We start from the raw sequence: 288,358 nt of genomic DNA on the forward strand, positions 1-288,358 counted from the left end.
AAGAGATTTTCTTCAAATGATCAGTGTATCAGGCCCAATGCACATAATTTTTTTCCATAAAATAATATTCCTTATGTAATAGATTACTGTTGACAAAAACTGTGAGATGTTTTCAGAGGAGAAGCAGTATCTCATTACAGATCCAATGTGACGTCTTTCCTTATAGCTTCGAGAATAAATTGATGTAATGCATTAGAACTTGTAAAGCCGTCTGCAATTGCCTCCTAATGGGGCAGCAGTGCCTCCTGAGCAGTATTATTATGCCTGATAGTGCTTTACCTGTCCATGGGCCCTGCCCCAGGCTCACTTGGAGTTTCTGACAGTGCAATGCTGTGTTCCCAGAGTGTTCACAGTGTATTGCCTGCACTCGTTCCTTGGTTCTCACATCTTGCACTCCCAGAAGGTTCTGTGCATTATGTCTGTATAAATTCTTTGTGGCTGTGGCAGTCAAACTTTTGGGTGTTTCATACCTTCCTCAGCCACTGATAGGAGATGAATTGATTCCTGGTTTAAAAATAAGCGTGACTTGGTAGATTTCTAAATGCCAAGATCTCTAGAAGCTGTAAAATTGTGTATTGTTGAGAGTACCTCACAACTGGTGTTGATAATAGATTGGCTAATAATATAATGACAGTTTTTAATAATACAGGATTTTAAAGATGGATAGTAATGCCATATCTCCCTGGGTAGGAGAGCAAAGGTTTTCCTGAGCAAAGGCTTGAGAAAAATCTCAATCTTCACAGCTGGAGCAATTACTTGTTAGGTGTTAGCTACAGCCTCAGCAAAAATCTGCTGTGAACAACACAGAGAGTTGTCTTGAGAGAAGTGTAACTAGTCTGGGCACCTCAGGGATGCTCAGTCTGTCAGACGGGATGATTGATGTCCAGCCCTACCATGTCACTTCTCATGTGGTTCACAAAGTACCCAAAATCACTGGTACCATTACCTATATATCAGTAAACTCAAACATTCTCTGAACTCACCACTAATTCAGCATTCCTAATTCTTCCCTGCCCAGCCCAAAGCCATATCCTTAAACTTTCCTAGGTTTCCTAGGAACTCCATGATACCCTCATGGTCCCCAAATACTGCAAGATTCGTCTGAACTGCTGCAAGATTTGTCTGAACTGCTGCAAATATGCTCTCCCCCAGCTTGCTCTGTCAGCCAGGCCTGGCAAATCAGATGCACTGTTGTACAGGGGCTGGAGATAGAATTGCCTAAGCAAAGAAAATCAGCTGAAAAATATGGTTAATGTATTGGTCCAGTAAAAAATGGTAGTTTTCATGGTTCCATTAATTATTTCTGAAACTGTGCTTAAGGGTAACATGTGTGTCTTTGTACATTCTTACATGTATGTAATGCTGAATTACAGGTTTGTTCTGTTTTCACTTTTTTCCAGAATTATAGATCAGCGGTTTGAGAAAGTTTCGTATTTTGTCTTTGGAGATTTCAACTTTAGACTGGATGCCAAAGCAGTAGTAGAGGTAGGAGTTCTCTTTTTCTTCTGTTGTAGACCCTACCAGGTTTGATTTCTGTTTTATTGCTTTTTCCTGTACAAACCCTAAAAGTTTTAACATTAACATTAACTTAACAAAGTTAATGTTAATATTGACATCAGACTTAGCCAAGACTATTTCTAACAGGAACATCCAACAAGTAACTAACATTGTGTGGTTGTGATTTTTGCCATCTCCTTATAGCTCACAGAGAATCACAATAATTTCCTGCAAACAGAGGAAGTGCTGCATTACCTTCCTAATCTGAGGAAAAACGAGGCATTTCCTAAATGTCTGTGATAGAACTCCATGGTTTAAAAGTACAGGCTGCATATGTTAAGAGTTAAAACCTGCTCTGCTACCCTGTGCCATAGTTATCATCAATGTTAAGAGATTACTTTATAGTGATCACTTCAAAGAATTATTATGCCTTTTTTCTTCAATAGTGGTGTGATGCTATTATTGAGGGTGTTGCTGTCTGAGAACCCTTGTCAGTCACACTGCAGCAGTTATCTCTTGTACTCAGTACTGATGAAGGCTGCTCCAGGTTTTTCCTGACTTACCTACTGCCAGCAGTCTGCAGGACTGAAACCACAGAGGGTGTTTGCTTTATACCAATAGATTAACACTTCTATGTGAGTTTCAAAGTCATCCCCATCAAACAAAATAGTGTCACTAACCCCAAATGATGGAGACTGAGTGAGCTGCAGAGCAAGTAGGGTGAGCCCAGGGGGTTCTGAGCCTGACACAGTACTCTGCATCTTGGGAGAGCTTTACCCCTGCCAGTTTATGTTGCTGCATGTGTGCACAAAAGGTGTAATTGAAAGATGAATCAAATTAATTTTCTCGTTCTTTCCACCTAAGATGCAAGCCTGTATGAATGTAAAAGGCACTAGAATCATACAGATTTTCTGTTGTTTTTTTGGAGAAGTAGCATAGCCCAGTAATCAGAACTTCACCCAGCTACTCTGCAATGTTAATTAAGCATAATTGAAGTTTATTCAGAAACTTCCACTTAGAGTTTATACATGGACAGCTAAAGTCACAGTAAGTTTGTTTTGTAGTGTTCTGTGCTTGGTGCAGTTTATTAATCTGTACTAATCTGTCAGCAGACACCAAAGCTGTAAGAAATAGTTGCATGATATGTCTCAGACTGCCTGTAAGGCACCAGGACAGTCCTGAGGGAGTTAACAGCATACAGCACTGGCAGTAAGAGCTGGTTCCTAGGTGGCAGATCAGATCCTACACTGTCACTTGGAAGGACAGAGCTACAGGCCACCTCTAGAGGGAATTGTACTAGATGGGAGTTGGTAGTCTGATAGTGTTTAGCATCCAGTCCCAAATCACTTGTAAAGACTATGACTCAAATGTGCTGTTTTCTGGAGCTGGCTGAGTGCTGTGAGCAGGCTGTGCACAGCTGGCAATGGCAGAACAGCAACAAGAGCAGCCAGAGATGCTGCTGTCCCAAACACTCAGTTGCCAGCCCCAGGCTGAGCCTGTACTCAGCTGGGAACCCCTACTCCAAAGGCTGTCCCAGTCCCTTCTGGTAGTTAAACGTGTGCCCATACAAATGGGAATTAACCACTCTTTGGACTATTCAGCAGTGGAGTTAATGCTGGGAATTGTAAGGGTTAATCCATTGACCTGTCATCTTTGTGTATGTTACTAAATTTATCTCTGCTTTTCTTGCTGACCTTTTGAGTTCCCTCTTGAGACCACAGCTGCTGAACGCTTGAACACTGAGATGCTACGAGCAATACTTGACTTGTGTAAATGCAGACTGTGCTTACATCAAATGTAAAGAATGAAGTGTGTTTGTAATAATTTCCCAATTAAGCCATTTAAGGGGAGAATCTGAGAGCTGTTCAGAATGTGGAGTCCGAACTCTGATGTGCAGTGTCCTAAATCAGATGCAAAAAATGTTGTATTAATTTGTAATTAATAGACTATAAATCATTAATGTGTAATTTATTGATCATTTATGGGAGCTCTAATTTAAAGTCACATTGATCTCCTTGCTAGGAAAATCTGCTTTCCTGTTGTTGGAGTCATGCAGGGGGAGGTTGTTACAGGCACATGGGCAGTGCTGGGTGCTGTTTCTGATAAAGCACCAAAAGTGTGTTTGCTGGTCAGTTCCTGACCTGCCTCGGCAGATCACTGGGGCCAGATCCCAGCACATCCCCTTGGGACTGTGCAGCCCAGCTGAGGGGCCAGTCTCTTTAAGGAAGGTGAATGCCAGTGCTTTAACATTGTAAAACATCCAGAAAATCTTCCATTAGAGTCCAGCTTCTTGGAGGACACCACCATGCTCTAGCCAGCAAAAATAACCCTTGTAGTTACAAAATGTAATTTGTAAAGCAGTAACTGAAGAAGAAACCTCTACATTTCCTTGGGGTTTGGTTACTTTAAGGTGTGCTGTAAGACCTGAATCTTCTGTCTCCCATCCAGGTAAATTCACTTAATCTTATATTGCCAAAGGTGGCTGAGGATTTACTGCTGTTTAAATTCTAAGTTTTGCCTACTGATTTTTTTTTTTTAAGTGCTAGGCTTTTCAGGTGTTACAGCATTCTGATTATTTGCCCATTGCTTTCAGGTATCTTCCAGCATCTCTATTCCCAACACATATGGAAGTGTTTGCAACATATAAAAAATGATACAAACTTTTATATTGGTTCAACTGCGAATTCTAGTTTTTATCTATAGCTTCTCTGCAGTGTCTGTAGTACAAGTATTGTCACAGCATTTCACAGAAACATGAATTTGTGATGTTTCTTCATGTAGGAGACAGCTTTCCTATAATTTTTCCAAAAGTTCTGCTCTCCCCTTTCAAAGCTAACACAGGTCACTGTAATCTTTGCACTTACCCAAAGTACATTGCAAATTTATCGTTGCATGTATGACAAACATGCATGTATGACAAAGGTACTTCTTCTAGTTTTGGAAAATTATCTTCTAAAATTCAGTAGAAAGGAGATTTGATGAGGTTACTTCAAAGAAATCTGCAGCAGCAGTGAGGGATACTGTAGGCTGAACTTGAAGAAAGTTCCAAAAATTTAATCATTATTATGAGTCAGTGTTTTGGTTCTTTAAAAGGTAATAAAGTTCTGAAATAAGACAACTTGGCTGTCACCTGAATAAAACCAGGATAGTAAAATCCTGAACATGTTAAGAATAAGAATGGGACAGGGGGTTGTGGGGAGATGAATGAAAGGGGTTTATTACCAAGAACTGAGGAGATCAGGTTATTTTTGTTTGAGATGAGAGATTAGAGAAATGCAGTGAGTGACCACATGGAAGAAGTAAGTTAATTCTCTCTGCTGTGGTGGCTGCTGCAGAGCTTATGGGGTTTCATGCTGTGATGGGTCCAAGGCCATTCTGATCTCCACTTTTACCTCTTTTTTTATTTTAAACAACTTACTAGCATCTGTTATTTTGTGTAAACTGCACAAACCCTTGCTGGTGTAAGTGTGGAGGCAGCAGTGGTCCTGTGTGTCTCTGTGGCAGTGCAGTGGGAGGGCTGTGACCGCTCCCCTCCATGTGTGAGGCTGGGGCAGGGTGCCCTTGCCTTGTCTTTGTTAGAGAAGGTGCTTAAAAAAGAGAGATTTCCCTTCCAGCTGGCCCGGGCACTGGGCTGGAACTTGGAGCTTCTTCTCTTCTGTACTCTGCCCCAGCACAAAGCATCTCAGCTCCCAGCTTTGGCTATGCTTATCCAGAGGAGTATTTCTCCTTCTGTCTCAGTGAGCCCCTTCACCTCTCCTGCTCTGTTGTAGTCACCATTCAAGTGTTTTAGATGGGTTTACACCAAGGAAGAGTATTTTTTTCAGTCAGCTGGACATGGTAACAATCTGTATCAATCTCTGAGAATTACTTTATTTTAATATTTAAAGAAGTTACTCATTGAAACTCTAAACTCTAAGTCTTCCTCATCCAATACATCTATTTTAGGAAAGTATAAACAGGCTTAAGAATCTGGGCTTATTTTTAATGTTTGGGAGTAAAACCCTCTTTCTGAGGCTGCTGATTCAGGAGTTTCTTAGAAAAGTACCTTATACTTATCTAAAAAAGAAAAAAAAAATTGTGCTCCTCAGTCCCAAGAACAGCAGCTCAGTAACAAGTTCAGTTTGTCAGGCTTTAGGAGAAAGTCACATTAATCACAAAATCCATTTGCTCAAGGTAAACCATAGGCCTGCCTTGTACCCAGGAAAAAACAGGTTTTATTTTTCCCTCACAAAAGCACATTTTGTTAGGGTTGGTGGTAGCTTGGTAAGCTGGAGAGGGATTTAGTGTATCATATATGAAAATTTATAAAGGTAGCAACAGAACTGGTGTTTCAGGATTCCAGACTTTTTGGCCTACAAAAATCTGTCAACTCTACCTGCAGTAAAAGAAATAATGTCCTCATTTTAAAATTCAGAATTAACCTTGTCCACCCACCCGGTCTGCTCCATGGGTTACAGTCAACCAGAGTATTTCCTTTCTAGACTTCAGCCAAGCAGCCCTTTGATTAAATGTTTTTTAAAAGGTAATAACTGTTCATAAGAATTTACATGTCTGGCTCCATCATTCACTTGCACTGTGCCCCTCTGCCCCCTCTGACCATGTGATTTTATATTATCTGATAAAATAGGAACGACTTCATGCTGGCATGACTTTTTAGCTCCCACTGTATTGCTGATGCTGCAGTGAATCACACAATTTCTGTTTGATCTCACTGTCTTGGTACAATGTTTCATTCTGAACAAGCCACCAGGAGTGTGGAATCCTTTTATCCAGCACACCTGTGCCAGCAGAACCGGGAGGAGCATTCCTGGCACTGCCACAGTGTGTGCCTACAAAATAGGGACCTCTTCCTCTGAGATATCGCTGGTCTCTTTTGAGCAAACATCTCTTGTTCAAAATAAAAGCTGATGAAACAGCTTTTCACATCTGAATAATTGATTTAGATCTTACTCAAATCTGAAGAAATATTTTAAGTTGAACTTGTTTCATCCCATGCATTGGACACCAACAAGGATCTTTGCAAACTCCAGCCAACAAGTGATCCATTAGTAATTGTCATGAAAAAGATTAATAGTTAATTAGACAATTATCACTGATTTGAAAAGCTGATTCAAGTGAGGTAGTCAGGTGATGGATGAATGTGGAGACTTAATTATCTCTTCCTCGGTATAGATGTGCTTCCCTGGACAAAAACAGGTCACCCTCCAGGATGAGGCTCTGGCTGTCCTCGTGCATTCAGGAGACACCACCAACCATCTGGCTGTCTTGTCAGGTGCAAATACTTGTGTGTATATATATATTTTATCTAAGTAATATTTGCTGAAGATGCTTTGAATGCATCAAGAAAAGGCCATGAAAGAATTGCACATTCTTCTTGTTATGAATACAACAATAATTATTTTTTTTTTAAGTTCTGGCTAATTTTGCTTTGAAAAACAAGTAAAATTCCATTGCATTAAAAATACTGAGACGGCATAAAAAGCAAGTATATGTAGTTGTGGGCTTACTCAATTGTGCCTCCCTATTCCAAATCAAACTTACCTTTCCTGGGCAGGTGTCCACAAATCCATTTGGGACATCAGGAGCAACCGTTTAATTCATGGTCAAGTGGTTAGCTCCAGTTGGTCCTGCTCCATAGTGGCTGGTAGTTTAAAACTGCAGTTTCCTCCTGCAGTAAAGTGATACTAAACCACTCTTGTAAGAGAAAAACCACATTGCTTTTTTTTCTCAGACAAACCACCACATCGTGGCATAAATCAATAGCTTACAAGTTTCAGATCATGTTTTCATTCCAGTTAGGAAAGAATGTAAAATCCTGGATTGGTTTTATAATCACAAACAGTTCACTGTAAATACCTTCCTCTCATAAAGATTTTAACATTCTTTACTAGCTCAGATGTTTCTAGGAAATGCTGGAAACAGCATCCTTTGTAAAATGAAGTAAAGATGTGTTAAATTAAAATGCATACAATTTCAGGTCTAGTAAAGAGAGCTTTATTAATGTAGGTAAATGGCAGCAACACATCTGGGGCACCTGCTAAATGTTCATTATAAATTGCTCTCCCAGACATTATGATGAGTTTTATATTGTAGCCAGACTTATAAAAGCATGCAGATTGCTTCCCCAAGGGACTGGATATATTTACTTAACAGTGTAGTTAATTGCAATTATTTATTTTCCAGTGATTGCAAATGGCCTCTGCGTTAAAGATGCATGTGGCTGCTAGGAATTATTCAATTACCTCTCTTCTTAGTAGTCTAAGGCAAACCCGAGCTGGGATTCCCAGAGGCCAGACAGCAGTGTATTAACTCAATCTGCTCCTCAGCTTTCTGCTGGGGCCAGGCTCTGGAGCCAGGAGTCCTCTCAGCAGAGCGAGCTTGAGAAATGCTCATTACCCTGCAGCTGATTTTTTGACATCTTTCATTCCATACTGATGCTGCCACACGTATTGGCAAGATTCATAGGAGGTTAATTAAATCCATCTTCAAAACAACGAGGGGCCAATGAGCCATATCCCCTTTGCAATAGTAAATTAAATGATGCAATTGTTTCTACTTCCATCATAGATAAGGGGAGAGATGAGTGAATGGATTGTTCTCTGGCTGCCTCCTCTGGGGCCCCAGAGGGTCTCGGAGCATGTGGCCATAAACCTGCTTTTAATTTGTGGCTGCAGGAAGGGATGACACGACTCTCAGCAGGCAGAGGTCCCGCACGGCGTCATCGTGTGAAGGATGACACTGTAAAAACGGGGCCTCTCCGCAGCAGCGCCTGCAGCCTCAGATGCGAATTAACACAAGCGCGGTGACAAAGCAGAACGGAAAAGATGATAGTTCATCAAGCTTGGCACTGCCGGCTCCGTAATTAAAACGTACACAAATTAAATACAATTATCTCGCGCTTTCTGATAGGGCTGGGCGTCATGAAGCTAATGAATCCCGCGGTCTGTGGGCTGCGCCCCGCGGTGTCGCAGCGTGTGCTCGCTGCCAGCTGTGCCCTCAGCTGCCAGTGACGGCGGGTGACAGCGGTGCCAGCAGCGCCGTCCCCAGCCCTCACACCTGCCATCCATCACCTGCGGACGGCGGGGGCACGGCTGGCACGGGGCATCCTGCTGGCCCCAGGGGGCACGGGGCATCCTGCGGGCTGCCGGGCACGGGGGCACGGGGGGCACGGGGCATCCTGCGGGCTGCCGGGCACGGGGGCACGGGGCATCCTGCTGGCCCCAGGGGGCACGGGGCATCCTGCGGGCTGCCGGGCACGGGGGCACGGGGGGCACGGGGCATCCTGCGGGCTGCTGGCCCCGGGGGGCACGGGGGGCACGGAGCATCCTGCGGGCTGCTGGCCCCGGGGGGCACGGGGGGCACGGAGCATCCTGCGGGCTGCTGGCCCCGGGGGGCACGGGGGGCACGGGGCATCCTGCGGGCTGCGGGGCACGGGGGACACGGAGCTCCTGGCGGGAGCACCGGTGAGCTCCGGGCAGGGTGACCTGCAGGGCCCCGGCAGCTTTCCGGGGTTGGCAGCTCCCCGCGGCTTCTTGCACTTGGAAAACCGGCCTCAACAAGGGCTTGCGGTTGATCCAGTCCTAATGCCGGGTCTGGGCACTCCCTGCAGCCTGACCCGGTGTCACAGCGCCTGTCTGTCTGCAGGAGCCAGCTCCGTGTCTGCTGGATGACAGACTGACATGTGTTTGCCAAACTCTTCCACACGCCCAGGGGTTTGCCCCTGGAGAGGCGAGTGCTGGAGTCAGAATTTAGGAAGCAGCTCATCCTCATCCCATGCTCACCTTTCAGTGTCAGGCAAGAGGGCTCAGTGGGCAGCAGAGACTGGCTAGAAAAATACACATGTAACCAACCATTGATAGTATCTTGACTTCAAAGTTACTCTTATCTAGGCAGGTGTAGTTTGAATAATTTAGTGGAGTATTGTAACACATAATGCAATTCTCTAATAAATACTTTAGTAAAGCCACCTGTTAATTGGTTTTTTTGCTTATTTCTAGTGTGGAAATTTATCAGCTCAGATGGGGCAAAATATCATCTGGGTAGATGCAATAAAATTCATTTTTTTAAGAATTATTCCATTTTAGAAGGAATAGATGTACCTACAAAAAATGCATTCTTTTTACATTTTAGTTTATTCCTGGGTGTTACTGCAATACAAACTTTTAACATCTATGCATGAATCATGCACTAGTATTTGAAAGGCACTCACTGATGAAAGACCTCTGTATATTTGCATTGTATCAAAAGCCTGTGTGTACCTATTTTCATTACCATAAATGAAAGCCTAGAGGGAGTTTTGTTCCAAAAAATCACACTGTGTATTAAAGAATGATATTTTGCTTGCTTATCAGAAACAAAATTGGGTGGAAAGAATTTGATATCTATCTGAAAATCAAGGAACAGGATCATATTTGCCTCTGTAATCACCAACTCCTGTTGCAATGGCAGATTTTATTCTTGAGTTGTAGTCAGAAATACAATGAGAGTTGATGAACTGAATGCACAAAATATCTGGATGTATGTGCAGCTATGTTGAAACATTAAAAAAATTCTTTATTTTACCTGAAAATAGGAAACCTCCAAAGTTGTAGGAAAGGGCACTTAGAAACCAAGATGCATATTTTATTTTAAAAGAAAATCTTTATTTTTATTTAGGTTTGACCAGTGGTAGATCTGGTCAGCCTCAGGGAGAATGGACAAATGGTGATGCCTAAAGTAGGTAAAGCTCGTTTGTGGTGGGATGTTGTGTGGGCTGGGCAGCAAATGATGGTGGTGAGAAACACCAGTTGCTGTCACATTAAATCGTTTGGCTTGTGACTGAAATCTTGATCACATCTGTTCCCATTGCGGTTAAAGCCACCTTATCCAAACTGTGATTATCTGAACTATGCTGACAGAGAAAGCCCCTCAGGCTCGGGGCTGGGGTTTGTGCCTGTCACAGGGGTACAGGAGCCTCCTGACTGGGAGCAGAACTGTGTCCTTCCCCAGCGCTCCTCTGTGACATCTGTGCCTTGAGGCTGTCAGGATAAAGATGTTCAGAATATTGTTGGATTGTACCTTACAGTGCAGGCATACACCTACATATGTGTATTACTCTTTGGCAGAAAGATTTTCTGTTTGCTTCTCTTTCTTCCAGCTTCTCCAGCCCTCTCTGCACTAATACAGGCAAATGGACCTGGTCCTTCTTTCACTGAAAATTAGCATAGACATCAGTATTAATTTTAAGAACATTCAGGAAACACACCCTGAACTGCTTAGCACCATGGAATAAGCACTTGCAGCAAGTTACTTTTCTCTCTTTCATGATTCTTGCTCTCAAAGTTCTATAGCAGAGAAGTAAGAAACAGGACAGCAGCTTCCGATCCTCAACCCCTCTGAGGAGGACTCACACGGTGGTAATTTCAAAAAGAATTGTGTTAGATGCAGGTCTCCATTGTATTTTATCACATGCATTATTAAAGGAAACTTTGACTTTCTAATCTACACGATACACAATCTAGTGCACAAATCTACCTTTATTAGTACTGATAATTCAGACAGCAATTTTACCTTTGTCAGAATAGGATTTCCCATAATGTGTCGTTTTTTCCCGGTCCCAATTTGACATGAGAATTTGACATTTTAAAGCAAAATATGCGAAGTGACAATGTAGGACTCTCAAATCAGCTGTAATAATTGCTGTAATGTTTAGGTTGCTCCTTCTCCAAGGAAAGAAAGGTAAAGCTTCCTGGCCCTTTATGAGGTCATGCAGCAATGGGTCACCTTTGCCTGGTACCACATGGCAAGAGAGGTTCTCCATGTCCTGTGTGAAATAACTCTTCAATCTGCAGACTTACCAGGGAGATCAAACTCATTTCCTCTCACAGAGGCCAAAAGAGTGGGAAGGGGGCAGCATGCAAGTTCTAGCACTGACTGAGACATTACCTCCTGTGAAAATTTTATCATCCTATCTTATAAAAATCCACCTTATTAAAATCTAATCTCGCATTGCTGCTTACACAAGAAATGTGATAAGATGTAATTTACAGCTCTTTCAAGCTTTCACAAGGCTCATTAATGTGTAATATTTTAATATTTTAATAGCTGTTAAGGGGTTAAAACCAATTGTATGAAAAGAGATTATAGGATCTTTATCACATGTTGTTTATCTGATCAACAGTTAACAATTTAAGACAGTATTATCCTAGTAAAAAGAAGATTTGTTTCAGATACTGACATAAACATCCCCTCATAATAGTGGCTTTTCATTTACTGCGTTGCAATGTACCATAAGCTTAAAGACACAACAGCTTCTTTGTGTGTCTCAATAATGCCCGTCCAGAGTGATGTCAGTCAATTTTTGACCTATACAGTCTGATGTTATTCTCAACGATCATGGAATAGATTTTTTTTTTTTTAATGAGTGAAGAGTATGCCAATAAAATCCTTGAAAATTATCATATTTCTTCATGGCATCTTCCTCTGGAAGAACAAGGTGTATTACCACATGGAGCTTTCTGTGAAGTCATGTTTCCTCTGGCATCTGCTGGTTTTTCTTGTTTTCTTTGTAGCTGACTTTCCACACTTTCATGTAACTTGTCCTTTCAGTGGACAAATAAACACTAACAATTAAATAGCATTTTCTGATAGAGAGAAAAGAAACAGCATAAATGAAACAGCCCCCTGGTAGGAGCAGATTCTGAGTTCAGTCTCTGTGATGGCACTCCTGGGGTCCCATATAAAAACTGTTTGACAGGTCAGCTCCTTTGTGCTCCTTGGAAACTGTTCCTGCAAGGAGGGAAGAAAGGCTGTGGAGTGGGCCAGGGTTCATTTTGGGGTGCACAGAATACCTCAGGCGGTTCCCCCTCCCAGCACAGCTGTGGGGGCACTCCCCATCCCCAGCCAAGGCAGTGGGAAGAGGCAGCACACTGACCCAGTGTCACTGAAGGATATGGTCAGCCTCTGCTGCTTTCCTGTCACAAAAGGGAGGAAATCAGCTTCCTGGGGAGAAAGCATCTTCCTGAGCTCTTAGTGAGGCACATCTGCTCAGCCCTTGCCAGGCAGGAGCACAGCAGGAGCACAGACTGAGGCCCCCACACTCAGTTTTGCCATGTGGTCCAGTGCAGGGGGGGCTGTTCAGTAGCTGTAGGTGATTCCCATCATCTCCTGTCCAGCTCTGAGTAGGGCAGACAGGTCTCTGACAGGCAGAGGCTGCTAGTTTGTTCTCCAGCCTCAGGAAGTCTGGGATAGATTAGGGTGCACTGTGGCTCATTGCCTCCAGCTCTGGTGCTCAGGGTGTTCTGGCAAGCCTGCTGCATGGCACTCAGATCCCCTTGCTCCCTTAGAGACAGGAAAGAAATGCATATGTTGGCAGAACTCCTTAGGGACATCACATTGTGCTTTTAAAATGCTGCTTTAAATGCTACATTATTTTTATTCATATAACCCTAATGGTTCCCTGAAAATTAAACTAGATGTAATTTTTTGTTTGTTTTCAGCTGAATGCAGTGTAACTGTAGTACTGTCATTAAGCTTGCAGAACACAAATGTAACCTGAATTGAGTTGGACTTTAATGTGGATCCTGTATTTTCCCTTCAGTGTCATTTGGGGCTTTTTTAGTCATGGAGTCTCTGCAGTGCAGCCCCTGAGCTGCTCTTGGAGAAGCATCTCCAGACTTCAGCTGCACTGCTGTCTGTCTCTTCCCTTCAGTGGGAGTATCACGGGGGTGGCGCTTTGCTTCCCCGTCATCACCAGCTCCAGAGTAGAGTCAAGTGTGTGCTAAATGCTTGAGTGACAACAGCTGAACTTAAGCAAGCCAAAGGTCCAGAGTATACAAGAGATTTAAATTAAGATTGCCAAAGTGGGAAGGAAATTTGTTTTTATTCTATCTGCTGAGTATTTTACATTATATAAAATGAATACTAGATGATAATTGCCAGTATGGCATCTTGTATTGATTTAATTCAATAAGCAACTTCACCTCCACCTTTTGCATGCGCTTGCCTTAAAATATATGCATTATGAAGGCAGTGATTCAAAGTCTTTAGGAAATCAATACCCAGACAGGATTCTATTCTTCAAATATTGACAGCAGAATAACTCTAAGAAACAATGACAAACAATAAAAGCAGGGTTAGACAAAATGAAGGCTGCAATTCTTCAGTTGTTAGGCTGTGCAGAGGGCTCAAGCCACTGCCTGATGCTGCATATTAAATGTGCTTCAGCAAACAGCTGACGTTGGCGCTTTGCTGTCAGTGTTTCTGGTGGAACCTGTGACCACTGAAATAAAAGCCACTTTCTGCCAGTGGTTCCTATACAGATGGCTGTTTCACCTGATTTTTTGCCAATAACTTGCATGGATTTGTTTCAGCCACGTGTGTGCACTGGGAAGATACAGAAGGGTATATATAGACTGTTAGCATTAACATTGCTCCCACCTTTGATCATTTGTCTACAACTAAATGGAACTTGCACTGAAGCTGGTGAATTAGAGATTTTTAACTGATCAGATCTGTGTACTAGTTCATAGTGGGTTTGTTTTAAAATCCTTTAATATGGGCAGCTCAATTTCCTGCACACTGAGTAGAGTTCTCAGAAGTATGTCCTTTATGGAGTAAAACATGTCACAGTACAAACTGCACTGGTTGCTTAGTGGATGGCAGTTCTGAAATCACGTTGTTGTAGATAGTTCAGCACTGCACTCCAAGTAATACTACATTATTAGCACTCATGCAGAAAATGCATTCTTTCAGTGCCATTCAAAACCATAGTCTGTTTTGGTTGTCTCACTCTGAAATATCTGAAGGCAGTCCAAAAATTCAAATATAAATTCTCTTTCCCTTTCGTGTGGAAGGCTTATGAAGGGTAGCTCTTTACAGTATTACCTCACTTGTAAATGTCATTGAAAGAGTCAGAAAGACATATTTTTCGGTTTTGTCCTTTATTTTTGCAGTTTTAACAAGTGCTGAATTTCACAAGGATGTCAGTATTGTAGCCATAAAAGGTTCAAGAGCTCTGTTCACATGTGGAAGTAGAAAAATTGTTAAGCTTTTCCCTGAATGTACTGGCAATCTCCTAAACTTCACATATTTGTGTATAATTTAAAAACTAAGGAAAGTTTTGAGCCACCAATGCCTGAGTGATGTTTCCTGGCAGATCAGTCAGGAGAAGGAATTTAAAGAGGCTGATTGTAATTGCCCATCTGTAACCAACAGGCTCAAAAGTTGGCTTAGAACAAATTCGTGTACCTGGGACATTGCAGAATTTTAGAAGAAGAATAAATTTGTTTCTGTAGTTAAGGGGGAAGAAAGGAGGGAAACACCAAGCAGGGTTCTCAATAGCTGAAGGCTCATTAGCTTGACATTCATTTCAGGCAACCTAATGCAAGAGTTGGTAATGAGAAGAAAATTGAGAGAGGAAATGCAGTCACAAAACATGCTTGAACAAGGCAATTTATTCTGAGATTAACAACTTGGATGAAGATGTTAGGTTATTAACACTTGGATGAAGTGAAATCAAGTGATCCTATGGGAAGATGAGTTTGTTGAAAACATCAGTGTTTAACTTTGCATTTGGCCATGTTGCACATGCAGGAGCACCAAGGGGTCAGTGGCAGAGCAGGAGGAGACACCAAAGGCCAACAGCTGAATCTCAGCTCCCACAGCAGTGCCATGGCATTGAGGCATCTGTAGGTGAATTTGTTGTAATTGCCATGTTTGACTTTACATGTGGCTGCTGAGCCTGTGTATTGAAATCCATTGCACACCTCCACTTCATGTATTGCAGAGTCAGGGTTTGGTGTGAGAGGAGAGCAAGGCCCTCCATCCCCTCACCCAGTCACTGGGCCAGATCTGAGTGCCAGGGAGGAGTTGTTTTCAGAGCTTGTAGGGCCAGCTTTGCTGAGCCAGGCTTCTTAGAGGTCCACTCCACTTTACTCAGACAACCCTTGGCCAATAGGTCAGAGGGTTTCCCAGGAGTTTGCAGTCAGAAGGCTGTGATTTCATGGTTTGCTGTGTTCACAGCAATGTCCCCCTTCCTTTTGTGTCTAAGTGATGTTTAGAAGCTGCTAACAGACAATTTAAAATGAAAAATCATACATGGGAAATTAGCCACAAGAGTGATCAGTGAGTGGTTCTGTTCCTGGAGTGGCTGCCAGAGGAATTGGTGAGTTTCCTGTGTGTTACCAAGATGTCACGCCTTCCTGAAGATTTGTTTTAGTCAAAGAGGTGCCATTTGCTTCAGTTGAGGATGAAATCTGTGCCATGTAGGATCTGGTATGTATGATTAGACTAGACAAATGCACGGTCACTTCTGGGTGCGGTTTTGACCTGTAATATGTTAAAGCTTCATGAGCAGACTTAGATACCTTCAGCTTTGTTTGTCATTAAAATAATTCCTACTGAGTTTGATGCTGGTGGAAAAACATACCACTTCTTTATTTCTTTCCTGTGTGAATCTTATTGATGCTAATAACTATCAAGTTAATCTGCACCTGACCACAAGCAGCTGATGGAACATTCCTTTTAGCCATCCACTGTATCCCCGATGGAGACAATCAATAGGTAAAATCTATGCAAATGAGTGGGGTTCAAGTGAGGGCTACCCTAAACAGGACTTAAGCTATGCACCCGCCTTTGTGCCAAATTTTTCAGGGTTTTTTTCTCCTGTAATGAATACATGTATTTTGTGCATTGGAGCATGGCACAGGGCCTTTTGGATGGCAGGCTCTTCAAGAGAGAGGAAGAGAGTTTTAATCACAAAAGCAGAAACTTCAGTCAGAGGAATGATTCCACACTTTGTTTCGTTTGTAAATGCTGCGTTTTGGCTTTTGTGAAACAGAACCCAAGTCCAATTCAGGACAGCGCTTTAGGGATTCTTTCCATGGGGCTTTTTGAGTCTGAAATAGTGCACATGAAAAGAACAGAAGATTGAACATAATTTGTTCCAACAGCTAGTCTAAGATTTTTTCCAATCAAGATTCTTTCAGCATATTCCTCTTTGTTGAGCTGTAAGCAGCTTTTAAAATAATGGCATTAGCCTATATTTCAGGGCTTTGCTGGGTGTTTCCAGCTCTGGTGATTAGTTACAAGAAATAGAAATGCCTGTATTGTAACCTTTTAATGGCTATGGGAGAGTTGTAAACTAAGTTGAGATTTAAGCAATTTGTAGATTTCAAAATGAGCTGTAGAGTTCATTGAGAAAGAAAAATGCATCATTGAAATTCATGGTGCCACTTTGGTTTTCTTAGCTGAGATTTATCAGTGAAAGCCATATTGCTTTCCCTTTGCCTTTATTTTAAAGCTCTTGAATACATTGTTTTTAAGGTCCATTTCTTTTACAAGCTTTCCCTTTCAGCTTGCCCAGGGTATTGGGTCCTATGAACATCTGTTTGTGCCTAAAATCAGCCAGGACCTGGACTGTACCCTGCCTCCCTCCTCCCCTTTGTTTCCAGAGGCTATTGTTTCCGATTTCATGCTATCAGAGGGGCTGCATGTTTTCCTGTGTGAAGTTGTCAGAGAGATAAAAGCACAGGAGCAGGGTCACATTTCGAGGGATGGGCATGAAAAATTGGTAAAATGTATCTTGAGGGCCACCCACAAGACTTGCCTGAAGAAATTCAGAAATAGAGAGTAGAATTGTAATTTTAAAATAATGCAAATTCCAGGGTGGAGTAAGTAGTAATGAAGTAAGTGTTTAACTGGCAGAAATCTCTTAGTCAGATTTACACTTGGTTGACTTTTTCCTGTTAGGTAGCTTGAGAGTCTCTAGTTGGACTTTGTTACAAAGAAAATACCATCATCTTCACTGTGATGCCTGCCATGTCCATTTAGTATGACAGTGAGAGGCCAGAAGATTTAAAGCCAGTATGTTTGTTACACCTTTTCAGCCATCAGAGTGTGCTGGGGAAATGAGAAGCAGTACTGGAGGTTTCTGCCTGTCCAGAATTTCCAGTACAGAATCATTAGCTTGTATGATACAAGACCTGCAAGGAGTATAGTGAGGATGATGATGGTGACAGAAAGACAAATAGTGCATCTTAATTACCCTAATGAAACCCCTTTTCCAGTAAGGAGGCAGGGTGCTATCCTGCTTTATAATGCTGCAAACCACGGTCAGCCAAAACTCTTCTGTCTGACATGAGTTCCAGAAGTGGCACCCTGGTTTGGGAAAATGCAGAGTGGTTCATGTGGTGGCAGGAGGGCAGAAGAGCCACAGTCACACACAGCTGAGCCTCTTCCCCTCCTGCAGAAACACAGCAGGAAGAGCTTGCAGGTGTCTTACAGGTGCTTCTCTTAAATGACTAAGCAGCCAGGAAAGAGTTGTGCCTGTCCCTAGCCGAGTGTCAGTGCCTTACTAGAGTGTTTGGTTTATGATTTTAACTCTTCTCTTAGGTCTCTACCAGGTGTGAAATGAAGAAAATGGTTTAACAGTACTGGTTAGATCAGGGATTCACTAAGATGGTTATTATTGAAGCTTGTAATGAGGGTTTTTTTAAAGCACATGATGAGAAAACAAATGAAATATGTAAGTTGTATTTTTTCCAAGGCAACTGATAGATAAGGGATGCCAAGCAAGGTGTTATCTTACTGCCATATGGCTTCTGAATTACTAAATGATATATGTGATATAAATTGGCCCAATACTGGAATTTTAAGGAGATTATTTTTTCAATAGCTTTTTTTTTTCCAAAGAGAAGTAATTATTTTTTCTTAAATGCATAAATTATTTGCAATTTAATATGACAAACTAAATATATGTTCTGAGCTGAATTTAGCAGCGTTTTTGGCTATGGAAATTCAGCAGGGGAGCACTAATATGCATACTTTTTTTCTGTTTTGCTAATATAGTAGAAAAAAATTACTAAATGTGCTTTGGTTATTGTTGAATTTATATCCTTTATGGCAGTACTTTTGTATATTAATTTGTTCATAAATGGAAATAGAAGAAAGCAGCAACACTGCAAAGTGTGTAACAGTTGTGTAGGTGAGTTTAAAGAAGACCACTCTAATAACTGAATATTTTTCACTTATTAGCACTCCTATTTTAGCTTGCAGTGGCTTTGCCAGGGTTCTGGGTCCCGTGGCAGGAGTGGCTGTGGAGGTGACATCCCCTGCTGGCACATGTCCGGTGGCACAGGGGGACCTGCCCCTCTGGGTGCCAGGCCAGGGTCCTGAGAGGTTCCTGTGTGGCCAGGGCTCCCCTGAGAGTCCTGCCAGCCCCCAGCCCTGTCTGTGTGTTCCTGTTCAGGTGGGCAGCAGAGCACACACATCCTCAGAGCAGCTGTGAGGACACATCTGGGCAGGAAGTCCCACCAGCACAATTCCAGGTTGGAGGGGAAAAGGATGATCCGTTGCTTTCTCAGCACACTGACCACTGTGTTTTCATGTCTTTCACCACTTCAAGTATTACTTGAAGAACTTAAACACTGCTGATAGCATCCATTGCTGGTCTTAATGGGTATAAATTCTTTTTAAAATCACAACTTTCCTATACCAGCAGTTTTCTTTAGGATACCTATCTAATTTTGGATGGGTTAAAGAATTTACTTTGTTTAGCTTTGTCTCAGAAGGGAAAAGAACAAAGGCTAGAGTAAAAATTAATAGCACATCTTAAAATCTATTACAACATCTCCCTTTTTTCTGACTAAAAGTGAGTGAAAAAGGCCTCTCTAGAGGAAATAAAGAAGTTATTACAACTTCTACTTTTTTGTAGAGTATGAAAAAGCTTTCTGTATGTTAAACAGTCTTGTGGACATCTGGCATGATTGGTTTTAATCTGTTGACTAAAAAGTCAGGATTAAATCTTGCTTTACACCTCTTTGTATTGCGGTCAGTAAAGTGACAGAGCTGCCCTGAAACAATGGCACTACTTATTCCACCCAATATGCCATGTGGTAGATCACCCCCTTTTTCAGCACCACTTCTCTGCAAAGACAATGAAGCATCTGGTGGGGTTTTCCTGTGTCCAGGATATTTTTTGTCAGTAATTTCACTCAGCCGCTCTGCTTAGCTCTCCCTTGGTGCTACTTTTTGAGATGGGGTTTGCCAAATCCAGTGGCAAGAGGTCAGGAGGCCAAAGTGATGAATTTTTATGTGCCTGTTCCTTGTGTTTCTGCTCAGTCATGATTCTTTGCGCGCTGTGCTGCCTCTGAAAGGGAGCCACAGTGAGCAATTTGTCCTCCCAGGCCGGGGAGAATGGGGAGGCAGATGAGTTAAAGTAGCGTGTATGACTGCGGACAGAGCTGCGCACAAATGTTTTCTGATGGCAGAACAGAATCCTCCTGTCACTATTCAGCGCCAGAGGGGCTTGGGAGATTTGTAGCCTGTTGGCTTTCCATCAAGTGACAAATGAATTTAACAGCACTTAAAGATACAGCGGAAAGAATAGCACTTGGCAAGCCAGCCCCAGCTGCGAGCTCTAAAATGATGCTGCATTAACAGTTCTGTACTCTTGTGTCTCACGTATTTGAATCTTGGTTTGCTTAACGAAAAGAATTTCATCTCTGTTTCAGAAGCTCTGGAGAATGGACTTTCTGGTTGTTTGGGCCAGTCAGGTCCCATCCCCCCTGGAGCGATCTTTGGTTGTTACAAGCAGGAGGACCCTGGCTGCCTCATTTCTTGCAGAGCTTTCTGTCCTCACTCGGTGGTGAGGTCAAATGAGCCAGGGTTCAGCATGCTTTGTGAGGTTAAATCCCTTTGAATTTCCAGCCAGTGCTGCGGCGTTGCTGTTCCTCCAAGTTGTTCTCTGATCAGTTGTGCCCCTAGTTGGCCAAGGACTGCTGGTCCCAAGCCTTGAACCTGTCAGTGGAGACCCTGTCCTGGGGGTCCTGAACATTGCTGTACTGCTCAACACTTGGCTCTCACACCAACACACACCACAGCAGAAGGAACTCAGAGCTGCATCACCAGGGTGGTGAATAGAGGTAGTACAGAGGACATGCCACTCTGTTTCCTCTCTTCACGCTGCCTGTTTTACCCCACAGCTGTTTTTATGTGATGCCAGTTTTTATTTGGTGTGGGCTATGTACACATATTGGTCTGTCAGTCCATCTTAGCATTCATCAAGAAGAATATAGCAAACGTTGGGTACCCACCTTGCACAGTATTTTAGAAAGATATCCTTCATTCATTTGATCCAAAAATATTTATTTTAATGTGTGAATATGGGTTCCTGGAAACAGGTGAACTCCATGATGGCCAGGGTCTTGTTGAAGAAGCATCAGCCTGCTGGTGGGCATTGTGCCTGGGGACAGCCCAGCAGCTCAGCTGTGGCCAGGGTGCTGCAGCAGCCAGGTGCTTGGCACCTGCACCACCAAATGGCTGGGACAGGGCCAGTTCAGCAATCCCACCTCATGGCTCTCAGAGCTGTTTGAACATAACTAGCTGTAAAGGATTATTTGAACTTTCAGGCTGCTGGACTTACATTCTATTTCAGAAGTGAGTAAAGCAGCAAATGATGGTGAACCAAACAGGGAATACATCAATGAGAAATGAAGGAGATATGGCAGGATAAAAAAGGAGTCGAGTCAAAGAGGCTGGACAAACAAAACAACAGGGAAAAAATACAGTAAAGAAGTGATTCACAGGCTGCATCACGCAGACATCACCTGGTCAGCAAAGTTTTAGTCTCACCATAACACCATGCAGCATGTTTCAGTTATCAACACAGTGAATTTTGCATTCCTGACTTGTTCAGGTCTGGAAACCAGAAGCAGTGACCTGAAAATTATTTTCCTGTTACATTTGTTTCCTTAAAAAGTAAAGTTAACTTGGAGAAGATTTTTTTTTCCAAAGAGAGAAAACAGTGGAAGAACATGGACATCTCTTCCACTTTGCTGTACATGCTCATGACCACTGTATGAGCTGGAGGACATTCAGCCATTCTGGGGGGCACGTGTCCATCCAGGAGGGCAACCATCCATCCCACCCTTGTGCTTAGGCTTAGCAAGAGTCCAGGCCTGAGCTGCTGGCAGCACAACACACTTGTGCCTCATGCAAGTCACTTACCTGTTCCACATCTCAATTCCCATCTTTGTTAAGGGACTAAGATTTGTTTTGCTCTTGTGCATAATAGGAAGAAGAAAAAAGAAATTTATTATTTCTAGAAATAAATAGAAATTTATTATTTCTAATTCTATATTAAAAAGTATTCAATGCCTGCCTCAGGACATCTAGATTTTAGGTACATACATCATTTAATTTCAGAATTGCCCAACACAACATGTTTTAAAAGTCAGCTCCCAATTATACCTGCTGCTGAGAGTCTACTATGTGGGAGCCAAAGGGTCACACTCTCCAAAGGTTAAGCCTTGAACTTGAGCTGTGTCACACCATTGATCTTGTAAAAACCTCCCCATTATTTTAAAGGGCAAACTCCTGAATTTACTCCGTTAGGCAGTGCTGCTTGGGAGTGTTTCTGGGCTTGCTGTTGGCTCCGAGGTCAGGAGGGAGCGTGGAGCACTCGGCAGCAGTCGCGGCTGGCCAGGCCGTGCTGTGCTGTGTCAGGTGTGAGCTCCCTGCAATGCCTCAGGAGAGTGAAGCTGACAAACTCAGTGACTGCACAGTCCAGTGCTGCAAGTAAGTCAAGAAGCACCAAATAATTTTCTTAAGTGTTGGCCTGAAGTTTTTCTACTTGGGGTTATTGCTCCCACGTTTCATTTTTTACGGCTGTAAGAAACCATGAAGTTTGGAGGCAGCAGAAACACAAACACCATCAGTGCAAACACAGGCAAGTGTTACCACCCAAAACAAAGGCAATTGCAAGGCACACGGGAGCAGATGGGGCTCACAGGCTGTTTTGCTTTTAGAAAAAGCAAATAGAAAAGAAATAGAGGTTCTTAGTCTGCAAGTTAGATAAAAGCAAGCTTAGCTATAAGGAGAGAAGCTGCCTCTTATTCCATTCCTCCTGAATTCAAGAGAGCAGGGGATTTTATGTTTCTCTACAGAAACAGATTTACATCACAGATTCTATGTGCTTCATCAAAGTCTTTGCTGAACAGAAACAATATACCCAGTCCTCTGCTTGGTTAGCTGAAGTGGAAGAGAGTAAATGTTTTGAAGGTTTCCAACAAGGAATTTCTCAAGCTGGCATTACTGCATGGCCAAAGCATAAAAAATAATGGAAGATAAGTAACAGAACATCTGAATAGATCTGAAGAGGATCACACCGTATGGGACAAGACATATATATTGCATTTATGCAGAGAATTTCCTTAGGAACAGTTGGACTGTCCCAGGTTCTGTAATTATGAAAAAGCAAATATTTATCTTTGAATACTCCCTCAGGACTACTTGACGTCAGGTAGTAATGCAAAATTATTTAGAAGAATGGACAAGACAAGGGAAGGGATTTTTCTGGCAGATTGCTTCCAAGTTCTAGACCTTGCAGTGCTGTGGGTTTATCTGGATCTGATCAAAGTCCTGAATGTGTATTTTTGATGTCTGATGTCAGCAAGTGAATTTAAACTGAGGCCTTAAAAAGTGAGCAAGGGAGCCCTTTACCTTTGTTGGCAGAGACCCTGCACAGTTTACACAGGTGCCAGACAGCTTCAGGTAAATTGTTTGTGAATCACTTTGTAGATGCTTTGCTGAACTCAGGCTTGAGATCATAGTCAGGAAAACAAAATGAGAGAATACAAAAAGATGTACAACCTGACCAAAGAGACAGAGAGAGAGAAAATAAAAGGTAATCAGCATGCAGGAGAATATGGAAAAGGAGTTCTAGCCTCATCTGTAATCTTGGAGAATATGAGAGGCAGAGGCCTTTTGGAATTAATTCAGATTCTTTTCTGAAGAAGAGAATTACAAAGAGAGCCATCATTGCTACCAGCTGTTGGCACAGAGCAAAGCTTCTAAGGCCAGAGGACACAGTCAGGGAGCTCAGGACTCCTTCCAGACCTGGAGAAGGGCAGGCTGTGCCACCAGCACATGGTGCTGAGCTGCCACTCTGGGCCAGCTGTTCCAGCTGTGAGCTGACCCCTCCTGTGCCCATCCCTGCCCAGACCAGGGTCTGCAGCAGCGTACTGTGGTCAGCCTGGCCCTCTGCCTCCTGAGCAAACACTGAGGAACCACAGCCAGCACTGCCAGGGATGACTCTGTATGGGCTGGGTGGGGCTTTGGGCAGTGCCAGAGCAGGGTACGCTGTGCTGTCCCTGGGACTCTCAGGCCACTCAGCACAGTGCCTGAAGGGTAAACGGGAATAGTTTGGCATTGCCTGGTGACACACTGTGTCATGAATTATCTCAGTTTCTGGACAAGAAAATGCATCTCACAATTAACCTAGTGCTGCTGTGAAATTGCCACCAAAAGAAGGCAAGCTGTGTCCAGCAGGGATCATCTGTTCTAGTAAGGCAGGAGATCTTTGGGACAATGGGAGCATAAGGATAGTGTTTTGGTGCTGAGACTTTTTGGTCACAGACACCACCCAAAGAAGCATTTTTAAATATCCCGGAATATCCCTGTGCCACAGTCCAGTAGGGGGGCTGCTCCCATAGGTTCCAGGCAGCTCCTGGGCTAGGCTCTCCCAGAGGTGGGATTGGTGCTTCTTTAAACTGTCTGTGAGGTTAAATTAGTCCTGACATGGGTACAGGCAGCAGGGACATGTCAGTGGCAGTGGTGTGCCCTCAGAAGAGGGGCTGTACACAGGGCACTTGAGCAGGGCAGGGGTCTCACTCTGGTGCCACTCGGCTCCTGCACCATTGCCTCCCCTCGGTGTGTGCTGACTCCTCTGGGAACATCCAAAGAAAAAGTAATTTTATTGGGACTTGAAGTGGATTCTCATTAATACTTGTTAGTGTTTGTTCTTTATTCAGCTAACACTTATGTCACTGCTGAGTTCAATTCCTGCTGCTGGAAAGCATAGTAGCTGTTCTGGGATATTATTGCTATTTGCACACAGTTTAAGTTAACACAAGGTAATATATAGTCTAAAGGAAAATTTTTTCAATAGAAGTGTATGTCCTCTCAGATAGAGTTTGGTTGCTGTACCCTGCAGATTGAGCCCTGGGATGGTCTTGATTTTTGCAGCAGCTCTGAAGCCAAAAACCTCTGTGGCTGTGAAAAATGTGCTATAATAAGCCTCCATTTCAATGACAAGGTAGAGTTTAAAAAGCACAGTGTTACTTGTCCTGTACCTAAATGCACAACTCTCAGTGACTCAGAAAGTTACATGTAATTTTGTTTTTCTCACTTGCAAATTTTATTTCTCTGATGTCATGTGACTTGGGGAATTTGTTGCTGTTGTATTCCCAATATCCAGGAAATCCTGTCATCTCCTCACAGGTAAGGAGGAGCCCAACCAAGACAGATGTTCCTGTTATTCCCAAAGTAGCGAATTTTTTACTTCGCTGTTTAGTTCAAATACAATTTGCATCCAGATAATAATAATAATTTTAAACAATGATTATTCTAATTTTATAAGAGTCAGATTGATTTTGGGTCTTGAGCAGCATTTCAGAAGTATTTCACTTTCATAATTAGGTGATACATATATGCCTGTCTTTTCTGCCCTTCCAGAATCCACAGAGCATATAACTGGAAAAAAAATTAAAATCTTAAATTTAGTTGATTTGATTGCTCATTTGCTCAGGACCTTATTTCACTTGGCGGCTCCTGTTAGGAGTCTTCAGACTCTGCACTTCTCTCCTAGCAGTCACAGCCATGAGCACATCTGTACAGCTTAGTGCAAATTCCAGTGGCAACTATTGCTAAACTTTCTTAATTGAAAAGAAGCAATGTGTATATTCTATTTTCTCTTCTCTGTTTTAAGAAGGATTCAAAGTAATAATAAGTCCTAAGAAGAGTATTGAAATAATAAAGATCAATAGTACACATCTTTAGCATCAGTGGACAGATGCAATAGGACAGGATGAGTCTGTAGGTGCTTGAATACCACGTTTGGGGGGGGGTTCCCTCCCAGCCCCCAACAATTATTGAGGGACTTATAAGCATGTAATAGCTCACACATCAGGAGGTGGACCCAGAGTCTAAAGGAGTGTGGAATCAATGAAAAATCAGCTGCAGCTTTCAGCCAAGCAGGAAGCAGCAGTGCAGCCCACAGCTGTTCACAGTGTTCCCATATAAACACCATATAAAGTGTGTGTTATAGACTGTTGTGTGTTTTATGTGTATAACAATTGTTTTAATGCCTGTGTCCCTATGTATGCAGAAATGCAGCCTTAACCACCTTGATGTGTGGTGTATATGGGGGAGCAGATGTGTTTTGAAGGTCTATTATGCTGTAAATCAACAGCGTAATTCTGAGAATTGCCAAGTTTAGAAGAAGTTCCAGATTTGTCTCTTGTAAATATAAAAAACATTGCCTCCTAGCTTTGTGTAACAGGATGTTGTTATTACATTCCAAGGCCGTTGTCAGGAAAGTTGTTACTATGTTTTACAATTCAATACACATAATTATCACAAAGGGTTGTTTCAAAAGTGCTACAAAGCACCTACCTGTGTAGAGTATGGGAAAACAGGAATGAGATAGGGCTGTGTTTGCTAGGGAAAGGCTGGCTACTGAGCTCCCTCTCCGCTCTGAATGCAGCTCTCCTGCAAGCTTTTTAACCAAATCCTGTTTCCAAAGGAAAAAAAAATGTTGTTTTTTTTTAAAAAAAAACCTTGTGTAGAGTTTTGATATCTGGTTTCCCCTCTTCTGCCCTTGTAGAAATGTACCTTTGAGGGAATACCCAGCAAGGAACAGTGAGTTTTCATAGCATTTTGATTTTCTTTGCTAGCAACAAAAAATCCCTTCATAAGCAGGCTTGCCTAAAAAGGCACATGGTCCCGAAAGTTTTCTGCTTGGGTGACTACGACTGTGCAGAAATTGAAAGGAGGAGGAAAAAAGGAGTGCCTCCAGCTTGTATAAGAAATGAACCTTTGCCCAATCACTTTTGTCTGTGAATAAGGTAACTTTTTGTGTGTGTGAAATTTGAAAGCAATAAGGTATGTGGGTCCTTTCTCTGTATCGGTTCTCAAGAGTCGATCGCGGGGTTTTTCTTTTGGAGCCGGCCTGACGTTGTGAGATAAAGCAGCTCAGGGAAAAAAATGTTCTCAAGCAGATGCCTTTAAGAGACAGAAATCATGAATTTGTTGAATTGCAACCACTCTGGGGGTGGCTACAATGACTTTTTGACAGTGACAGTAACTCTGCCGTGTCTTTTCGAGCCCTTCTTTGGCCCATTCACTCTGGAAAGCTGCTTAAGCGCACTTAAGCGCATTAGCATTTGGATGCTCGGGGACCGTATTGACCCTCATTTGGAAAGTTTAAATGAGTGAAAGATGGAGCGATTTGTTAGGGCTTTAGAAACCAGCTTTAGAGAGCTGCGGGTTTTCCGCTCTGGTTTGTTCGGATGCTTGTTCTAATCTGGTGTGCTGTTTGAAGGGACCAGACTGATTTGTGACACATGAGCCCAAAGCCTCTTTTTTTGGGCTTGACCCGATTATCTGATCTGTGCTCTGAATTTCAATCACCCGCGTGGAGGGAGTGAGGTTGGGAATGGCTCGCTGCTGGATTACCTCACTGGTTCCGTATGGACACAGATGGCAAAACGGCCACTGCGTGTCTGAGCAGACAAAGGGATCGTCCCACTGCCTTGGGTGCGAGGGAACAGGTAGGAGGTCTGTGCTGAAAAGTAAGAGGTCCTGGAGGTGCAGCTCTCACACTGGTCCAGCATGCTGCTCCTCCTGCCAGGCAGGGGGGCCTTTAACCACCATGTTCCCGCTCTTCTCCCAAGCCTTCAAAAAAACACCTTAAAGTCCTGCAGAGAGGATGAAGTTCTCGCAGAGCAGCCCTTGCCTGTGCCTGTGGGGCCAGTGCTCCTTCTGTCAGTGAAACTGTGGTTGCACAGACACCTGCAGTTGTTCTGGTGCCACAGGTATGCCAAGTGTTTTAGGGTAAACCCAGAGGCAGATGGACATGGCACTGCTTTTGGGGAGGGAGGAATTAGTCAGGAAAAGTTTGTCAGAAGTGGATATAATTTGATCAGTGAGATGAGGAATCAACACCTGTTTCATTCACAAACTTGTAAGAAAAATAGCAATTTGTGGGGTTTTACCAAATCCCATTCAAGTTACTTGTTAAAGATAAAGGCGCTCAACTCAGTGATTTTTGTTTGTGCTGTGCCAATAGGCGAGGGCCTTTATCAAGGATCAGATTTTTATAAAATGAGAACAAAATGTCCATTGACAGATTGTTCCCATTCGGGCACTGGGATTCTCAGCTGAGATATAAAGTATTTGGAAGTAGATGGATTTTTGTTTAAATACATGTTTGGCATGTATTTCTGTCTTCAGGAGAAGGTGAGAATGGGGAAAGGAGAAGTGATCTGTAGTTCATGGTGTTGTGTCTGGTAGACACTGCACCTCTAGTAATGAATCCAAATATAAGGATTTCTGTGTCTGAGAGATAGGAGCATGTAATAGGATGTGAGAGTCTATACCACGGAACATATTTATCTTACAAATTAATATGCAAAATGAAAACCTTTTGTCTGGTTATTGTGAAAAGGAATGGGGTGAGCACAGCAGGGAAGCCACCTCTTTGCCTCTCCTTGACTCAGTTATTTTCTTTAACAGAAAACACTTTTCTTAAGAACCCCTGGCAAAATCAGGTTTTATTCAGAAGGATGGTCTTTGCCAGTATCCATATCCAGGGCTGTGCACAGATCCTGTCAGCAGTGCGTGCCTCAGCAGCAGCCATGGATGCTGAGGTCCCTCCCAGGTGTGGAGACACATCTGTGTCTTTGAACAATGCCCAGTTTGAACAATTTCCTCAATTCTGCTTTCTAAATTTTTCCTTGTGGTTCCCAGCAGCCAGGCAGAGGGGCACCACATCCAGCAGCCTTGCCCAGGCAGGGAGGCTGCAGAGCACTTAGTGAAATGTGCCCAGCCCAGTTCAGATGGAGATCCCTGCATTTCAAAGCACTTGATATACTTAAAGCCTCGCTAACTGCTTTGCTAAAAGCTCTAGATTTTCACCTGCTGCCATGGCGTGCAGCCAGCCCTTTGAGCATACCATTTCATGTTATTCCCCACTACCTGTGGAACTGGGTCCCAGCCAGGCCAGTGGCCAATGGATGAAGGCCCAATACTTGCATGGAAATTCATCCCTCTGTGCCTGATAAAATGTTGGTTCATAATATGTTTTAGGCATTCAGTCCTCAGAATACCTAGAGATGTGATATCTCTTATTTAAAAGAGGGAATTTGCTATGCAAAGTAAACTGTGAAAATTGCTGTCAGACTGTGTAAGCATTTCTTGGACTTGCGAAGTGTACTTGTAGCATGAATTTACAGGGCAGATGTTTTTGCAAACAAGGGTTAACTCACGGAACTGTAGTGTCAATGTAGTTACCAACTCTTAAAAGTGCACAAAACCTGGTCATTACCTGTAAGCAGTGTTTTGGAGGATATTTGCAAGTAGTGACACCTGTGAAAGAACCTGTCTACATGGTACAAGCTGAATGACTATTTGCCTTTCCTGATTGATATTTTCTTAATATTGCCTGTTTCTCTCCAAAGGGTAATTCAGTTTATTGTTTCAAGTCCATCATGAATGGAAGTGACTCAAATTAGCAATGCTTTGTATTTTGACCTACGGCAAATTATATTTAATGGGAGGCATTGAAGATACATCTATTGATAATGTTCAGTTAAATCTGGTCTTCTCCTGCATATAAGCTTGTTTCCCTTTCTCCCCTTATGTTTTTCTTAGACACTATGTGCAAAGGCCACAATGCAGACCATCCGGGCAGCTGACACAAATGAAGTAGTCAAGCTAATATTTCGTGAATCTGATAATGACCGAAAGGTAAACAACTTAATGCCCTTGGCACCCCTGTGTAAATAGAAACAGTGTTGAATGTTCACTTTCTTTTCTACAAAGCATGAATATAGTTGTTCCAAACTGATAATGTAAAGGGAGGGGAGGATATAGATTGTCACACCTAATGCTCAGTTAATTGGATCTATTTAAGTGATTGCCAGCCAAGCAAATGGGCAAGCTGACAAGGGACTTCGGGCATGTGGAAATGTGTGGTTTTAAAGGGCTGTGTATCTCTGAAAGGGTCACTGCCAGCAGCTGGGTGTTGAATCCTTGAGTCCAAGAGCTTTGCTGACCTTTCTCCCTATTTTTTTATTTAGGTTATGCTGCAATTAGAAAAGAAGCTCTTTGACTATTTTAATCAAGATGTATTTAGAGACAACAATGGCACTGCGGTAAGTTCATTGCTAAACCCTTTCAAAGGAGTAAGTTGGGAACTCACATACAAATTGCATTTCTCTAACGAGCCCTTTATCCTTATCAGCCCTCCTGTCTGCAGAATGAGAAGAGATAATTCAGCCAACACAATAACTGCTCCAGATTTCCTCATCAGTTAGCCAGTTATATTGCATACAGATTCTTTGGCATGTTCACCTTCTTTTTTATAGAAAAATATTGTAAATTAAATGTACACAACTATTCACTTTTCTTGTCTGTCCTCTAGTCTGCATTTCTTCAAGCATCCTGTTTTTCTTCCTAGCTCCTCATTGTGCATTATGCAGTAACTTAAGAAAAGCCCTTAAATGCAAAGCCCTTCTAAAAATACCCGGCTCTTCTAAGTGTACAAAAATATCCTAAAAACAAAAGAGTAAGTAGAGTAGCAATCTCAAGCTCTGCAGCAGACTGTCACTGTTGGGACAAGCATACAGGGCTTCCCAAGAGGATTAAGCAGACCGGGGACACTAACACTCTGATTTGTCATAAGCATTGTATTTCCTTTAATGTGATTTTATTTCAAATAGTAGCCACTTCATTTTGGAAAAGCTGTGTTGCTGCTTTCTCCATTTCATCCAGAGTTCCTAGGAGTTATGTATACAAGGGAATACACAGAGGGCCCTCATCCCCACCTCCCAGTTTAGCTGCAGTGTGTACCAGTCATGCAGGGCGCCTGCTCACAGGGCACATGGCTGCTTTGTGCACAGGATCCATGGCTCTCCACCTCTCTCCTCTTCTTTCCTGCCTGCAGCTCACTCTCTCACTACTCACAGAGAGCCAGGCTGTTGGAGGGCTGTCTGCAGGGCTCTAGGACTGAAGCCTTGGTACCCTCTCTGATTTTAAGTTGGCTTCACCTGGGAGATTGATTCCATGTGAGAATCTGAGATTTCAGTCATTTGTTGAGGTCAGAAGAGTTTGATGAGTAAGACCCATGAGGGGTGAAGAACTCATTCCCCTTCTAGTCCTTGCTGCTGTCCCACAGTGTGGCTCTTATGGCCTGTGTGCTCAGGTGCCTCTGTGGGCAACATACCTTCAAATGCATTTACTGTCAGATCACTTTGGGGTTGTTTGGTTTAAATTTACATCCTAGGGAAATACCTAATGTTTCTTTCACTGATGTTTTTCAGTTTTTGGCGACATTTAATTCAAAGCAATAAGTCTCCTCCCAATTCCTTTTTCCATATTAATTGCATTCCTGTCTCAGATATTTCTGCTATGTGTATTATTATACTAACTTTTCCAGGATTTTTTTAGAACAACTCAAGTATTTGTCATTTGTGGTTTTCCCCAGCGCATTCCTGAAGCTGTGTAAAGCTGTTCTTGGTGCTTGTTTGCTATGTCCTAGTGATATTTTGGGTGGCTGCTGCTCAATTTGCATACAGGGCTGTGGGGTGTGAAGGTACAGGCAGAATCCCACTTAAACACATTCCATTTCAAAATCAGTAGTCATTTCTTTCATGCATCAAGAAGTGGGAAATCTTCCAGATCAAACATGGAAGAAAGAGATAAACGATATAATGAGCCATTGGAGATAATCTAATCTTCATGGTCTAGTTAAACACGCAGCACCATGATCACTAAAAACAAACTACCTATCTAAAACGATAAATGTCTCTGTGCCGAATTCAACCCAAAAAATCCATCGCATCCTTCATCAACCGCCGGTCTTGTACCAGCCTGACAGAAATTTAATTCAAGCTGGCTCCTGAAAATAATTATTGTATTTTAAGAGTAGTAATCATTGGTCGGGACATGATTGAATATGTCCATGCCTATTGACTTTTTCTATGATTTATAGCTTTGTGTAGTCGATATTCCCATCGAAATTGTATAATTAATTATAAGTGGGGCTGTCAGGTCTGCAGGATGGAGTGCCCTGATGAGTATTTGGGAAGATTAAATTTTCCTTAGCTGTACCAATGCAAGGCTTGGGAATTTTCACAGCACTGGGGCTGTTGGATAAAGATGTTTTCTGTGTGTTTAGCAACTGCTTTAGCTCAAAATCCATTGATTTTTCAGAGGGTATTTTTTTATCAGTGCCGTGTCTCTTCAGTAACATTGGAATGTGTATGGATGTGACACGACCTGACAAATATTTATTATCAACAGGCTACTTTATCATTGTCCGTACACAGTTATTCCTTCCTTTTTACGTTGTAATCAACAAAAAGAATCTTAACATATATTTATAAAAATGATTATTTTTGATGAAAAATCTGATATAGATACAAATCACCTGTTTAACAGAAATTCAGTTTGAAATGCATACTGTAATCTGTCGGGTCTAATTTTTCGAAACTAATCTGTAGCTTATTCAGACTTATCTGTATTCCAAAGTTAGCTTAGCAATTACCTATATTGATTACCTCAGAGTGCAATGACTGTTCTGTATCATTGTATTTCAGAAAGGAACGCCCAGATTTACCCAGTTCTGTGTGATAGGAAAAAACATAAAGCGTATTTGAAAACAGCTGTTGCAATAATGCAAAACTGGTTTATTATTTAATTCCTATATTCTGAATTGTACGTCAGAGTTGTGGTCCATCAGACAGACCAGGGAGTCTATCAGCACCCAGAGCTGTCCTGTGTGGGTATGTGGGGAGGCTGTTGCAGAGGAGCACTGGGAGAGGTGCACAGGAGGAGGTGCAGCCTGCAGAGTTCCACCCTGGCAGCAGACAGGTCCCAGTGTCAATTGTTTCTGTTCAATTAGCAAAAGCTCAGCATTTCTGACCCGGATGGTCGGATACAGCCAGACTCTGCTGATTGGTTCCATGGTGTCATCCTGCTCTGGGAGCCTGCCCATGAGTGGTGGAAAAGCACAAAGGAGGCCTCTCACGCCTTCCCAGAGGCAGCAGTCCTTGACTGGGAGACACCACCATGCCCCATCATCCCTCTGTGGTCCTGCTCCTCTCCTGCCCAGCAGGAGCAGAGAGTGCCCTGGGCCCCTGCATGGATTTCCTGACGGGCTCTGCAGTGCTGCCCACACTGCTGAGCTCACACTGGCTCACCAGCATGTCACTCACATGAAACACGGTTGTACCTTTGGATTTCCAGCCCTTAAGTGATAAAAATCAGTATGCCAGTGCTTCCAGGAGAGGGGTGGGGACTTTTGAATAAACATACACTTTTACCAGGTATTTGCAGATTCTTTAATTGCTTGTGATAGATCAGGCTAGAAGTGTTTGTGTTTGTTTTTTTTTTTTTAGAAGGAATTCCCTGTTAATTTCAAAACAATCAAAAGAAAAGCAAGCCAAGGGTAATTATGTAATGAAAAAATATAATATTATGTAATGAAAAAATATAATCAGGTTATTGACTTGTGCCAAAGAAACACAATCTAAATTGTATTCCTTCAGTAGTGAATTAAATAAATATATAGTAAGAATGTAAAAACCTGTAATGACTGCAGAGGAATGATTTAATCATCAGGAATCATTTTATAATCTTTAACCGCAATTAGAAATGAGGGATGGTACCTACATTCCTATCTTTCCTATGATCTGTATTAAAGAATCAATCCAGGTAGAAGCTAATGCACTGTCCTTAGGATTTTGACCACAACTGTGTAATAAAAGTGATCAGTGAATTAATTGTCTTAAGAGTGAAACCTGATGATATTCCTGCTAAAATCATGATCTCTTTTTTTTCTGTTGATCTTTGTGAAAGCTGGTGACTGATAGTGAAACTGTGCTTGCCCTGCTGGTCGTGGGTCCTGCTGGTCATGGGTCCTGCTGCCCCAGCCCCCACAGAAACACAGAGCCCATGTCCATCCCTGAGCTGGGCTGCTCAGGGGCAAAAGGATTAGCCCAAGGACGCTGCTGCCCCCAGCTCCAGGATCACCAGAGGCTTCCAAGGGCACTGCTGGTGTACCAGCATTCATTCCAAACCAGATCCAAGAACGTTAGGCTGAAAAGCCCAGTGATTCCCAGCCTGGATTTTCATGGAATGGAAGTGGTTCTATTTCTTACTTCATTTGTGCAGCAGCTCTCTTGGTGCAGAGGACAAACAGTGAGCTCTTATGGAGAGTACGTTCTGACTCAGTTTCCCTTCACAGAATAAATCCCCTTTTTTCTGTGTGTGTTCAGCCTCAACTGATATGGTACGAGAAGAAAATTATAATGTGTTGTAAGAACAGATTGAGTTCAAGATCTTGTTTTCCCTCTGAGAAGTAGTGATTTAAAGTGATCCATAATCATTCTAGTTAACTTGGAGATGTTATTGCAAACAGTTCAGACAAACATACTTCTAAATTTTAAGCAATTTATTGGGGAAAGGTGTATTCCCAAGAAATCCTGAAATGATACACAAATTCAGCAAAAAGATACCGTCCACAAGGGACCTCTATTAAGATTTTTGTGAGAATATGTATGCCTATGAAGATTAAGGATCTGGCGTCACTGAAAATGTATTAATCAACAGACAAGATATAGCACAATGCACTCTTCCCAATGGCCTTGGCTCTGACCCTTTTAAAGATAATGGGAATACTGTCCACTAGGAACTAGATTAGGACGATCAAGTGCATTTCATCAGGGTATGACTTGAACCATGATCCCAGAGGTGAAAAGGCAGAGGTTTATCCACTGAGCCAACCAGCCCCTGTCCAGATAAAATCTTGAATATGATGTATAAGGGCAAATTAGGGTAGGGAAAGGAAATTGATTGCTTAGGACCATTGCTACTTCAGACTGGTCAGAAGGAAATCCTGCCTATTCTGAAACTGCTTCTTTTATTTAAGATAGTCTTCTGAGATGCCTGATTTTCATGAAGTATTAATAGGATAATGGCTTCATGCTCTGTGTCTTTATTCAGAAGCAGCAGTCCTGTGTTTAGAATTGCATTTGCTTAAATTAGCGATTAGTTGATATGGCAGGATAAACTGCAAAATGAGAAATTACAGAGGTAGGAAATATTAGCAATAATTTGTTCTCACTAGCAAAACATAAATGTAAATCCAGATTGTACCAATAAGTAAATCCAGATGTGTTGGGTTAGCTGTTTACTGCAAGCTTCAAATAGATGAATTATTCTGGTGTAAAATTTGTCCATAGCACAAAGTTACAAATATTATTTCATGACCTTTTCCCCCATCCTGTTCTATGCAGCTGCTGTACAGTGTAAGGATAATTCAGGTGTACTGTGATATATTTCTTTTTTTAGGCATTGGTTCTTATTTAAGTCTAGCCCAAAGAGTAGGTTCAGCATCTGTATTTGCACTCTGTAATCCAGCCTGTAGTATGATCTAACGTGCTTTGGCACTTTTTAACCTGTGTGACATGGAAGAGACTATCTAGGGAGGCAATATTTGCACCTGCATTCCAGTCCCCAAGTTTATGGATCTCACCATCACCCCTTACAGGAGCCCTGCCCTGCCCTGCTCCCCACCTAATTAAAGTCTTTTGGTTTTAAAGATAGCATCCAGTCATTCCTGACATTTTGAAGGAACTTTGTCACAAGCTGTTGTGCACAGTGTATAAATTATTACAATAATGTTTAGTGTCTGTCCCAGCAAAGTTGTGAAAACATCAATTTGCATGAAAGCATTTTTCCAGAGTCAATTTTCCTTTAATTTGAGGTAAGCACTGGAATCCCAGGAGAGTGAGCAGCAGAATCCATTTTTCCCATCAGAAGGTGGAAAACGTGTGTTCAGCTGTGACCAGCTGGTGGTCACAGGGCACAGGCTGTGTGGGCCCCCCTGCCCTCCCAGCAGGCTGATGCACTGGAGAGCAGATCCCTGCTGGGGGAGCTGGGCTCAGCACAGCTGAGGGGGGCTGTTGCTCTCTGGTGCCTCTCAGGTGCTCCAGGCTCTGCTGGCACAGCTCAGGGATGGGTGCAATTCACTGCTGCAGGGCAGGATCTGGGCAAGGAGCCCTTGGGGTGTGGAAGGAGCTTCTGTGGTCAGCAGAAAGGTCACTGCTGCTGCACAAGTGGAAGCCCAGGCTTAATCTGTGTCAGTGCTTTTGGCTTTTTAACTAGTTATCCTTTGCATATACTTCAGTCTTCTCATTGAGAGCTAATTTCCTAAGTAGTACAACAGGTTCTGATTTTTGTTGTCATTTTTTTCAAGTAACAAAAGTCTCACAGGGTAAGATCTGGATTCTCTGCTGTATGTTGCAGAACAGAGAAGTGGCTGAGCCCTTGGAACTGTCAGCAGGGTGCTTGGCTGACAGCTTATCCATACCCCTGCTGTCAGCCCTCAGTGCTGCCGGCTGTGCAATGCTGTGCCTCAGCCCCCTAATGCTGAGAAGCATCTCGTTGGTGCCATTTCTCTGTGGTGCCATAGATCCACATTTATGTGGGTGTTCGTGGTTTGACAACGCTGCCATCCATAATATATAGAGATATGTGCAGAAATATAATATTGTAGAAAAGCAGCATAACTGGTACGTTTATATTCAGTGATTTGGGTTTTTTTCTGTGAAACATGATTTTAAAGACTGGCAATGAGAGAAAAAATATTAATATTCAAAGTATATAGTAATAGATAATTTTACACAGTCTTTGTTAGAGAAAGAAGTAGCTCTAAAATCAGGCAGAGTTGTGTACGGCATTTTCATGGATAAGTGGGAGGGATCAGCATTTCCACAGGCCTTTACCTGAAGTCAGTAGACTGCTGAATCAGTTTCTAAATAATCTGCTGTGACTGGAAAGACGGATAAAATTACTGTCTGTCTAAAGTCTCTTGGAATAAAACATGTTCTCCACAAGACTGGCAAAGGAGGTTACGGTGACCAGGGCCCACATGTTTTAATTCTCTGAGGTCAGTTCTTTATGCTCATCTCTTTTTGGTCTGAAACTTCATTTCCCTTTCACAGCTGTGAATTCTCTTGTGGGCCCTGCAGATGGATTTGATAAATGCTGCTAATATCACCTCCTGATCTACCAGTGCTCTGACTTTGGTCTGTAGGTCTTGATGAGTAATTGCCATTGTTCTACTCCAATGACTGAATTAAGTTGCCCTGTTTGAAGGGGTTCATACGTGTATGATTTTAGCCAAGGTGGCCTATTGCGGTGTACCCAATAGATGCTGACCTTTTTCCAGTGCCTCATTGCTTTAAATTGAAGCAAGCAGAACTTCAGTTTCTGCAACTGCCTAAACTCTCTTACAACCCTTTGATTACTGTCAAGCTGCATAATGTAGAAATTAGAATTTTGTGCATTGCTTTCTCCTCCACCCTGGCACATAAATGCATGTTACAGCACTGCCAAGAAAAAGCAAAAAGTGAGACTCCCTTCACCAGGATTTACAGAATACACAGTACCTTAAAAACCAGCAGTTTTGGTAATTCCCTTAGGAGGTGATGGGCACTGCAGCTGACACAGCCATCAGTCCTGAATGCTTCAGGTGTTCATCAAACATTACTGTTGGACATTGCAGAGCAAACATCTTGATGCAGTATCATCAGCTCGGTGTTGGAGCAGATAAAACATAGACCCTGCATCATCTTCACTCCTATGTAGGTGTAAATACATTGGTGAAACTGAGTTTAGAGAAAAAAAAGTCTTCTGAAAACTGCCTATGACATATAATTCTGGAACAATCTGCCAGTCACAGCATTTTAAAATCTCTCTGTAATTGCTCAAGTTACCACATCATGTCATGTAACACCTTAAAGATTTGGTTCTCAAGGATGATCTTATTATGAGTAAATTAAATAGAACAATATATTGATTTTTAGCGTTTGAACTTAATTTTTTTAGCATTTTAAAGGCATTTAGAGTGACAGACATACTCATGTTTCCTGTTCCACTCATGACATTATTCACGGTGCTGATTGGTGTACAGTAAAAAAATGAGTGAGCAGTTTCTGGTGAAATTGCCATGAAAGGAGTATGTTCCAGGTGGGGTTTTTAAGCACAATGTTAGATGCTTTAAAAGTGAAGACATTACCCTGTGAAATTCTGACTGCTTCTCAGTATCATCTTGCCCATGTTAATTTTCATTCATTTTCTGTCATGCCAGGTTGCTCCAGGCACCTGTGTACCTGTCCTAAAGCAGATAGAATTGACTGATACCTGTGTCACGCTCTGTGCCTTCTCTTACTGAAGTTAATTTCAGGGCAAATGACTTTTTTACTTGTTTGTGACAAGATCTAATGAACACCTTGTGTTTGCGTCAAAAATCTTGCATTTTGAGATTACAGGCTTAAATGAGAATGCAAAATTCTCATTTTGCATTCACACCAAAAAATAATAGTTAAAACATGCACTTCTGCTGAAAAGAATAACTGCAGTTTTCTCAAAATGCACAGTTCAGGTTTTCATCATCTCTCTGTTCCTCTCCTCACTGCCTGCAGTGCTGCCAGATAAACACAGAGAGGTGGGGGGGGGGGTTCCCGCTGCTCAGCCCTGAGCACACAGATAACCTGTCCTTGCCCTCACAAGAGCCAGCAGGTGTCTGTCTGCACACTTGGTGGACGTGTTTGGGCAGAAGGTTACAGATACTGTAATACAGTCAATAACTAGGAAAAATATTTTTTTTAGGTGCATAATTATTTAATATATAGCAGGAAGTAAAGCTTTTGCAAATAATCCAGTAAAAATATTTGGCAGTTTTACATGGCAGGGTGAATTCTTCACCATGAGCATTCCCTAAATCCTTCTAGGCACCTAATTCGGCTTTGGCTTCAGGTTGAAGCTGTCCCTTTACCTGGGGAAACTTGGGAAACTGACAGCGCAGTACACAATGCTGTGTTGTTTCTGTTATCTGTCACCAGTGTCAGCAGCTCATCTGCATAGCACACACATTACATACACAACTGCAGCAAACAAACACAACAGAAACTTCTGTGGATAATAATGCCCATCCAAATGCTTAATCCTCTAAACCCCAGGCCTCACTGAGTTTGCAGATATCATCATAGCAAGAACAATCTGAATGTATAAAATTTTGAAAATGTGAATTGGTGTGAGAAGACAATGCATCGGTTGAACTTTGCCAACCCTTGGGATGCCCATGAGTAATTTATACCATTGTGTTCTGTGGAGCATTGTTCTTTCATTCAGTCCTCGCAGTTTAACACTTCAGAAACAGCCTTTCTCCTGACACCTCCCCTTCCCTACTCTGAGCTGTTTACTTGGAGCAGTAGGAAACATGTATAAACATACATTTCAATTAATAGTTTTAATGGGGATGGCAACTTGTTTTCCTATCCCAGACTCAAGTAGGGCGGTTGATACCTTTATGGTGGAGACACATGGAGCAGGAAAGGGATGGTAACATTTGTTTTCATAGCCACTGTGTATGTATTGTGGCTGCCAATCTGTTCTGCTTACTGAAATACAGAATCACAGTCTGGAAACATTCATGGTGATGGAAACATCCATTTATTCTTCAAGTATGTTGAGATTGCTTCAGTTAGACCAGCCCAACACTTTTAGGATTGAGTATATTGTTAGGTACATACTAAGCTTCCACACAGATATTTCAAAATATTTATCCAAACATACTGAATTCTCAGGCTTTCAAACAGATGCTAAAACAAGAACAAATTGTCACAGTTGTTGATATTGCAGAATCTTTTCCAGAACACTGTGACAGAGTTTGGTGTTGAATGAACTAAAGGAGGGAAAGCTGCCCATCACCTGGCACCTTCATCTAAAGGTACCTACATATGGCAGCGTGGCAAGAGAGGCTGGAGAGAGCTGGGTGAGCCATGGAGAGGGAGCTAATCAGCAGTGCAGGTGGTTCAGGTAGCTGCTTTTCACACAGATAATTAATGTGTACAAGTAGCTGCTAATTGCACATTTCAGGAATGATTTATGAGGTGACAGAGGGGAAAGGGGGACACGATCTAATTTCTTTGGGAACCTCTGCCATTCATACAATGGTATCAGCACAGCTGTGAGATGGGACATGATTAATGAACGGTGGGCAAACACGGCCGTGGCGCGGGACGGTGCCGGGACGCTCGTCAGAACAGCGAGTGGCCCTCAGAGCCAGGGCCAGCACCGTGTGCATGATGAGCTTTTGTCTATGGCCTGCAGCTCTCTGGACATCGGGCTGCACCCCTGACAGCTTCTGCAGTAAGATCATTTGTGTCCATCAGAACAGTTACAGATTTAATGGGGACAGTTATCACCAAGTTGTTGTGAGTGGGTTTGTGTTTATGAACAAGGACTGTGGATATTTATCCTCTCTGTAGAGGTACAGAGGGAAACAAAAGTGGCTGGGATTAATATTTATACAGGACAATAAATCTAGACTTATGAACATCTCTGTTAAACACCTGCTTCTGGTGCTCTGTCTTGGCTGCTGCCTGGGAACACCCTTTACCTGCTGTCACATATCCCTCTGTCTGCTATTTGCCGTGCACCATCCAGAATGGATGTACAGGAACTCCACTCAGCTTTGCTTGGGAAGAGTGATCTGCACATCCTTGTGATTGTTGTACCTGCTTATCTGCACTAAAGATAATACAGAGTAATATGTATTTCACTGACATCCTCATGGGCTGGTTAGCCTATCAGTTTGCTGGGGTTTTTTTAATGCTACTCTGGTTTATCTCTGCTAATGAAATTTCAAAAAAATGTAGCCTTCTTGTGGTATAAGTGCACTTAGAGCTCAGTGCTGTGAAGAGCCAGTGCTATGACTTCCACTGAGGAAAATGAATGCTTTCAACACTTTTCTCAAGGCACTGTTTATGTATCAAAATAGTCCAGACGGTTTTGCACTGTGTTATAAAAACTATTCTGTGAGGGCTATACCTCAAGCTATGTCTTTTATTTCCTTTTATATAATGTAGTATTTTTAAATTGCTGCAGTTCAACATTAAAGAGTGAATGCATTTATTTCTATCTTTTATAGCTTTTAGAATTTGACAGAGAGCTGTCAGTCTTTAAAGACAGATTGTATGAACTGGACATCTCATTTCCTCCCAGGTAAGATTCATATATAATCCATTTATTTAACTAGCTACAACATTATTGTTACTTGCACTGTTGGTAAAATGTGAAAGTTCCTATATTTATTACAGAAATTATCATGATCTCTGTTCCTTTCATGATTGTTTATTCTCCCCACATCCTCTCCATCACTAATAAACCACATGCCAGTAGTGCTCTGTAGCTCATCATTCAGGTCCCGCTGATCCTGTCTTTTATAGCTGCTCTTAAAACAGGATAAGGCTGGCAAGACTGTGTGCTCAGAGATTTGGAAGGGCTTTTAAGCACTAGGCCCAGACCACCTGTTAAATCACATTATTGCAACCATAAAAACAGTCTTTGCCTCAAGCTGTTTGATGACTGCGAACAGTGGCACTCAGCAGGAGTGCAGTCAGGTGGGGGTGTAGAGCCTACTGCCATCACTCAGGGAAATCCAGGACAGGGGTATCAGGAAAAAGGGCAGGAACTTAGATCCTGCTTTTTCAGTTTCAGTAAACATCATGTAACTACTTAAGGCTGTTAAAATAAATTGGCTTAATACATGTGCACGATTTTAGTCAGAGGTATCCCTGAGATGTTTTAGCCATGAATGGACAAATACTGCTATCATACAAACCCAAGCTTTTTGCAAATGGCAGTCCTATTCAGGAGAGATCTGTGGAAGATTTGGTGCCATTTTATACAGGTATGGTACCTCTCCAAGAGTAAGGAAGTCAAATCTCACAGTTGCTTTCAAGGGAAAGAAATGCTGCATTCACAAAGAAAATGATCAAAAATAGTAGAAAAAAGGCAGATAAAACTATGCTTTTTATATACTTTTTTTGTTAATAGATGTAATATGTTTAAATAGTGCTATTTTATGCTTCATGGACAGATAGAAAAGTATGATGTTTTGGCATACACTAATAAAAAAATTTGGGAAGCTTGCCTTTTGTGATCATAATCTCATTACTCCTCACCAGCCAGCTGCGATACTGATTTGTATTGATCCCCTGGGACACTGGAAGTGTGCACAGAGTTACCACCACTCTAAATTGTCCTTATTGATTGAGTATGATAACAGTAGACCAGCAGGGTGGGCACATCCCTGTGTGTGTCTCACTCCTCATGTATCTGGTCAGGGTAGACGAAGGTGAAGGGAAGTGATACAATTTTTATACCATACATACTCTTCTACTTAATTTCTCCAACAGTAGTGCTTTCAGCCAGAGCAAGGCTTGCCAAAAATACATTGTTCCATAAATAGTTTTCAGCTTCTTCAGACCACTCTGTAAGAGCTTTTTAGTGTCATGCTCCCCTCAAGCAGAGATCAGAAATTAGGTGTGAGTAGTCTCTGTGTGGTTTAGTTCCACTCATTCTGTTTCCTTCTTAACAACTAGATAATAGTAATAAGTGGTAAAAAAATTATATACTGAAAGATGGCATGTATATATAAAGAGCAGACTGGCTTTACATTAGGATGCTTTTTTCACCCATCCCTCCTTGTTTTCTATCATGAGGCAAGGACATCTTGTTGCCCATACAGTGGTCCTTGCACAGCCACAGGCTCAGTAATGTATTTTTAACAGAAATACATTACTATTTTTAATCATACATATTTTTGGTAAGTATAAATGATTACTTATATAATATTTCCATGAGATTTATAGTCACAAATTGAACTTGAATCTGTGAATGGAATGATATTAAGGCAGCACAGCAAATTAATGTCCCTGCATATGCAAAGAAGTTTCCACAGGGTCTTGACAGAGTCTGTGTTACTGCACATTAGCTTCAGGACTTTTTTAGTTAACTTTGAATGTGGGAAGGATTGGAGAGCCATTTCTGAGCTCTCCTACAGCCACATCTAAAAAAAGTGTCTCTGCAGGCATACTTAGGGAACTCAAAACTAATCTATTGTTCTTCCCCAGTGCAACACTGTCATTTAAGACCAAATGTCTGCTTGATCTGCTGTGAATTCTTCCTCCTGCCGTGGGTGACCATCCTGGTGTGGAGCAGAGGGAGGGGTGCTCAAGTCACCCCATTGAACCATCTAGAACAAAGCCTTGACTGAGCTCAAGGGTTCCTCCAACCCAGACCATTCCTTCATTCTGTGATTTTATAGCACTGACAGCATCTGCAGGCCTGTCAGTTTTCTACTCTCTGTTCCGCAGCCCTAAAGCATTTTCTAAACTCCTCTCCAATTCTTGAGTTCCTTTTAATTCTTTAAGGTATATGCCTAAACCATACCAGCTCACCACCCTGTATGGCTGTGTCCAAAGGAGCATGCCAGGGATGCAGTGAATGAACTTCCAGGGAAAAGAGCCTTATCCACCTGCTCTGGAGCCAGATCTGCTGATGCTGAGTCCACAGGGCCTCCCAGCACATTCTGTCCAGGGTCCTTGGAGCCTGCAGGCCAGTGGCAGGAGGGCAGCCTGGGTCAGGCGTTCCTCTGGCCCTGTCCAGAGCCCACCCTTCCCTTGCAAACTTTTCCTCTGTCCTGCTGGGATATGCCAAAGGTGAAGCCAGCCTGGGGGGAGAGCCACAGTTTAACAGGAAACCACAGGCTATGTGGCAGGTCTGCTGTGTTAAGCAGCCTGTAAAAAATCTTTCCTACAGAAAAAGACATTATTCACCCGCTCCTATATTCCTATATTTTGAAGTCTTTTATTTTATATAGTGAATATTCATGTTTTAATCTTGTTACCCTCTGTGATCTAGTGTAGCCCTTAGCAACCCAAGCCACTGGAGACTAAATACGATTCAGAATTTTAAACTCCGTAAGCTCTGTCACTCACAGGCTGAACGGTCTGGCCATGAGCAAACAGCCCAGTGTGAGGCTGCAAAGGGCTTCATGGTACTCAACAATCACTGCAAAAGGCAGGAGGTGTGAAAAAAAGCAGTAAAGACATTGTGGTCTGTCAATATACAGGTGGGCAATTGTTACCTTTATCACTGCTCTCCATTAATTATTATAATTATTCTTGTAGCTGTTGTATAGCGAAGATAGGAGCTGACTTTAGCAAGAGTTCACACCCACATACAAGGTTTGCTCTCAGATAAGGCTGCATGCACAGCAATCTCATGTATTAATCATTCTCTTAAAGTGACCTATTCTTGTTTGTTGTTGAATTAGGCTGTCATGTAATTTACTGGTTGGACATATGTTTGTGTCTTAGATACCCTCTGTGTGATATTTGTCTCAAGCAGACCCTCTGCACTGGGAGTGTCTTAGCTTTTGATGCCTCTGAGCAGGAGACAGGTTGAATCTCATTTACTCTCAGCAGAGTGTTCCTCCTTTGGAATTCTCTCTAGCACTGGTTCATTATTCTGCAAAAACCTTATTTAGTCCATAAAATATTTTTTCCTTACTTTGTGTTTTGTCCCATGACCCTTCTCTGTTCTAGAAGGTTGCACAATGACACGTGAAATGTAGGAAAAGAAATGTATTTTTCTGGTCTGATTTGCACTGAGCCAGCCTGCTCTGCATGAAGCAAAGCCCAGAGTGCTCCCTTGTTCTTCCCTTCTGCAGAGTCCATTCAGAGCAGTTCCCCTGGGTGCCATTGCACAGAGCCCCAGGGTCACCTTTGGGTATGAAATGGAAGGACAAGATGATGGTTTAGGTGTCACCAGGTTGCCCTTCCTTTCCAGTGTTCTCAGTGCCTCTCTGCAGGTTCTCAGGTCATACAGGCTGCCTGCTGACAGGGCAGGGCAGCACTCCTGAAGCAAACAGGATTCTCATTTCCTAGAGCATCTCCTCAGTAATGCTGCTGGGTTCTGTTGTCTCAAAAAAGGGGAGTTAGGCACTCAGATTAAAAAGCCCTAGGTTATTTTTATGCTTGCAATATCAGTTACTTTTATAACATGAATCCTTTTTTGCCAATTAAGAAGTATTTTCCACTGGACAGAAATACTTCAGATTCACTCATGCACTGAAAAACACCTTCCATGTATTAGTGAGGTATCTGAAATCACCCATGGGTCTCTCAGCCCCCAAGGAACTAATTCCCAGCTGATGTGATGCAGTTGTCTGGGTGCTTCCAGTATCTAAGGCTGAAGTACAGAAACAACTTCCCAGCTGGAAGCAGAGAGACAGCTCTCATTTCCTCCAAAACAATTAGAATTTAATCATGAAAATGGTTTTTCAGACAGATCTTGCCTCCATGTTTCTACCCATATTAAACTAGTGCCACTCTCACAAATTCTCAATTTTCAAATTGAAATAGAGTGTTTCTTTATTTTGTGAGGAACTGGAAAGCATTACCCAAGGTTTGGTTTAAGGAATTGTGGCAAAGGGGAAAAGAAAGGGAAAAAAATGAAGTAAAAAGTTTCAAAGAATTACTCTACACCATGTGTAAGGTAAGGACTATAGACCATGCTACAAGCAGAAAATAAAGCATATTTTAAACAGCTTCTGATCCTTGCTGCAAGCCAAGCTGTCCCATCTGAGTGTACTGCTGAAAAGCCCAGTAGTTTGGAGCCTTAACTCTGACCCATTTCTTGCCTCAGGTTCCCAGTTTGTTTGTTTTTTTTTTTTCCAGTATGAGACTTCATAAATTTTAGCCACAAACTAATGTACTTTTGAGAAGTACAGGTAGACATATTCCCAGAAAGGACATCGAGCTCAGTCACAGTCATATATAGTAACATCAGGCTGTTCTGGTGCAACAAGTCAGCACTGGGGCCTTCCCAACAAGCCACCATTGTTCATAATTCCTATTTATCCACTTGTCATAGTAGCAGTATTGCATATATTGCATGGGGTACATCATTCCTGTTATTGAAGCACTAGAGTGCATCACTCACTGTTCACTTGCTGAGGCACTGGTATTGCTGAATAATCCATTTTAGTATTGCCAAATAATCCATTTTTGGCACTGGGCTTCCCCACAGCTCTGGAGTCAAAGGGCAGAGCACAGTGTGCCCATGGCCACTTGTCAGCCCCTGGTCCTGGGCAGGTCCTGGTGCCACAGGAAGCACCAGCCTGAGCTCCTCAGCACCAGGGTTTGGCCACAGGGGGTTTTCAGCAGCCAGGGAGATTTTTACTATGGACAGCATTCTGGGTGAATGTGCCTCACAGAAGGTGAAGGGTGGCATTATGCTCTCTGGAAAAATAAATAGGCTCTGGGTTTACTTTTTTTTGTAACTGAAAAAGGTCCTGCGACACTGCTGATACAGGAATGCTCACTCTGAAGCATATTACAGACTAGTATTTTCCAAAAAAGAGTGTTAAACCAAAAAGCAATACGCCCAACATAAATCTATAAAAATATTCTGATAAAAGTACCATGTGATTAACACTCCTGTTTTGTGTTGTGCCCAGACTCAGGGCTTGAGTCCTGTTTACCCATCCTGCCCTTTGCTGCTGGTTTGCCCGGGTGACCCCCCTGTGCCATTGTCACCTTTGACTCCAATTGTTGGTACTATCACCATGGTGTTAGTGTAGCCTGTGCAAGTAGCAGCTGTTTAACACATTGCTCTATAACTACTGTGTTTGCAGGGCTCTGTTTGCCCTCCTGATTTGGCTGAAGTGAGACACGTATTGTGGCCAGTTGGCTGGCTCGCAGAGCATCACCAAGGCTTATTAGTGTTTTGGTACCTATGAAGCAGATAATCTAATTCAAACAGCAATGTGTCCTAGTGCTCAGCCTAGATCTGCTGCCTAAGATGGGCATATGAAGATAAATTACATGAGGTCATTTGTTAGGAAGAGATCTAGGGAATCCAACTCTCACTTTCGGGTTCAGAGAAATAAAAAATGTTAATTCAGTTTTGAGGAAGAAACTAACACTGGCAGCTGACAAAAAATAGATGTCGCCCTTTGATTGGTTGAATGGTATTATGTTGAAATCACACTTATGTACCAGCTCACACTAATGCTGACTGTAAATTAAAAATATCCTTTTTTATTATTTTTTATATCTTTGGCCTTAAAACTTTCAGAGTACCCAAAGATTGTATTAGCAGTCCAGGTTCACCATCCTTTCTTCAGGTAAAAGTATCTTAGACAATGAGAGCACATCAGAGCTGAAGGTAAATTGATCCAGCATTTTCTCAGAAAATATGAAAATAGTAAATAATTTTCTGATGAAGAGTAGTTGGGGTTTTTCACCTTTTGAAGTTCTCTGTTGATGTCATATGTAAAAAGAAAGACCTAAAAGTGAGAAAAGCTTTAGTAAATGTGAGTACTTCTACCTAAGTTCAAAAATAAAATCAACCAAATCAAAACTGTCTCAGCTCTTCCCATAAAGAGCTCAGTTTTCATCGATGCTTTATAGTTCTATCCCATCTCAAATACTTTGTATTATTAAAAAAATCAATGATATAAATTGTGGGGGTAATTGACAGATGAGCAAGCACAAAGAGTTTTTGAACAGGAGGCATTTCCACTCCCTGAAACATGATAAAGTTTACTAAATGATCTGCATTTGAACCTAGATGTAGGCTGCACAGTTGTTCAGAAAGACTTTTACTGGACTAAAAAAGATTAAATAGCTGCATTTTCTCCACTGTGGCCTCTTGAGTGCTGCCACACTTCCTAGAGCAGCTGGCAGTGTGTCTGTGGAAGGCAGGGTCCCGCTGGAGCACACTGCCTGTGGCAGCTACAGGTAACAGCCCTCCAGAGGCAAGGAATTGTGTCCTGGTAGAAAGTACATTTCACCCATCTCACTAACAGGTTTTATCCATATTACACAAGAGAAGAGTCCATTAGGAGCATTTTTCCTAACTGGAAATGCCAGTTAAGGAGGCATTTATATACGCAGCATTGTTGGCTTGTGTTTTGAGTTAAGGCATTGCTGACAGGATGGTTTACGATGTTGGACGACTTTTCACCCTGCAGTAAGCATTTTTGTAAAGGTGTCTAATCATCTCTGACAATACCTGTCAACAGTAGTAGTGCTCTGATATTACTGACCCTCCTAATGGTTTATTTTCCCCAAACAATTGCCAAGTAGTTCTCATCCTTATTGACTGTGACAACAGTAGTTCATTGGACAGCCTGCTCCTTATTAACAGAGTAGATTAGCAATTCATCAAAGTGTTTGGTTAAATTTCAACATTATTGAACATTATATTAATGATGTTGCTGGAAGTTTTATTCAGAAAACCCACCTGACAGTAATCCTGATTAAGTAAGTGTAACTGAAACAAAAAGTTTGTGAAATAGGATGGAAAAGCAGCTAGAAGCTGCTTCTTGAGAAAGAGTAAATCCTAAACAACTGGAGATAAATTGTGCAAGCTTTTCACGTGGATGCTCCAGGACTGCCTGTCTTGTGTCATCCAGATACTCAAAGGGTATTTTGGATAATTCTGCTGGCTGGCATACACAGAGAATAACAGTCTCTTTTTGCTATTAATTACCCTGCTAACATGAGTGGTTAAGGTCCTAAATTCCAACTTTGCCACTCTTTTAAGTAGGGCATAAAATTTGTTCCACAGGGAAGTCCCCATTTCCGCATTGTATTTTTAAATAGATGCAATACAGTGTGTGTAAAAAAGTGTGTAACTGTACAGAATACTAAGGAAGTGTTTACAGCCTTACCTTACCTCTAGCACCTCTATGTGTTAGCATTGTATCTATTTATCAGTTATATTTCAGTGGTACCTAGAGGTCTTTATCTGTTATGTCATCATTTTTACATGAGCACTGCCTATTCATTTTCAATATCACTGTTTTCTGTGCATTGCACAAGGTAGATTGTAATTGAGTCAGAATGCTAATGAAAGGAAAAAATAATACATTCCTTCCTATCTAATTATGGGACAGGGAGAGCTGGTTTTCCCTTTTTCTCTGCCACAGTCTTGGTCCTGGTAGTCAAGACCAATGATGGAAGCACAGAAGGATGGCACAATACTTCTCCACCAGGAGATTGATACTGGAATTTTAAACTTGATTATTTGGTATAGAGTCCTTGAATTTCTTTTTATCAGACCTGCAGTTGTTTTTCATCAAATCTGTAATTATTTCTACAATTCACAAATCAGAAAATCTGTTGACTAGAATTACTGTGTAAGTTTTGAATTAAGAACTGGGAGTTGCTTGCTTGCCTAGAGAGAATGTGTTAAAAGTAGCTGGAGATGTCAGCAAAACAAATCTAATTTAATGCCCTTGATGACAGATAGTCTTATTCCTAATGTCTTTTGGAAGATGGGTATTACAATAATAGTTCTGCTTTTTGCACACACACAAGCTGAAATTTACAGTAATTTTTAAGAGACTATTTATGCCTAATGGCAAAAAAGCAGTCAAGAATTGGGGTTGAAAGGAAAGAAAATAGAAAGGAAATCATGAAGCCAGCTTAGAAAGAAGGAGAAATCAAGCAGAAGCATGTCTGGGCACCCTGTGTCCTGGTTCCCCACTGAAGCAAGTGGAAGTGTTCCCCAGTCTCCTGAGTCCCACCATGGCTCTGTGCTCTCTGGGAGCTCTCTGGGAGCTCTCTGGGCTGTGGCTGTGTGCAGGAGGAGATGAGCCTTGTGCCATCCATGCTGTTCTCAGCACCCAGGGGCTGCCTCCTGGGGACAGGCTCAGGTCTGAGTGTGGCACAAGTGCTGCCTTGGGCTGCTTCTGAGGCTTGGGGCATTTTCCCTCAGTCTTTGATTCTACAACATCTTTCTGCTATGGCTGCATCAGAATCATCATCCTTCCTGAAACATCTGTAGGCTCCTCCTTCTATTGCTACTCCTGACTGGGTTCAAATCTTATCAGCTGGTGGGAGAACATCCAAAGGAAGTAACATTATGTAAGACACCAGATGTATCCTTGGGGACAAGACCCTTAAAAACACTCCAAACAAGCAAAAACTTCAGAGTTCACATGCAGATGATTCTGGAAGCAGTCACACTATTTTCATGCCACTGTTCACTTAGCTGTGGAACAGGATGATGGAGACAACTTCTGGGGCAAATGGTATTTGAAAAGTTCTGTTTTGGAATATTATACATTCAGCAGCATGTTTCTCAAAGACTTCTTCAGTGACAATTATATTCCAGAAACCTCTAATAGAGCTTTATTTTGCTAAAATCTAGTTAAGATCAGTGGCATATAATAAAGTAAAATATCCCTACAAGCCAGAGAGTCACAAAAAAAAAAAAAATCCCTCATGGGAATCTTGAGTCATATTAAGCTATGACCACTATTTGAGTCCATCTCCAAAAGAATTTTGCTTATTCCAAAGTGTTTGTGACCCCTCTAGAGCATGAAGGAAGAGAGCAAATAGTTTTCCCTATTTTGGGGACATGTATCTTGTGAGGATTTTTATTATGTTAGTGTCAACATTTCACTGAGATTAGGACTTCCACACGCCAGAGGGGATGGAGGGAGGGAGCTTTATTAGTTGCAGTGCTGTGAGACAGAACACTCCATGCTTCTTGCTTCCTGTGAAGGATTCTTTCTTATGAAGAGTTTGCCTTGCTTTATTATATTAAATTATTACCTACAGGTCATTCTGTCTGGATAATTTTGCAGCATTTATTTTAAATCTCTGTCCCAGCCATTAGAAATCTGACTTGTCAAAGATACTTGTAAACTATGGTAACTTTTTGACTGGGTGATCAGTGCTAAGGACCTTGAAAAATTGGCAGAAGTTTTCACCCTGTGAAAACATTAAGATAAATAAAGCAAATTGATTAATTTCATAAAATATAGGCTCTAGGATTTAATGTTCTAACACACAGCAGTAACAGATCATTCCAGGTATGGAATATCATATTTCAAAGGCCACACAGTTAATGCTGTAAAAGGAAGGATTATATGAAATTGATTGATTCTTATACCTCTATGTCATAAAAAAGTAGCTTCAGTTACGTGGGGTTCTGGAGTAAGTAAAGCAAGAGGTTACAAGAAAAAGTCAAGCCTTAGGTTGCAGACAAAGAGCTTCTACTACCAATATAGTATTACATCATCAAAATATTTCACAGGCACTCAGAAATAAGCTGTACTTCTGTATGTCAGTGAAGCAGCAAATTGAATTCTCATAATATGTTTTGAAAATGAGTCTTGTTAGGTTTGATGAGGTGGAAAACATACTGAGATCACTGGTTTGTTCCAATACGTTCAGTACGCTTTTCTTGGATGTTTGCCATGGCTAATCTTTTTAATGGCAGTGTAGCTTGTAAACCCATTTGGTAGAGAGCTGTATGTCTCCATTTCAGGGTATCACACCAGGCAGGATGGTAAATAAGTTTCTCTTCAAGCATGCAAACCCTTTTTTTACAATACCAGAAATTTTATTTTGAGACACATATCAGAAAAACCTCAGCATTTCCTTTACGAATTCAGTGAGGAGCAGAATAAAATGCAAATGTCATTTCAAATACACTCACACACACATATGTAGTTGTTTGGGAGTTTTAACAGTTTTATCAAGGGCAGACTTCAATTAATTCAGGCCCAATATTCCAGAAGCTGAGCCTGTCACAAACACTCTGGAATTCACCAAAACCCCTTCTTAGCTACTCCCACATGCCATTTTGGAAATGGTCCAAGAAAACAATGGGCTTTTCAGTGTGGTGAGCCGTCACTGAATGCAAAGTTCTGTCTTAGTAAACTGATGAGAAGATTTGGATGAGACATGAAAAATTCTGCCTTCAGCTTTTTGAGCTTGAGCCAGAGGTTGCCCTTCAAGTGCTTCAAATGATCACAGCCCGTGGGCTCACACAGGTGTCTCACCTCTAGTTATATTCTGTAGATTAAAATAAACACTTTCTGTTGCCCTTTAAAGTTAAGTTAGAATGTACTGGAGATGTCATAGTATGTTTATGATGCCCCAGAGTGTAACTACCATTTAATCTGCTTCTATTCAAGAGGTTTTTACAAAATAATCTACTTCTTCTTGACACAATTTAATAGGTACAGGGTCTTACATACTCAGCATCACTTTCTTTAAACCACATTGCCGATTCTTTGGTTCTGAAGAAATCCCCTGCAAAGCCTGTCTTGTCCTGTCTTCCTTTCTGTAATCCTTAAAGAATCCATACAGGAGAGGTTTGTGTACAGCTGTAGTGATCCCAGCATTATGATGTCAGTTTTCTGTTAAATTATTCCTGGATAACTCCCCTTGAGAGAATCCTGCAAAGAAATCACACAAGATGAACTTTTTTTCCCCCTAGGTTTCATTTTTCAACTTCTGCATGTACATTTTCCGAAGTGTCTTGTCTGCTTTCAAGTTGCTGTTGAACTGATTTTTATACTTCCATACAGATAAACAGTTTGTTGTCTTAAAACACTCTCATATGCAAAAACACAAGGTAGGAGGTGAGAATTTTGAAACTCTGTGTGTCTTAACTTGTTAACCATACAGTAGAGTTATAGATCTGAGAAGAGACATAGAGAAAGAGCGCATGAGAAGGAAAGAGGGAGGAGAAAATAAATATAAACATGTACAAGTGTCTGGAAGAGCTGCTTTTTAACAGTGAAATTTTGTAAGTAATGTGGCCCTTTGAGCCAGAGGTTTCATGCTGCTTTGCCAGATCTGATGGTTGTGGTTGGGATTTGTTTGCAGTTATCCCTACAGCGAGGACTCTAGCCAGGGAAAGCAGTACATGAACACAAGATGTCCAGCCTGGTGCGACAGAATCCTGATGTCTCACTCAGCCAAGGAGCTCATTCTGAAAGTAAGTACAGACCCCCAGTGCCTCCACACTGCATTTAGCTGCACCAAAGGTGGGTGGGACTGAAAGACTCTGTCCTTGAGTTTGCCTGTAGCAAACACTTGCCAAGTGGAGACAGCACACCATGGTAGTAAATGGAGGGGTGTGCCTCCAGTGCTTTGCACCCAAGAAGGGGGATTTGTCCCCATAAACATGCTGACAGTGACTAAAAAATGAGCTTTCACAAGCACTTCTTTTGCTTTCTGAGCTGCCAGTGATGACTGTCTTCTGTCTTGTGTCTCTTCTGTGTGGGGATGCACAGCATTGGGAGACTGACTGCTTGCTTTAAAAAGAGTAACAGAAAATAAAAAGCCCCTATTAAAAAGTCCCCATTAGTCCCCCAGACCAGTCCACCCTACAGTGACATAAGCAGCAACACTGCCTCCACCAAGGATTTAGCAGGGATGCAGACAGGAGCAAGTACAAGTGGCTACTGGCTGAGGAGTCATGCAATTGAGAGAAAGACCTGTACCACAACAGCTGGAGGCACCTGGGTTACCAGAATGGCAGATTTCCTAAGGTACTCCCAAGAATATGTCAGGGCCTACACAGGCCAAATCTATTGCTGTCCTCTGAATGAGGATAGTCCCCAGCAGGTAGGCTCCCAACTTTGGTACACCAATTAGGTGCCTAAATTTAGACATTCCATTAGAGCTTTAGAGATTAGCTTGTGCGGCATTTTTAGAACATACAACTCCTCTTGGGATTTTAGTGTTTGTAGATAGGGTGAGGGCCAGTTGGTGATGCTCTATCCAAGGTTAAAGGATCTAAATATGGTGCAGGAGCCTTCCAGTTTTCTTTTCTGTCATTTACTCTCTCCTTCTTGTTCCCTCTTCCTTTTCTTGGAAGCACTGGACCAGGTCAGCTGGTTACCTGTGCCAGCTTCCACTGCCTCTGTCCCTGTGTCTCTGGCACCCAGACCCTCATCCTGCTGGTGATGTGCCAGCTACTCTAAAGGGCTGAGAAGAGATCAGGAAATGGGGATGTGAGACAAGAACTCTCCCACCTCTCTCTGTTCTGGGCTGGCCAGCTGGTGGTGGCCATGAGTGGCTGCATAAATGGATGTGCTGCAGTGAGGCTGTCTTGCTGACCGGACTGCATGACTCTAACAGACTCTAACAGACTTACTGAACACAAAATTGCCAAAAGTTGTGTGTCTGTCTGTGTGCTCCTGTATAATTAATGCAGTTTAGTGGGAGTGAATTACAGAAAATAATCTTGCAAGTAAATCAATGTTCTATAGCTTCATGGCTTCTTTTTTTCCAGTTTAAATTAATTACACCCTTGAAACTTGGTCTCCTGAAGTTTATAACCTTCTTTTTCTCTCTCATTGGGGTTATTTATCTCGTGATTAGACTGTTTGCTTTGCAGTATATAACTCACTGAAAGGCTGGGAACATGTTTTCCACAGCTACTCGAATTTCAAGTCAATGCACTTCCTCACACGTTTTGATGTGTAAAAAGTGTCTGTATGACATCATGAAATTTCACCAAAATTTTAGACAATGCATGTACTGCAGTAATAGGTTAAAAAAGTGAAGCCTAAGGGCAATACAGGCTTTATAGTCAAATAGTTATGTCAAAATGAGTGTTATTTCTTTTTCTTATACAAAAATATCATGTGAAAAAGTGACACTTTACCCAAAATGTTACCAAGAGTACTTGGCGACCATGAAATTCCTAAAGAACAAAGGATTAAAACCATGAAAAGAGTGGCCAATGAGGGAAGATTTTTTTTTTTTTAAGCTATGAATAAGGAGATAGAAGTGTACACAAAAGCTTGAAGAGTGTAAACAGTACAGAGGGAAAGGAATTCTTTCTGATTATCTAGAGGGCTATAACTTGGATATAATGGGAGAAAATTAAACAAGGGAAAACAAAGTTAGAGCACTGATTTGTAACTGTGAGGTCAGCTACAATTTCCAGTCTCCACATAACAGAAACTCCATCAGCTGGATCATTCAAAGCTCACCTTTAAAAATGCACATAACTCTGTCTCTGGAGCTTTGCATTTGCAAATTGTGGCCAGGCAGTTTGGGACATCTCCAGAAGCTCATATGCAAAGTGGCAGGTGCTGCTGAGGCCAGGCTGGGCTTTTACTCAGTGAGTCTGTACCTACACAGGAGGTACCTTATCCAGCCCAAAGCCAACCCGGCATTCTGGCCCATAAAACCTAATCAAAACAGTCATTAGAAAAGAATGCTGAACTGATAGAGGGAAGGGCAAAATGACCCTACAGGTTTCTGTGGTTCTGCGCAAGAAGTGTTGGCCTTGACTGAGAATTTATCCACTGCAGAGACCTATACTTTGAAGCTTGAAAAGGAACTCTGAAGAACGTAAAAGCAAATTTTAATTAACTGATTACACTGTAACAAATCCTTAAAATATAAATGTATATGAATTTTTTAAAATTTTTTTTCAGTCATAACTATCTATTGAGTGGTCCTATGCAGGTAATTAGTTTGCCATAATAATTTTTTTAATAGGCAATTAAAGTGTTTCTTTTTCTGCCTAGACAATTCTATATTTCAAACAAAAATGGTAGTAAATTTGCATTTAAATCCTAGGCAAAGAAAGGATAGGGTGCACAAATTGCCGCTATACAGTGTGTTCAGCTACACAGTAGGCATTACAGATTGTACTGACATGGGGCTGTAAACAGCTTTCATGCAACATCATCTATCATGCCATGGTCGGTTACCTCACCATCATGTTATTTTATGCTTCCTGAGCCCTAAACCACCAAAGGTTGCCCACTGCTCGGGAGCTGCGCTGATGCCTGATCGCATGAAGTAATGAATGCTCAGCCAAGTGTATATTGTTTCTGCTTGTGCACTGCTGTAATTTGTTTATCTGTCTAAAGATTATGCAGTTGAAAATCCACAATTTTATGCTGCCTTTGTAAATTATCAAGTCGCTTTTGATGAATGTATCCCCACTTCCGATGCTGGTGGCATTATGATCTTGAAATATTGGAAAGTGCTCATGCATACAATGCAGAAGGTTATGTTTTTATATTTTTGGCAGACAACCGTGCTGTAAAGTAAATCTGACCTTAAGCTTCCTTACTGCATTAAAGATAATTCAGTTTTAACTTTATAGTCCTAAATGCTACTGTTTATATAAAGTTATTGCCCAGTCAAAATTGACTGATTACACATGAGAAAGTCTTGGCTGTTTCCTACAAAATAAATTAGTATTGCCAACTGGTTTAAAGTACATCTACTATTGTATTAGAGACTGCAGAGTGTGCACATTACAGATTTAATTACCTTATGGAAATTGTTTAGCACAATAAGAAATTGTTTGGTATGGCAATGTATTTGTATTTATTCCTGAAATACTGTGCTGGAGAATCAAAATAGCTCTTCCAAATCACGTTTATTGCAAACGGCAGAAAGATGAGTACATTTTATTATTCATTAAGATAAAAATGCTAAAGAAGTCAGTGTATAAGGGTAAAGTTCAACATGGAACAAAATGAAAGCAATTCATAATGGAGACTGGAGGAATGCCATCCGTCATTTACTGCTCTTCTTAAAATCACTGAATGCTTTTTTTCAGATGAAGAAATTTGTCTCAGAGAAATGGTTAAAGATTATACTCATAACCTGAAAATAATCATTTATCTCTCTGAACATTTAAAATCCCCTATATGATGAAATCAAATGCTGTTATAAGGCAACATGGATTGCATTTAATTCAAAGAACATTTATCTCACCTAATTCAATAAAAACTGTGCTGTTCTTAAAAAAGGACTGGCCAAATGTGCTTGCTGCATTTTGCAGCAGAAGCCTGGAATGCAACTACAAAAGTCACTCATTTCACTTAGCACAGTGTTTGCCACAAATATTTCCCAAGGTCCCATCAGCAGGGAGGAGGTGCAGAGATCTCAGGGGGTTTTAAGCAGGCAAACTGCACAAATTACTGCAAGCAGTACTAAGCATAAAAGTTCATTTTACACATTCTTCCTCTGAGAAGCCAAGAAAAGATGTGTTAATATCACCTCATTCAGAAACTGGTTTTTCCTATCTGCACAATATTTCCAATGTTCCTTTCTGTGCCTATAATCTGGAGAATTCTTGGACTGACTACTGTTTTGTTGTGTTCTGTTTTGGTTTTTTTTAACTAGTCAGAAAATGATGAGAAGATAGTAATATATGACCACATTGGGCCAAATGTCTGCATGGGAGATCACAAGGTAATTAAATAAAACATTTTAGTCTTTTATCTTCTACGTTTTTTATTAGGACGGAGAATGTATTGCACTATGTTCTATCAATTGTTAGTCAGCTATATCTCTGCCCTATTTTTAAGTAACACCTTGAAAATGTTTCAAAGTGGAATTGAGCTGCAGTCAGTCTGTACATCAAAAAGCTGCTTGTAGGAAATGGATGAGCAGGACAACAGGTGCTAGAATGAAAGCAGGATATGGTGCAAGTGAAGAGGAGCACCCATCTGTGCATTTAAAACTCTTCCAGCAAAACACAAGTGATTTCATTGGGTTATCAACTGTGCTTTAAAAACATAGCTTCAACCAGGTTGATGCATAGGTGCTTAGTAGTAAAAGAACATATTGGCAGTTCCATGTTCAAACAACAAGTGATAAAAAGAATATAGAAAAAGGATAAAAAAAATAATATAAATACCAGTTGTTGAAATTAATAAAATACCTGAATTCTACAATCTTCTTTGCTGAAGATACCAGATGGAAACCTGAGTTAGAAATACAAGAAAACAGAGTAATTGCTTTCTGTGAAAAAAGCCAGTTGAGGAGTAGGAGGTAACCTCTGAAAGCCTATCTAAAAACACTGAGGCTCTTGAGTGATAATTCAGAGAGGGGCAGTGGGTAATTGTATGTGTGGATGCATGTGTACACACAAATCTGAACTCACAAATACATACCCCTATTTAATTCTATGGTCAGGTCAGAGTTCTTGTGAGAAAGAGAATTGTTTTCTAAGAAAAAATGCACTTAGGGCATTTGGTCCAGAATTGCCCAAGGTTTTAAAATATACCAACTTACTAACTTATCTAGTAAACAAAAAGCTCTGGGTCAGCCAGTTCAGAAAGAGCAGTTTTTGTTTCCTTCATCACCGAAGTGGCGTGGCACTGTTACAAAAGGGAGATGTGTATGGGACCTGAACCTCTTCCCACAGAAATCTGTGGAAAATTTTCCTTTAGGTTTCAGTGGGAGCAGAAATCTGTGAGGAGATGACATTGTTGTGCGTTTTGTAATTAGATTAATTCAAAAACTTGTTGAAACATTTTGTTTCCAGTCATAGAGAAGTTTTTGTTGTATTTACTACTGACTGTGTAAAGAAAAAAAAAAAAAAACCAACGTATATTTCAAACATGTAACTTCTATTTTTCCCTAACTTGCTGCAGCCTGTGTTCCTGTCCTTTCGAATAGCTGCTGGGGCAGGTAAACCTATTGCAAATGTGCACAAGTGTTGTGTCGTGCAGTGATGTGGTGGTAAATATCATCTTTTTTTCTTTACGTTTCTATTACATTTTCTACATCATTTCCCCTGTGTTTATCTTTCTTTTTAAAAAAATGCCAATTCTGCAACAGGAAAAAGATGCCTACGAAGTGAGAAGATTTTCCGTGAAACCACACTGTAGCCAGGAGGGAAGGCAGCACACTGAAATCTGTAATCCTAACAGCTGTATTGATAAATCCAGTCCTGAGTGCCACATTTTTAGACTGCTGATCGTACACTATGCTTCAGCATCTGGACTCTGTTCAAGAGAAGCCTCACATACCTCACTGTCTTGTATGTTCATGTGACATCAAGTAGAAATGTGGAATTATTTTTTATATATATGTCACAGTTCTGTTGCCAAAACTCTAAATAGTCAGCAGAGATGTTATGTATTCTAGATTTCACGACTTTCAACTTTTAATAGGTGTTTTGTCAATGTGGAAAAGCTATTTCAGCATATTATAAACTTTTAAAAGTATCATACCCATTATATATCTTTACCACTTTGGGATTTTGTACATTGGATTGTATAGATAGAGATATTGATGGTTTTAAATGGTATTTTCTTTTTTGACCAAGGCTTATGGTTTGTGTTTTAGTTTTAGTATTTTGGTTTTCATTTTTTTTTAATTTTTTTCTTATTTTATTTACTATACTGCCATGTTACATGGCTTTTGAATCACACAGCAGCTGCTTTCTATACATACATATATATGTGTGTGTATATATGTATGTATGTGTATATATACACAGATATATAAATAATTTATAAACCTGACCAAAACTTATGCTAAATATACTTTCCAATATGAATGCTTGAGAGTGCCATATCAGCAGTAAGTATTGGAGTCTTAGCAGGTTTAGTTAAGTGTACATCAACAACCAACATTTATATAATAAATAATATATAGCAGTGCCATCCTGGATACAGATATATATAGCATACTATATAGCACATATATTAGCAATTTCACTTTGTTACTCCTATAATCTCTTCTTTCTATGTAATATTAAGGATTGAATGTGAAGTTCTTAGCTAGGTTTGGGTGTAACTTTCCAGAATTTTGTAAACTGTTTTTGTCCGTCTTTTGTTACTGTTTTATGGTGCCATATTCTATATTGAAACAATAACAACACGGGAGAAGAAAATAATAGTCTGCTTCAAGTAGCAACTGTATTGGACACAGACTGTATTTATACAGTATTAAAAAAAAAAACAAAACAACCAACCATCAACCCAACTGTAAATTTTACTGTTTAGTAGCTCAGTGCAGCCTACAATATAGTCTTGTTACAGACATTTTTCTCCCACCACTAAATACAACATTAAAAGGTGATTAGGGAGTCTGTTGATGAAACACAAATGTATGTTTTATTGATTTAATTTAGAACACTACAGAGTTCATGGACTGCGCGATGGCATTAGATTGATGCTTGATTTTGGTATAAATCACTACCATTGGAAATGATTTGATGTCCGCTTGCAGAGTTTTCTCAACAGTACAACCCAGTTTATAGCAAGTATTGTTGCCCAAAGGGTGTCTGCAGCTCTGTATTGTTACTGTGCCATGTTGCATTATAACCACACAGTAATTCTATTTAAGCGAACTCAACTCATGATAACTCTGAAGGCCTTTAGAAACGAGTACTCTGGTTCTCAAGCAATAAAACTAATCATGGTAAACATGGCTGTGTCTGCCCCTTTAATTTGGTGATTACAGGGAAATTATTAAATTGTCACATTTCTTATTGAGATTCTTTTAATCTGACAATTAACGAGGGTATTTTTCACACGAAAACCTTTATGATAGAATGCAGTTCTGGTGTTAATCAAAACACAATACAAACCGGGTAACAGGCTTTGGGGAGTTGGTGCGGGAGCGCTGATAGAGGAGGGTGATGCAGCTTTACGAGCTGTTCACAAGACGCTGGTCCTCAGCAGGTCAGTAAATGTGCCACCATAAACTCCTTCGTGATGATCGCCAGTTTCAGAAGAGCCCTCGCTAGCCTTTTCCAGCCGGACCGAGGCCCCGGTGCAGAGGAACCCGCGGTGGCTCCAGCCGGCCCGGGGGTGCGCCGGTGACCTGCCGGGGTGAGCTGCTGCGAGTGCCCCAATGGAGCCCTCAGAAATTCATAAAACGCAACTTCCGCAGTTTAGCGGCCCCGGAGGCGAATTCGGGGGCCGATCCCAGCGGACACCCCGCCGCGGCCCCGGGACAGCCGGTGGGGACGGGTCCTGTCAGCTGCCCCTGTCCCTCCGTCCGTCCTTCTCCCGAAACGCCCCCTCCGAGCTCGTTTCGTTTAAGAGCTTTGGGAAGAGGCAGGGGGAATGTGAGCTTCGAGCGCAGGTGTTTTTATCCAGCCACATCCCCTCAGGAGCGCAAACAGCGGCCCGGGCCCGGCGTGCTCCCAGCCGGGCTCGCTCTATTCCCGCTGTACCCGCGGCATGACCGGGCCCCGCTCCGTGTGCGGCCCCGCGGGACTCCCGCCCGCCCCGGGGCGCGGAGCTGCCCGGCCGGAGCCGGGGGGAGTCAGTCAGTCAGCGGGGCCCCGGGGCGGCTCCAGGGGACAGGGCCGGGCCGCTTTCCGCACAGAGCCTGCCCGTGCCGTGCGCGGGGGGCGATGGCAGAGAGAGGGCGAGCCCCGGGCCGGGCGCGGTGCGGGCGGGGGGCGCGGAACGGGGACCTGCGGGGCCGGACCTGCGGGGCTGGAGGCGCTCGGGTCCGCACCGGCCGCCAGGCAGGGACCGCAGGAGCGCCCATGGCGCGGCCGCTGCCTTTGCAAGGGTGGCGAAGCCATAGCAGAGACACGGGGAAAAGAGACGCTCTCCTTCCTTTGGGGACAAAAAAAAAAAAAAAAAAAAAAAAAAAAAAAAAAAAAAAAAAAAAAAAGGCGGGAAAAAAGCACTTTAACAAGGCGGGCGGCTGACACCCACCCGGGCCCGCGTGTGCCGGGGGGAGAAATGCGGAGGCGCGGGCGGCCGGGAGCGCCGCGGCCGCGGACCCACCCACACTGTGCCCGGGGCGGGTGCGGGACCCAGGCCCGGCCCGGAGACCCGGCGGGAAGGTGCAGGAGAGCGGGGGAGCCGCCGCGGATCTCCGCACCTTCGCCCCCGGGTTTGGCAGCGCAGTGGGATGTGTGGCGGGCCCCCAGCACCCGCCCCGAGCCGGGGAAACGCTGCACGGGCGGGTCGGGCGCTCTCTCTCCTCCCCGGGGCTGTCGGGCGGTCACAGCGCAGTCACCGCGCCCGGGGCGGCCCCGTGTCCCCGGCCGAGCAGCACCGGCACCCTGCGGGAGCTCTGCTGGCCCCGGGCCCTGGCACAGAAAGGCGGGAAGAAACTCGCTAAAGGAGAAGGTTGTTAAATAATTTATTGATTTATACAAAGTCTTTCCAACACGTGTGGAGACATTCTAATGTAAAATCAAGTGTCCGTTTTCCTCTCGTGCTTTTTTGGGGGGGCATTGGTTTGGATTTTTTGGTATTATTAAGCATAAAATCCAGAGGCAGGAGAAATGAAACTGCCAAAACACTGAGGGACGGAGTGAAAGAAAACCGCCGTTTTTACACTAGAAATATACATCACAAAATCTGAAATTTACTATATACAAAGTGGCTGAGCTCGGACTCGGGAGCCATAGAAAATGTAACAAAAGCTGATCGTTAGGAGCAGGAAATGAACAGGAAGGCTAAAGGAGAGAGCGGGGAAACTCAAGGGGACACAAAACCCAAAAAAGTTGAAAATTTTTTCTCTGAAATTTACACCGATGAGAAAGAAAATAAATTCATAACTTATTCTGTAAAAAATATATACATTTCACATACATCTTAGGCTGTACAACACACCACTTCAGACACCCACTTACACTCACCCCCATCGGCCCCGCGCCCTCACAACGTGTCCGAGCTGGTGCTGCAGGGGCTCACCAGGGACAGGTTCGTGGATTTGTGCTTTTTCAATAGCCTCGTGATCTTTTCATCGTCCGAGTTGGGGTCCAGGGGCTTGTTGTATTCGTCATCGTCCTCATTGTCCGAGCTCTCCTTCAGCTTCTCCGTCTCCGAGTCGTGCTTCTTCTTTGCCGAGGCCATCTCTGCCGCGTGTCTCTTCCGCCACTTGGTCCGTCTGTTCTGGAACCAAACCTGGGCACGGGCACCGGGCACGGCTCAGCCTCGGCCCCGGCCCCGCCGCCCCGTCCCCCGGCACACCCCGGGAAGGGCCGCCCCGCCGGGGACACTGCCCGGCCCCGGGGACACTGCCCGGCCCCGGGGACACCGCCCGGCCCCGGGGACACCGCCCGGCCCCGGAGCTGCACCACCATCGAACCAGCAGCTTCCCGCAACAGGCATTTGTTGACAACAGAACCGGGTAGCCAGAAAAATAACTATTTTTGGCTTATGGTGCAACCCAACACTCGGATGGACCCTCGGATGGGGCTTTGCTAAAACATTTGCTGGGTTACACGAGGTAAAGTTGTTCCACTGGACACGATCCTCGTGGGAAAGGGACCCTTTAAAAACAAATACCTGCCGCAGGCTTTTTGTCGTTTTGATGGGGGTTTACATTAAATAAAATACGTCTATTTATTTTTAATCGTTTGTAGCACAGAGAATTCTAAGCACAAAATAAGTAGAAATTAGCCTGAAACCTATCGAATATCGAAATGTAACTTAAACTTTAACTGACTCTAAAAATAATAATAATAATAATAATAAAACTGGATAATTGCGCAGTGCCCGTGGCTGCTGCTAATGACCGAGCTGTGGGCAGGGCCGCGGCGGGAGCGGGGCAGGGCCGGACCTACCTTCACCTGGCTCTCGGTCATCCCCAGCGAGTAGGCGAGCCGGGCGCGCTCCGGTCCTGCCAAGTATTTCGTCTGTTCGAAGGTTTTCTCTAAAGCGAATATCTGCTGCCCTGAGAAAGTCGGTCGAGAGTGTTTCTTCTTGCCGTCCTTGTCCAAAACCATCCCCGTCTGGGCTGGAAGCGGAGAAAGAGCTGCGTCAGGGATGAACCCTGCCCTGCCCCCGGGCCCCGCCGGGCGCTGCGGAGCCGCTTCCAGTGTCCGCGGGCTGCAAAGCGCAGCTCGGGCCGGGCCGGAGCCGGTGACCCCCCCGGGCCTCCTGCCGCCCGCCCCGGCCCCCGGGCCGCCTGCTCCCCGCGCCCTGCCGGCGCCGGCCGCACTTACCGGGACAGGCCAGCCGGGGATCTCTCCAGGGAGAGCCCTGCACCACTCCCGGCCAGAAAATGGGCGGCCGCCCCGGCAGCTCGGCCAGAGGCTTGGGGTAGCGGGACACGGCGGCGGGGCTGAAGTACATCCCGGCCGAGGCCGCCAGCCCGTTGATGCGGGGCAGCCCGCCCAGCAGGTTGCCGGCGCTGCCTACGGGCCGCCCCAGGATGTCGCTTATTCCGTGCGGCGTCCCCAAGGGGAGCTGCGTGTTGAGTCCGCCCAGGGCCGGCGCCTTGAAACCGGAGGGGTTCTGCAGGGCGTAGGGGAACAGGGAGGTCTTCATCTCGGCCATGTTGTGCAGCGCGGCGAGCGGCGCGCTGCTGAGGACGAAGGCGCTCTGGCGATTAGCATCCATCTGTCCCACCGCTAACATCTGCGGGCATCGGCCAGCGCGGCTCCCTCCCCACCGCGCCGCGGCCGCTCCGCTGGGAACCCTCGCCGGGAGCGCGGCCGCGGGCGGGACGGGCTCCTCGCCGGGAGCGGGATCTCAGCGACAGCAAGCGCCCAAGTTTGCTGGGAACAACAGGAAAATCCCGCGGCGCGCACCTCCAAAGTCCAGGCTGAAGAGCGGCGAAAGCCGAAACGGCGCGGCGAAACAACAGAGCGAGAGTCCCGGGAGAAAGGGCCCCCACCGGCGGCGCGGCCCGGCGGAGGGCGGGCGATGCGCTCCAGGCGCGGCCCGGCGGGAGGGGATGCGGGAGGGGATGGGGGATGCGGCACCCGCAGCTCCGCGCCTCGCGCCGGCCGCGTGTCCGGCGGCCGCGGGGACGCTCCGCGCCGCGCCCCGCGCGCAGATAACCGCGCGGGCACCTGCGCGCCCCGCGCCCATTGGGCGGCCACCGCCCCGCGCCGCCAGCACCGCCCAATCGGCGGGCGGCGCGCGCCCCCACCCCGACACGTCACGGCCGGGCCGAGCCGTGGGAGCGCGCGGGGCTGCACGTGGCCGCGCCGCGCCCGACGGGACCCCCCGGACCGGCCCCGCCGGCAGCCCGCTCCTACACCCCCCTCCCACTCCCCGCGTCCGGCCCCTCCCGGCGGGCGGGGACCCGGCGCAGAGACCGCCGGAGCCTCATCGCGCAGCCGGCAGCGACCGCGGGGCTCGGCAGCTGCGCTGGCTCGGGGCACTGAGCGGTAATGCCCGTCCCGATCGCTGCTCTGTCGGGTCATCGGCTCCGTCTGCAGCCGCGCAGCGGCCGCGCCCTCGCGTTGGAGCCCAAAGTTTTTAAAGCTGTTGTAAAAAATTGTCTTATGCCCTGGAATTAACTGTTTAGCTCAACTTTATTGCCTATCCTGAAACCCACTGGCCTCGTAGAGAGCTTCCTTTCCTTTCCTTTCCTTTCCTTTCCTTTCCTTTCCTTTCCTTTCCTTTCCTTTCCTTTCCTTTCCTTTCCTTTCCTTTCCTTTCCTTTCCTTTCCTTTCCTTTCCTTTCCTTTCCTTTCCTTTCCTTTCCTTTCCTTTCCTTTTCTTTCCTTTCCTTTCCTTTCCTTTCCTTTCCTTTCCTTTCCTTTCCTTTCCTTTCCTTTCCTTTCCTTTCCTTTCCTTTCCCCTTTCCCCTTTCCCCTTTCCCCTTTCCCCTTTCCCCTTTCCCCTTTCCCCTTTCCCCTTTCCCCTTTCCCCTTTCCCCTTTCCCCTTTCCCCTTTCCCCTTTCCCCTTCCCTCCCTCCCGACGGAGGGATAGAGCCCCCGGCCTTTAAAGGGCGAAGAACTGCTGTTGCATCACGGGGACCAAGCTCGTTCGAATAAATGAAATGACCAGAGATATTCCTAATCGAAAGCGTAATTCATTTTTAAGAAAAGAAGAATTCGGATTTGAGGCTTATGCAGAAAAAATTCCAGAAACTGGTTTTCCAGCGCGTTTTCCGCCTAGAAACTGCCTTCTCCTGCGGGTGGGATACACTGTTATCCGAGGAGAACGTTAACCGCCACATGCGGGGAACTAAATTTTTTCAAAGTGTTAATAAAGTAAATACGAATCGACTTGATCGTATCAGAACAATTAAAAGCGTGGTCCTTTGCTTGTGGTGGTGTCTGTGGTCAGAATCGTTTGCAGGTGAACAGGGTTTCGTTTGACCTGTAACAAGACCGTGCTGTCAGTGCAGGTTTGGGCGGTAATCACTGGGAGCTGTCCACGCTCTTTGTCTCCAGTCGCCGGAGTTACGGGTGTAACAGCCCGCGCGTCCTGGTGCGCGCATCTCTATAAAAACCTTCACAAACGTGAAATTAGAAACGGCTCTGCGCTAAAGACGGTTTAATAATTGCTTTTCCCTCTGCCTACCGCAAACACCAGCGGCGGAGGGAGCGGTGGCGGTGTGTCTGTCCCCGCTGTGCGGAGGGAGCGGTGGCGGTGTGTCTGTCCCCGCTGTGCGGAGGGAGCGGTGGCGGTGTGTCTGTCCCCGCTGTGCGGAGAGCCCGCCAGCCCCGTGCGGGCTGTTCCCGCCCGCCTGCGCGCCTCGGGAAGGGCTGCCGGTGCCCCCGCTCCCTGCGGCTCCCGGCGGCGCTGAGAGCGGCTGCGGGCGGGGCTGCGGGGCCCTCCCGGAGCGCCGTGGCTCCAGCGGGGGCCGGGGCCCGCCCGTCTGCGGCAGCCAGCCCGCGGCTGGGCTCGGTCCCCGCCGGCCCGTGCCTCTCTCCGGGGCTCTGGCCGCGTCCCGCCGCTCTGCCCGCCCGGCGCGGTGCTGGGGGCCGGCAGCGCCTGAGCCCGCTGAGGATCCCGCGGCTCTGAACGGCGGCCCCGCGGCGCTGACCGGCTCGGCTGACGAGAGGGACGCCTCCCGGCCCGCCCGGCGGGGCCCGGTGCCGATCCAGACACGGGCAGCCCTCACCGCGGGGCGGCCCCGCCGGACGCCGCTTCCTTGCCCGGAACGGACGGAGCGAGGTAAGAGCGCGGCTCCGCACCCGCGCTGCGCGGGGCGAGACCGACCCCCGCCCGCCCCGGCCGGGGAAGGGAAGCGCATCGCCGGGGGCCGTGCCGCCGGTAGCGGAGGAGCGGCGGAGAGCGGTGTCCTCCTGCCGCCCGCTCCCCCGGGGCGTCCCACAGTGTCCGTGTCCGTGTCCGTGTCCGTGTCCCGCCGCCCCGCTCCCGCACGGCTCCGGCCGCGGCCCCCAGCGCGCAGAACGCGCGTCCCCCCGGCGGGCCCTGGCCCTGAGCGGGGCCGCTCCCCCGGGACCCGCGCCCACGGGCACGGCCTCCGCCTAAAGCCAGCCTCGGCCTCCGGCTGGCACTTTATACCTTATCAGTGACACTTGTTGCACATTAGTGCCGCGTTTGTCCGTTTCACCGGCTTTCCTGAAATCTCACACCCTCGTTTTTCCGCGTGGAAATATGTGGGGTTTATCTCTTTAGACTTCGTGGCCTGATAAATCTACTTTTGCGTCTGCTCTTCCTATGAAGCGTGGCACCGCAAGAGGAGACCACGGGCGGGAATGGCCGGGCTCTGCGGCTCCCCGCCCCCGGGAAATCCCCTCTCGGCCCCGCCGCTCCCGATCCCCGGCGCTGGCGGGTCCCGGGCGCTGCTCCGGGGCCGAGGGCTCCCCCAGCCCGCACCAAACCCCGCTCCGAGTGCAAAGCTCGCTCCCCTCAGAGCCGTCCCAGTGTCCGGGCAGTCCTGGGGGCGACTGCGCCCGCCCTGGCCCCGGCCCGGCCATGGGACTGCTCGGCCCTGGGGCTGCTGGGCCCGGCCCTGGGGCTGCAGGGCCCGGCCCTGGGGCTGCTCGGCCATGGGGCTGCAGGGCCCGGCCCTGGGGCTGCTCGGCCCGGCCCTGGGGCTGCTGGGCCCGGCCCTGGGGCTGCTGGGCCCGGCCCTGGGGCTGCAGGGCCCGGCCCTGGGGCTGCTCGGCCATGGGGCTGCAGGGCCCGGCCCTGGGGCTGCTCGGCCCGGCCCTGGGACTGCTCGGCCCGGCCATGGGGCTGCTGGGCCCGGCCCTGGGACTGCTCGGCCCGGGCTCGGCGCCTCCCGCAGCCGAGAGGGGTCCCGGTAAAACGGGTCGAGGATTCCGTCCCGAAGAGGCAGCGGCTGCCGGCTCGCCGTGTCCGGTGCTTCCTGCGGCCGAGCCGGAGTTACTGATGGAGCGTCACCCGAGCGGACACAAACCGGCTCGAGGCGTTTGTGAGGCCGGTGCGGGCGCTGTCCCGGGTTAGTCCGGCGGCGCTGCAGAGCGTCCCGTCGGGCGGACACGACGCCGGCCCCGTTCGTGTCGCCGCTTTCGGAACGTTCATTTCGGCGGATGGGAGCGGGGCCGGGCCGCGGGCAGAGCGGTCACCGGGCCGGGCCCCGTCCCGTCCCGTCCCGTCCCGACCCGACCCGTCCCGTCCCGTCCCGCGGGCCCTCCGCGCCCTGACGGCGCCCCCTGGCGGCCCCGGGCGGTGCACCGAGCGGGTCCGTCCCGCCGCCGGGCCCGGTCCCGTTCCCCCGCCAGGCCCGGTCTCGTCCCCCCGCCGGTCCCGCTGCCGCCGCTTCTCTCCCTGCCGGCCGTGTTGGCGGCGGTGGGACGGGGCTGCGGCCCCGGGAGGGACGCGCAGGGGCCCCGGCGCTGCCCGTGGCGGTCCCGGTGAGGCTCCCGGCACCGGGCCCTGCGGGACCCGCGGGAATTCCCGCAGGATCCCCGCCGTGGGAAATAACTATCGTTTTGCTTTTGCCCCTGCCATCAATAACGCTCCTTACAAAGGACATGGAAACAAAACTGATATCAGTAATATCAAACTCGTCCGGGCCTTGCGCATTCCAGCATACAAAGAGAGAAATACTGCCGTACGTGGACCAGAATTAAATTCTACACTACAAATAACTCCGGACAAGTTTGGTTTAACCTGCCGATAATTTCTTTGTTGTGCATACAGCCAAAGTACCTTTTCTAGTAGCTTCTGTGCAGCTGAAAATGTCTGAGAGGTTGTGGACGAGAAGAAAATAAGCTACGAATAAAAACACTTTTCACCCCCCGCTGTATTATACATTATTCCAAAGTGCAGCTGTGAAGTCCATGGAAAAGTGGAATGACTGAGGAAGCGGGAGCTCAGAGCTGCTTTCCTCACAGGTTTCTTTTCCTGAGTTATTCTGATGGAGGAGCGAGGGAAAGGGTACTGTTGCACGGAGTTAAGTAGAGCAATAGTAACAAGAGAGCAGGACAGTCCGTGTCCCGGCCCTGTGATGATGCTGTCCCTTTGTGTCCCTGTCCGTGTGGATGCTGCCTCTTCACAGCGTGCCTAAAAGAGGTCCCTGTGTTTAAAAATGAGGGGTATTTTTGCCTAATAATGTAGTCACTGGAAAACAAAGTCACTTTAGACTAGATGATCTCTGTTGAAACATCTTCACAGGATGATGTATGTTCTGGAAAAAGCCATATTTAATATTTTCCATTATGATCCTTGGCACAAAATAGTAGGAATCTGCTAATGGTGCAGAGCTGGGAGTGTTCATAGTCCAGAGCAGCAACAAGAGAAACTGGGTGACCTTGAGAGCAGTGTGACAGAAATGTGAAGAAATGTAAAAATTCTGGTTTTAACTGATGTCTTCCTGGGAAGCTGGTTAACTTCAGCTACCAAGCACACAGATGAAACTGCTTTTTAGTGCTTTCTAGAAAGAACAACCACTAAAAGGCTCAGTACATGTTGCAATCTTGTGACTCTCTAAGGTTTTAATCTCATTATTGGAGTGGAGGGAGAGCTGTATGTATAAATCCTTTCAAAAGAACTTATTCCTGTTGAAGACTAGAGTGAGATTTTAAAAGTATCACAAGGAAGTTTTCAGTGCCTCTGTGTGAATTGGTCTGCTTTGGATTTTAAGCCACAAGTTTTTCCAGCTCTGGAAACTATGAATTAGGTTCAAGGAAAGCTTCTGACGTTACAATCATCAATCATTACTGTAAATATTGACAGAAAATAGTATGGACATAATTTTATATATATATATATTTAGGGCAAGAAATGAAACAGTATTTTTGCAGGTGAAACTTCTGAGAGATTTAAGATAAGCAGTTATTAGCATTAATTTTGTTCTCTCTGTTGTGTATCTTGACAGGCACCCTTAACAAGGATATGGTGGGCAGGGCAAGGGTGGGTTTTTGGCTTAATGTCCTTTTTTTCAACATAAAGGGCTTTTCCTACCCTTGTCGATTGAGGAGTCAGTTTACAGTGGACTGAATTGTCAGTGCAGCTTCTAGCAGATCACTGGTATTGCCAAGATTCCCAGGACTTCGAGGTTTTTCTCTTGTGTCTGGGGAAACCCTGGTTTACGTGTCCCTTTTCTTCTGCCAGTGGCTTAGATAGTGGTTAGTATTCAGAGCACTGAGTTTTTAGATCATGTCAAACTTAGTGTCCACCCACCAACCCTCTCTCACTTCCCTTGTTCCTCCAATGCTGTTCTTTTCCTGCTTGTCTCTCCTCTGATAGTTTATCCTTTTAATGAGAGAAGGCTACAAATTATTCTTTCTAACTGAGATAAGCCCTTGTGAGCTCTATTTTATCTAAGCAAGACTGGGAAGTCATTTGCCCTTATTTGTATTAAACAGATGTATATACTTTACCGCAAGTCATTAGTGCTATAAAGAGATTGCCTTCCTCCTGATAGCCTGGATGGGGGAACTCAGGAGTAAGTTGCCAATAAATAAAGAGTGTGCTTATAAGCACTATTGATTCTCTCTGAGCCACGGAGAATTGTTTTGTTAGTAAAACTCTTCCTGAATGTGTAAGTGAGGATAGGAAATAAGACAGGGATTACTGAAAGCAGAGAGGACTGGGGTATGACTTGGGGTGAGAACTCTACACTGTTTTTCTTTGAAGGGTACAGTTTGTAAAGACAGATGACAAAAATGTGACAGCAATTTTTATGGCCATCCTCAGAAATCCTAAAGGGAATCCTTACAAAACTGAAGGTTAGCACAGCATTTCATATGGCACACGATTTCAGAGTGATCAGAGAGCTCCCTAAATCATCATGAAAGAAAATGAAAGTATCACTTGCATAGGAAATGAAAGACTGGTGAGATTCAATTTCCTTTTGTCCTGTCTGGGTTTTGCAACAGCTTGAAAATGCTTTTCTGACCTGTTTGGGGGATATTTCAACATGTACTGTTAGACGCTATTAGGAGCCAATTCAGGAGCAGGTAAGAAGAGGAGCAGTGTGGTTCTGAGCTGAAGGACAGCAGAGTCCATTTACTGGGAGCTGGAAAAATAGTGGATTACCTTGGTCTATGATGCTTGCACTGTCTGGTGTGTTTCTTCCACATTCACGCAGCTTGTGGAAAATAAGTATTCTTTACAGAGCTGTTTTCCAAGAAAGACAACAGGAGAGAACTGGATGGAAAGCTACAGTGCAGTGGTGTTCTCTGTGAAGCCATGTTCAGTGGTAGGATTCCCATCATCTTCAGTGCACAAATTCCATGATGTAATTTATATTTGTAAGCTGACAGGCTATTCCTTTAAGAGTATCTTGAAAGAATAACAAATTATAGTATTACTTCAGCTTTGATAAATCTTTTAATTTTGGTAAGTTAGAAGATTCTCTTGGTGATGTGCTGATCTTTCTCACATTTTTTTGAAGAAGGCATAAAACAGTTATAAATGGTGGGCATATATCAACCATTTAGTTATGCAAGACACAATATTGGAATTACCCTGACCGTGGAGCAGTAGATCAGCTAAATAATATCCTTTTTATATTGTTACTCTTAGTAAGAAAAAAACCCCAATTATTGGACTGATGCACATGAAAGATATCCTATCCAGAAAGCTGATTTCTGCAGACTAAAATGACAGTACAAATTCAAAAAAAAATCAGTTTATATTACAAATGCATCGTATACTGCTTTCTTTATGCAATTTTCCTCATCATTAAGACATAATGTAGATACATCAATGTATCTAAGAAATTCTATGATATCTGGGGGGGGGTTGGTTGTTTGGTTGATTGACTGTGGTTTGGACTTAATTTGTTTCGTTTTTTAAACATCTACTTCATGTTTTGTTCCAAAAAGCTTACAGAATTCATGACATCTTCTGCCCTTAGGTTTTATCTTCTTTTTTAGATCCCTTTCCTTCTATTATTTTTTGTTCCTACATTCAGTGATGATATTATTTAAGGGTGGGGTTTTGTTTGTTTGTTTGTTTGTGGTTTTTTTGTTGTTGTTTTGGTTTGGTTTTTTTGGGTTTTTTTGGGGTTTTTTTTGAGATTTGTTACATGTATTCCACAGTATTTAAAAATAAAAGAATGCTTTTTAAAAATCAGAAGTTGTGAGAATACTCAAGAAAAGAACCTTCCTTGGGAACAAAACTGCTTTATGCTGTGATTTGCCTTCCGTATTCACCCAGTCTGCTGAAATTAGTATTATTTAGAGCTGTCTTTCTAGGGAAGACAATAGGACAGAATTGAATTTACACCACCTGAGGGCACTGTAATACTATTTACTTTAATTTTCAGGGCAAATACAAAAGTACATTCAGGAATAGTTCTATAGATAAAACATTCCACAATGACCAATTCAACTGACATAAATAATACTTTAAATTTGTATGTGCCAGTTGAATTAACAAGGGAATGATACTGTTTATTTTGCAGTTGAGGACAGAAGTGGATGAGCTCAACTGTGTTTTGCAAACCAGGATTTCTTAGAACACATAATGGAAAACAGAAAGTTGTGTCAGATAAAGTAGTTTAAAAATACACTGGAATAACTCATTGAGAAATTATCCCATATTAAAGAAAAATGAAAGTTAAAAAGGGATTTTAAATAGCTTCATTTAAAGAAAACTCTACCTTTAAAAGGTAGAGTCCCCAGTACGAACCCTGTACTGGGGACAGGAGCAGACATGTAGTTATTTAAGAGACCTTAGCTCTTCCAGTAGAACAGAAAAAGACAAGAATATCATCTGTAACTAGTCCTGCTGGTTTGTATGTCTTGTCTTTATAGATACTTAAGTATCTTGAAGTAGTGAGATGAGATTAATCTCTTGCAGAGACTTCCCTTCCTTGAAATCAGTCTAATACATTATTTTATTACATTAAGGTCATCAATATGAAATAAATGTAGTTTATATTCCTGAAATCTGACCAGGAAGCCAGTCTTTGCTCTGGTGAGAGACTGAATTACTTTGGAGAGGATACGTGCTGTGTTTCATAGCAAGTGTTTATTGAATGAAATAGATCTCTAGGCAGTTTTATTTCTAGAAGGTTTTTTTATATGGGGTATTAGCAAACCCTTCCCAGTGATATTCTATCAGCATGGAATGTACCTTTTTTCCATATGTACCCTCTGTGTGTAAAATCCTGAGGGTTTGCTTTCACACATTCTAATGTGCACTTTCTGTCCTCTCACACACCAAATGAGCAATACCCTTTTTTTCCCATTCTGGCATTAATTTTTGCTCATTTGACATCCAATTTGCCAAATGAATTATGACAGTAATCCTTTCTTCTGTGCTGTTGCTTCACTTTATTCCACACTATATATTCAGGTTTTCTGGGGTCATTATTCTCCCCTACTGCCCCTTGTTTTGGTAATGAAAGATAAGATTTATTTATACTGATTAAAATAATTCTGAATGGTTTTACATTCATTTTAGCTCAGACAAACTGAATTGCAAAAATTAAATGTATCTTGTAACCACTTATGCAGAACGTAAGGACTTTTTAATCGTTGGTGATACAGAAAAACTCTATATGAACTTACTTCTGGAAGGAATAAAATTACTAACAAAATCTGTCACTAGAACAGGGGTTAAAAGACTAAGAAGCAGTATTTATAAGATCTCAGGGAAAGAAGGGTTCAAAGGAACCTTTCAAAGATAGAAAAGATGTGGAAATATATTATAGTTGTTTCTCTCCAAACACAAACATTTAGAGAATGTCTACTTCAATAGAAAAGATAATTAGAATGGCAAATTAGACATCTGTAAATGTGAAGAAGGCAAAAAACATCATGCATTTTGAAGATGAAACTCTTTTTTTCTGTAAAGATAATATTTCTCTTGAAGCACGCACATCCTAATTATCCACAGAATAGTCAGGCAGAAGGAGATGTACATAGTGCTTGCCTGTTAGTGCTGTTAATGCAGAGGAGGAAAAGTCTCACTCAGGGTATGCACACCCAGCAGAACAGAGGGGAGAACTCTGTGCTATCAAAGGTTCCTCTTGTCGAGGGCTGGAAGCCTGCCCATCCCACTCAGGCCAGCTCCTAGCCAGAGTCCCATGATGGTGTTAAAGCCAAATCATGTCACTGAGAGCTGCTTACTATCATTTATCCAGTTGCATAATGTGGTGGATTTTTTTCCATGCATAAAGAAGCTTACTTTGTGCTGGATGTCAGTGTTACCCTGACTGTTCTGACTCTTCATTTTAGCCTGTGCTTTTTTAATTTCCCTGTGATTATAGAGGAAAATTATGTACTGGGATGTAACACTTCTGGTAGAGAAATCACCCAGATCAGGGCAGCTATCTTCGTGTACTGCCTTTCTCTGTGGCAAATTCCTAGTCAGTCCACCTTACACCCTTGCCTGAGAAAGCCTTATCTCCTCTCTCCACATTCTTCCTTTCTTTGCTTTTCTCTCCAAAGCACTGAGTACCCAGAGGGGTTGTGAGATTTCACACACAGGATGTCTCAGGCAGTCAAAGTTTATCTGCAGGATTTCTGCCTACGCACTGTGCAATTTTTGCTGTTTTGAATCTGAAAGACTGCTTAGCAAACTTCTATCTGCAGTTTCACAGTCCCTGGCTCTCCAGGCCGGTGACCAGCTGTGTGAACCTCTGACAGTCCCTTCTGGAATGCAGCAACTGCAGCGTGCCCCCAGCACTAGGAGAAGGGAGTGGCAGTAGTCCTTCTGTGTATCCTTACCAGTTCACTTCCCCCCATCTTTGCCCTGATTTAATGGGACTCACTTTTGGTAATAGAATTTAATGGCATTTGGATCAGTATTAACCTTCCTTTAATGGGCTGCAAGATATGCTAATTTTTTTTTATTTAGGGCTGCAATAGATACTGTTGTTTAAAAAATTAACCCTGAACAATTTGAAGGATACAGGAAAATATATCTGTGACATTTGTGCTGGGAATAAGAGAGTCACTGAACTGAGAAGTGATTGTTCTTTTTTCATGCAGCTTTGTGTATGATGAAGTGAAATATAGCTTGGTTTATACAGGGCCTAAAACTCTCTTAAAGTAGTATCCCAGGACGTTTTATTTTCTTCTCATAAATTCTCAGCAATAAATGTTCTATTTCAGTAGAAATACAAAAATAAAATTCATTAGGTAAAACCTAATTCAGATGGGCAAGAGAGTACATAAAAGGTGTTATGACATCAGAAAAATCCAATCACAGGCAATTATGAGCTCCATTGACACTGGAGGAACAAGGTATGTGGATGATAATTTCTGGTGCATCTCAAAAGGAAATACCCTGGAAATATTTCCACGTTCATTAAAGCACCTGCAAGTGTATTCAGTTTGCAGAAATGGAACCTATGTTCAGATTGGCCCTATTTGGGGAAACCATCTGCAGAGAGACTGAAAATAATTATTTATTGATAGGACAGAAGAAATAGAAAAGCCCCTTTAACTTTTTGTATTTCAGAATGATTTTTTCGAAGCGAGCAGAAAGAGACAGGAATGTTTTATGTAAGCTCTTAAATACTCTTAATAATATCCAAAATTGCTATTTAGAGCAGAAGCACATATTAAGTCATGTAGGATCAAGTCAAGGTCAGCTCTTGAAATCCATATTTTCAATTAACTTTCAGTAATACCTCAATTCTTACTATTCTGTTAAATTCCATCAGTTGAATCAGAGGTTGGGTGACATGTTTAAGCAACAAACTGACAAATTCTGCCAGCAAAATAATACATCACATACAGTTCTTCATGTTAGCAACGTGTAGTCAAGTCTTTTCACCAGCTACCTGGGCTACAGGAGTTGTTTTGGATAAAGACAGATTCAATTGTTGCTATGAAGCATAAAACTTGTCTGTTTTTGTTTCTGTTGATGATGAATTTCAGTTTTTAATATTGTTATTACATTTAGTAGGCTTTCAGAACATTTTTCAATCATCAGCTGACCTAGGAAAGCAAGACTTCTCAGAAGCTGAGCTAAAAGTAATGCATTTTGGGGCTAGAAATGAGCAGCAGAACTTCACTAATTATGACATGTATATAATGAGACTCCATGTGTATTGCACATATCACTGCAGCAAGATGTAGGTTATCTTTACATCAGTCATTATAAAGGCCTCTGAACAAGTGAAATATTTAGAACATTTATTTTCATTTATTGATTGTCTGAGATAGTCAGTTTGGTTAAGAAAAAAAAAACAAAACCCTGCTTTGCAAAGAGACAGAGGGATCTAATCTTGTACAGCTAGAGGAAAGGAGTCCCTAGGTCTGGTTTTTGCTCCCTGCTGGCCCCATGTGTTGCTTTATCTGTTGGTTTCTCAAGGTCTGTAGAGAAAAGTTCTTCCATGAAGAATTCCTTGGGAACCACCCGATGAGAAGGATCAGTATAATGTCAAACATCATATTGTTTTGATTTCAAGATTTACAGTCCCTTTTCCTGAATTCCTGTAAGCTCTCTGGCTCACCACAGACATCTCCCTCTCACCAGGTAGCCTTCCTTTTTAAAGTGCTGAAAGTGTGGGAGCTTCCAAGCAAACACTGATTTTTTTCCTGACAGAGTAGGGTTGAGCTAAGGGGTATTTCAGCACTGCTGGCTGCTGCAGGAAAGGGAAACCTGCAGCTTCTACAGCTGGGTTCTACTACAGATAAAGGCACAGCTGCAGTGAGAGAGGCAGTGGGCAGAGAGGGGCAGAAGTTGCTCTAAGAGATATTCTTGCTAATCCCTTTTCCCACTTTCACTCTGCAGCACAAAACTTTCCTCCAACCGAAACATTTTTTCCTCGATTATTGTTGGAGAGCAGAAGGAGGGGGAGTTTGTTAACACTTTGGTTGGAGAGAGCAAGCATCTCCTTTTAATCCTGAATATTATTTACAGATCTGAAACTCCAATATTATATGACTTACTTTTTTTTTTTTTTTTTTTTTTTTTTTTTTTTTTTTGTTACTGAACAAAGTAATGAATGCATTCAGAGCATTCGAAAACGGGTCACTCTTGCCCAGTTCTTCTGCTCCTGCCAGATGGGATCCCTTCCGTGGTCCCTTGGACTCCATCCAGCCCTGGCAATTCAGGCTTCTGGCAGCAGTGATGTTGGTGGTGACCTCCCTGTCACTTGCTGAGAACCTGGCTGTAATCCTGGTAACTTTTAAGTTCAAGCAATTGAGACAACCTGTCAATTATATCATAGTCAATTTGTCTGTGGCTGATTTCCTGGTCTCGCTGACTGGTGGCACTGTCAGCTTTTTAACAAATCTGAAAGGTTATTTTTTTATGGGATACTGGGCTTGCGTGTTGGAAGGATTTGCCGTCACATTTTTTGGTAAGCTTGATTTTGCTTGTAGTTTTATGTTCTTTTCCTTCAATTTCCTTCCGTGTATTCTACTGCAGTTTCCTAAGTCACTGACTTTGCATGCCTTTGAACTCACTGTTATTTTCTCCTGTTACATGTACTGTGTAGTGGAGAGTGAAAAATGTATCTCTCTACCTCTGTCACATGAATGGCCTCTCCCATGGGTACTAATCATTGAATATGTTCCATAGGATGAGGAAAAGCTTGCCAATAGAATAGCGGTGTTTTGGGGCTTATGGTAAAACAATTTCAGGAAAAAAATCCTTATGTGTAGCTATATTAAATATTTGTATTTAGATATGTGCATATGTGGATAAATAAGAGAGAGAGAGAGAGAAAAAGAGTGAGTGACTGCCCATAAACTGTGGAGAATCTCAAGGCACATCTTGTGTTCTCTATCCTTCAGGGGCTTTGAGGAGCAGGGACACATCTGTAACATTTAGTCCACACACCTACATCTTTTTGTGATTTTTTTCATGGCTTTGTTCACTTACTACAAAAAAATATTAGAAATACTCTAAAAGGAAAAATCCTCAGCACACAGTACCCCGTATAAATACATCTCTGCAGAATTAATGGTGTTTTAGTTTAAACTGGGGCATCTACTCACTTAGACAGAGACTCATTCCTGCATCCCATCCCCATTTCTGAAGCTGTATGGACACAGCCAGTAATGCTTGTTCCTGCTCTAAATCACACACAGTGCTGATCCTCAGCCTGAAAAGGAGTCCCACAGCTGCTCTCAGCCTGTTTTAGCTAGACAGAGGGAATGTCAGTGAGGGACAATGCTTCTACATCAGTTTGTGGCATGGAAGCCGTGTCCTATGGAGAAAGATCAGGCTATTCTGAGATTTTGGTGTCCCACCAAGTAATATGTCCCTGAATTGATAATTTGATGTTGTGGGCAGCTCTGTGCAGGTTTGAGTTTTCTGACAGCCTGAAATAATTTTTGGAAAGATAATATTTTGAAGATTTTAGCTAATTAATTTGGATGCTACACATAATTTGCAGCTTTTCAGAGAAGAACCTAATGAAAAGTGTGAGTCCTAATCACTTGACTGGCCTGATAAGCTGCTTGGTTTTGTAGCCCTCATGTTGTAGGCTGGACAAATGTGAAATTCTTATACTCTTCATTAATATTACAACAATGCATGTAAATTGCCTATCCTTTCATAACTTCTGTTGATAGAAAAGATGTCTGATGCTGTGGGCAATCAAAGAGTGTAACTGGCTGCTCAGAGTGGTTGTGGAGTCTCCATCTCCAAAGACACTCAAAGCTCAGCTGATCTGAACAACCTGCTAGACAGACAGTGCTTGAGAGGGAATGATGACCCCCAGAGATGTTTTTCAGAATAAATCACCCAGGGATTCTGTAATTTGGGATGGTGTTTGCTTTTCAGTGGTCTACCCAGATTTGATGGTGGCTGTGTTCTCTTGCTGCAGGCATTGTAGCCCTCTGGTCTCTTGCTCTGTTGGCTTTTGAGCGGTACGTTGTGATCTGCCGCCCGCTGAGAAATGCGCGCCTGAGGGGGAAGCACGCAGCTCTAGGTATTGTCTTTGTCTGGAGTTTTTCCTTCATTTGGACCATTCCACCCATAACTGGTTGGAGCAGTTACACCACCAGTAAGATTGGAACTACTTGTGAACCTAACTGGTAAGGCCATTCTCACAGAGTATGGTAAGAAAATGAAACTTGAAGCTCGGGATGCCTCGGGGCCAGGAATTCAAAGGAAAGGGTTAAAGATGATGCAAAAAAAAAAAAAAAAAAAAAAACAAAACAGATGTAAAGAAAGTTGTAATAAAACTGATCAAAATTTTCCATGATCAGTTTCTAAAACAAAAATTTCTGAAGGGTGGAGCCTCCATCTCTAATAGAAATAATCACCCTAGACCTTACGCTTTTTGTCAGGAGTCCAAGGACAAAGAAATAGATTTTTTCAGAAGACTGGACAAAGCCCTGAGCAAGCTGGTCTGACCCCATAGCTGGGTATACTTGGAGCAGGAGGTTGGACTACAGGTCCCTTCCAACTTAATCAGCCCTGCAGTTCTTTCATACCGGACCTATAGTACTGGACCTAAAGTACTGGACCTATAGTACTGGACCTATAGTTGTAGGATCCTGTCCCAGCCCCAGGGCAGGGAGATGGCCCAGTTCTCCATCTGGTGATATAACTAGAACTGCAAAGGGGCACATTGAATAAAAAGCATTTGACAAAAATACTAGTGACATCTTCGCAAGGAAAGATTGATATTTCAAGAAAATAATAAGAACACATAATAGTAATGCATGCCCAAGGTGTTTTATATTTTCTACAGGTACTCAGGAGCTTCTGCTGACCGTACATACATTATTACATTCTTCACCGCCTGTTTTATAGTACCCTTATTTGTGATTTTGGTATCCTATGGAAAATTGATGAGGAAGCTAAAAAAGGTAAGAAGAAACATTCATAAGTAAACTTTTAAAATATGTATGCATGCAAAAGTTTGGAATTTCTATAAAGATCAGACATAAGCAGATCAGATTCACAGGCAGCAAACACACTCAGTTACATCCCTTGTTATATAGTTATTTTTACACACAGAAATTCATGCTATGGTTAGAAGTGATGTTTTATTAAAGTGTGGAGTTCACATCACTTATCAGTACATCTCATTAGTCAAACATCATACAAATGAAATACTGTCTACCTCATAAATGAACAGAACGATCCAGTACTGCTTTATTCACAACTGTGCTTCAATTCAGTGACATTTCATAAGACTCAAACTAGGCAAATTAGAATGCAGCTTAAAATGACTCCAGTTGTAAATTTCAAGAGTGCTGTCTACTACTTAGTAATACTCTCAAAATAAGATTTAAAATAAGATGTACTCTCAAAATAAATCTTTGTAAATAATACAATGCTGCTTAATAAACAAAATATTTATAAGGAATATTAAAAAGAGAAATGCTTTTGAATTTTCTTTAATGGTTGTGTTGACCAGATCCAAAGGAGAAGCTGCAAAAAGTGACAAAGAAGACGATAGAATAGGAAGATTCCTATTTGGTACAGGATTTGGGGACAAGATTTTGGAAAAATATTGATATTTCTATTTACTGCAAAGCTCTGAAGAGACAGTACCTGCAACATATTCTGTAAATCTATAATGAATTACCATATGATTATATCTCACAACTAAGTTCATTTTCAAAAATCTGACTACAGTGAACAGAGAGAGATCCAAGCACCAAAACTGGTGTCTTGATGTGCCCAAACCTCTCTCTGCATGCATTTTGTCCCACACTTGTCACAGTGTAGGCTTGTTCCTGGGTGGAATAGTCTGCCAGTCCCTAAGTCCCAGTGACCCCCACCTTCACAATGCCAATTGTAGCTTTCACTGCAACAACAAAGAAATTAATCTTCAGGAAAATATCGAATTAGCAGTATACACTGAAGGTAAATTATTATGGCAGTATTCCCATGTTTGTATGATAAAGCACCAGTATGTCTTTCTTTATTAGTATTTAAATAGAAAGGAAAAGCTGTATGTGAAAAAAAAAGACCAGGCTGATATGAGACAAAGATGAAACAGTTGAAAGTGCAAGGTCACTGGTTGAACTTGTTGTTTCTTTTCTAGAATCTTTTCTCATTTCTTAAAAGGTGTCAGATGCACAAGGCAGGCTGGGAACTACCAGGAGACCTGAAAGACAAGTGACTAGAATGGTTGTTTTTATGATCATTGCCTTTCTCATCTGCTGGATGCCATACGCTACCTTTTCTATGCTGGTCACTGCATATCCCTCCATCGAGCTGGATCCTTGTCTGGCAGCAATTCCAGCTTTCTTTTCCAAAACAGCTACTGTTTATAATCCAATTATTTATGTCTTTATGAACAAACAGGTACTGTATGCTCCCAGAGTGTCTCTAACATTCATACTTTGCTATTTTGTCTTACTTTATAATGAATTATTTCTACCTACCTATGTGTTAGCTAACAAGCATTACAATATCCAGCATTTAGAATGGAAAAATAATCTGCCTGGTGGAAGATAGTGTAAACCTCTGAGCATTATTGAAATATAAATGTTCATAATTATTAGGTTTAGATATTATAAAGGAAAATCAGCCCTTAGGGAACATGAGTTAGTTTCCTGCATGAAAATTATGTTCTCAAGACTGTCCCAGTATATTTTAATAATTCTTTAGGAATGCAACACCTAAGTAAGTTGATCTTGAGGTGGGGTGCATATTTTAGAAGGTTGAATTTGTCTTGGGGAAATGAGGCATTTGTGGTTTATGTGCAGGGGAGTAGAAGTATTGCACATGTCCATTTAACAAGGAGCTTTCTTCTTTGGAATGAGGGCAGAGGGCTGGATGCAGAAAAAAAGAATTGACGTGGTCATGAGCCAGAGTGCTGTGTGCTCACAGTGATAACAGGCATGATAATAAACATGGGCAGATTTCAGCAGCAACAGAGAGTGGTGGCATCAAGCTCAGAAATTAAATAAAGAAAAATAGTTAAGTGACTGTTGAATAAGAAATGGTAATTTTATTTATTCAATCCTGCAGAGAGAGCTATTGCTTGTCTCACATCCTGTGGATAGCAACCTGATCTCCCAAACCATGAGGATGTGTGCTACACTTCACTCTGTTTGTGGATGTGAACAAAAAAAAAAAAAAAAACCAACATTTTTGACTACCCAGGATTTTAGTATAGGAAAGCATGAGTCTGGAGAAATGACCAATTATGTCCATTAGATATGATTAGCTAGAAGCAGAAAAGAAAAAAAATATATTTTTTGGATTAAGATTGGGTCTTTTCAGACCATAGTTCATTTTTAGGTTTAGAGTTCTTCATGGTGACATAGGCAAATATATTTTATGGGGTTATTTTTTTATATTCCCAACAGATTAATGAGAGAGTTCCCAATACTTTTAGCTAATATGCAGATTGATTTATAGAACTGTTTTTAAATTTCTTATATGTTTTGATTGATCTCCTGTTTTTTCAACTTTTTAGTTCAGGGAGTGTCTGATTCAAATGTTCAGTTGCAGTGCCGTAGGAACTGCAGAGTCCAACATGAAGCTGACTTCAGAGAGAGCAGTGCTCACCCAGGACAGAAGAGGCAGAGAGATGTCCCCCATGGCAGTTCACAGCACCATTTCTAAGAGAAAATCTGGAGATGAGCCCAGAAGCAGACAATCTTTGGCTCTGTTGACAACTTCAGAAAACAAAATGTGTCTCATGTAGAGTTGGAGATGAGACCATTAATGCAATGCTACAGTGTATTTCATTATTACAGTCACCTAATATAAAGGTATGTTGTCACTGAGGACATTATGGTCCTGTGGACATCAGCTTTTGGGATCCCAGGCTCCTCAGTGTGTGTAAGAGCTTCTTGGCTCTGTGGGTGCAAACACCCAGCACTAAGGCGAGTCCCTTCCTCCACTGCCCTCCTCTTCCCAATCCACATTCAACTTGCAGCACGTAGCGGAACCACACTGCTGTGTCTCTCCCCCTCCAATCCTCAAGTCCTGGTTTCTGCTTAAGTCACATCCTCACTGCTTAAACTGGGCTGCTGATTCCAGAATAGATTATTAACTTGTTATTACACCTCCACTTTCAGAAGAGAGGACTATAACACAAATAACACAACACTTCTGTAAACAGTGAAAACTAATGGAAATTACCAGTTCTCGGTGGCTGTATTCCATCTCATATTTAATTCACACAATGAAGTGCAGCAATATACTTAGTTTTAGTGGAATGTCACTAGCATATGAAAAGCCACATCAGGTTATGAGTGTAATAAAGACAGACTTCTGTTTTATACAGTGTTTGGGATCACTGTATGAAATGTTGCTAAGAACTAAGCTTCTGCTAAGGCACATTGGAATTTTAATCCTATATAAAATCTATCTTTAATTGAATGCATTTTAGGAGAATAGGCAAAGGCTGACTGTATTTAAATGCTTTAGGATGGAAAAACATATTTCTAGAGAAGACATTAGTACAATGCCAGTTGAAACAAGTGTTGTTCCACAGTGGTATAGAGAAGCTACACTAGCTCCACCCTCTACAGGCCACAGCTATAGAAATGTGATATGGAATGGATCATCCATGGTTCAGTTTTACTTCAAAAATAAAATTATTTTAAACAGAATAAAGAAATTTTGTTTCTATCAGATTTTTTTTTCTGCTTTCTGTTAAGTTAATGTTTGAAAAACTGTATTGCCTTGGAAAAGAGAGGGACTACCTGAGACACCTGTGGTGAAAGCTAGTCCCTGAGCAGTACCTTGCTGACTCGGAAGTCGAGAACCATTCCTGCAGCAGCTGGAGACACTGGAGGATCAGGAAAAGGTGACACAGACATACAGCACAAAGCACATCCTGAAACCCTGGTAAGTTGCAGTGACTGGTTTCTGTATTATTCCCCTGCTCATGGGGAGGAAAGCTGTAGCCACCTGCCAGGACCGTGTCTCTGAGCCACTCTGGCCTTGGCTGGGCTGCTTGCCTTCTGTTCCTGCTTGTGGCCCTCAGGGCACTCGCACCCAGGGGCAGTCATGCTCTTTATTCTGCATTTTACAAAAGCCCTTTGGACCTTTTCTACATGGTGTCCTTTGCAGAAGAGGAGAGGTTAGGAAGCACTGGATCCTTTTCTGTTTTCTGATTAGAAGGATGTTCAGATTCCATTGCCCTGATTTAATTTTGGGATGGTAAGATCCAAAGAGAGGAGTTAGTCTACAAATAAGATCATGAGCTGCATATGTGAGAGCTCACTGCAAAAGACTGTACAGTTTTCTATTCATCTCACAGAATTTCATCTGGTGACTGCCTTTTACAGTGTAGTTTTGGCTTGAACTTTTGTAGGGCTAAATCTTAAACTCAAGTGTTGATCCTCATTCTAATAGGCACATTCCTTACCAGTAATCCTGTGTTATCTGTAGCAGAACAATGAACAGACGTATATGCCTTTTTAAGATGTTTTGGAAATACTGTGAGATAGGAAGAGGATGGTATTCAGTGATTAATTGTATGCACCTTTTTGTGCTCATTAGTCCGTTAAAACAGTCAGATATTACTTGAAAGTGAAAATTCTTGCATTTAAGACTCAGATTTTCTCTTTCAAGGATATATTGACCTAGGTTAATCACAAGTTAATGGTATTACATATATTAAATCATGAAGAATTGGCAGAAGTGCTAGTGTTTAATTAAAAGCAACAGAATTATTTTTTTCTCCTGAGAAGGTGAGGATATGCAAAGTATAGCTCTGTAGTAAAAAATAAAGCAACAAAAATTAAGCAATTGAAAAGAAAATAACAATGTAAAAATGCATGGAAATTATGTAAAAATGCATGGAAAACAGTAGGAAACAGCAAGCTGTCTCTATGAGGTGTTCCCATCTTTGATAGAAACAAGGAATAATAGAATCAATGGATATTTTAAGCTTAAAATGTCTTCGGTAATGATTTTCAGGAGGAGAAGAGTACCTTTTTTTCCTGCTTACTGCTCAGAGAGTACATTTTAAAATGTGTGAACACCTTGACACATTGTCATAGTGGGCTGATAGGAACAGTATCAGCCTGGAGCAAAGTATTACAGGGTTCCCAGGAGTTGCTTGTTAAGTCTTTCAGTGTAACACAATTGAAAAAAAATAAAAAATAGCGCTACAAACAAAACTAGTGGCAAGGGAGAGGGCTCTCTTTTTTTCAGAGTTGTACTCAGTGATTAAAGGGAGGTATTTTTGCAGTGTGTGCCAAGAACGTGACATGAACATTTTACCATATACAAAAAGTAATTTAGGCAATGGATGGTTTTAAGACCTTAAGATTTCATGAATGAAAGGTGTGAACACTGCAAGTCAGCTTGCTTACACTCAATTGGGAGCTAACAAACAGCATCTTGTGCCCTTGAATTTTCATTTTGCCACCAAGAGTATACCTAGAAATCACATTCCTTTAAAAAAAAGTTTTATACATTGTCTAGTGTTTGCAAAACTAGCAATGTAACACTACACCACATTCTGCTTTGTGATCATTGCATTTTAATGATGCAACCTGGAGAAAGATATGGCCCTTTCCACAAACATTCCATGGCATAGGGGGATAATTGCTTTGTGTGGGTTTTTTTTGTGTTTTTTTTTTTTTTTTTTTTTTTTTTTTTTTTTTTTTTTTTTTTTTTATGTCAGCAATACTTTATTATTACTACTTAAAAACACTACTTGTTTTTAATGGAAATCGCTTTATTTTTTCTCTTTTTTATTTTCTCTTTTTTAAATATAAATTATAGTTGCCATAATAGTTGCTGTTGTGTTATGAGGTCATGTTGGTTCCTTTGGTATAACAGCAAGAAAGGCACCAACACTGAAGCCTTGCTAAATGATTCACCGAGTGAAAACCAGAAAATGGGAAAGAAACAGCAATGTTAGGACCCTTCTGATTCTGGAAACCTCATGTTTCAGCATGAAATGAGTCTCTCCTTTTAGGTCACAACACGCTACCCAGACGCTCTCCAGGATGATTCCAACCTTGTTCTTGACAACTTCAGGGTATGTCCAAGTGAGCAAAGTTACCCATCTTGTGCCTGCACAATGCTGGACTCTCCAGCTGGCACACCATGGCTCTCTCTCACTAGGAATGAGCCCACACAGGTGCATTTTTAAGGCAAGTGTATCCTGATGTCATGGCATGTGCACAGGGTATGGAGTGGTCACTGAAGCTAATGAACAGGTCTGTGCAGCTCTTTAAACTCTGCTCAGTTTCTGTTTGAAGTCACTATCTCCTCCTTACCAGGTCTTCTGCTGTGGTCCACCAGAGCTGCTCTATATTTACAGTTTTGTCAGTTCTTTCTTGTGGAAAAACTAACAAACAAAACTGTTCTTGAAGCTGTATATTCTTGAGAAAAAACCCCGAACAAGCAAGTGGATTTGGGCATGGGAAAAAATACCCAAAATAGTGTTCAAAAATCATTTCAGTAAGAGAAAAAATGCTGAGGTTTAAATGTAGATTGTCCAAGCTATTTTTCATAGTCTCAAATCTAGAGAAAGAATACATTTTAAAATGTCATAAGATCAGCTCACCTCATCATCCACTAGCAGGGATGAAGGTGAAAGACACTGAATGTAGTGTTGGTGCATTTTACAAAATGTTCCTGTTCTTGCTCTGGCAGAGAACATCACAGCTTCCCTGGGGATTCCTTACTGCTTTTTGAAGATATAAATGTCTTAATATACAGATCTTGTTTCTCCTAAACTCACATGTGCTGCAGACCACTGCTGGAGAGATACTTCTTTTCAAAGTGCAAGGGCATGGGGAGGGGCAGACGTTATTATTGAAGATCAGTTCTACCTGAAATTCACCATAAACTAGATTACTCCAGCATAGCTCTGATGCAGATTAACTTCTAAATCATCTGTTTGTATCTCATTATGCACAGGTTGCTCCTTTTGCAAATATTTTTTGCCTTGGGTTTTGGTAAAAATGCATTTAACAACATATCTGAGTTTCTTTCACTTTTGATTAATAAGACCTTGCCCTTCCCATACTGAACCTTTATTGCCAAGGGCTCTGAAAGCCAAAATGCAACTAGCGATCAAACTAAGTTTAAGAAACACATTTCTGTTTCTGATTTTGGATGAAATATAAATCCCTGCTTTTTCTTTGTTTCCTGCTTTCTCTTCCATTCATTTCATCCCTGGGTCCAGAGCACCACCTCCAAAATAAAACACTTCTAATATTCCCCCTCTGGTTGCTCTTACCTGCAGAGCTGACATCCCACTCAGAGGAGACTCCCTCCCCCAAGAAATGCACTTGCAAAGGAGAGAAGGGTTGGAGAGTGAGATGAGGTCTAAGCCTCAGCAGGTTCAGCATTCACATATGTTTAGAGTGTCCTTGATACTCCTGCACCACTACTCCAGCCTGGGTGCTTCTACAGACATACACAGGGCAGACATATTTGACATATTTGTCCACAGTCATGCTAGAGGTATAATATACATATTATATGGCTAGAACATTTCTGTTTAATTATGACCTCAGTGAAAATGATTATCCAAGAAAACAGTCATGAGCATTAACAATAATTCTCATCTCAATTATTGAGAAATGTAATTTCAAATGATTGGTGAAGAGAAGATTCCTAGAAAATTTATGATAATGTTCTTTATTATAATACTTAATATTATAGATTGTACTATTTTTTCTCTTTATTACATTATATTTAAGTCTCGCTCCTTTTCTATGTCACAAATAGTTAAAAATCTGTAAAAGAATTTAAGGGCCTTTCAGCAATTTGGCACACCAGTTTTATCTCAACTATTATCTCGCTACATCAAGATATTAATGTAGTCATCTCTCTTTAGTCTCAATGAATTACTATAAAAATGTCAAACAATTAGATTATATTGGCCAGCACAGCCCTGTTTGATTAAGTACAGATGTAGGCTGTGTCCCTTGAATCACACTGATGAAGAAACAGAAAGGTTTGTGGAATTCCAGTGCAAATTTATTTCAATGTACATCCCACTTGAGATTCTAATGCCAGTACTTGCAACAGTAATATCAAAAAAATGCTAAATAGGTATTTTCAGATAGAATAAAAGTCAATGTCATTCAGGAGAAATACCAATGAACTCTGTTGGAGAAGACGAAACCAGAAACTATAAACCAGAACAGAAGCCAATGTGCTGGTGCAAACAGATGCTGCCCAAGGGCACAGATGTAACTATACCAAAGGAGCAAAATGAGCATTTCTTTTATTTACAGGAATAGTAGGGCTTAAATTCTGTCTCTGCTGGACCAGAAAATGTAGTATATGCTTTTGTGTCAGGAAGACAACCAGAGTATAAATACTTGATAACAATATCTGGTCAGAAATATCCCCATGTTGGCTTCTGTGCCATTCTGGTGGTCACTAGGACTGTGCCTTCCTTTTTCTGCATCCACAAACTGTGTATGCACAGTGGCACATGCAGGCCTGTTGTGGAGTGGCAAGGGACAAATCCTTACAGATTAAATATCTCATGATTTTCTGGCACCCACACAGATCACATATGATGAACAGGTGAAGTTATGCTGTTACAACTTAAAAGCTGGAAACAGCTTCTGCTCCATATGTGATAAAAATTCGGAAGATAGTTATGTCAGTCATGTTTTGCTGCAGCAGACACACCACGGGCAAAGCACACTGGCAGTGTATCTCCATGGTGAAGTCTCAGCTGAAGAATTCTGTTCTCACCCTGTGCCTGCACATCTGTATCCAAGTGTATCTGAGCTTCTTGAGCAGCAGTGCAGGAGAAAGCACGCACCTGTGTTGTCAATGACTAGTAAATATCTCAGGGCACATAAACATGCCTTCACTTCTAACTTGACCACATCCTTAAAACCCATGCTGATAATAATTATCTGTCACTATATCCACATGAAGACACTGCATTTGGAGGACTGAATTAATACCCAAGAGTGACTTTAAGAAATTCTTCCTGGTGACTTTACAGTGATGAGCTGGTCTTTCGTCCACACACAAGAGAAGAAAGGATTTACACTCATATAGGATGTCTGAACTCCCTCTGATACCCTATTTTGGGAGAGCGTCCAGGTCGGACAGTGCCGAAGCACAGGTTGGAAGGCTTACAAGGTTGTAACATCACTAAATTAGTGTTCAAAGTCAAGATGATTGGTCTTAAATAATTATGGGAATGAGCTGTACCCCACACTGAGCTCTGCTCTGATTTCCCTGGCCACAAACACCTCCAGCAGCAGCTGCTCTGTTTTGGCATCAGCTCCAGCATGTCCCTTTGCAGAGCAGGGGCTGCAGCCTTGCTGACAGCCCAGCCACGGCAGCTTGTAGAGAGAAACTTGTGACAAGAAATCCTTGAATGACTACTTAAGGCAGGAACATTTTGAAGAGGTTACACCAGGGACTAATTACAGAGCTTCTCTGGTTTTGGTTTATCATTTTGTAGCAAACTTGCTGCAGCTCTTTACTGCAGGGCATTTAGAACCATGCACTTTCCTTGGATAGCTATGTACAACTCAAATTATGTTCTTGTCCTAGAATACCATCAATAAATTCACCACGATTTTTTCCTCCTCACATTTTTCAGATTACATAAATTTCAGCTGACCAATTCTTTTCATGCTCAAATATATTATGAAATGTCGTTTCTGTTATAAAAGCTAATTGATAGTGTGATTTGTTATGTTGCTGAGACATAATTCAGAAAGTTATTTTAAAGCCCATGATACATGGAATAGCACTAACTGCTTAATATTTCTTGTATGAATGAATACAGTGCATGGGAATGATGTAGTGCCATGTAGATGAAATATTTTCAGAAGCTCTTATTCTTGTTGTTTGGGCTTGTGCCAACGTCATTTGATGAGAGAGCTCATATGTCCTAAGGTGTATCTACTGTAATTTATTTCTGGGTCATTAGTTGGTAGGATTTTTTTTCCTCCAGGTTGCTGAACACTATATAATATTGTAAAAATTAAGAGCTCATAGTTGAATAAATTAATATTTAAGAATACTCAAAAAAATCAGATATGTATTTTTCATTTCAAAATATTTTAATCTCTTTTTTCATTAAAACAATTTATTGCTTAATATAATAAAAATAATTTCTCACTCTTGTGAAAGTCCAGACGGAGTACTACATCTAGTTCAAGAGTCCCCAGTATAAGAGTGAGTCCAGAGGAGGCCACAGAGGTGTTCTGAGGGCTGGAGCCCCTATGGAGCCAGGCTGGGACACCTGGGGGTGCTCACCTGGAGAGGAGAAGCTCCAGGGAGAGCTCAGAGCCCCTGCCAGGGCCTAAAGGAGCTCCAGGAGAGCTGGAGAGGAACTGGAGACAAGGGATGGAGGGACAGGACACAGGGAATGGCTTCCCACTGCCAGACGACAGGGCTGGATGGGATGTTGGGAAGGAATTATGTTGGGAATGTTATTAAGGAAAAACACAGGAAAATAAAGCAAAAACTATTAACATTTATTAACAATAATAACATTTATTAACCATTTTAACACTAAGTTGTTTTCTAATTAAAGTACAACTACCTCCATATAAAAAGATCAGTTAATTCAGAATAAGGTCACTTGGTACATTTTTTACCTATGTTGATTGGCCATGAATTGTCTATGTGAAAATAAAATACATCAAGGAAATGTTTTTCCAAATGGAAGCACCGACTTTGATACATTCCAATTCCATTATGCATCAAAGCTGAAAAATTCTGGCTAGTGTGTCTATATATACACTTTTCTTAAAATATGTTGGTACTTACTAAGTTTTTAAAGGATCCACAAAGTTAAAAAAAGCTTAGAGCACTAACTGAAATTTCTGAATTATATATTCTATTTTCCTGAGAGTTATTCTAATATCAAACTGCTCATGTCTGGAAAAGGAATCAGTAATACATATATTTTCTTAATCTCACCTCTCCTCAGATCAGTGTAAGTATACCCAGCATGAAAAGATTGACACAAATTACATCTGAATTATGTTGGGTAAACCATAGAGCACACAATTAAAAACTGATGGATGGGTTGCAGGAAGATCTGAGGAAGCACAAACAGTCTGCTCTTCTATTTTGTCTCCAGGAGAGCTCAGAGAATCTGCTTCCACTATAAAAATATATTAAAAAACACTGTTAGTTCTGAATATGAACTAAACATAAGAATGCTCTAAGTGCCATAATTTAAAACACCTTCTCTTTGATTAATATTTGTGGTAATTTTAAATTTTTAAAAAAATGTTAACAACTGTCACTATATTGCAGAAGCATTTTCTAAAAAAGAAAAACAGAAACTAGGGAATATTTATGATCTGAGTTCTTTCTCTCTTCAATTCTATATGCAAGCTATAAGTAAAATTTATTTTATTAAACCTTATTTTTAAAGATAAGTCCTGTGCATTGAAAAATAGCAGTACAATTTTACAGACAGTATATTAGAAATTGTTTTACTCAGAAGTTCTTCCCTGCTCTCCAACAAGATGCCAGCTATTTCTTATGTCTAGAATGCCCTGTACCATGCAGACTGTCTAAAATCACTGCAGATCCTACAGATCTTTTTGCAGTTTATAATCCCATACCATCTATATGTTTTGCTCTTGATGCAACTTGTTACACTGATTTAAAAAGCTATGTAACAAGGTACGTCAGGAGCACGACATAAAATACTACTTTATTTGTTCAGTGGAGAAGAAATTTTAGCTTTTGGTCAGCTGTGTCAAAGCCTCCCCAAAATTTTATTTATATAAAATATAGCTACTCCAAGTATGATATTGTATCAGTGGTCTTCGGACCCTCAGCTCTTTTAAGACATTTCAGAGAAAATTGTAATAGCTCATCTGTAAAGTTTCACTTATACCCATGAACTACCTATCTAAAGGTTCCAGTTAGTGTTTATAGCCAGTCTTTCATAGTAAGCCTTTTAATTCTTACTGTTTATGGAATCCCTCTTCCTGTGACTTCTGCTTTTCTGAAGAACATGAACTGTCTGCCCAGTTGTTTTACCAAAGCTCAGCAAATCTGGAAAGAAACATTAGTTTCTGTGAGTTTTTAATGATAGTTTTGAAAAACAAGAAAATATCAATCATACAGCCTAGTGCTTTCACATTTAAAACTTAATGAAAAAGAATATCTTTACAGATTTAAGCAATGTATCTGTGCAAATATAAGTTAATCCAGGGGATTTTTTTCCACATAGTTTATGTCACTACATATGGTCATGAACTAGGGCATTGCTTCTCACCATATAAATCCTATTCTTACCATATGACCATAAACAAACACCCCACCAAATCTGTTTTAAGTAGGTTACTGTTCTGTATGAAGGATCAACCTGTCAACCACATGGTGGCTCCTGCATGCACTTCACCTCCTGTGGAAACTCCAGGCACAATTTGGTAAGGAGCAAAGAAAGGAGAGGCAGATACACACAGTCCCTGAGTGCACACACAACAGTGCCTGAAGCAAAACACACACAAGCTGAGACAAACACAAATCACAAACACACACCACAAACACTTACTCTCAAACAAGGTCTCCAGCCTTTCTGCATTCTCCTCCAGGCTCGTGTACCACTGGGGGGCTATTACAGACACCACACCTGTAAGGCTTAGGAGCATTGCTGTCTCTGTTGGTCTCTCTAGAGCAGTACGTAGACAACTAAAGAAGAGCATAATTATAAGATCAAGAAAAGAAAAATGTACATAATATATTAAAAATATGACCAAATATATGATGCTTTTTAATAGAAGGAGAAAGAATGTCAGAGTGCACTTTCCTGTATGCTGAGCATCAAGTGTTTTCTAATATTTATACAGCACTTTGAATTTAATACAGTGAATTCAGGTAACCACCTCTCTCCATTTTTTCATGATGCAATTTTACCGTGGGTTTTACTCTCTGTCATATTACTGTAGTTCTGGACATCTCTGGAAATCTGAATGGAGTAGTAACACCCTAAGTTTTACAAAACACTGCAGAATACCTTTTATAAGACAGTCAAAATGTTGGGAATCAGGTGTGAAAAGACATGTTTAGACATAAAATATTGCAAGAATTGAAATCTTGTTCTTTGTCCTAAGTATGGTGTTGATTGGGAGGCTTGAAAGCAAATCATGTGCAATGTGGGATTTGAGTTTTTCCTGCTGGATATTTCAGTAAGTATCTTTGGCACAATTATTTTAGTAATAAAAGGGGAATGATACTCTAAGGTTGAAACTGCAGAAAATAGGAGGTTGCATTTTGGCTTAATTCAGATCTGCTTTTCATAGTGACTTTATCAAAAGTCACTATAATTAAAGTTTTCTGCAATCTTTTGGGGAGATGCTGTTAGACTGTCTATGGAGTTTATGTGATTAATTTTTAAATGAATGTTATGCTAAATTTTCAGGAAGCTTTTGGACTTAAACAAAATTTTTTCTTATTGATAAATTCACCAAACTATTAAAATGAGACTTCAACATTTTTGAGTTTGAAAAACTAGTTTAAGAAATTGTGTTTTGGCTTACTTTAGAAAATGGCTGTTTGGGATCAAAAAGGATATAAAAAAATATCAGGAGTTTGTTTATACATGCAGACATCTGCATATTTACATATGTAGATGTGTGTATAACCTACCTTACACACAACTGGATTTAACTTATGCATTGTTGCACCAATTAAACAGTATTTTTAAAGACTTTTTTTTTTATTATTATTTCTTCTTCATGGAATTAATAATTAGAAAAATCAAGATATTTTTATATCCCCAGGATGTGCTTTGCTTGCTTGTTGCCCAGGCTCACTTGGCTCAGCCTGAAGTGCCTTTCTGCAGAGCTGCTCTCCAGCCACCCCTCCCCAAGTTCACACCTGCATTACTCTGTCACCAGTGAAGAGTCTGTCATTTGCTCTTGTTAAATTCCATGGCACTGTCGACTACCCAATGCTCCAATCTATCTACATTCCTCTGCAAGGCATCCCATCCCTCAAGAGTATGATCAGCTTATCTGAAAATTCAGCATGGACTAAATAATGAATAAAATCAGGACACTGTGGCATCTGTTAGGAATTCATCATGGACACGCAATAAACAATGTGAGCCCTACCAGCTGTCAACTTAGAAGTAACAAAAATACTGAGATGCTTTTAAAGATTAAAAAAGCTGCCATTAATATTTTAAATCCTGAACACGTTATTTAACATGTCTTAAAAATTATTTAAATAAAAATCTGTCTGGTTGTTAAAACTTTTCCATGTACGACCCCCAGAGGAACTCTTAGCAGATTATCTGTTAAAGGAAAACTTTATACATTCAACTAGGACATTTGGAGAATCTTGCTCTCAGACTGGTGAGGTACGTGTAATGTTTCTGTGTCATACTTTCTTATCGCTGCCTTCTAACAGAGCTTTCATCCTATTTAGTCCTATAAAGAAGCTCTTTTACTTGCAGAGTAAAGGACAGTATTCATAACTCAAAACTTTAACTTTGCTTTGAAATAATCTGCCTTATTGTGGACTTCACTGAAACTGACTTTACCTACCTTTTGTGGCTATCAGAGTTTGTAATTCTTTGGTAACTTTGCTGTGATCGTACCAGATCCAGAAGAATCACCAAACGGCATCCTGGAAAAAATACAGCAGTGGCATTTGCACTAATAATAATGGCCAGCACAATAATTAAAGTAAATTAGGTCTTTTGTAAGCTAATTACTTTCTTGAACATCATCTAAACCACTAGTATAAAATCTACATATTTCAGCTACAATTGTCAAATATTATGTAAATGTACACAAATAAAGTCATTATTTCATGTAATTTTGCTACACTCACTTTTCCATAGTGTTTTGCAGTTGTGTTTTTTTTTTTTTTTTCTATGCCACATTAGCATAATTGGTAATGAAGTCCACATACCATCTTATTACAGCCAACTCTGTAGTCATGAACTCTTGGAGTTTATTGTATGCAAGTATAGACTTTTTTTTATACAACAGCTCCTCTCCACAGCTCACAACCAAGTTACACCCCTAACATGCCATATTTCCCTTAAAGGTCTCCAGTGAAATAACTCAGAATACTCTCAGAATTAAAAGGTTTTCCCTACTGTTTGGTTTGCTGTAGCTTAAATCTGTTACTTATTCTCCTAACTCAAGTAGATGAGAAGTAAATTACTTTTCTGTCTGGAAAGTCTTTGACACACTTAAAACTTTTATCATGTCTCCTCTCAATACATCAATCTTTCCTCTGAAGTATGCTTTAAATGCATATAAACATTATCAATGCACATACATATTTATTAATAAATCTAAGCACACAAGCTGTGGTACAGCCTTCTGACCACTCCTAACGTTCTCCAGCAGTAACTTAATCTATGTGGTCAATATTTTTCTCCAGTTGAGACCTTTGGAATACAACGTAGAGTAGAAAATTATTTCACACAGTTTGTACTTGACACTCCTGTATAGCTACCCCTATACAGACTTTGGGGGGGTTTTAACACTAGCAAGGACACGTTGTTTAATTTGTTTGTGATCCATCTCTTGAGTCTGGTCTGTAACTCTGCCCCTTATGCAGTCATCCCTTAACTGACCAATTAATAACTGATTATTTTCCCTGAAGTATATCTTCCACTAGATTTTCCCAAGTTACACCCCACATAAAACAAGGTTAATTTGCATCATAATCTTGCATTTCACGATTTGCTAAACCACTGCAGCCTGGTCTCATGCTCAGATTTGGAAATGATATATTTTATTTCACCATGTAAATAACCAAACTGAATACTTAATAATATTTGGTCTAGGTTAGAGCTTTCAGAAATCTCAGACAGAATTAATCCTGGCATAGTTTAAGAGTGGGAAAAGGGCAAGGTTTAACAACTCTCCAAAAATTGCCAGACCTGTAAATATCTGGTCTATGGATATCTGAGATACCATCTTCAGACATGATCCATATATATAGAAAACACATTTTCTTATTTCTTGTAATATTTACATATAGATTTTTAAATCACTTTTAAAATCAAAGCTTCACAAAGAAGCTTCCTGTTGCTCTACAGGGCTTCACAATCTGATGTGTACCCTCTTTCTCACTTTCACATGTCTACACAGTATAGCTACCCTGACAAATTCAGCACAACTCCGAAATCAAGCTTCTTCCAGATGTGCAAGGAAAACAGGAGGAGAAAGGAAGATTGTGAATCCAAAAAAAAACCAGTCCTGAATGTAAGCTTTATGCTACAACAGAAAGACTATCTAGCCGTGAAAAAAACACAGAAAAATACCTTCTCAGAGTCTACAAAGGCTCTGTAATACCAGAGTAATCCTTCAGCATTAACCCAGCCTTGTTGGACAATTCTTGTTTGCCTCAGCAAATAAGGAAGAGACTCACAAATTTTGAAGAGGCACTGCAAAGGTTGTTCTTACCATTAAAAAGTACCTTGCAACCAAATACTAAATTCCAAAGAAAACCACCAGATGATGACTTGATTTTTGAAACCTAAGAAACTCCAACACATGGAAGTGGAGAAAAACTTTTGTGAGGATTAACAAGAAAGCTGTGCAACAGAATAAAACTTACATAATACAAAGGTTTTCTGACTAAAAATCCTGGATCTAGAAAAAAGCCCTTAATTGCCAACATCAATACAATGATAATGATACAGTATGGCACATCTAGGAATAGAAGCTGGAGTAATTTAAAATATTTTTCAATTTGCTTATCTTACTTGGGATGTTCATAGCAACCAACCAATCAAGCAACACATGAGACATGAATCTCTCCATGCCATAGAACAGAAATGCACTGCAGTTTGTCAGCAACTGCTCCCATTCAGCTTGGCTGAAAGGAAGAAGAAAGAAAGGAAGTTACTTTCATGTTACTGTTTTACAAGAATATTTTTCAGAAATTACCCATGGCAAACACTTCAGTGCTATTTACTCCAGAAATAATTATAACAGAAGTCAGTATGCAAAGCAAGAAGAGAAACACGGCTGCAGAATTCTGTGAGAAGTGTAATAACTCATATGCATTATTAACACTATGCTCTTGCATTAAAATGAATACTCAGTAACATTTCATAGTGAGCAGAGGTATGTGTATTTTTAGATAAATACAAGCCTCTCAATCAAAAAACAAAATTTTAAAAAATCATTGCTCTATGTATTGTACAGCTTTAAAATACAGTCTTTGTCTAACATTCAAAGGAAGTAGTTGTGCATACACCCACCAGGACATGAGCAATTAATTTTTGAGAAGAGATGTGGATAATCAGGCTAGTTGGCAGCAAAAGCTGCAATTTGGTAACAATGATCTTTGCAATTGTTATGAAAAAATACTAGAGTACCTGCTCAGTTGTATTAGCTAAGTAGAGGAAATTCCAAAGGACTGACTGCTAAACTAGCAGTTAGGAAGGAAGGTCCAGTGATGGCCATGTTGTCTCATAGGACTTGTCACTGTTTGACCTCTTGAGATCCCTTTTATTTCTCTATGGCTGTGATCTTAAAAGTAAAGTATTTCTATAAAGAACAAAGTGTGTTTATGGGTAGACTCCATAAAGGATATTAGCTTCATGATCAATGTTTGAAATTGTAAACTGTGTGATGTACCTTCACTACTCTGCTTCTGAAATCTGCACTCCCATTTACAGTTGACTGAAGGTGCGTGGAGATGCTGTGGTGTTACCACTTGGATTTACAAACAGTTATGAGTGAAGCCATACTTTATTAATTTACACTTATGCTCATATGCATGTATTCATGAAAGACTGCATGAGAAGACATTTTTATCAAAATTAGGTTATTTACATACACAGCAACTCTGACAAAACCAACCTGGCTAAATCACTTTGCAGCACTTTATTTCAGATCCCTAAAAGATTCTGCCTACAAACCTAGATCTGTGTTTGATACAACAACAATGGTTTGCTATGTGTTTATCAGCTCAGCAAAAAGTGACCCTATTTTATGAACAAAGTCTCTGAAAACAGGCACAATTTTAAACAAGAAATATGGATTAAACAAGAAAGCAGATAGAATATTACAAACCTTGGAGCACACATATTGCCAATGACACCTTCCCAATGCACTGTAAATCGGTCATGGTATTTTTCTAGTATTTTCTGCATTTTTTGGGAAGGACTTGAAGCTTCTGTAACAACAGAATTTCATCATTATGAATGTAACAAACTACCTTGGCAGATGTCAATTTCAGTAACTTTAAAATGACACTATCATATTTAGGGGGTTTTAGATCATCGTTAGATTTCATGTTTTTTGAAACCTAAGTCTGGCTTTTAAAATTAAAATAATTGTGGCATCTTTAGAGTAAAACTGGGATGCTTATTTGAAAGGTGTCTTTTATAGGTTAAGGACACAAAGAAAAAAATTAAATACCCTGAAAAAAGGGTAAAGAATTGAAAACCAGTACTGCTCATATGGTTCTGTTGCAGAGGCTCAGAGAGGACTTAAGTGGGTGGATAAACTGAGTTTCCAGAGTTCTGATTTCAGAAAACAAGACTCCAAAACCACCTCTTCTTTCTGAGAGATTTAATGATAAACATTGAAGGATAGACATTTTTCTCATTTTGACTACATTTTCATATTAGTATAATTTAGAATATACACTCTAGAGTCAGATATTGAGCACATAAAGTGTTTTATATTGATCTGCTGTGCAGGACAGCTGCAAACACATGGAGACATATTCTGTTATGCTACTGATTGTTCTGTAGTTTCTTTTCCATTGTGTTTAGACTTAATAACTATTTCAACACCTGAAGGGAACCAACAGGGCATAGGGAGAGACACTGTTTACAAGAGCATGTAGTGACAGGACAAGGGTGAATGGCTTCTCACTGAAACATAGTTGGTTTAGGTTAGGAAGAAATTCTTCTCTGTGAGGGAGGGCAGGCCCTGCCACAGGGTGCCCAGAGCAGCTGTGGCTGCCCCTGGATCCCTGGCAGTGCCCAAGGCCAGGCTGGATGAGGCTTGGAGCAGCCTGGGACAGTGGAAGATGTCCCTACCTGTGATGGGATTGGAATAAGATGAGCCTGTAGGTCCCTTCCAACCCAAACCAGTTTGTTTTTCTGTGATTTAACTAAAAAAACCTCCATGAACTGTTATACTGTTTCACAGATTCACCATTTACAGGTGCTAAGCTGTGCTGTTCTAATAAAAAAGAATGTTTTTTTGCCAATGTCTTGATATCATGACTTTATTTTTTGGTACAAAACAATTCTAAATGCCATGGGTAGATCATGAATAAAATACAATTTAATATATATTACCTGCTTCTCTCCCTTCATTATAGGGGTCCACAATATCTGATAAACAGTTAATCAAAAACAATGATATTCAAACAACAAAAGAAGGAAATTTAGCTGATACACTTAGCCAATAGGTTGTGAAAGGATACATTTTAAATTACGTGTATCAACAGGCAGGCAATTAGAACGTGGATCACGATTAACTGGTGCCTACAATTAAAAAGAATACATGTTCTATTGTGTGTTAAAGTTTCAATTAAATATCAACAGTATTGCGTTCTTTGTGTCAAATAACTAAGAGAAAGACACGTGAAACAACTAATGAAGTTTTGAATCTGGGTTTAAAAGCACCATGGTACTCAAGTGTCAGTGGAACTTATTACACTATTATGCATTAGCTACAATGCATATACATATATTACACGTATATACACACGTGTGTGCATATATATAGATTATATGAAAATATAAATATAGATTTATAAAAACATATCTATTCACTATATTAAAGAAAATATTTTGTTGCAGAAATTATTTTCAGTAACTTTGAGCAACTTCCTTTGTGGGTTATCAAATATGTCCCATTTATAAAGTGTGATTTTTCAAAGAAAAACTCCTTGCAGAATCAACAGGAATCAAGATGCTTATGGACTAATATGACATTCATTCCACTTCAGAATTCTAGCACACATAATGAGCTTCTATGCAATCCACTTTTACACTTTTCTATGCAAGTTCTCTGGTTATTTACGGAAAATATGTGAAGTTCACCATTTGGGCACTCTTTTTCTGATGAGTTTTTGTGGCTCTTTCTTTATGTACATCAACTTTTTTTTTAAATTCCATTTCTGTGAAAATGAAAAGAAAAAACATTTAATATATAGGCAGCTTTAGCAAATAAATATCCTTGAAGGACTGTGAGTATTTAATATGATGATGTAGTAGTAATAATAGTACTAGTAGTAGTAATAATAAAAAAACCACAACAGATTGAAATAAAAAAATTAAACATTCATTTCAAATCACAGCAAAGTAAGGATATTACCCAAACCCTCTTGCCTAAAAATAAAGGCTTTAAAGTGGAAAACAAGGAGGAGATGTCTCTCTAGAACAGCATACTTTCATCGTACAGAGTGACGTTTTCTACACTTGGTCTATTTTTTATCTTGGCCCAACTGATTTCAAAAATTTTACGTGGTTTTCTCTACATATGAAAAAAATGCAGCTTGAAATTTTTAACTCTGTTAATAGAAGGTATCTTTGATCCATACAAAAATGGCTTACTGCCTGCATTTATCACTCACTCCTAGATCTAAGAAATGAGTTTTAAGATGTCATAAGGAGACCTTTACCAACTGTCCAACTACCTTACTTAACCTCATTTTGCTAAAGAGTTTATGTACGTAGTAAGTGCCAGCAGTAGGGAAAAGTTCATAAAGCCTGTGGGGATTTGATTTTGCCCATGTGTAGCACATGAACTGAGAGGAAAGTATTTCAGAGTAAGATTTTGCATTTGGTATTTTAAGCAAAGTCTTATAGTAATGGTAAAGAAAAATTACAGAATTGTAAATTCTTACTTCCTTTTATCGTTTACTTTCCTTTTTTTCATTGCAGCTGAAAATAGCTTTGAAGTTTAGAAGTTTAGCTTCAAGTTTTAGATTCCACTGAGTTTTACATAATTCTTTAATGTGCCAAGGTTATTTTAAATTAGCTACCACTGCACCTATAATCAGCGTGTATATTACTGAAATAAGGCTACTGCACTATCTAGTCCACCTAAAATACTGGAAACCTTTTGGATATGCTTGTCTTCCAGTAAAATATACACTGTGATTAATATTTAAAGTTTTAAGTATCTTTCTATGCATCCTGATGCTAAAGGGAAAAAATGCTTATCTAACAGTACCTGACTCAGTGCAATGCAGTCGATTGTAGAGAAACTGTAGAGAAAAATCTCTGGAAACAGAACTTATTCCTTCCTCTTGAAATATACTCAGAGCTTCCAAAGGCAATTCCATAAGCAATGTATCCCCTAGTAATACCACATACAATCCTAAATCCACAGATGTATCTAAAGAGATGTGAAAGAACATGATTGAGATTTACTTCTCAGTTTGTATATAAACAATTGCTCTTTGATGTAAAAACCTAAGTTTTATCCATTGTATGGCACATGAACTTCATTGTAATGTGGATTAAGTGCATTAAGAAAAAATATTTCTTTTTCTATAATTACTCTTAAGATGCTCTCAAATTTCTATGCACTTGTTAGCACCAACTCTTCAGAGGGAAAAATATCCCCATATTAATAACCAACCATCCCAGGTCCAAGTCCAGATATATGCAATACATTCAGGAAAACAATGTTTGGAAAGGCAAAATTGCCACAGCAGTGATTGGCTAAACAGAATAGAACTGTAAAGGAACTCTTATCCAATACTGTGTTGTTCTGTGGAAAAAAATATTTGTTTCTGTTATTTAGGAAAAAAGTACTAAATATTATTATGGCAATATTTCTGGTCTACAGAGAAAGACCAGATGCATGGGAGACAATCTCTCCAGTTTTTGCAGAACTCCTCTTGAGATGTGTTAGAGACATACTGTAGCATTAGGCTTGTATGCCAGCTAACAACCTGTGAGAGTCCATAAAGCTAAAAGCAAAAGAAAAGACAAAACAGACAATCTCTTGACTTAAGAAAGCTTCTTATTTTAGCTTTTATCTTGAAAAGCTGGTTTGTGATAAAGACATTTCATTTAGATGTCTACAGACTGCATGGTTTGGAAGACTCTAAATGCAGAAGCATTGCTCCAGCATCTAAATTTGCCTTTGAAAGTATACTGAAATATTTGACTCAATATAGAAAATAAAACAGAGAAAGACAATGCTAAAGTCTTTATCCTCTCCTCGCTTTAAATAAAATTAAAATTGAAATTACTGGATTTTGGTATCTGTCCATACACACACACGCACACACTACTCAAGGAAGCACATACCCTGCATTCCAACTTGTTTGGTGTTCTTATCTTTCACTTTCTTTTTTCCTGTTTCAGCTGCTGAAGACTGGGATTCTCTGGGAAGAGTGTTCTTATCTTTCACTTTCTTTTTTCCTGTTTCAGCTGCTGAAGACTGGGATTCTCTGGGAAGAGGAAATTCATGGAAAACATTACCAGCTTCAATTTCTGCTTCAGTTTCAGTGAAATTTTACACAAAGGACATGCTCTCTCTGGAGTTCCTGTCCTTCAGAAATCCCAACTTTAAACAGTTTAATTATAATGTTGCATCTTGAGCTAGCTTCAACTTAAGTATAACTTCAGCTGGAGAGCAGTGCTTGTCAGAAATGGCCATTAGTCTATCATATGGCTCAGTCTCTCAGTCTGACATATCCTGAATATACTCACTTTCAAGACATGAAACATTCATCCAACAGGGTATCCTTGCTAAAACCCTTTATTTGAGAGACTTGAGTCACAGTTCTGTTTTCACAAATGACAATCAAAGTCAATGTATCTTACCTGATAGCAGAAATGTCAAACTGTGACAGCATTGGTTTCAGATAGTCTTCCATAATTTCTATTATTTCAGAGAAATCTGATGTCAAATCAAGCTCACTATCATCTATTTTCTCTGTTGGAGTCTATCACACACATAGAAACAAAAATTAGAATACTTTAAATCTCCATCCTTGTTAAATGCCATTATATATAAAAAAAGTACATATTTTTAACTCAATTTTAATAATAAGGTAATAAAATATATTACCACATCTGTTTTGGAGACATACTCTTGCAAGTTCTGCATAACAGTTTGCTTAAGATGATTCTTCATCTTTTGCTGCTTGTAAAGATTCATTTTTTCCAACAAAACACGAAACACATCAGGATTGACAGGAAATCGAGAAACTTTTGCCTGCACTATTAAAAAGGAGGATAACACCCACTTGAGAATCTTTTTGAGATATATTTGTACTTGAACAAATGATTGTACAAACATTGTCAATTTCTAGCCATGATATTCTTTGAAAATAAAATCTAGATGAATAAATAGAAATAAACACAAAATATACACAGAAAAGTACAACGAGAAAACTCTATTATTATTTATAACTTCAGCCTTCAAATATAAACAAAAATTACGTAAATTGTGACTAGATACATGACATCTGATAATGAAATATATATTTATGAATTTATGTTCCTTGGTAATTAGAGGAGTTAAAATTATTTGAAAAAGTATTTTAAAATGTTACTAACTGCAACAGCCTGCTCATAACATCAATGCAATGATTCTTATCTCTTAACAGTAAGAGGTACATACCCATCTGCTGAGTGAGTTTTCCTTTCTGCTGTGCAGGACTTACTTGGGGCATCTCAATCAATGAACTGTACAACTGTGATCTGTGGAAAGCAGAAAACTGCTGAATAGATTATTTGACTGTCTACCCTTGTTTATATGACTCAAATTTATTAGATGAGTAATTACTGCCCTCTAATTTAATGTGCTCACAAATATTCTCATGATGCAGTAACTGCCCCCACCTTGGGTGCAAAAACCTGCCAATTCTAGCTGGAACTGAGAGTGGTAAGGTAAATTCTTTTATTACTGTATAACCAATAAGGTAGATTTTTATTTGTTCCATGACAAGTGTTAAAGACTTTTAAAGTTGGTGAATGCTCTCATAGTCAGTTGCCGTAGCTCAATTTATGAGCTAGTTTATTGCAGCTAATTAGGCTGCAATAGTCAGGTAATTGGTGGCATTATAAAGCTAAGTATGACCCAAGAGCATAAGAAATAAAAGCAGGAAACTCTTAACATAACTTACAAAAGATATCAAGAATGTCCTGAAATCTTTCAAGTGACCCTTGAGATTTAAGAGATAATTAGGGAAATTGAAAGAACAGAAAACATAGAACTGAGCTGCAGGCAGTTTTATTTATATATTAATTAGTTCATTATCCTAAAATTCAAGTCCATCAAAATTAGAAGTAAAAGGCAATATTCAACCGGGTAAAAAAAGATGATATTTGTAACAGTGCTAAATCAAAACAATGAAATTTTATACCTGTCTTCTGAATGCTGGAGAATAATTATGTAGAAACTGGATGGCAATTCATCCACTATATTAAAATGTTCCACAGGAATACAGAGGTTTCTCCATGCCTGTACAGTAGCACAAAAGTACAATTATCTTCATAGAGTGAACCCCATTCTCAATTCTTTCATTAGAAAATTGATAGTAATTCTAGGAAAGAACATACTTAAAGGCCCAAACTCTCAGCAGATGTGCCAGGATAGTCGGCTCTGTCCAAATAACAGGAAAAGCTGCTTCCCTGTGGGGGATGCAAGCACTGGCACAAGTTGGCCAAGGAGGCTATGGAACCTCCATTCTTGGAGATAATTCAGAAGCCATTTGGACCTGGTCATGGACAACAAGCACTAGGAAGCCTTGCTTGGGAAGAGTTTACAAGATGACCTGCAGAGATTTTTTCTAATCTCAACCATTCTATGATCATGTTTTGTGCAGTGCAGAAGGACATATAAATATTATTTAAAACAAATTACAAATACTCTATCTTAGTCCATTCTCCATAACAACATGGCTTTCATGGCCATTACACAGTTTCTGAAGTTAAAATGCTATCAAATACTAGCAGAGTATTAGCAAAGGAAATCTAAGGTAGAATAATAAATAGTACATTTATTTTTGAAAAAATTTTACTAGAGGCACTTCACCAACCAATACTATACGAAATTGTATTTGGTTTACATGGCAAGATTTTGGTAGCAGGGGACAGTGCAGGGGTGGCTTTTGGAATCTCAGAATTGTTCAGCTTGGGAAAGCCCTTGGAGACTGTTGAGTCCAACTGCTCTCTCAGCACTGCCAAACCCATGTCCTGTATACACACACATATCTCTGTGTGCATTTAAATAACATATATAAAACCCCGTAATAAGTAGCTCAGAAAGTTACCATTGAAATAGCAGTCAGTTGCTGTTCCACACATTTTAGGAGATCACTTGTGTTTCTGTTTTGTTTTAACTGATTCTGAAGATGCAGCAATGCTGCCAGCTGAGAGCTGCTGGTGTTGGATGCAGCGGTCAGAAGGATACTCTTCATCATCATAGATGCTGAACAACTCTGTAAAATTGTTACATCTATTAATTTTCCTTCACAAAAATAAAACTGATACAGTATGTTTTTTGTAACGTATATCTATGTTGAAGAGAAGTTCTCTTACTTGAAAAGTGAGATGAACTAGCAGAAGACTGCTATTTGTTCTTACAGGTTAATGTAAACTGTCTGACAATAAGGAAGATTTCTTAAATACAAATAGCTGGAAATGACTTATTTGTATACGTTTATCATCAAGGTTCCTGCACTTAATCATCTAAGGTCCACATGGAATGGTAAATACTATGTTCTTAGCTCAGCCATTCACATAAGCTGAGTCTTTTCTGTTTCTGTGCTTTAATGGACACCCATCATATCACACAACAGACTTCTACAAAGAGCAAAATAATGGGTAAGACTATATAAACTTCTCTTTCAGCAAACACACTAATCCCCTCCTTTGAACTAGGAACTATGGGTTATTTGTTCCTGATGCAGGGAATATAAGCCCAACAGCCATTCTGCATCTTCTCTTCAATGGAGGCACATATTCATATGTATGCACCCGCAAGCCATCTATGGGACTATGCTGGGCAGGTATCAATCCAACAAACTGAATGCAAACTGAATTATCCACTTCAAAATAATGATTGAATAAATCCAGAGAAAAATTTTCAAAATTATTTGTTACAGAGGGATGAAACTGTATTTTGTGGCAATGTCTTATCTTTGCTAGTGACAATATAATAATTTTTTCCTTAAAAGTTCTTCAGGTCTACAATCATCAATGAAAATGTCAGGTCAAACACAATGGATAATAGAATTGTTAAAAACCCACTGATAAAATGTTCTGAACTTAGCAAATATATCATATAATTGATGATCTATATTACACACTGGTTCTCACATAGAACCCTGCATGTGTTCTGTATGACCAGTTTTCAGACTATGAAAATACAGTTTCGTTTATGCAACTTCGAACACCCTCCCACTGAAAAGCAGCACAAACATTAGTTGCCTTACCTGATGAAGTGCCAAAAACTGGCTAGTTGAAATTGGATCCAACTGTTGGAAGCATTCAGCCATTTCCAAACTAGCAATAGCCAGTACATCAGTAACATTATGAGTGAATGCAACAGCCATAGACCGTAGCAAAGCCTCACTGGATTGAGAAAGATACTTCTGAGCCATCCTTTGTTCTGTCTAGATGATAGAAATAAAAATCTTTATATTAAAATTGGCTAATATTAAGTATTTGTTATACATACACCAATTACAGCATGTTAGAGAAGATAAAATTTGCTTTTTAATGAGTAATTTTAAAGCATTTCCTTTTTAAGGCACTTAATGTATGATCAAAACATGCAAATGCTGATTAAATTTTTAGCAGACACCAGCACCTAATATATAACATTTAAAAATATTTAGTTCAATGCTGAATTTTTTTTAACATAAAATGTTTACTCAGCAGAACAGCCTTTAAATTCCAGGCAATATGAGCAGTTCAGAACCAAGGATCAATAAAATTGTTTCTGTGGACAACCATATTTAGTCCAAATTAACCCACAAATCTCTTACTTCAGGTATTTACTGACTTTACTAGCAACACAAGCTGTACATTCCCAATTCCTAGTGTGCTCTCATCTGCAGTAATAAATAGAGATCAGCTCACCAAATTTCACAAATGTTTTATGATAGAAGTAATTTCTTTCTTTGTTCCCAGTCTGTTATGCTCACTTAAAAAGTCTGTGAGGCAGAAGGAAACTTCCTGCTCATCTAGTCTTGGTTGCTACATGCTCAATCAATGGGAAATCACTGAAGGAGAAGGAAATTATTTCTTTCTGGGAGCAACTGGGTAAGCTCATTCAGGGGTTCCCATACAATCTACTGAGAACCAGGACAGAGCTACACAGCAGAATGATGGAAAGCTGTTTGTTGTAAGGTGTTTTGTAGATTTTTATCTTTTTTAAGATCAACTTTCTGTTACATTTCCATTATCAGTTTAAACAGAACTGGTAAGCTGACTATTATTCCATAAAAAGAAAATACTCAAATTCTAATGCAAGCTCACAAAGTAAAATACCTTTAATTCCTGTATTTTCCTCCTATACATATCATTATGCCATTTATTAGTTGATAAACTGCTCTCTGTCATATCCCGTTCACTGCTTTCTGCTGAAGTCAGCGAAGATTTTCTGATGTCTGATTTAGCATCTTCCTACCCATCACAGTATAAAAAAGAGGAACAATTAATCACTCTATTAAGTAAGGCAGGCTTCACTTCTTTTGTGAAAGTTTATGTGAAAATGGAATTAATCTTAGAAGAAATCACTACCTTAATTCCTTCATGGTGAGAGATTTAGCAATACTGCCAATTATGAAAATTCCTTAGTATGTTATGAAGACAATAAGACCACCGAAAACTAAAAAGACCCCCCCATACAACCTCTAAGATTTTGACTTTCTCATATTTGTCCTGCACTCATTTCTTCTGAAAACTTTAATTCATCACTGACTTTATAATGCCTCCATCAACTCTCCTTTCTTCACATAGGGTTCTTACTACAACACAAAAGGAACTTACAAATCCAAGCTTTTGACCTACCAATCAATACTTCTTGATCACGACTTCAGAGACCATACCTTGCCCACCCTTTAAGACATGCAAGGAATTTTTCTCTCTCTTTTGAAAATATTTTAATTAGTGTAGCTCACAAACAAATCAAAAACTAGCTATATGAGGACAGCACGTAGGCAGAAGCATGTTTTTGAAATTACTCATATTGCCACCCATTTTTATTATGGCTTGCATGCAGTATATAAAACCCAGCTCTACATAAAGAGCACCTTTTATACAAATGTACACAGAAAAAATATTAGAGCAGATAAACTTTACACAGAAAAATAAATTTAACTGAAGAAAATAATGCATACCATAACATCTGGCTTCCAGTAAATCTCTGAACATACAGGATCTACATTAATGGCAACTAAACGAAGGGTTTTTCCAGTTAGATACAGGCATTTGGATTTGATGTCAGGACAACCTTTACAAAGGTTCTGGATGTCTATTAACTGAGCCAGTGCAATATGAGCCGTGGTGCGTTTCATATACTTCCAAGCCTGGTAAAATACATATTTGTATTTATTTGCTCATATATCCCCACACAGACAGAAAAACACATTTTTAAAAAATGTAACACATATATATTCACATACAAATAACATATTAAATGTGACTATACTTTCAGCTACAAATGAGTTGTCTTTAATAGATATACAAAATCATTAACAACTGATTTAGAAAAAAATAGTTCAGTGTAATCCATATTCAGTATAATCCATAAGCAAAGTTCAACCAGTGCCAAGGAAAACATGGGATAAAGGGAAGATGTCCAGTAAACCATCCCCAAGACTAAAACCACACACTTCAACCTCCATTGCTGCAAACCTACATGACTGCTCTAGGAACCCATTTCCTCAGTAGTGAAAGAAGCTGTGCTATGAAAAACCTTGTTATACCTTTTATGAAAATCATAGGACTAAATATTTTGTATTACCTGCTGTATTGGATCATCTTCAATGATTAATTCCTCCAAAAATTCATGAAATGATGGTTCTCCCATATTTTTAGGCTTTTTCTCAGTAATGACAAGATGAAAAATATCCAAAAGAATTTCTACAAGATTTATTTTTCTAAGAGCTAGTTGTCTCATTAGTGGGATATTAACATTTTTACTCTGAAATACCAAAGAAAGTAGAATTTTAATTTCAAGTATTTTTGCAAATTTACACAATAAGAAGTTAGAATGTTATATTTATTTTAACCAAAGAAACAAACATTTTAGCATCACCACCTTCATAGAGCAGAAATACTTCAATGAAGATATTTAAGTAAGTTAAAAGAAAAACTTCAATGTCAAACACATTACAAGGCAATCAAAGTAACTCCATAGAATAAGAGCAGTTAGGTTTTGCTTTTCACGTTTATTTGCCTGGCACAAATAAAATATCTAATAATGCTACGTACACACTAGCAAAATAGGCTGCAGGCTTTCATTACCCAAAATACACTATTTTGAAGACAGACATTCTTTATTCATAATAATGTTTTGTGAAGACTTTTTGCTTCTCCTGAGAAGAAACACATTTTGAAGAATTTTAAACTTTCAAGGTATTTAGAGAATCAAAAATATCTCCAAGTTTATACTTTTTTCCTTTATAGCTATTAGATAAATGTCAGAATTAAATAAACTTGACAAAGAAATCCTCTCTTCATCCATTTTTTAACTGTAAATTCTTTTGGCATGCAATATTTCCTTCTATATACAAAGAATGTTTATCATTACAAGAAGATACTTCCTGTAAGCCCCAAATGAGATAATCCAAGAACAAGTGAATATCATAACTAAACTAGATTTCCTTTCCACAATTAAGAGGAAAAAAAGTCAATACCTCACTAAATGCAATTAAACTACAAACACCATGAAGCACTTCCTCTGTTTTGGATACTGCTCTCTGAGCTAAGTTATAAGCATTTAGGTAGTGACTGTATTTGTCTTTTTTGTTCCTTTCCTGCTTGGCAATCACCCTGAAAAAGAACCCAAAACAACACCATGAACTCAAAAGAACCTACATAAGAAAGTGCTTATTTTTATGTTATCAACACTGTTGAACATATATAATAAAATAATGAATCTATTAATTAATAGATTAAATATATTAATTATAGATAAAAAGATTGCATTTGTATATGTGTTTTTGAAATGTACAAATAGAAGAAATGAACTTCTTAATGAATTTAAGAATAATTCTTACAAGTTATTTTTCCAAGGTCTTATTCTTTGAACTGTACTGCTGCAATGCAAGAAGATGCCAAGACAAAAAGAGAAGAAAGGCAGATCATATTCTAGAGTATGTATTTAGCAGGAACACAACGGCAGTATACCAGGTACAAAACATATCACAATTGTTTTAAGGGGTATCTTCCAAACACCTGGGATTCCAAGCATACCATGTTTTGCACTCTTACTGTTGCAGGAGTTTCTAGAGAAACATTTCGACAGTAAGAATTGTGAAAGCCTGTAAATAATAGAGAATGATTGGTCTGGCTGCCAAAATACATCTACAAATGGGAAGTTCAAAAAGCTGACTTAAGAGACTCGGACACTTTGTTTTGACCTCAAGAGAGAACAAAAGAGAACTCTGCCTTCAATGAAAACAATTCTTGGTTTTTACAGTACTTTTTTCAACACAGGACACATAAAGACTGCAAACAGACATCTAACACCAATATATAAAGCCTAACAATGTTATCTGCTCTTTTCCATCTTAATTAGACCATAAAAAGTAAACAATACTCTTCATGGACTACTTCAACCTAAAAAACCCTTTTCAATAGGCATATGGAGGTACAGTATTACCTACGAATATTTGCACATTCCAGCAGTATTTCAGCACTGTTGTTTTTATGCCCATGATGAAAAAAGTCCTTCTCAATTTGAACTAATTTATTGTAGGATTCCTGTAGAATGTCTGGCAACTGATCCTGAGCAAAATGCATCTGAATAAGTGTTTTTCTAGAAATAAAAATTAAATACAAGACAGCAGTCAGAAAGTGCAGGCTTATTTTTGAGAACAGACACATTTCTCTCTGCTTTGCTTTAAATTCTAAGAAATTTACAAAAAGGATCATAAATGTGTGTTTTACAAATGATAGTAATTCTGAAAAAATCCAAATATTATATTTTGACAAGAGGTGTCACTTGTTCCATATATCTAATTATTCCATCTTACTAGGCCTAATCAGTCCTCTAAATACAGATGAACTGAGAAGACTGATAATACTCTTCCTTTTCTAATTGAAAACTTCCCATTTATGGAAAGAGACAGGAGTGCAAGTGTCATATGCTTCTCCCCCTTTACCAACACATTTTAAGGTCTCTGAGCTTGGATTTCAGTGGAACCAAAACCATTGTTTGGTTTCACCATGAGCAGGCTTCTAGGTCCATGGTGAGATCAGAAGTCAACACTGCAGACTGCAGTAGTGTTGCAGAAGTGTTCAAACAGATACCTCTGCACAGGCAAATGTACATTGCACCTTTAGGTAACCTACACTGCAAGCTATGCACAACAGGTTGTGGTATCTCGTTTACCAATGTAACAGGCAGTAGGGCTACATGCAACCATTTGGGAAGGAAGTACAGAAATTTGGAAAGAAATTTCAATTTTAAAAAACCAAACCACCACGTAAATGACTTAGAACAAAAGTACTTGAGAATCCACAGAATTTGCCACACTAAAATAAGACAGCATTGTAAAAATTACATATATTTGCAATTTAGCTGCATGTTTAGAAGCTGGCCATATTTTAGAGAAAAGACAGTTTACCTGGCTTCAAGGGATGTAATCATAAAACTCAATTCTGACTGCCTGCCAGGTCTCTTTAGTAAAGTAGATCGAAACACATTTACAGTATGTTCCAGTATCTCACAAACCTGCAGGTAACACCAGAATTTTCATAATTCTATTTTAAATGTCTATAGATAATAATAAACATTCATTCAGAAAACTTCAATTTGGTACAGAACTTGTTAATTATCCCCAAGATTGCTGGCTCTTGATAACTGTAAATAAGTCTAGAAAGTTTGAGTTATGATCATACTTAGATACTTTGATGATTACATGAATGGTGGACATATATACAAGGAGAGAAGATGGAGCGAGATTCATCTTGGAGGTACATAGGAAAACAGTAAATATGAGTTTATTCAAATTCAAAATAATCCCTTTATATGACACAGCCTTGCACAGTTTATCAAGACAGGTTAGATCATCACAGACATAAGACTTTATTTATTCTGAAACTCATGGAAGTGAAGAGTTTAACAGTAAATGGATATTTTGATGTTACAGGGTTTTAGTAAAAAAAAAAAAAAAAAAAAAAAAAAAAGGTTCATAGAAGTATCTTCCAGAATCTAGAAATAATAGTTATAAAACTATTTCAAATACTTGGGAAAGGAAAGCGTAACAGAAAATAATACTAAAAGGTGTGATTTTTATCGAATATGAAAAATAAACACACCAGTGTTAACAGAACTGTCTGAATACAAAAGAATTCTAATCAAGAGAGTCGGATCTCTAGGATTTAGTCATACATACAAGATTTTAAGTGGTTTTAATCCAATAGAAGAATATTCATCTCATCATAAAAACATCCTAAACTTCTGTGGGTATAGTCATACATACAAGATTATAAGTGGTTTTAATCCAATAGAAGAATATTCATCTCATCATAAAAACATCCTAAACTTCTGTGGGTATAATCTCATTCCTAGTGGCCTGCATCTGTTTGGAATCTGTAATTAATGTCTGTTAAATGCTCAGAGAAAACAACATTAACTGCATTTAACACCTAATTTTGCTTTTATTGAAATGTAAAGGCTATAATATTTCACTGAGAGAGACCACTGCTGAAAAAAACCCCAAACCACAACCCCCAAACCCAAAAAGTTTCCTTACCATGCTCAGTTTTCCTTCCCCCTCTTCCTGTAGGATTGCTTCTGTTAGACTCAGAGTACTGTTATACCAAAACTGCTCGTTCCCTCCCAGGAGCTGTGCTTTCTCAATGAGTGCTTTAGCTTGTCTGTGATTTTTTTCCAGGTTAGCCAACACAGCAAGTAAGTACAAGCACCGTGACATATCAGATAGGGCCCTCAATTCCTAGAAAGAAACAGATGTGATCTACATTCCAAAAATCCACTACTGCTATTTGTATTTATGTCTGTCCATATTTCAGATTAACCTGACAGAAACAAAAAGTGAATGCTATTCCCCCAAGTGTCTGCTGAATTTCTTAGTTATTCCTTACAGTACGTCTACTTAATATTTCTTTCCGTTCCTCTACCTTCTATCTCACTGGTCAAATAAGGTATTTTTCTGCTATTATTTAGTATGTGTATATCTGCTAGTGTTTGCCAGCATCTGATGAAAAAATGTGGTGACAAAAGATGTATTTTTGTGAACTGTATGGATACACTAGAGATCCAGTGAACTCACAATGCTGATTTATACTAGTTATAAGCTATAACTAGTCCTGTATAAGGGACAAATACTGTATATAATCTGTATACTAGGATACAGACACACAGGATACTACTGATGAATTTCATAATTAAAATTACTGTCCTCTCAAATGTATTTTCAACTTTCCTCAATATCCAATGCCTAATTAATACTTTATAAAGAGGCATATATTATTCATGAATATCATTCTTATATTATTATTTAAAGTATTCATGATTTTACTAAATTTACATCAGCAGTTTTTCCTTACATGAGAAAAATTATTACACAAAATAACAGGATATAAATTACATTTTTTTTAAGTAAAGGTTTTACTGCAGTAATTATATTTCAGCAACTTTTTATAATGAAGCACAGGGCTTCAGTGGAAAATGTTAGATATAGGGAAAATATCTGTAATGTATAATCCTTCCTAAAAATGAGATGATGCACATCTGTTTGGTAGAACATATTGACACTTATTTCAGATCTGCCAGAATCCTAGAAAATAATTTCAGTTTTATCAAAACATTGCAGTAAATCCACAATGAAGCTTAAAATGAAATAACCAGACTTTCAAACAATCAAAATATTGTGAGGATGGAGCTAAAGGCTTTCTCTCTCTTCCAAACAAACCTTGAATGTTTCCCATGTATTTAAACAAACAAGGTTGAAATATACCTATACCTTCCAAGGCCATTGCAAAGTAGACAGAGATGCTGACACTACCTCAGGAATTTATATAACCTGCAGAGAACTCCCATAAAGTTGGACTGAAATGCCATATCTTTAAATGTACATATTATACACATTGATTCTTACTAAGAAATTGGTTTGGGGTGGTGGGAGAAGGCTTGGCTTTGGAGTTTGATTATTATTATTCTGAGGAATAACTGCATCAAAATTAACCTTTTCCCTACACGTGTTATTAGTGTTTCTTTTTCTATTTAATTTGTGTTGTACCTGGGTTGCAGCATGGGCCTCTGAAAGCAGAAGCCTTGCTGGTTGATACAAGCCCAGCTGAATTAGTACTTCAGCTTTTTCAATCCACAAGTGAGGGAAAGAAAGTGCATTCAGTCCTTTTCCTGTTACTGGATTTACCTCAAAGCCCTGAAAAAAAATAAAGAAGTATTACATCTTCATAAATTTCTAAACAAACTAGACAGGTTACAAATTGCTATTAACTATGATATCCCATACCTTGGCTATATTTCTAACTTCAAAAATTTAACATTATATTTCAAGAACAACAGGTAATTTATGAGATCTGGATTTTATAATTGTCAAAAGGCACTGAACTAGTAAGTATATACTATTTAAAATTAATTACTTCAGATACGCTGCTGTCACAAAGTTGATTTTTGGTAATAACTAAAACTCAAAGAGGAATACTATTTACAAGAGCTAAAAGAGGTGACTTGAGAGGGATTAGTAATTAGAAAAACAAGTATGGAAAACATTAGAAAACATTATAGAAAAACATTATATGCACAAGTATGGAAAAAATACACAGAGAGCAAAATGGTGTGACGACAATCCAGACAGCATTGCCATAATAAAGGGCAAAGTGGAGGTAAGCATTAAAGAACTCAATAAGGCAATTACCTTCCTAAAGAAGAGACAGTAAAGACAGAACTGAAATATTTTCATGCCCTTAAAACAATATGTAAGAGGAGGCCAAACAGGACATGCTAATATAATGGAGAAAGAAAAGATAAAAACGAGACTAAGAGTGAATACAGTATCTTTTTTGCTTCTCAGTCTTTTTAATCTATTTGCATTAGTACCCAAAACCATTTGTAGCAAAGTAGTTTTACTTTGTATGACTAAAGATTCCAATCTTATTCTTCCTCAATATAAATAATATGCCAGGCAAACCCAGCTCAGCTTCACATGATTGCTAGCAGAATTTAGGTAACATGCAATATTAATGATTTTTGTGTTCATGTATTTCTCACGTATTATCTAGAAATGAACTAGCAAGTGTATCTAAAAAAAGTATTTTAGTACAGAAAATGAAGTAGAAATAAAAACCTTTTCACTTGAAGTAAGGATATTCTCATTCCTACTACCATTAAGCTGAGAATTTTCAAAAGGTATTTTTCTTTCTTCTGTCTTCATGTATACGATTTTTTCTTTTTTCAGTGCAATCTCCTGCCTACACCTAAATCACAAGAAAGAAAAAGTAAACTCAAGTATATTTCAAAAAGCATTTCATAACGAAGTATTAGTGTGTAAGGAATCTTTACCATACACTACTCGGTAGATAGACACTAACCAACATGCACAGAATTTTAGGGCATAGCTCATATACCAAAGGTGTTTTTTACTATTTTCCCCCAACAACACTTCTCAACTGTAGGGAAAGCAGTCCCAAATAAATACCACCTCAGCAGTGAAAACACATACATTGCTTGTTCTAATTCACTAATGTGCACTTCTCCAGCAGCTTTCTCATGATACACAGATCCCTGACTCAGTTTTAAATCTGAGCATATCAGGGCAATTCTGCAAATAAAAAGAAAGAAAGTTTAAGAAACAATCTGAATCCTTCATATGTTGCTTCATATAAGCACATGATATATACAAAGCACATACTTGTCAATCCTACCTTCTTGTGTCTTGATTAATACTGGCAATAACAAAGATTGTAAATAAAAACAGGGGAAATTACCCATTGATAGAGGTCACAGAATCAAAGAATGGTTTGGGCTGGAAGGAACTTCTAAAGATATCTAAAGGTATGGGCAAGGGCATCGTTCACAAGACCAGGTTGTTCTGAACTCTATCCAATCTGACCTTGAACACTTCCAGGGATGGGACATCCAGCAGTAGCCTCAGTTTTGTCCATCAAACCTGTATTGCTCCAACTTAACAGCAAAAATTATGTACTAAAAGTATGAAAACATTTAGAGGGTCTCACTATAGCATGCAACCACCACTCCCCTGCCCCTCAATGTGTATGTGCTAACACATTTTTCTGTCCTGAGTAAAGAGTAATATATTCCTACACATCTATCTAATCATATACAGATGTCAGGTCATAGATATATATAAAATACCATGAAATAAACACAAGTCTTGAGGAATTAACAAAAAAAATAATAAATCTCTGGCACATCTTGACTGAAAATAATTTCCTATCAGAAAGTCTATTTCAGTCTTGTAATAAAGCAACTCAGTAATCAAATGGCCGAGAAACACATACATTTGTATACATGAATATCTATTCTGCTCAGTGGGATCAGTTTCAGGCATTTTAAAGAATTGCTATGTGTTTTTTAATGCACTACCAGAGAATAAGCAATTATTGCATGTGGCTGTTACTTATTAAGCAAACATTATTTAATACCTATCAAAAAAGCATAAAAAATGCTTTAACTAGAACAGCAAGAATTTTCAATTGCATACATAATGGATACTTTTAAATCAAAAATTTTAGGGGTTATGATCCATAAAAATACCATAATTTTGGTCACAAAGAGAAATCTCTCTAAAAATGCACTTACCAGGGCAACTTCTTTGTGCCCTTAAGGTGGAGAATATATTTTTGATGCAAATAAAGAGTCTGCCTTTTGAATACTTAATAGATAAGACTTTCATAGAAACTTTTTTCAACTTTGCGTTTTTCAGTTAGCCAACAATAAGGCACCTCAACAATTTTTCACATGAAAGTTGCCTGACTTCATAATCTCACATGCTTTCCATGTGGAAGATCATGTTTAGGAACAGATAGACTTAGTGGCTTTTAGTCCACAAACCTATTCACCAAAACTCTATTAAAATGCATTTAAAAAAGAAAGGAAAATAAATAAAAAGCCATTACAAATATAAAACAGTAAGTCACAAAATTTCTTGTTACTACGTCATGAAGTATTAATGGATGGTCCACTCCATTAATTTTCTCTTTTATTTAAAATAAATAAAGGATACAAACCGAAGGTGATAGAGACCAGACAGACTTCTACATTCCAGAACTTCACTAGCAATAACTTCAGCTAGCTGAAAGATTGGAAGAATCAAGTGGGGGCAAAAAATTTTCTGTAGTTCTTTAGATAAAAGATCCATAAAATACAACGTGCAAGTCTGAAAAGAATTTTTTTAAAATTCAGTCAGTATAAACATAATTTTGTAGAAAAGAAATTTTAAATTAATGGTTACATCTTCAGCTCCAAAATAAACCTCAAAAAAGACACAAATAAGCTTTCTAGCTGAAAAAGCAGCAAGGTACACAGAAAGCTGGTGAATGTCCTCTCTAAGTTAACCACATTTCAGCATGCAGAGGACAGGCTAACACCTCTTGAAGTATTAATGAATACTACAATAGAGAAGCATTTAGGACAGCTGTCTGAAAATACACAGACAGTAAAACTAAAATACAACCATTTTCTGGTACTGATTTTCTCCTAAATAGTAAATGCTCTAGAATTTTGAGGAGTATACTTACAGGTTTTGGGAAATTATCCCAGTTAATACCATAACTGTTTGTTTTCTGTTTAAAAGTATCTCTGATTTCATTGGGACAGTCATACTGGGCCCATTCCTCCACACTTGCTGGTAAGGTATCAACTGATTCATTCCCTTGAGGCTTCTCCTTTGCAACAGAAACTTCAGCCTATGATAAAAACAAGAACACTTATGAGATCAAATTAACAATCCTATTGGTATTAAATATTCAGCTAAAAAAATGAACACATCTGCTTAATATGCTTTGAAGTTTTCTCAGATTTGGGGTGTTTTCTGGATCTCCAGACTGTGGGTTTTATGAAACAGCAGTATATTGACCAAAGCAACAAACAAAAGAAAAAGTATTTGTAAATCCATGATCTGTCAAGACAGCGTGATCAAGAGTGAAAGTATGATCCACAGACTCACAGAGAAATTCCTCCCAGGTTGTCAGAGTCAGTACAGGAAAGTGTCAGAACTATTTATCAAATGAGCCCAAGGAAACATCTCTTAGAAAGGGAGGGTTGTTTTAATTCCACAGAAAAGTGGGTCTTACTTTTTCTTTCTTTTTGTCCTTGTCTTTTTTAGGAGCTTTTGACTGCACTTTCTGAAGAACTGTAGGTTGTGAAGTGTTTGATAATACATTCATAACAATCCCTGATGCTGACAACGACACCTAGACAATCAAATAACTATAATTAATTATTTTCAATTTGCAATAGTAATAATAATCTCACCTTCTAGTAATAGCTATTATCCACTGCAAGTCACTATCTACAGCTATTAACAATTGTCACATATCATATTCTGCTCCTGCATAATAGTTTTCTTCAGAAAGATAACAATTTCAGAGATACTGGATGCTTGCATTTTTTGCACAAGTATTTAGGACGAACAATTAAGCAGCAGAACTGTAAAAAGACAAGATCATTCCTGCAATAAATACTTCTACTATCTTTTTTTTAACCTATACAGTTGCAAATGCAATTTTTTTGTTTTTGTTTTTTTTTCAAACCATTAGTCTAACTTGCTTCATTTTCTACAAAGGATGAATTTTATGAGGAAGTAATCTGCAAGACAGCAGAGTCACTTTGTCCTCTTTCTGGGTTAGTCGTTTACAATGCTACTGCTGAATATTATATAGAAGAAATTTCTAAATATTTAAGCATACAAAAGAGTGAACTGAAACTTTCTCTGTACAAGCAAGTACACAACAAATGCAAATTTCAAATTAAAGATAATACATCTATTAAAAGGTCAGAGGCAGCTGATCTTTTCTGAGAACATTTTAAGATCTCCTACCAGGTAATTTATGGAGTCCTAACACTAAAAAGGCTGTTTTGAAGTGGATATCTGCAGTAAGGTCTGCTTTACTTTGTAAGCCAAAACAAGGTGTCCTGTACTTAATTCCTTTAATATCATATTTGTTCCTTTTCTGGCAATACTGTTCAGCTGTAAATATGATTCTTAGAGTGACTCTCATTATCCTACAATTGGCACTGACATCAGCATCAAATTTTAGTTTTAATAGCTTTTTCAAACCGTAGTACTCTCTCAGGTAGTTTTTTCCCTAGTAAGACACAGAGTCAAGTGTTGGATATTAAAAGTTATGCTTGTGTAAATCTGAAAATAGCAATATTCAATTTTAATTTTGCAAATTCCTGTCTCACATCACATGTTAAACTGATTTCACAATGAATTCTTTCCCGTAATTACCAAAATTAAGCAGTAACAAATTGCAGGCTTTTACTTCTAATTGGAATAAAATTATTATACACAAGCTATAGCTTTTCAATCTAGTTGGTAGGTCCCAACTGAGACTGTTCCTATAATGATTTGTTGCATTACTATTATCAACTACATATTTAGCCCCTTCAAATATTTGCTTTTCTTAACATATAACTGTTTTCCTATTATCATTGCTGTGATTCTGAATAGCCATTTCTGTTGGGCATATCTATGAGAATTGAAGTAGATTTGATTGACTTGAAATGCTCTAACTATGGAAAAGCAATTAGAGAAGTCAATCAGTGAACATTGCCAGCCGCTACAATTCCTTTCCAATGACAGCCCTTTTGATTCAATTTTATGAAGGTCCACCTGAAATCACCATTCTTCAGAACTGCCAGGAATGTCTTCAGTATGTATTCTGCCACTACTGAGATTCCTTAACAAACTAAAAATACAAAATTTGAGAACTTATTGCACAAAACATATGAATGGACTCCAGAGAAACAATGGCCCACTGCTTTTATCTGCAGTGTCTCTTCTCTCTTTTCCTGAGAGAAAACCACTTTCTTGTTTAATCCTTAAACCTGAGAAAATACATTAACTGCACCATAAACCAGAAAACTCCAAGGACAAAGTTAAACACCAAATGAATAGCTGCTGAATACCACAATTACACAAGGAGACATGAAATATATTGGCCACATTATAGTAACACGACACATAATCTCATACAATCTCACCTGCCAGATACGGACAATACAGGCATATGCCATCAAACAGTGCTGCTGATGAGAAGAACTATGACCAGAAAATAAAGCCATTATTGTCTCTGCTCTAAACAAAGCTTCCAGTTGTTTAATATTACTCAAATCTTCCAAATTAATTTGGGGCATGGTACAATTTGCTCCGTTGTCCACCTTAGCATTTTCTGTAGGGAACAGTTTTGGTGTACCATTGTTTTCTGTTGGGAAAAAAAGCAAACACATGCCCACAGTGACAGCATTGTAAAAATGTATTTAAAAGTTAAAATTTCTGAATTGAAAATGAAAATATTTAGGGGAAAAAAAGAAAAATGGAAATCTATCTACTAATGATGTTCCTCTTAAAATGATGCAATGCTACTTGCACCATGTTTTTAATCAACAATGTAACAGTTCTGTATAATAAATGATGTAAGCCTGGTAGAGGAATGAAAACCACAAAAGGCTGGATGATTTTTGAGGTTCCTTCCAACCTGGGCTGTTTTATATTTGAATCTAATTTCTCTTATTATATAATTTGAATTTCTATTAAGAGCTTTGTAAAAATTTTCCTCAAACTTAAGTGGTGTAAGGATAGTAATCATAAGCAAACAGGTGAAATTGGGGAGAGGATCATTACAGAACTAATACAAAATTTAAATCACTACAGGACTGTAAAAAACAACCAACAAAACCACTAACAGGAAAGTATGAACAGAATATTGCTACTGTTAATAGTCAACTGTGTGATAGTAGAGACACTGTGTATTTACCTTTCTCAGTGAAAACATCAGAAGTACTTGTCTGATCCATGTTGTCTATCCACACACAAAAAAGAACAGCAGAGCAGATGTTCATTAACATCACACAGGACAGTATGGTTCCAGAAATCAGATACCTTTTTCCCAAATGAATACCGGGGTATCCTATCAGAATAGGCCACTAAGGTCATACCAGACCAAGTGGATATTTGTGTAAAAGGAGCAAAGAATTTTACAGTTACAGAAGTAATCGAAGGCATACATCCCTTTGAAAGTCATTTTTGAAAAATTAATGATCAGATAAAGTCAAGGAAAGGGTAATGGGCTTAGATACCCATATCTTGGCACAGAAACTATTTCCTTCAATTTCATCTGTCCCTCCATGAGAACTTGCTGTCCAGCATGGACAGCACAGCTTTCTGGTAGCACCTCACACCTCAGGAATCCCTATGTCAGAGGGGAACAGTATCTTACTACACCAAAACACTGAGGGTAAGTCTCCACAGCATAACACAGAATTCACAGATAAACTGAACCTGCACTGAATAAATGACAGTAAATGCACAAGAAAATACAGACAAGCTTGTGCCAGTCTTTTTGATAACTAACCTGTAAATGTAAAATCTCTCTCATGTTTCCTGCTGAGAAATTCATCTGAATGAGAAACACCCATTACATACCTTCCTCTTGTGTGGATGGCGTAGGGAATTTCATATGGAGCAGGAGATCTACTGCCCACTCCAGAGGTTTGACAGCATCATCGAGGGGAAACTGATTACAATATAAGCATTCAGCAAATTCCATTAGGTAATCAACTCTCTGCCAGTCATCTTCTTCTTTCTATAAAAGTAATAAAGGAGGAGTCAATTTGTATTTGTTTATGTAAACCATCGAAATTATATACTAAAGTTTCATGTAGTCTTAATGGAAGCAAAAAAATAATAATTTGACGTCAAGCAGTTTTACTGGTATCACATAATCAGAATTGTGATAAACGGAATGTAACAGAAAACTCCATCACCAGTTCAATCTTCGTTTTGTTAAAACCACTTGCTACCCTTAGACATTTTTCTTTGGCAGGACACAACTAAAACTTTACTGGATATAAAGATTCAACCATAGAGAGTTTTCCTACTGAAGAGTAATCTCAAGGTTATAAAAAGTAATGGTCAAGTATATGGCCTCCCTGCCCATTCAGGAACTTGCAGTCCTATGAATCACTTGAGAAACATCATTCTATCAGCAGGGGAACAAACAGTAAGAACTGACAAACCTGTAAAGCAATGATTGCGTTTTGAAAACAGCGTAACTGTCCAACAACACTTCTGGAGACTGTTACCAAATGTCGCCACACATGTGACAAATAATCTTCACCTTTGTGACTGACTCTCAGAATGGCCATTATAAAATTGGATCCTGATCCTGCCCTCACTGTAGCCATAAGTTTGAAAATCAGGCTAGAAAAAAGATCAAACAAATTACAAATTACTTGATCTGTACTTGTAAGGTAGCTTTGTGATTAAGATATATATACTGGTTCATATCCAGTATAGTAAAAGATGCAAAGCTTATAAACTGGCACAAAAGGGCACAAAACCAACTCAGATAAGATTATGTAAACAGTGCCCTAGATGATTTAGTTTCCATTTAATGAAGATGGATTTGCACTTAGGAAAACTAAAGTCTCTGCTATATACCCACATTTTGTGCATCTATTTGTGTGGGAAGTAAGATACTACTTGTATACAAGTTTTTTAAAAATTAAATTTACAAATATTATTAGCAGATTAATGATAGGAAGCACTGCCTCTGTGTGTCTTTTTTATGGAAAATACACAAATGTATTTTATGTTGTAAGGACAGGCTGCTAAAAGGTAATCATAATAATTTCCCAATGCAAAATAAAAAAATACTCAAGAGTTTTATACTTCTCAAGAACCAAACTGCTTATTTATAAAATAATAAAAATAAGTCAACCAACTTACAGTTTGTGTCCTTTCTGAGGCAAAACTTGAATAGCTTCATCCAGGAGTTTTAGTGCTGTCTCCCAGTCATCTTTATCAGCACAGATGTGGAATAATAGACCATATAAGGAGGTTCTTAATGTCAGATCTTCCTCAGCACCTTTGAATTGTATTTAAATGATTTATTAATCTACTGCAGAATTAGAATACTGATTTCAAAATACCGGGCTTTCTTTTATTACCAGATCAACAGAAAGAAGAACATGCCTGGGAGAAAGCATCCAACCGATAACCCAATATTTTGAAAATCCCTTGTAATCCACTGATGCAAAGGACATGTATCTTTCTTTTCCTAAACAAACAAACAAACAAAGAAAGAAAAATATATACAAAAACCCAAACAAAAACAAACAAAAAAACCCCAAACACCCCTTTATCTTTCAGTTAACATATATCTCTAAGTATTACCAAACTTTTGTTTTGTCTGTGAACCAATCCATATCATTAATATGAATATTAACCTGTAACCTAAACAGCTTCTTGACCAGCTGAAAGCCACAGGCATTTCTCCAGAATGAGTTCTATAACACAAACTCAATACAAAAATAACCAGACTTAGTAATATTCAATTGCTTACACTTATTAAATGACATGAAAACCTGAAGTACTCTCAGAGAATCACAGAGTAGCTGAGGTTGGCAGAGACCCTACAGAGCTCTCTGCCTACATCCCTGCCTAAAGCAGGCTCCTCTCTTTACCTGTGAAAATTTGACTATCACAATTGTTACCCAAAGGTCAGACTTGCTGCTTCCCTCTCCTCTACAGCACACTTTTGCGTCTTCAGAGATAAATTCACTGTCTTGTTTCTCAAATAGATCCATATATGGCATACTAATCATTAAATACATGCAGGATGATGCAAAGAAGTTAACTAAGCTATAGCCACAACTTTTGGGTCAATATTACATTAGCATCATCAAAGATTTATCAGATTTGGTCTAATCAGCATTTACTTCCATGAAGACACAAAGTTTGTCTAATTTAGTGGGCTTCTACAACATAGTGGCTGCATCAATGTACAAGAGCTATGGATGTCATCCACTCAGATTTCTGCAAGGCCTTTGACATGGTGGCCTGTGACCTTATTGGACAGATACAAGTTTGATGGATGGACTGTCAGATGGGTAAGAGTTACCGTCACTGGCTCAATGTCCAAATGGCTCAATACCCAGTGGAAACCAGTAACAAGTAGTATATCTCAAGGGATACCAATACCAGGGATACTGGAACCAGTATTCAGTATCTTCATTGCTGGCAGTCAAGGGGATAGAGTGCGCTTTGCGCTTGCAGCAAATCTGCTGATGACACTGAGGATGAGGAGGAAGAGATGTCACCTAGAGGGACTGACAGGCTCAAGGAGTGGGCCCAAGGCAACCTTGACAAGTTCAACAAGATCAAGTGCAAGGCCCTCCACCTATGTCAGGGCAGAAACCCAGTACCAGTGCAGCCTGGCGGATGAAATGAGAACAGTCCTGCGGTGAAGGATTTGGGAGTACTGGCAGATGAAAATCTGGACATCTGCTGGTAGATCCTTCTCCAGATGTGACTGCATTTAAAAATTGACTAGTTATCCTGGTCAAGGGTCACTGGACACCAGTTCCTGCCTCTTACATTGGTACTGCAGGGTATATCTAAAAATTCAATAACTCCAGAAATAATCAAATATAGAGCACTAACAGGAATTTTTTTACCTAACTACTATCAGAAGTTACTCACTTCTAACTCATAAGAATTGCTAACATTCGCAGACATAAAAATATCTATGCTACCTATAAATGCAAATTTTCATTATCTACATAAAATTGCTTCTTAATACCACTTATTAATGATTCATTCTAAAATTATGCTGTGGTGGAGAGTTAACTACATACAAATAATGAAGTATTCCTTTTTATTTGTTTTAAATATATTTCTACAAATAAACTTTGGAACTGTGTCTGTGGGCAATTATTCTTATGTATCTAAACACTAAGTTCCATTAAACTTACAATTATCACTGTGCTTCCAAGTATACATTGAACTCATCAGTTCCTATACACCCTGAATAAGCAGACCAGTCACCATCTCTGATTATTTGTGATTTATACACGGCTTGACAAGAAATCAAAATAAAGGTTTCTATTCTTGTACTACGCCCTGCTTGATGATCTGAGATGCAGACTCATATTTGTACCACTAAGCCTGGATGCAAAAGTCATCAACAATCCCTTCAAGTGCTCATCAAAATTGTGCCCATGGAAATGTACAGGAAAACTCACAGCAGCTTCACTGACATGTAAATCAAATCTAGAAAGAGAAATGGATAAGCTCCATGGAGGTTTGAAGTAAGAAAAGTTGCAAATGTGCATGGAAGTTTCAGTGTGAGGAAGAAATTCCACCTGGTGAGATGTGTTTTATGACACACATCCCCTGCATACTGTTTCAAGGGGATGACTTCTTTGGATTACACGTGCTGTTCAAAATCATCAAATACTTAATTTTATCACAAACTCCCAGCACAGTCTAAACTTTGACTCCTTCCTACTGCCAAAGTCCTAAACAGTCTGTCAAAAACCCGAAGAGATGCAAAATAAAACTTTCCTTTTGCAGGTAGAAGAAATTTGAGCCTGCAGGTGGGAGAAATCTTAACTTACTAACTTTTTTTTTTCCTGAGTTAGTGTTTTAGGATCTATTATCATATTTTCCAGATCTATTATCAGACTTGCCAGAAGTGGCTTTTATCCTGGATTTTGAATATTTTCTAAAAATTCTTTTTTGTAAGCCTCATGAAGGGAAACACTACAGTAAAAATCAGACAGCAAAATACTTTGCAGAAAACTGTTCTGAGTTTGACAATTGCCCAAAATGAAAAGAATCAGCAAATGGCATATAAGAGCATCTGACTGCAGGTAAGAAACCAGAAATGTGTTTGTGACAAATAAGTCACTTTTGCCTCTTAGGAAAGGTATCCTTAAGTTTCTTTACCATCAGCACCAATCACTAACAACAAGCAATATTTACTAGAAATTCTTACCTGTTCGTTTTTAGATTCTGCTTTAATTATACTCTTAAGAATTATTTCAGTAGGCTCTTTAAACTGTTCTCTATCACGTGGTGAGCCAAGCAAAGGTAAACATGCATTCCAAAAGTGCCTAGCTGCAAACATTACAAGAGAGTAATTCCCAGCTTCACCTGCATACCTGAAGAAAGGGAAGCAGAACTTAATAAGGAAAAACAACCCCACTTTAGCTATAGTAAAGAATTATACCTCTAGGAACATTTGGGTTTAGCTGGTCTATGGATCACCTCAGTAATGAGGACTTAGCACGAGCTTCATCGAAAAGCTATTTTCCATTTTGATATACCAAACAACTTCACACACTCAGTAGAACTAGGAATAAATAAGTAGCATATTCATGACTTTACTGTACTTCTGCATAATCTTAGCTCAAGAGCATTCTTTAAAAAAAGAGCAAAACCTCCTCAAGATGTTCTCATTGGAACAATATACTTTTATTGGCTTCCTATTATGTTAATTTCTCATTCTATAAAATATTAAAAATAAAACACAATAATTATTACCATACTGTGTATTTTGCTTAGTACAGTACCACTGTAACACAAGAATATGCCCCAAACGCCTCTAGCTGCATTCAAATTGCTTTGAGCATATTTCATGCAAATGATACTTTGAATTAATAAAAGTTAATAATACTCCATATTGTGACACAATACAGTGCTCATCTGAGTGAGAAAAAGCTTGGCATTTTAGTGAAAAAATATCGATTGGTGCAATGTAATCATTAATTGAATAGTATTACTGTTTTTAAAAAAGCAGTTTTTTTAAACTGTCAATCTGATCACTCTCCAGACAGCACTTTTAGATCACATTTCGACTGCTGCATCCAGTTCTTGACCACCCAATACATGCCAGACATGGAGAAACCACAAGGAGCTCAGTGAAGGGCCACTGAGATATCCAGGGACTGGGCTCCACTTGCCTTGAGAAAAGGGGTAGTTGAACAGGTGGCTTTGGGAGACCTAACATGGAGAAGTTTCTCAAGAACCTAACAAAGTTCTTGAGAAGCAGCAGTCAGGCTGTTCCCAATGATGGGCAGGACAAGCAGGAATAGGCATAAGTTAAATGAGAAAGGTTCATGTACACATAAGTTAAATGAGAAAGGTTCATGTACACACAGGTCCAGCCACACAGAGGAGCAGGTTACTCACAGAGGCTGCGTGAGGTTTTCCCAGCCAGACCAGATAGAGCCCTAGGCTGGCCCAGCTTTGAGCAGGAGTCTGAACTAAATCCCTTCTGAGGATAGAATGATCCTATGACACTACAAGATCAGCTATGTGGAAAGTAGCGGATAAATTTACTAAAGTGCAAGAATCTGTCAAATCCTTTGTTAAACATTTCAACTCACAACTGTGTTGATTTTTATCAGTTTTGGGAAAAATATGATGATCCCCAAAACTGTAACTACAATTTGGATCTGTTTTATATTAGTTTTCACTCAACATAAAATATACCTGGCACTTTGAACAAAGGTTTTTGATGCTGCCACACGGAGATTTTTTCTTCCAGACAGATTTTCCATTATGCTCTTTCCTTGTATACAGGCTGTAGTGCTTAATATTTCTTGTCTCACTCTGTTACCAGGCCTGCATGAAGAAAAATACTTCAAGAAGGGCTAAGTCTTACAGGCTAAGATCATACCAGCTCCTATTAATGACGTATTCAAGTTGCTACTATATAGCAGTCCTTGCTTTGGAAGTTACAAATTCTTCTATTCAGTTTTAAAATTAGAAAACATTTCAAAACCTGAATATTTTGTGAAAAGGTAGACTAAAATATCTTTTTTCATACCTCCAGTGAAAAGAGCTGTGAAATAAGGTTTTAAAAAGCTATTATCTATTTTTAGCAAGGAAACAATATAGACTTGTAATTTTCTCCCTATTTTTCACTATTGTGCATTAAAAAAAAAAATAAATAGGCCAAAGTCGAACTTTTACACCAAGCAATTAAAAACAGAAATCAGGAAAATTAGACAAATTCTGATACTTTCTTTTGGGATTTGTCATGCTTGTGTCTGATAAATTACACTCAGGGCTCTGGAGAAATTGATATGGATCCTACTCTACTACATGTAGAAGAAAACAATGTAGATTTCAGTCCCAGAGATAACCAGTCAAAATTAATACATAAATAAACCGATACCATTGGTTAATACCATTGACGAATAGCAACTCGGTAAGAAAAGAATCAATGCAATTTGCAGGAGTTTTCAGAGTCTTTGTCCCCGAGCGCCCCCGGCAGCGGCGCGGGCTGCGGGAGAGCCGCCTGCAGGCACGGCCGGTGTCCACTAGAGGGCACCACTGCCCGCAGAGTTACCGCAGGCATTCGCGCCTTGGACCGCCCGGCTCCCGGCTGGGCTTTGCCATGGACACACTGACCTCCTTTCCCTGGAAACAGCACTGACCATGCATGGCTACACAACCAAACATTTTATCTCTCATTAGTTTGAAGATTTCTAGATGTGCAGCAAGCAGTCTCAATTTTTGTGAAGTTCTATAACTATTTAATATTAAGATAACTTACTTGGTTTTACATGTTTTTAAACCCGTGTAGAAAGCAACTACGAGTTTCAAGGAACAGAATACTGTTTTTATAAGTTCAATTATTTTGCAGAGAAAAAAAATTGAACACTATGTTGTATCTGATTTTTTTCACATGTTTATTTCAAACTTACTACATTCCAAAAAATTGCTATTAAATGGAGTTTATTCTTTCCTCTTCAGATAAAATTAAATTCTGCTTTTGGAGGAAATTATTTTTAAAAATAGAGGGCTCAAAGGGTATCACCTTTTTGATAACAAAGGACTCCACCAATAGATCCATTTATATATGCTTTTTTTTTAAGTCAAGTTTCAGAATATCAGTTAAGTAACAGACTGTGCTTTTAAAGGAATTAGTTACAATCCTATTGCACTCATATGCATAGGTGGCAGTACAGTGACTATCTGACAGCAGAGCCTGGAATGCAGGAATTGCTGCTATCTTTCATCACCCGCAGTTCCAACTTACTCCATGAACTATGTAGCCCTTCAGTGTGTTAGAGCCAGATGAGCCCTGAAAGCAATTTACACCAGTAAAAGAGGTAGAATCAGCTATTTTCTGCTTAGAGATTATAAAACGGTCAAAATACTGTGACTGCCAGAGATCACTTCAGAGCAGCAGTGCCCCTGGGAAGACACCCAAACACAGAGATATACATGCTTCTGACTCACTTGGACAGCAAGCTTCATCTATCTTCCCGAAAGCCACAATCTGGACCTCCCACTGCCTTTTACTTTCATTTGCATCTCTAGCAGCACCATTTTTTTGGAAAAAAGATTATTCCATTTTTTATTATGTGATTGGACACATTTACCCTCTTTACTTTCTTTGAAATTTAGTTCAAGTACATTACCATATCATACAAAATTCTATGTACTTACATGCCATATTTCTTAATATTTCTATTGTGGACAAAATTCTCATCTGATTCCAGGATCCTTTTGGAACAAGTCATCACCCTTTCATAGTCTTGTGATACATATGCAAAATATGTAAGTCTTGCCAGTGTCTGCAATTCCACTAAGGAATCTGACCAACTGCATTCTAAAGCCGAATCCATTAACTAGGATTAAAAAACAAAATTTTAAAAAACAAAATTAAATTCCAGGTTTTTACATGCTTTTTTCTAAAGCAGTTACATGCTTACAGCTGTATCTTCCTTACAACCCACCTGGGCATGGAATAAGTATATGGTATAGCCATCTAGAAAATGAAAAAGCTACAAGTACAATCAAAATATACAATAGAGAGGCCTCATTCATTGTGTAGTAAGTATTAACATAGTGTGTGCAAATTCAGTTGTAATTGTGCATGCCTTTTGGCCAGAAGTATCTGCCAGGACTTATTCTATGTCCTCAGTCATCTTTCAAAATTCAGTGGAATAGGATTTTCAAAATTCAGAGCCCATTTTAGTTAAGCCAAAAGTAAAAATACTTTAAGGGACACAGAAGTGTTTTTGCAACTACCACTGTGACTGTAATATGTAGTTGCTTTTATATATATGGTAGCTTGAGAGAGCTTGGGCTCCATAATCTTAGATGTCTTTTTCCAACCTAAACATATAAATATAGATAGTTACAGATAGTTTCTTACATAGTTTCATTATGGGATCTAAATGTTTTCATTTATTTTGCACATTTCCAAAGTTCCACCTTTTTAGGGTACTGGTAATTGTTAATGAGTTGGTCCAAATGACAATACTACAACACTGCTATACAAAACTGTGCCAGTGAAGCGATAGCTGAAGTTAACTCATAATATTTGACATAAATCTGTAGACCAAATAGAATTAGATACCTATGTATTTATAAGGACCCAGATCCTAGTTGTCAGTAGTAGTTTCATGTTTGTCCTGGCAACCTGCTGGTTTCTTTTCACACAATAGTCAATCAATAGAAACCAAGGGTAGCTGTGTTCTACCTTGCAATTGCCAGAAGTAAATTCACTATAATGGAAGTTTTCTGTTGAAATGTTGAATGCTTCTAATACAAACCCAAACCTCCCTATAACTCCCTGAAATGAGGCTGGAGCCAGGGAGGGGTCAGTCTCTTTTCTCAGGTAACAAGCAACAGGACAAGAGGAAACAGCCTCAAGTCATGCCAGGGGAGGGTTAGGTTGGATATTGGGAAAATTCCTTCACTGAAAGGGCTGTCCAGCCCTGGCACAGCTGCCCAGGGCAGTGGTGGAGTCCCCATCCCTGGATGAATTTAAAAGTTGTGTGGATGCGGTACTTGGTGGCCTTGGCACTGCTGGGGGAACAGCTGGACTCCACGATCTCAAAGAGCTTTTCTAACCTAAACAACTTCATGCTTCTATTAAGTTTTCTTCTCCAGAAGAAAAATGAAAGGTTAGAAGTATGGTTCTGTACAGAATTCACCTGAACCCATTATGCTAATCTGATTACTGTTACTGAAACAATCTGTTAGAGCAACACATGCACATGCATGACCCTAATATTTATATTCTAATAATATCTGGCCTTTGAATAAATAAAATTGTTTTGTCACAAAATCTCCTTCCTGTCATAAATACTTAATCTCTTGGTTAAAGAAAAAATGGTACAATAAAAGTTTTAAAAATAATTTAAACTCCATTTAAATTTAATCTGAAATCAAATTCATAGTACACAATTTCTTAAAACTCAAAGAGCTTATTAAAAAAAATGAAAATACCTGAGATAAGCTAGGAGCAGTGAAATCCATGAGACCCAAGCCATTACACGAATACATTTCCAGACCAACAAGAAATCTTGACAGAAGATTTTGTGTTTCATCCTTATTCTAAGCAGAAATAAAAAAATTCACATTCAGAGATTTTTTTTTTGTTTGCAAGTTAGTATTATTAAGGACATTAATTGAGATGACAAGATAATAGTGATAATGATAATGATAATGTTTGAAAACATCAATTTGCTCGAAGCAATTCCTGCTCTCTAATGTGTCCTTGAAATGGTCAGTTTATGGTATTTATGTATTTTTAATTAACATTGTGAACTCTGAACTACTACAGTTTCAACACTAAAACCCCACATCAACAATACAATTAAGGCAAATTTCCCATGCAACTGAGGCCTTCCAGTTTTATAGACACTATAAAATAAAAATATAAGAATTAAATCTTTCTTCCCAGGTTACTAGGTCTATAGTCCATATATATAAAGAGGCCATAGAAAATGTTGACAGAAATATAGCTGATTTTCCTTAACACTTTTTAATGCAGCCATTTTATTATTTTACATTTGTGAATTCAAAATCAATTTTGCTCAACAGTCATCATATAACAAACATCACCATGGCAGCTAACAACAGAAGGAAGAGTTAAGAAATTTTGACTACTGATATATCCAATGTGAAAAAATTCCTATGTTACAGCCAAAATTTGTTTTTACATTCTGATCAAATATACAAAAGAAAATTTGCCTTGGTAACTTCAGCCATTATTAAATGAATTCATGAATTTAACTTTTTTTTATAAACTTTTAACAGTATGCAGGATTTCAGGGAAATCATACCTCCTCCTGAGTGCCAAGTTCATGTTTGATCTGCTGATGATTTAACTGCTTTGCTTTCACCCAGGTAGCAATGATCTGTTGCTGAGCAGGAACAGAGACTTTTTCCTTAGGGTTGGCAGTCATTGCATTTAGGGCAAATTCACAAATCTAAACACCAAGAAGAGAAAAAAATAAATGTGAAACACAGGAGAATGTAGAAAGTTTCTTGTAAGGAACATACTATCCATCAGTTATTTTAAATTATTGCACATGCATCTCTAAGCCTAACAAGATCTTCTTTAAGTCAACCCAAGGCAAACAGAAGTTACAGTCCTCAGCCCCAAGTTGTCAAGGAGCTCCAGTGGGCATCTAGGGAGGATCTGTGGTGGCAGAAACTGTAAAAGAAGGTAGCTTTGCCCCCCTCAAAGAATTTCTACTATTGAATTTATAGGAATTGTAACATATGACAGCAAAATGAGAGGGACTACAAAAACTCAGGGGTTTGCACCTCTAAGGCAGCTTTGACGTCAGGAAGTCCACCAGGATCTACTAAAGAAGACTGTAGGATATTTGCTTTTTCCTGTTTCTTTGCTGCAGTTTTTCTGCTACTCTCTATCGGTGTATCTTCTTTCTTCTCAGCGGATTTTTGCTTTGGAATCCAAGGAATAATTAGGCCTCGAGCCAAAGCATTACATAACATCACTAAAGTTTCAACACTTCTGTAGAAGAAGACAAAAGCAGAAGTGTATGCTGCATTAGAGTTAAAAAAAACCCAACAAACAAACAAACAACAACAAAAAACACACACACACACAAAAAAACCCAACCAAACAAACAAAAAAACCCCCCAACAATAAAGTTATTTGTCTCAAAACATAAGCATTACTTGAAAATCTACGTTTTTTCTTAGAAAGCAAAATTATGGGTGGTACCAAAAAGAAAATTTGCCCATTCGTAAAGCAGTTTAATGATTAAAACTACAAAACCTAGAATCAATTTTCAGTTAACATCAATTTTTCTCATTCTTTCTGTAACTGAAGCTTCCCTTTCATCCCAAGAAAAAAAACTTATATGACAGACTAACATTTAAAACAACTTTTTATTGATGGGTATATATGAAGAGAATAACTATTTTCTAAAAAATTATCCTAAACCAAGTCCTTCACATTCTTTATGGTTTTCATACCAATCCACTGTCATCTGAGATTTTTCTTACTTTTTTCTTTTTTCTTTTTTTTAGAAAACATGAACCTAATTACAACTAAGAGATTATTGTTAGTACATACTGACATAAGTATCAAAATTAATGAGCAGGTATTACCAGTCTTCATCTCTGCACAAACTGAAATTTAGATTTTGTTCTCCAATTAAAAGACACTTTTATGCTGCTGGTTCTTACTCTATCTAGTGGTGAGGTCACTGTCAACAAAGTGCCAAAATATCTAGGAATTTGTGGCAGAGTCAAACTTTGACTAGAGTATCTACTCCACAATGGTCAATCATTCTCCCACTGCATTTACGGCAGAACAAGATTTCTCTAGACCACTGTGGAATCTGTTCCCATTTTCATGGTCTACTAATGAGCATATTCCCTTTATTTATTTTGTTTTCTATTTTCTCTTACTTCAGAACCAGTAATAAACACCTTACGCTGGTTCAAAATATTTGCAATGAACTATGTTTACAAAATAATTCAAGTTCAGAGAACTGACAGCAAGCAAATGGATGCTGCTGTGCAAATTCAGTCTAAGAGAATTTTCCCAGTTTTCTCTCTAACTCAACAAAATGCTATTTCACGTGCACATGTTGCCATTCCACATCAAGAGAAAGTAATACTTCTTGGTCTAAAATTAGCATGGCTTACAGTGCATAGTAACAAAGAACAAACAAAAAGGCTTAATATTTAATTCTCACAATTTACCTCCTGAGCTACTCTATATATACACCAAGGCACTTTCAGTACCAATGAAAGCCAGCAATAAATATTTCACAGCACAAAGTGACTTTCAATGTTTGCAATAGTATTTTCTATGTTTTAGAAAAAAGGAGTATGTTCATATCCAAACATGGAAATTTACCCGTTGTGCCCGACAGTCTTGATGGCTCCAAGAAGAGTCTGCAGATACTCAATAATGTCCCTCTGTCTTCCTGAAGAGATCAGATGTCTGTTATAATTTAAGACATACACCACAGCATTGTGAACAATCCAGGCTTCATTCAATTCTTCTCCTATTTCAGCTGCACGTAGGAAGTTTTCCATAGCATATCGAGACAAGTTGTCTATCCATAAACTGTGGATAAAAATCAGTATAAAGAAGCTGTTATTCCAAAGCTTCAACACTAGGAAGGAATTCTTTCATAAGGTTAAATATGCACTACTACATCTCAACCAACAACAAGAACAAAAGTTTAACTACTTTTCAGTTGCATTTATTAAGTTCTCATCCACTGACATAAATTCTAGTTTGATGAGAAGGCGGTTCAGAAAAGGAAGTCGTATCAACATAAGATGAGTGGTCTCTGACATTCAAATGGTATTAGCTTAAAAAACAGTGTCTATGGTTCATGTTTCATCCACATGTTCGGGTCTTTTAAATGCTTGTGTGAATCCACCCATCAGTGCCAGAAATCATTAAATAACCGTGGCAAGGCTCTACTTGATAAAAGTGAGGCATGCCATCTGAGACTTAAGGACATGTTTTTTTACTCAAAACTGTATGTGTTCTTGCAATCAAAGACATTTCCAGGTGGCCTGAAATGCTGTAACTGTTTTAAATAGAATAACATTTTTTGCCAGTCTATGCCATAACTTTCTTTCAATAAATTTATTATCTTTCTTAATTATCAAAATGTACTATTACTTAGAAAAAAAAAAAAACAACTAAAAATACAGTATTGAATGATAATACAGAATTGCCACGGTTACAAAGTCATAAAGCCAAAAGCACAAACCAACACTGGGTGTTACTGTCAATAATGGTACAGGACTCAGTACCAGATCAAAGTCCTTTTTTCCCTATGGGTTTTTAATCTAATTTGGTAAATTCAAAAATAGCTAGTATCAAATTTTGGAACAGAATTCTCGCCTTTTTTGCCCTTTGGCTCTGATCAGTTTATCATTTTCCCCGTTCTACTGAACATTTGCAATCAGGCAGGGTGAGAAACTTTACTTATTTTCAGACTTAATGAAAAGACCTGGGGACACAACTCTGCCATTCTGCTTTCTCAGGACATGACCACTGTAACAATAAGGCTGGCATTACTATGTGAACAGCAGAGGGTCTAAGCATCATCTTCAGAAATCTATCTCCCCCTTCTTCACCTTTGCAAGAAATAATCATGTCAGACTAGTAGAAAACAGAACTTATTATAGTCTACTCTCCCAAAATTTCATTTCAGTCGATCAGATGGAACACACTAGATTTGCAAACTGGAATAATTCATTGAATGTATTCAGGACTATGAAATCATTATGTGTATAGGAGCAATAAAGCAAGACAAAAAGAGTTTTTTGATTTGAGGAAACATACTTTTAAATACAGAATGTAATGGTCTAAGTGTCAATATACAATGACTTAATCATTTTTCAGCTTGGAATACTAGCTTCTAGTTTCAGAGAAATAAATGTAAAATGAAAAAAAAATCCACACCTCAGGATGAAAGGAAACCTAAGAAAAAATATTTCAAGGTATTTTTTAGATCCTTTTCCCATTTCCCATGACTACCTACAAAAATGAAGAATCTGGTGACAATTTTACTAAGGAGAAATAGTTTTTGAAATTATCATTGGTGTCTGATAATAATGATCTGTTAAGAGTTTCCTTGTTCTTGATATGTATTACAGAAAAGCACCTGTATGTTTTCCATTCTGGATCACTTTCAGGAAGAGATGAAACACATCCTGGATAATACTGGTATGCAGCTTCTGGAGGTACAGCGTGATCATTTAGTTTGACTCCCTGCAATCTTAATAAATGAACAGTTGCCTGAAACGATACAGAGAAATAAACTGTCTACCCAGCTTGTCATTGTAAAAAGAGACCATGTTGCTGTTACCTCTTCAAAAATTAAAAAATACAAAATGCTTTTTCAAATGTTGTACAGGCACGTACAAGTACATGAAATATAATGCTTAGTACTTCATGAGCTTAAAATTGTCTACAGCTAACTTTACTAAATAATTACATGGAGAAAAACCCATAATTTATATATGTAAGTTTTTGAATCATGCTGGTACTTCAAGGATCAAGAAAGGTAATGTCAGATATCAAAAATTTACAGTAGAATTTCTTGCAAAGAAATGTTCTCAGCACCTGCAGTAAAACTATTGCTATAGTTACTTTCACACAGTATTTTGATAAGGTTGCTTCATGAAACCACTTCTCCCTTTACTTCCCAGGGAAATAGAAAACAACTAAACTCTAAATTCCAGTGCTTCCATTTGTATATATAAAAAAACTAAACAAATAAGGATGACAGGTGTGTAATTTATTTACCTCTGCATTAATAAATCTTATTTCTGCTAGTATTCTGAGTAAATCCCTTTCAAAAGAGAAGGATTTAGCAGACAGCAATGATTCTTCTGATGATCTGTCACCTTGACCACCAACCATCATAGTTGCATTAGCTTTGATTATCTGTGCTAAAAATAAATAAACCCATTATTATTTCCATGCAAATCCTCGTCTTCATTTTTAAATCTACAAATCCCCCCATATTCTTAAATTCACAAGGAATAGTTAGCAAGAAATGATTTTTAACTATTTCAAGCAACTGACTTTTTCATTAGTACCATTTATTGCACTCAAAACCTATTCTCGGGCAGTGCTGAGGCTTTTGTTACCTGTGATTTTGCTGCATTTGTGCAAAACCTTCAATATTTGCAGTATGTAACTCACTCCAGTCATAATATGTATTACAGTAACTTCAGTGTGAATAGAATGGCCTCTAGTTCAATTTTATTGCATTAATGGAAGTGGAGCATAGAAGTGAATTACGCAGAGGCTAAAGTCTTTGTGCATTTGAATCATGGACTGGGTTGACTTTCTGGTAATGCACACAGTGGTAAAGAGAAAAAATAGCATTCTTTTTTCTTTGGTTTAATAATAAAGAGAAGGACTAAGATTATTTTAATATAAACACAAAGCTTGTAAGAACACACCAGTTTCTACTCATGACACTTTTGGTGCGTGGTTGCCTTCAGTTTCTGGTGAGTGTACCTATTTTTCCCTTATTTTGTTTGGAAAGAAGATAAAAGACTAAATATTTGCTACTCTGAAGATGCAAAGCTTGCAAAAGAACACTGGCAAATTGATGTCCTATTTTAAGTGTACCTTGGAAACAACATGGAATAGGTTCGATTAAATTTGGCTAGTGAAAAGAAAAACCATTTTATCTATTCTTAAATATCAGTTTTACAAACTCCCTGACAAAACCAACCTTAGAAGCCAGAAAGTAGAGAGTGATTTGGAAGTGCTTTCCCCCCCAAGTTAAAAACTCTTAAAGTGTGCTAGGTTTCCAGTAGAACCCCAAGGAGCAAGGTAGAATGTTGGATATCTCAGAAGAACCACTCACTAATAGGGGATTAAAGGGTAAAGATTGTTATTGTGAGCCTCATACAAAGTGACTAACAACCCATATTTCTACAGCTCCATCGAGCATGAATGATATGGGCCTACATGACCATTAGTGAATTTGCCTGTGTTCTTAAGACAGGCAGATGTACTTCATAGAAGTGCTTCCCTACAGCACAGGTGAAACACTTCTGATGGCAGAGTATGTCTTCCACAAGTAGAAAGAACACTCCATGTATGCCAACATGCAGTGCCAGAAAAGAAACTCTGGAAACTTTGGGAATGGGAGCAAAGAAAACAATATTGTCTGACTCCTTCTAGTAACTTTAATAAGTGATGAAAAATTTCCTTGCAGCATTGAAAATAATTTGTCACTTACTTTTGTTATGCTTTGTGGCCTCCCTAAATAAAATATCATCATACAAGAGGCAAAATCTGCATGCTGCACGACAGACATCCCACACTTCCTGTTTACATGCAACTTTTGCCAAGTCTGCCCAAAGTATGATTCTACCAAAGAAAAAGCATAAATAAAATTAGTTAATAAGCAGGATTAGACAGGATTAGATTCCATAGTTCAGGATCAACAAAAATAATCATGTCAATAATGATGGCCATCAGTAAAATAATTTCATCTAATCAAAATTAATAAATGGAAGACTTCTTGTCAGCAGCAAAGGTAACACTAATACTTTATCAATTAAAAATAATTTCCTCAGCATATCAAGAGACAAAATTCTTGCCTTGGTAATTCTATTGACATTTCAAATGTGTGTGACAACCTTCATTTTCTCACAAAGTAAACTAAATGCTTCAAAACGAATGCTGAGAATTTAAAAATAATCTTGAAAACAAGTCTGGATTTAGAATCTTTTAGATGCCTTTAAATTTCAGCACAGGAATTTTTAGTTTTAGCAGCAAAAAAGTAGACACATCCTTTTAAATAAAGAATGACAAAATTATATATAAATACTCAAAATTCAACTGGTCATTTTTCCACAGATTAATCTTTCTGACTCTCAGAATGAACTACTTAGTTTTTTTTAACGAAAAAGTTGTAGCATATCATGTGGTTCAAGGACCTAACAAGACACTTGCAAGTTTCAATTCTACATCAAGTACGAGCCTCAATCCGTGCATCCCTCTCTATGTTGGCTTCATAGCAATAAAATAGGTGAGTTAAAGTGTGCATGTGAGAGTGTAGAAACAGGGAAAGAATAAAATTCTGCACAGCCTGGAAATGTAACAGAACTTTTTGGACAAGAAATTATACACATGCTTCAATACGTTGCCAGAGGCTGAAATATTCAGCCTCCTACGAGGTACCATCCACCAAAAACCTCTGAAACAGAACCTTTCCTCCTAAGAGACTTCTACAAAAGATGAAAGAGACACTTCTGGTCTGTAGCAATTACCTTTCTCTGCTGTTTCCATTTCTTAAGTGTTTCAAATGTTCATCAACTTTCTCCACACTTCTAGTATGATGTTGGGCTTTTGCACAGAGGTAGCTTATTGGACTATTACTGTTACCTAAGGAAGCTTGGTAAAGAAATAAAAATAAAGGTAGTTTTTATATATTAGAAATTCAAAAATCCACATGAACCAGAAGCAATTAGATCAATAATTCCTTGCTGAAACACTCAAAATCCAGCTCTTTTCTCATTTCTTCAAGCATTTCTCAAACCAACCAACTAACATGAAAAAAATTACTGCACCAGCATCTGTTTTGGTTTTTTCCTGTATCTTGAGATACAGTTGTCACGTCCGAAATTGATCTATGCTTGTTTCATATCCAAATATCTCAAACACACCTCCTTTCTGACAGGACATGGACTGCTCTAGTTAGGTTCATTCAAGAGCAAGGGAACCATGTAATATGTAAAGTACACATTCATGCTGAATTTTAAGAACATTTACCTAATAAAACACATTTTCAGTTATTTAATTTTGAGAATACTGACTTTCGTTTTACTCAGTCAACAAGGTATTAGGCAGAAATATTCCTAAAGAAATAACTAGCACAGAAATTATGCAAGTGAGAAAGAAGCTGGCTCCCTGAGGAAAAAGTTACTCCAGCAGTACAAATACATCAAAAAGAGATTTTTTTTGTAGTCTAATGACTGAGAAGACATGCTTTGCATTAGAATACAAGTAATTAGATGTGATTGGAAAGTCCAGTGAGTTTATACATTCATTAGAATCTAAGCAAGGATTCTAACATGCACACAGCACAGGATTTAGCTTGATCCTTAAAAAAACTGCCAAACAATATCAGCAAACACACATAAAGTACTTTGGACTTTAAAATATACACCTAAGTAGGTTCACTTACAACAAAAAGAAGGCACAACATCTTACCATTCTTGCTAAATATATTTTGCAATGCATTATCCAGCATATTACACCTCTGTTTACTGTACACATAGAGCAACTGACAGAACTTGTCCAGTCTAATGCACAGTGACAGTTGTATCATGTAAGAATGAAAAGAATTGTGGATTAAAGAAGGACATTGTTATTTGGATCTATGGGTAAGGCTCTCACTAAATTAGGCAAGCATGTACGTCAAAATAGAATGAAAGTTTTTTATGCAACTGAAAAGAAAAAAACAAACCCTATAATTTTATATAATAAATTTGCATATATATTTTCTTACACCTTCAGTAAGCTTGTGGCAACTTAAGTCATAGAAAAAGCAAAAACTCACTGCTTGGATGAATGACAGCCTAAGAAACAACTGAAATTTTTCAGAACAAAATTTTATAAAATACTGTGTCAAAAGAAATCTTGTAATAGTTTCAACGTAATAATCTCACTTATTTTAAGAACTCAGCCTGGAAGGCTAATGGTGTGCTCAGATTTATTGCAAGGAACTTTGAAAGTAACCATACAGTTGTCAAGTTAAAATTTAAAAGCAAGGAGATGTCCACGATTTTAATTCTCTTAATTTCACAAACACAATAAATTTTATCACCTTAAATAATGTATGAGAGTGTTTTCCAGCAACATAGTTTTCATATTCTTAAAAGGATTGCACAAAGTGGAATAGTTGATCTGTAAATAAGACTCTGGCTTGTAAGTGATTAGCTGATCAAGTTTGAAATGGGAACATGCAAGGTGAACTTTCTGAAGCAGATGGCATGAGAGAACTGCATGGTCTTCCACAGCACACACAGCCTGCTCTGGAAGCAATGGGACTCTTTCTGTAGCATTCCCTTCCTCCAGCATAATCTTTACTGCAGGAGTACACTAACTCTACTCAAAGTTAGTAAAATTAGTCACACACACACTGGTTTTATTGCCAAGATAGTACAAAACAGTTTAAGCAATCTGGAAAGTCTGTTCCCTGTCCACTTTTCCTCAACCAGAGGCTGTATAATCACAAACTGAAGCTGTCTGGGGCATAAGGAATGTGTCCATTCGTGTTGCATGTTTTAAAAAGTAAATAATGAATTCACACCTAAATCCCTGTGCAAAACTAGAGCTCTCAAAAGCAAGATCTTAGAAGGGAAAGACAACCACAACACAGAAAGAATACCCAATGTAATTAACACAGGATATTATTGGGTGAAATTTCTGAAAGCACCACTTAAAAATGATCTTGGTTAAAAACCTTCAGGAATTGTACACAGTGAAAATAGAACTACTTACAGCACACTACAGCACAACAGTAAGATTCAGAGGAATTTGGAGGGAAAATCAACACCTTTTCCAGTATTACCATACAAATTTTAGATCCCTAATGAAAATGATAGGAAGCCTGCCACAGAATTCAGCAAAACTATCACTTCATCTGTTCTGCAATATTCCTTATATGTTGCCACCAGACACTACATCCAGCCTTTAAGAGTGTGCAAAGCAAAGTGTAGTAACTTCCAGTCACATGCACTTACTTTACCTTTAGCTTCATTTTCACTGTCAAGGACTATTTGAAATGCGTCAGGAGCTAATGCAAGACCTGCATTTACCAGAAGGGACCTCTTTTTCCTCACATTATCCTTTTGGTTTCCCCTTTTAGCCTAGATAAAGAAAAGAACTCATTATTATAAGGTTCATTTTATATTCCAACTAGATCTTATTTACTAAAAGAAACAGAATACACATCATACAACTTACTACTACCAAAAAAAACCCCATAGGAAGTGTGTATCTTTAGGTATCTTACACATCATTTTACAGTATTATTGTCATTGAAAGTGACTGCGTAACTTGGGTTGATATTCACGAATTACCACAGATAATTTAATACAAAGTACTGTTCCTGCTCCTCATGAATCTTTACAGTTTACTCCACAGTATATAACCTGACATTACATTATGCATTCTCAAACAAATAATAAAATTTATTTACAACCAACAGTAACATATCCAGTGTGGAATAACTAGGAATTGCTATAAAATATTTTTAAAAGCCTGGTCTGCTAAGAACTAGCCAAAGTCTGAGGAGATGTGGGCTTTTTTAAAGCAACATTTAAGCAGAGTAAGATTGCATCGGAAAGTATTTAAACCAGGAAAACAATCATTTGCCAGTATGACTTTTCTTCAGGTCCTAAGGCAGTACAACAGAATTAGATGCAGTTACTCTTGACAGTGCCTACATTGTGACTCTTGAGTACATTATTTAGTGGCATTTTTAAGTGTCACATAATAGTGATTTATCTCATAGCCAGCTAGGCTGTTTAGCAATTTGCACACTCTGCTTCTCATTAAATAAAACATTGTTTCATGTAATGAAATCCTAATAATTGACAACTGCTATTCTTTTTTTTGGCTGATATTTCTGCTAATTAACAGCTCCCTGCCTTTCCCCAAGAAATGAGCTTTAAAAGAATTAGGAAAAAAGTTCTCTATTACAATCTTCAGACTGTGAAGCAGCACAACCACTTCAAGGCAACAAAGCAAAGACAATTTGCTGAAAACAAGTTGATGCTGGCTCAACTGATGTGCAGTTCTGCTGGACAGCTGTCTCTCCTCTGCTGGAATTTAATGAGCAAGCCTATTCCAACTACAGACTTTATTCTTGCTTACCTGTTCAATCAACATTACTGCCTGATCCTCCAGGTGCTCAGGTGACTCGTACAGCATTGCACTCAAACGAAGGCGGCTAAAACTCAGTCTGAGATGTTCCTGATACTGCCCACCGTTGTCCAGGTGTATAGCTTTTTGCAAATGTTCCAGAGCTGCCTCTAGTCTCTCCCCATCTTCTTCAATACGAGCTATTTCCATATGAACTTGGCAACGCAACAAAATCAACGTGCTAAGGATTACAAATTTAAGTGTAAACTGTTAAAATAAGGCACAACCTCACCCAAAGATGAAACTCAATAATTAAAAATGACTCTAGTATTAAAATTGATATTCCCTTCTTAATTGTTTCTTTAATTTTCACTATTATGCCTTTTAAACTGAAATTAATAAGAAAATTTAACTGCATATTACTTTCACTGACCCGGCAGAAGAAAGCAACACATCTTGTGGACTAACTGATCTTTATATATCTGTAGAACTCTTTTTCAGTACTGCTTAGATGTGCAAAGGTTTTCAAAAGTAGTTAACTGCCACAGAGACCGTAATGTGCTGAACAAGGACTTTTGACAGAAGTTCACTCTTTGTTCTTAACATTTAAGTAGGAGCTAATACTCCTGAAAGTCTAGCCCTAGTCATGTTTGCTCAGCTCTTTTAAAGATGTTGCTCACCTCAGGCACACACATTCACCCTAAGTATTGTCTCTACCCAGGTGTTGACACCACTCCATGGAGCCAGCATGTTTTCACCAAAAACCAAGGGTGAAAAAACTGCAGTGCCAGGTATGCTCCGCCCCCAATCCACCACCTGCCCCAGGAAGCTGTTCATGACAGCTCCTGAGAGCTCTACATGCTACCGTTGGTTCAGGAAGAAAAACAAAAAGTCAGACAAATTAAAGCAATGTTATGAAAAGAGAAAGAGAAGAAAGGTTTTGAAGCCTATCAAATATCATGCCATAGAACTAATATATGTCCACATCAGAGCCAGCATGGCTGAGCAAGTATCACCCTTTTCCTGTGGACCAAAGTAGCCATAATTAATGCTGCAATCAAAACAAAAATTAAGACAAATTACAGAGACAAATGACTTTATTCAATATCTAGAGACAGTACCATGTCAGAGTTGAGGCTGAGTCTACTGGATTGTTAAGAATATACATGTGACAAACCCTCAAACTCTAATCTCTCCAAAATCTCCCTGCAAGCTTTGAGAGAAAAATTGTCATTATTAACTTCTAGTACAGATTTCAAAGTTGCCTGTGCTAATCTTGCATTCTCTATATGGAAAGCATAAGAAATGCTTGAGTAACAGTACAGTAATACAATATAGTCCTTTCATGGATGTGCATATCCACTTCTTACGCAACTAAAAAAAATAATTTAAAAACACTGAAACTAGATTCCTCACCTTCCTCTGCAATACTTGCAGCAGAAACCAACTCCTGTCCTGCTCAAATGGCAGACTGTGTCAACTGCAACTCACTCTACTACAAAAGTTCTGATCTCTGTTCTTAACAGTCAGACAATGTATAGGTCTAAACTCAGTTAATTAAGTATCAAATAGTAATGTTTACTCATCGACTCAAATTTAAAAAAAAGGTGAAAATATTTAGGCGCTTAAGGTTAAGTACAGCATAATAGCAAATAGAAGAACATACCTCAAAAAATAATAAATTCTCTTCATGCAGTAGGTTTTTCAATTAAAAAGAAGTATCACCAAAGAAATAAAAATGATATCTTGCAAGAAGTGCCTTATTTGACATATAATACAGAAGCCATGATGTTTTTTCAAAAGTAATTTTTTGAATTTTATTTTTTTTAACCAACAAAAGCAATGTTAACACAGGAATCTAGACCACAGTCTAACACATATACTGCAGCTTTGGAATTTTCTCACATAATTTTAATTAACTAGAGTATTTTTAAATTCCTAAAATATTTCAATATTTGTTACAAGTCCTTAAAAGTGTAAGACTGTGCCTGAAAAGAACCTATATTTAAATGCTTAACAGGGAAATGTATGTAACATGCAGACACGCATTTATTACAAGCTAGTGGAAAATTCTCAAAGACACTTAATATCACACAACTTGAGCTTTTAAATGAGTTTGATGTTTTGAGACCTTTAAAAAAGCTACACAGCATTGAAAATTACCTGTCAATCTCTTCAAGGACATCAGCCATTGAGATCAATGGCTGTCGCACGTGCCGATGCAAATTGTGTTGTAACAGTGGCAAGCACAGATTCCACTGGGTTGCACAAACAACCTGAATCACAGCAGGATCTCCCAACTGAACTGCACGTTTTAACGCTGATTCAAGATTTTTTATCAATTTCAGCTGAGCCTACATACATGAAGAATTAATTAGCACTATCGCATTTAATAAATGGAATTTCTTACATGTTCCTCCAAATTTTAATCTTAGGACTGTTTTCAGTAGAAAGCAGTCCCCCAGCCAGTAGACTTTGGAAACTTTTTTCTTAATAACTCCTTTAATTTTTTTATTTTATTTATTTATTTATTTTATAAAGAGGCATCAATAACTAAGGAATATTTCTTTTAGGCGCTCCAGGCTGCTATCAAGTATTTCTGACAGAAGTCTGCCAGCTAGTCCCCATTCTTATAGTAAACAAAAATTGATGATTGTGAATAATTGATGATTGTGAATACTTGTACACTTGTGAATTCAGAAGTTGTAGTAGTTTTGGGTTTTTTTCACATTCAGCTACAGATGCCGTTCAGAAGAGGGGAGAAAAGAAATATTAAGAATGGAAATTGCTGTACTGTCAATTAAACCTGGTTCTTATTAAATCTAAAAGCCAATGTTATCTACAGTAACAGACATAATTAATTATGCTATTTTTAGAGGTTATGCAAGCAAAAAACAACCCTCACAAAAAACCAACCAACCAACCAACCAACCAAAAAACCCACAAACCCCTCCCCAGGATTTTCCACATTTAAAAATTTAAAACTTACTTTTCTCTCAAAGTTAAAGAACATACCTCAACAACTCCTTTGGTATAAGTCACAATTTCAGTGTAATTTTTCTTCATTTCATATTCACACTCCAGACATTCTATCTCAATAAGTTTCCCTTGATCCTATGAAGTATTAATACACAAAATTCTAATTTCAATTATTAAAAAGAAATACAATAAAAATTAAATCCATGCAATTACAGTAACACAGAAGAGTACCTTCCTACTGAAAATCCTGCTATACTAGCCAGCTAACTGAAATGATACAAAGGGAATAGAATTTGTTGTTTGAACTGCAGTCACTTTTTACTCACTGGAGGCTGCAAAATAATTTTTAAGCTGTTCATTGCCAAAACTTGCAGTAAGAAAACCAGTGTACACCTGATTCCTCCTATATTGTAATTTGATTGCAGTTCTAATAGAATCATAGAATCACAGAACAGTTTGGCTTGGAAGGGGCCTTAAACCCCATCCAGTTCCAACACCCTGCCATGGGTAGGGTCACATTCCACTATCCTAATATGCCCCAAACTCCAACCTGGCCTTGAACACTTCCAGGGATGGAGCAGCCACAGCATTTCTGGGCAACCTGTGCTGGGGCCTCACCACTCTCACAAGGAAGAATATTTTCACAATATCTGATTTAAAACCGCCCTCTTCCATTCACTTACTAATGCCATTAAAAAGGTACATGCTTGGAATAAACAGGTGCTAGTCAAGACAGAAAAGATTCAGCTTGATGGGCAGTGAAACTTTTAAGTGAAAAATTAAGTTAGACTTTTAACAGCTCAGGAAAGAGCTGACTTTTAAACAATATAGATTATATGTATGGATCATAGAAACACCTAAGATACACTGTATTTGAGTCAAATTGATGTAGTAAGGAAATCCAGACAGCCTCTCCTTTCCTAATTCACTATGAGCTATTATCAAATTACTCAGCATGACCTTTGGTAATTTAGCATCCCCGTGACTGAAAAAGATAAGAGATTGTGAAAAACTTAATGACAAATACACACAGAGATGAAATTCATGTTATGTTTGAGAAATTTGCCAGTACTTGGCAAAAGCCAAGGAACTGAAATTTGGACATAGATTTGTTTTACTCTACTCTAACAAGAAATCACTGTCAAATGATGCTTGGCAATCAGAAAACAGTCTCTTAAAAACATATTAATTCCAACAGAGAAGTTTGAAATGGAAGCCAAGTTTTTATTACTGCCACACAACAGATATTTCCCACTACTGTCTAAACAAATACTTAGACTAAATCCTTGTTAATCTTTGATCACGGGGATTTAAATACATCTTCCAGTGAAATGCTATGGAATTGTATATAATTTTAGACTTTCAGGAAATGTTCAGAATAATAGGCCTGAATCAGACACACAGAATAAAGAAAAAATTGTGTGAGGATAAGTTAAATTTTATGAATAACTAAGTGGGATCATTATAACAGAAATTGGAATTTAACTTCTAATCAAACTCTTGCATAGGTAACATTTTTAAAACACAAGTAAAAATTTAGTTAATATTTATTTGCCAAAACAAACTGCACTGCTAATCACTCTAGTCTACTCACACCCTAGTTTCTGACCTTTCATCTATTTCTCTAGTTTAGGAATAGATCAAGCATCCAAATAATTATTTATATCAATGAGTACATAAACAATACACAGATGGACAAAATACTGTAGAACCATTAGTACTATTTTTTAAATGTAAACACAAAAGGGATGTGGGAGTGTGGGGGTGTGTAAAAAGAAACCCAAACCCACACAATTAGAACTTACAGTAATTGGAGCACTCTTCAAATCAAGTATACAATGAACTGCGAGCTCAGTGCAGTTTACTTTCAGAGAAAAATGAGCTAATTCCAGAACCAAAGGAATCCTTCAAAAATACAAAAACATCACTCAGATAATTTGATATGCTCTTCTAGGGAACTAAAAAACCCACTATTTGAAAGTAACTGTGCAATGTATCTGAAAACCTTAAAGTTATATGAATATCAGCGGAATTATTATTATTATGTTAAATATTATTGTAATTATTATAATTATACTAGTAATACTCACAGTTAACAAGGAAAAAAGAAAGAGTTCAAAGTTGGCTACATGAAAAATACAAAAGCTAATCTGTTTATGGAAAATAATTAGAATACTCCTATGCAGTCTGCACAAACAGTCCCTGAAGAAGACAAAAAATACAGAATGAAATGCATGAAGCACAAACATGGTGAAGTAAGAAACTTCAGATTGCAGAAAGATTGTAGAAAATTTTGGAAATACAATTCAGTGAACTGGCACACAAAGCAGTTAAGTCCATCAATGTTCTGGATTAAGTCTAGGAACTAAGAATACAGACACAGAGATGGAGACTATGTTCCAACTGTTTGGATTTCTGTAAATAACCAAATGAGCATAGTGTACTGTTCGAAACAGGAGAAGTAATGTGATCCCTGAATATTGTCAAAGAAGGTTTACCTTAACAAGTAAAAATGTAGTATTACTTCCATATGTAACAGCTGTGATGTAACTACTGGAATAGTGGTCAGTTTAGTCTTTCGAACTTAGGCTGAAGCATTGGGAGAGGCCCAAGAAAAGTTAAAAATTAACTACAGTCTGAAAAGTATATGACAATTATAAGACCTTTAAAAAATCTTCTTTTATCAGTAAGAAATTATTATGGAAAGATTTAATCATGTTATACTAACAGCTGTATAGAAGAAGATATTTAATCTTGGGTTCTGTCCTAAAGCCTAATGGGATTTTGTCCTTTTTTAAGATGACCAACATGTTAACACAAGACAAACAACTAAGTAACAGTTCAATCTCTGCAAGGTCATCAAGAATTTTGACAGACTTCAATGGAAGCAGGATCAGCTTCATCATCAACTTCCAGGGGACTGTGACAAATAAAACTCACTTCACATTGAGAAGAGATACTGGAGGTACATCATATTCTTTCAAAAGCACATATAAAGAATTCAGATTTGTGGTGGCATCACTTGGAAATACATTTGTGTCCCACTGCCTGCAACATATGAGGAATTGCATCACAATTTTTTGTGAGAATAGTTATTGCATTAAAAACATGAAATAACTCTCCTAACTTCAGAATGGATGGCTCTTATTCCAAGGTATCAATGTGCTACCTGGATATTGAAATATCAAGAGAAAAAAAATCAATTAAACCTAACTTCAGTATGTGAATTAATATTTCAGACAGTAAATTTTGTTCCAGAGCAAAAAAGAAAAAGTGTGCAAGACTCCTTTCCCATAATGTCAGTATAAATTAATCCACTGTTACTAAGAAAAGAATCAATATTTTTAAAATGGGGAAATCTTGAGACAATGAAAAAAAAATTACATGAGATTTTGCTATAAAGTCTAATTTTCAATTTTTTCTTATACCTTTAAGATTTAAAGAGTTTAAAAAGCATTATGCTCCACGATTTATACATTGTATTTTAGGTGATTTCCCCACTTCATCTTTACTTTCTTGTACACAGCTTGGGGATGGAACTGGAGTCCATTTGATATTAAAATGTCTTTCAGGTCCTTAAATTCTTTCTCCTGGCAATATCTGTACAACACACTAATCCCTACATTCCTGAAGAGCTAGCTCACTTTTTAGATGAGGCTGTTCTCTAGAAGACCTGTTACTACCCAAACTCTCATTTTAATTTTCCTTTTGAGGAATTAAACTCTGCAGTAGATTCTTCTACAAGCATATGGGATCCCTGAACCTGATCCTAACTCTGCAATATACGACAAAGTGGAAGGATACTTTTTCATACTTACAACTTTAACACCTGCATTTTATAAACAATTGAAAGATGGATGGAATTTTCTGTTTCCTTCTTTACTTGGGAAATATCCATTAGTTTGTGATACACCTATAAAATAACAATTTAATTGTTATTTGATTAAATAAGCAAAGCACCAACACTCAACAGGGCTAAAATAAAGCAGGTATTTTGACTGTTTCATGGACTTTAAGGGCAATGTGGCTACTATGATAATCTATATTGTTCCGCATAGATAATACAAGAATCACCCAGTAGAGCTATACTGACATTCCAATAGTCAGGATCAGAACTATTACCACTAATATAAATGTGGAACTACCTTTTGAGCTAGAATCCTAATTAATGTATTTTTTTACACCTTCTGATAAAACTCGTTCTGAAATAATCTCATCCAGATGAGAGAAACAAGCCAAATTAAATTTTATCTGTACTTATAGAATATAGGCAGGAAAAAAAATTTATGAAGACATTACAAAAAACTGCAGTTACTTCAATTTAACTGTAGAGTTGCATATTAATAGTGTGCAGACCATTTCTTCTGACTCTCACACTGACTGCCCACAACTATCAACACTGATTACTTAAGCTGTACTGGAACACTGTGTTTTGCAGAACTCCAGTAAGCTGCTACTAAAGCACTCAATAGTTTGGATCATACTTCTGTAGCCCAAGCACCGTTTTAGAACTACTTCATTCTTCTCTTTAAGAACATTGTCAAACAGCTTTGCTCAATAATTCCTCTAAAAAATACAAAAGCAATTTCAAGCTTGCCCTGGGATGATTGCTTCATTATTATCACACCTCTGGAATGTTGTATATTGGTTCTCTTAATTCTAATATTAGAGAAATATGTAATACAAATATACACTTTTGAAATGCAGTGATTGGGGGGTGGACAGAAAAAGAAAACAGACAGTGTAGTACAATGAAAGAAAATATGCCTGCAACAAATTCAAGTTTTATTTGCCTCTTTCTGCTTTTCCTGCATTTGTCTTCACCCTCTTATTTCCCAAATTAAGGGCATGCAAGAAATGTGAACTATTGTCATATCCTCCAATTTCCAGAATTATTTATAGGGTTCAAGCTGAATCACTTAAGTATTTATCACCATAAGAGAAGTCAACAGATACTAAATGTGCCCTCAGTAGCATAAGTCAGGTTAAACTGCTCTCACTACACCTTCTCTTTCAATAGTAATTAATCCCAAACAGAATTTTTAGTGTTAGCCACAGTTATTCCCATTATATTATGATGTGTCATAAAAACATGGAGCAGTAGGGAGCTCTTTAGCTTATAGTATCAAAAATACATAATTTGTGAAAATCTCTGCATGCCTACTCAATTGTTTGGTAGCTCACAAAATTTAAATAAAGAAAGCATCTTATATAACAATTATAACTATGATCTTATGAAACGTAGACAGAGTTCATGTCTTAAAGGGAATTTAAAATATTTTTCAGCATTACCATTAAAGAAAATATTTGAGAGTATTTCTCTGGAACATTTTCCTTAATAAAGACTGCTGCAGTAGATGAAAACTCTTTTGCTTCTTCCAGTCTTGAAGCATCGAGGAAGCACTCAAGTAAATTTCTGCAGATAAAACAGATGTTTTTATTAAATATTTATTAACACTTCCCCAAAAAATTCTTAGCTATGCTTTTTAACACTCCTTGTATCCAAAGTACCACCTCCAAATGCAGTACAAGCGATTAGTGTTATAAAGCATTGACTCAACACAGAAGAGATCCTCTAATTTCTACATTTTTGCTTCTTCCAGATATATTCAGCTGTTAACATATTTAGTGCAGATCACAACAAGAATCTTTGAAAATTTTGCGGTTTTTTGTGAAAACTTTTCTTACACAAGGTATCTGGAATTAAAAAGATTAATTATTTAAAAGTGTAAGAGAAAAACATTTCTGTGAGATGTATTCTAAGATTCTCCCTTAACTACTGGAAAGTCTAGTATTTCAAAGCCATTTAGCAAAAGAAGACTATTCATATGGGAAACTGTGATCTATCTACTGGATTTTCTATACTTTATCTGATTTGACTGAAAAAGAACCTGTGACTCCACGAAATAAATTAACAAAAGTTATAATCATAATTTTAAAAAAAAGTTTATAAATAAATACAACTTTAGAACAAATAAATGCAATCATTAGTTTTATAACACAAACTCACTGTGTGCATTTGTTTGTTCTCATCAATACCCCAGCAAGAGTTTGGTACCAAGAAGCTGCATGAATGGTATTCCAGATAGTCCTTAGCACACCCTTTGGAATGTTTTGTTACTTCCCTTCAGTTTCAGTTTATGAAGAAAATGCTATATAGCAATAAACCACAGTCATAGACCAAGGAAACAGACAAGTTCACAAACAGAAAGGGAAAAAACTATGGTAGGAGTGCAAGAGGAACTGGAATCAGTCTGTTGAACAGGGGATCAAAACATGTCTGCAAAAAGGTTGTGGGACCTTGAAAAATTACATAGGCACTCCTCCTTTTGCACATAAAACTATTTTTCTCAGTACAGTAATCTCAAGGTTTATGCTCCAGCTTTCTTAAGGAAATGCAAGAACGGTAAGACATTGATATTTATACACCATTTATTTCCAATTACCATCAATGACTCAAACACTACATCCAAAATGACTGTGAACCTTCAGATCTAACCTCAGGTACAGCTATCTCTGTCACTAAAACTTCAAGCTTAAAGTAAACATTGAAATGAAGCACCTTTTATGTTCAGTACATTTATATCTCTTCAAAAAGTTATTAATTAAGCTTTTCACAATAAATACATCTACAGCATTACCAGTGAAATATACCTTATTAAAGACTACCTCAGACAGCAGTCCCAAAAGGACTACAGAATGCCCATATGAAAAAAATACAATTAAACTTACATCATGAGTTCTGCTCGCCATTCATTGTCTTGCTCTTCAATTTGGTTTAATGCTGTAACAATCTGTGAAAGGCTGGGAATAAGGCAGTAGCGGAATCCAGGCTTGAGAAATGGCCTCACATGCTGCCAATAAAGAACTGAAGCATTATATATCAAAAAAGAATACCTGAAAAATAAGAATTAAAAAAAACCCTTAATATTTCACGAACTTGAATAAACATAAAATTACAGCTTGAGTACTGCAAGACACTTCTAAGAAGTTAAAAAGTGCAACTTTTACTTTTCATTGGAAGCAATCCTGACTATGAACTGAAAAGACCAGTACAGCACAAGATTATTTTAACTCTTGCAACTATACTCATTAATTAACCACTTAAAAATGAGCTAACTTGGTGCTCTCATTCTATAGATCATAACTATAAAAAGGTAAGAAATGCTGAGATATCTACCAGCTTTAAACAGGATCGTTCATCCTGTCAACATAAGACTGCAGTATCCTTATGTTGTTACAGCACACACAGCAGTAACAGAAGTCACAAAATGGAAGGAAAAACCTAAAGAAAACCCAAACACCACAACTCCATGCTACTCATGAAAATCAAGACAAACAATTCAAAAGACAGATAAGTAGCATTTCCAGGTATTTCGAGTTAATCCTGTCAGTAGGGCCTACCTTCTATCATGGGTTGCAAAATCTATTGCCTTCATAAAAAACTTCACAAACCTTTCAAACTCTTCCTGGAATAGAACAAAGAAAAGCTAGTGCAATTTGCATATGGCTTTTATAAATCAGTAGATTCTATTCTTATTTCAATATGTTCATATTGCATACATTTTATTTTCAGACCAATCTCAACTAAAACATACTGCCAGAGTAAGTTGTTGTTATAGAAACAGAATAACTAAAAACTGGTTGATAGCCTATTTATATGTTCTCCTGATTTCAAATTTTGAGATAATATTTTCAACTTAGGTCATTTCTGCCAAATACTATTTATCAGGATTGAAATTTTCCAAAAGTACAAAGTCACATACTTTTTAAGCTTCCAGCAAAAAAAGTTCAGAAATTCCAAGTGCAAATCCAGTGGGGGAAAAAGGTTATATTCATTTGTCCCATTAAAAATTTCGAGGAATTATTTTCTTCAAAAAGGCTGCAACAGAAATTTGTCTGTTGCAGGCCTTGTATGCCCTTTTTATCACTAAAGGAGCTGGGAACCAGCTCTTCAGAGTGCCCCACAGAGTGCCCCAAGTCAAAGAATACCAGGCAGCAGCATTCTCTTGCTGCAAAGGTGGGTGACAGTGTCCAGGGATGCCTTAGGAGGAGTTCAGCCAGCAGGCTGAGGGATGTGATCCTTCCCTTCTACTCAGCATTGGTGAGGCCACACCAGGAACACTGTTCCCAGTCCTGGGTTCCTCAGTATGAGAGAGACATGGATGGTCTGGAAGAGTCCAAGATAGGGCTGCAAAGGTCAAGAAAGAACTGAAGTATCTCTACTTTGGAGAAAGACAGAGAGCTGAGACTGTTGAAACTGGAGAAGGCAGCTCAGGGAAGATCTCATCAGTAGTTACAAATTCCTGAAGGCAGGGTGTAAAGAAGATAGGTGAGATGCTATAACAGGATTTTTGAAAGGATGCAATGCAAATAGCAAAGCCAAAGTGGAGCTGGATGAGTAAGAATGGGATGGCACCAGAGGGGGTCTCTACAGTGTGCTAGAAAAGAGAAACTAAAGTCTCCAACAGGATTTGGACTGACTTACTGAACTCTGGGATGGCATAAGAAGGGTACTGAGCAATAAACTACCTAGATAAGGAAAAAAGCAGAGATGAAATACATACTAAAGTAGAGAAGGTGCACTTGGCCCTTAAGAACACAAGCATATTAATCAATTAAGAAGGATTCCTTAGGATGGAAACCAGGATAAGGACAAATTTATCTTTTCTAAGTGAATAATGATTACTGAGTCACACAGCATGAGATGTTGCACCACTCATACTTTCATAAATCATCTAGGAACACAGCAGTGAAAAATCTTTACAACTGATTTGAAGTGTATCTTAAAAGACCATTACAACACATGACACAAGGAACCAAGCCAGGACTGTATAATCTGGGACCACTTCTAACTTCTTGAAAGTTAGCAAGAGCTAAGAAGAAAACAGCAAATTTTGATTGAGATTCATAGAACATAACAGAATAGTTTAAACATAACTGGACATTTCAAACATGCATGAAGTTTCAAAGTGACCATTGACCAGTTATTCTGCACGTGTGCTTATAGAAGAAAGAAACTACAGAAAATGTAACAGGGAAAAGATTCTAGCTTTAAAGTTAATTCAAACATATTATTCAAAGAAACTACTAAAACATCTCTCAAGTGTATTTATGAACACAAGTGACACAAACTATGAGTTACAGAGATGGTGAAGGCCTACTGAGGAAGCCATATAAGGACTGGCTGAGGTGCCTTGGTATGTTCAGCCTAGAGGAGTCTGAGGGGAGACCTCATTGCACTCTGCAGCTTCCTCAGAGCCAGCGGAGGGGCAGCACTGACCTCTGCTCTCTGTGACCATGGGAACTGGTCAAAGGAAACTGCTGCAGCTGTGTCAGGGAAAGTTTAGGCTGGACATCAGGAAAAGGTTCTTCTCCCAGAGGGTGGTGAGGCACTGGAACAGGCTCCCTAGGGCAGTAGTCATGGCCTCAAGGCTGACAGACCTCAAGGAGCATTTGCACAACTCTCTCAGGTACAGGGTGGGATTTTTGAGGTTTTCCTGTGCAGAGCCAGGAGTTGGACTTTGATGATCGTTGTGGGTCCCCTCCAACTAAGAGTACTCTATGATTCTGAACATCTGTTAAGGCTGTTTTGGGGGGCTAGATACCATAAACAGATGATCAAAGCTGACTGATCACAGTACAAGGACAAGTGAAATACTGAAAATAGAAAACAGATCCCACTCCATTTTAAAACCAGCAGGAGACAAAAATTGCTTTTCTTATATAGGGAATTGTAACACCTCAAAGCAACACACAGAAGCAGAAGTATCTTGCTGAGCTGCTTCCATCTCTCATTACAAAAAACAACATCCAACTACTACATGGGAATGTTACTGATGAGTGCTGGAAGTACACCTGTACAACCTCTCTGAGGGCCTCTTCAGTCCTCCACAAGCCTACGAACTGCTTCTCAAATAAAATCAGTAATTATTTTAACAATTACTGTTAATTTGGTCTGAAAGTATCATATTTAAGTACAAAGTTAAGAGGGTGACTTTATTCACCTGAAAATTTTTACAAGTATTCTTTTTTATTGTCTTCTCCAAAATATATTAAATATTAGTTTGATTCAGATGGTAAGTTTTGTTTACTCACATACTTGTTAATATATTTCCTTTGATTTTTCCCATAGCCTTGATTATCCTTGTGTATTTTAAATAACTGAAAGCAACACATAAAAACCTAGGAACAAATACTTATAAAACCATGCTTAATATAAAGCAACCTTCATAATTTCTCACCAAATTATCTGTAGAGTGTGGAGCATGCAACTGGCCTTGGCACAAATATGCTCTGCCAAGAAACTGGTTCACAGGAAATCTTCCTTTAAAATACATCTGCAGACAATCACTGCTAATTTCCTGATATCCCAGCTAAAACCCAAAAAAAGCATTTCAATATTTTAAAAAATGCAACAAATAATTAAGAATTGTTAGCTTTTTAAAATGCATGCCTAATCAAGGGTAACATCTAACTCCATACCAGTATGTAAGTAATATTCCATAGAGATGCATACCAGTTGTGGTATAAGCTTATTACAATTTATTAAAGGCACAGTTTTATCATTCCAAATGTATTTAAAAAAAAAGCTTCTTTGTTTAACAAAACTCCTCAGTTAGTCCTAGAACTGCTTACAGTACCCAAAAAATGTTTCCTTTTTAAACACAATTGTTAACATAAAGACAAAATTCTCAACAGAATTTTGGGGATTTTTTTAAGGAAGGGTGTTAGCTGGCAGGATTTGTCAGTGCTACATCTCAATTTTTAGACCACAGACAGATTTTGACTGGATTGAAGCTTGGGGGGCGGAAGAAAGTTTTACTACAAATTCTGTCTGCTTAAAACCCAGTCACTTATGATCATAAACTGAATATTAACAAATACTTCAAAATTAAAAATCTCTACCACATTTTATAGAAGTCATTTCAATTAACAACACCCTTTCATCATTAGAATGGACCAGGGTTATTATTTTTATTAGGGTTCTTTTGTCTGGTATGGATGTTCACAAATGTATTTTCTTCAGTCATAACCAAACTGCTTAATGCTGAGTTTTCCATAACAAGAAAAAACAGGCACGGCAAATATTTTTGTGTACATTATGGTACACCTTGCTAATTTGGATACGATCACAAACCTTACTTTGCTGACTGACTGTAAAGGAATGAGGATTTAGGGGTGGAGTTTTAAGGGAAAATGCATGTTTAAACAATTGCTCTCCAAAACCACAAGAGTGTAATACTTTCCTCAGGTACTTCTGAGATTTTTAATACAGCAACTGTAACAGCTGTAAATACAGCACATCATATATATGGTTTTATTTAATACAGATAAAAGACCTAAATTACAAACCTGAAGCGCTTGCTCAGCACATAAAACATATAAATCGGTGCTGATGTTATCTGATGAATTAAGTGCAGCTTGTCCTTCATTGGCTGATTTGATTAACTCGTAAGCATTCTTCAAAGCCTGAACATCTGAAATAAAAAAAGGAAAAGAATTTTTGCTTCCAGGTCTACTGACATGATTGCATTCAAATGAGCCACAAGATATCCAGCCTCTGCTCTGCAGAAATAAATAAGGATTTATTTAAAAAGAAAATAACGTCACACCAACATTGTTCAAAGTTAGGCATAGTTCTAAGATGAAGCATTAACAATTCTCTCGCTATTTAAAATCACTAACGTTAGCACACCAGAAAGTGAATTTAGAAAACAGGTTCGGATCAAGCTGTTTTCCTGTTTGAAGTCGGACTTTAATTTCACTTCTTTCTCAGCCGGTGCCGGTGCCGCCCGCTCACCTCCGGCGCTCTGGGCGGCGAGCAGCCGCTCCCGCACCGCCAGCTCCATCCCGCCGGGCCGGGCTCACGGCCTGGGGCCGCCCTCAGCCGCCGGCTCCAGGCCTTCCCAAAGCTCCCGAGCGCTTGCCCGGACAGCCGAGGGATGCGGCTGCCGGAGGGGCCCGCCGGACACCCGCAGGCTGGCCCGGGGTCTCTGGCGGTTCCCACAACACAACATGGGCGTGTATCCCGGCAGCGCTCCCACAACACAGGCGGCCTGCCCTCCCTTTCTCCCTCCCTGCCCCTCCCTCCCTCCCTCTCTCCCCCCGGCGCCGCTGCAGGCCGCGGTCGCTGCCGGGGGAGCTGCTGGACGCGGCCGCGGCACCGGGGCGGGCACGGGCCCGGGTCACCTGGCAACCACCGGTGCCCTCCTGCCGAGGAGAGCAGGGCTAAGAAATGATGCCACCCGTCATTTTTGTCCCTGTGTTGAGAGCTCCTAACGTGAAAGCTTTTGAAATAAAGCATACACCCCCAGTGGCTGAACCCATGGACTGAAGCAGAACGAAATGCCCAAGAACATTGGGGTCATATCTGGCGGTGAAAATGTTTAAGTCATAAATGAATAAATTATAATAGTTCAGTCTTTGACACTGTGCTGAGTCTGGCTGTATCATCTCCAATTTCAGTGGAAAATTATTGGCTGCTATATAAGGAAGAGTGGTCCCATGGTTTATGACTGTCAAAATCTACCAATTATGTCGTGGTAAAATGACCAGGAAAACATAGAAAGGGAAAACAAACAAGACCAAGTTAAAAACAGTCATTTCAATCCATTTTAAAATTAACTGAAAGGAATTAAATCAAGGAACTAACCAGAAAAAAAAAATAATTTGTATATTTGGGCAATGGTCATATATCACCTCACTAAGCTTTTTGACTTCTAAAATCATAACCCAATATAGAATGACTGGTATTCAAATCTGGAAACTTAAGAAATAGGTATTCATCCTCCCAGTTGTTACCCAACAACAGTTATGATCTCGTGACATTTTATAAAATAGAAACCAGTGGCAAATCACTGTAGCTTTTGCTAAAGGGTCTGTGTCTTTTACTGCCACTAAATTCACCTCTCTGTACAAATAAAAGATTAAAGTGGTCACATTAACCCATACAGTAAAAACTTTTAAAATAGAACATCCCCTGTAAATGGTCAAAAGAAAATTCACCAGGGAGATTACTTTACAGTCCATGAGCCTTCTATAGGATTTCTTTTATTTTACTTGAATAGATGAGGTACTAGATAACATGCCTGATTCCAGTCCTCCTACAGGCAATGTGAGTCTAGAGAGTATGAGAAATAGCACAGACCAAATACTCTCTAATGAGAATTATATAGATGTCAAAGGAACCATTGGTTTGCTCCATATGCTTTTTATTGTATTAACTTCCTGATCTTTTTTGCTCTGCTTCGCAGGTTCTAACATCCCATTTCATGTGTTACATGTCCTTCTCAGAGGGCTTTGTTCCAGTGTGCTTTTTTAACATGTAAGAGAATACAAAAATGGTTTTCCATAACATTTTCTCACCTTTTGCTCCTTTCTTTCTGTTCTGTCCTAAAGCAGCTTAAGGCCAACTTCATTATCTGTACTGTGGGTGCTGTCCCTTCTCATTACATACTGTGGAATTCACGTGTGACCCTCAGAAGACTGAATATATCGATTCTGTATATGTCTGGCACATTAAAACCACAAAAATATAAAACCTTAATTAACACTAGTATGCAGTACACAGTGCTCCCGTCAAAACATGTTAAAAAAAAATCTGTTTCTATTGCTAGTGTAACAAAAAAATCATAACATTTTACTTTAGCAGAAAGTGATGTAAATCTGACTAAAAATAAGTAGAAAAAGCACCCTATTGTAACTGGCCCAGAGGCCCCATGCATTTTAAGCATTAATTTCCTCCAAAATAAGTATTTTGAAAACCCAAAAAAACCTCAAATAAGCGTTTAAAATAGCAACTTTAAAAACAAAAAAGTGTTAATTAAACACATTGCATAAACTATCAGAAAACTCAGCTGCTATAAAACTTTTAAAGAAAAAAAAGCAACAAGTACCAATTATCACTTCAACAATACATCACTGACAGTACAAAACTGTAATAATTAAAATTACTACTAATAAAAATACTGTAATAATTGCAGACCAATTTATGTACTTTAACATAATCTAAAGCAGTGACTGCTTAATGATCCACTCAATTTATATCATTTAAATGACAGCATAATAGGGTAGCTCATGTTGAGTGTTAGACACAACTGCTTTTAACGCAATCATTACGCCATAATACAAATCCATTAACAGCAGATGATTTCTAGTAGCTGTCAACATAGACTAGCTACAATTATCTGAAATTAATTCTTTGAAACACGCTATTTATTTCAGAGGAGCGTTGCCCCGCCTCTCCCGGCCCGGCCCCGCCCCTCCCGGCCCGGCCCCGCCCCCTTCGGCCCGGCCCCGCCCCTCCTGGCCCGGCCTCGCCCCTCCCGGCCGCGCAGGCGCTGTTGCCCCGCGGTGCCCGCGGCGCTGGTGCGCGGCCATGGGCGCCTCCGGTGCCCTGCGGCTGCTGCTGCTGCTGCTGCTGGCGGCGCTGCCCGCCCTCAGCCCCGCGGGCGCGTCCCGTCGCTCCGGCGGCAGCAGGTGGGTAGGGATGGGCTTCTGCCGCTGCTGGCGCCGGAACAGGCCAGGAGACCGGCCCCGGGCCCCGCTCCCGGCGGGAATTGTGGCTTGACCGCCTGTGTGTGGCGGTGGTGCTGCCGCGCCCCGGGCCCAGGACAGCTTAGCGCTGGGCCGGGGACTGGGAAAAGCTTCCCGGGCCCACAGCACAGTGGCCGGGATGAAGCGAGGCTTGGTTGCTCCGTGAGGAGGCAGCTGGCGGTGGGAGCTGGGAAGTCTGGGTTTAAGAAAAAGGAGCTTTGGAGTGCTGTGAGGAGACGGCCAAACAAATGCAGACCCCGAGATGCTGTTAGTGAGGAAGGCGGTCTGAGCTATTAGAGAGTAAAATCTGCCTTTGCAGATTGCTCTTGAAATGAGGACCGGGACGAGCTGTAATATCACTTTTTCTTCCAGGAAATGTCAGAATGATTTCTAATTGCACTGACCGAGTGTTCACAAAGTTACTGCAATGACAAGAGGCTTTCTGTAATTGATTGTCAATGTAGATTGTACAGCAGCTCATCTAAACTGATGAAAAGTAATAATGTGTTGTGCTGTTGGCATTATTTAATGTAAAATACGAAATTATGCAAGTGTGGTCCATTTTACAGTTTGCTGGGGCATGTCTTTACAGGTCTGTGAGTCAAATGTGTGTGGAAAAGTCACTGATTTTCAGAAGTAACACGCCTTATTCTACAGACATCGTTTCTGATCCTGATGGACGTGATCTCCTGTTCTGTGTGCAGCTGGATGACAGTAAGCAATCTTTTCACGTATCTTGTTCATAGATTGCTTCTGCTTAGGTGATTTTTTTTTTTAACTGCACGTTTTAATTGTTGCTAATTAATTTGGCTGTTACCGTTTCAGAGAGACCATAGTGAATCAGGGTCTGATCACCAAAGACAAAGCAAATAAAAATATTATTGCCCTATTAATTAAGGGTAGGGTTTATGGCTGATCACAAATTAGTCTTTATCAATTGTGTATGTATCTGAGATACCTTACATAGTTGCCTGCACATAGAGCAGCAGATAAGGGTTGACATTTGAAATATCCCACGACTATAGTTTTCAGAAAGTGTTTTCTTATTGTGTCTTGGATTCTTTATTATATATGTTTGTTTTCATCCTTTTTTCTCTGCTGCTGATGATTTTTTTCACTGGTAATCATATATCCTGTACGATATGCCACTACCATTCTTTTCTCTTTCTGCTTTCCCCGTTATACTTCTTTTGAGTGATTCAATATCCAGTTTCTGGCATTCAGTACAATTGCTGTGGTCTCATTTTTGAACACTTACAATTTTCTCTTTTGAGTTATCTGTCTGGGAGTTGTGGCCCACAATTCCATCTGTTTCTGCTGTGCTTTAGCAGTAATAGATTAATACATATTAAAATAAGTATTGAGTATTTTAGGTTGGGGGGGGACTCAGGTACAAGAGCTAGTCAAAACAAGATTATCTTTTTATTATCTTGTCCTGCTTTCAGCTCTTTACAGATTTTGCCTGAGTGTTTTGCATGCAGGGAAGAAGAAAGAAATTACGAGAGCTTCATAAAATGATAGGTAGTAGCATTAGCACTTTACCCATTCCAATTTTCAGTAGGTCTCACAGTAAAGGTGAGTTTAGATTAGGGTGGAACCACAGCTTAAAGTGGTGTCAGGCTCCTGGGCTTTTCAGCCTGTTACTTGGGCTCTAAATTTTACCCTTTTCCCACACCACTCATAATATTCTAAAAATAAGATTAAAAGGATTCTGAATTTTTAATATTATGCACAGAAAGAATCATTTGTGTCCAAATTGATGGCACTAGATTTTTTTTAGTCATTTGAACATTTGACTGCAGGTATATGTTAGTTGTACACCTGGCAACAGAATCCACTGTTCACATGGCCTTTTCCTTTTCTGTGCTTGTTGGAGGAACGTATGGGTAGGACTTTATTTGGGATCACCTGGAGGATCATGATGTTTTCTGGGAAAAAACAGCCTTCTCCCTAGTGGCCTTTCCCATGGAAATGTAGGAACCCACATATTTTATTCAACTGATTGTGGCAGCAGCTTTTCCAGGATGGTGTGAGGAGCTGCCCTTGCCAGAGATATAATTGAGCCTTAATGAATTATCGTGGCTAGTGAAAGAGATGCACAGAGTGACTTCGCCTCGTTGGAACCATTGCTAGCAGATTAAGTTTTATTTTACCTTTTTCTAAAAGATTAAATAGCCTTTAGTACCTAAACTTAAGCAGTTTGAATATCTTAAGTTTTGCTGCAGAAGGTATTTCCTTCCAGTTTTCAGGTGTATTTTGCATTATGTAGTGTTGTTAGCCTGTGGTAGCAAGTACTCAGCTTTGATAATGGAAGAGCATGTGATGAACTGGATCCCAGATAAATTAGATGGCTGCGAGTAGCACAACTGCAAATATTTTCTTTTTGGTCTAATGACGATACCCTCAAGTGATTATTTAGTGAGCTGCTCTGCACGCCTGTTTTTGTGAAGCTTGTAGGAGCTTAGTATTCCTTTGACTTTTACCTCCTTGAAAGATTTATTTGAATGCTTAATTAATGGTGTATTTGGATATTAAAATGCAGTACACACACTGTGTACTGCATACTAGTGTTTTGTTTCTGTTAGCTGTGCTGTTCCTTTGAGCATCTGCTCTGCCCTTGAACAGCAGAATTACATTGAGAGCTTAAGATTCTTTTTTTACTGTTCTTTTTCTTTCCCCCAAATCTACTGGATTACATATTTTTTTTTGACACTACTGTAATTGAGAATACTGCTGCTTGTTCCTGTTGTCAGTAGGATATGTAATCCTTGAGTCTTCTAAGATGCTTTATTTGAATGCATTAAAAAGTTATTCATATTAGGATGAGTCTATGTAGCATGCCTTTAATAATTTGCCATTTCATAACTGTGCTTTAGCAGTAATAAATTAATACATATTAAAATAAATAATAGCATCATAATAAATTCTTAATAATTAATAAATTATAACATCATAACCATACCATTGAATACTACCAGATCAAGAAGGTATCACTGTAGGATACCAATAGAAAATCTGGATTTTTAAGATGCCTATTGTCTAGTCATACTTACCTTGAGTTTTACCCATTACCAGTTTTATTTAATTATAATGTTGCTCTTAGTGGACTCACAAATGGGTATTGCTTTGTAATTAAAATTTCATGTGTGTCTAATTTGGGCATCTCAGGGAAATTACAGCACAGTAGAGTTAAGGAGTCTCATGCTTTTTGGAAAGTCACTTTGTGTATTAATATCTGTTTCCCATGAACCGTACTCCTGATATAATCCTGTTTGTAGATCATATCAGCCTATTAGATGTGTTACTATGGATTAATTAATATAAGGAACCAGATAGCTTAAAATTGCTTAAGTTATTCCTTTTAAAAATATTGGCACAGTATTTGCTGTTATCTTTTCTAGTAACTTAATATTGGTGGATTTATTTTTTTCTCTTTTCAAACTCTAGCAAAGCTGAACTATTTTCCACAGCCACAGGATATCAAAGAATCGGATTTCATGGAGGTCTTGGAGAAGTATGGCAGGGACTCTTTCTTAGCACCATCCCAAGCTCAGCCATTGTTCTCTGCTTTTTACCGTGTGAGTTGAAAGAAAATGGCAATCAATTTGCACATGTACTTTTACTAAAGCTGGCTGTAAAGTCATCTAATGAGAACAGATTGAAAGACTTTTTTTTTGTACCTGAATGTCATATTATCACAGGATCATAGCATATCCTGAATTGGATGGGACCCACAAGGATCATCGAGTCCAGCTGCTGGGCCTGCACAGGACAGCCCCAGCAATCCTACCCTGTGCCTGAGAGTGTTGTCCAAATACTTCTTGGGCCCTGTCAGCCTTGGGACTGTCACCATTCCCCGAGGAGCCTGATCAGTGCCCAGCCACCCTCTGGGGGAAGAACCTTTTTCTGATACCTAGCCAAAGGCTCCCCTGACACACTTCAGCAATTTCCTTGGGTCCTGTCCCTTTTCACAGAGAGCAGAGATCAGTGTCTGCCCCTCAGGAGGAAGCTGCAGAGTGCAATGGGATCTCCCCTCAGTCTCCTCCAAGCTGAACAAGCCAAGTGACTTTCACCATTCTTTGTTTCGCTTCCCCTGGAGACCCTTCACCATCTTTGTAACCCTCTTTTGGATGTTCTCCAATAGCTTTCTGGCTTAAAAGTGCCCTCAGGGCTCAAGGTGAGGCCATACCAGCATGCAGAGCAGAGTGGAACAACTGCCTCCCCTCAGCAGGTGGTGGTGCTGAGCCAGGTGCACCCTAGGACACAGATGGCCGTCCTGGTTACCAGAGCACATTGTTGATCTGTTTATCTCTCAGTACTTTCAGTGTATAAAAAGTTTCTGGTCAGTTGCTTTGTATTTACCTTTTAGGCAAAACTGGATGTACACAAAGAAGTGCAGCTTTGTCTCTTGCCTTTGGCCTTCATATTCCACTGTAACTTTGTGATTTCTCCAAATTGTCTTTTCAGGCTGGTGATCCAATCCTAATCTACTTTGATTCGTCATCTGTATTGAGCACACTTAGACAGCCAGTGAAAATGGGAGCCAGTGGACTTTGTGTTGATGGAAATCCTGCTGGTTAGTAAAGGAGGAACAGTGTCTTAGGGTGGTTTGCTTCTGTTTTATCTGTTGTCATGTCTTAACTCACCCAGGCTTCCTGGACAGTAAAAGCACAAGTTGTACTCGGTTTTTTGCCAACTTGAGCAAGAGCTGCATGACTGACCCTGCCCTAGATGCTGCTTCCTACTACCGTGATTTCACTGTGCTAAAGGTGCATTTAATTTTTCTTACTTTTTTTCAAAATCTTAGTTGTTTGCCTTCCACTTGGACTTCAGGTGACTGTAAAACTGAAGGTCATCTGTTACGTCATCCCTATTTCCCAATGGCTGAGACCTTCTTGCTGGAAAACCTGTTAAAAATGTCATGATTGGTGATAATCCTTTGGTTCAAACTACTTTATAATAAATTTCAGTTATTAGCAAGTTCTTAATGCGTTTAACAGGTACTTCATTGATACCTCGTCGTTCTAATGAGTTATCTAAAATTCTCCCACATTTTAAATGGATTCTTTATCAGAGTACTCCTGTCTGTTCCATCCATCAGTTTGATCAATCAAGCAGTACATGTTCTCAGTAAACAATTAGGGTGGTTTTTTTACATAAGGTGTTATCTCTAAAATCATACTGATGGCCCCTTATTAATATTAGCTCTATTTATATCCATATCAATTTTTCTACTATTTATCCTGACAATAAATTTAAAGTAACCAATTTACTGTTCTGGGTTCCTCCTACTGGTCTTACTGAATGCTTACATGGAAGTGTCTCCTCTCACCTTGTAGAATTTTTATGCTTTTCCAAGTGAAAGCAACATTGTAAATAGAAGTACTTATTAAGGCTGATGACTCAGTCCTCCCTTATATTGGAAATCTAAATCTTCTTAACTAGTAGAGAATATTTTATTGATCAGATTTAATTCATGTTTTCAGGGCTTTCTTTGTCCCTGTTTCCAAAATTCAGTTTTTCCTTAACTGGACACTGAAGTACTTACTTGATTGCAGAAGATGGAATTTCAGGAATGATCAGAGATGTGACACTTCAAAGTTACCTGCATTGTGCAGGACATTAGCTGGGCCAAGCTTAAATTTGTCTTTTGGTATTTTAAAATGCCTTCTGTGGACTATGTCTGTGATTTATACATTACAAAATGATGACAAGTTTTCACATATGGAATAAACAAAAGTAATTTTGTCAATATAATGCTCAGGTTCTTTAGTAATGATTTTATGGCTTTAGTCACTTGCAAACACAGCGATTTACTCAGCTTTTTATTGATATTGTAAAATGGTTTGCTTATTTTCCCCAGGTCCCGATTAATGACACGATTATGCAGTCCATGAAGGTCAGTCTCTGTTGCCAATGAAAAGAACTTCTGCTTCTGAAAGGAAAATGGGAATGTGCTATGTCTGAGACAAGATTTTTCTTGACAAAAATAGGGCATTATAGGAAAAAAAAAGACATAAGTAAGAGTGGGGTTTTTTTAATGAATGGGCATAAATAGGACCAAAGTCAGGGAGGTAGCTTATTTTCCTGGAAAAAGATTGGGGATCTGGAGCAGTGTGATGTGCCCCCCCCCCCCAAATCACAGCAGGGAGGTAAATCCGACTTGGATGGAAAAGCAGTGAGAAAGAGTAAAAATGCACTCTCCTTTTAAACAATTACTAATTGTTAATATGCTTACTGTTTCCAGGTAAATGTCACTGCAGTCTCACCACCTGGAGCTCCCCACATGAAAGACAACACATGCACCAATGTTGTTTCTGAGGTATGTGAATCTTTTCCTTTTAAAGCACCTTAACACAAGCTTAAAGTCGTTGCCCTATTACCTTACTCTGTCTCCTGTTATTCTCTGAATTGGACTTTCAGGTGATCTATGAGATAGAATATAGTGGCACAAGTGGGATTCAGAGTGTTTCTGTCCAGTTCAAAGTGACCAACATCTCAGAGAGCTCCAGATCCTCTCTGCAGCAGCACTTCACCATGCACTTCTGGGTTAGTATCCCCATCCTCCCTGGAATTCTACCAAGTTTGTAGTCTGTAGCTTGTGAGTCCTTTTTGTACAGATGAGACCTGAAAAGGTTAGAGCAGTGTCACTGTGATATAGTAGTAACAGAACCCTGGGGTACAGATGGTTGAAGACAGCAGAGGAGGCATTTCTGGTCTCAAATAAACTGTGCTAGTAGAAAAATCCAGGCTCAGCACAAGCATGCAGTCTTTCATTGCACAAATTTCAAGGAGCTGATAATTTTTATATGACTATTTTTGCTCTTGGTTTGGTGGTTTGGTTTTAGGTGGGTTTTTTTTGTTTGTTTAGGGGGTTTTGGTGGTTTTTTTGAGGGTGTGTTTTTTGGTTTTTTTGGTCAGTTTGGTTTTGGGCTTTTTGATGGTTTTTTTGTTTTCTTTGGGGTGTTTTTCTTTGTTTTGGGTTTTTGGAGGGATTGTTTTTTGGTTTGTTTTGGGTTTTGGGGGAGTTTTGTTGGGTTTTTTTGTTTTGTTTGTTTGTTGAGGTAGAAGGGAAGAGGACAAGTCAGCAGCCTGGCCTTGTGAAGGAAAGGATTGACACTAGGGCCGTATCTGAGGTGTTCAGTGTTTGTGAACAAAGTTACTAAATTTATTCCAGGTACCTACTTAACATTGCCTATGCAACAGGAAAGAAAGTTACTTTGAAGGGGTAGAAATCTGGGAAATACTAATGTGTGTTAAGTTCATATAAATCATGTCCCATAGAGGTAATGTAAAATTGGGTAAGTGGTGACCTCAGGGGTTGTTAAGTGTGCAGTACAACCTTGTTGAAGTTATGCCCACAGGCTCTTGACATACAACCATTTTGAAGTGGAATGGTCCTCTAAGAATCTGGGCCAAGGCAGGGAGGTTGTTCTGCAGTTCTTCTGTAGAATTGCCCTGACTGATCTGTTCACTTCCTCAGAGACAAACGTTGAGCAATAGCAATTCATTATATTGAGAGCATTCCTGGTATTATCCACATTTTAGGATACTTACATTTAGTTTTTTACTTTCTGCAAATGAAGGACTGCAAATGAAATTGGCCAGGTAAGAAAGAGTTCTTGGGAACAAATAGCTAAAGTAGTGTATAATAATCAGTCATTCAAAAAAAACCTTACATTTATATGTAATGAATGTGAATTTGATCTTTGGAGATTAATGGATGTCATCGGTGCTAAGATTTTCCTCTTTTTCTATTTCTTCCCTTTGTACCTTTGTAGACCAGGACTCTTTCTCATATGTTGCCTAGAAGTGGAAACCCTGGATATATCACTGGGGCACCACTGTTGATTGCAAACAATGGTGCCATGGAGTATGTATCCTTTTTCTGCTATGAATTTTTATTTACCACTGTTTTTTTTTTGTTTTTGGGGTTTTTTTGTGTGTATGTGTGGTTTTTTTGTTTTGTTTTGTTTGTTTTGTTTTGTTTGTTTGTTTTTATTTCTGCATTGTCTGGACTTTTATAGTGCCCTGATAGGGATAAGGAGGAATATGGGGGGGTGAGTGGATTGTTAAGTACAAGATGAGTGTTGTATGTTGTCTGTTTATTCTTTCGTTTGGCTTCTTGATGTGCAGTCTGTCAGATGAGCATATTAAGAAGTGAAAGTGATGGAAGCTGTTCACAGTTCCTCAGACACACAGTACAGTTTGGAAGGAATATGAGAACAGGCTGCAAAATAAGGTAACAACACACTCTGCAATCGTCCTTTCTGACAGTTGGAAGTTGTGGACTCAGCATGTTTTTCTGTAGGCTCTCATGTACTGCTGTGGAGCCTAGGTCCTTCCCTGAGGTCACCAGTGGGTCTCTACAGATCTTTCATATACCCCTAGGAGACCTTGAATATAGGAAAGATGGTGGACTGCTAGAATAATCTGAACATTGTGAAGGTGTTCTGGGGCATTTTGAGGCTCTAGTCTGGCAATATGTCTTGGGCAAGAGTAGACTTGAGAAGTGAATCTTTAAAAGTGGTTATTTTGATGATTTGGATCGTTCTTTTGACAGGGCAAGTGTAGGACCACTGATGCAATGTCTAAAGAGCTGTCCGTTTTCCTTATCATGCATTACCCTGCAATAGTTTTCTCCTTTCTCATTGCAGGGAGGATTGAAACTGCATCTTTTTAATAGCAATACTTGCTGACTCATTGTAAGACAAGAAGAAAATATACCTATTGCAAAGAAAGAATGTTGATAGTGGTTTGGGCTTGTTTGATTTGTTCTTTGGGGTTTTTTTTTGTCTTTGAAATCACTTTGTAAAAGGTATTCTTTTCTCATTTCCAGCCTAGCCCCAATACTGGAAGATAGTAACTGTAGTTACGTGCAGCAGAAGTTATACAAGGCTTTTCAGGGGATAAACAGAACAGAAGACATTGCTATAACTGGCAATGCTCATTCAACCCAGGCAGAAGAGTGGATGACCATTCTGATTCAGAACTGCAATGTGCAAGTAATATGAATGCAAAAGGACCATCTGTAAATATTTTTCCTTTCATATCTTTGTATTGCCTCGAGGAGGTGGGGATATCTGGACTTTTTTGGTATAATGATCCTATGACTCTCAGGGGTCTTAATACGTGAAAGCAGTCATTATGGTTCATATTATTAGAGTACTTAACAAAAAAAAACCCCAACAAACCCTGACAGATTTCCTATCTCTTGAATCCTGTTCCTGCTATTTAAATGGGCATAAAGAGTTAAATACTGAATTCAGTGTTACATAGTTTTCTGACATTTCCTATTAATTATTATTATAATCCTTTCTACTTTTCAAGAATAGGGAATATTTTTGTAGGAATATTTATATCCAATCATACTACCTAATAAGGTTAAGCTTTGTAAGCCAGTTGTACTGTAATAATTGTTAATCTGTGTGGGGGATGGCTAAGTGGAATGTGAAATCCAAGTGGGAAAGCTGAGACAAATTCTAATTGGAACTGAGATGACAGTGAGATAGATGTAGCTCTAAAATGGATGGTTGACCTGACCAGAAGTTATGGAGTTAGTGTGGAAGTGATTGATTCAGGTTCTGGGACCTACATTATTCAAAATATTAGACTTTGATCATAATGGTCCTTTATAACTTTTAAAATACTGTTTTGAGTTGATTAGGATATGTTTTACTTTCAGGCTGTGAATTGCACTTCCTGTTGTATGGTTCCTGTGACCCTGGAGATACAGATACTGTGGACGAAAGTGGGCCTCCTGTCCAACCCACAAGCTCAAATACTGGGTGCACGGCATTTTTACCAGTGTCACCCCCTCAAGGTACAGAACTAAAAACCCTCTCTCACACGTAGGGGTAATTAAAAGGGTTTTACAGGTTATTTAAGAACCAAAGAATCAAATGCTCTTGTTGAGATTTATTGAATTTTAGCAGTTGTCTGGCTGCAATGGTAGCCTTCTCTAGAGGAAGGGTGTTTTGTGGTCTTTTCAGTACTGTCCTCACTCGGTTGCATAGCTCGGAAAGGAATCTTCTTTCCAACCCTAAACCACTTTCTGCCACTTAGGGACTCAGTCTTTAAACTTTCAGTTATGTTGGTACGAAGTTGTAGTTACAATCATTCAGTAACTCCATGTTTATTTAGTTGTCTCTTAAAGCCTTGATATGGAATTTGAGTTGAGTAGTATTTCACAGACTCCACAGAATGCTGATAATCTCTGCAAGAAGGTATTTCTGTTCCTCTAGAGCTTCTGAAATCACCAACAGATAGCTGAGGAAGTGACTAATGCTGATGGCAGCATATTTGGAGAACTGGGGAGGAAGGCTATAAGCCAGAAAGAAGGTATTCAAGGCCAGGTTGGATGGAGTTCTGAACAGCCTGGTCTAGTTGAAGGCATCCTTGCTCATTATAGAAGGCTTGAACTAGGTGACCTTTAAAGGCCCCTTCCAGCCCAGACCATTCTGTGACGTCAGCAGGAATGTGTCAGCTAACAAGTCCACAGAGGACAATGAGCAGTCTTTTTTCAAGCACGTCTCAGTGAATCCCATTGTGATTTTTTTTTTTTTTTGACATCACATAGTCTCTGTAAGGGCTTTAGGGGGAGCAGCTGACACCCACCTGGGCATCTTCATGGCTGTGAGGTACGACATGGAAAGTGTCTGTCTGATCTGGTTAACACTCTTTGAACTTCACTCAGTCTAAGTGAGATTTTACACACTTGTTTGAATGCATCTTGTGCTACCCCTTTGTTCTCCCTTCTTGCAAAATACATGAAGAGGATAGAAAGATGTTAGCCATGTAAAACTCATATTGCCTTGCAGCAAACTGATACCCCCACCACATGAAAATATTTTTTAAATCAGCTGTTACATGGCTTCATTAACAAAATTCCTTCTTGAGGAAGAAGACTTATATTCCTAGTAAAAGTTCAGGGGGCAAATCCTTCAGGATTAGCTAATCAAGAAGAATGACATTCATATTTCATCTGCTTGAGCAACTGATACTAATTACTTTAGAGCTTTAAGGTATATTGCAAAGCTAATTGTAAGAAAGCAAGTTTCTGGCAGCAAAAAACCCCCATGCCAGTAAAATCAGTACTGACTTCATCGGTGACAGTGCACCAATTAGGATTGCTAGTAAAGACATTTTATAAAAGACCAACTTTGCTCTATAGCCAGTAGTTATGAATTGCAGCTATTTGTAAGCATACTAGACTGCATATTACTTTCAAATTATGTCACTTTCCAGCTTTAGCCTACAGATTCTCTGAGAACTATTCCTTTAGTTCCTTTAATTATTCTTTAGAGAAATCTTTTTTTTTTTTAATTAGACAACACTGCATCACTGGAAAGTTGCCTAACTAACTGTCCAGAAAACAGAGAACCCAGGGAAGACATCCCAATTTCCACACCCATCTACAATATCTAATCACAATTGTAGTTGGACTTCATGAAAATACAGGACATTTAAATATTATGGTTGCCTTCTCCCAGGTGTTCAGGAGGGGTTGTGTATGGGGTTATTTTCCCTGCACTAATCTCTCTGATTTTAAGGCAGTTTTTGAAGGTTCAGATGCTTAAATCAATCATTTTGAGGCTTCTTGTTGACTAGGGTGACATGGCCTATCATGTGTTTACTCATTGATAGGAGAACTTATATCCATGAGAAGTGTTGGGAAAATTCTTTTAACTTCTCAGTGGTGGTGGGTTGTGATCAAGGACTGATCTGGCATGGAGGGCATGAAGGTGTTAAATTCGCTGGAAGCAGGAATGTTAGGACACCTCGCAAGTGAGTGAAGTTTCCAGGTGATGAGAAGGGAAATAGCCTCAGCCTTGTCTTGAAGCCATTCTAGAATGGGAACTGCTCAGGGGCCATCTTTGGGCAGGAGAGCAGGCCTGGGAGATGGGCCCAGAGCTGGCTGAAGTGCCCATGCTGATGCTCTCAGGGTTGGTGCTGAAGGTGCAAAAGTGCACAGGGAATCCGCTCATGATGCATCTTTGCAGACTTCGTGTAGAACCAGGACTATACCCAATGCATTGTTCATTTTATTTTTCTTTTTTTATTTAGCACAAAAGTGTTTTTTAATTCACCTTGAGAGATACCACAAAAATTCCCCAATAGGAGTCACAGTATTTTTGTCTTAAGAGTCATGAACTCTATCTTGCAAATTTTTTGAACGCTTCCTACGGAATTTTGCTCTAAAGGCAATCTTTGGCATTCTTCTCAGGGAAGTGAATGATGTGGTAATTTCACAGGTTGGCTTAAAGCAGTGCAAGCACAGAAGGCATGCTGCCAGTAAATGCCCTCTCAATGTTAGCCTGCAGAGCTGGGAAGTGGGACAGGGAATGAAGTGGCTCTTTTGGCAGCAGCATGGCCCAAGATAGCCTTGAAGCTCCATGTAGCTTAAAGAGCTAGTGTATTAGTTTTCTTCTGGCACTCTGTTAAAACAGAAAAGAACTGAGGCCTTAGAGGTTCAGTTCTCTGTTTGATGTTCACTGATCTGTCTCCTTCCTGAAACAACATCCTAAAATGTGAGCAATAAATTTATTGTTGTACTGAGGCCCTGCTTTAGTTTATTGACATTCATTGCTAGGATTGCATCTTGTGTCAGTTCTTTCTGGTAACAAGCACTTGTCCAAAGAGCCAGGTGGTCTTTTATTTAAAAAAAAGCTAGCTTGCATCTGTTCTTATTACTAACTAGCTGGTATGTATGTCTCCTCCAAGTAGAAGGCTTACTGTACCAGAGCTTGAGTCACTGCTGCCATTTTGGAGATCTGTAGCATATGATGCACGGTAGCTACTGATCTTTACTGCACCCTCAATTTACCTGCTAAGTATCAATTTTGGGAAAGAGAGCTTACTCCTCTGAAAACTTAGGACACTTAACTCCTACCATCCCAAAGACATCATGCTTTCCAGTAATATACAGTGAGTCCCCATTAGAAAGTTGAGGAGGGGTAAGTAAGCCTTTTGTATTAAGACTGATAAACTCTTTGTTCTTCCTTTCTTGCAGTTTCTAAACACAAGCATGGTACCTGTGACAACTGTTGTTACCTTCACTGACATGACAGATTGGCCAGAACCTCCACGAGGCCAGCCCCAAATGCACTGGAAGCTCCCATTTGACATCTTTTACCCATTCAGGGTAGCCATGAATGTAGAAAGAAGTTACAGAGGTGATCTGGCTGGGTATTTCTTGTTGATTCTCATAATGTGTAGTATTTTCTACTTTTGAAAATAGATGGGGCCTGTATTTAAAGTTTGGTGAGTGAATTCATGTATTCAGGATATGATCCAGATGATGGACTTTTGTCATCAGATGTTTATACCATATCTGAGATATCTATGTGCCTTCTGGTTTTGGATTAAGCCATGTGGACAGCTTGTCCTCTTGTGTCCCTATTCTCTGCATGTGAACCATCTGTGAATGTGACTGCAGTGACACACTTGTGAATTGTAGAGATCCAGGGACATTGCATTAATGAAGGACAAGGAAGAGAAGGTTAAAATGATTAGTCTGTGTCCCCAGAAACCAAAAATGCTCTCTAAACCAAGGAGTATGGAGAGAGAAGCAAAGATCAATCAAAGCATTTTGGAGCTGCTTTCAGTTAGCTGCTTGTTGGAGAAGCACCTGATTTTTCTATATGGAACTAACTGAACATTTAAAATACAGGAGCTCTCCCAGGTGGCCTGAATTCTTATTTTATGAGTAGACATGTGTACCAGTCACCCCTAACCTGTCCTTTTTAGGTGATGACAGCGACACGTCTGTGACAATTTTTGAATCTTGCTTTTCTGTGTCTTTTCAAATACAGATATTCAATTGAAATTTTCATGGTTTACTCACTGTTTACATTAGCAACAGTGTTGCACAGAGGAAAGTACTTGCAAATGCCACATACTCTGAAATACAGCTGAATTTTAGTAGTTGGTCAAAACATCTCTCTTCCTGATCTTTTTTTTTTTTTTTTTTCCCTGGAAGAAATGGGCCTGAATAGAGTTTTTTCTAAGAAACATTGTCTTTTTCAGATAGGAACTGAACTGGAATTTGTAACCACTAAAATTCTAGTAGCACATCAGAGGAACTTGTGAATAGTTCTGAGGCTAAAACATTGAGTATTTTAGAAAAATTTGTAGGTATATGATGAGACTGAAGATTGCTGCAATACCTTACCTCAGGCTCAGTCTCTGGGATGAGGAAATCAGTTTATTGTTTTTGAAGTTAAAGGTGGTGTTCTGGTTGTCTAGTCTGCCCTCTACCATCACACAGGAAATCTGCTTGATTGTTCCAAAAAGTTGTTGGATGAAAGTATATTTTTTTAGCAAAAGATTTTATTATTTACCTTCTTCAGATGATGGAAAAATCTGCCCCATCTGATGCCAAGTACTCCAGTAGAATCAATAAGGGCAGAAAATATCAGAGCCTACTTTTAATAAAATGTATTTGTTGCTTTTGTACCTATACTGTGCATAGCAGCCCTGTTGCTCCTCCTCATTACAAGCTTGAAGAGTTCAAAAATAAACTGAAAAACTTGTAATTAGTCACGATATCAAAGGAGATTACACAAATAAAAAATACAACACATCTAAAAGCTTCTGGGTTAATGTCACATATGTATCTGTGATTGTTTGCATGGTTTATTAGCTGGGAACGAATTCTGTGCAAATTCTGCAACTTCCATGCCTATTCTGGGGCAGCCCAACCAAGCTGGTGGGAACATTCAGAACTGTGTGCATTCCAGTGTTACACAGGACTGTACTGTTACACAGTACAGCAACAACCTTTGATTTTTAGATAGATGTGGCTTCTCAGATCTGCCTGTAATACCTTTGAAAAGCTTTTCTCAGAACACATTTGTAGTGTGTCCTGTGTCCTCTCATGTCCATAATTTGTGGAATCCAGGAAATTAATTTAGATGTGACAGTAACTGAATTACAAAGGGTTAGCTGGAGAACCTTCCCAAATGTCACATGTCAATGATAAATGTGTTGGGATAGTGCTTGAATGAAAAGGATCTGGTATCCTTGTTTTCTACATTTTTGAGGTAATTCACTTGGGTATAACCACAGAGATACTGTTTACGCTGTGGGCTGCAAATACATGAAGTGCTGAGGAATTAATCACCTTATATTGTAATTATCTGCCATAATTATCTAACTCCCACCATGTCCTATTTTCTAGCTCATGTTTGGCTCCTTTCACATTTTGTCATAGCAAGAAATAGAGCTGGAAAGAGCCTTGTCCATAACCTGGTCCAGCATGAATTAAGGCATATTCAAATTCTACCCACATGGCAACAGTGCTTGTAGGTTTAGAATCTGCACTTTCCTATGATGGTGCATTTTTGTGTCTATTTTGTCATGTTGTGTTTTTCCCTCCTGCCTGGTCTGAAAGAGCCTGTGTTGCAATTTGGTTTCAGGCAACGTTATGGCAGTGTCACACACAAGGCAGACTCGTATGTCAGATGTAGAGAAATGCAGTGTTTGTTTTCATCTCAGAGGGCTGTGACAAAACTCTTAATTTCTCTGCTGCCATCATTCTAGGTAGAGCCATCTTCCCAACATCTCCTTTTTGGAGGCAGTAGGTCTATTTTTACACTGTCCGGGTGAAGACGATCTTAACTAGATAATTTTTAAAGTCCGTTCCATACACAACCCTCGATTCTTGGGAAGACATAATTTTAGCTGTGGAAGCAGGAGCAGTTGTAGGAGCGGCGGGCGGGCGGGGCCGGAAGCGAGGCGCGCGGCGGGGACTGAGGCGGCGGGACCGCGCCGTGCGGGGCCGGGCAGGTGAGTGGGGCCGTGCCAGCCCGGCCGGGCAGGGCAGCGCCGGGATGAGCTGCTCCTAGCAGCCTCAGCCGTGCCCGGAGCGGAGAAGTGGGCTGGGCTGGGCTGCGGACGCGGGGATGCTGCTCGGCCCGGCCGGGCAGAGGGGCCGCCCCGGGCTGGGTCGTGCCCGCCGTTCATCGGCGCCGCCCGTTCCCCGTCAGCGCTGGGAGCCGGGAGCGGTGCTGTGCTGCTCCTGATAGAAGGGTGAGGGCTGGAGGGGAAGAAGCGAGCTCAGCCTTAGAACTGCCGGGGTGCACCGGCACACCGCCGGTGTCTGGGCCCCCGCAGACCCTCAGGGCCGTACAGGTCCGGGGACACTGTGCCTGGCGGCCCCGGGGCCTCACTGCTGCCGGGAATACCGGCAGTGGAAACCGCAGCTGGGTCTCCTGCGAGCACCAGGCCAGCTGGGGAGAGCTGCACGGGCCTCACCCCTCCGGACAGCCGTGAGAGCACAGCTGTTGCTCCTTTTGAGGCTTCTTTCTCCTGGCCGGTCTCTTGTGCTTACTTACAAGATTTCTCCATACCCAAAGAAAATATTTAAACCCTCCTGACAGTTGCATGAGCTAACAGTCACTCCCTAGGTTTTGACCCGACTTTGTGATAACCCTATGTTCTTCACGTACTGTTTCTTCACAGCAGACAGCAGGATCAGATGAGAGGTTTTTTTAAGTAACCTGACAGCCCTCTGAAGAGAGTAATTAGACTCTAGATAATGGAGACTTAGGCAAAGCTTGCATGGTTTATCGAAATTATTTGACAGCTGTTTCTATACTATGAAGTCAGGAGTTTTATTTTTTTCAAATGAAAAATAACTCAAATACTTCCCTATGCTTATAAAAACTTTACACGTGCTTACACCTGTGCCGACTCTGTACCCTAAAATTGATGGATACTTGGAGTGTTTACCTTCTTCCTCTTCCCAGATTTGCTCTTGAGGATACTGAGCAGAAATTTACAAAGGGTTAAAGTAAACTTTCTTCTTTTCTGTTCTGTAGAGTAGTATTTATGTTTAGAACAGAAACAATATTACCTGTTCCATATTTGTGTCAGTGAATATTTTTTGTTGTGTAAACTGCCTTGCTGATTTATTGTTTTGCTGTATTTCCTTGCTCTTCTAAGCTACTATTTTGTCACGGTTGTCATAAAAATTGCGTTCAATAGCAAAGTAAGCATCTTTCAGGTTTAGCTTCAGTAATTCTTCAGCTGTTCTTATTAGCATGTTGTGTTACTAGGGATACAAAAGCAATGGTATTTTTTATGTTTTTCTGCAGCATCTGGGAAGAAAACATGTGAATCACTGTGCATGATACTCTGAAAAGTCAGTTCAAGATGTAGTGAAAAAAAAGTAAATAGAATGGAAGAAATTATCACTTAAGGACTGAAATGCAGAATAAAAGACCATTTTATGCCAGTATATTAATCCTTTCTTCATCCAGATTTAAGTACTTTGTTCTCTACTGCAGTTCTGGACTCTCCCTTGGCTGGCATGTGGCACTGTGTTTGGGCTAATCAGGGAGGTGGAGGAAGAGCAATGGAGATCATTATTTAATATAAAATAGCCTTGATGTATGGAAAGCAAGAGCATCCTATGCTGAGGTATTAGTGGCAATGTAGTCTAAGGAATTGCTGTGCTTCTCTCTTGCTGGTGCTAATATTCACCTGTATAGATGGGTGGGTCAGTTAGTCTCTGACCAGAATATTACCATGAGCAATCTCTCTTGCTCATGAAACTGTATTTCTGATCAGAAAGGGTTGCAAAACTGGTGCACCTCTGGTGCTAGAATTATTCAGGGACCACTCAAGCAGGACAGCAGATGGCAGAATGAGGAGGTAGGTGCACTGCAGGTCTGTAAAATCATTAGTAGCGTGAAGGTGAATAACCCCAGTCTCCACAAAGCTGGAAACTAGGAGAATATTCAACTAGTTTTGATTGCTTTCTTGTCCTACCCATTTACTTTATCTGGGCATCAGACAGACTGCTGTTCTACCTATGAGTTTTATTTTATTTGTTTTCCTGAGACATGTCTGGAAATTGTACAACATTCATTTGATGGATGTAGGGAAACTGGAACGGAACTAGTTGTAGATGCTAGAACTAGATGCTAGTTGTATCATCTATATCTTAACAACTGGTGGAACCTGATGTTTTGCTGCTCAGTGCTCAAAACAGGTGGTAGAAGAAAGTCACAAGATTTGATTGAGGCAAGAGTAAAGAGATGATAGGAGGAAGGAAATGCTTGAGAGAGCTAATTAATTCTATCTAATGGATTAATGCTAGTTAAACCTTGAGTGGTTATACCTTGAGGATTAAACCTTTGTTATTGGTTTAATCATGCTTGAATAAATTAACCTGTCCTTATATTCTTAATTTAGAAAGTTTGACTAAAGCAGCTACTCTGTGATTTTTTTTCTTCTTTTGTCTTTTTAATTAGCCGGGGAATAAAATATTTGCACAGAGATGTACTTGTGTTTCTTGCAGTTATGTCTGAGATGCAGGTGGATGGTCTGGAGCATGTGTGCCTGCACATATGGTTATAACCATCAGGATAGTTCCATGCTCTTTCTTGAAGATGGAACTCTCTTTAGGATTCCTGAAGGTTCACTACCTTTAACTGTCCAAAACCGCAGTTTTGCATTGCTCACTTCTTCGTATGCTTGCGAAGTACACTGAGGTAAGTAAGTGATGATCATGTAGGAAATCTAGGATTCCCTGCCACTAACAAGGATCCTTCCATAAAAACTACTGGTTTAGTGTGGCAAATGAAAATACTGATTTATGTTGTATGCATTTTCTCTTACCAATTCGACATCTATTTGAGTATCTGAAAAAGAAAAGCAGCTCCTCAGTATCTGCAAATGTTAATGGGAAACCTGTTGCTTTTTATTTGGAAGCACAGTTTAAAGAAGTTACACAAGCTAAAGATCGGCCAGGTGAGCTTAAAATGAGAGTATTTCCATTTCTTGTTATTCAAAATGGATTACAGAATATTCTGAGTTGGAAGGGACCCACAAGGATCAGCAAAGCTCACCTCCTGAAAGACTTGACTTACTATAAAAAAAGTGTCTTAATAGCAAAAATATATATATATATTAAAAAAAACCATAACTGCTGTGATATACCTTTAATCACCAATCTGTTTTGTTTTGTTTTGTTTTGTTTTGTTTTGTTTTGTTTTGTTTTGCCAATGAGTGACCAACATTCCAGTGGTGTCATTGGTTTTATTCTGCAATTGCTAATAATTGGAGTGGAGGAGAGGAGAGCAGGGCTTGATATGATAATTAAACCAAATTCAACTTCTGGCAAAGTAAGGATCTCCAAATAATCTTCTAACAAAGTGATGACCTTATTTTTGGGGTATGGTTTGTTTGTTTGTTTGTTTGTTTGTTTGGGGGTTTTTGTGGGGAGAAGGATGGGGAGGATCTTGTGGTTTTGGTATTTTTTCTTCTTTTTAGGGGGAGCTGGGGGAGTTGTTTATTTCCCTTGTTTGGAGAGAATTGTGTTAATGTCAGATAGATAGAGATGCGTTAGTGTCAGATAATTGGATTATGTGAGCTGGATTTTCTATTAATTCTTGAGACACTGAAGTTTTTCCAAATGTCTTGAACTCCACTTCCCACCACATGAATATTCTTCATTCTTTGTGAAATTCTCTCCACAATTTTGAGATCTTCATTTAAGATTGTTTCCTGATCCCAGAAGGTGATGTGTTAACAATTAAAAAAACAAAACTAAACTAAAAAATAAACAAACAAATAAAAATAGCCCCAAGAACAACTCCCTTGCAACGATATGAGAATTGATACTCTTGTCATTTGTTTGAATTCTAATAGGAATATAACTGGTATTGTAGGTGATGACAGAAAACAGTGTAACTAGTGTCTGAGTTAAATTGGGGGACTACTGTAGATTTTATGGTGTCTTTGAAGATGAAAAACTATAGATTTGTGATTTCTGCCAGTTGCAGTGATGAGTGCTTGCAGATTACACTGAGTTGAGCAGGAGTGTTTATCTGCTGTTGTGCAGGAAGGCTCTGCAGAAGCATCTGGACAGGCCAAGGCCAGTGGTGTGAGGGTCAACAAGGTGAAGTGCTGGTCCTGCTGGTGGGTGACAGCAAACCCATGGAGTGCTCCAGGCTGGGACGGGAATGACAAGAAAGTGCCCAGTGGGAAAGGACCAGGGGGTGCTGGTCAACAGTGGCTGAAAATGAGCCCAGGTGATGAAGCACCAGTGGCACCTGGCTTGTATCAGCCGTGGTGTGGCCACATGCCCAGGGTGGTGACTGTTGCCCTTTACTGGGCACTGGTGAGGCTTGCAGCTTTAATCTTGAAGTCAGTTTTGGGGTCCTTCACTGTAAGAAGGACAGTGAGGGACTAGAGTGTGTCCAGAGGTGGGAGTGGAGCTGGGGAAGGGTGTGGAGCACTCCTCTGTGAGGAGCAGCTGAAGTAGCTGAGGGGGTTCAGCCTGAAGAAAAGGAGGCTTGGGGGGAAACCTTCTTGCTCTGTACAACTCCATGACAGGAAGATGCAGCCAGGTGGGATCTGGCTCTGTTCCCCAGGAACCAATGACGGGATGAGAGGAAATGGCCTCAAGAAGTGCCAAGGGAGGTTTAGGTTGGATATTGGGAAAAACATCACAGAAAGGGTGGTCAGGCACTGGACCCTGTCACTGCTCACAGCAGTGGTAGAGTCACAATCCCTGGAGGGATCTAAAACACCTGGCAGTGCCTGTGGCAGCTGGCAGTGCACTTCCTGGCTGTGTAGATGTGACACTTAGGGTATGATTAGGGCCACCACAGTTGTGGATGGGCTGCATCCAAGGCTGCTGCAGACAGGGATTGGTGGACTTGATGGTGTTAGGCTTGTGGTTGCACTCAATGATCTTAAAGGTGTTTTCCAAATTCCTAAATGTGTGCAGTTCACACCTACCGTGTGCAATTCTGGTGCCATAATGTAAGGAAGATACTGGAGAGCTACTGGAGAGCAACTAAAAAGGGCTGCAAAGATGGTGAAGGGTCCCCAGGGAAAGCCCATACAAGGAGCTGTTGAGGGCTCTTGGCTTGTTCAATCTGGAGAATACAGGGGAAACCTCATTGCACTCTGCAGCTTCCTCCCAAGGGGCAGTGGAGGGATAGACAATGACCTCTGCTCGCTTTGACCAGTGACAGGACCTGAGGAAACTGCTGGAGCTGTGTCAAGGGAGGCTTAGGCGGGACAGCAGAAAAAGGTTCTTCCCCTAGAGAGTGATCGGGCACCGGAACAGGATCCCGAGGGCAGTGGCCCCAAGGCTGACAGACCTCAATGCACATTTGGACAATAGTTGTGATGGTTGGGGATGTCCTGTGCAGGGCCAGGAGCTGGACTTGATGATCCCAGTGGGTCCTTTAATGCTCAGGCTATTCTATGGTTCTAGATCACTCCGATTCTCTTAATTTAGAAGTGAATTCAAATAGGATATGGGAGGTAAGTGGAAGGCAAGCCAGCACTCTTGCACTTTTGAAGAGGTTTGGGCTGCAGTGGAGAAAAGAAAGGATGTAAACGGCCTAAGGAGCTAAAGCCAGCCTCATCTGCTGCCTGCACCAGACTGCAAACATGTGAGAGCAAGGAGAATGCAGGTTAAGGGAGGCCGCTGTGGGAGATGGCTCAGCAGATTGTGCTGAGGATAGGGCTGTCTGGACTAGTCTGGGGCTAGACTAAACAGTTGTTAACGCTGTAACTTTCAAAGGCCAGGATTTTGTGCTGCAACGTGGAGTGGAGTTACATCATCTGCCGGTAGCGCGGGGGGGCAGGAGCGCGAGCGGGGATTTGACGTGGCTGCTGCCGCCAGCGCCGCCGCGGATTGGCTGCGGCCGAGGCCGCTCCGGGTGCGGATTGGCTGCGGCGGGGCCGCTCCGGGCGGGGATTGGCTGCGGCGGGGCCGCGGCGGCGGGAGCGCGGCCCTGTGTGTGCCGGTCCCCGCGGGCCCGCGGCGGGAGGCGGCGTGCGGGGTTCCCGGGGTTCGCGGCGCTCGGAGGGGCCGAAAGCCCCGGGGAGAGCCCCAGGGAGACCCCCGCGGCCCCTCGGCTACCGCTCCGCGGGGAGGCCGCCCAGGGCCCGGCCCTGCCGCCGGTGCTGCTGCTGTACAGCCCCTCTTGTGCTGCAGAACTGATTGACAGGCCGGGTCTGTCAAAGTGGACTAACGCCGAGCTCCTGCACCCAGTGCCCGGTGAGGCACTCGGGAGGTTCCGGGGCCAGGACAAGGTGCTGCTCCGCCGCGCCGGGCAGTGCTGCCGTGAGCGCACTGGGCTGCGGGGATGCGTTCCTGAGAGAAGGGAACCGCATGGTGCTCGCTGCTCTCAATTGCCTCTTCTCTGTACGTATTCCATCTGCAGAACCCGGGTGAACCTGCATGCCAGCTGCTCTAAAGACCGTTTGTTTGAAGTTTTCCTTTATTTTAGTCAGTTCTTCATTCAGTTCTTTATTTAGTCAGTTGTTCTTTATCTTAGTCAGCCGGGGAACTGGCTTCCCTCTGAGAATATTTATAGGGTTAAAGTTTGCACGAAGAGCTGCAGATCGATTTTTTTCCCCCCTTACAGAAGTTTCAGTTGTTAAGGCAATGAAGTGGTTTAAATAGCAAAAGCCTCTGAATGTTACAGAGGACTTAAAATTTGTGTTGTGGGAAAGACTTACTTCATTGAAATTGTCTGCATTTCCTAAGTGTTTTGCAAAATAGTTCTGTCGACCAGATATTGATTTCCATATTTTCACTTGTGGAATGTCTTAACACTCAGAGATATTTGCCTTTATATCTAAAGCCGTGAAAATAGTTTATTTAGTTTAATTTATTCAATTCGCTGCAAATAATTGTGGACATGCTCTGCAGCCAACAGACTAAACCACAGTGTTACAGACTGTTGTTTTTCAAGGCACAAGTTTTGGGATTTGAGATCGCCGATTGCTCTGGAAGGTAACTAAGTCTCTTTACACTGATCTGGAACAGCATCTAAATGTTCTGTGCTACTTAACAGCTGTTTTATGATAATAAATACATGAAAACTAGGTCATGGTATTGCTCTCTATGAGCAATAATACAAGGATAAGTTTTATTATTTAAAGAGATAATAGGAAAATATTTTTAAAGGTAATATTTTTGGAGACTAGTTTTTGGAAGAATTGGGTTTTTCTGGTAATGAAAAAGCTGATGGTAGGAGGAGTACCTGAATAATGCATTTTTTTTAATTGCTTGCTTCAAGTAAGACAGGAAAGTTACTTTTTTAAAAATTATTTTTAATTATACATCTTTTTTTTATTTGTTTGTCACTGAATGTCAGAACCATTTCAGCTATGGAAGTGGTGGAAATGTGAGTGGTATGGAAAATGAGGATTGAAATTAACTTCAAATCCTCGATTGAGTGAGAGAAGAGAAGGAAGTTTGATTTGCCTGTAGTTTATATCATACCATAAATTGTGCTCTGTTTGTGCTTTCTGGCAGCATCCATTTCACATACTGATACCTGCTGCTGCTTTAAACTCCCTGTTTTCTTTTAGCTTGGTCTCTTTGCCATTTCTCACAAGATCGTTTCAAAAATATGCTATTTTTTCTAATCTTTTTCCTTCGAAAGATCCGCACTGTCTGACACTTCTCACTCTTCATTGTCTGCCTGCTTTTAGCTAATTTGACTCTGGCAAAGGGAAACAGGAGACAGTCTTCCAGAAGGACAAGGTTGCTCTTAGTTGCAAGCAGCCTGTAATGAGAATGTGAAGTGACTCTACAGCAGATCAGGAGGAGCAGCCAAAGAGACGGCGCAACTTGATCTGCTCAGTGAGGGTCTGTATTCTGTGACAGCAAAGCACCAGGTGAGGTTATTACTATGGCAGGAGTTGAAGGTGTGACTGGAGAAGTAACAGGAAGTGTCTGGAGGTGAAACTTCAGGTTGAGTGCCTGTTTCTGTCCCTTGAGGGGCATAGTCTGTAGAGGGAGCTGAAGGGAAGCAGGCAGTTCCACTCAGGGTATTTGTGGTAGAAGGGGTTCTGGATAAAGAACCTGGTGTTTGCCATGTCAGCTCATGTCAGGAGCTGCTGAATTTTCACCATCTCTGGGACCCAGCTAAGACCCTCTTGAGAAGACAGTGTCTGACAATAGAGGTCAAGGTGAGCTCTGAGGTGGAAGGCTGAAACATGAATAGTGGGAATTGTGCAACCCTAGAGGCAGGCACATGAGGTGTCTGAAGGGTTCAAAGGGGGAATGTCTAGTTAGTACTGTTCCTCAGCTTCTTTAAGCTTACCCTGTTATGAGAAGAAAAGTTTGACTACTTGCTTAGTTGCATGATCTGCTCAGAGTCCTTTGTCTGCCTCATCCTGGCAGTGGCCAATGTTGCCATTTCAGATGAAAAACAGAACTGGAGGACGTTGCAGATTAATATAATTAAGATGCCATGCAATGTAAGCTTTACTAGACAAAAGAGGGAGGAGCATTATGTGGTGGTGGCTGCCTTGTCTAATGTAGAGGTGTATATTTTGGTAAGGATTATAATGAGGGATAATAATACACTGATGCAGGGTAATCAAGGTCCCTTCAAGTGTCCATGTACACGTATGCCATAACTGTCAGTGCTGGAAATATCCTGGTATTTTGTAATAGCAGTCTTCCAGTGCAGTTACTATAAGGTCTCCTTGTCCTCTTTTCAATGCTTTCTCTGTACCATAATTTGTACAGTTTTGTTTGCTTTATTTCAGTGGTGCTGGAAGATGGATTGAAAGCAAGTAAAGGAAGCAAAGCTTTGTAAAAGGGGAAGGAGATGTTTTGTGGTTGAAATGCTGTCTGGTAGAACTGGATTCTTAATCTCGTTTGTTTCCTTGGTGAGATTAAATGCATTGCTTGAACTAGACCTGTCATAGGAAATGGCTGTGTATCCCTTGAGTGTTGTGTACTTTCTCTAGTGAATTTTAGAGTTAGAAGAATCCTGAGTGTTTACAGGTTCAGTCAAGGGAAATTAATGCCAAGTGCTTGGAAATTTATGTCCTTACTTGTAATCATGGATAAGATCTTGTTATTTGATAGTGCTCAGGGGAAAGTGCATATTCTATAGGGCTGAAATTCATAAGCAGTATAGTAGATGTTCTGTTGTGGGGTGTACAGAAAAGTCTGTACGATAAAACCTCTCTTCTTTTTTATTTTTCTTCCAGGCTTCTCAGTGAAAAAAATACTACTTTTATCCATTGTAGGTACATTCACTAATAGTGTTTTCCCTTCTTGGGGAGCCATGTTTTATTCTTTACCTTTAACAAAGGTCTGGCAGCAGGTAGGGATGAGGGGCCTTCAGTTCTTCTATATCATAGTCTGTGTGCAAATTCTGGAAAATGGAAAGTGAGCATGAGGAAATTGTATTAAGATGCTACAGGAAAAGAGGAGCTGGACTGGGGGAGTGGGCAAGGAGAGAAATATAGATGGAAAGTCATTGATATTTAACCAGTTTTCCCCCTTCCTCCCTTCGTTTTAACTTGCAGATATCCTTGATTTGCAGAAGGCATCTCAGAATGTTGTGTCGAGCTGCTGTGAGCCCTCTTGTCCGTCCCCCTGGATGGTGCTTTGTGTTCCCGCCACATGCCATGGCAGCCATTTCCCGTTTATGTATGTATGAGAGAAACAGTTCTAAAATGTTGGTCACTATGTGTCTGGGCATGCCTATGCTCTTTCCTATGTTTAAAGGAAAATCATCTCATTAACATCATTCAAAACTTACAGCCTCTGAAGTGAACTGTAGTTGAGGCTCTACTTTCTCAATGTTACTTTCTCCCTTTAACTCAATAATATTCGCTGGATGTCTGAGTTTGTCTGTTTTTCATTCTGACATGCATTTCAAGGAAAAAAAAATTAGTTGTAAAAGTACTGCTGCTGTAAGAGTTCTTTATTTCTCATACATTCCTCATATATTCCTGGAAAACAAGATCTGATTATGTCTGTTCCCCCATCTGCATTTTCAGATGTCTTGAGTAAAGCAAAGAGCAAAACTCAAATTAACTTGGATTAAATTCAAGTGGAAAGATGCCTGCAGGAAACCTGAGTGTAAATACATAGGTGCTCTGTGTAGTTCTTCCCTGAAAACCTTATTTAAGAGAACCATTCAGTGTCTGCTTGATTAGTGGTCTGAAATACAAAAGGCAAGGATAGATAAACACTATTAGATCAAGAGAGTAGCTGTTTACCGTTGCATGCAAAATTAATTTCCCACTGGTCTGTGTATTAGCAGTTCTCTTTTATAAATAACTATATGAATTAGATGTTAAAATCTTGAAAATTCTAAACTTTTTATTTATGAGCTACAGCTCTGTTACTTCTGTATTTGTAATATTTCTAAATATTCCTCATTTTCTGAAGTCAGTAATTTTCACAGTGCTAACTATGTGAAGTTTATTCTGCAGTATTGACAGTATCCAGCAGTGGAGCAACTCTTGTCACTTCATCAGTTGTGATATAAAGTGGACTGATCATTTATCACAGGGATTTTTATTTTGTTCTCCACTGTTTTCTGTTTGTTCACCACATTTTTTTCTGTTCAGCTTGTGTATTTTGAAATTCTGCTTCTTTACTCCTGTGAAGCAAGCCTTGTGTAGGCTACATAGAAAGATCTGCAATGGCAAATACTTAAGTATGTTTCATATGTGTCCCGTTCTTTATTAAGGAAGTTAAACTGTTGACACGTATGGGATATAAAAACTGGAATACCTTTAAGCCTACTTGTCCATAACCTGGACTGGATGGCTCTGGCAGTTCCTCCCTAATTGCATGAGGAGCAAGTTAATGGGCTTGCATCTCCAGAAATGTTTTGCACATGTAACATAGGAGCTGATTTCATTTCTCAGTCCAATGTAAAATAACTAAAAAAGGTAGATTTATGCAGCCACAGAGCAAGATTAATTATTAGGACTTTAGTGGGGATGAATTGATTTCTCTGCTTGTTCTAGAACTGTTGTCTTTTCCCGTATTTTTCTTAAGGAAAGGAAATGGTTTCTTTTCAGATACTGATTATCTCTCAGTAGCTACCTTCTTGGAACCTTCTAAACCCTGAAGCCAAGAGAACTGGAAATAAATTCCTTTCTGGTTATACTGTGTAGGTTAGGCAAACACGAAATAGTAGTACTAAACAGTAAGGTGTAGTGCTGGAAACAACAGTCAAATTGTACTCTTTTGCCCAGTCTTTCCTATGTGTTGTAGACTTTATTTAGAGTCACAAGTATTCTCTTCTAAAAAACTGGGGCAAATGAAACTCCTCTCTAATTTCCATTTTCTGTTTTCATATGTGACATGTTAGTGCAGCCTTCACTTATGATTAGTCACTTAAACTTCTTTTGTGTATATAATGAGTGAAAGATTTATTTAATTAAAGCATTGTTAAATTGGAAGTTGTTGTTTTTTTTTTTTAATGTAGCACTATGTTTATTCCTGTCTTTCTCCAGTAATGCCAAGAACAGTCACTTTAACTTATAAATGGATCTACTGTGTATTACAAAGCACCAAAATTTGAGATACTGAACATATCAAATATAATCGGGTAACTCTGACCATGGCATAGGATTCAGTTCACTGATTTGTAAAGAAGCCTCTGCAACTTCAGATGATACATTGGTTAGGATTGACTAGAATAGAATAGCTACTTGTAAGACTCTTAGAGTGGTCACCTAATCTCACAGCCTGATGCTTTAGAACTGCCCAAAGGTAAAGCACTCTATGGGCATTGTCGAAATGCCTCCCGAACACTGACAGGCTTGGAGCACAAACACACATTCAGGAGGCCTGTTCCAGAGCTTAATATATGTCTGTCATGCCCCTTCAATTCTCCTTAGTTGAGCAATGTGCAAAAATACCTGCCTTAGAGATGTTGCAAAAGCTGTATTTCTTTTCTAACAGTTAGGCTTTCTGTGCTACTTTAGACAGGAAAAGTCTTAACTGTATCAAATGAGGCAAAGCAAAGGAGATTGTTTTTAAAACTAGTCCTCAAGATGTGAGCTATATAGGCTATTGTGTTCTATACCTTAGGAATGGTTAGTGCTGCTCAGATATTCCTGTTTCTCACTGTTTTGGTGAATTGAAAGCTAGCTTCTCCTTCTCAGTTACTGGGAAGTATGTATTGTGAAGGGTTAAAAGTCTGAATGAAACACTTAAAACTGGTTTTTTTTTTCCTTACTTTCTTTATCCACAGATCTCCCTTGCCGTAACCAAAGATTAAGGAATGAATCCATCCGTTGTTGGAGCAACATTCCATTTATCACCATGCCACTCAGCCGTGCACATGGAAAACCATTTGCGCACCGCAGTGAGCTGAAGCATGCAAAAAGGATTGTAGTAAAGCTGGGTAGTGCTGTTGTTACTCGAGGGGATGAGTGTGGCTTGGCCCTTGGGAGGCTGGCTTCTATTGTAGAGCAGGTAATTCTGTGACAACATTTGTGTTCACTTCAGGTACTCAGTGATCGTTGGATGCTACGGAAGATTGTAGTAAACCCTCATAAAATATTGATACTCTATAAAACAATGTGTTAGCCTTTCCCTTTTCAGGCCCCTATGCTCAGTGCTATAAACCATGTAACTCAGTAAATTGTTTTTGAAGGTGTGGTGGGTTGATTGTGACTGTCAGCTAAGCATCCACACAGGTTCTTGTTTGCTCCCCTCACCTCTGCCCCACCACCAGTGGTATTGGGAAGAAAATGGGAAAAGCAAAAGTGAAAAAAACTCATGGATTGAAATAAAGATAGTTTAGTAAGTCAAGGAGAGGGGAAAAGAAATCTGTGATGGCAATCACTACCTCACACAAGCAGACCAATGCCCTGCTAGCTCTTGAGTGGTGGCCACCTTGGAAGACAACCTCCTGCATTTTATTGTTCTGCAACTCTATTACTGTGCATGACACTATGTGGTGTGAAAAGCCCCTTTGGCCAGCTTAAGGTCAGCTGTCTCAAATGTGTCCTCTCCGAACTTTGTGCCCAGTTGCTAGCCTGCCTGCTGGGATGGGACATAATGGAACAAGGAAAGCCTTGATGACTGTGCAAGTGCTGCTCAGTATGGGGGAAAGATAAGGCTTTGATGCTGTGCAAGCACTATTTAGCAATAGGCAAAACACTGGAATGTTATCCAAACTGTTTTAGAGCTGAAATCCAAAACATAGTATCATACAGACCCCTGTAAAGAACTTTAACTCCATCTTGGCCAAACCCAGTATAGAGGAAGAGATTTGCACAGTGAGGTTTTTGTGCAATAAGTAAGACATGACTGGGATATTAGTTATCTCTAGTGGGAAGGTGGCACTGGAGTATGTGAACTCTGCAAAACAAATCAACCCTTCTTGATCACCTGAGCATTTGCAGAGTTCCTCCAGAGAAAAGCCTGAAACCTCATTAAATGCAGGAAAAAGTGATAGGATCAACTCCTGCATTTCTTCTCCAAAATGAAAGGGTTATCTTAGTGAGCACTGGTCATGTCCTTTCTGGGAAGTAAAGTTAATATATTAAGTTCATGTAAGACATTTAGCTGTCAGGCTTTGAAAGGAATCTTGCCAGATACATGTAAGGAGGAAGTAATTGAAAACTTTATTATTGAGAGTTGACCTCTTCACTTCCAGAATTCTGGTAGGTACTGTATAATGGTAACTTTGGGAATGGATGGATTCAAGCATTTTTCTGTCACAAAAGCTGGTATTGTGAAAAGAAGGTTTATGAGAAGTTGCAGATTGCATGCAGTCCTTGGCATAGCTCCCAGGTGGTGAGGAAGGTGTGCAGAAGTATTGTGAAGGGTGATTGGCTTGCTTTGCGCATCCATGGAGAAATCAAAATGCTTCTGTCAGCAGGAATTGGTGAGCATAAGGCTGTAGTAGCCAGGACTGTCTTGTTCTCACTGATCATACACCAGGCCCTATTTATTATTTCCTTTACTTACAGGTCTCAATGCTGCAAAATCAGGGGCGAGAGATGATGATTGTCACCAGTGGGGCTGTAGCTTTTGGAAAGCAGCGGTTGCGTCATGAGATCTTGCTTTCCCAGAGTGTGAGGCAAGCACTTCATTCAGGCCAGAGTCAGCTGAAAGACATGGTGAGAGGCTGCTGCTTTACCTTGAGTGTTGGGTACTACCTGTTCAAGTCACTGCCTGACAGCTACTCTTTGTCTTCGTAGGCTATTCCAGTCTTGGAGGCCCGAGCCTGTGCAGCAGCTGGGCAGAGTGGACTAATGGCTCTGTATGAGGCTATGTTTACACAGTACAGCATCTGTGCAGCTCAGGTAAGGCATTCCTTCTTTCTGAGACTGACTTGCTGCTTTTGGAGCTTAATATTGTCACATAAATGATAGCTTAAACAAGAGTGCTGTGCTAAATATTTCTGAAACGGAGTTATCTATTGTCAAGATAAACTTAATATGCTTTTTCTCTTTGGAGTTCCTGTGTGTCCTGCTCTTTTATAGCAGGGAGAGTCTGTTAAGATCTCTTCACAAAAGCTGAAGTTGGTGGTCCAAAGTGAGAGTATAAAAACCGCAAGTGACTAAACTGTGACACATTCTGTAAAGTTGATGGAAGTGCATATCCACACTTCAGAATTTGCTGTCCATCTGCTCTTCAAACCTTTCCAGCTTGTGGGTGATGGTATCCCTGGTCTGGATCTTATACTGAAGGCTGCAACTGTATCAGTTGAACTACACTAAGCAGACTTTGCTTATCTTAGATACTCTGAAAATACAGAATTGTATTAACTGTAAGGCCTTATTTGGGTAGATGCTTGTAATGAATTTAGGAGCCTAGTATGAAGTCTTCTTGGAGGAACTTCTTACTGTAATATGGTAGAGCCAATATAGCCAAATTGTTTATAATATAGCTAAAAATCACTATAGGTCGTGCTGGATTGTAATCTTGTTGAAATCTGAAGATAACTATCATTCCTTTGATATAAAAGAATTAATTGCCCATACCAAAAAACTTAGCATACGCATTGATTCCATGTGGTATGGTACATTTGAGTGGTGGAATTGTTTGCTTAGTTCTCAAATGTCCACTGACAGATTAAAATGAAAAAAAAAGTCTCTCCAGAGCAGACATTGAGGGTGTTTTTTTGTCTTAAAATACCAAAAGAAGGGGGTGGTATCTGTGTGCAGGAGGCAAGATTATTTCAGAAGAGCAAGTGAGTTCTAGTTTGTGGAAGAAAAGTCTTGATATAAAGCATCCCTTCTGCTTGCTACAAGTAGGAGCATTAAAGTGGGAGGAAAAACTGGAAAGGCAGCATCTTGAGCAACCTGTTGAAATTGTCTAGGGTCTTAGTAGTTATCATGAGCATCTATGTTCTGGTTACGATATTTTTTTCCAAGTTCGTTCTTAGAGTGTGTGACTTACCAGCTTCAGATAGGCTATTACAGGCTTCACTGGAATAAACCTGATAATATTGTGGAAAGAACATTTCTCACTTGTATTCTATGTCTTTTAAATGTGGCTTTAGTTTTTTTAGTGACCCAAAAGGCTTGGCTGTTCTGTTATGTTAATACATAAGTTTATATGATGTTCTCATAGGAAAGGTTATCATTACGATTCTGGACAGCTCATGTAACGACACGTAGAACTCCGATTTCTTCAGAGGGCATTATAGCAAAGTTTATTGAAAGACAGATTATTTTATACAGTGTTTGGGTACAATGAATAGAATTGGTCCTTTAGGGCGCCACCTTTTTGTAAACATCTCTACCAGTAAACAAGTTGGAAAAACACCAGATATCAGGAGGAGGATATCTACAAGTTGTTTTGGGTTCCTCCTTATGATTTCCCAGGGCAGACTGAGAGAGTTCTGTACTTGGTTTTCCCACAAGCTTCAAGATTTTGCCTGGAGCCTAAGAATCCATGTTCTGACCACTGTCGGTTCTCACAAAAGGTGGTAGGCTAAGTAGTTTCTTTCTTCCTTTTAGATTTTAGTCACCAATCTGGATTTCCACGATGAACAGAAGCGTCGCAATTTAAATGGAACATTACATGAGCTTTTAAGGATGAATATTGTCCCTATAATTAACACTAACGATGCAGTTGTTCCACCTCCAGAGCCAAACAGTGATCTGCAGGGGGTAAATGTGGGTAAAGTATTGCAAGGGGCGGGGGGTCCTGCTTGTGGATGGTGCAGAGCTAATGTGTACTTGACTAATGCCATAACCGGGGACCTCTGAGGTCTACAGCACAGAAACAAAGATACAGAATTAGTACATGGACAGAGGGTACTGGAAGACTGTGTTGACTTGTCTGTATTTGGCATGATACAATATTGTAGGATGAAATCAGGGCAAATATTGTCTGCTTTACCAAAAGCAAGCATGGTTCTGCAGGTCATCTGATCCAGCACCCCTTCTTAAAACAGTGTCAGTTAGTGCCTCTTGCCCTGTCACTGGGCACTAAGGTGGAGAATGCAGGTACTAATGACACTGCTTGTGATTTGGATACCACTTTACTGAAGCATATGTACTTTCACACAAAGATCACCTCTGAAGTTTCCAGTGGGTGTGAAAAAAGTTACTCAGAAGGACTTGTTAGTGCTGAGTTAGATTGTTTTTTTATGTTGGAACTAAATATTTCTTAGTTCCTCACTATTCACTGCCTGATATGCATGTGTATTGCAGGTAATTAGTGTGAAGGATAATGACAGTCTGGCAGCACGACTGGCTGTGGAAATGAAAACTGATCTCCTGATTGTTCTTTCAGATGTAGAAGGTTTGTGAATAATTTCTTTAATTTCTCGTTTTAGTGAAGTACATCAGATTGTCAAACCAAGCTCTTTCCCTGTTTTACTGATCTCTTCAGTTCATCTTTCTGACAAGGACAATTGGATTGTACTACAGTAACTCCCTAAGGCCTATACCCAATGTTGTTGCTGTGGCATAAGCCAAACACTATCTGACATACTGTTGAATCTGGGTGGGTGAGAATGCATGTGAACCTGAGACCTGTTCCGGATCCCAGAACATCACATGTACTGTGGTACTTCTGCTAGCTTCTCAGAGTTGTATGACAGTCGGGAATAGTACACAGGATAAAAGCTCTGTGTCCTGAATTAGGAGTATAAACTAAATACTATTCTACAATAGTTCGTTTGTTCTGGTAGCAGGTTCTGTCTGAATTATCAGTGTATTGCAAATCCTGGTCATTGCTTTCCAGATACCTGGGTCTTGCTAGCTTTTTCTGTTTCCCTTACTTATGGCTTACACTCCTCTAGTCCTTCTGAGCTGTGCTGTTGTGACATAAGTCTGTCACCTACGGATGTTGAACTTCCTTTTCTAGAGCGAGGAGGGTAGTGGGTACAGTTTCAGATCAATGCAGTCCACACCAGCTTAACTCACATGTTCTTTTCATCTTCTCCAGATGGGTTTCTTTCAGTAGATCCTGGCCTTCAGCACATGCTTGAGGCCCTGAGGAGTAGAGTCGAGATGTCTTTCCATAAGCATAGTTTCTTTTAGCAGATGCAGCCAGGTTTCCTGATTAAGTCTAGTCAAAATGACCATCTTAGAACAACTCATAAAAGCAATAATCAAAAGAGTTTGTAAAAAAACCCAAAAAACCAGCACACCTGTCCTCCAAGCTTATTCATTCAATGTGACAGCTTGTTTATGGAAAGATGTCCTCCACTTCCCAAGCTATCAAGGGTTGGGCACAGATAGACTGCATTTGTGCTCTCTAATTTATTGTAGCAGTATTTGTGCACATAGAATTTCTGGGAAGTGTAGTGGTAGAGTTTTTGGTTTCTTATTTTTCGGGCTTTCAATCAACCTATACTTTTTGGGTCTGCTAGTTAAGAATTTTTTGCTTGCAGTCCCACAAAAAGAAGGGTTCAGTGGATGTTTTCAATCCTATGAAGTAGAACACAGCTTTTTAGCTTCATGTTGGTTGGTATGTTTTTGTGTGTGTGTGTGTGTGTGTGTGTGTCTTTTGGTGGTTTTTTGTTGTATTGGGTTTTTTTCCCCCCATGGGTGAGCTTTGGACATGAGGGTATATGACTAATTTTTATTTTTTATTTCAGGACTCTTTGACAGCCCTCCAGGGTCTGATGATGCAAAGCTTATTGACATATTCTACCCAGGAGACCAGCAGTCTGTAACATTTGGAACCAAATCCCGAGTGGGAATGGGTGGCATGGAAGCCAAGGTAGAAATATGGAACATTTGCTTCATAATCAGGAAGGAAAGGGAGCTACAAGAGATGATTGTGCTTTGTGCTGCTGTTCAGATGGATCTTGGCAGGCTGCAGGAATGGGCAGGCAGGAACCTTAGGAGTTCAATAAAAGGAAATGCTGAGTCTTACACCTAGGGACGCTGGTATGGGCTGGAGAATTGAATGCAGGTTCAGTGAAAATGGAACAGAGGTCCTGGTAGACACCAAATGGAATGTACACCAGCAATATGGCTTTGGGGCAAAGCAGGCCAACAGTGTCCTGGTTTATATGGAAAAGAACACAGCCAGCAGGTCCAGGAAAATTATTATTTTCATCTACTCAGCTCTGGTGAAACATCTACTCAGGTGTAGAAACTACATCTGTAGAGTTGTGTCTGGTTCTAGACTCTGTAGTACAGGAAGGACATGGCAGGCTACAGTGAAACCAGCAGAGAGCCATGAATATGATAAAAGAATTGGAGCACTGTCACACTAAGAGAGGCTGAGAGCTAGGATTGTTTACACTGGAAAAGAGGAGGTTTGGGTATAAGTAGCTGAAGGAAGGGTTTAAAGAAGGCAGAACCAGATTTTTCTCAGTGGTATCCAGGGAACAGACAAGAGGCCATGGGCACAGAATGAAATACCAGTGATTAAACTGAAATGTAAGAATTTTACAGTGAGGTTGCTGAAGCGCTGGAGCAGGTTGCCAAAAGAGTCTGTGGATTCTGTTTGGAGATGTTCAAAACCTGACTGGATGGTTTCTTGAGTAACTTGCTCTAGTTTACCCTGCTTTGAGCAGGCAGTTGGACTATATGATTTCCAGGGATCCTTTCCAGCCTCAGCTATTCTTTGATTACCATAAAATGGTATAGGGGATCCTTTGATTTTCTTTTAGGCCCATATGAATTGAAAAGAGCAAGTAAAGAATTACACTCTAGTAGATTTTAAAAGGTGACATTTGGAACTGTATTTTAGTGTTTTAAATTAAAATAAGAGTCAGTCCTCGATTCTTTCTTATGTGATAATTCAAAGAATTTGGGAATCCCCATCTCTTAAATCTGGTATGGTACCTGCTTCTTCTTTCTGAGTTTGTACAATATACTATTGGCTTTTGAAGGATATATTGGTGGAGACCAAGGTACTTCAGTTTCTGAGTGCAAGATTAGTAGAGGTGGAGGGCTAATGGGTTTTAGTGCTGTGTGCAGTCAGATGGTCTCAATATTCATTGCTGGGGGTACATAAATATGGGTGTGTTGTGTGACTTCAGCATATGTCTCTCATGAGGCTGAGATATGCACTGATGTAGTATTAATTGCTGCAGGTTTCTCTGGGACATGTTTGGAAAGTTTTAGTCTGTAAAAACCAAAGCAGATCTTGACTAAGTAGGAAAAACCAAAGTAAAATTCTCCACCAGTATGTTATTGATTATTCCCTTTTCTAAAGAATTAGGTATGGCACACTCTTAAGTATCAGAGCATGGACTGGAAGGTGGCGAAAAGAGGAGGCATTTGTAACTATGGGATGTACAAAGCTTATTCAGAAATGTCTTTCTCTTACCTGGCTTCTAGGATAGTTTAAACAGTTCCAGGTATTGAAGGTAAAGCTGCCAAGGTCAGAGAGTACTTTTATTGTAAAAGTCATGATCAGAGTTACTTGGTGTCTTTTGAGCCACCTAGAGGCAAATCGTGATGCAGGTGTTGTAACAAAAATTTGCTACAGTTGAGAAGGTAGGTGACATTTTTTGAAAACTGTAGCATCAATAATAGAAAACGTAGTGGCTCAAAGAACAAATCTCGATTTTCAGCATGAAATTTGAGCAATAATGAAGCAGCTGATGATTTTTTGGTAGCCGAGTTTGATGTGGTAGGGCTATCTGACATTTGTGTCTCATAGTAAGACTGTAATACCAAATTGTAGAACCATATTAGGAAAGCATAGAAATGAGTAAGCAAAGAAGCTTTTGCAATTAAATGAATTACACATAATTAAATATAGTAGTGGATAATATTGCCCATACCTTGACTGGGAAAAGAAATGAAGGAAACCACTGGCAGTACCTCCTCAGCAGGTAGCATCTGGGATTTGAGAGAAATAGTATTCTGCACAAAAATGTGCAAAGAGGCTAATCTTAGGACCAGTCATTACACAGTGATTTCAAAGGACCTTTATTAATCAGTTAATCCTGATGTAAATTTAACATACTGTAGAAGGATTAAGCAAATGCCTGTATTCCAACACTGAAGTTCAGAGATTCCCGAAGTGTGTTGAATGCTCTTTGAAAGCATAAGTGATCAATTTGGACATCAGGGTGGATCAAGAAGTCCTGTTGAGAGTGATGATTCAAATAACATGAATCTCTTGCAACTGGCTTTGTCCTTTCTCGCAGGTGAAAGCAGCTCTGTGGGCCCTGCAAGGAGGCACTTCAGTAGTGATCGCAAATGGAACTCACCCAAAGATCTCAGGTCATGTCATCACAGATATTGTAGAAGGAAAAAAAGTTGGAACTTTTTTTTCAGAGGTAAAACCTGCAGGTGAGTACAGAGTTAATGTGTACCTTCAGAGTTGTAGACATTTCCTGAAAAATGAGAGTTAAAATTTGTCTAGAGCTGTGCAATAACTGGGAAACCAACCTCTGCTTGCAAAATGGAGTCTGAAAGGTATTTTTTAAAGTAGGGATAGAAACTGCTGAATTCCCTCCTCTTCTTCCCTCCAGCTGATAAACTGGTCCATCAGACTTTCATTTGAATAATGCAATGAGTAGAGTAGAAGTTTTATGTTTTGTAGTCTTAAGAAATATCATCAAGTATCCATGATTTCAGTGTGAAAATATAGAATGTGCTACTGAACTGAGGTAGTGTTTAGGTTTATTTTGTATCATTAATTTCTTTTATGACCCAGTCTTCTGGTATGGTAGGTAGGGATGTTTTCCTGCCACTGCATTGCTGGAACTGTGTAATAATTGCTGGATAAAATTGGACCAACATCCATGACCTTAGCAGAATAGATACTGGAGTGATACTTGGGACTTACACTTCAAGCCAAGTGAATTTCTTTGTGTATAGTAATCCGTAGTGGATTTCTTGTATAAATATGTCAAATCATCTTTTAAATGCACTCGGTGTCATTATGCTCAAGTGCCTTTTTGTTTAGCCCCACTATAAGAAGTTGGTATCAGCAGTAAAGCTTTTAATCTTGTGATCCCATTCCAAGTCACAAATATGGTAAGTAGCAAAAGTCCGTTACTGTGGACTGTTGTGGTGTTTATTCACATAGTCTCTTTGTCTTCTATCTTCCAAAACCCACACTTTGGAAATTCAAGTAACTTTTAAAAACCAATTATATCTGCTTACATACATAATTTTTCTCCAAGAACACTAAAAAATGCCATGTTTTGTAAAGTATGATATCACTTCAAAAAGCAGGTTTAAAATTTCTTAAATTAGTCTAATTAATCTCATGTCCACAAGTTCTTTTCTTACACTTCCTACTATATTTCTCTATAATTTCTACTCTGGCAATTTCATGGGACTCTTCTTAGATGGACGTTGGGTTCAAGTCACCTGGTTTACAAGCTATTTCAGGAGAGTTAAAAATGGTAGTTTTTCTATGAGCTACTTGTGAATTCTTTGCAGAAATGCTACCTGAACATGGTGACTTGAAACAGAAATGCAGCATGTTTTATATAATTTGAGCACCTTGCTTCTAAAATGCATACAAAGACAGACAGAAGGAAAGTAATTTTTCTGCAGGTTGTTACTAGGGATTTGGCTTCCACTGTTGCTTGTGTGTTCCCATGCATGCATTCCTCAGCTGGATACGTAAACTTTGCATTCCTCAGCTGGATACGTAAACTTCAAAGTTTGTCTCTTTTCTTTCAGTAGCCTACTATGCTCTAAAGACTTAGCTATCCTGTTGTCTTTTGCCCTTTGTCAAGTCTTTTTGATATGTGCTGCACACTTGCTGTGACACAAAGACAGAATCTTTGTAATGATTTTTTATGTAGGGACCATAACAGTATTTCTGTGTCAGGTACAGACTTGTCTGTCATAGGATACAACATTTTTCTTGCATTTCTTAAAAACTGTACCAGCTTTCGTGCTCTAAACAAAGAATTGAAAGACAAATGGACTAGTGCTCACTTCTGCCTATGCTGTTACTTTGTCTGCATAGCATGTTCTTGGGTTTTTTGCAGGCCCTACTGTAGAACAGCAGGCTGAAATGGCTCGAGCTGGTGGCAGGACCTTGGCGGCTCTACAGCCTGAGCAGGTGACAGAACAATATGGCCAAATTGTTAATACTGTCCAGTTGTAGCAAGTTTTACAACATAAATGGGCCCCTTGGGACGAGAATCTATCATTTCTGTGCCAGATCGATGGTTTGTATTGTAGCTTGCTTAAAGATGAGAAAAGCAAAAAGATTGTGTTCCTTGGGACTATGAAGTAATATGAGCTTTCATGTGGGGTTTATAAAAACTTTGATAGCACCAAGTAACACACAGAAGTGAATTGTGATCAGAAGTGCTGAAGAATTGACTGGAATAACTTGCTCCACTCATACCTGTGTGGAGTTTGGCATACAAGATGTATACAAAAGTGGAGCTGTAGACAATTACTACTCTGCAGCTGGGTCAGCATGATGTGGTACAAGGTGCTCTTAAAGGAAGGACATGTGAGTTTGGTGAAGAAGACAGGGCAAGAAAAGCAGGATAATAAAAAGCAAGGTAAAGGCTGAAGCAGCGTTCGGTCTTCTTTTTCAATGTGATGCAGGCTGGAAAAATCAGCTGGCCAAGTATCAAGAGAGTTAAGATAGTGAGATGATGTGGTCAGCATAAATGGACCATAGGAACTAAATGTTGAACAGCATGGACTTTGTGTAAGAAGTTAGTTCAGAAACTGTTTTCTCTTTCAGAGAGCAGAGATTATTTATCGTCTTGCTGACTTACTAACGGACCAGAGAGAAGAAATTCTCTTGGCAAACAAAAAGGACTTAGAGGAGGCTGAAAATAAAGGTACTGTTTCAAATCCTTCCATAGTTATACTATCATCTTGGACCTCTCTGGACATCAAGACAGATGGGTAGAATTAGAATCTTCTGCCCCTGGATTAGGCAGCATGCAGTATGGCTGACACAGATTTTTGAACCCACAACTTTGGAAGTTTGTCAGTCTAAACACCTGCAGCCTCCTCCATTGCATAAAACAGATGCCTTCCTAAGAGAAGATACTGAGGCAGTGCAAAACACCAAGTGATGTATTGTGTAAAAAACAAATGGAACAAATATCTCTGTTACTGTCATGCTTACAGTGAGTATTTTTTGGGCTGGTTAATGGAATATTTGGTTTCTGAAGGGAATACTATCATCTCTACACTTAAATTGATACTCATCAAAGCATCAGTTGTCCCCTTCTGATTGAGGAAGGTTCTCTTTAGGTGGCTCAGATGAAACCCATTCTTCTGTGTTAGACTGAATTGTTCATTGAGAAGCTGGAATTGAGATGTGTTCATATGGGCATAGCAAACACATGAAAAGGACACATCATGAATTGCAATACTCTCTGGAAGGCACCACTGACCAGATTATTTGAGGGGACATTGCTGTTTAACTGTTCGAATGTGTTCAGACTAGAAAATTCAAGTTGTTCTTGCCCAGTCTGCACAGAAACGCTATGCATGAGTCTGTGCTCTGGTGTTTCTGTTTGTAAGACAGAAAGATGAAATTACTGCCTGGACCTTCCAGAAATACTGCACGGGTAGAAATCTGTAAGAAATTCAGTCATGCATTCAGTACCTGAAATAAAACAAACTTTGTCTTTCTGGACGTTGGTGGTTTGTGCGGTTACTTCATGTACAAAACACTTAAACCTCATTACTTGAAAATGTGGTGGGTGAAATCGTCATCATATTTGAGGGGTTTTGTTGTGACTATCAGACTTGATGTTGTGCATATTTAATCTCAGGTAGATTGCTTGCTAGAGTGTGGGAAATATATTTTTCCTTAGGTTCAGCACTCATTCAAATCACTTCTACTTGAGCCCAGGAAGACCAATCTATCTTCAGCACAACTTCTTCTTTCTTTTAGGGAGATTAGCACTCCCTTTGTTAAAGCGCCTGAGTCTGTCTACCTCAAAGCTGAACAGCCTGGCTATTGGTCTGCGTCAGATTGCAGCATCCTCACAGGACAGCGTCGGCCGTGTCATTCGCCGAACTCGAATAGCAAAAGACCTGGATTTGGAGCAAGTGACGGTGCCGATTGGTGTCCTTCTTGTGATCTTTGAATCTCGTCCTGACTGTCTTCCACAGGTTTGTAAGGAAGGTGGATTACACTGTTGGGTATTTCTGTTGGTGAGCAAGCAAGTGACTACAAAAAGTACTGTTTCAATGGACTCTTGCTTGGATTCATCAACAATTGATTTTGTTGGCATCCCTATTTTTTATGCAGAGATGTTTTCAGAACTTCTGCAGTGTTCAGTTAATCATTTGTCTTATGCCAGGAATAAGGCAGTTATGTTAAGGGCAAATGCCTTCCCCTGCAGCACTGTGTGGAAGTGGTAGTAAATGCTGTTATAAAATGCATGAAATTATGGGTGCTGAACTAATGTTGCAGAGACAACCTTGGTCTTACTTTCTAGCTCCCAACTACTTTACCGAGCAACTGAAGTAGATTTTAAAATCAAAACAAAACAAAACAAAAAAGAAAAAAAAAGAAAAAAAAGAAAAACAACAACAAAAAAAACAACAACAACAACAACAACAACCTGATTAGCAGCATTTCTTCCCACAATTAACATTAGGTATCTAGGAAGCTTGATTGAGAAGTTGTCTAACATATGAGCAGGAGTTTGAGTCAAAATTGATGGGTGCAGCCACTTTAAGAGGATGTGAGGCTCAACCAGTGGACAGCTTTGTACTTCATGCCAGGTTTTTGTGAGTAGTCCCCATTTCACAGTGAAAAGGAGTAAGCTGTAAGAAAAGTATGCTGTAAGTATGCTGTAAGAAAAGTTCCTGTGAAACAAGAAGGCACTAGTCTCCCTTGACTTCCAGCTCTGTTTGTTACAGATAACCAGGATGTTACTTTGTTGAATTTACATCTGTCTTCCTGGACTTGAACCCAGGTCTCTTGCCTTGCATAGCTGATGTCTTCCTCTTTCTCTTTGCTGTATCTTAAAACTTACACCAGACTACTCCTGCTGGCTTTCCTGCCCTGCCCTCCCTTCCCCTGCTTTGTTTTAGAGACTTTAGCATGGCTTGTCTTGGTAGTTGCTTTGCTTTTTGCCAACCTCCTGTCCTCAAACTCACATCAGGCTTCCTGGTTGCCTTAGTTTGAAAGACAGATATGTGCTAGGGAAGGCAGGAGCTTCCCTTGGAATGGAGAATGTAAACCCCCTCCCTCTGAATGATTATAATTTTGAAATCAAGGGATTCTCATGTAATGATATGAGGGTGGGAATAAGAGTTCTCTACTAGTAAGTATAACAAGGCAAACAAAAAACAGTAACTATGACATTAACAAAACAGAAACCAAGAACCTCGTGACAGCCTTCTCGGCCAAGACGGGAAGGGATGGCGGAGAGGTTTTGCTTCGTAACACCCTGGGGCAGTCTGATCCAGATGCCCCTGCAGGACTCTGAGAATCACCAAGCTGGAACGGCAGGAATGAGCAGAAGTCCCGGGCTGGTGGATGAGAAGTATCAGAAGCTCCGCGGTGGTAGCTGGAACTGCAGGAGGTCCCAGTAGGGCGAGGGGTGTGGGGTACAGCGTAGCAAAGACCAGGGCAGTGCCGGAGAAGCCGCGGGTGTGGGACAGCAGCAGCCCCACTCCAGCAGGGTGGGGAAGGGCTAGCTCAGGATTCCCAGGCACACCAGCAGACGGTGGTAGGTCCCTAGGACTGGGCTCCAGTGATCACAGTGAATTCTTCCCCCAGTAAGCAGTGGCTTGACCCTCCTTCCGATGCCGATGCCGAGAGCGAGAACAGCTGCCCTCAACACTCTGCGGTATCTTCCCCCTCCGAGAGAAACTCCCAGAGACCAAAAGAGGTGAAGCTAGGTGCTACACTCCTCTCCTTTGGCCACTTCCTTGTTTTTTCTTAAGTACCCATAAGTACTCAGTAGTTAGTTTCCTAGCAACTTATGGGAAAACCCCCAACACTGATGCAACTTCAGAGGACCATCTTTGGTAACTCTGTGTTTGAATTGCATGATTTCTGTCCCATCCTGTACCTGATAGTAGGGGGGGTCTCTGACTGAGGAGCAGTTCCCTCCTCGTAGTTTACTGCTGCATCTCATGCTTGTTTGGTTAAAGATTTAATAAGCTTCTAGTCAGCATATACAAATGGCATGTTTGCCTCTAATACTTACAAGGTGAAATTGCAAGTATTCTTCAAGAGACTGTTTTGTATAGGTTCCACCAAATCCAGTTGTTGCTCTGAATTAAAGTCGTGTCCTACTAGTCTTTGAGACTGAACCGTTTTGAAACCCCTTACCTTGTGTTCTACTTTTAATCACCCAAGTTTTTGTTTTTTTCCGTTTTAATTCTTGGTATTCTTTTCATTTTTTCAAACCAGGTCAAAACCTTTCTTTTAATCTTATGACTGTTTACTTAAATAAGCTCATTTGTTTAGTTTTCCTTTGTGATACTGATCTGAAGGGGCAGATACTTAGAAGGTACTTTTAAAATACAGTCAGATGGCTTTTTAATGTCTAGTTCTATAAATTAGAAAGACACACAATAGTTTTGTAAGGCAGACTTCCCAGATGGTTATTCTTCATTGTGTTTTTCTAAAGTGTTTCTTATTTTTTAATATTCTTTTCAAATGAGGTAGAATATCAAGCATTGTGATTAGTATTACCCATTTGATACTAGAAGGGGAAAGATATATCTGGCTGGTTATTTTATGCATCAGGATCTAAAATGTGTCACCAAGCTAACTTCTTGTTAGGTGTGAGCCTGGCTGATTTTGGCATTAGCATCTCAACAACATACAACAGATACTCTCTCTAATGAGTGTAGGTTTGGTGATGATATATACAGGTGATGATAATGATACGTATAATCTTTTCCAGAAGATAGTAATACAGCAAAATAACTTAGAATACTGAGTTTGTTTATATTCTAAAGGTTCTGAGGAGGAGGTGATTTTGTTTTCCAGAGGAGTGCATGCTGTCAAAGTTATTTTAAGTAGGTGGACAAATTGTGAGGCCATTGTAATGAATTTGGGATGAGGAATGCCAAAAAGAATACCAGAAAAAAAAAACCAAAAAGAGTTTTGATAATGAGCTTTATGACGTCTGACATACTCCTTGGTAGAACAGAATGCAAACCTCTTGCATTGCTGGACTTAAATGGGTGCAGCCTGACACCTTAAACAGAAGGGCAGCAATATCTATTGGTTTCTTCTGGTGATAAACATGGAAGCAAAGATGATGCTGGGCCTATTGTCTCAATTTTTTTTTCTCCACACTTAGAGCAAGTGTTGTCTATTTATGACTGCTGTTTTAGACAGCATGATGAAAATGTTTTTCCTGTTCATAGGAAGAACTTATTTGCCACTCTCTGCTGGAATGGTGTTAGGGACAAGAGTTCTTGCTCCTAAAATTATACTCCTTGGGGTAATTACCCACCCAGCTATCCAGTTCATGTGAGGCCCTGTGTCCATAGTTTCCTCTGACTTGTTCACTCTAGTTTCCCCATGGCAATAGTGGCACCCTGAAAATTCAAGTTTGTTCCTGAAACTAGCACATTTAATTTCTGGACTTAAATGTGCTGCTACTTGTAATGGTTTTTCAGAGCCATGAAAAGGAAAACTGTAGATTAATATTGAGTAAGTCAACTGAACAAAAAAATCTTGTTTTTATTTTGTGGGTGTTATTCTGACAGAAGAACCAGATTACATTTAAGGTTTTCTTTCCCCCATAATAAACTCCTTTGACAGGTGTCTGCTTTGGCCATAGCCAGTGGAAATGGCTTACTACTTAAGGGAGGGAAAGAGGCAGCACGTAGCAATCAAATCCTTCATCATCTGACACAAGAAGCACTCTCTATTCACGGAGTCAGAGATGCAGTGCAACTGGTAAGTACCTAGAGTTAAATCAACTCTTTCTTTGCTGTGGTATATATAAAAAGTGTGGTCACAATTTGAGAGTTCAAACTGTAAACTCTTTGTATTGTAACTACCACAGGTGAATACAAGAGAGGAAGTAGAAGATCTCTGTCGTTTGGATAAGCTGATAGATCTCATCATTCCACGTGGTTCATCACAGCTAGTCAGGAATATCCAGAAAGCTGCTAAGGGAATTCCAGTGATGGGACACAGTGAAGGGATCTGTCATGTCTATGTTGACATGGATGCCAGTGTTGAGAAGGTCACACGAATAAGTAAGTTGTGGGAGGGTGACTTGAATTTCATGGGTGTAATTGAACTTTGGAGTTCAATGCAATGTAGTTGTGGCGATTTGTAATTTATATAATATCCAAAAATCTTTGTTGTAAATGTTATGTAACCAATTATCTACTTTGAAACCTCAGTCAGAGACTCAAAGTGTGAATATCCTGCTGCCTGTAATGCTCTGGAAACTCTCTTAATTCATCGAGACTTGCTGAGAACGCCATTGTTTGATCAGATCATAGACATGTTGAGAGTAGAACAGGTTAGTCACTCATACTTGTGTTTTGTTTTGTGGTTTTTGTCTGTTTCTTTGCTAAAACTTCAGAAGCATTTGGCCTGGCTAGTGTAGCCATGTTTACATGGCTTAACATTTCAGTTACCCATATGTGTCTTTGTACATGTCAATGAACTTTGCTTCTCCACACAGCGTCAAGTGTTTCTGTAGAAATTATCTGAAAGCAACTTATTCATGACAGCTACAGGCTGTTACTGGGATACCTTTGCTATATACTTCCTTGTATATAGCAAAAATAATCTTCTGCTATAAAAGCATATACACAGCCCTTTCTATACCCTTTCAAATTCGGCCAGATGCAAAGCTTCGTCTTCCTGAATCTTTCCATTTAACTTCCTACCCAAGTGAATTCCCTTCCTGTTTTTATCCTTTCTGAATTTGCTTCATACATGTGTTTTTTAAAATTTTCCTCTTGCATGCCCTTTCTTCCACCAATTTTCCTTCCTGGTATGTGAAAGGATATCAGAAGGCTAACATACTAATTAGTTGTTCAGACACAAGCAATGTTTTTTCAGTAAAGGTAGCAGAGATGCATCAAGAAGAAATACTCATGAAATAGTATGGATTGCACATAAATCAAGGGTTTTCACACAGCATTGTGTATTTGACAAATAGAGTGCACAGGCAGTGATTAATGCAGGATAGAGAAGTCATAGATTTTTTATGATGTTAAAAGAATTATAGTAAAAGAAGCTGATAAGTAGTCAAGGAGCAAGTTCTCAATGTTTGGGGCTTTTAAAGGTCTTGTTTAGTTGTTTTTTGGGAAGGGTAGAGTGCAGGGTAGATGTTTTTATTTTGGATGGGAGGAATATGAGTACTAGTGCATTTCCATCTTCTACAGTGGGGAGGATATTATCTCTGTCTAATCTGACCTGACAACAAGAAATATGCAAATATTAGGCAGGATTATGCAATTAAAGTAATTTATAATTGCACAAGTAAATGCTGGTTTACAGATGCCGTCTTAAAAGCCTTCATGTTTAGTAGACTTATGCCTTATTTCCCATTTATGCTTGTCTTGTCAAAATGTGTTTCATTTGCATGGAATTTCTGTGCTGCATCTGTTATAAATTATCTCCCATTGTTTAGCTGTTTTGGCATTGTTTTTAGCTGTTTTGTGTTAAAATCTTTATAACAAAGGGAAAATATCTGTGTCAGTTTTCTTGGATTTGGACCCAGTAACTCCTTTGTGTCTAAGAAGACCTTCACAGAGGTCTGGTGTCAATTTACAAAGTAAAAGGATAAGTCGTTCAAGATCTTAAGACTTCTGTAGGTGCAAACTTGGAAGCATTCCTTTCATTATTCTCTGCATTGCAGTTGCTGTCTTAAAACAAAAGTCGGCATCACTATTTTAGCTGTTTTCCTAGCAGCACTGTATTGGCCTTTTCTGCCTGGTGACTGAGTGATACAATTGTTTTAAATAATTTCAAATGAGTCCTGAATTAGGAGCTTGTCATGGTAGGTAGCCAACCTAGCATGTCAGTTATTGTATCTTGTAGTTAATTCACTTAATGTGCCAAGTTTCCCAAAGTATAGGTGTTTTTTTCTTGTTTTTTTCTTATACTGCATGCATGTTGTGGATTAACTCCACTCAGTGGCTAAGGACCATCCAGCTGCCTGCTTACTCTCCCCTGCTCCAAGTAGGACAGGAGGGGAAAATTAGAGCAAAAGCAAGGAACCTTGTCAGTTGAAAGATAGCTTGATAAATGAAAGAAAGAGGAAGAAGAAAGAGGACAAGGAGGAGGAAACAACGCAATAAAAAAGTAAACCAAGTGTTTCTGGTGTTGCAGGTGAAGATTCATGCTGGACCAAAGTTTGCATCTTACTTGACATTCAGTCCTTCAGAAGTGAAATCTCTGCGCACAGAATATGGGGACCTGGAGTGCTGCATTGAGGTGGTGGACAGTGTTAAAGAGGCTGTTGAACACATCCACAAGTATGGAAGTTCTCATACGGATGTTATTATCACAGAGAATGGTTAGTGACCAGGCTACTTCTTTAAGCTGCTGTTTTGGTTTGACTGCTAATTCCTGGTGTTAGTGTGCAACTAACTACATCTGTAGTAGTTCGTCTCTTGGGTCTGTGCCAGTTCAAAACCTTACTTAGAGCTGTGCCAAGGCAAAGGTTGACTCTCTAACCAAACCAAGCCCAGAACTTCAGAGAATCAGCTGCACTTAAGGTCATTTGATCTGCAGCTGGCCAGTGTGAATCAAGTAGACTTGTGTTTCTGAACCTGTTGCTGAGCTTAAATGCATGTCAGTAAAAGGCATGCATTTGATACCATAAACACTGTCACAGGACCTGGTGAACTAGTGATTTATACTGGAAAGAGAGTTGCTCTTCAATGTCTGTCTTGTTGCTAAGGCCTACTGGCCTCCAAGTTCACACCTTGCGTGTGGCATTTCTCCATTGTAGTTCTCAAATATTACCTGCAATAACGCTTGAGTTTAGAATTTCTCAGTATTTGGATCAATTCCATGTTTGAGACTAACAGAGAGCTGACTGTAGCTTAACTGTCTCAGTTTGAATGACAAATGCTGTTTGGGGCAGCTATTCTTTCTCCTCAGCCATGCAACTAAATCTCTCTGACTAAACTGAAGGGAGTTGGAATTGCTTTTTGCCTTCTTCTAATCTTTGCGAGCTTCTTCTAAGATTTCAGTTGTGTCTACTTGATAAGCATACTGTGAAGAAGGTAAAAATGAGTGTGGCTTAGCCCGGGCTGTTTAAGTACTGTCTGATAAGGTTGCATGTTAAAGTTGTATTGTTACATATGTCACTGTTTTATTCTGTGTTTATGGGAATACATGATCATTCAGTAGGTAATGGATTTTATTTTTGTCTCTGCCTCTTTCCCAGAGCAAACAGCAGAGTTCTTCCTCCAGCATGTGGACAGCGCTTGTGTTTTCTGGAATGCCAGTACCCGATTCTCTGATGGCTATAGGTTTGGACTTGGTAAGAAGGAAGATATTGCAGAGCTGTGACTGCAGAATTTTCTGGTGTGTGAAATGTGTGACAGAATGAACCCTGAAAGATAGAATTAGTCTCTTATCTTACTGTCTAATAAAAGGTTTTCAGGAAAGATACTGTACAAAAAGTTGAAGCTTAGAAATTTCATTCACATAAAGATGTTTTGGATCCTTTGAAGCTCTATTCAATTGCAATAAAGTATGCTGCATGTATATAGTGGTAGAACAATGCAGGATGTGAAACTGCTGAACAGTTCTTTTTGTTTCTCTTTCTAATGATGCTGTAAAGAATGCAATGCTTCAGTCCTGCTGGGCAGATTGAGATCCTGTCCACTGTGCCAGTCCTGCAGTGTTAAGGAATGAAGGGCAGGAACCAAACTGAGTATCAACTGATTAAATAAACAGGTGTACCTATTGTGAGTTGCAGAAGACAAGGGAAACATTCCTTGATGAGGTAGAAAATTAGAAGTCTCCACTACACACTGTTACTGTCAGCTGGAACAGTGTTTCATGTGACTAAAAAATTGCAGTTAAGGTCTTCCAATATCTCCTCAATGTGATAAAAAAGGACATTAAGATCATAATCTTAAACTAGTTTAACTTTTTTCTTTTTTTAAGGATTATGCCTTTAGATCAGTTTAAGAGCAATGTAAAACATACCTCTCTCTTCCATCTTTCTTTCTGAAAGTTACTGTAGCAGCCAGAAGTATAAACATTACAATTTATAATGTAATAGTTGATCTCCTCAAGCTTCTCTATCAGGTAAATGGAACTGGCATTTCGAGGGGAGCAGAGAATGGCAGGTCCCTGAAAGGCAGGCAGCTTTTTTTACTTAGAGGTGCAAAAACATTTAGTATGAAGTAAACATTATGGGAGGATTAACTGCCTTTATCTTGGGTGTTCCCTACAGGTGCTGAAGTGGGAATTAGTACTTCGCGTATTCATGCACGTGGACCAGTGGGAATTGAAGGACTCTTAACTACGAAGTGGTTGCTCAGAGGGGACAATCATGTTGTTTCTGACTTTTCAGAGCATGGAAGCATGAAGTATCTTCATGAAAGCCTCCCTCTTCCTCAGAGAAATGCCAGCTAAAAACACTGGGGAGAAAACCCAGGGGTATAATTATTTCCTGAAGATGTTCAGGGTTCAGGATAATCTCTGGTGAAGGAGTTTGTTTTTCAGAGTCTTCAATCTTCAGAAACATTGTCCTTGGTCATTTTGCGGTACAGTGAATACAAAATGATCCCATGAATGAGAATCCCCCTCCCCCCCTTTCAGTTTCCTTAGACAGTATCTGCAAACTGACCTCATTTCTCTCAAAGAAAGATTTTTTCAAATCATACAAGTAACATAAGGATTTCAGTATCGACTACATTCCTTTTTTATCCCAGTGCTCCCTGTAGCAAATATGGTGGTGGAGCTTAATTTTTTTTTCCCCAAGTTTTATTTTATTCAAGTATCTGTTATGGAGAGCACACTCAGTAGTTTTGGTTTTGAGGGTATTTTTCTTCAGTCTTAGGATCATGGCATCTCTTGAGAGCCAGAAAGCTTTATGCTTAATTTCTTTGTATTTGATCAAAGATAGGAGATAGGAGACAGGTGTTCCAAATGTGTAGTAAGCTTTTGACCAAAAAACCTTTTATATCTAATTCTTTGTATTGTTGACTATTGTAGATAAATAACATAATTGTCTGCTACATTAATTTTGTTACTTATTTGTATCAAAAGCTTCTTCTTCTTCGGTTTTATATAAAACTTACTCCAACAACAGTTCGGTGATGGTTGTCCGGAATGAAACTCCACCTGCACAAACGCTTCCCGTGGTGCACTGCAGCCCTGCTGCATGGCTGGCAGGACATCCTGCTCTCAGTGCGGTGCCCTGAGGGCTCCCATTGTGGGCACTGTTCCCCTTCCTGCCCACTGCTTCCCCACTGCTGTTCTGGCATGGGGGTGGATGTGCTGTGCTTGGGATCCGGTGCTGCTGCACCCTTTTCTCGGTCACAGGGGCATCACGAGGGGCACGGGGTGCATCTCCCCTCTGAGCAGATGCTGAGGGCCAGAGTTTATGGGTGGGGTGAGTGGGATGCCTCGGTAGGTGTGGATGACTCGTGATTGCTGAAGGTGGCACAGCAGGGCAGCTCAGATCAGCACTGGGAGGCTGCAGTGCAGAGGCTGCATAAGGATATAAGAGGGGCTTTGACTGGTTGTGAGGGCCATGGTGCTGTCGTGACCGTGGGCAGTGCGTGCGCCCAGCCCTGAGTGCACAGACATCCAGCAGTGGGCATGCCCCACAGCAGGGCATTGGTACTGGGGCTCCCCTGCCTGGGCTTGCTGGTGAGTACCAAGGAAGATTGCTTCAGAACCCATTCCTCCGAAGTGAAGGCGAAGGAAGGATGCTGAGGGGGGAGGAGGCAAAGTTGGGAATTGCAAGGAGGGGTTTAAAGTCAGTGTAGGGTTTAAAGTCACTGTCAGGAGCAGTTCCCTTGGAGCAGGTCAAAGGAGCATGTTAGTTCTCAGCATGATGTAAGGACTGTGCCTAGGAAGGCAGTTCCAGCATGTGTCTGTGTTGTGTAAACTCTTTTAGTCTGTCTTCTGCACTGTACACTGTACCTTCCTTGGGTCTTGATGTTTCCATAGCTCTTAGTGATCACCTTGGTAGCCCGTTCACGAGTCACAAGTGCATTGCCACATAAGCATAGTGCCTGTCAAGTATTTCTTGTCTTGCAATTCCAGCTTAAGGTGTGGATCTGTCTGGTGTCCATCATATTGCAGATGTTTCTGAGCAGTCATCTCTCACAGTGGTGAGCCAGGTGGCGCCTTCAGTTCCGCTTCTGTGAGTTCTCTTTTTATAGAATTGTTTCTGTGGATCGCATCCCCATGTCCATAACAGCCTTTTGTCTTAAAGCTTAGCTTCTTCCTCATCCATCATTCTGCTTTTGATGGCTCTCATCCACATCTCCTCTGATGGGTGCAGCAATCACTACTTTCCAGGGCTGCTGTACAGCACCTGCACTGTCATGGCACTGTTGGACCTCTCTGCAGGTGGGTGCCATTATTCCCTATGGAATATTGTCACCCATGCACTTATCGCCCCTCAGAGTCACAGTGCTTGTCGTGTTGAGTGTCCGTGTCACCCTGAGCTGCCCTGCTCAGGGGTGTAGCAATACTAAAGACAAGGTAGCACAGCCTCAGGGTGGTGTGGTAGTACATTGATTTGTCTAAATACTTTTGGCAAAGACCATCAGTTCATCTCTGGGCTGTAGTCAGCTGGCACAGTTATCTTCATTGTCCTTTGAGGGTGCCAGGCTCTGGCCTTCAGGGAGCAGTAGTTTGTGTGGTACTGGGGTGGGCTGGGTCTTGAATGTGCCTTGGCTTTTACAGGTGAGGCTCAATATCAGGGTTCTTTTAGCTGTAGTGTAGAGTAAGCTAGAACTGGAAAAGTCAATATTTAATAGACATTTACTTGTCATGAATTTAAAAACAAAATGTAAATGTGAATGCTCAAGCATTTCTAATGAATTTTTAAAGCCTAGAGGCTTTTGGATAAGGTAAAAACTCTACTCTTTTTAATTGCCCACTTGCCTGATGAATTCTTTGGTCAAAGCCTGAAATTTTATTTTTCAAGGTTTGGAAAAAAGTTACAAAAAAGGCTTTGTGTTGAGTGTGAGGAAATGAGAGCACTGATCATGTTTTATTTAACTGTAAAGGTTAACAAAAAATTTTGAAGTTGTTTGTTTGTTCCTTATGGTTTCCTTTGCAAATGCACTTTTCATCCAAGAAAACACTGTTTAGTAGATAGAAACTTGCTATTTTTCCATGTTCTGTAGACCAAATGGAATTGTCTTCAGAGTTTCTAGTCTCTTGCAGACTGAGACAGCCTGGGAATTAATTTGTGGGTGATATTGCATAGCAGTGTGGAACACTTCACTTTAGATTGAAATCCTGTTAATATGATTGGAGTTCTCTGATGAAAGTTGGGTCAGTGTAATTTCCTACTTCAGATGTGGTTTCTAAAGATCTTGTAAGATTATAGGTTAAAAATGTGTGAGTATATGGAGTGTTTTATTATGCAGTTTATTTAGTGCCAGAGACGAAATTGTGCCTAGTCAAAATGTGAATTGAAACATTTTAGTGGTGTATGTTACATGATCCTAATATACAAAGCAGTGTTAGTATTCTAAAACATTCTTACAAGCACAAGTTGTTTAAGACAACCACAGAGGTAAACAAGCATTGGGGTTACTTTGCGAATCTTTTTGTATCCAAACTCCTGAGCAGGAAGAAAACATTGCTTAAGTTCCTGCTAAAACAGTCTGAATGGTGAAGCACTAACGCAGAGTAAATTATGTTTAAACGCAGTACTCCTGCTTTAAAGAGCTGAGCAAGCACTTTCCTTGCGTTCTTGTGGCCCTTGCGTATTTATAATGAAGCCCGTTGCGGGGCCAGCAGCTCTGTGTACTGCTGTATAATTCAGAGCTGCAGCTCGACAACTTTTACCCGCGGGCCCCACATTGGAGTGTTGGGGGGTCGGCCCCGGTGGGCGCCCTCACAGCGGGGCCCGGTGCCGCCATCGCGGGCGGCGGGCGCCCTCACAGCGGGGCCCGGTGCCGCCATCGCGGGCGGTGGGTGCCCTCACAGCGGGACCCGGTGCCGCCATCGCGGGCGGTGGGTGCCCTCACAGCGGGGCCCGGTGCCGCCATCGCGGGCGGTGGGCGCCCTCACAGCGGGGCCCGGTGCCGCCATCGCGGGCGGTGGGTGCCCTCACAGCGGGGCCCGGTGCCGCCATCGCGGGCGGCGGGCGCGGGCGGTGCTGAGGCGTTGCAAGTATGGCGGGCACGGGCGGGCGGGCGGCCGCCTCAGCATCCTCGGAGTCGTACACGGGCCGCGGCTCTTCCACGCCGGGCGTGGGCGAGGGGGCGCTGCAGACGCCCCGCTACACCTTGGGACTCCTGCAGACGCCGCACAGCTCCTCCAGCAGCGGGGGCTCCTCCAGCGGCGGAGGGCTCGCAGCCGGCCGGGCCGCCAGGAGCGGCGCGGGGAAGGCGGCGGTGTCCGAAAGGGGAGGTACGCTCTCTGCCCGGGCCTTTATCTGGTTCTTTATCCTCCTGCCCTCTTTGCTCGGGTCGGGTTCCTGTTAAAAGTGGTCCTTGCTGAGATGGAGCAGCAGCAACTAACAGTCATAAGGACCTTTCTCATTTAGCCGGCCAGAACGATGGAAATCGTTCCTTGCACTTCTTTGAAGAAATCTCTCTTATTTTCTTTAGATAGTAGTAGCCGACTTTTCTGGCGGGACCAATAAATGTGTTTGAATTGCTGCACAGTGTTTGCTTTTTGTTTTGTTTTTATTTTTTTGCCCGGCCTTTGGAATAGCTTTAGGTGCCTGTGGGTCTCGATGTGCGGTAAGAATGTTGTGCACCTGTAATTCGATACTGCTATTTGCCATCCTTTACAAAAATCTACTATCAAAGTCTGTATCTTGGCAGACAGGGAAAAAAACAAACAAACAAAAAAAAAAAAACCAAAAAAACCCACCAAAAAACACCTTAAAATTACAGTATTTTCAGACGAAAAGAGTTGGAAATTATTTTAACACGTGCTGCAGTGAATTCTGATGTACATGTGTATAAATTATGTATAAATTAGAAATTAGGTAAAATGGGTTTTGGTAATATATAGTATTACTGAGGAATCCTAAAAAGAACCCAGATAGAATGCTAATTCGAATGAGGCATGATTTAAGTGTTGGGTTTGAGACATACTGGTTTAGGATTTGGTTCATCTGGTCTTTAAAATTACTGTTTTCCCCCTGTTATACCAGATTCGGCACCTTCTACAGGAAGTCTCTTCCACCAAAATTCTGACTGAACTTACACCAAAATCCAAGGGAATGCAATTTTTACAAAATTATCAGTATGCATTCCAATGCTTATGTGTCCCCTCTTTAAGAAGTTCCCAACCAAAGAGTCTAAGCTAGTATTTTTATCGCTTGTCACAGTTTTAAGATGAAAAAAACTCCCAACCAACCAAACACAAAGAAAATCCCACCTCACCCTCCAGAAAACCCAAACTCCAAAACCCCAGTACCAAAGATATTGTTGTATCAGTGAACTTTGATAGAGCCATGCAGTTAATTGAGCATCTAAAAACAATACTTAAGTATTTTGGCTTGTGTGTCAGTTTTTACTGTAATGTAAGAAACAGAAATATTTGTGTTTGCATGTTTTATAACACTTGGAGTTTTTAAAGTGGATATGCTCTTCATATTTTCTTCTTTTTTTAATCTTAAATAGCAGTTATCTAAACTAGATTAAAGATGTCTTTAGTCATCTCAGGAGAATAAAAAAAATTAGTAAATTACTTAAATAATTTATTGGAACTTAAAAGTGTTCCAAGACAAAGATATTTTGCAGCACTTAAAAATGTAGGTAAATCTTAAATACATGTGTAAAAAAAATGCTGTTAATAAATACATCCCAGAGTACTGAATGATTTCTGAGAGTTGATCCCCATCAATTCAAAGGCTTATCATTCCCAAGTGGTTGTTTTTATTGTCCTGTATTTTAAAAGGAATGCTCAGCTTTTAATAAAGAGTTTTCATAAACACTTGTGCAGTTTTAGGTAATGATTTTTCAAATGATGGGCAAATGTGAGATAAAGTTGATTTATAGCATTCTTTCATAAATCTAGAATTCATTAGAATATGAAATGATACTTAATAAAGTGACTTTTGTTGTATTATTTCAGTTCAACAATGTAAGTCACTGGGTTTTTATTGGCACTGCAGGTAATCTCTTTGTAGAAAATAATTGTATTAATCCAAGCTTGTTTTCAAAGCAGCCTGACTTTTACTTCATTTTATATTCTGGAGAGCTTTCATAGAATGACATTTTTTGATATCTCTCCTAATAAAAAATGAAGGCATTTTTTGATATCTCTCCTAATAAAAAATGAAAGCTGTTTTTTGTATATTGCTTTCTGGATAAAAGTTTGTTGTGGCTGTTTTCATAATTTACTTATTTCTCTTTCCCTTCAGAATCATATTTTGGGGACAAGAGTTCTTGTGTAGAAAATGCTGACACATTGAATCTCACGAGTTCTTCCTCTATGCGAGGTCTGGATAGCTCATATGTGGGGAAAACACCTCTCTCATCTGGGAGATCTGGTTGCAGAAACTATACCCCTCTTATGGGATATTCAGGTAAGATTAACAGCTCTTAGAGGAAACAGTCCAACTGACATTTCTGAGTTTATTTTATTTAACACTTTAATTTTTAATGTGATATGTTAAGATACTAAAATAAACTCAAAACACAATGTGTTTTGTACCACAGAGAATGCTGCCAAGGAACAATATGCCAACAAGAAAATACTACTTTATATACTGAGAAGATGTTTTAGCATTGCAGGCTCTTGCTACTTCCTTTGCATTCATGTATGAATTATCATTGTAGTTAAAATTCAGACATTTATCAAATTGTCCAAAATCAAATTATATTTGTGGACATGTAGTGTGGTCACTAAAGAGTCCAAATTCATGCACATCTCTAATCAGGGTTTATTTTTAGGCTTGTAATGCATTGGACATAATATATAACGTAATTCTCAAGTTTCTTGATGCAAGTTTTATGTATTTATGTTGACATGTTCAGAGGAATAGAACAATAGTTCTTCAGAACACTTGCACATTAGCTGATGGTACATTTTGCAGTGCTTTGTATGAGCAAACTGGTGTTACAGGGTAGTGATGCCTGGTGCCATGTCATATGTGTCATATGTGCTCTGGTAATGCAGAAGTAATGGCACTTAAAGTTAGTTCATTCACAGTCTGACTAATCATTATCAGTTCAGTCTTTATTGTTCTTAAAGACAGAGCTGGTAATGATTCTTTCATGTATCTGTATATTTTTTTCATCCTTGCTCTATCATTCGTGATGCTCCTTGATGAATCTTTCATTGATCTGTTTTGAATGTAACCGAATATATACGTTATGATGTTTTACAGCTACATCTTCATCTTCAGTTTCTGCTCATACTGTTGCAACAGTTATTGTAGCTATAATAGAAGGAAGAGGACTTGCCAGAGGTGAAGTAGGAATGGCCAGTATAGATTTAAAAAATCCTGAGATAATATTATCACAATTTGCAGACAATACAACTTACGCCAAGGTATTTTATGGGCTAATTATTGTGACTTACTTTCTTGAAAAAAGCTTATGACTAATTAAATTAAAATTAAATTTCTAGTCTGTGAAAGAGATTTCTCAGAAGTGGAAGCAACAAGTTCTAGAAAATGCAGTGTTGAAAAGACTCCTATTTTCCATACTGTGCCTCAGATATTAAAAAGGAATGTTTTTCAAAAGAAAAATAGCCTTTCTGCAAAATACATTGTCTGTGGGACTGAGATGCCTCATTTTGAAGAGCACTGGGCAGTATATGGTAGTAGAACTTGCAAGTATTCTTCATTGTGCAAAAGAACTCTGAGAACAGAACTGCATAAATGTGTATGTGTGAGATAGAGTAATTATAGTTTTGGCATTGGTTACATAAATGAATTTGACTCATTAGTGCAGCAGTAAGCAGAAAATTTCAAACTTGAACTGATTCTAAAATACAAGGGTTCTGTATTTTTTTATTGCTGTTCATTATAATCTAAAATATTGTAGATTATATAGTTTTATTGAATTTTTTTTTTTTTTTTTTTGTTCAGGTTATTACTAAACTCAAGATTTTAACACCACTAGAAATAATAATGTCAAACACTGCTTGTGATGTAGGGAATACAACAAAATTGTTCAGTCTGATAACTGAACATTTCAAGGTAAGATCTAAAATTTCATTCAATGTTTTAGAGTTCTTGCTGATCACTTTTATATGATGGTTGATTTGAGAGTTTTATGCAACTTTTTAATAAATGCAGACAGGTTTTGTTTTGTATGATTTTCAGGTCTAATTTTAGAATGATAGTGAATAAACTAAATGGAGCTCCCATGCTGCCACTTCTAATACTGACAGTTACAGAGATAGGTATATTGCTGATGGAAGGTGAAAGTTTTGAATTTGTGGCATTGGGTAATTTGAGTAATAGCGAACCTAGGAAAGATACAGAAATTAAAAAATAAGCATTCTCATTTGTTTCTCCCTCGTTCTCTCAACCTGATAAATCAATGTGACTTATCACGGAATAGGAAAAAGAGCACTATCAGGGTAAAAGAGGATGAGATGAACTAGTATAAGTAATTAATGAGTATTAAAGCCTTAGAACCTTTAAAAAACCTGTTAATTACTACCTGAATTACTTCATGCCTACAGAGCTGATGGTTTCTTCATGAGTGCTCTTCTACTTCCTGACCTCTCTTCTCTTTTTCTCAAATAAATCACTTGTGCATCACACACCTTCAGTTACATTGACCTACTTGTGCTAGTAAGCTAGAATAAATGCTTCTGTGAAGACAGGTTGTATCAGTTGATAGATTTCTTGGAAATACATCACTAGAAAAATACAGAAGTCTCTCTGATGTAACTTTTCAAACTATTTGCTTTCATCCCCATCTTCCAGAATGTGACTTTTACAACTGTCCAGAGAAAATACTTCAATGAAACAAAGGGTTTGGAGTACATAGAACAATTGTGTGCATCTGAGTTTTGCACCGTTTTCATGGAGGTCCAGTCAAAGTATGTTTAAATAAGGAAAAGCATATTGTGTCCAGATGAGTTTTTAACAAAATCATTTTATGTACTCATTACATATGTCTGTTATGTTGCAAATGTTAGAAAATCATAACAGAGCTTTTTATTTTGCCCTCCAGGGTTTCTGATATATCTAGAAATATAAATAGAAAGCCTGTTACATAGTGGGATGGTTTTTTGAGTTTTCAGTTTTCCACTTCGTATTTTTCATTCTTTCCTTAAAGATACCTTTCAAGAGCTGTCATTTTCTATGTATCAACAATTTTAAGTGTTGATACTTGGTGACCAGGGTCTTCAAGTCACGTGTCTGTTGAAATATGTATGTTCACTGTATCAGTAATATAGTGTAGGTTGTCAAGTGTACAGAAACTCAAACATTTATGAATATTTGATTTGTATGAATATATGTTCACTAGACATGGGTTTATGCATATTTTAAATATACTGCTTTTTCAGTCCTATCAATCACAGTAGTTGCCAAGCCACAGTAGTATGAATGTTATTTCTGTAGTGCACTACTTTTGTGGTATTTCAGTAGCAGTATTCAACATTCATAACAGATTCTTTCTTTCCAAGGTATTACTGTCTTGCAGCTGCTGCGGCTTTGCTAAAATATGTTGAATTTATGCAAAACGCCGTTTATGCTCCTAAATCACTAAAGGTGCGTTTCCAGGGGAGTGAAAAAACAGCTATGATAGATTCGTCATCAGCACAAAATCTTGAACTAGTGATTAATAGCAGAGATCCTCGGTAAGAATAGTTTTTCCAAGTTATTATTTTATAAAGATGGATTTCACTAAGTTTCCTTGACATTTGTGTCAGAGAGCTGACCATTATATTTATTTCTATATGAGAGAACTTGCATACCAGTCAGAGCTTCTAAAAAAAATATTTTGACAGAGAAATATATTACAATTCAGCACAAAATTTCTAGCACAGGAAATCCTAAAGTGAATGGTAGAAAGAGATGATGCATAATCATCTTTACATTGATGTGTATGCTTTATTCAGACTAAAATTTTATTTATGCAAAATTTCACAAAGTATGAAATGAAAGAGGCAATATTTCTGCAAGTTTCTTATGTTGGATTAAAACACCTACATTTTATTAATTTTACATAAGGTACATATGAAAGATTGTTTTGTTTTCTTTTGGCTCTAATAGCGGGAAAGAAAGTAACTTCTATTATGATGGGAATGTGCAATGTGATATTGATTGCATGGTAGTTTTCCACATTGAGATCAATGCTTGGAGCACTTCCTTCATCAGGAGTTAGTTGCCTCATAGGCAGAAGCAGCTTCAAGGCTTACCTTCTCCAGACTGTTACACTTCTGGTTTCAGCAAGAGAAGTACTTGGAACTTGTGTTTTGCTGCCTGTCAGGTTCTGAGATCCACCTCTGTTTAGATGTCCACTTAATGACCCTGATGTAAAAAGAGCTTTCCCCTTGGGGAGATACAATAGAACCACTGAATGCCTTGCATAGGAAAGTACTTTTGGAGCAATATTTTTCTGAAAAAATCCTTCTCTGTTCCTAATTGCACAACAGATGGTTTTGAGAGGAAGGAGGAGCTGAGCAACAGTAAACTGCTCTAAGTTTCTCTGGGTGTTTTTTTAGCATCATTGATGCAGAACTTTTGCTGATCCATTGGCAATTTTGAATCAGCCAAACATAGCTATTTTTATTACACAGATCTTACCCCCACACCCTGGTTAGATATCTTTGTATTATGTATCAGCAGGTAAAATTAATAGTACAGGCTAACCAGAAATACCTAAGTCAAATTGTGTGCCAGTCTTGATTCTGGAGGGACTTGTCTTTTTCATTAAACTGTGCAGGGAAATAAGTCCTCAGTTGCCTAAAGATCGGCAGTGTAGATCCTCTCCCAAATGTAGAGTTCCACTTAAGCATTGTCATGGATTGCATCGTACAGTAAAGGCACCCTTAATACAGCTGAGTTTGAATTTCCCCTTTTTTTTAAATTCTTTTGACTATTGCTTTGCATTTTTATACCATGGTATTTCAGGGTGTTTCTGCTCACTCTGTCTGTCTGTCTACCTACCTATGTAACTATATATCCATCTTCATCATGTTTGTTTTGTGTACTTGTATCTTAGTGTTCAAGTTCTGGTTTAAATCAATTTGTTGTTAGGGCCCCAGTATTTCACAGGTCTTCTTCCAGCCAATAGCATAGAAGATTTCAGGGTTTTAAAACTGTTTAACTGTGTAGCAGGTGTAAATATTATAGATGGCTTATTCTACATAGATGCAATCACCCTTAAGTGTGAGACCCTGGGATATGTAAAAGCCAGAAAGATGAAACTAATACTTACAAATTATAAGCATGTTATTATTTAGCTCCTGTATTGACTGAAATACGTTCTTTGAAAGAATAAAGCCAAAAATTATTTCTCTTTTTGACTTCTAAGTATTTAAAACTATTATTAAAATATATAGAGATATATTTCAGGTAAATTGTTCTGATTAGTGTTTGATCTCTGATTATAACTTGAAAATTTGCCTCCTTCTGTAGGGTTGATTTGTTCATTTTTAATTAGCTTGTTTTAGAGAGAAAATGTGAACTTTACCACTGCAGTAGCAGTGGAATACTACTATGAATACAATAGTAGGTACAAATGTATTTCTATACTTATGTAATTGAGGGCTAGTATTATATTAAATTGCATTGAATTACCTAGCTTCCTAAACTGCTGTAGTTCATGTAATATACATGGCAAACAGGGAGATGATGAGCTTGGCAAATCATGCCTCAGATTTGTAGGATACTCTTGCATGTAAATATCTCCTGACACTTGCCATCTCTTTCTTTGGTGCATATATTCTTCATATCTATTTTATTTTCAAAGGAATGGTCACACACTTCTTGGTGTTCTAAATTATACTAAAACTCCTGGTGGAAGTCGAAAACTTAGATCCAATATCCTGGAACCTCTAGTTGATGCTGAAACGATTAACACAAGACTGGACTGTGTTCAGGAGTTACTCCAGGATGAGGAGCTCTTTTTTGGTCTTCAAGCAGGTAATAATTTATTTTGGAACTCCTACTACTATATCTTATTTTAAAACCTTTTTTTCTAATATAGGAAAGTATGTAGTGTGACTCAGTATGTTTGAAAAGTATTTTTTAAAGGTTTGTTAGGTAACATAGTGAGTATGTAATTTTTTTAAGTAATCTGTATAATCATAGTGATAGTTTTCTCAAGTATTTTGCTTAGAAAAGTTGAATTTCTCTGATAAAGTGTATAGAAGTCTGTGAGCCAACAGCTTTTTAAAAGAGTTGGAATTTGTCTCTTTACCTCTGTGGCTGGGTATGCATTATGTTTGATGTATACAAATAATGTATATAATTATATATATATAATTATATAATATATAAATGAAAAAGCAAACACATTGCTTAAGTAATACTTGCATATAAATATTTTTTTCCTATTGCTTCCTAAAATGTCTGGTCCAGAGAAAGGTAAATACAATACTAGAATTAGTCCACCTGAAACTGGATCATATAATATTTATAAGTGTCACAAGAGAAATACAATTCAATCTAAGAAAAAAAGTATTTCCCAATTGACAGATGTCTACCTATACAATAATCACTGCATGTTTAGACATAGTAAGTTGTAAGTATAATTACAACAAAATACTTCAGATACTAGCTATTTTTAAGCTAGTGTTTACTCTGTAAGCAATTTGTGACAATAGAATGTAAGGAAAAGATTAGCATTAGTATAGCTAAGTAATTCTGTGCTTTCAAAGAAAATACATCTTCTTACAATTTCACTTTAATTTCTGATGTGTATACTTTTTGTTTTACAGTTATCTCAAAATTCCTGGATACAGAACAACTGCTTTCAGTTTTGGTACAGATTCCAAAGCAGGATAGTGTATGTTTCAAAATACACCTTGGAAAATCAATTATCTGTCTATAACATGAAACATATAAATGTGATGTTTATAATTCATCTTAATTTATGCAAATATACTTCTGAAAATGTTTGCTCTTTCATCACTCCCCACCTTTATTCTTCATAAGTGTACATTTTATTCAACGATACTCAGATGAGAGGAATTTTCTTCACATAAATGAAAAAAGTGTTTAGTGACTTACAGTCCTAGTGACTGTTATGTCTAAAAGCTAGATTATTTTTTCATCAGATCATGCCTCATATATCAGCCTGTATGTTAACACACATAAAAAAAATACCAAAATTGAATGAATACATGTACTTCACTGGTGAATCTTGATTGACACCAGACCCAACAGTTAACTACAGTGGGCTTGAGGTTACTGAACCTCAACTTTGTTTCCACTAAGCATATTGAAACCATGGTGTTAAAGGTTACATTTGCCTGCTGTGCTTGAGTTGGATATTTCTGCCACTGCTTTTGATGATTCCTTATGTTTATGCTTGTGTGCCAGCATTTTAGATACTCACAACTCATTCACATCTCAGTGTCTTCTCAGATGCTGATTCACCTGCTTAGATAAAGGATTTGTCTAATTCTAGTTAAAGAAATCCAGTACAGACTCAAACAGGACAGTAATAAATGCAGATAAATTTCTTTAATGACATAATCAAAACCTAGAATGTTTATTGCTCCCAGCTTTCCTTGTAGAAATGTGTAACATAATTTCGTGAGTTCATGTGTATGACTAAAACTGTCACACAGGATGCTTTTATGTATGCATAGGACCATATACACCAAACATTTTTTACTGCAATGTTTTCACCATTGACTGGTTCCAGTATAGCAGAGCTTAGTATTCATGCAACAGACATGCTTATTCAAGTGCTAGCTCAGTTGCTTCTATCAAATACTAGATTAGGTAATTCAGTGTGTTTCATTCCTACTCTCCATAAAAGTTTTCATTGTAAACCTTCCACCACTCAGCAGATGAGATGCACATCTGAGAAGCTTACAGCTCCAGTTACTAAATTTATCAGTGGTATGTTCAGCATGAGCATTCTCTCATCTTAAGGAGGCTGTTAGTCACACAGAATCATAGAATCACTTAGGTGAAGATACCTTCAAGATCATCCAGCCCATGCCCTAACACCTCAACTAAACCATGGCACTGAGTGCCACATCCAGTCTTTTTTTAAACACAACCAGGGATGGTGACTCCACCACCTCCCCGGGCAACAGCAGACTATTCCAGTACTTTAAAAAATAGGTTTGGAAAGGTCAACTTTTTTTTAATAACTGCTCTCTCTCCAGGTTATGCCATGCAGTTACAAAGTAGTTAGGAAAAAGCATGAGTTTCTGGGAGGGACCAATTGTCTTTTTAAGAAAAAACATTCATATTCATTACATAAATAACATCTAGCACTTCAAGGAGACTTCAAGGGACAAAAGCCTTACACTTCAAAAACTGTGCTTGATCCAGTCTTGCTGAGATGTGGTACTTGAAAGATTGTGTCAGTGGTGAAATCATTTATTGCCTTTGAGCTTAAGTGTATCATGTGCAGAGATTGCCTTTTAACCCTAGTTTAGTTAAAATTCCTGTAAGAACTAGTTAGTGAAAGATCCATTCCACTACCACTTTTTTATGTATGGCCACATCAGTTCTTTTGATCTGATTCCTTCATGGGACTGAGAGCCCATATTTATTTGGAGATTAGCATTCTTCCATTCACCCATTTAGTATTGTTTAGTTCTATCTGTTACAGAAAAACCCTTTATATGACTGTAAGATAAGAGATGCCCTCGGTCACAAGAGTAAAGAGATTATATGTGAATTATATATGAATGAGAAAAGATTTCACATGGGATTTCACATGCTCCTATATTCATGGGCAATCTATGTTTATCTGTGTTATTTCCTTAATGGCCTGTTACTGTTAGGAACATGAGTTCTGCTAGCTCTTAAGTACTATTTAGAACAGTCATACGAATGCCTCCAATACTGGAAAAATTTTTCAACAGGTTAAAACTGCTGAATCAAAAATAACTAATATAATCTACCTGAAGCATACCTTAGAACTTGTGGAGCCTCTGAAAGTAAGCGGTCTTTGTTGTTTTTTTGTTGGGTTTTTTTATTTGTTTTGGTGGGGTTTTTTTAATAAAGTACAGACCATTTTGTCCTTATTTTTATGAAGTGCAGTTTATTAAATTTCATAGAATATCTCAAGTCAGGAGGGATCGAAAAAGTAAAAAAAGAATATAATTACAGAACCCAATACTTCCAACATAGTACGTTGATTCTTAACACCAATCGGAAATAGCATTTGTGTCTATACTGTGAAAAGCAGGATTCCTACCATTACCTGAATAATTGATTATATAACAAACATTTAACTGAAACTCCTGCTCAGATTCCACAGACTATTTGCACAACTGCTGATTAGCTTCACTGCATCTCAAAATTTTCAGTCCTTTAAAAAGGCTGCAAAAAGAAGTAACTGCCATGTCCATATTTTAATCTTCAACAGGCTGCTTTAAGAAGCTGCAATGCACAGCTGCTAAGGGCTTATTACAATTCTCTTGAAGATACAAGGTATTTATCATAATACTTAACCACTGTGTTAGAAACTCTCATCTCAAAAGTGCCTGTAAGATAAAAGGTGTTGCTTTGCTGTTTTTGCTTGTTTACAGTTATGGGTATAGCTCAATTCTTTTGCTTAAAGCTGACTTTAATTGTCAGAAAATCTAATTTTCAACTAATGAATACAGGCATAAAAGCTATGATAGTGGAGCTGCTGCTGAACTGAACTGCCTTAGAAATAATTCTGAAAAGACAAGAGTAGTGGTATCCTAGAGTCTCCATAATAATGCAAAAATCAAGTGTTGTGTATTTTAAAAAAATATATATTTGAGAAATAATTTACATTTCCCAAAGGCGTGAATAGTGCTTCTAGTCAGACTTTGGTACAGTCAATAGCTCATTCTGAGGTGAAAATAGAAATGAAATGTAGTGTTTTGTTTTAACAGTAGAATGTTTAAAAGTAGCTTCACTTATTTGCAATACTGCTGCTTGTAGTTTGGGGATGATACTGCAAGTAACATTCATAAAGTAATATGTATCTAATTAGTGATACAACTGATACTGCAGATTTGGAATTATGCTTGAAAAGATTACAACTGTAATTAATGATGATACAAGATACACAAAAGGATGTCTGAGTATGAGGACCCAGAAGTGCTACGCTGTTAAGCCTAACGTCAGTGAATTCCTTGACATAGCTCGTAGAACATACACAGAAATTGTTGATGATATAGCAGGTATTTCTTAACTAAAATTTGTATTTATTTGCAGTTTAAAGTACATTGCACTTGACATACAGAAGCCATGTAATTGTATGTGTTATAACCTTCTCATACGTCAAAAAAAATTTTAGTATTGGTATGAATTGATTGTCATTGATAAGCAACTGAGATTCTCCATTTCTGGAAAAAAAAATCAGTTTTATTTTAATAAAATTGAATAATTACATGATGATTCCTATATTCAAAGCTCTGTTAGTCCACATCCTCTTAAAGTGCAAAAAAGTTGAAGTAATAGAAGAGAATTACTCCACCTAAAACTTTCTGCATAAAACATGTAAATCTTTGTTTTAGCTTCATTTAAAATATCTGAGTTCTTTGTTCTTTATATTTTAGGCAGTCTTGATCTATCTGTGGACTAAGGCATTAAGAGTTGGAAAATATGAACAAAAGGAGTTTTAGCATTATGTGCATTATTTTGTTTTAGTAATCTTCCTGTTTATCATTCTGTCAAAACAGAAGAACAAAATTTTCTTCTGGAACTGATTTTTTAGTATAAATTGTTGGTTTCTAGCTAAAGGAGCATCCTAGCTTAGCATATAGTCAGAAACATAAAAGGGCATCAGAAACTTTAGCACTTGTCTTCCTGTTTTATTCTAATCCCACATTCATGCATAGTGAAAAATACAGATGGTACTGGGCTTGTATTTCTGAAATCTTCCATGAACAGTTTCCATCTTTGCACCAGCACGGGGGTGGGGGGTGGGGGGTGGGAGGGGCAAGATGTACATGAATGTAAATGATTTGGGTTAAATCTTTGTATGTGGTATGTAGGTATGATAATGCAACTTGCAGAAAAGTACAGCCTACCAATGAAAACAAGTTTCAGCTCTGCTCGTGGATTTTTTATCCAGATGAATGCTGATTGTTCAATATTACCTAATGGCGAGCTTCCTTCAGAATTTACAAAGGTATCTGTACAAAATATGTTTCAGCATAATATATTTGTATACTTTATTTGTGATATGTAATAGATTAATAAAGTGCATATTATACAGTAAACAACAATAAAATAATTTCAGTTAAGATATTTAGAAGTAAATGAAGTTTCAATTGGGATGTTTTTATAACTACCCTATATTCAGTTATATTATCAAAAGTGTGCAAGTGCATGCAGTTATGTTTTGTGTAAGAATAAAGCTGTATATCTTGCTAATTGTTATCTTAAGTGGAATTTTCATAAAAAATATAGTAAAAATGAAACTGGGCATTGTTTTTTCTCTTTTATTTCTCCCAGTTTGGTTTTTAAATGCTGTTATGTTGGTTTTTAGATGGTTCCCAGTTTGGTTTTTAGATGCTGTTTTTCCGTGTGATAATAAGGCAAGCTCTTATTGTTGGTTTAAATTCCTCATAGATCACGAAAATGAAAAACACATATAGCTTCACTTCACCAGATTTAATAAAAATGAATGAAAGATGTCAGGAGTCCCTGAGAGAAATATATCACATGACCTACTTGTAAGACCTGTTAAAACTATTTAATATTTGCTAAGTACATTTATTTTCTTCAATTATCAGCTAATTACATGGGGTTTTAAAGCTATTTTTCTGTTAAGTTATGGCTTAAAATAGTCTTAAGCTATACTGTTCAAGTATACTTCCTGAGACAAAAAAAACTCCATGAATTGTGTATTGTATTAAACATGATTGCAAATATGTTGGTATTTATTAATAGAAATGGTCATCCTGTAAAAATTTTATAGGCAAATTATCTGCACAAAATGGCACAATTAATGCATTAATTTTGCATCAATAATGCAGAATTGTTACTTTTAGTCAGTTCCTTATATTTAAAGTAGAACTGTCTATTTCTATATCTTGTCCTTGCTGCATGTAATGTTGCTCTCCTCTCCAATTCACAACTTAGTAAGTATAGTTACCTGTCAGTTGAATGGAAATTCTTTCTAGCAATCATGTAGGGTTTTTCTAACATGAAAGTCTAAGGGAATTAAAAGTCGCATTTCACAAGTTAATAAAACATACTTGATCCCATAGCTATATTTTCAGTTCATTCTCTGCGTGAAGCTTTCATATGAGCAATTGGTATTTGAGGTATGTGTCATGTGTCTGATCAGCACAATGTTGGATGAGATGATGGTACAAGATCTTAATTTACTTCAAAGAAATTTATATATTTGCTTGCATCTGGTAGACGTGATTGCAACCTTTTATCCTAATGTACGTGGTATGAACATTATAGTTCCTTTATCTCTGTAAGTTGTATAAAGTGACAGGATGTGCTGTGTCTTACTTCAGAATTGTGTGTAAACTGCTGAATGAGATCTATGAGCACATTCATTGCTTATACAAGCTATCGGACATTGTGTCTATGCTGGATATGCTGCTCTCATTTGCCCATGCCTGCACTCTTTCTGATTATGGTAAGTTTCTTCTTTGATTCTGTTATGGGGCAGATAAAGACCCTTCTGATAGAGAATAAACAGGCTGTTTTGTCTGGTTCCATTTCTTTTTCTGTGTCTCAGTAGTCTTCAGATGAGTGTCTCTGGTCTGTCTTTGCCAGTTTTAGGCTGATATTCTTTCTGCTTCCATTCATCAAAATTGAATTCTGCTAGTTAGCTGCCATAAGCCTTCCCAGTCACTCTTTTCAAAATAGGTAGTTTCAGCATATTCTGTTCAAAAGCTTGAAGTTTACAGACATTCTCTGTTTATGCTTTTTTCTGTTCCTGTTAATGCTGGTAGATGAAGAGGAGCCATGTGTAATTGGTTCAGAAAATAACTATATTCTGATAGAAATTTATAGAGATAGTTCCAGCATCAAATGGACCTTTGTAGGCATGGTACATTCCCAAGTAATCGATATGGTAACATATAACAAAAATAGAAAGAATGCTACTCTCTTGTTTACCATGCAAATACAGAAGTAACAGGATGTAGGAGTAACAGGAGTCCACAACCCTTGTACTTTATAAAAATACTTTGGCTCTTTGCATTTTTATTACTAGAGTCCAGCCCTACTTACTAGGGAACAAAACCACAGAATGTTAATTTAGAAATAAAGTTTTAGTTATGGGTTTCGTTCTGTAGTCTTAAATCATGAAGGCTTGCATGGTAATCAGAATCTGTACCTGAAAGTAGCTGGTGATTCTTCCCAAGAGCTCTGCTCTGGAAGAATTAACTCTATTTTAAAACATACTAGTTTAATAATGTAAAGGTTCCCACACTAATTCCTCAGTGGTTTGCATCTTTTTTTCTCATTTAGTTCGTCCAGAATTTACTGATACTTTAGCAATCAAGCAGGGATGGCATCCCATTCTTGAAAAGATAGCTATGGAAAAACCTGTGGCTAACAACACATACCTGACAGAGGGCAACAATTTCGTCATTCTTACAGGACCAAATATGAGTGGAAAATCAACATACCTGAAACAAATTGCTCTTTGTCAAATTATGGCACAGATTGGTGAGTAAGAGTGTACAATATTAATCATCTGCAGCACATCTTCCCTCTCCCCTTAAAAATATTTATAAAGTTGAATGATTTAGCTTCCAGAATAACAATATATCTAAATAAAATAACAGGTAATTTGTAGCCCATTTTCTTCTATCAGCTCTTGTGTTGCTGACAGAGGCAACCGTAAGGTTTTTCATCTGCCATTGGAAACTTACAGGGCCCCATCTGTGCATCTTGAAGCCTCCCCAGTTTATCTTCAGAGGAGGACAGTTGCATGCCCTAGTTCTTTGGAGCACCAAAACCCAATCTAGTACCTTATGCTAGATTGATAGTGAATGTCCTTCAAGGATGCTGGTCAGGCACATTGTGTTAGCCATCCAAAAGAAACACATGACCTTGAGCATACCTAAATTACATAGAGAAACACATTTCCAGACAAATACAATGAATAGATAAATAATCAACTACTTCAAATAAAACTAGTAACAAATACTGCAAGGTTCTGTTACTAAGATTATAAAAGGAAATCCAGTATTTGTAAAGTCTGAGACTCATTCCTATATTCAGGAATTCCTCATTACTTCATTCTTAAAAGCGAGTCTGGTAGCCCAAGTCAAAGACCTAACTATAGAATGAAGGTACTTAGCAGTGGTGAATAAAATTTATCCATCATGCATTTGTGGCTTCAGTTCCCAATAACTGCAAGTTCTTGAGTAATTGCTGTCAAGAACATGAGTTTAATATGAATAAAGCAGACTGTGAAGTTATTGGCAAAAGGTTCCTGTTCTTTCCTATTCAGTAAAACTACTATGCTTTGAAATCAGATAAAGGCAGCATAATCTTGATTTTGGGAAACTGTCATTTCTCGGGATTAGTAAATCAGTGGCCACAGAAATGTAAAACAATCCTAGAGTTTATTGTTTCTTTTGCATCCCTTTAGACCATCCAACACCTTCAGGCATACGATTTCTTAAAAGTTTCACTGATAAGCTTCTTTAGTTATCATATCTATATAATAACTTTTTTCTTATGAGTTAATGGTAGAATGTAATCTTACTAAACTTTATCAAGTAAGATGCATTCTCTGCTGTGCACAAAAATCAAGTGTAAAAGTAAATTTTTTTCCAGTGATGTATTCAGGCAAATGTCATAGTGATGAGAGAAACTGGTATTTTACTTGCTTTGTAGGTTCTTATGTGCCAGCTGAGTATGGTTCTTTTCGAATCGCAGAGCAGATTTTTACCAGAATAGGTATGGATGATGATATTGAAACAAATTCATCAACATTCATGAAGGAAATGAAAGAGGTATGAAATATAGCTCTCCAGGTCCAAGGCCCATTTTTACCGTTAAGCTTTATAGAAATTGTACTAGTATATTTCCACTGAAAGAGTATACTTTGAAAAACAAAGTTCAGCCTTCATCTCTTTTGTGATAAGCCATAGAAACCCAGATATCCCTTAAATAGAAAGATATGCCAGTGTGAGTAAAAATCAGTACTTCTTTGGATAGTACTTTCAACATTTTTGGGTTTGCTTAGACTTCAAGTATCATTTGTAGGGGCCGAAGCTCTCTGAATTTCCTCTCACAAACTGATACTATTTTGAGGGTAAGTTCAGTGGCAAAGAGAAAGAGTGCTTTGTGTGAGTCTTTGATTGCAATTGACAGCTGTTTAAAAGCTTTGAAAAGGTAAAATTGCGGTATCTCAAGAGGTTTTTTTTAAATTTCTGCGTTATGTTCCATCTGAATCAAAATTAAAAATTCCTTTTTAATTAAAACATGTAGAAATTATAACACTTTGAATATTTTTCTAGATGGCGTACATCATACAAAATGCTAATGATAAATCCCTCATCATTATTGATGAACTTGGCAGAGGTACCAGTCCTGAAGAAGGTATTGGCATTTGTTATGCTGCCTGTGAATATCTGTTGAACTTAAAGGTAATTCTGTTTTGGAAGAAACTTAAGCCTTAGAATTGTTTTGTCATCCTGAAAGTAAATACAGTATTTTCTCATAATTTAACATGAGTTTTGCAAAGATTTCTTGGCTAAATATGGTATTTTTCATAAGGGGTGTATAGTAAGTATTACAGTGGTAGAGGAGACATGCTGACATAAGCTGCAGTTCTGTTCACTGGTGCTTGTGATTCAACCCGACGGCTGCTAAACACCACCTCACTGCTTGCTTGCTCCCTGTAGTGAGATGGGGGAGATCAGCAAGGTAAAAGGATTAGAACTTGTAGGCTGAGATAAAGACACAGTTTAGTAAGCAAAGAAAACCACATGCAGAAGCAAAATAAGAAATTCATTCACTGCTTCCTATCAGCAGGCAGATGTTCAGTCATTTCCTGCAATGCTGTGTTTCCTCACAGTGACTGTTACCAGGGTGCTGAATGTCCCTCCTTCCTCCTCCTTCCTCACTGTTTGTATTCTGGTGATGTAGTGTGGTGTGAGATATCTCTGGGATCAGTTTGGGTCAGCCGTGCTGGCTGTGTCCCTTCCCAGCTCCATGAACACCCCTGACCTGCTTGCTGGTGGGGCAGGGTGAGGAGCAGAGCCGCCTTTGGTGCTGTGTGAATGCTGCTCTGCAGTGGCTAAAATGCAGGTGAGTTATCAGTACTGTCTCGGTCACAAATCCAAAACAAGCTGCTGAAGAAAACTAACTCTAGGCCATCTAAAACCTGTACACTGGTCACAATATCTTTCCACCCAGTCTGTTTAGTTTTGCTTATTTAGTTTAGTTTTAGTTTTAGTTTTGCTTTATGCTTGAATGTTAAAATGAACTTCTTTACCTGGTGATTACTTTTCAAAGTACAGTGGTAGTTCTGCACAACTTATGAATTGGTCACAGAAGTTAGAAACTTGTTTAGAAAAGCAGAAGACAATTTTAGATGGATTGCAGATTTCACCTCTATTGCTAGTTGTGTGATCAGCCTCAGGTGGCTGTTACATACCTTTTGAGTGTCCAGGTGTTTGTTTCTCCTCAGAGTTTATTCAGAGTACTTCTGTGGGTTTTTTGGTTTGAAAAGCTCAGATACTTTCTGTCACTTGTATTTTCGATAAAGAATTCCTTGAGAGAATTAAGCTACCATTTGACAGTCATTCCAATCCACACTAGCCAGATTTTGTAAGCATCATGGATTTTCTTTTGTTTCTGATACTGTTTTCCTTCTACTGAGAAATGAGCAGGAGAATCCCCAGTTGGAAAAAATGTACTTGCCAGTGGTCGAACACATCCCTGAAGGATTTTCATTTGCTTTAGTAATGTAAAGACAGCTTTTCAGTGTTTTGGAGGAAAACCTGGACATCTGTGGTATTATTTAATTTTTCTTATTTATTATAATCTTTCTGGATCATTGCCAAAATAAATTTTCTTTCTCGTTTCCTTATTTAGGCATTTACACTGTTTGCTACACATTTCCTAGAACTATGTCATATAGACTCTTTGTATCCCAACGTGGAAAACTACCATTTTGAAGTGCAACATGTGAGAAGCAGTGCTGGAAATAAGGAGAAAATTGCTTACACTTACACACTTTCTAAAGGATACACAGAGGAAAAGAACTACGGTATTGGATTCCACTGTAATTTAGAGTTGGCAAAAGTTACACAAGATACTATTTCAGTTATTAGGCTTCTAACAGTATTTTTCCTGATGACAGATTTCTCTTGAGTTTGTGTCTCTCTCAAAGAGAGATATACAGACATCTCCAGATCAAGAATTTGTTCTAAATAATTGTGTGTTTTTAGTAACCATGTAGTGAGATAGTAGTTTCGGGTAGTATGAAGAACTTATGTGCTATTTTGTCATGAAAAAAAATCTTACTGATGTTGGTATCTCCTTGGTTCATGTCTGTTTGAATGAGTTGAGTCATTCTGAGCATATGCTACTTGAGTTCATTTAATCCGCATTTACAGAAGTGAACGAATGTTCTGGAGAGACTTAAAAATGTGTCTGCCATAAGCAGTGATATGACTGGTTAACAGCAGGTTGGCCCTTTTTGATTAGCAAAAAGAAATCAAGTTTCTTTTAAAAAGGAGAGAAATTTTACAATATATTAGGCTAAGACAATTTTGAATGGGTCTACAAAAGCATCAGTGTTCTCTGAAAAGTGGATTTACTTCTCTTTTAACTTTAGAATAAATTATAGGATAGATTGTATAGATTGATTAATTGTGGGTAAATAAAGAAAAGAGTGAGTGACAGAGATTTAAAGAAATCTGTACGTTTCCAGATACTAGATTCAGATGTTGATTCCTTGATTTAGGTAACATTTAATCAAGAAGAAATTAGCTACACATGACTTTTGCAAGCTATTGGTAACCTAAGACTGTTTAGAGAGTAATCTCTGAGAACAGGAGACCTTTAGATACTCAGTGTTCATGTCTTGGCTTTACCTTACTCGAGCAAAGTCACATTCTAAGAAAGGGTGCAAGGACTCTTCATTACCCTTTTTCATGTTTGAACCTGCAGTATTAAACCACCCAGTGAACCAAAGACTTTCCAGGGATACAGACATAGGAAAAAGTTAAAAAATCATGTTAGGGCAGGAAAAAATATTTACGTCTCTTTTTTACCCCAAGTATCTGAAAGCTTGGCAGTTTGCAACAAAGAAGTTGAAAAATTACCTCCATGTCCACTGGGCATCTGGATATAGTTGAGTGCAGTTAGCAAAACCTCTGTATTTTCTGTCAAATTAAAAAACCGAACTGAGAAACTTGTCAACACCATGATGCCCTTTTTTTCCTTTTAGCCCCCTAACAGTTCTCCTTCTACCCTTGTGCAGTGTTACCAGCAGTAGCTTGATGTCAAGGTGTATTTCAGAGATAGCATTAAAACAAAGTAGACATCTTATTTTGTAACTTTCCAAACCTTGTTGTTTATTAACAAAAAAAACCCCAAAAACAAAACACAAAAACACCCCACAACAAACAAAAAACTGCACACAGAGAAAATATACCAAAATTATTTTAATAAAAATTAAATCTTTACCCCTTAGAAAAATAGGCTAAGTTAATTCTGGAAGACATAAAATGGCAGGTTGAGATAAAAATGACATTAAAAAATGCTTATTTTTGTTTTATATGTTTAGGACTAAAAGCTGCAGAAGTGTCCTCCCTACCATCATCCATAATTTTGGATGCAAAAGAAATCAAAAATCACATTGCAGAACAAATTTTGGTACGTAATAGAAATTTATAATGCTGTATTTCACAGTTTTTATACAACTGAAATGTGTTTTCACTTTCTGAAAGGATACAGGATAAGCATTGCCTATGTTTTAGTGAAAACAAATTTCATTACACTTTGTATTTCTGGAACCAGTTCTGAAAGATTATACTGAAGGTCACTGTTAGCTGACAACACAAAATGACCCTTAGGGTAAAGGAGTATTGGATGTAATGTTTGTATGCAAAGCAAGAATTGTGAGATCAAAAACAGGCTGAAAAATAGCTAATACTGATATTTTTATAATAGAACATAATTTATTTCCTATTTTAATGTATGTATATTTTTAAGAGCAGCAGAGGCAGAAGTGCACTCCTGAGATGATGAAGCAGAGAGCTACATACCAGTTAGCAATGAGATTGGTTCAGACTGCCAGAAATTCTCGACTGGACCCTGACAGTTTGCGTGTGTATTTGAAAGGCCTGAAGAAAAAGTATGAAGCCAGTTGTCCCACACCTGAAAAAAATTATGAGCAACAGTAGTAATGTGTAACATAGGCTGTTGTTCTAATTGTTGTTCTAATTTTTATGACTGCAAGATGAGTCTGGTTTTTCCACAGTATTAGTACTGTCTTTTCACATGGTGTTGTGTTTTGAATTTGTTCTCTAAATTACACTCAGTAATGGAAGACCATATCCTTTATGGGTTTCCCCCCTCCCCCAACATACATGGAATAAAAGCATTTGCCTTCTGTGAAGAACACAATTCTCTTTGACAATAAATTGTATCATTTTCATCATTTTAGAACAGCGCTGAGAGTAGGAGGAAGGGCTGGGGCAGAGTACTAAGGAACTCAGAACTTCAGGTGTGACACAAAAGAAAGCTCAGATTGCAAAAAGGGAAATGTGTCCAAATTGCCTTGAAGCAGTTTTTGCTGTCTGTTCTCGTTCAGTTGTGTCTTCTGAAAATGAGACCATTGTGCTGTGCAAAACACTTCTCACAATGCCAGGAAACAGATGATACTAAAACTTGAAGGAATTTGGACATGTGAAAACAAGTTGTTGTCTCTTCTTCAGAGAAGAGTTTGATGTTAGTTGGCAGTAAAGGTTCTGGGTTTTCTCATACTCCTCTTGCTCAGTCTTGAAGTCACTGTAGGGTTTCCAAAGAACCTGCAACAGAGAAGCCTCTCATCATGTTCATCCTGGTGACACAGAGATACCGGGAGGGGAAGAGAACAGACAAAGGTGAAATCTCCCTGAGAAAAGGTTTGGAGATCAGGGTGTTCACTGGCACACGGGATGGGAATAGGGCTGAGCACCACCAAATCAAACATTCAGCTTTCACCTCATGTTTGATCAGGGGCTTTATGGTCCTGCCAAGAGACAGATGTTAATTAATGAGTTCCAGGCCAAGCTGTGACAGTAACCAGTTGTGTTCGAGCTGGTGATTTTTTGACATGTTCATCAGCCACATTCCCTAATAATTAGTCCTAGGGTTTGCTCCTGTTTTTCTTTCAGCCTTATATCCAACTTTCCACCCCTTCTCTCTGTCTGGTGTGTCTTTTGTGTTCCTTTATTGTCCTGTATGCTCCCCATCCCATTTCCTTTCACTACATTACCTTCTCTTGTTCTTGTTTTTCTTCTATGAAATAAATATTTAATATGTATTTAATATATGTTACTCAATCCTGTTGTAGTTTGAAAGCAAAACGAGTGAGAGGCTCCAAGTCAGAAATACAATTTATTAAGAAAAAAGGTAAAAAGGTAAAAATAAAATAAAATAAATGCAATAACACAACAGACCACTGACAGAGTCAGAATACAACCTGAGCAGGATGGTGGAAGCAGTCCAGATGAAGGGGTCTTCCTGAAGCAGTGATCCTGTAGAAAGGTCTGGCAGCTCTGGTCCTCTGGGAATCCAGTAGGTAAGGGCTGCTTGCACTGTCCCAAATCCCAGCTTATATCCAGGTGAGAATGCTTGGCTCCTCCCCCTGGGCAGAGCACCTCACAATGGGATGAGGAGTTGTGAAGTGGGTCCTTGATGGCCCATTAAACAGAGATAACTCCTGGAGGGAGTTACCTGTGAGTCACGGGCAAGGCATTGATGGGCCATTAGCAGAAGAGAGCCCAAAGGCCATTAGCAGAAGAGGCAGGGGGCCTGGGAAAACACTGCCCCACCTGGTTCCAACAGCTCATGGAGATGGTGATAGAATAAATGCTTTGTGTACATCCTACACTGCAACCCAGGACAAGTCCCTCTCCCTGTTCTGTCCTGCTTTTTGTCTCTCTCTCTGGCTCACTTCCTGCCTGCATCTTTATTTCTCCTTCTTTCTTCCTCTCCTTTTTCCATTGTCCTGCTCTGTGACTGTATTTCTTTGTCCCTCTTGCTGTCCTTTTTCCCTGTAGCTGTCTGCCCCTGCTGCGCAGTCCTCCTCACTCATTGTACCTTTCTCTTGTTAAGCCTCTGCCCTGCCCGTCGTGCCCCTCCGTCTCCATCCCTGCATCACGCCTTGCCTATCCTGCTGTGGTCATTGCCTCTCTCTGTCCTTGTTTCCCTCTGTATCCCTGTCTTCGCTGTGTGCTTGGCACTCTGTCTTTTTCTCTGTCCTTCTCCATGCCTCACTCGTGTTCCCGTTTTATTCTCAGTGGTCCTGCAGTGCTCCTTGTGCCATCGTTTCCCAATGGATTCTTGTTTCCCGTTCCCTGTGCCTGTTCTTATTTTATGCCTCTCTGTCATGCTGCCCATCTCAGGTTTGTTTGTTTGTTTGTTTTTCCATTTTCATCCTGCACCCCGTTCTTCCTTTTCTTCCCGTGTCCTCTCTGCTCCCACTCCGTCTTTCTGCCTCTCGTCGTCTGTCCCTGGTGCTCCCATCCCAGTGCCGGACGGGCCCGTGAGAGCAGATGGGGATGCCGGTGCCGCAGCCTCCCAGAGGCGGCAGCAGCATCATAGGGAAGGGAGGAGGTCCCTGCAGTGGCGCAGGGATGGAGCGGAGCCGGAGCCGGAGCCGGAGCCGCGGCAGCGTCCCGGGCCGCGCTGCCCCCATGCCTTGGGCCGGCTGGTGGCCCATGACAGCGGGGCCGTCTGGGGGCCGCCCCCCTTTCTTGTTGCAGCAGAACCCCTTTCTGGGATGATGTACAGGTGGAAAGGGCTTGAATAAAGGGCCGCGCTGCTGCCCAGGGCAGTCTGACTCGTTCTGTGTCCCCAGGAGAAGGAGTCAAGCCGCGGCGGAGGCGCAGGGGGTGTGCAATGAGGAGTCATGCTGGATGCCCTCTCCCAGAGGGACCCAAAGCTGCCAGAAAATTCACAGGTGCGGGTGGTTGTAGAATACTAAAACCTGTAAAATTTTCGGGTTTATAGGTATTTCCAAAGAATAGGAATTTATCTCTAAAATTGCTAGGAAAGAAACCCTCTCTTTCCTTTATCCACTCTATTGTACACAGGAGTGTAGGAAACTCTGACTAGAGATGGGTAGTAGTTTTGAAAATAATGCCAAAACGTTTTTATCTAGAAATGAACCAATCGACTGCCTTGAAACCATAAGAACAGATGCTGGGGCTGAAGGGAATAGAAAGGGCTCTCTGGTAACTTCTGCCTCTGTTCTCTGCTTGTCCCCGAAGCACATCGCAGCGCTGGAAGAGACATTTGTCATCCAGACTGCCAAAATGAAGACCTGTAACATCCTCTGCCTTGTGCAGTATTATCAGCAGTAACTTGGTGTCAAGGCGTATTTCAGAGGTAGGCAATAAAACAAAGTGGATATTTTATTTTGTAAATGTCCAAACCTCTTTGTTGTTCATAACTCTCTGAACCTCATAACAAAAAAATCCAAAGCAAACATATAAACCAAAACCACGCCCCCACACAAACAAACAAAAAACACATACCAATACTATTTTAATAAAAATTAAATCTTTACCTCTTTGAAAATCAGGCTAATTTAAGTCTAATTAATGGTGGTTCTGATGTGCTAGGTTAATGAATTCATAAAGTTTAATATATCACTTAAAATACAAACAAAAACAAATGTACAAAAATTCAAAAATAGACAAATATAAATAGAAATATACAGTCAAAATAGTAAATATATAAAAATATGAAATATAAAATTTCAAGAATATAAAATATACTACATATATTTTGGTGTATTATATACAGTACATGTAGATATTAATGGAAAAGGGAAGTTGTCATGATAAATATCAACATTAAAATAATAAATATAAAAAATATTGAACGAGAGCCTAAAATAAAGCTTTTTTTGTCTCAATTTGGTTAGCGGCAGGGTTCTTCTAGTTGTGGTTGGGGGTCTTTTGGGGCATTTATTTTAGAGGATTTTTGGATGGGGATTTTTGGCCACGTTCTTTTGTGCCTCCGCTCTGTGCCGGTGCCCGGCACGCACGGCAGCCCGGGCCGAGCTCGGGGGCAGCGCTGCCGCCGTGTGGACACGGAGCGGTACTGCAGCCCTTCCCCGCGCCCGTCCCCGGCCTGTGCGCTCGGGGGCAGCGCTGCCGCCGTGTGGACAGAGACTGGTACTGCAGCTCTCCCCCACGCCCGTCCCCGGCCTGTGCGCTCGGGGGCAGCGCTGCCGCCGTGTGGACATGGAGCGGTACTGCAGCTCTCCCCCACGCCCGTCCCCGGCCTGTCCGCTCGGAGGAAGTGCTGCCGCTGTGTGGACAGAGAGCGGTACTGCAGCCCTCCCCCACGCCCGTCCCCGGGCAGCGCTGCCGCCCGACCTTCCAAAGTAGGTAGCAAAAAGGGCGGGAAAAAGGTAAGGACCCCGGCGGGGTCTAGCTGGCTGCCTGCGCGCGACCCGGACCAGGGCGCCTCCCGAGAGCGATTTTCCGTGGTGTTTCCAGGTCTGCAGACACGGGGTGGGGGCTCAGCGGCACCGCGGGCGGCTCCAGGCAGTCGATTTAGTCAGGTGTCTCCGTGAGGAGCCGGGGGGGACCTTAAGGCCACCACAACGAAGATGGCGGCCCAACCGGAAGTGGCTTCTGCCACAACAAAGATGGCGACGAGGGGGGCGAAACTGCCGTCTGTCCGCCTCAGGATGGCGACTCGGCGCGACACGATTGACCTTCTAAATATGGCGATAAAAAAGGCGGGGGGGGGGGGGGGGAGGGGGGGAGGGGGAGTAAGGGCCCCAGTGGAGTCTTCCCGGCTGCCTGCGCCCTACGCAGAGCACGGCGCCACCCACGAGCGATTTTGCGCGGCGTTTCCAGGGGCGCGGGAACGGGATGTGCGGGAGGCGGGCCCGCGCCGACAGGCGGCGGCGCCTCTCCGTGCCGAGGTCCTGCCGCGCCCGGCGTCTTGGGCGTGGCTCCCGTGCCGTGCCGTCTCCCCATTCCGCCGCGGCCTCACTCAGCACCCCCGCCCCGCTCCGGCCCGGGGAAATGGAGGAAATCACAGAAGCGTCGGGGCAGAACAGTCGGCGGAGCTGCCGGCAGCCGGCATCAGCCAGCAGGAGGAGGCAGCGGCTCCCTGGGGGAACGCCGAGCGGTGCGCAGTGAGCGGAGGGCCTGGGGGCACGCCCCGGTTTTCCGGGCAGGGCTTCGCGGGGACACTCGGCTCCGGCCGAGCGCTGCAGGAGCCCGGGCTGAGCCCGTGCGCTTCACGTCCTGGGAGCTGCTGCTGCCGCTGCTGCCCAGAGCGGACTGGCTGGAGCCTCACATCGTCTGTGTGTGCGAGTTCTTGATCGGCTTTGTAGCAAATGTGGTGTTTCAGGCTGGAAGCGCTGGGTTCCCTGGGTGGCAAAGTCCTTGAAGTAGCCAAGCTGAGCGAGCTGAGAATTCCAAGCCTGGTGTCCCCTAGGATTCTTGCAATAATGTTTAAATAGTTTAGCATCGAGCTGAGACAGTGGATCAGGACGATTTGTTAGAGTGGCAGAAATGTTTTTACACCTGGAAGTGTGATGGGATAAGCCGCCCTCCTAAACGTCAGAATGAATTGGTCTTCCCTCTTTTGGCGTTTTTTCTTTCTAGATTGCAGAGCACTGGGGAGAATATTTGGGATAAAGGACTGAAAGGCACAAGAGAAGCTCCATGTTCCCGAGGGAATGCTTTAGGCACCTGTGGCTTCTGAAGGCACCAAGAATCCCAGCACCCACAGAAGCCTTCCCAAGCTGGAAGGGACAGGCAGGACAATTCCAAGAGTGGCGTGGGAAGCACCTTCTCCCAGGTCTGAGGAGCGCTGAGATCGGAATGACTTCACAGTATTCCTTGTGCCTCTCCTGTTGCCAGCCCAGGACTGAGTCAGTGTTCCCTGGGTGGCTGCAGTTCCCTGCGTGGGGAGGGAGGGAGACTGTGCTGGATAGCAGGAGAAAGGTCCCTCCCTGCTGTTTGCTGCGTCCTCAGTGGGCAGAGAACTCTGACCTTGGCCAGGTGGGTTGGTGAGCAGCGAATCAATCCTGCCTCCTTTTGAACAAGTGGTTTTAATAAATCATCCATAGGGAACATTTTTAGCTGGCTTTAGTTCAGTTTCTTTTTCACAGGTTTCTGGTTGTTTTTATCATGAAATTCCCAAACCCTTAAGATTGCTAAATGACCCCTGAAAAGGTTCAACAAAGCAATCCCGAGGGAACTGGGGCTTGGATAGCAGGGATTTTATGGCCCTTTGAGGCCACATGGGATCCACCCTCTGACTTTGGTGCCCAGGGAAACTCCAAGCTAAGGTTAATCAAAATATGAACCAGTTCTCATAAAACTCAGCTTTTCAAACCTTGAATTAGGATCAGAAATTATGGCAATGCCCTTGGCATAAAAGCACCTGTGAAGCAAAGCAGGCTTAAAATGCCCATAAGCAGGAAATCCAAGAGAAAAGGCTGCTGGCTCCTGGCATCCTGGGCTTGCCAGGCAGCCTTCAGGTCAGAGGAGCCCTCTGAGATCACAGTGCCCAGACTGTCCCCTCGGTGCCAGCACTCTCCCGTGTCCCCAAGTGCCACATCCACACGGCTTTGATCCCTCCAGGGATGGGGCCTCCACCACTGCGCTGAGCAGCTGTGCCAGGGCTGGACAGCCTTTCCACTACAAGACCTCCCAATATCCAGACTAAACTTCCTTGGCTTTTTTCACCTTCAGTTTGTGCCCTGTATAGTGAATTTGGATGAGATTTTTTTGACAGGAGGATTCAGGTGTTTGAATACATGGGGAAAAAAGTAAAATGTGATCCATAGTTGCTGTCAAGTCCTACATCCTTAATTGCTGGCCATTCTGACAGTCAGGATTAAAAACTGTACTCATTAATTAGCAGGCAGGAAAATACATGGTGCTTGTGTTTTCTTTTGACAGGACTAATGTAGGTCTGGCCAGGCTGACTGAGTTCTTCAGCCCCCTCAGCTCTGTGCTGGAATATTGTGCTGCTGTTGTTGAGGATTCTAGGGAGAGGAGACTTTTCTTGGTCAATGACAACTCCTCTCCAACAGGGAGCTGCTGCTGCTGCTGCTGCTGCACGAGTGGAGCCTTGTCAGCAAAGACCTGCAGCTGCAGGAGGACCCGCAGGGCCTGGCTCAGAAGTGCTGAAACAAAGCACTGTTTGGTAAGGGCTAAACTGCTTCCAGGAGGGAATATTTTGTTGCAGCTGTTACAGACCAACAGGACAAGTGAGGTGAACTTCTCTGGAAATGAACACCTTTTGTCAGACTCATGTAGCTTGAGGGAGGAGGAAAGGAAATGGAAAGACATTTTTCAGGTCTTCCTTGTGGTGAATTCTAATCTTAACACAATTTGGAAGCTTTGAGAAAACACAGTTTAAGAAGGGAAAGAGCTTTAAAATGAAACTTAGTTGCAAATCTCATGTCAGGCTTTGAAAAATGGTATTCTTTAATGAAATCTTAAAAGAAAAAGCAGTGCCTGGAGGCTTTGTGCTCAAAGGTTTGAATCATTGAGTGTGGATGAGATTTGTAAGAGATGTGTAAGTAAAAACAATAAACACATAAAGAAAGCTAAAATTAAGTAGTTGACTTTTCTTGTTGTTACCATTTTTGAAGAAAGGAAAAAAATCTCAGGATTTGTGTGACTTCTTTGTGAACAAGAAGTGCAAGGAACCTGGGAGTGGGAGGTCTTAAAACAACACTGGTTTCCTGCAGCAGCAACTGCTTTTGGTGCACATTAAAGCTTCTGTAGGTTTGTTTAAATGTTCTGTATCAGTTAAGAAAGTATCACGTATTTAGGGGATACTGTAAAAGCTTTAGCTTTTCTGAAGTTTTTCTCACCCTTTAAAACTCCTCAGAAAGACCTGAAAGGAGTTTTTGGAGTGATGGCTGTGACTTACTCTGTGTGGGCTGTGTTGCTCCAGGCTTCAGGAGCTTCTCTCATCTCCAGGCTGGGTGATCCAGTTTGGAATAGGGTTCCAGCCTGGAGTCCCTGCGAGCTCCTGGAGCCCCTTGGAACAGGGCAAGCTCCATGAAGCTGCTAAAGGAGGCTGGTACTTACCATTGTAACAACTGAATCAACACAGCAGAGCACTTTACTTGCACAGTTTTGTACCTGGAAAATCCTTTGCAGTATCTGATGTTTGTTTCGATAGTGGTTTTCTTCTTACAGAAAATATTAAAGACAAGTACAAAGCTCAAGCCTCATCTCATCAGAAAAATCATCACTTGGGAAAAAGAACGAGGTGGAAGAAGATGACACTGCTGCAGATGTGGAAGTGTCTGAGCTGGAGAAGTGCAGAGAACACCTGAATTCCACACTTGCCCATTGTGGCCCTGTTTTCCCAGCACCGCCCTCCACACAGGGAGAGCAGGTGAACCTGGGGGCGAGGCAGTGGCTGTCACCTGTGCTGGTCACCGAGGGGCTGCTGAGATCCCTGGCCAGGCAGAGCCTCCTCAGGGAGCAGGACATGTCCCCACGCTGAGGTGGCCGCGGAACCACGTCCTGCCGGATCACTCACAAGCACATACGGGGTAATTTCCTCCGCAAAACTGTCAACAAATTTAAATTAAATTTAACAGAGGGTGAGCATCTTTTCTCAGAAGCCACAGTTTCCACAAATTTCAAGAAAACAGGCAGCTGAAGAAACAGAAATACCCTATCAATTGCCAGAGAGGGAAGTGCTATAACACCAATCCCACCTCTGTTATGCACCAGGTGACCCAAATGGTAGAAAAATGTTATTGAGGAGAAAACAGGGGAAAGGTTTATTCCTGATTTTTGGGTTTTGCTGCACAAGCCACATGCCAGAGATTTATACCTAGCTTAGCTAAGCAGTTTGAGGTCTCCCTGGTGGAATTTGGGGGTAATAATCTGCCCTAACTTTAAAATTAAGAGAATCAAAGGAGCTGCTCATAACTTGCCTGGTCCTAGCAGCACCAAATGTTGCTCTTAGAGAGCTAGATTTTCTGTATGGAAGGATGTGGATATTCACACTACTTTAAGGTGTGGTGCTCTAAGTTTGGAGGCAATAACCCTCGGCTGACCTGAGTGACCAGAAAAGCTTTTCTAGAAGTGGTGCAGAGTAAGTTTCTGCTCCTTTTTCCTACTGCTGTCCAAGCAAGGGAAGATATTCTGAAGGGCCATCACATTTTCCTGGAATATGTAATAATTTCACTGTAATAACCTTGGGAAAAACAATTTTAGTCTCTGAAACCACACCTGAACAGCTGCAGCCATCTTCAGTAAACTAAACAGCAATGAGTAAAGCCCATAACTTTGTTAATTAACTGAAGATATAACCACAGGCAGAGGCTTGACAGAAATCATGGGGAAGCACTGCCTACAGCATAAGTGACTCAACACACCCCACCTGCTCTCCCTTGGTCTTTGTCAGTCCATCCACCAGCCTTGGTTGATCCACTGTGACTCAGCTTCTCATTTTATCTTAGCAAAACCTAACCAGTGCAGTTACATTAGAAAACCCGACATTATTTGCTGTAAATAGTTACAAAAAGACACTGGTGTTTCACTGTGCAAAGCCAGGTGTAAAATGGAATGAGCTATTGCAAGATGAGTTCAGTGAATGCTACTTCATATCCTTTGAAAATAAACTGCAAAGCCCAGCAGAATCAGTTTCCACAGCAGCAAAGCATTTTCACGATAATAGATATTATTACTTTATTAGTTCAGCAGCACTAAATCCAAGGAGGAAAGGTAAAACAATATGATTGCAGCTTATTGTTCCTGGCTAGTGGAACATACATTTCCTTTACTAAAAGTCTGAATGTTTACCAGTTGCAATGTCAGCCTTGTCCCAAGATGAAAACACAATATTTTTATGAAAACCTCTACTCTTTCAGTGAACTTTGGTGACAGCAGCACACAGGCCACTAGCACCCCACAGTACAGATTTGCAAGTCATCAAATTTTCCCTTAGCAAATGACTCAAAATAAATTTGTCCTTGTAAACAAGAAGTAGTGTCAGCAGTGTTATAGCTTCAAATACTGTAAGATAAAGCCCAGAATGTGTGTTAGTAACCTGCCAGCCTGAAGGCAGACACCAATTCACACAAACCATGCACTGGCATGGACGCTATTGCAAGGAAACAAAACCATGTCAGCGAGACAAGCTATGCAACATTTTCCCTGTGCTAGATTAGCACCTACTACTCCACAATACTTACATTTATTAACCTTCAACTTGCTTCCATCTACTGGAATTGGATCTGTGTAATTCCAGTAATATTCATAATACCAGAAACATTCAGAGGAGTTTGTTCTGTTAGCCATGTCAGTGGTGCCTTTTGAGCCAACTGGGAACTCCGACCCACTGCTTTGCTTTCCTGTACTTCAGTGACCTCAGGAAGAGAATTGCACAGCTGATGCCTGCACCAGTCGCTCCGGGGTCCTGCAGCACAAGGACTGCCTTGGCACTGAAAACATAGCGGCGATGAGTATTAATGTATGGCAGAGATGTAAGAGCAGCCCTGAAAATGCAGTCCTCGCTTCTTGCTGGACACTTGGGTTATTTCTCAGCACGGTTTAAACTGAGATGAGTGTCCTGTAACCCAGGGACAGCGGGGACAAGTGCCAGCTGGGTCACAAACCCTTCTCAGAGCAGCACACCGTTCCTGGGAGCTCCTGAGAACACCTGGGCTGGAAAAACATTCCTGAATGTATCCGGATGGAAAGGGCTGGGATCGGGAGGGGCCACACCAGGAGTGACTGAGGGCACTATTCAGCCTGGAGGAGCCTCAGGGCAGAGCTCACCGGGGACTGCAGCTCTCCCGAGAGGCAGCTCCGGTCTGTGCTCCCTGGGACAGGGACGGGGCCCAGGGGACGGCTGGAGCTGTGTCCGGTTTATGTGCGCTGTCAGGGAAAGGCTGTTCCCCCAGAGGCTCCCACGGCACGGCCCCCGGGCTGCCCCAGCTCCGGGACAGCGCTGCCAGGGCTGCACGGAGGGGCACTGCTGGGGCGTCTGTGCAGCGCTGGGAGCTGGACTGGATCATCCTTTTGGCTCCCTTCCAGCTCCGGAGGTTCTCTGAATCAGGCGTGACTTGATAAAACGCTTCACGTAAAAAGCACGTTCTGAAGAACCAGACGCTCTATTCCGCCTCCACCCCCTAAGGCGCTCGGCAGGGCCGCGGGCGGGGCAGGCTCAGGCTCAGGCTCGGGCTCGGGCTCGGGCTCGGGCTCGGGCTCGGGCTCGGGCTCGGGCTCGGGCTCGGGCTCGGGCTCGGGCTCAGGTCAGGCTCAGGCTCAGGCTCAGGCTCAGGCTCGGCCGGGCCCGGAGCAGTTCCGGGGCGGTCCCGGGGCGGTGTCCGCCGTCACTGCCGCTTCCTCGGCGGGCCGTTCGAAGGCCATGTCGGGGCCCGCGGCCGGTTCCCCGGCGGGCGGGCGGGACACGCTGGAGCTGCGCTCGGAGCTGGAGCTGTGCCCGGAGCTGGAGCACTCGCTGTCGCTGCTGGAGCACCAGCGAGAGCGGCGGGCGGACGCGGCCCCCATGCCCATGGTGTTCATGTGCGCCGGCTGCAGGCGGCCCGTGGGCGACACCTCCAGCTGGGTGCTGAACGACGAGGAGAGCGGCTGCATCCTGCTGCGCAGTGAGTGCCGGCCCCGCCGCCCCCCGTGCCCCCGCGGGCCTCCCGCCATCCCTCCCTCCTCCCTCCCTCCCGCTGCAGGTGCGGCCCCCAGCGTCGCCGTGGACCCCGAGCGGAAGGTCTCCAAGCTCCCCGGAGAGTGCGGATGGTGAGGGCCGGTCCCGGCCGGACACAGCCCCGGGGGAGTCGGGGGTTCCCGGGGAAGGCCCCGAGGAGAAGCCGGTAAAGGGCCCGGAGTGCTCGTGTGGCCCCGAGAGCCCCCGGAACGTTGATTTGGGGGGGTCTGTGCAGGCCGCCTATGGCCTAAGGGAGAGGGATTTCTCACCGGGATATGTAGTGATGGACAAGGGGAACGGCCTTAGGACGAAGGGAGGCAGGTTTAGATTAAGTATCAGAAAGAAATTGTTCCCTGTGAGGGTGGGCAGGCCCTGGCACAGGGTGCCCAGAGCAGCTGTGGCTGCCCCTGGATCCCTGGCACTGCCCAAGGCCAGGCTGGACACTGGGGCTTGGAGCAGCCTGGGACAGTGGGAGGTGTCCCTGCCCAGGGTGGGGGGTGGAATGGGATGAGCTTTAAGGTCCCTCCACAATTTAGTGATTCTGATGGTCTTGCTGAGGTCAGTCAGCCTGAGGAGCTGTTGCAAATTCAGACTGAAAGATGAGTGCTCATAATTTACACTGCATAAAGCAAGAATGAATGCTTAAAAAATTCTAATGCATGATTTTATTTGTTTTTTAAAAAAGGCATGGGAATAGGCGCTTCCTTTTATTTTCTTCTGAATAAATGTTATTCCTTACTTACAGCATGGTAGAAACCCTATTCTGCTCTGGCTGCTCAAGGACACTTGGCAGCATCTACAGGTGCACCTCAAGGCATCTCGACTACAAGAGAGATTTGTTCTGTTTCAATATTGACTCTGTTGAAAGGTAAACACAGAATGTTTATGGGTCAGCCTGTCAGCTCCACTCCACTAACCAGGCATTGCACGGAGGGTGCTCCTGTCATATCTCTGGCAAGTCTGGAGATGGCTTTTTCTGCTGCTCTGTCCCAGAGTGGTTTCCTGTATTGCTGCTGTTGGCATTGTAGTGCTCAGTTGTGAGGAACATCATCTGTGTAGGGCAAATACTAGAAAACAAAGCAAAACAACCGTGTCTGTCTTTTGTATGAGAAACTGCATTCCAGCCAAGAAAATATCACCAGGCCCAGGGCACAGGAGGGTCCCTTCCCATTTGATCAGAAGAGTAGACAAACCAAGCACCAAAGAGGCCTGGCTGGAGCCTGTTAGGGGTCAGCATTATCAGCAGGAAGGGTGGCCAGAGGGGCTCAGGCAGGACTTGGGAGGGTCTGACCTGTACTGGCCACGTCTGCTCTGTCCTTGCTAAGGTGGGCAAAGGCAAATCTGACAACTGAGTGTGTGCTTGAGACTCTCACTCAGCTGTCTGAGAATCTGTGTAGAAAATGGAAGTGTGCTTGGGTTTAGTTTGGTGTATAGCACTTAAAAGTGGTCTTCAAATATTCTTCAATAACTGTTTCCTGAATTAAGGCTCCACGCAGAGTTCTTTGGTGCGAGCATTGTTCTCATAAACGGTTGTTGTTCATCTGGACTGCTATTAATGTCTCTGTTTTTTTCTGAAGTTGCCGTTTATTTTGATATATTGCTGTGGATGTTTACCCTCTTACTCTAGACAGTGGGTTTGGGATTTTTTTCTTCATTCCACAGCTATAATACTCTTTTTTTCCATGGCAGTAAAATTCTCTAAAGCACTAAGCTGGCTTCAGAATGACATTTTCTTGGAGCATAATGCTGCTTCTCCCAGCAAGCACTGCACTGTTCTTTGTGTCTTGGTGCAATTTTTCACGGTATCCTGTAGCCCCAGAATCCATGGCTGTCTCTCAGGGTTCTGAAGGAGTGCTGTATTTGGATTTTTGGCTTCAGAGTGGGAAGTGCATGATCTAAACTGTGGCATCTCAGCTATATTCTAGGAACCCTGGAAAAGCAAGCTCCTGTTGATGAGGAACCGCTAACTCTTGAAAGTCGAGCTGTCTTGCAAGAGGTGCTGCAAAGGGTGAGATTTAACCTTATATCATTGTTTGATTAAATCACCTCTGTGAAACCTTAATATGCTTCAACAGTTTCTGCAGGACAGCTGGTTTCACCCAGAGCAATTCAGTGCATTGTAACATGTACTGGACTGCTTCATGTAATTGGTATCTTGTGTTATACAAGGTCTTCAGCAACTTTTCCTTCAATTTTCATGGTAATTAGCATTTTGTGTTTATCAAGCACAGCATTAGGTTTCTATTTATGTCCCAGTAATTTGATATGCTGTTTCTAGTTAGTTCTGATTCAATTGCCCTGATCTTGATTGAACTTTGGGTCACGTTTCTTCTGCTTTTTGTGCAGATGGACTTAATGCTTTTCCTGTAACTTTGTATTGAAATATTAATCATGATAAATCAGGTTGATGTTTTGCTCTACTAAAATCTTGTGACTGCAAGTAGGAAGAGTTGGGAGCAAACAGTGTAAGGATGTTGACTGTGGAAGCTGAAGGTTGTCCAACAAAAGCTGAGTGTACGGCTGTGACACTTAGCAAGGCTGGAAAGAGTTCCTGTGTGGACAGTGAATGTTAGAATGAAATGAAAAGAATTGGTGATGTGAGATCAGATTTGAGCCCTTTCTGATGTCCACACATGCTCTTTGCCTTGTCAAATTCTGTGTGTAACCAAGTCTGTTTCCCTGGTTATTTTGCAGGTAGATACGATCCTCCAAGCTCTGGAGACAAGACTGACCACTGTTGAGTCAAGGGTGGCTGCTCTGCACAGGCAGGTCTGAGAGGAAACACCTGCTGAACTGCAGGAGAATGGCAAACATGAAACTTGGCCCCGTAATCCTCTTAGATCTGTGGGAACATTGCAAAGGCTGGGAAAGAGCTGAAAGCCGTGGGTGGCCGGTGCCACAGGGGAGCAGTGCTGACCAAGGCCATGTCCCAGCCAAGGAGCTCCTCTTGTGTCCCTTAAGAGGATACCCCAGGTTTTTTTGTTTTTTTTTTCTTAATAAAGACTTCTGAGCAGTAGATGCTGGTTTAATGTAAATATTTATTTAATTTTTTTATCTCTGAAAGCAAAGCATTTATCTCCTGACTTCCCTGCTATTCAGTATCTACTGAACTGGGTGTGCATTTTCCTGAGCTAATGAGAAACCTCCCTGTGATTCTGTAATTTCCAAAGGAGCAACATTAAGTCACTTTTCTGTTTCTCGTCTCCATAGCTTTAGCTTGACTTGTGCTCAAAGACAGGAATGACTCAAATAACTATATGTGGTGACTTGTTAGTTTGGTGGGGTTTTGCAAGTTCAGGGCTAAAATATGATATAAGAAAAGGCTTTTTTTGCAGCATTAGAGAAATGCTTTTGCATGAGGTGTTGAAGGTCAGTTGTTTTACAACTTTAAAGGGAGGGAAACCAAACCGTGCTCATGGCCACACTCCATTAAGCAAGGCTTGGTATGTATTTGAGCAATTAATGCAGCAGTTTTTTCATGTTAATACTGATATTTTGGTTGTGTTTGGCTATCTGTGCATTTGACTAATTGTCAGTGTTTCTTATACAGTATGAGTGTTCCACTTAGTGTTTTTCAATAAAAGCAAGCATTTGTGGTGTAAAGCAAAAATAATCTCAAAAAGTGGTTTGGGATTTGTTTGGGTTTTATTTTTTTGTTACCCAACACTACTTAGATTTACTACTGTGAGTTTTAAAGTTTTCTCCAAAAACTCATAATGGATTTCCCCATTCTGCCACACTGGTAGGCACTGTGTCTCTTAGAAAAGCTTCTCCCCTCCATCTTCACTGCCCTGTTTTGGTAGTGCTCCAGTTTAGCCTGTACTGATGGGTCTTAGATACTTTTCTGTTCAGGTAACTAAAGCATTTTGTTATTGACATATCTGCCAGAGGAGCTTCCATTACTCCAGTGTAAGTTGTGAGGCAGTTTCTGCTCTAACAAGTGTTTGAATGCTGCTCAACAGCAATAGACCTCATTCTGGGTGTTTGAAGGTGAGAGAAGAGATGGTCCATCCCAGAAGCCTGATTTTGGAATGCTTTAAGGAATTGGCCGAGCAGCTTTTACTTCTGGGGTTTCCATAGTCTGCCCGTGGCAGGTCCAGCCTGTGCTTCAACTTGGAGCCCTCAGTCTACAGGGAAAGGGACCTTTGAGGAAGTTCTTCCAGCTCTACTTAATGCTTTATGAATGATGATGATTTTCTGGAAGTAGGCTGTCATTCTGATCCAATTTCTTCTCTCTCCTTTGTGACTGTACCTGCTGAAAGGCTGAGGTGAGACCAAGATCTGCAAATCTCTGACTCTCCATGTCTTCCTGAGGCTGAAGCCATGTTTGCTGTCAATGATGACATTATGGAAGATGCTAAAGACTGAAAACTTTGGTTTTTTTCCCCTGAATCCCAAGACTCTGTCTGCAGCTGTGCCTCGTCCATCTCTTAAAAGAGTTTCTGGGTTTAGAAAGGTTTTTACATTCTTAAACATTTATCTGTAACTCGATTAAAAAGAATCATACTGTATCAATGTGGAGTTAATTACTCTGAGTTGGTTAATTAAAGCAAATCATTGATAAGGGTTTTGAGCAACCCTTGGATACCCTTGGAGACTGTTACCGTGTAAATACAGGGAATAAGAAACACTGGGGAAAAAGTCAACAGTGTTTACTGCTGCTATTACTGAACTCATGTCCCAGACAGACACAGAAAAAGATTTTGGTAAAATACACAAATTACTGAGGAGAGAAAGGCTCAGCTCACTGATTATCTAGAATACAGCAATTTGCAGGTCTGTAAACAGCAGTTTTCACAAGTTCTTTAGGCTTCTAACATAAACCATGCTTGGTGATTGCAAAGGTTAATTAAACAGATACAGCTCTTTACCATTCTGCAGCCCATTTAATACTGATTTTAAACACAGATTATCTTTGTCTTCTCCCACCTTCCACCCCAACCAGCACTTTGGTTAAACTTGAAGGCATCATGGAATATAAATAATCAGCAAAATAGCCAGGAATTAGACTAAACATTAACAACATCAAAGCAAGAGTTGGAAGAAAGGAAAAGCAGCAGATTAGATATTTAACCAAGGAAATACTTCGTTCATCCATAATTTCTTACAATTAAGTGGTAGATTGCTTCCTATACTTTCCTAGAGAAAATATGCAAAAGACAAGCATATTTTTATAGCTACTGTATGGTTTTGAGTTACAGTGTGCTCCCTGTATCCAAATCCAGCTCACTCTGTATCATTGGTGCCTGGTCCTCTTGTATTGACCAAGGAAAATGTTATGAAGGTCAAAGCTATCCATGGAATTCCCAGAGAGCCTAGAAATAAAATTAGAAACCAGGGAACTAAAAAATACCAGAAGAGTAAAGAGTTCTAAACCACAGTTTCTTCACTTGATCTCCACTTCCGCTCTATGAAAATATTGAAGATATTGTATAAACCACTAATAGACCAAAACGTTTCTTTTTGATTTCTTTTTTTTTTTTTTTTCCTTAAAAGTATTTTTTTCCCCTTCAATGTAGTCCCATTAACCTTAGTGTCTTTGGTGAAGGTTAAAAGAACACACAAAAATCCTAAAGCTACAGATCTCAGGGTCTATGATCCTAAGGTCTTCTGTCCTCCTCTACTCGTGGAGCCTTCCCACTGTCCTGCCTGCAGGGTTTGCACAGGGATCAGCCTTTCCCTGACCCAGCCCCTCTCCTGCCTGTGCCAGGCAGAGCTCCCAGCACTGACCAGCTTGGCAAACCTCGGCCTCTCTTGTCCCCTCCATGGGCAGGAAAGAGCAGAGGTCAAATTTAAGCTGCAGAAGATCTGGCTCCCTGCTGTGCCCAGCCTGGGTAGTAAGAACTGTCCAAAAGCTCATCTCCCATGGCTGCTCCCACGGGCAGCCAGTGACAGCAGCAGCTCCCCAGGCAAAGTTCCAGCTGCACATCAGAAGCAGCAGTAGATCAAACCAGCAATCCCTCAAGTATTTCCTCGCCCTGGCAGCTTCCAGAAAAACTCACTCTTGGACAGCATTCTTTGCAAAACCATCTCCAGGCACAGCTGACCCCCCCAGCACTTGGCAGAGCAGCCTGAGGCCCACACCAGGATTCCTTCACCAGCCAGAATCCTTGTGAGCACATCTGCAGTCCCCTGGGAATAGGGCAACATCTAATTAAAGCAGATGATCAGTGAAAATTCGAAGGTCAGGATTAAAGTTGCTGGCAGAACCTCAGCTTCAGGCATCCACCTAAATTACCAGCCACAGAAGCCAACCCAGGCATGCAAAGCCAACTGCAGTAATATTTCCTTAAATTAAAGATGGCCTTGGAATGTTTTTTTTTTCACTTATTCCTCCTCGGTTTCTTTACATAATTTTTTGAAAGAGGATGTATCAGTAGATCAAAGCAATTTAGACATAACTTTTCTAACCATAGACCCCAGGGAACAGGTGTAACACACGACTTCGCCATACATTTCCTTTTGTTTCTCAGATTTTTTGGCTCAATTGCACTTGTATTTTTACTACAGGCATATTTAATCCCCTTTCTTCTCATAACAGAATAAAAAGGTGCCAGGCCTTTGATAGTTCTGGAAACTATCTAGCAAAAATGCTGACTCATGAACACGCATTTCCATTTTCACTTGAAGCAAATAAAATAAACACTGCAGACTCCACTCCACAGGGAGAAAACCAAATAAACTGGGAGAGAGGGAAACTGCATTAGGGTCTAACATGCTAAAGTCCTTTCAAGATTCAGCCGAGCCTTTCTGCATGCAAGGCGATAAGTGCCAGCCCTATTCTTCTCTCAGTTGCTGGTGTTTAAGTGCTTAAGGATACTTGCTTACCTGCCAGAGTGGGCGAAATAAACTAATTAAAGAGGAACAAATCAGTCTAGGAACAGTCGGGTGTGGGAGAAGCAGCGTGAGAGGAAACTGCATTCAGAATAAGCCTATTAAATTCACTGTTGCAGAGCGCTGTTACTAACTCCGGTTAAATAATCTACTGGATTTTCTTATTTTCCCTATTTTATTTTCTTTTCACAGTGAATATTTTTTCAGGTTTTTATTTTACTCTACATTTCTTGCCCGTTTTTCTGAAAACGTTTCTCACTTCCCACCCTAACTTTGCATGAAATGAAAAGCCACCAGAGGGTTTTAAATAATGTAATTTTTCTCCCATACCGTTTCAGGCAAAGATAAGTCAAAATGCTGAAATATTTGATGCTTATACATCATAAGCCTTTCAGTACGAATACACTTTTTTTTTTTCCCCTAAGGGCTTATTTTCCTATCAAAGATTGCACTTTTTTTTTTTTTTTTTTTTTTTTTTTTTTTTTTTTGGTTTGGTTTGGTTTTTTTTTGGGGGGGGGTAGAAGTCCTTAAGATAAGCAAACAAATCAAATTGCCTGTGTTCACCAAAGAAAAGGCACACAAAGTGGTAAGAGATTTAACTGGCAGTCCTGCTCAGGTAAGGAAGGTGACACAAGCATAAAATAAAAAAGGCTTGCATTTCATAATGGTTTGGAGGTGAATTCATACCCTTCCTTCATGCCTCTCTGATATCAATTAATTATCTGAGGAAGGAACAGGCTGATGCTCTGATACATTACAAAAATAGAAATGCAATATCTAATTTTAAGATAGGTTCTCAGAACATATTAAAGGGTTATGTGAAGCATTAGTTCAAAGGAAAGAACGCTCTGAAGTGAGAGAGAACAATGCTGACACCACGTGGACGAATATGCTGCTGCCTCCTTCCTCTACTGCTGACTTGAGATGCCTGAAAATCTTAAGAGTTGGGTCAGGTGTTGTGGGAAATGTTTTAAACATCAGAGGAAGCCCACACAGATCCTATGAAAGCAGAGATCTGTGTCATTCTAGTGGCTACACCAGCAGATTAATTATAATCCCCTTCCTTGTAGTGACATTTGTGAGCAAAGCAACCGGCTGCTGCTGCCATGAGCACATCAGGTATTGCTCCCTTTCACCAACTGCAGATAAACATCTTTAATCTGTAATCTGGACAGGTTCTGTAAGCCTGACTGTGGTGGGAGTTTTGATGTGCAGACTGGAAATGGGCACTCACAGAATAAGTAACAAAGGTGAGACTCCACTGCTTTGCTTTCTGTGCCCATCCTGCCCTCAAAACCATTTTGTGAGCCACAAAGGCCTATATCAGTTACCAGTTTAAAAAGACCTTCCCTTCCCATACATTTTATATACTTATGGAACAACATCAGTGTGAGCAGCTTGTGGCACTGCCCAGTCTCTGCTCTTGTGCCACTGACTGCAGTAAAGCCTCAGCATTTATTTCAGCTTGAGCAGCTCCCCTCCTCTGTGAGAGCTGCTTTTTACAGTAGAGCACAGCCAGCAGTGTCCTCATTTGTCACACACTGCACACCCTCTCTTGCCAAGGTTCTCTCCTAGTGCAGCCTTACCCAGACCAAATAAGAAAAAACCCCAAAATACTCTTCTATGTACTGGGGAGAGGAAAGAGAGAAAAGTAGAACAGCAGCACAACCCACCTGGGGGGTTGAAGTGTGGCAGCACTGTCCCAGAGGAGTTGTCCAGCAAGCCAAGAGAAACCCCCAGCAATGCTGGAGCAAACATCAAATCACTGACATTTCCTCCACAGCCTGCAGTTCCCCAGAAAGGGAGAGCAGGCATGCTTGTCCTTTCCAAGTTACAGATCTCCAGTACAAAGGCCAGGCTGCTGCAGATCACAGGCTCAGCACAGAAAAGCTCTATTCCTTCCACCCACAGGCAGCAGGGCTGTGGCACTGAGCACCTGGAAGGAGTAATGACTACTCCAGTCACATCCATTTGAGCTGTTTCAAGTCAAACTTGCCCAGTCTACAGCAGTTTTCATCAAATACTTATGCCTGCAGTCAGTAACATATTCTGCTGTGCAGAAGAGAAGAAACACACCTTTACAATTTATTGGCCACAATGTCTGTGGGGGTATAGGGCCTGCCTAGTTTGATCTCTGTGAATGGCATTTTTCATCCAGTCCTCTGGTTTGGTCAGTACTCAAATAGAAATATAAAATGTAATGTTTAATGAGTCCTTATTTTAGCAAATTTACAAAGATTAGGGAAAAGAGTTTTTCTGTGGAATGGGAAATAATACTAAGAAGTCCTTCTATAATGTAAGAGCCATCCCTACAGATACAATGACAAATCTGCTGGTACTTCACCTGGTACATGCAGGGTTTGCTATGTTCACACCTTAAATCAACTAAAACATAGCATTGTTAAAGAAAAAAACTTAAATGAAAGAAAGTAATCAACACTTCCACCACTTTAAATTTAGGAAAACTTGTTAAGAGCAAAAAAAGGAAATGGAACTAAGTTCTCCTCTCCAAGAAAAACGATTTTTGACAAGACAATTTAGTCTAACCTGGAAACTTCAGATAATGAGAGAATGTCTGTTTGTTTGTTTGTTTGTTTGTTTTGAAAGGTTTCAGCTAATTCAACAAGAATTGTCACAGGATTATCAAAGCAAAACATAGTTAAATTATTGTTGCCTCCACATTGAGGATATTCCATTAAAGAGACTGCAATTCTCTTTTATGACAACTTCACATGCGAGTGAGGCACCACTTTTTTTTTCCACAGAATAGAATTAATGCTGAAACATCCATTTTCTCTTTGAGAAAAGCTAAACCCACAAGATTAACAAAACTCTCCAGGCCACAAAAGCCTTTCCAATAAAGCCATAATTAGAGCAGATAAAGTATCCATGAAATATTTAGTTGCACTCTTCTGACCAGCTCCAAACCACACTTTACAGTTTCAGAATTTCATTCTGAGTTGTCTGTGGTCAACCTGCAGGTCCAGGATGCTGTCCAGCTCCACTTCCCCAACCCCCTGGATCTCTTCATAAAAGGATTCTAAGATTGCAGAGAGCAGCCTTGCTGATATATATATAGTATGCATAAAAGGACAAACCAAGAGAAGAGAACAAGGAATGAGAACTCCTTCCCTCAGGGTGTAGGCATTTCTCCTAACCAAACCCACTCTTTAATGGAGAGACAAGCAGTGGCTTGTAGGCACCCATAAAGTCATCCTCCTGCTTGTTTGCAAGACAAAGGTAGTGTGCATAAATCAGAAAGGATTTTAGTGTGCATAAATCAGGAAGGGTTTATCTATGACTTCTGTACAAAGAGGAAATACAGAAACACATTATTGGACTAGATGCAAAAAAAAAAAAAAAAGTCCACATTTAATTTTTATCTAGAATGTAAGATTCAGAAATGACAAATTGCTATTAGCAAGGTTTGGTTCATAATTAAATTACACCATAGAAGTTAAGATAATCTTGCATACCTCCAACACAGCTATTGATACTCCTTAGGTTAAACACAGTTATCTGGAGAGGCCTTAGATCAAAACAAACACCACGATGCCTAACCTCTTTTTAAAGAATTATTTAATCCAAACATGAAGATCAGCTTAGTATTAGTGCAGCTTTTGGGCTAGGACAGAAGGGTATAAGACAGCTTTAAATGCTAGTGAATGCTCAGATGCAGTGGAGTGGAGGGAGAATAAAATCAAAATTCAAATAAAATGCATTTAAGAAACCCCACACAGAGACAAAACTCCAGCCTGGTAAGATTTTGCAGAATTCTGATTCTGTTTTAAGAGCGGGGGGGTGGGGTGGGGGGGGGGGCGCAGAATATATGTACAACATACAGAAGAAAAGGATGAGTTAAAATACTTCATGGCTGGGATACAACTTTAAACCCCTATCTTTATACATAATTGGTGGCTGTGAATAGTCTACTGTCCAGCCCAGGGTAATAGTTCTGAATTACCAAAACCTTGCAGGTTCTTCTCCCAGTCTCTCAGTCTAAATCAGCCAGCACACACAGCATTAGTGGGATGGCTCCTGGCACTTTGAGACAGAACTCTGCTCAGAACAATCAACCTGCCCATTTCAGCCCACAAACAACACAACTGAAGGTTAAGTCTTGTCAGCTGTATGGCAGGCCTGCCAGATTGGCATGGCTCTAGTTTGACAGAGCTCTGGTTAATTTAAAATGTTGAAGAGAAAAAAAAAAAAAAAAAAAAAAAAAAAAAAAAAAAAAAAAAAAAGACAACCCAAGAACAAAATCAGAGGAATTAAGTAGTCCAAATGCAAGTATCTGTGTAAAAGCCAATAAAAACAAGTTTCATTTCCAGGATGCAGCAAGGAATCTCAGCCAGGGTTGCCATTTCACTTTTTGCTTGTTTTACTGGAAGAAAAACATGGACTTTTAATATGTTTAGTTTGTAAACCTAACTTTGATGCTTCTAGTTTAGTGGACCTTGAGCAATTGTTATATTATGAAAGATGAAGGGTACCTATCCAACGTGCTGGGTTTCCTGCCAAAAATTACAACATCAGCCACAGAATACTGAATTCCCTTCTCACCCACAGATGGGATTTCTTTCATAAGCTTACCTCAGAGCAGGAGAGTGCCCCATGGCTGTGCCTTGTCTGAGGTTTTATTAAAGAATTTGAAAGGAGCTTTTCAGCAGAATTCTTTCCCACATCACAATTCCAGACAGATACTGACATTTTGCAGAATTACAGGGAGTGAAGGTGGTTCTAAAACAAAAGCACTGCAAGTGAAATCTGGGCTGCCTGGCTTCTCTAACACATTTCCAATCTCTTTCAGCTGCTGATGCTTACTCTAGCTTTGCAAACAGAAGCAGGTATCTTGGGACAACTAATATTTTGATTTTGTGTTTTGAGTCCTGGTTTCAGAAACTCCCAGTGGTGGTAGTGACATGGGACTTCTTCAGAGAGAAAAGGGAGCTGGGAGCATGGGTTCCAACACTGTTTTAATGTGAAACAATCCTAGTGTTACATTTGGGGCCATGTGTTGTGGCATTGAAGCAATATTGTAGAAACATCCTTTTATCAGTATAGTCTGTTCTTTATGCCTGCATCTGTACAGGTTTTGTTTTCAAAGAAAGCTTCCAAGGAGTATTGCAGTCCCAATACTCCCTTTGGGATATGTAATATGTTCTGAATGCTGAATTTGACTTTGTATTTGAAGTCTGCTAGCTTTCCTTAACAGGGGCACTTGGAGAAAGAAGCCAGAAAATTAAGGAGTCTTAAACAAAAATATCATCATCCACATTTACACGCAGTGCTAATCTCTTCCACAGTCCATTACTTGACCCAGCACACTGCTGCCAGCCTCACTGTGAACCACAAGGATCACAAAACTGCATTGTGTAGTATTAAACTGCAGGCTTTGCTACAACGTTTGCTTTGTGTTTTTTCCAAAAATCAATTTCAAGTTAAGCAGCAATGATACACCACATCACCAAGTGAAAACAAGATTTATATTGACCCTCTCTCTAAACCAGGATTTGTCTATCATGTTTCTTCCACCACGAGGTTTTCAACAAAGAGGAAAAAAAGGAATAAAAGTACTAACGATGTTTTAGAGAAGAAAATACCCAAGGAGAGCCTGGAACATACACAATGAGTTCTAAAAAGGAAGAGAGAGGTTTCAAACCTGATTTTGCTTTCCTGCATCATCAATGTTCAGACAAACACACACACAAAACAAGAAGTGTTTCACTGGAGGAAAAATCCAGTGGCTTTGATCTAACAAAGCCTGGCACTAATATATTTAAAGTGAAACAGCTTGGGATTTTCTTCTGGACCTTTTGCACTTGCATTTTTTTCCAAATTAGAATTTTAACACTTCATGTTTCCTCTCCAGCTTAAGTATATCATTAATATCTACATTGCTGGCTACAAGTTACAGTCATTAAATTACACTATGAATAAGCAAATGTATTTCCAGTTCTGGGTTTCAACCTCAGGGAGCGCTTTTGATTTCTTGCTGTAACTTTCTTACCTGAAGGCCATCTGCTTGTCTCTGTGAGAAACAAGGGTTCAGGTCAACAAAAAGCATCTCCTGGTGCTGGAGCAAATACAACAGGAGGCCATGGTAAAGCCTTTGTTCTTCACAAGCCAAGGCACTGATGGAAATCCTAAAGGAAGAGGAGATGCATTAATCTCAGGAGCTCTCGGATCAGGGGCTGATCATGAGGGACACAGGGAACCCTCCCAGTCCCCAAGGTGATTCAGCAGAGCAGCAATTGCAATTGAACTCTGGAGACTAATGTGGAGCATGAATACACCAGTCTTCTGTTTGCCAATGACTACATCCATTACTCATTTGCAATTTTAAAGTACAAATATACACATTGGGCCCAGTCCAATTGCTTTCATTCATGTTCCTCTTTTGTAAACTTACTGTTGTTTCTGTAAGGACTCGAGTTTGGGCTCCTTTTGAAAGCAGAAGGTTTAAGCAGAGTTATAGCCAGGTATAACATAGTGAGATTTACAGGATGACCACTGTGTCATCAGTTCCTTCTTTAGGATTAGTTAACATTTCTCTTTCCTGAATTCCCATTTTTCTTGGGACAGACTCAGTTTCTCCACGATAAACAAGGCTGCTTGTAAAACGTCGTTGACTGAGCAATAGCCTTTGCTGCATACAACAATACTAAGAGATTATTCATCGCTTACCCAAACATCAACAGCCTCAGCTCACAGGCCAGACAAGCAGTATTTTAGTCCTTTTTCTTCTCTTTCAGCTTCTTTCTTTAGCTTTGACATCTGTCCCTGAATCCACCTCTACCAGCTGTTAACTCCTTGGCAGAAGGAGCACTGCACAAGCTATTCAGGAAGATAAATGGCTCTCACACCACTCATTGAGTACTCCTTTCCCTGATTAGCAGCCTGTGTTTGGGTGCCCAGTTCTCATTTCATCCTATAACAGATCTAAACTATAGACTAGATGAGACAGCTGACTCCAAATATCAATGTCTCATCAGCAGATATTCATGGGTGGCAACAGGTGTGCATTCCCAATATAGACAATACACTTTTAGTTTTCTCTCCAGTCACCTTCCGCAATGACTTTCAATTAATTTTGTGAAACAATCACTTCCTGCCTCTTCAGATACTTCTGCTGCTACCAGAAACTGCATTACTGGGGTGACAGTAAGGGGGAACCAGGTTCCTACACTGCTAAATCCAGGCAGGTGATCCTAGGAAGAGCAGAGCTTCTGAGGTGGGTTCTGCACTTCCCTATGAAAGCCTCATAATCAGTTGTAGTGCAAACCACAGGAGAACACTCACTACGAATAAGAAACAAGTAAAACTTGACCAGCAGGAATTAGCTACAGGTTTTCTTGAGTGAGTCTAAAACTTTCAAAGTTGCTTTGCCACAAAGCCCAGGCTAAAAAGTCCACAAAAGTCCCTTGCCTTGTCTTTGTCCAGGAGATCTGCCAAGGTTCCCTGCTGCCACAGGCTTGCTGCAAATTTACAGAAACAATGAGTCAAAGTGAGTAGAGGCAAACGGCTGGCTGGCTGGAGTCCTTGTGCACTCATGCAAGAACTGCTCACTGAGACCAGGACTAAAAATCTCTTTATCAAGATGAAGCATAACAAAGTATCCACAGAAATGTAAGCAACATCAGTCAAATCTCTGATAGAAGCATAGCAACACGTTCTCCTGGGCATTTACAGATACTAGGAGGACAAAACCAGGAGTTTTCCATTATCCTCTAACTAGACTTTCATATCTGTGCTAAGCCTTATAATTTTTGTGTTACAATAATCATAGCTACAAACCACAAAGTATGTGCAGTTTAGGCTTATAATGTAAAAAGTTCAATATTCTACTTTTGTGTTCCCGAGGCCCATGAGGGTTCCATGATCTAACTACTGAATATTCCTACTCAGTCACTTCAGTGAAGCTATAAGCATGACAGATCTCCACAAATAAAAGTGCCAAAACATCGAAATAGGTAATAATCATAGGCAGAATTTACACTTGAATATAAATAGGTAAGAAATTTAAAGTAAAAAGGCTCATAAACAACTTTGTTTAGATGCTTAATGTCAAAGAAGGAAGTAATTTCACAAAAATGCAGATTGCCAGAATACATGAAGAACAGTTTTAACACCTGCAATAAATTTATGATGTACATAGAGCTGCCATTACCTGGAGAAGGTTAATCCCAGCAACTGCATGGAGCACACATATCTGCAGATTAGATCTAGAAGTGGTTGTTTTCTATAACCTTCACATTTACACGTAACAACTATAGCAAGTACTACCCAACATGTCTCAATTTCCTACACTCTGGATGCCAAATGTTTCATAATGTGCCAGATAATTGCACTAATCCTTGTTCTGAAAGACATCAAGGATATTTATGACTTTTTCACCTGTGTCAGCAGATATGATTTGCCACAGCTGACTACCTTGAATTTTGCTGCTGTACAGGACAATACCAATGATTTATATTGTGAATCATTGGAGGCCTCAGATCACTCAGCAGGAAATGGTATAGAGCAATCTCACTGACAGTGCCAGTTGCAAGGCTCTCCTCTCCACCCAGCTACTAAAAAAAGATGATTTTTTCATAACCCTAGGAGGTAACTCAACAAGCACAGCACCAGTTAAATGTTTTACCAAAAAAAAGAGCTGAGCTCCAGATTTACTGGGTTGTCTCCCAGAGCTGGTGAGATCAGAATGACTGTAAAAAGGTGAAGGTAACATTTATAGGGCAGACAGGTTTCTATTTATGGCAGCTGTTGTCTTGGCAGGTCATTGGCAGGGAAACCCTCTGCTGATTGCCTTCAAGGCTTCTCAGACAGGTCATTGCCACAAGTGCTCAGTTTAGCACTGAATGTACTTTAAATCCAGGCAAAGGCAGTGTTCAGAAGTGGCTGGGCCACGTCCCAGGAGAGTGGGATATTAAAAACTGAAGCAGTTCATCAATCAATAAGGGAGCAAGCTGGATTCTTATGTGCAGACACAGGGATTGGTGGGCACACATTGGGATAATTTGGGAATGGAGATAAAGGAACAAAGTCTTCTTGCCTGTGTGTGCATGCACAGAAGCCCCAGGTGAGAGCAAATGTCACCTGATGGCAGAAGAGTGACAGTCAGTGAAGTGTTTGTTGAGGTAATGTGGGGGCCAAGGGACAGATTCTTGGTGAAGGCCTTTTAGTACCAGCCAATGCTTATAAGTATCACCACACAACTAATCCAAACACTGACAAATAAACCTCATCTGTCTCCACTCATTTACTAACTTTAGTATTCAGATATTAAGGACCTTGGGGTCTGGTTACAAAACTGCTTTGGTGCATTGCTGACTATCCTCCACGGTGAGGTTTTTTCCCAGAGGACAGAGTGGCATAGCTCCAACCACACCACATCTTGTTAGATTAAACATTCATTTCCCTTGCTGTGCTTTTGTTAAAGATATAAACTTGTATCACATCCAAAGGTCAAATTCTGGTAGACCTGGTAATAAACCCACAGAGCAGGAAAACAGCAGCACTGTTCCCCAAACAAAGCCTGTCATAGATGCCTAATTTGTCATACTTTGCTGAATATATATTTTTAAAATGAACTTGGCTTGCCATTAAAGGAAACCAAAAAACACACTCAACTGCATAACAAGGCCTTAAGAAGATATTAACTGTTAATATATTTTGTAAAGTGTCATTGACTTATGGTTCATATTAAGCTGACATGGCTGTGATCCACTAAAACAAAAATTTACAAGTCAGGTATAAATATTTTAACATCCTCTAGTATCAACAATGAAAGAGAAAATCTTCCATTATCTGATCCCACTAGGCTCTTCCTTCTTACCACCTCTACTTGCATGTTGTCCCACCCCCAGTTTTTAGTTTCCAGTGTTGTGCCCACTCACCATCACTGCAAACGTGCCTTCTCTAGCTCCAGCCAAGCACTCACTGCTGGCAAGCTCAGCTGGCCCTGCTTGGATGTCAACTTGAATTTTAGTGGCAAGGGCAAAATGAGTTGCTTCTGTTTCTTGATAAGAGGGATTCATTTCTCTGGTATTAAGTGCTGCTACAAGGTCAAAGTGAGCACGAGCTTTCCAGAATTGAATCCAACAACTAACATAGCCAGCACTTACCTTGGCTAAGAAAAGAGAAGTAGTTTTCATTAAACAGCTCTCTAGCCTTCATGTCTCTTCATATGGTTTCTTACTTGAGGTTTGCCCTGCCTAGTCAGTGCCCAACAGAAAGAAAGTGATCAGCCAGGTCAGAACCTGTCACATTTGCCTATAATATACCATAAAAACACTGAACTTACAAAATGCTCCACTGACTATTGGGTAGAGAGTTATGACAAAAAGCCTCCCTGTGAGGTGTGATCTTGTGCTCCTTGGGACACCTGAATAGAGAGGACTCACTTGAACAGAGCAGGTCCAAACACGATGGCCAGGTGTTCCAGAGTCATAAAAGTCACTGCACTGTAGGTGGCTACCTTTAATAGGAAAGTAGACAGGAACTGAAGAAGGTTTTGATGGGCTTTGGGCAGGCAGCTGAGCAACTCTCTCAGGCTCTCTATGCATTCAGTTGCGTTGAGTTTGTGCTCTGGGGAAAAAAAAAAACAACAACAAATCCAAACTTATAACAGATATTCCTCATATCATCATACCAACACAATTTCATCATAGACATTAGATATAAGAAAGAAGGAAGATTTTATAATATATTAGAACAAAGTGAAGAATAAATAAGTCCCAAACAAGGATTTTGTACACTAAATTTTGACATACTTTTTCACTTACAAATATTTAAGAACCATAGATTTTCCAGATATTGAGTTTTACACTCACTGTTTCTGATGTTTTTTCCCCTTATAGCAGAATCATCCAGCACTTGCTGCTTTCCTAATGAAATTGCAGGCAGGAATCATGTACCTGAATCCTCAAAGCTGCCTTGAAAGATGGTACAAGGTTGTCAGCCTTGACTCTCCCAAGAGATTTTACACATGCTGTATGATCCTCATTAAGAGGAATGAGGAATTGTACCCTTTCAGCCCCACATCATCTGCATTTTCTGACTAATTGGTAGCTCTCAGACTCAAAACATCTTTGCTCTATAAATATGCAACTGTAGTTACACAAGAGATGCTTAAAATTCTAAACTGGGGATACTTAACATTTTCTTGGCTCTCATTCTTCAAAGAAGGGTAACAAGGCAGAAAATGGTTCACAAACAACTCCATTTGATCAGCAGTTCCATATCAGTAGGATAAAGTCTCCTGGTTACTAGAATTGAGATGACAGTACGTCTCAATAATTGGCAGCTGATGCTCAAATTTGCCATAGATCACCAGGACACATCTGTGCAGCTTTGACATTGTTTATAAGCAAACCATGCCCTTGAGGGTAATTTTAGTCCTAAAAAAACCACATTCCGTGCAGGCCAAGGTCCATGGTGCTCAACTGATTAATGAGAGAAATGGAAAAGGGGACAGAGAGGAAAAAATAATTTAAAAAGATAACAGCGAGACTGTTCAGGGTAGAAAAAACAAGGCGCTTGCAAAAGCCCTTAAGTCTTTCCGCATAGACTTTCACAGTTCATGAAACTACTTCCTGTCTCTTTCTTTGTAAACTCCTACACGGGCACTTCGAACAAAAGCAGCCTGCAAAGTAGCCCACAAACCCCCCTTGTTTGGATGCAAACACCTGAATTAGTTGCCAGTCAAAATCAGAGATCTCAGCCATTCCGGGTGGGAATGGGGAACCAGGCATTGGATTGCTCAGGGTGCTCATCTTGGCTTTGCCTGCTGCTCCACACTCTGCTGCCCAAGAAGATTATAAGAGGACTGGTAAAATAAATGCTAACTAAAAATACAGTTCTAAATAAGAACAGTGATGTGCAGAAAAACCTCCTTTACCAGGGAAGGTTAAATTTAAAAAAGAGGCCTCAGCTTGGAAAAGAGAGAAGTGAGGCAGTGGCTATATAAAGGCACAAGCAGCATTATGATAGTGATTACATTAAAACTAAAAATATTATCTCAGTAACTAGTACAGTATACAATTTAAAAGAGAAAGCATGCAGAAGAGGAGCTTTCTCAAAGAATACAAGTTTGGATCGCAGGTTTCATTGCCACAGGAAGGAAGGAAGGGAATCCAAAAAACTTAATGAATTTTAAAAATATTGTAGACAAGTTCATAGATGCCTGGTCCCTCCAAAGCAATTAAACATCAGTCTCAGGTTAAGGAAACACAAAACCTTGCTTATAGAAGGTGCCATGAACATATTATCTGTCACTGTCAGAGAGAAGACAGAGGCTTGGAAGGTGCCCATTCTGTACCTTGGAAAGTTTTTAGCAAGCCAGAACAAATATTGTCTGGAAAAACAGCCACTGGTAGTTCTTTTAGAAAGAGCTTCAGGAGACTGGCCACAGAATCAACAACTCCATCATTAATAAGGTCTATTTTTCCCCTTGATTGTACTTCTGCCTCAATTCCTTGTCTTTATTTGCTGAGCCACCAATTCGAAATATACTGACACGCTCCAGACCTGTGTAAGAAACACAGAGCAGTAAGCAAAAGTTGCTTTACCACATCTTTGTGATTTGAACTGTAGTTCAAAAACCAAGAGCTCCTTTAAGAAAGCACAATAATTGTAGGTAAGGATTTTTTAGCATTTACAGCTGGAAAAGTACAGCTTAAACAAAGGATAGTTTCCAAAAGCTGAGCAGAAAAAATGTGAACTTATCAAATACCTCCAGGTACTCCACCATCTGTGTCACAAGAGAGGGAACTCCATGTTGCTCTGCATCCTGTACAAGGGTTTCTAGAGGAACACCAAACAGGCTTCTTTCTCTGCTGAACTGTAGATCTGGTGAAACTTTGTTGTGTGCCTGACTCGTACAGAAGAGAATGGTTTCTGGGGAATAAAAACAGGCAAGTGAAAAACAGTGACTGGCTTTTATTATTTTAACCTCCAGAGATCTACAGCTTTGGTGAAATTGTCTTCTTTCTAGCATCTTAGTACAGATTTTATTTCTGCTGTATATTCTTAAATGACTAATATTCTTCTGTAGAGCTGGGGCAAGACCTGTGACGGGGTAAACTCCAGTAAAAGCCCCTCATCCCTACAGTCAGGGAAAATGGGGCCTTGTGTTGAGGCAGATACACTGTTTAGGGCAGAGAGGGACCACTGCCCCTCAAAAGAGCCCCAAAAGTCAGGAAAAAGCTGTGTACAGCCTTCCAAGTCCATGAAATTTGTGAATTTCTACCTAATTCCTGAGGATAAAAATTGCAAGATTCACTAAGGAACCAGAAGTGGAATTTAAGCAGCAGCCACGGCCCAAGCCTCAGAAGGGGCTCCTTTCTCCTCACCCAGTTATTCCAACTTTCTTACCCAACAACTGATGCAAAAGCATGAGAAATCATGAACAGCTTGCACTTTTCATCCTGTCTGGTGAAGGAGGCTGATTTTTCATCCTACCAGAGTGTGGACTGGGAAGTCTGTTGGCTCTCCCTGAGGGTCTCTGTGAGGATGGTAGGCACAGGCAGCTCTGCAGCCCCTCAGGGCTGTCTGGGGGGGATGTTTAAAAATAGATATCTAAATATATGCTTTGATACATTTAAAATACATGTGTATTGAATATATATTTAAGAATATTATCCCTCAGGAATATTTAAGAGAAGGGGAAATTCTGCCTGGCACTCCAAAAGGAGTCCTGGCTGCCCTGCCATGTTTCCCACCTCCCCTGAGCCCCTTGCTTGCTTCACAGGCAGGTGCCATCACCCACAGTAATTGCAGCATTTTGTCCTCATGCTCCTACCAGGCAATGAGAGCAGAAGTCCAAATCAGGAACACCTGGATTTACCATTTCTGCACTAGGATTATTTAAACAGTATCTGAAGGAGATTTTTTGGGGTTTTTTGTAGCATTATCTCACTGGACTGTGAAATCAGCCTCTTCTTAAATGCTTTTATTAGTATGTTTTCAGAAGGAAAAGGGAAAGATTTTCCTATGGGTTTGAAGCTGAAGTGCTGTAGTGAAGCTGTTTTCACACACCCCTGCAGCAGAGCCCTGAGCTGGAGCTCCAAGCCTGCCCTGCTGCCATGGCAAAAGCACACATAGAGCTCAAAACACCCCAGCCCATTTTCCTCTTTCAGAACATAGGAAACCTTAGACTATGATGTTAGCATTACAGCATGAATAGTTATCTAAAAAGAACAAATATCAGCAAGTACCAAACATTTTACAGCATTTTTATATATAAGCTGCAAGGTGTTACAAAAAGCCTCTAAAATATCTGTACATCATTACTCTAAACCCCTCCCTTTTCCCTTTTCAGATGCAGCAACCTTCTCAGAGAGGAGGAAGGGTGTGAGAAAGGACCGGAGAAGCCAGATTTGAGTTCACTCACTCAAATGGAGAGGGAGGTGCCTGCTCCATGTCAGACTGCAGCTGAGCTGCCCGTGAGACACCATCACCTCTCTTCCCTCCACGAAGCCCTGCAGCCTGGCCAAAGCTAACTGCAGCCATGGGGCTGGTTCTCTGCAATTAACTTATCATAGTATAATTGCTAGACATCATCTTAATCAGTGGGTTCCCTCCGTAGTTAGTGGAAGGCAGAAATTAACTCCTCGTAAATGTGGATTCCTTGCAGCCAGCACTTCCCTCTAGAGGCTCCTTGCACAAGCTGAGGGCTGTGTTACCACCAGGAGATGTTTCCATGGCACCTACCACACACAATGCCATAGTTTCCCAACCCAAGCTGATCCTGGGCCTGATATTTGCTTTTGAGGCAGTTTTTGTCTTGCAGGTTTGCAGATATTCCTACCGCCTACTACAGCAGCAAGGAAAATACTGTGAAGTGGCCCTGTGTGTACACATTATAGCTACTTCTTTATATAACACATGGGCAAGGACCCATCCAGTTTTTAAAATATGAAGGTGCATTTAAGCCCAACACCCTTTATAATTATTTCAGATATAAAGCCTGTCCTGAGAAACAAGTAATAAAGAAATAATGTTGCAGTAAATTCTAATTGGGGGAGGTTTTAACACAAACTTAGTAGGTACATATGAAACGAAAGCAAAACTGACAAGGCAAAAAAAAAAAACCCTAGACGTGCTGAGCCAGCCACCCTTAGTGGAGCACCAGAAAAGCAGGAGTTCCTCCAACACGATACTGCTACAGCTCAGATAGCAGAGATGGTTCCCTCTTCCTTGGCAGAAGGAATAATAGTTAAAAACCAGTGCAGAATTTTAGCCCATTTACCTCTCCACAAGGTCCCACAATGAGTTCTGAATAATACTGCAGTTTAGGGCTTTCTTCCTCTACCTACAAAGCTGCCCTAGAAAAATCTGCATCCTCCTCACCACCCCACAGGCTCTATCTCTGCAGACTAGCTCCACCTGTGCCCATCAGCACAGCTGTGGCCATTCAGCCTGTTAAAAATGCTGTGCCCGCCACCACGGCTGTGGCTGGTCGGGCTGCTGGGCCCTCAGGAGGTCCCGGGGCTGATGGTGCCCTATCCCCAGCACTGCTAAATATGACTGCTAAAGGAGAGAAGGAACTGCTGGTCCTCCTCCATCAGCAAAGTGTGAGTGCTCCCTCACAGCAGCTCATGGCTGAGAGGGTGCAGGGGGCGTTTTGGGGTGATATCTCCTCCCTGCTGCATTCAAATCCCCTGTGCTCCAGCCCCTGAGAACTCCCCCACCCTCCTGCCCTCACACCCTTTATCGCTGTGTTTGCAGGGCAGCTGGAGCACGAACAGCTCCCCACCTTTGCCGGGTCCCTTTGGGACAGACAAAAGCAGGACGAAGGCAGAGTTGCCTCAGCTAACCCTGCCCTGAGCCTGCAGTGATCTGCACTCGGCCGAGAAACACAACACAAAAAGGCCTGTGCAAAAACTACAGAGTTAAACCAAAAAGTTTTCAGCTCTCTTTGCTCCCTACCCCACAGCACGTTTTCATTTTCCATCTCACTAGGTGCCACAGGAGTCATCCTGCTGACATGTCACTGCCCCCTGCTTCAGCTGGACCTGGGAACTGCAGGCAAACACCTTCCAAAGCAGCAAATTCTCCACCTGAGCCGCGAACACAAATTTATCTGTTGACTCACGACAGGGCAAACGAGGCAGCAGTCACTGCAATCAACCTATTGGCCCCGACTGCTCCTCTGACTTCAATTACTGAAGAATTTGCTTCCAAGCGCTGCCTGCAGACTCGGCGAGGCTCGGGAGGATGCGGACACGCGTTCCCCGGGCGGCGGCAGCAGCTAGAGGGCACACCAGCCTTGTCAGAGACGTGGTCCTGCTGACCCCGCTGCGGGCACGGCCAGCCCTGGGCAGGGTTTTCCTTTCATGCCAAACAGCACGGCCCGGAGGGATGATTTCTCCTCCCATCGCAGTCGTACGAGGAGCGGGAGGCAGCACAAATTAAACATATAACTGCTCGTACTGTGTAGCTGAAATTCCAACCCTTCCTTCAAACCCTCTGGATCAAAGTCATCCCCTGCAGGACTTCAGATGCATGAAAAGGATATGTGGTGCTTTGAGGAGTCACCCTGGCTTCAAGGGCCACGTCTAAATGAAAAGCAAAGCTCTTGGTCTCCCAGCACGCCGCTGCCCAGGGGGAGGCTTGTGAGGAAAGGCAGTGCCCCAGCCTGGCTGTGCCAGGGGCTGGACCAGCACCAGGGGCTGCCTTTGTGCTCTCTCCACTGGGGCGGTGGCCTCCAGCTGCTGAATGGGCTACTTGTCAGGGTTGCTGATGTTTCGGAAAGATAGAGAAAGGATAAACACGAAAGGAAAACAGAAAAGTTTAGTTTTACTCCTTAGAAAATCAGGTTTTTACAGCAGCATTAGGAACAGCAGGATCCATGAGAGAGGGGAGAGGTAACTCCACTGTCGGCAGCAGTAAAAAACAATAGCAGCAAGAAAAATAATGAACTGAGGCTTCATGGCTCATTGAAGCTTTCCTTCAAAGCTGCAAGCAGCCTGCTCTGCTAACTTGGTGATCTGTGTTTCAGCTTGAGGAGTCTCCAAGCATCCAGCCAAGCAGGAAAGAAGGCCCTTGCTGGTGGGCAAGAGCTGAGGAGGGAGTGTGTGCCCCACAGGGAGGCCACGGTGGGGTGTGATGTGGGCAGTCCTGCTCTGGCCCACATCCACCTGGGGAGGCCCGGGATTAGAGGCAAACACTGGGGAAGCAGCTCTGCTGATGCCAGCTGCAGGCTCTGAGAAGGCACTGTCATACTATGATGCATCAGTTGCACCACCTCGGCCTTGAGAATCCTTGGGAGCTAAGCCCATAAAAGCATCCCTGAATTATCACGAGAAACAGTCAGGGCTGATGCACACGGCTGAGATTCTGTCAGACAAACCTGTCTTACTGGCTTTCAAAGCAGGTTTTCATCTCACACACAGTATTTGTCTGTTTCATCCCAATTCGTCATGAGCTGCTCTAAACAGTAAACTTAAGTCAATTCTGAAGATTCGCACATTTTATAGTATATGGACCTGATAGATAAACTATAGGGCTTCTCAAGCAAAAGGAAAAAGTGGAAATAAGAGCTACAACCAAGACAGAAGTAGACATGGAAAAATGCATCTCATATTAGGTAATCACTGGCAAGAAATGAGGCATCTCTCTCTCTTGATTACTACAATATCACTGTAAGTTTTCCTACATTTTAGCTGGTAAAAGTCATAGCACAGACAAGGCACTGGTTGCCACATATCCTTCATCACAACAATCTGATTGCCAACCATGCCTACTCGCCAAGTTAAATTATCAGCCAGGAAGAGTTGCTGTCCTGACAAGAAAGCAGCTCTCCCCTGCTGCTACTTGCACTGCTTTTTGCTGTGCCTATGGGAAGAGCACACAGGCCACAACACCTCCTGCCAGGCAAGCTCAGCAGTGTCCCCTCTAACTCCATTTCTGCTCTCAGCTGCTCAGGTGGTCTTCTCTGGAAGAAGATGCCCGAGGACAGAGATGGGTTTGTGTGCAGAGCCAGTGCCAGGGAGGCTCCCAGGAGCTTCCCCTTCTGCAGCAGCACATGAGTCCAGAGCCGTGCCTGAGCAGATATCCCCTGAGTCACGGCAAGGCTCCTTCCTACTGTACACACAGCACCTGGCAGGCTTGGGGCTGCTCCTCTCTATCTGAGCCCATCTCTGGCAAGGGATGTGTTGGTGTCCTGAGGTGGCTCAGCCCAGCCTGTTTCCAGGCAGCTGAATTACAGGCGTGTGGAGAACTGCCCAATGAAACAGTGGGAGGCAAGCACTCAGACTGCTTGCTGGCCTTTTTTTTTGTCTTCTCAGCCCATTAAACCTTCTAGCATCATCTTTCTTTTAAAGGCTTTTGAAAAGCCTGCAGAAAGCAACACAATTCCTTGGCAGTTTTGTGAACTGAAAGTGACTGGCAGGCGACAGATCAATAACTGTCAATATTCTTCTCTTAGAGTGAAATGTCATGAAGGTTGTTTTGGAGCCTGCCTCTCTCTGCTTCCTGTTTTGACTTTCATTTTCTTCCTCTAATCTCCACCTGGCACTTAAACGTCTTCATTTTCTTGATGCTGTTCCAGGGAAAACAAGTCAGCATTCAAAATGCAGTATTGCTTCATTATCTAAAGTCGCTATCGTGCTGCTGCTGCTAAAGAGCAGAATATCAGCAAAAACAGCCACAAGCTGAAAAGTATTGTAATGAAGCAAGTAGAGTTCTTTTTCAGGCCCTAAAAATTATTAAAAATCTGTATTTTTATTATATTTCAGTCTATATAATGAAACTGGTTGATTCCAAGTTTATTTCTCCAAGAAACAGAAAGATAAAAAGAAGATGACGAAGGAACACAAAATTTTTGCAATCATGATTTGTTCCCTGTCTGCTCATTTTCAAAGGGAATTTGAAATGTTGGATTAGTTTCAGCAAAAGTTGCAAGTACCAGGCCAGTTTCTGCATCCCAAATCATCCTCCCAGGAAGACAGACCTCCCATGAGGCTCCATCCACAAACTGCTGCTGGTTTCTGACAGCTTCCCACAGCTGAAGGCAAACTCAGTTCCCAGCTTCAGCTCCAGACAGCTTATGGTGTATTAATCTCTTGCTGAAGCAATTATCTTTGGCACCATATGCTGCCATTTTTCATAAATAATACAGTTTCAAGACAAAATTGCCTCTTTGAGAAGCTGTAAAGAAGGAAGGGAGGATTAGTCCTTGCCTCCTCTCTGCCTCCAGCTTGCACAGCACCTGAGGTGGGGATAAAAAAAAAAAAAAAAAAAAAAAAAAAAAAAAAAAAAGAAAAAGGAGGAGTACTGTAAGTAGAGGCTTCAGCATCCTTTTGCACCATGAACACTGCCCTAGCCCATGTAAAAGCCAGGCAGAGGCAGTTTTTCATTTGTATTCCTCCAAAGGTATAGAACTGCTCCTTACTGGTTCATTTCAAAAGAGTTGCTTCTATTATGGTCAATAAGCTTTATGCAGTTTTGTGATACTTTTTCTTGAACAAAATTAGAGAAGACTCAAAAAAAGACCCCCAAAATGCAGACCTTCCCCCCAGAGGAACTGAGATGGCAGCAGCATCTCCATCAAGCTCTCAGTTTCAGATATGATGAAACCCTATTTGGAGTTATTCAGTCTGTCATAGGAAAATTCAAGTCTCCTGTTTCTAAAGCAACAAGGTAATGGTTTGCTCAGTGGGAATTTCTTTTTCCCCGTCTCTCTCTCTCCCAGGAATTTTTTTGGTAGCTAAAATTCATACACACCCAGAAGAGTGACTTCTTAATTGTTTCATATCATGGATACACCAGGGAGGCACCAGATTGTCAAACCCAGTCTCAGAAATATATTTTTTGTTCCCTACTTCTTCACAGCACCTCCACATGACTCTGTTTAACTTGAAGCAAATGTTATTTAATTAAGCATTTTTCTGATCTCTTGCACAACCTTATACAAAGATTTATTGTAATTCACAGAATCTGGGAAGACATGCCAGATGATTTCAGTTATCCTAATTTGGGAGGATGGTCCCCTAAGCAATGCAAAGCAGGGACACAACCACTCCAACCCAGGGACATTTTAATTAAAAGGCAAGGTAACTTGATTTCAGTGGAAGAGAGCGTGACCTAATCCAACCTGATATGCATGTCATATATCAAAATTTAAAGTTATGACCACAAAACTCCACACAATTTAGATACAATCTGTAAACAGAGCTGGTCAGAGCACTGGCCATTTACAAAACAGGGGGTGTAGGTATTCATCGTGTTACTCAGCTGCATCTAGTCTTTGTTGTTAATCACTGCAAACATGTTTACTTTTCAGCAGGAGCTGTGTGTGACACGGGAAAAGAGGGAAGAGGTTAGGCAGATAATTTTGCAGACTGCAATGAGAGAAACAGGGGAGGAAAAGACATTAATTTGAATTAAGTGAAATTGAGTTTGCAAGTTTTAGCTGTGACCAGGTAAGATTAAGGTTGGAGCCGAAGGCAAAGGAGAAGAGCATTTGCTGCAGTCACACTGCACAGGGCCATGACTGCCAAGGCAGCTCACATAGGAACTGCCCCGAGCTCCTTCCCAGCCACACAGCACACTACAGCACAGTGTGCCAGCAGTTACACCTGAGCTCACACCACAGAAACATCCAGCTGATCTTGGGAAAAATAAAAGAAAAAAGCATTTGCAGAGATTCTGTGAATGCATTTACAGCAGCACACCCACAACGATGCAGTTGGATGCCTTAAGCAAGCACTTTGACTGGCGAAAACCCACAACTTAAAACTATGGCCTGGAAAACCACTGTACCTAATCCCTGCACAGCAGCACAGGGCCTCAGTCAGGAATGGCTGCAGTGCTGCCCCCCGAAGCCTCCTGAGGCACAGGGTAAATCCTGAGCATTCCATGATGTTCCTGGTTGCACATTGAGTGAACAGACTGGAGGGGGCTGTGTGTTCAGCCTCACACTCCAGCCATGTGCTCTCCTCCCCCTCACTGATCTGCAGCAAACACAGCACAACACCTGCACCTGACACCGGAGACCCAAAGGGAAAGAAGCACAGCAGGGAGACTCCAGAGCTGCAGGATCTGTCCTGTCTCAGCTCTTCCTTAGCACACATGGACAAAACTCCCTTTACTCAGTAGACAAAGACTTGAGCATCTGCAGGCAGAGTAGAGAAATCTGCATTCATACCAGTCATGTTTTATTCTCTTTATATAGCTCTGGCCAGGAATTTCAGCAAGTTGCTCATTTCAGACATCTGGGCCTCTAGTTTCTGAAAACATGAAATGACACTAGGGCTAATAAAGTCTGCTTGGACTGATGTAGTTATTTAATATAAATGAAAAAAAGCCCAAGCAAGCAAGTATTCCACACACTGAACACAGATGGTTAAAGAAGCTGACCAACAGAGTTGTTGTAAGAAGCTATGGACATACTAAAGAAAACTAACATAGAATGCTATCACAGAGAATGTGAGGACATACCAAAGAAGGACATGAAAAAAAGAAGTCAACCCTTCCCCACAGAGCCATGAAAGTGACAACAAACCAGGAACAGCAACTAGTCTGAGAAACTTGAAATCACTGTTATGGCAGACAGTTTAAACTAGAGGATCTTAAAAGGTCCCTTTCAACTAAAATCATTCTGTGATTTAGCTCCTGCAACAAATTCATTACATGATACAGAACAGTTCAAGTTGAGCATGTGTGTATCACCTCTGAACTGTTTTGGTTGTTTAAAACAACAAATACCTTTGTCCAAAACAAAACAAACCAAAACAAAACCTAAATGGATTTTGCTAATTAGAGAGCATATTGACACTCTGTAAAGACTGTTTCTTGTATGAAGACTGACAAGTCTTTAACTTAGCTCTTCAAGTTAATTGAGTTTACAGCAAAACATCACTGAAATGAGCCCTCTGAGCTTGAGAAATTCTGTTTCATAGGAAATCAACTTTTTCTCTTTTCTCTGTCCTGTTCAAGGGGATTTCTGTATGATTTCTAAATTTTCCATTTTTAATCTGGCTGGTATCATGCTCAGCCCAACATATTCACCATATGTATATGTGAAAGGTCCTCCTGAACGACCTGAAGTGAAATATCTCTCCAATAAAAAAATACCTCCATGTCAGTTAAATGCTGTGCAAACATCTCCATCAATTTTTATAGTCGTTACTCAACACATTTTTCAATGTCAGTGCTGGATGCAGGAATCCAGGATCAGCATGATGTAGACAAATTAACAGCTACCAAAGGAATGTAATTTCTTTCTGCAGCTAATGATAAAGCCCATCAATTCAGCAAGGCACAGAACATGCTTTAAATCTAATAATATTTCACAGTTTCATTTGTCTTGCATTTTGGCAACTAGGATAAACTTTAATAGGATCTGCAAATAAGAAGATAAATGTTCTGTTCATGATTGACTCCACAGTAACTGAATAATTTATGCAATAAACAATAACTTTTTCTTGTACAATAAAGAGTAATTGCTTAAGCATCTCATTCCATCTGTTTCAGATCTGTTTGTCAGGGACTATAAACCACAAGACAATCCAGAATTCTACATGGCAGAACTGTTCACCTACCTCTACCACCTGTACCTATTCCTACCACTCTGTCAATGCTGAGGACCTACTTTTCAAGCAAATAAGGCACAAATTACCACATTGTACCTGTCCTGCCACCTTCTAAAAAACATTTGAACCTATGGGCTCATGATTTGAATGAAGCATGAAGACTGAAGGAAAGGCTCACAGATAAAATCTAAGTTGCAACAACTCTGGAAATATCTTCTTGGAAAGGAACCCTGCAAAACTAGAAAAGTAAAACTCAAAACATTAAAATGTTGGGTCTTGTTTACCAATTAAAGACAAGATTAATAAAACCACAGTGCTCAGGTGGCTGGGGCAAGGAGTCCTAGCACATATTGCTTGCAGTGGCAAATAAAATTCTTCAACAGTCAGGGCTCTTTCCTCACTGCTGGGTAGGGTTACATCGGGAAACTGTTACAGATCACTAGTTACATTTCCACACACATCAGGCTGCCTAATAATAGACTCCATTTCCATTGCAAGAGTGTGCTACATACCACCTAATCATTTGCATTAATTCCAGCTGTATTTTTTCAGACTGACCACTAATTTAACATCAGTTTCATATTTAAAGAACTCAGAATGTGTTGGCAGGAAGCGAGCTTTTACAAGATGAATCTGAAGGCATCCATGCCCTGATCATACCCAGGATATCCCCGCAGTTTCTTTAAGATGTGTCAAACATGGTATTACTTTTATATACACATGGTGAAATATGACTACAGCTGCCATAAGAGCACATAAAAGTGGTGCAAATCCGTATCGGATACCCAGAACTCTAATTTAGGACTGGAGTTACATTTATGACTATCCAGAACACTCAGTATTCTTTCCACGTGCAATCCAATTGAATAAGCAATCCAGGAAGAAAATCCACACAAGTAGTTACACTTAGCTGACAAGTAGAAGGGAAAAAAAAAAAAAAAAAAAAAAAAAAAAAAAAAAAAAAAAAAAAGAGACAAATGAACTGCATCTCTGTCATACATGTTATGTTAATGCAAACATAAGTGAATCCCAGGAAGTCAGCAAAAACTGTTTGAAGCCAAGCTGGATTTTCCTGCCTTGGACCAGATGAGGGAACATTACTTGCACGTAGTTCTACCCCACTTAGCTGTTGCATCCCTCTTGCTCAATGAGGTGTGCAAACACAGTAACCCTGTGCACAGCACTTCCACAATAGGGGTTGCTTGTTACATGCCTGGCTTTTATCTGGAGAATTGTTAATGAGCCAGAATCATACGAGACACTTGAAGCCCATTACAGTGCTGAGCATTTGCAGGCAGTCACGAAGGATGTAACTCAGGACTCAGAACTTCCACCTCAGCCAAGCCTTGCAACATGCTCCACTGAACGTCAATCCTACAGCAAGAAGCCAAAGTGCACAGGACGTGCTGCCCATGGATAGATTTCTGTCACTGTTTTGCAGGAGCAACCAGACACAGCCTTGGCATGAGAGCAGCTCTATGGGCTAAAGCCACTGCACAGGGCACACAGGGCAGTGCAGAACCAGCTAAGTCACCCTGCCTGTGCTGGAGCACCTGCCTGGCTCAGGAAAGGCTCCATCATCACACAGTATTCCCCCAGCCATGCCAGCAGAACCCAACACGCACACAGGGGTGGCCTGCAGCTAGTGAGGCAAGGGGTTTCAAGGGCTCTCTCTTCACTGACTTGTTTGGTGTTTAAGTGCTGCAAGTCTTTCCTCATCAACTCTCCCTGAACCTCTACTGCTAACCCTCCCCCATGCTTTTTCTTGCTCTGTGTTACTGACTTTTCTCCTTGCTATATCCACTCCAAAAAAAGGACAGCAGAGATGACATTGCTGTCGAAATATGCCCTTTTAAATTAGGTCTACCTTGTTAAAAGCCCTACTATTAAGCTTTCTGCAGCAGCTCCAATCTACTCCAACTGTGGCTGTGTAACAAGAGAGGCCTCCAGGACCACAAGACTGTGGGTGCCTTGCTTAGAAACACTCACCTGTGGGCTTCAGTGAGCATCTTCCCAACCTTGAAATAAAGATTATTATGAACTTGAATAACTAAGTCAGGATTTCCTGTCACGGTTTCAGCAATCACATTTATTCCTTGGTTTAAAAGGTTTTGGTTCAATAGTTTTATAAACAGGCTTCACAAAATGTGCAATATTTATAAACATGGTTCTTAGTCGCAGTGGTAATAAGAATCTTTACTTTCATCATAATGTTCACTTCAGCTATGCAACAACACAAGGTTGATTTTGTTTCCCCTCTTCTCCCTCCCACAATTGGCACTTAATCGTAAATTGGAGAAACTTTAAAAAGACAAAGAAGTTAATCTAAGCATGATGTTAAAAGCACCTTGCCACAGTATTACATTTTAATAAGGCAAATTCTTGTTTTGTAAAGCCTAATTGTGCAACTTGGAGACCTAGCGAAGGTGGCAGAAATGCCAGCCTTCTCCTATAAAGAACAGGCCTTCATTTTTGCTTCAAAGTGTTCACCCCTCCATACCAACCCCCCTTAAAAAAAAGTACAGCTGATAATACAGCAGAACATCCCCTTTACAGGGTGAAAGGAAATTACAGTAGACAAAGGCTGAAAACACTGTGCATAGTACACAAAATAAGACTGTTTTTAAAAATAACATTAAAAAAAAGAAATAAAAGAAGAAAAAGGAACTGAACAACAAGCAACAATGGAATTTTTCTAGTGGAAAGAGGATTTGTGGGCTCCATAAATAAGTGGAAAATTACTAAAATACTTCGCTATATAATATAAAAAGGCGCAAAGTGTTTTCCAGTTGTCACCTAAGCGTTAGATGCAACTTTGTAGGAGTAAGTATTTGGAGGCAGCTTGGAGCTCTGCTTGGTGCAGGCATTCCAGCAGGGCAGTGCTGCCAACAGCAGGAGAAATCCACCCAGCAGGACACAAAAGCCACTGAAATAGAAAGCAGTGTCGTACTCCTGCGTCCAGTCGTAAAACCAGCCTGAGGGTGGGGAGAAGAGAGAAGTGCATCAGTGAAATGTAACACAGCATTGACAATGCAGAGAAAAAACACGTAAATTAAAAAACCCCAAACCACAAAATAAAATAAAATTAAATAGGCCAAACCAAAAACACTGTTTGACCTCTTAGACATGAAATGTCTTTTTCCTCAAAGCCAAATTACAAACACAATCAGCCAAACAGCTTTTGTATTTTGTTGCAGATTTTGATTTCATCATTCTGTTATTACTAGACATGCCAAAGCATTCTGTCTGGTTGTGACAAGCTCATTTCACTTTACACTGTCCACCTTGCCCTTACCTACAATTGGTGGTCCAAGGCTATTCCCAAGTCCAGCGAAGAACATCAATATCCCATAGGCATGAGTCAGTTTCTCTATCCCCACAGTCTTTGTTGTTACATATGGAAAAATTGACCAGTTCCCAGTCAGAAAACCCAAAATCCCAGAAAGCATTGCTAATGTAAGGTAACTTTTGGCAAATGGAATTGCAAACAAGGCCACTCCTGTCATTAACAAGGTAGTTACATAGAGATATAAAGTGTTAACCCACTTAAAATCTGCCAGTATTCCTAAAATAAGTTTGCCAATAGTCGTCATAATGCCAATAATGGAAATAAGGGGCATATAATAGTCATCTTCACTAATGTTTGCACTTCTTGCTACATCTTCCATGAGCAGAGAAGGAGGAAATCCACCAATATCAAAGAGCAAGATGGCAACAAAGAGAGCTGAAAATACTTTGTTCTTGAAAAGAACCATGGTCTCCTTCCAGTAGGTCAAATAGAGCTGCCACTTCCTTTTGGCAAGTTGCTTGCAGAAGTTTGTCTGTTCTACAACTTTCTTTTTGTAAGTGTCTTTCTCATTTATGCTTATTGAGCTCAACACATTCTTACTCAAAATGCTATCCTGTTTGCAATCAGGCACATTGTTCACACATTTTTCATCAGTGTAGCCCTTTTCAAGGATGCTAATGTTTTCTTCAACAGTCTTTTCCTTTTCATGGTAAACAAAATATTGATCTGGGACTTTGTCTACACACGTTTTCTCTGGTGGAGGAGAACTGGATGATTCCAAAGGTCGCATTAGGCTGCCACATGCTAAAATATTCAGAGACAGGGCACCAACTATTAGCAGACACCCATCCAATCCGTACAGCTCAATCAGCTCTCTTTGCAGTGCTGCATATATAAAGAGTCCAACGCTTGAGCCTATAAAAGAAAAATGAGCTTGGTTTAAACTGGAGAACCAAGACCATTCTTCAACTCTAAACAAAACTCCACAGTTCAGCAGCTATGAATACACTGCCACAGGAATGGTAATTCATTTGTGCTCCTCTCTCCCAAGTTTAATGTACTGGTAAGTCATCATCCCTCCTGAAGTTACAATTTCTTTATTGAGTAGCCATAAAATAAAATAAAATAAAAAAACCCCTCCCAAAATATCTGAACAGTTTGTGACAAATAACACTAGCAGACACTTTATAAACAAGTAGGATCAATACTATATCTGACTAAAAACATCCCAGAAGTATTAAGCAACCCTTGTGCCCTGCACTCCTATACATGTATCCCTTCAGTTACCATTTTGAGTTAGCACAGTTAGAATTTCCCACTCCAACATTTTGCCCTTTCTTCTCTTTGCTGCCACCTTCCTCCTCCCAGGCAGAAACAGACCAGGAGTTCACCAAGACCCTTCTGGAAGCCACCCTTGACTGCCTGGGGTTTAAGGAGCAGGGTTTGCCTGGTGGCAGTTTACTCCAAAGGCATTTCTGAAGCTCTACAGGGCTAAACATGCATTTGAGACATTTGGCCATTCAGAAGAAAACACTGAAGAGTGAGAAATTACTATGAGCACAAGCATTTAATGCACTAATTTAAAGAAACAGCTCTTGGCTGAAGTGAGCATATTTCCATTTTAACTAGTGGATATACTCTCACAAACCTCACAAGCACAGAACGCTGGTTTTCAAGTCAATTTAATGACGAACCTCAAAATTATTTGCTGAAGACTGTCTCTAGGTTATATTCAAGCCATTTATATACTTTGGTGCTAAGCACAGGAAAAATCAATTATAAAATCCATGCTTGTTTTGCCTTCCAGGTACTAAAATTAACCAGGGCACAATAAGACTAGGCTTTAAGGCAACCTATCTGGAATCTAAAACAAAGGCACTGAAAATGATCCCAAGAAACATTTCTGCAGAAGCTCCTCTCAGCCTGTGTGGATGTGGTATTAGTATCTCAAAACACTGACTACACTGATGCTGTGTCTCCTCACTGACAGCTACTCGAGAAAAGAGGTCAGAGCAGACACTCCATGGCACACAGAAAGCAAGGCATAGGACAACAGCCACCTGTAACCCTTCCTACTCAGGCCATTAAAAAGTGTAAAAGTAAAGCTAATGCAATGCAGCATTTATATCCTGCATCTCCAATCTCTTTCTCACCTCTGATCCTGGGTAAGAACAAAAAGAATAAAGAGGATTCTGTGGAATATTTCCCCTCATTATCCATAGCCCACAGCCCAAGCTACATGAGTCTGTTTTCACTTCAGTGAAAATCCTTTCCTCATCTATATTGATGACCCATAGCATGAACCTGCGAGTGTAGTTACTATTTTATGTGAAACCTGAATTTTTCTCTTCATTGCTACTGACTGATATTTTGATTTAAAAAAGTAGTAACTTTCTTAAGTTACTAAGAAAAACATAATCTTCTGGTTTTCATTGCCAGGATAACAGTGGCTGCTGTATCATAGTTGAAAAGCTGGAAAGAATGACAAGTAGAAGTCCTACCTGTTGAAATCAGCCCAAGTGCGAGGCCTCTGTGCTTGTCGAAATACTGGCATGTGATGGTAACTGTTGCAGTATACAAAAGGCCACATCCAAGACCTGGATAAAAACCAGGAAGATATAAAACATGCTACATCCTCTAGGAAATTCATGTCCCTCTGTTATCCCCCAGGTGATGCCATTGTGCCCCTGGGTACTGAGGTACCTTTAACTCTGGCTCAGCACAGGCTGCCTGCACTGTCCCTCCTCCCTTCCCCTGGCTGCTGAGTCTGGGTGGAGCTGGCTTTGAGGAGCTCCTCAGCTGAGCTCTGTGCTCTGTGGAAGGGCTGCAGGGCTCTGAGCCCAGGGCTGGCCCCAGAGCTGGGCAGAGCTGCCTCCCATGGCACCGTGCCCAGCCAGCACGACGCCGGGGCTCTGCTGGCCAGCGAGGAGCCCCAGCGCCTGACACAGTTAATTTGATAAGCCACCCACAGCAGCACAGAGGGGCAGGTCACCACCTGCCAGGAGAACAGCTTCTTATGCCTCTGGCACATCATTTTTTTGTGCAATCCAGTTGTCTGGGGAACAACATCGCTCCCTAATGATCTCTAATTTATCAAGTTAGAATGAGTACGTGACAAAATTCCAGAAGAGATAGTATTCCCTTAAGAGTGGCATTTCATGCCAGCAGAAGACCTGCTCAGTTCCAGCCCTCAGGTAAAACCTAGGCTTCTCCATCTCTAACAATTGTGTCAACAGAGGACAAACTGTTTTCAAACCTTCATTTATGTTGTTTTTCTCTTTTACTACCTGGTAACAGCCTGTCTGTGGAACATCCCTCCCTGCCCAAAAGCAAAGTATTCCTTGATAAATCAAGGCCCAGATTACCACTGCCTCTGTGAAACAGTTTCCTATTTTGTATTCATAAACCAAGACTCAAAATAGTCTCAAAATGAAGAGAAGGTGTTTCTTACCAACAACTATCCCATATGAAACATACAGGAAGTATATGTTAGGTGCAAAACTGCTCATCATGAGGCCCCCAGCCACCATAAAGCCACTGAAGATAGCTACTGGTCTTGCTCCAAAAGATGATACACATATACTGCAGACAGGACCTAGAGGGGAAAAACAGGAAAAGACATTCCTAGTAAACACCAGCATTAGGAAGAACTTCTAAAAAAAAAAAAAAATCAATCCGTGGAAATGTTTCTTATTATAACTATTTAAATGTATAGTTGAATCAGATAACAAATCAGAGTACTCATTTTCACAAGGTTCTCTAAAGCAGTCAGTTATAAAAATATTCAAGGTTAGGCTTGCAAAATTTTTCTCAAGGAGAAACTAAACATCAAGGCCATGAAAGGGTCCTGGGGCTGGGAGGAAAAGAGGGAGTGAAACTTTCCTTACACATAGGAAGATACAAAACATACTGTAACACTGTCACCACACAACTAAGGTGCACAAAGGTTCTGAAAAGAATCTTCATCTTGAGACACGAAACCAAGACAGACCATCAACCAGGCCTTAAGCAAGCAGGTATTTTTTGACAGAGCACAAAAACGGTGTTTCAGAAATGCAGCATCTGTATTCATCTTGATGTATGATTTATAAAACTGAAATGAAAAATCAGTAACTTGGGATCATAGTCATGGTAAGAATGCCACCTGGTGCTTCCACAGAGGGAATATCTGCTGGTATGCCAGACAAAGACAAACACCACTCTTCCCTGATTTTCGAGGGAATTAAATACCCACTAGTCAGGTGTCCTACCAAAGAACCCTTTACTATCCATTTCTGCTTCTCCTGTAAAACTACAGAAAATAAAAGTCACTAAGTGGGAGCAGCCAGACCAACATTTAAGTTTACGAGGGGTTACTCTCCAATATTTCTTGGTTCTTAGTTCCCTTAGTTCTTCAAAACAAGAACAAAGTGAGGCAGAATTCCCCTGCCTCTACTCAGCCAGTTCTCTCCTCACAGAAATTGCAGAACAAGCACTTATTTTCAGTAGTGTGACCTGGAATACACCTTTTAGTCTTAAGTAGCGTGCAAGCTTGGTGCCCTGCATAAATAATCAACCAGCAAGGGACTTGGCTTGCACAGACAACTTATATGAAACCCTGCAGTTCCAAATCTTCACACATAAACTTAGATATTAGCCCCATTTCTAAACACAGCAACTCTTAGATTAGAAGTTAGATACACTGATGAATGCCATCATTTAATACAAACAAACAAAACCACCTCACAACATTTGCATCTCATTTGAAGTGATACACACACACACACACGTCATGGTCGATTCAATCTGAAAAAGCAGTAATTTTGGAATCTGCCATTTGTCAAGGTTAGTGCTCCCTGACTCACGTAACAGATTCCCAGCAGACGGGAGGTGAGACCAGAAAGGTGATCCGAGGTAAACAGTTGGAGCCTGGGGATGGAGCTTGCCCAGGTCTGCAGACAGGAGCAAGCAGCTGGGAATGCAGGCAAGGTTTTCCTGTGGTTGCCGGCCACGGGACAAGCAGTTCTGGCAGGCAGGAGCAGAGACTCGTCAGCAGGTGAAATGATCCTCAAAGACAAGGCAGGCCAGAACTTTTGCCCTACATTAGACCTATCTGCCCAGGGAACATAAAGGGGGGTGAGTCTTAGCTGGGGCTTATTCAGGCAAAGAGTCAGAGTTACAGAGGAATCAAGAGAATATTCCAGGAAAGGAAGGTTTAACTGGATTTTGGAAGCAATGAAAAAGGAAGATCTAAGCACATGCTGCTTCTCAAGAGTCAGCACGCTGTGGGAATGAAAGCTGGCCAGCATAACCTGGGCAGAGTAACATGCTGAGAACAAAAGCTGAGAGCATTAGATTGTTGCTGATTCTTAGAATTAATTGCTAGAACTGGCAAATTAGGATTGGTATGTTTCCTAAAACCACGGGACTCAAAAATGAACAAAGGATTGACTCTATTATATAAAGAATTCTTCTACACTAAAAGAACAGAAAGTAGTCTTAACATAATTCAATTAAGCAGAGGAATTTGCACTCTTTCTATTCTTTATTTCTGACCTTCTACCTTGCTAAAACAAACAGCATTTCCCTTCCACATGCACTCTATATTTTGATACAGCTACTTTCAGAAGGTTTCTGTCCAGTCTGGGGTGGTGGTGCTGGTACAGACATCACTGATCTCTGCTAGAGCATCCGAGGTGAAACTGGACCCTCTGACCCCAAGCCAGAACAAGAGAGACCCTGAGCTGAAAGATGTGGCTTCATAACCAGAGAAGGACATCTCCACTGGAACACGATCAAAAGCATCTCTGACAAGCACCAAAGAGATGCTCTTCCAGCTTCTCCTGCTTACAAAATCTAATTCCAAAGGAGAACAAAGAGTACAAAGAGATCTTTTCGCTCTAACTTGGAAAACAACCTGCACAAAACTGAAGAACCTGCTCCAGTAAGCTCAGTATTAATCTGCCATCTCACACAGCAAGACATCTGGCAACTCGGCAACAGCCCTGTTTATAAGAAGGAGCGCCAGTGTAAGCATTAATAGTCATTATAGGTCTCTGAGCTGAGCAGAAAAACAGCTCCATCTTCCTCTTCACACTAGGCACGACTTTCACACTCATCACACTGCTAGAAAATTAGTCACAAAAGAAAATCCCCTTGACAGCCAGCATCTTTGTCCTTTCCTGCCTCCCTTCACTGCTTCCCTTTCTCTGTTTCCCATAGCACTGGCATTTTTTTTCCACCAGGCACAGCACCGTCAGTTATTACCATGGTATTTGCACAGGAGTTGACTGTACACAAACTTGTTATCCTTTATGAATATTTGAAGCACAATGGGTTCAAGGCAGTAAATTCTAGTCAAAATCCAACTTTCACAGAGTGGGACTGAGACCTGCCCTGTGGATTTTGCTGAAAGAAGGCACTCTGAAGAGTGCAGGAATCTGCACACAGCCACAAAGGAAACAGATCTTCAGGCAGCATAAGGGTTTTCATTAGCTGACTCTCACCATAATATGAACAACATTAAAAAAATCCCAGTGGCAATCCTCAATAGTAAGCATGAAAAATAACTTTTAAGCCAGCATTTTGTTCAGTTTGCCAGCAGCTCCAGGGGTTAGCACTGGAAGTAGTACAATATTTGATGACATTGATAAATATTTACCTCTTTTACAAATGAAATCCCTAGGGCTTTTTCCTTTCCAAATGATGTATCTTAAAACTAGACCAAACTCAATCAAAAAAAGACAGCAGCACAGTTTATTGGAATGACAGCTAACTCTAGGAAGAAAGACTCAACACAGGAACAGACACTGCTCTTCTGCACACGACCTGTCACAGCTCGCAGTCAGCAACACAATTATCAGGGGAGCAGACAACAAGATCCCCAGACAAAATGGGAAGCAGCAGCAGAAAGAAGATTGGTTTTCACAGTAGCTCTTCATACAGAGAGACCAAAGAGGAAGAACACCTAGGAGGGATCATTTGTACACCAGTATTTTTATTAAGACTATTTTGAATTAAATGTTTTACCCTCAGTGAGACCTGGATGTGTCAGTGACTCCTTCCTGAGACATGAAAACAAGCCACCTGCAGCACTCAGGAACTTAAACCTACAGAAATGTGCTGACCTTCTGACAAATACAAAGTTGTTTTGCTTCATGGACATCAAGAACTAGAATTTTCTTACTCAAAATTTTCACATAAAGTGAAAAAAACCTGCAAAACAACACTCCCTTCCTCCACTCCCTAATCTCAAGGGTCCTCCCTCCTCCACCTCATACACAAAACCTTTTGCTAAACAAACTATATTGAACAACTGAGTTCTTTTTCTTATCACCTGCATTAATCTGACCCACCCTACCTGGGCATCTGTCCGAGCCTGTTGGAACTGTGGAGTAGAAGAAACGGTCATGGATTCCATGTGAAATCCACTGGACAGAATACAAGAACATTTTTTGCGTATCGAGCGCATTTCTAAAACCTGGTTATAATAAACATAATATGCTCCAAATGCCTGTACTTTGGATATGAATATAGAACAGAAAAAAAAAGCTTTTCACACTGGGCAGCAACCCACTCCCAACTGATTGGAAAGACAGTTCCCTTCTAAAAAAAGTTGTTATATGAACTGGGCTTCTTTTCAGAGGAATCTTGGGGACACCCTCTCTCCCCTACACACCAGCTATTTACAGCTTCCATACTTTAGAGTAGGGGCTATGTCTGTGTGAGGCTTTTGTCCAAAAATATGTAGATGCTGCAAAGGCATTCACAGAGTAGTAAAATCATTGCTTGAAAGCAGAAAATTAAGTTTTTTAAACATCTAGCACTGAATGCCTCAGATCAGCAGAAACATCCCATCAGATTATGAAGGCATGTCTTTCCAGAGAGAATCCTCCCTTTGTACTCTCTCCATTAATGAAGGGAAGTAGGAATGGAGACATTGCTGGTGTCTCCTCCTATGCCAAGGACTGTGAAGTCAACTCTTACTATAAACAGCTGTGGTGCCGATTACAGGCGCCAAGGCCTTTGTTTTGCTTTTAACAAGTGTAACATGGATCAAATTTAATTTCAGGCTCCAAATGGATGCAAAATTAAGAACACTTGGTGCAGAAGAAACACATGATGTTCAAGAATATGTATAAATATCCTCCTCTGGCCTGTTTCAGTAAGGGAAACTTACTAAGCTTTTTCAATTCTTCCTGTCCAACGAGCCCTGGAGCCACGTGCCACATCTGCCACAGCCTGACCAATGCTGCAACACCTCATTCTGCAGAGGAGCTCTCACCTCTGTCTTCAACAGTAACACTGAGGCTTGTTTTCCACTGTTCTAGGCACATTTCCTCCACTTCTCTGTAAGGTTCCATCACAGAAAGTCCTAACCCAAGCCATCCAGTGAGAAAGAGGTCAGTGTGATCCCCTTCCAGCTGATGAGGTGAACAGTGGACACTGCCTTAGCAACACCATCTGTGCCGTGAGCAAAAGGACAGAAATCCAACACCAGCTGCCCAGGAAATTAATCCAAATAAACAAGGTGCCTTACTGGGTTTCTATGTCTCCAGTCTAAGTTTAGCTCTCACATAAGTCAGAAGTAAACATTTTAAAAAGGATAACAATGCAGCAAATATGAAAATGCTCACCAGCATCAGCTGCTTAAAAAAAATGTTTCAGACTACATGAGTCACGGGAAGGGGAGAAGACAGAGAACCTTCTTCTGTGCCAGATGCCACACATATCTCCTTGGGTTTGGTGAAATTACTAATACAGCAGTCACTGGCCCTAACTTCCTCTGTTAAAGAAGCTGGTGAACGTGATTGCCAGTGCTATCAATGAGAAAAGTCTTCCTAAGAAAACGGACACTGATTTATTTCCTGCCTCTGGCTGCTGGTCTACCATAACTGTCATTCCTTTTCCAGTCTGGCATCTACAACTCCAGAAAGGTGATGTCAAGTTGAAGAAAGTTCACAGAAGAGTCCTAATGGCTTTCCAGTAGAGCCTTAATTGAAAGTGTGGGAGTCTTGGCAAAAAGACTGCATCAAGTTACAGGCTTTAAAGAATACTTTGCAGTAATTTGATTACATTCTCTACACATCCATCACAGTAATCAAGGGTCACTTCAAAATACATCACTTAAAGACAACATTATTCATCAGCTGAAAACTAAAACTAAATAACTTGTGTCATAAGATTGCAAACTTTCAAGGAGGAAATTAGAAGATTTATCATTAGGGTCAGATCCCAGCTTGACAAACAGCAGGATCTTTCATTTCAGATAAATTTCAGTCAATTTTAATAGCATCAATGTAATTAAAAGACCCTCCCTGTACTTTCTTTTGAAGGCATAAAAGGTAGGAATGATTATTAAGATTCTGAATGCCAAACTGAAAGAATGAAATCACATGGACAGACAGCATTCCTCCTAACCTGTCAAACCTTCATTTAATCATTCCACTCTAAAATCAGTCACAAGAGCACCTTTGATCTGTGTTATTCATCACAGGACTTTCTCTTTGCTGATGTCATGGTTTAAGCCCAGCAAAAACCAAGCCCAAGCAGCCACTATCTCACTGCCCCACCAGCAGGAACAGGGTGACTCAGAAGGGTAAAAGCTGGAACTCTTGGATTGGCCTACAGGCAGTATAATAGGGAAAGCAAAGCACACTTTGCATGCAGGCAAAGCCAACCAAGGAATTCATTCACTGCTTCCCATGGCAGGGCAGGTGTGCAGCCATCCCTAGGAGAGCAGGGCCCCATCACATGTGATGGTGACTGGGGAAGACAAATACCATCTCTCAGAAGATCCCCCCTTCCTCCTTCTCCCCCAGTTTATACACTGAGCATGATGTCACATGGCACAGAACATCCCTTTGCTCACCTGGGGTCACCTGGCCTGGCTGTGTCTCCTCCTGACTTCCTTTGCACCCCCAGTCCCCTCATCTGCCTGGCAGCAGGAGCAGCAGGAAAGACCTTGGCTCACCAATAAGAGAAATATCTCTACATTATCAACCCTGTATTCCGCACATATCCAAAACACTGCCACTGAGAAGAAAATGAACTCTAAAACCAGCACAGCTCAAAGCACACTGCTGAGAATTGCTCACAGTAGCAAGACAGAGGGCACTAAAATCTGGAAACTAGCAAGGTGTTGACATAAGGGACAGGGGACTCAGGCTCTTAACAGAGCCAGAGACTTCTGGTTTAGAGGGTGTTCCCTTGAAAATTCATTCTGTTTAGTTTTTCCTTCAGTAATCACTTTGTTTATCCTTATTTTCCTCCCACTTCACTCTTTCACTCAAGTTTATTTAGGTCTTGATGAACTAATAGCAAGAGTTAATACCTTTAACACAGGAAAATAAAAAAGCATGATGGAAGAGCAATCTACAGTCCTTTACCCACTTACACCCTGAGCCTGAATATAGCCTTCTTGTGGTTAGTGATCCACCTGGCCTTTGCCCATTGCCTGGTGGTAAAACCCCCTAACACAGGTGTGGCACCAGTATTTGATCAGTTCCAGGGCCATACAAAGCAGTGTTCTTTATTCAGGTCTGCATTGCTGTTGGAACATCAACTTTCTTTTGAGAAGAGTTTCCTCAGGATCCTGAGCTGCATTTTGTCCTTTAAACCACATTATTGCTTTTGCCTGTAGCAGCTGCCCTGGTGCTTTTTTTTTTCCAGATCCAGCAAGTAGATAATAGCTCCCATGGTGAATCTTTGAAAAACAGAAGTTAGTGATATGACCCAGTAAATACCCGTGCCTGATATTAAAACAACAATAACCTAGAAAATTTCAAGATAAGGTTTTATTTCCCTAAAACTCTGCAGTTACTCTCCAAGTGACAACGTGTTACTAAAGAAAAGCTTCCAGTAAAGTTGCTTTATTTAACACTATGGCTACCCATAATTTTCCAGTCTTCAAATGGAGTTTTTTCTCAAATACAAAACGCAAAGGAGCCCTCACCCACACTCACTGGTAGGTTTACTGCTAGAGCTGAAAAGTTAGTAACTGGTTTACTGATTTTTTTTCCATAAAGCACCTGAGAGCCATTTCAGACTAACAGTTTGCCCTGATTTTAAGACAATAATGTATATGTTAAAGTCTCATTAAAAAAAAAATAAAATTGCATCAACAAAATTACTGTTCACTTCCCAGAGTATGGCTTTTCTAGTTTATTCAAAAGCAATCATTTCAAATTTTCTACAGGGAATATTTTTATTGCTCTTTTATCATTATATTGCTCTGGGTTATGCATAGTGAAACTGTAAATGTAATCTTCTTTCCCATCTTGACCTAAAACAAAAATGCAGCACCCTCATCTCCCGCTCTCTTTGATACAATTCCAAGA

General features: G+C 40.4%; 9 protein-coding genes across 21 annotated transcripts in view; 6 read left to right on the forward strand and 3 right to left on the reverse strand.

Annotated features, from left to right (window-relative positions):
- Nucleotides 1-57,932, forward strand: part of INPP5A (inositol polyphosphate-5-phosphatase A) — a 176,247-nt gene extending 118,315 nt beyond the window's left edge. The window contains exons 9-16 of the mRNA XM_083866547.1: nt 1,401-1,485; nt 29,188-29,283; nt 29,616-29,690; nt 40,538-40,611; nt 52,095-52,206; nt 56,376-56,444; nt 57,632-57,719; nt 57,819-57,932. Of these exons, the coding sequence (XP_083722673.1) occupies nt 1,401-1,485; nt 29,188-29,283; nt 29,616-29,690; nt 40,538-40,611; nt 52,095-52,206; nt 56,376-56,444; nt 57,632-57,712 (592 nt within the window). The 3' untranslated portion in view covers nt 57,713-57,719; nt 57,819-57,932. The remainder of the gene's footprint in view (nt 1-1,400; nt 1,486-29,187; nt 29,284-29,615; nt 29,691-40,537; nt 40,612-52,094; nt 52,207-56,375; nt 56,445-57,631; nt 57,720-57,818) is intronic.
- Nucleotides 57,933-61,618: 3,686 nt separating this feature from the next.
- Nucleotides 61,619-63,325, reverse strand: NKX6-2 (NK6 homeobox 2; the record flags this gene model as incomplete). Its single annotated transcript, XM_083866103.1, has 3 exons — nt 61,619-61,867; nt 62,530-62,702; nt 62,911-63,325. The coding sequence occupies 3 exons, from the start codon at nt 63,323-63,325 to the stop codon at nt 61,619-61,621; spliced, it is 837 nt and encodes a 278-aa protein (XP_083722229.1).
- A 12,409-nt stretch (nt 63,326-75,734) lies between these two features.
- On the forward strand, nt 75,735-81,592 carry LOC310912064 (vertebrate ancient opsin-like; the record flags this gene model as incomplete). Its single annotated transcript, XM_083866276.1, is given in 6 exon segments — nt 75,735-76,359; nt 77,833-78,043; nt 78,706-78,823; nt 80,034-80,273; nt 81,394-81,567; nt 81,569-81,592. Coding segments are annotated over 6 exon segments (1,128 nt in total). The 5' UTR covers nt 75,735-75,998.
- Nucleotides 81,593-89,815: 8,223 nt separating this feature from the next.
- CFAP46 (cilia and flagella associated protein 46) lies at nt 89,816-156,509 on the reverse strand (the record flags this gene model as incomplete). Its single annotated transcript, XM_083866277.1, has 56 exons — nt 89,816-89,997; nt 90,819-90,905; nt 91,408-91,544; nt 93,404-93,485; nt 95,587-95,699; nt 96,905-97,007; nt 98,146-98,181; nt 98,274-98,334; nt 98,896-98,972; nt 100,031-100,195; nt 101,119-101,261; nt 101,638-101,759; nt 101,885-102,036; nt 102,440-102,519; nt 103,185-103,282; nt 104,094-104,261; nt 105,258-105,437; nt 106,318-106,452; nt 107,169-107,357; nt 108,690-108,825; nt 109,658-109,813; nt 110,625-110,731; nt 111,756-111,956; nt 113,262-113,408; nt 114,333-114,462; nt 114,708-114,806; nt 116,236-116,384; nt 116,746-116,913; nt 117,301-117,420; nt 119,216-119,436; nt 119,989-120,033; nt 120,657-120,816; nt 121,250-121,433; nt 121,962-122,100; nt 123,169-123,307; nt 125,014-125,179; nt 126,513-126,644; nt 128,481-128,662; nt 130,272-130,379; nt 131,111-131,257; nt 131,598-131,808; nt 133,168-133,380; nt 134,942-135,075; nt 135,586-135,731; nt 137,042-137,172; nt 138,078-138,201; nt 140,561-140,681; nt 141,691-141,919; nt 143,842-144,032; nt 144,694-144,792; nt 149,950-150,073; nt 151,390-151,554; nt 152,062-152,126; nt 154,902-155,033; nt 156,013-156,137; nt 156,461-156,509. The coding sequence occupies 56 exons, from the start codon at nt 156,507-156,509 to the stop codon at nt 89,861-89,863; spliced, it is 7,560 nt and encodes a 2,519-aa protein (XP_083722403.1). The 3' UTR covers nt 89,816-89,860.
- Nucleotides 156,510-158,999: 2,490 nt separating this feature from the next.
- Nucleotides 159,000-173,762, forward strand: TCTN3 (tectonic family member 3). Of its 5 annotated transcripts, none has more exons than XM_083866883.1 (13): nt 159,000-159,138; nt 159,788-159,909; nt 162,643-162,773; nt 163,663-163,771; nt 163,846-163,964; nt 165,059-165,094; nt 165,443-165,517; nt 165,619-165,744; nt 166,977-167,072; nt 167,340-167,437; nt 168,035-168,200; nt 168,881-169,018; nt 172,208-173,762. In XM_083866883.1, exons 1-13 carry the CDS (start codon nt 159,038-159,040, stop codon nt 172,427-172,429), a joined length of 1,539 nt encoding a protein of 512 aa, XP_083723009.1. In that variant the 5' UTR covers nt 159,000-159,037; the 3' UTR covers nt 172,430-173,762. The 5 variants fall into 5 exon arrangements, with proteins under 5 accessions (XP_083723009.1, XP_083723010.1, XP_083723011.1 ...); XM_083866884.1 differs by lacking the exon at nt 159,000-159,138 and adding an exon at nt 159,666-159,691; XM_083866885.1 differs by lacking the exons at nt 159,000-159,138; nt 159,788-159,909 and adding an exon at nt 161,456-161,548.
- Nucleotides 173,763-174,934: 1,172 nt separating this feature from the next.
- ALDH18A1 (aldehyde dehydrogenase 18 family member A1) lies at nt 174,935-208,561 on the forward strand. Of its 9 annotated transcripts, none has more exons than XM_083866974.1 (19): nt 181,063-181,372; nt 182,671-182,856; nt 184,507-184,630; nt 187,200-187,423; nt 188,929-189,078; nt 189,160-189,264; nt 190,927-191,085; nt 191,626-191,716; nt 193,020-193,144; nt 195,537-195,681; nt 197,343-197,416; nt 198,059-198,158; nt 199,229-199,449; nt 203,078-203,215; nt 203,325-203,520; nt 203,671-203,792; nt 205,616-205,802; nt 206,682-206,777; nt 207,702-208,561. In XM_083866974.1, exons 3-19 carry the CDS (start codon nt 184,537-184,539, stop codon nt 207,881-207,883), a joined length of 2,409 nt encoding a protein of 802 aa, XP_083723100.1. In that variant the 5' UTR covers nt 181,063-181,372; nt 182,671-182,856; nt 184,507-184,536; the 3' UTR covers nt 207,884-208,561. The 9 variants fall into 9 exon arrangements, with proteins under 9 accessions (XP_083723101.1, XP_083723104.1, XP_083723100.1 ...); XM_083866976.1 differs by having other exon boundaries at nt 184,524-184,630; XM_083866975.1 differs by lacking the exons at nt 181,063-181,372; nt 182,671-182,856 and adding an exon at nt 174,935-174,984.
- Nucleotides 208,562-211,617: 3,056 nt separating this feature from the next.
- MSH4 (mutS homolog 4) lies at nt 211,618-232,891 on the forward strand (the record flags this gene model as incomplete). The annotated part of the gene is made up of 20 exons (XM_083866854.1): nt 211,618-211,855; nt 213,825-213,989; nt 214,794-214,957; nt 215,499-215,609; nt 216,348-216,463; nt 217,055-217,228; nt 219,346-219,518; nt 220,316-220,383; nt 222,428-222,502; nt 222,934-222,998; nt 223,554-223,723; nt 224,540-224,676; nt 225,120-225,223; nt 226,022-226,146; nt 226,986-227,186; nt 228,366-228,484; nt 228,992-229,120; nt 230,574-230,748; nt 232,273-232,361; nt 232,706-232,891. 20 exons carry the CDS (start codon nt 211,618-211,620, stop codon nt 232,889-232,891), a joined length of 2,784 nt encoding a protein of 927 aa, XP_083722980.1.
- A 10,279-nt stretch (nt 232,892-243,170) lies between these two features.
- Nucleotides 243,171-248,326, forward strand: LOC310912066 (protein Mis18-alpha-like; the record flags this gene model as incomplete). The annotated part of the gene is made up of 6 exons (XM_083866278.1): nt 243,171-243,182; nt 243,849-244,323; nt 244,402-244,468; nt 245,122-245,244; nt 246,291-246,384; nt 247,071-248,326. The coding sequence occupies 6 exons, from the start codon at nt 243,171-243,173 to the stop codon at nt 247,149-247,151; spliced, it is 852 nt and encodes a 283-aa protein (XP_083722404.1). The 3' UTR covers nt 247,152-248,326.
- Nucleotides 248,327-275,823: 27,497 nt separating this feature from the next.
- SLC16A9 (solute carrier family 16 member 9) overlaps nt 275,824-288,358 on the reverse strand; it is a 17,795-nt gene continuing 5,260 nt past the window's right edge. The window contains exons 4-7 of the mRNA XM_083866489.1: nt 280,492-280,635; nt 279,542-279,637; nt 277,047-277,955; nt 275,824-276,726 (exon numbers count right to left, since the gene is read on the reverse strand). Of these exons, the coding sequence (XP_083722615.1) occupies nt 276,548-276,726; nt 277,047-277,955; nt 279,542-279,637; nt 280,492-280,635 (1,328 nt within the window). The 3' untranslated portion in view covers nt 275,824-276,547. The remainder of the gene's footprint in view (nt 276,727-277,046; nt 277,956-279,541; nt 279,638-280,491; nt 280,636-288,358) is intronic.

The sequence above is a fragment of the Zosterops lateralis genome, assembly GCF_965231275.1.
Source record: "Zosterops lateralis genome assembly, chromosome: 8".
NCBI lineage: Eukaryota > Metazoa > Chordata > Aves > Passeriformes > Zosteropidae > Zosterops > Zosterops lateralis.

Coding starts and splice junctions, on each gene's coding strand:
- TCTN3 (XM_083866883.1), top strand. CDS start 159,038: ATGGGCGCCTCCGGTGCCCTGCGGCTGCTGCTGCTGCTGCTGCTGGCG. Junction 165,095..165,442: donor CGATTATGCAGTCCATGAAG/GTCAGTCTCTGT, acceptor TACTGTTTCCAG/GTAAATGTCACTGCAGTCTC. Junction 169,019..172,207: donor ACCAGTGTCACCCCCTCAAG/GTACAGAACTAA, acceptor CCTTTCTTGCAG/TTTCTAAACACAAGCATGGT.
- ALDH18A1 (XM_083866972.1), top strand. CDS start 181,340: ATGGTGCTCGCTGCTCTCAATTGCCTCTTCTCT. Junction 191,086..191,625: donor GTGATCTGCAGGGGGTAAAT/GTGGGTAAAGTA, acceptor TGTGTATTGCAG/GTAATTAGTGTGAAGGATAA. Junction 206,778..207,701: donor TGGCTATAGGTTTGGACTTG/GTAAGAAGGAAG, acceptor TGTTCCCTACAG/GTGCTGAAGTGGGAATTAGT.